At 40.5% G+C, this 288,358-nt stretch overlaps 1 protein-coding gene across 3 annotated transcripts; it reads right to left on the reverse strand.

Moving 5' to 3' along the window:
* Positions 1-33,243: 33,243 nt before the first annotated feature.
* On the reverse strand, positions 33,244-202,538 carry KCNJ6 (potassium inwardly rectifying channel subfamily J member 6). 3 transcript variants are annotated; one of them, XM_065676950.1, is made up of 5 exons: positions 202,191-202,213; positions 148,575-148,617; positions 146,445-146,493; positions 73,431-74,351; positions 33,244-33,713 (listed from the first exon to the last, which is right to left on the reverse strand). In XM_065676950.1, the coding sequence occupies exons 3-5, from the start codon at positions 146,467-146,469 to the stop codon at positions 33,388-33,390; spliced, it is 1,272 nt and encodes a 423-aa protein (XP_065533022.1). In that variant the 5' UTR covers positions 146,470-146,493; positions 148,575-148,617; positions 202,191-202,213; the 3' UTR covers positions 33,244-33,387. The 3 variants fall into 3 exon arrangements, with proteins under 3 accessions (XP_065533022.1, XP_065533021.1, XP_065533023.1); XM_065676949.1 differs by lacking the exon at positions 148,575-148,617 and having other exon boundaries at positions 202,191-202,538; XM_065676951.1 differs by lacking the exons at positions 146,445-146,493; positions 148,575-148,617 and having other exon boundaries at positions 202,191-202,538.
* Positions 202,539-288,358: the final 85,820 nt, after the last annotated feature.

A 288,358-nucleotide genomic window follows, 5' to 3' on the forward strand; every position in this document is an offset into this window, starting at 1 on the left:
ATGCACTGCAGCTTTCTACTTATTACAGACTAGCTGATGTTAAGGCCAGAAGTGACCGTGGTCATGAAATAATGTGACTGGCACGCCATTACTCCTAGAATTCAGTCTAGTTGTTTCTGCATCATGAAGTCCATGTCTTTTGGGTGCAGTAGAGCATACTTTTGAAAAAGATAGCTGATTTTCATATAGATTCTTGAAGTGTGAGGGTTTTTCCATGTCTCTTGAGTGATTCAGCTAGATTTCCATACTCTTAGTCCTCCTTCAGTTTTAGGACTGTTTAGTTCCAGCTGCTGGCCATCAGATAGCTAGCTGCCTATTAGAATAACAAATAATTACTCTAGTTTTAAACTATTTCACTTTATTCACATAAAAAATATGTTAAATAACCTATATAGATGGAGTTCCTTAAATCTCTAACTGTAAAGCTTTTTCAGCTCTTCTGAAACTTCAGGTGTTTTAAAATCCATTTTAAAAGCATGGACGGAAGATCTGCATACAGCGTCTGGTAGTGATTTGGGTATCGCTGTGTGCGTGTAGTATGTGCAGGTACATTCTTGAACCTTTCAGTTTATATCTTCGCTTGTTTGTTTATACCTCTGAGGATTGCATTTTTAAATCTTTCAGTCTCAGTTATTTGCATTAAAAGATTGTAAATTTAGATGATTATCCATCATGATTCCTAAGTCCTTTTCAGAACTGCTGCTTTTCCAGGATGTGGTCTTCCATCCTGTAAGTATAATGATGTCTGAATGGGACTGGTTTACAGAAGGGTTGGATTCACCTGTAGATGTGGCTTGTCTTCATTGTTTATCACTCTACCATCGTTACTTTCATTAAACCATCAATGTGCTTATATTTTAGTCTTGATAACTGAAAACTCTTAAATACCTTGGAAGAATTCCTGTTGAAACCCATCAGGGACATCACATCCTTTTTTAATGAGGAAATAACCTAAAGCTCTAACCCTCTGACACAGCATGGTGAATATGTTGTGTTGATTTATAGAACAAAATACCTATCAGTAAGATCATTATGTGGAACTTCTGAATAGTATTTAAGTATCTCTCTAGTCAGGATGACACAAGTCACTAACAACAAAGTAGAGTTATTGCTGAGTGTTGATCTGATGAGGATAGTTTTTATATAGCATGACTTTGGCAAGTGATTAAAGGATTGGATATTAGAACTGCACAGTATTTTACATCTGTCAAGGAGAGAAAGATACCATGCCAAATTGTAGTTTTCTGTTAAATATCCCTGATTTTGTGGGGTTCTACAGAAGTAACCTGATGGTGAAAAATTTGCTGTTGGTATTTATTTCTCCACCTCATAACAATAGTTGAACTACTTTTTACTTAATGATCAAGATGCGTTGTTTTTATTGCAACAGTTTTTCATACTAGCCCTATCAAATATATGTGGTCTGCCTAGATCCAAGAGGATTTGTAGTTTCTGTTGTTCATTATACTTTCCGCTAGATGTTCCAGAGCATCACAGAGTTCAATCACAAGATGGTCACAGTGACTATCTCTGAGGACTCGAATGGTACGAAAATACGATACACTTAATAAACCAGACAAAGGTGGTAGTTAAAATTTTAAACTTCAGGCTCCTCTGCTGAACAGGAGAGAGAATGCATAATTCACTTTAAACAATGTTCAGAGATTCTAGTGGGTAAGTGAGGATAAACGATTCAGAAGAGAATAAAGGTTGGAATTGGAAGAGATGTTCTGTGTGGGAGGGACTGTAACCAGTGTGAATAATAGCATAGGGAGGTGAGAGAAGTACCCTTGGCTTGAGTGGAATTTTGCAGTCCTTAATTGAAAGAGAGACCAAGAAATTTCTTTCATGTAGTCCTGGGAAATCATGTGAGGGAAGCTAAATGAAAAACTTCAGTGGCCATGTTGAATGAATCTTAACAGTTCTGCTTTGATTGGAAAGTAAGTTTTTCACAGAAGGTTGGTTTCCAGTAATTAACGTGAGAGATGTCTAGAATGTAGCTTCATGGTCTGTTTCAAGGTAGATTTGAATCCGAACTCTTTATCAAGTGGCAAGGCCTGGGTCACATCTGGAAGTTTGCAAGAGAGCAGAAATGAAAGATGGGATTATTTTATTGCTATTTAGAAAGGCTAAATTTGAAGAAGGAGGATTTGATTTCTGTCGGCAGACCAAATGAGCATATGGAGGGATCAGATCAGTCTGGCAGAAGCAGCAGTAATGGATAGTGGATTGTCAGCATTTAGCAACTTGAAAGGGATTTTAATTTATTTAGTAATGAGGGCTGAGATGTATAGGTTAAAATGGGCTGAATGCAGAGTCTAGGGAGACCTTAAAAGATGCAAACCACAGTAGATATTATAAATCAAGTTTTAGAACTGTAGGAATACAACCCTAAACCCAAGCAGAGTATTTTATTGAGTGATTACCTATTAAAACCTACCTGTGTTTAATAGGATGAGAATGGAAGTGAGACTGACCAAAGGCATCCTTAAAAATAATTGTTGCCATGGAGTAGAGGGGGCACAGGATCTATTATACCTGAAAGATATTTTATTGTGGATCCACCTTAGGTCCTCATTCCTAAGGCAGGACCTCCTCTGTTTAACAAGCAATTTTTCCTCAGTGTGCAACAGCGAAAAGCATCCCAGCTAAAGATACACAGTGTTACAGTGGAAAGCTGCTGGACCTAAGGCAGAAAACTAGCATCTACGGGAAACAGCCAGAGTATTTTCAGTCTTCAAAGCACATCAGCTATTTTTTGAAAATTAAGGCAAGTAATATTCTCACTGGCCAGATAGTACTATCATTATTGTAAAAATGCCATAAATCTTTTCAGGAAGAGTGTGTGGAACAGATTTCTAAGCCAAACAATAATAATCCTTAAAAGCAGATGCGTCCTGGGCCAGGGCAAGTCTGAATTTCAGTGGAGCCTGTACTGAGAAACCTGCACATAGATCATGCTTTTTGGACAAGAGAATGTAATGTGGCTTTAGGTAGATGAGGCAATGCCATTAAATTTTATTGTGTAGTACACTGGAATTTTCTTCTATTTCCCTTTCCTGTAGATCTTCATTGAGGCATTTCTCATCTCTGGTAAGTTGTGTAGTCCAGATCTTAGTCTCCAAGTACTCCATAGGAACAGCTTCAACAGCAATTTCCATTTCCCACTGCTGCAAATTCCAGTGTCCTGGAATACCATTGTAATGATGTCTTGCATATGTTTTGATTATTAGGGTATTCTATTTCTAGAACACTGTATCTTACATGTCTAATTTAGTTTAAAGATGCCCAGTTAACATAACAAATACAAAAATGTTTTGGTGTTTTGCTTCCCACATCTGTTTGCATGCAGACGGACAAATCTCATGCAGTTGCTGTGTACTCTAAGGCAGTGTTGCAGCATCTCCTTGAAACATGTTGGTCTCCAGTGTAAAGGCTTCTGTACATGGAGTGTTCTCTTGAATGCATTAGCCATTTGGATTCTTCACTGTTGCAGCCTCCTGGTAGAGTCTGTTACAAAAACTTTCTGAGAAGATGATGTTTTGCTAGTGGAGCAACAGATGGGAAGTTTTACTCCTAGAAAGAACAATTCCAGTCTAAAGGATTGCTTAATTTTATTTATTTTTTTAAATCATATATCATCACTGTTTACAAATTGTACACATACCAACATTTTAATTCAAAACATTTATTTGTTAAAGAGTATTGAAAGTTGGTATGTTTGACAATGGGACAGGCTTGTCTTAACATGCATGCACTGCATTTGCCCATTAATTTTTCTGCATAATGTCAGCTAGTTCTCTCTGCTTAATGTAACGGTAGGGCAGTAGTTTATAATTTTGAATATCTGGTTTGGTAGCTTTCCTTTGAGTTTTTTGGAAAGAACTCTGGCGTTTCTGTTGCTGTGCTGACTTTCTGCAGTGTGTATATAAATTTGACTTAGTTTTCAAGGCAATGCACAGCTTGGTTCCTAAAAGAATAACTACAAGATGAGGAAAGGGTTAAAAACATTGCTTCTCTAAGCCAGTTTTGTGTGATCATCGTAGAGGTGAGTCCTGCTGAGCACTAGCCTATAAATCTCTTGCAAAATCCCATGGATTTTCAGTTTCTTGAAACTTCAGGTCTTAGGGGTATTCCATACGGTCTTGAGTAATGAACAGTAGCATAAATAAGACAATAGAAATTAATAACTAAATCCATCTCCTGTAGGTCTCCCCATGAGAAGTGGGAGGAGAGATTAATTTGACAGATGATGACTGTCAAGATAATTGGTAGTGATTGGAAAATGATATATGAAAAAATAAAAACTGAGTTTGTTTGTTCTGAAGAAACTAGTTGAAGATCTCAAGCAGAAAACTCCCCAACTCAAGACTGCCTTCTTCAGGACCTCCCTTACCCCGCACCAGCAGAATAGGTCTTTTCTATACAGCTTGTTGTGGTGGTCCACTGCATCTGTTTTCCTTCAGGTTTTCCTGCCAACCTGTAGCTCATTCAGAACTCGCTTCATACTCCTTCCCAGTATCAAATGTTAACAGTTGGTAGGTTGAGTTTATCATTTAACTACGATGAGGAGGGAAGTTGTGACGAAGAAGAGTTCTCTACTTAAAGCAGGAAGAACAGTGGGTTCTGAAGGGAGCACATTCTGAGCTATATTGCATTTTCAGTGAACAAACCCTTTCTGTAATTTGCACTCAAAGGAAACTCCATTTGGAGACCTTGCAGTCAAGAATAAGCTAATGGAATATAGTTTTCAAAGCTTTAGTCCCACTTGTCTTCTTTCCTAATGCAGGGCTAGCGCAGTTTGCTACCAGTGGGATTCCTCCTCTTTGCTGCAGTGTGCTACAGCACTTGTGCATTTTTATTTTCATCTGAATCGTTTTCCTGCCCCTACAAAATGTTTGCCTTGTGTCTGAGGAATTTTATCTATTTTTTTGTACACTAACTAAGTTAGTGTTTCTTCCAAGAAAAATGCTGTGTGTAAGTTTATACTGGAATAACCCGCTTTATTGTTGTACTCTATGTATGCTATCTCACATCAGTCTGGTAACTTCAGTACACAGAGCTAACACTATCCTATGTAAAGGCATTTGTTCTGTAAACAACACATGCTACATGTAGAAACATTACAGTGGCAGTGCCTTGAAATCAGGTGTGTCCATACAGGTCACTTTGATACAGTGACAGTGTAAAGGTTCATGTCCAGACATAACCTCGGTGACCTGGGAAGACAAATGTAGGACTCTTGGGAGCCAGAGAAAATCAGAAGTGTCATATTCAGTTCTTTCATGGAGACAATGAGAGATTTTTGTCTGAAGAAAAAGTCAAACATAGTAACTTAGGCTAAAATCATGTTAAAATACTCTTCAGTGGAAACTGTAGTTCATTTCCCTCTTCAGAAACAATAACATTGCATGGCCTTTCCTCCCCACTCCAAGTTCCCATTATTTTTCACTGCTCTCACTCTCCTTCCCTACTATCCACTCTGACCCTTATCCCCACTTCCCTACACTTTTCACCTCTTGCTTTTTTCTCCTTTTCCCATCTTTCAGCCCTTCATTCCCCCCTCCACCGCCTTTTGTTTCCCTGTTTGTCTTTTCCCTGCTGTTCCCACTGCTCTTGCCTGCCTTCCTCTGTTGCTTTTCCAGTCTTTCTGCTTTTTCTTTTCACTGTATTTCTTTCCATTTCCTGCTTGTTCGCTTCCTGTCTTTTCACAGCTTTTCCTGTCTTGTTCTGTGCTTGTCTTCCTTGCTTTGTTTTCCTACCTGTGCTTCCTGTCATGCTTTCCCTGTTTGCCTTGCCGCAACCCCTTTCCCCCTCTTGTCAATACTTTTCAGGCCTTTCACCCCACCTCTCCTATTTTTCCCTTCCTCTCCCTGCTCGTCATTCTAGCTTCCACCCAAGTCTTTCAGCTTCCCCCTTCTTTTTTTTTTTGTGCTCTCTGTTCTTTCCCCTGATTTGACTTTTTCCCCTTGCTTTGACTTCTGTTCTTTTCCATTCTTTTTTTCTTTCTTTCTTTCTTTTTCCAGGTTGTGCCTCCCTCCCATCATTGCTCTTCACTATGTTGACTTCTTTTCACTTCCTATCTTTCCTGCTTGTTTTTCCTGCATGTCTTTTTTCCTTCTTTATCCACCATTGCTTTGCATTGCATTCCCCTTGCTTTTTCTTCACTAACTTTCACTGCTTTTCTTTCTAATGTTTTTCAGGTATTTTCCCCCTTCTTTCCAATGCTTCCTGTGTCTTCCCCCTTTGTAGCCATTCTTTGAAATGCTTCTCAGGTGTTTTGGTTGCTTGCTTTCCTCGCTTCAGTGTTTTTCAGGTTTCTTCCCATTTCTCCACTTTGTTTCAAAGGCTTTTCAGGTGTATTTATTCTTCATTGCTTTGGCTTTTCCCAGCTTTTCTCTTCTTTGCATTTCACTGGCTTGACTTATTTTCTCTGCTTTTTCCTTTTGGACTTCTTTTCCCTGTTTTACTTTTTCCCCAGCTCCCAGCTTTATGCTGCTTTGACTTACCTGCTTTTCAGGTTGTTTTCCTTCATCCTTCTTTTCCTGCTGTTCAGTGCTTTGACTTGGTTTCGCTGCTTTTCAGTGCTTTGTCTTCTTGTGGCTGCTTTTCAGGTCTTTTCCTGCTTCCCACTGTGTCACCCCCTGCTTTTGCCTTCCTATTCCTTGCTGTTTACTGCTTTGACTTCTTTCCCTGTTAGTTGCTGCTTTATTTTCATTGCTTTTCAAATGCCTCCCTCCTCTCCCCCCCACCCCCCCACCTTTTCCCTGTATCGCTACTTTTACTTCTTTTCACTGCTTTTCTGATCTCTCCCTGCCCCCCCCCCCCCCCGGGCTTCTTTTCCTTGTTTTCCACTGCTTTTTATTTTGTTTGGTTTTCCTCCTTTCCTCAGTGTTGCCTCCTCTTCTTTGCCCTATTTTTCAGCCTCTTCTCTGCTTTGACTTTTTCCCTGCTTGTCTGGTCCTACATGTTACTGCTTTGACAACTTTCCACTCTTTTCAGGTGCCCTGTGTTTGTGTCCCCCTTCTCCATTTGCTTCATTTCTTTGACCTTTTTTTTTTTTCCTGCTTTTTTGATCTTTTCATTTCCCCCCTCTTTCCTTGCTTCCCTCCCCTGCTTGCCCCTTCCCTGTTTTCACTGCTTCTCCCTGCTTTTGGCTGCGTTTGTCTGCTTTTTCCTGCTTTCACTTTATGCACTCTATTTTTGCTGCTTTTCAGGTGTGTTTTGTTTTCCTCCTCCCTTCTCTACTTTTTCCTTTTCTGGTTTTCACTTCATTAACTTCTTTAGGCTGCTTTTCTCTTCTCTGGTTTCCCCTGATTGTCACTGCTTTGGCTGCTTGTCCTTGCTTTTCATGTATAGTGTTTTTTACCACAGCCTCCCGCCCCTTTATTTTTGCCTGCTTTGACTGCTTTTTCTTCTTAAATGCCTCGCAGTGTTTTGAATGCTTTTTGCTGCTTTGCTGCTTTACAGGTCTTGCCTCCTTCCTTCCTTTTCCTATCTTTCTTTTCCCTTCCCTTGCTCTCTTTCTTCCTGCTTTGGCTTCTTATCACTCCTTTTCAGGTCTTTTATCTCCTCCCCACCTCCCTTCTTTCCCTGTTTTTCCGCTTTACCTCTTCCTCTGTTCCCCTTCATCTTAGTCTCTCATATCCATTTCCCTCTTCTTTCTTCTTCTCTTCAGTTAAATCCATTCTAATCAATTGATTGTACTAAGGAGTTGAACCTTTCAGGAGTCAGTTCATACAGTAGTTTAGAGATACAATATAAAGTTTATACTTACAGACTTGCAGACAGGCACACAGGGAGAAAAGGTCCAATGTAACGACTGAGCATTTCATCCTTGAATAAAGCATTTGGCTGAAATCTGAGGGTATGGGCTTCTAATCTTGCCTGTCCTTAGGGGTTCAAAGAGATATTCCCATACCACCATAGGGGTTTCACCTCTTTTATGTGTTTTCAGGATAGGCGAGAAGGTGAGAGGAAAGAAGACACACCGTGCACCCCATCTCTTAAAATTGCCTTATTTGAGAACTAAATGTTCAAGATTAATTCAGACAGGCAGAGAATCCAAAAGAAGAAATATATGGGATTGTGGCTTTGAAGCATTTCCTAGAGAAGAAGAGGGATTAGGTTTAAAACCATTTGGACAAGAGTGATGAGAAATGGGTGTCAAGTATGTTCTATTACACTGAAAACAGAAGGGTAGCACAAGGATGGGGAAGGGTAAAGAGGTAAAATCTCAAATGGGGAATTAGTCCAGGGGTCTAGGTCATTGTGAAGGCAGGGAAAATGTCCAGTTACTCTCCATACTAGGACTTCATGCTTCCAGATATCTCCGTCACAGGCAAAATATTGCAGATGGCTGGAGGCAGATCTGCAGAACTGATGTGCATCCCACAGATTCATCTCTATGCGTGCTATGGACGCAAACCAGTTTTACATTGGTAGGGGTTCACTTCATTAAGACTTACCAGAAGCCTTTTTCATAAATGCAGTAGGCATGCAAGTTACTAGTTAAAGAATAAAATAATACAATGGTGATTAAAAACCACCTAACTTTCAGACATGCTGAAAAATTAACCCTATGCTATTTGGCTATCATCACAATATCAGTGTGAACTCTCTGGTTTCTACCTTTTTGTAGGGACCATGTTATGACAGTATTTGAGTGTAATACAGTACACCTAATGTCTTGTTCACAGATTTTAATTTCTGTGGGGTAAAGGAAGGAGAAAGACATTAACCCAAGGCTTCTTGGTATATTTTATAACAAATTGCAACTTATAGTAGCAATAAAACAGCCAGAAGATACATTTGCCTCTACATTTCTTTTAAGTTTATATTTTTTAGGAATCAATCAATTATAAACATGATATAGGCTTCAAATGATAGTAGTTACAGTTTGAAAGCAAACACTTGACTATAAACCATATAGTTAAAGGAAGAAGAATGAGAGAGATGGAATAAAGAATACTAAAGACAGTAAAAAGAAGTAAAGAAGCAACATGAACCAAATAAAATTTATAGCATAATTTATTTCTTAGAAATAGTAAACACACACAGCACCACAACAGAATGAAAATGTGAGACAGGATGCAGCAGAAAAGACGATAAAGACTTTCAAACAGAGTAATTATACATTAATGAATGTTAATGGTAAAGTAAAGTACAAAGGAGAATGAGAGCCTATTACCACCTTTATTCCTGAGGCTCACTGATTTTTTGTTGGCTTTTTTTTTTTCCACTTGTTTATTAATTTAGCTTTTTAAAAAGGGGGCACAGAATAAAGGGAAAAGGGCAGAAAAGTTTTTGCTTTATTCAACCTTCTACCATTTTTCTCATTGTCTTCTTTATCACATAAAGAAAGACAAAAGGAGTGAGAGAAGCTTGTCATTAAGGCTGATGTGTTTATAGAAGGTTTGCAACCTGTGGATGCCTGGGAACTGGACTACTTGGAAGCTGGTAAAGTTAACCATGGAAAGCAAGTCTGTTGTCGGTTGAAATTTGCTTTTTCTAGGCTGCAGGAAGTGTACCAGAAACGAGCAAATCACAATAGGAGACAGTAATAAAAAAATCTAAATTCAAGACCCAGTCACCATGATTTTTGGAATGTGAGATGGAAGCATGACATGAATTTGAGAATTTCAGTTTTAATTCTGAAGTTAATCAGTTGGTTAAGTTTCATTATATTGTGTTTAACTGGAAGTGAGCACTGCTAAGTAGTGGTTGTATTATTACACTTGCTTTCTGTCCTTGAAGTTCAGATTTATAATTTACTATATATTTACTATAAATTTTTATAATTTTAAGTTTATGAATTATCAGTAAATTATGCTGGAGGATCCTGTCAGATTTCCAGTAACATTCCTACATTACAACACTTCCCTGCCTTTTTTTTTTTTCCTTATAGGATAGCTACATAAATCAAAAGGACCCTAACAAAATCCATTATTTATGCAGATTTGTAAGATTATTTTAAAGGTAGTTTCCACTTACGTGTTCTAATTTGACAATGCAATACAGTATTTGTTTGAACTGTGGTTTGTGGTATGCATCTGATTAGTACTCTGTCTGCCAGCATCCTGCCTGGGTACTGGTTTTTCAATGATAAGTGCAGCTTCTAGTAAAACATATAGCACATGTAAGGGAGATACAGAGATCATGTGGAATTTTGTGGCCCATAAGTACTGTAGAGAGGTCACAACAAGTTACTTAACCTTCAAGACTTGAGGCAGCCTATGAATTAATGTGATCTAAAGCAGTCAGTCCTTCACCTGCCCATGCCTTTCATCTCTACCCGTGTGATGCAGAGCAGAATTTCAGTCTTTGTCCTTGCTTGAAGTGCTTGAAGACTTCAGTCCTCCCTCTGCAACAGTATCTTATCCCTGAGGAGGGTAAGATATTATCCATGGTAAGATGAATACTCACATACATTGTGCAAATCGTTGAGCATATGGCCAAAAAACTTGCTTTTGAGGAGCACATTTGGAATGAAGTTTGATTGCTTGGACATTGAAGAAGATATAAACACATCTGAAAAAAAAAATCTGCTCTGATCAAGTCATTGCTGAAAAGATTTTCTGGCGTTTACATAGTTCTAATTATTCTGATAGTTTTTATGGGCTGTATCTCTCATTAAGGGTGTTTGGCATCTAAGTTAAATCCATTTTGTTTTATCTTTCTTTCATCTTTCTGTGCCCTCAGGTGAACATCTCTAGTCTTTGTTTTTCAAAAATGAATCTGCCTGTTCACTATTTATTCCTGTCAATGATTTTAATAATACAAAGTTTTAGTATTTTTTCCTTGTAATGGTGAAAGGCTCTTTGTGCCAACGCTTTTCCTCTAGCCACTTCATGCCACATGGAAATTGGCTGTAAAACCATAGCACCCAGTAATGAAATCATCCGGTTTTGGAGATAAACCTCCGGAAAACAGACTACTCTCATCCAAGTACCAGTTTCATGGGCCACGGTTGTAACAAGTTTACCATTGTCCCCCCTTTCCAGGCAGATTTTGCTTGTGATTTTTACCTGTAGAAGGTAAAGAAGCCTTCAATTTTCTCTGATTTCTGCCAGTTTGAGATGATTTTCCTTCGATAAGAGAACTGATGTCATTGTTTTTATGCCTTACTCTTCATTGCCTCTTTCACAAAGTACAGCATGGGGAATTATATTTCAGTAAGGGCTTTTCCTGGTTCAAATGTCAAAGTGTTTGCTGTTTAAATATTCAAAAGGTATTTTGGCTTTAGAAGTTTTGGCTGCTTGGGTGTTTTAAAAATGATGGAAAGCATATGCTTAAAGAAAATGTTTTTCTCACAGCGGAGAACATTGGGATTTTAGTCCTTCTACATGGAAATTATTTGAGCGGTTTAGTTGCTAAATGTAGTAGTTACTGATAATTTGAATAAATGACTGAATATAGAAACTCAGGATAGAGGTAATTTATGTAGTCCTACCTATAATTATCCATCTTGCCATGAAATGAAATCATCTTTATGGCATCTTGTTTTCTGTTTCATTTAGTCACTTTCTCTCTGATCAAATATTAAAATTAAGTTCAGAAAGGTACAAAAATATTTCTGCAAACTGAAGTCATTGACTTAGGAGAACATGACTGAGATTGATGGGATTTTTAGCACATATTGATAACACAAATGCAACTTGTAACTGTATTCACAATATACCTCTCAACATCAAAAAGGTTTCTGTTTCAAGCAAGCTTGCTTTTCTGATATCTGTTCTAATGTTCTCACATATGCCATCTAGAGGCTGCTTTGGTAGAACAGTCTGGAGCACCTCGAAGTGAGGCAACAATTTCCATGAGCAGAAGCTGTAGTTTAATTCTTACCTTATTTGGGCAGAACAGTGAAAAACATACCTGAGAAATGGGAAAATACATGTATTTTTTTGCTATAACTATGTTTAATATAACTATGACGCAAAACTAGTGTAGCTGCTTATAACCGCTGATGCCTCTGATGGATTAATAATGGTAACCAAGAGAAGAAACACAGACAAGAAAATATTATCAACTGTATCATGATCACTCAGAAAAACGGTTCTCTTCTTGAATCTTACTTCTGCATTCACATCTTCTTCCTCCTCACTGCAACCTTAGAAGCCTTTCTGCACTCTCTGTCCACTGCTCTGTGGGCAAAGATCCACAAAGGATTCCTCTTCTTCAGGTTTTCTAGTTCTGGCAGAAGACAAGAAATGGGGGGACACAATGAATCTCCTTACCAGGGTGCTGCACTTTTCTTTACAAAGGAGGAGCTATCACAGCTAATGAGAAAAGGAGGAGCCGAGGAAAGGAGGAAGAAACCAAGCGGTTATTAATTAACTACATTAAAGTTTGTTGCTCTACCTGCCTACTGTGATACAGTGTTTGTGTCACACCACCTGTGTTCAAGATTATGAGCTCACTGTGGTAGAAATTGTGAGGAGACTGACTGATGCATGTGCAGGCAATCTTTACAGAAGGGGGAAAAGTAGGTCAGGTAGATACTATTAACCCTTAAGGTAATACAGGGAGCCCTTCAAACCAGCAGACACCTCTGGGAGTCTCTGCAGTCCCCTGGGCTGTAACTCTACCCAGTTTCTTGCCAATAGCTGCTCCTTGCACCGTTCATCTTGTGCAGGGTTTCCAGAAAACTTTTGCATGGCTTCTCTCTGGGTGGTCTGCATTTATTTTTGCCGGAAATAGAGCACTTGGCAACTTTCAATCTGGTGTGTAAGGGCCATCTCGAGGTAAGGCTCTTTGAGGCTACCTGTTGGATTTCTTACAGCGCTAAGCACTCCTTTGTCAGAGCAGTAAACAGGTTCCTTCAGCCTGTGAAAATACATGTTACATGGTGTGGGTGAGCGGTATGTGAAAACCCTAGAGCTCTCATGAAAGTAAGTAGTGAGTCTTGTAGCAGTTGTTACACCATCTTTAGAGACTTAAAGACGGTACCTCCACAGGATATGCCAAATACTGTTTCCTCCTGGACCGGAACTGGGCAAAGGGGAGATTTCTTCTGGTGCAAACCTTGGATATGTGCTCACACTGCTGATGCAGTCATGTTCGAATGGAGATGTCAGGCAGTAAACTGTGACAGAGGCACAGGCACATATTCCCTTCTGCCATGCCTGCTTTGGCACTGTTGTGACAGGCAGCTGCAACAAAGGTGCTTAGTTGCTGGTATGCGGTTCTCCAGAGATTATCCATCAAAGCTGATAGGTCTGTACAGGAGCAGAATTTCCAGAAGAGCTTTATGGTATTGTTTGAATTTCTTTTTCTGCCAAATTTTTAGTGACCTATTTTGAAATATGTGAGAAATGACTGCAAATGGAGAAACAGCTTTTAAGCTAGTACTTCTTCCTTTACAGCTATGAAGTCCAAACCAGCTCACTGTGTTACGGTCACCATACTTAGACAGGAATCTCAAATAAGGAGTAATAAGATAGTTTCTCTCCTGTTGCGAAATACATGTGACAGTTGGAGCCATTTGGTAGCTTTATAAAGCCATTTATCTTGAAGAGTAAAAGTCCTCTTCCTGTCTTAAAATATTTGTTACAAGCAAGAAATTAATTTAAGTTTCTTAGAAGTGGTCTTTCTCATGGATGATACCAACAACAACTCTGCTTTTTGACAATATCATTGACAGCAACTATGGTAAGAAAAGAATGCTGGAATAAATGTTGAATATTACAAATCATACAAAATACATCCAACCAATCAGTTTTTAGAAAACAATGGATTATCAAGTAAAACAAATGTTTTCTTTTTAAACTTATTCATAATTTCCAAGCATAAGTGCAACCACTGACTTTTAAAAAGGGGGAGAGAATGTGATGAGAAATAGGAGAACAAAAGGGACAAGTATATCGGTGTTAAAAGAAAAATAACGAATGTACTCCAAAATATTATATATTGCCACTTCAGTTGAGGTAACATTTTATTTCGCTAACTAAAGGAAGATTCATGGTGGCAGTTGTCCTACAAGGGACATAATTTCCTTTTTTGTTACAATAGTCACAAGCAGCTGTTATGATGGTCACAAGCCATAGGAGTCTGGCTGGGGAGTTTCCTTGCCTTCCTCAGTCTATGTTTTGCTGATCATTTCTTTTTTAGATGTTTCTTCTGAATGTTTCTGAGAAAGAAACTCAAGCCTCCAGGCTGGAGTTTGGATGAAGCTGTGTATTAAAACTCTATGCATTGTGATCTGGTACAAAAAGTTACCCAAGTAGCCTGTAAAGAGTCAGTGAGAGAGCTTGCAGCGTGTCTTCAGCCTGTTGCACGCACTGTGCACATCGCATTTGCTGCACTTACGCAGCTCGATTTGCTTTCGTATGTTGTGCTGTTGTTTCTGCATGCACAGTAGTGGTAGGGGCATCCAAAATGCTTCAAACTGGCACAGCGTGACTTTGCTTCAAAGACTGACAATTTTGCACGCACTCGTGTTATTGCAGTTGTGCACTGGCTGCCCTGTACTCATTGTATGCCTGTGCCATTTTTGTAAGGCTTCTAGAACCATAGAATCAGCTAGGTTGGAAAAGACGTTTAAGGTCATGAAGTCTAACCATTACCCCAGGACTGCCAAGACCACCATTAAGTCATGTCACTAAATTCTGTATATTGCTGTTAGAAGTGGTTGTCTGTCCCTCAAAGCTGTAGAGGTAAAAGATGAGGAAAGGCACAAATGATTTCTGGAAGGTAATATCTGGATTGATAACAATCAGCTCGTTTCATCACAGTCAGCAGTAAAAATAATTGTTAATAGCTTACTAATTTTTTATAACGAGACGTTGAAGATTGCTATACTAAAAATCTTGTTTTAAGGAAATTATGATGAGAAAAGACATTTTTGACATCTATCCAAAGCCCTTTTCCTAAATTCTCATTTCTTCTAAGGAAGAAGGGAATATCTTTTGTGGGTAAGTGAGTGCCTATGCTGCCTTGAGCTCACCTCTCTTCTTGACCATGTCTGTCTATTTTCTGCTCTGAATATAGAAATTTTGAAGAGCATGAGCGAGCAGCTCATGACCTCTGTAGCAGGCTGTAATTTGAACAAGGACAACTAATACAGTGCGTGTTGGAAGACCAAAAGAACCCAGTTTCCTTTCCCCGAGGGAGGAATGGTTAAACAATCAGGCAGCATCCTAAAGTCTAAGGCATTGGGCTTATATTACAACAAGTTTTCCATGCCTTTGTTTTCCCTGTGAAGTGAAGGTAGTTGCACTTTCCTGTCTGAGATGGTGTCATGTGAAAGCAGATCTGGAAAAGATGTCTTAGCTGGAGAAGAACCGGATTCTGCTGCTGGGTGTTTGGGAGTGGTGAGATTGTGGTCCTCCACATAACTGTCAATTTTGCCAGTGCGGGCACATTTCAGGTCCATTTCTGAGTACTGTGTTTCATTAATGCTTTTTAGCTCTCTTTCAAATATTTCGGTTTTCCGTTCAGATGTGTTTTTATAGCATTTTGTGTTACAGGTGTGGAAAAGGCTGAGAGAACTTTGTTTCCAGAGAATTGATATGGAATTTTGCTAAGCAAAAGGCAAGGGTTGCCAAGGAAAGGAACTTGGGAGACACAACCCGTTTTTGTCCAAAGCAGAGCTGTCTGCAACTGCTTAACCTGAGAAGTGCTGAAGTCCGGATTTTTCTCATTTTATTATGACTCTTCTCAGGTGAAACATATCTATGCCTGAGAAAAAAAGAATATGGTATGTCCTCAGCACTGGTGACTGGTCCCGTAATTACTGACTCAGACCCAACATTGTGGGCTGACCAGTTTTCGTCTGCAGTGTAAGTAGGTTTTGATCCTCTTGCTCAAAAACATTCTCTGTTCCTGCCTTCAGGCAAAAAGTGGTACCTTCTCTGTGATACAATGCAAATTGTTGTTGGAAGATTAAGCTAAGGCTGTTTAAATTTAGGCCAGGTTGAACGAAGCCTTGGGCAACATGTTCTGCTGTGAGGCGTCCCTGCCCATGGCAGGGGGGTTGGAACTAGATGATCTCAAGGTCTTTTCCAACCCAAACCATTCTATGATTCTAAACTTATATGCAGCCCAATCAGTGTGTACCATGGAAAAGGAAGATTAATGCTGTAAATCATTTTACCAGACATTTGCTTGATTGCTGTGGAAATTCAGATCAGAAACCACGAGCCCTTGTTAGTTTGACTCAGCTTGATTCAAGACTTTGACATGTGCTGCCTTAGTAAAGGTGCAGTTGGTTGGGGAAAGATACCAATGTGGTAAGGTTCAAAAAAACCAACACCCAAAGTGTTAGTGGCAAACTAAATCGTAGTGTCTGACAACAGAGCAAGTAACAAAGTGCTCTGAGCTTCTTCACCTCATAGAAAGCTGAGCTGCAATCGCCAGGTTCTTTATCTAAATGAAAAGCAAGCAAACATTATTCTTAACAAAACAGTATAGGTCTTTTACTCTGCTCCATGGTGTGGGAAGCAAAGGGAACAGGGTGATTCCTGCTCTATTTGCAATAGCTTTGGCTGCGTACAGAAGGATTGAGGCCACCCGTGTAAATGATTTCTGCTCTTGAGCAGTTGCTTTTTGGGAGGCTAGGGGCAAGGGGGGACAGGAGCACTCTGGTTTAAAGGGTAGAAGTTACCACAGTGCAAATGAAAGCAACAGCAATATTTGAAATGACAAGCAAAAGGTCCTGGATTGGGACCTGTATCCTTACAAGACACATGGAAAGAGGGTGAGGAACACAATGGCAAATCCTGTAAATGACACTGGGTAGTAAACTTGGGCAAAGTTCATGAAAGCTGTGAGAAACTTGAGAGGCACCTCACCGAGCTGGGGAATTCACTGAACGGCACGCTGCCTGCAGTTGGGTATCTGCAGCTCAGTGAAAAGGTCCAGGGGGAAGGACTCAGAGAGTGAAGCGAATGGAGAAGCTGTCATGGAGGGAGACTGAAAAGAGTCAGGCTGTTTATCTAATGAGAAGTGACAAAAAGCATGTAGAGGAACTTAAAGATATAGCCCCGTATAGCGTGGTGAAACCTACTCACCTTTTTATTTGTGAGGTGCAATATTGTGAAATCGGTTTGCTTGAAAATTTGAAATGGAATTGAAATGTCGAAGTCAAAACTTTTCTGTTTCTGTACATCAGCTCAGCAGAGCAAAACTCTGTAACTTATTCCCTTTTACTTGCATTGGAACCAGGGACAGAAAAGAAAGCATTAGAGAGCATATGGATAATTTTTAATCAGAATGATTGACAGATACAGAAGAGAACAAGTGCTCTCAATCTTAGGGTACTTCTTTCAGTCACAATCTAGTTGAAAGTTGCAGGAAAACTTCCTTGCTGCTTTGTGGTACAAAATGCTGCCCGTGCTGCTTTCTACTGTAGCCACTCTCTTTGCAACTTGGGTGATTGCTGTGGCTGGGTAGATGATACTGAAGACCTTTTCTATGACCATGTAAGGACTGGATCAAAGCCTGCCTGCCCTGCAACCTTCTCCTTCATCACCAAATCCACATCCAGCTTCAGCTGTATTACATAAAAAGCTCCTTGTCCCTTTTCTTCAATTGGTGGCCAAACTGACACAGCTCTGAGTTCAAGAAGGCGTGTTGCAAAATCCGAACAAGAGAGAGAAAGATTTAGGTGGGGTAATAGGAGAACCAGGGAAAAGTAGATCTAAGCATGTACATTTCTATCGACTTTTTGGGGAGGAAAACCCTGATAGGGTAACTCTTCATCACTGTCTGAAACACATTTCAGTCCAACTCAGTAGAAGGGCATACTTGAGAAAAACTTAAGAAATAAAATGTTTGAATTAAAGTGGCTTCTTAACTCATCTAACGTGATTTGTCCATGTCTAATTATAGCTACTGCTCTGTGCGTGTGTTTGATTTTTGCGGCGCGGCTAGAGTAGCTGTTTCGCCTGGCAGCATGTGTGCTGGCCTGCCACCCCTCTCTTCATTCACCGAATTCTGACACTATGTTTAGAAGCACCAGCCATCCAAATTATAATAGGCCTCATACTTTGCATTTAGACTGCAGGAGTTAAAGCCAATTAAAACAAGTGCCTCAGCACTTGACTTTATTTTTTTTAAACTTTAAGGTATTCTCCTAAGGGAAATCTTTGATGAAATCTATTTTGGAATGCTACACTGAAGATGTATTTATTAAAAAGGCCTATTTGTTTTAATCTGGTACACTTCCCATGCATTTTATGTCATTTACCCTCAAGTATTAATTTAGAAGAAGGATAGAATATTTCTTACACGTGGGTTTGAAGAGGAGGGAACATAATGTCTTCATATATGTACCTTCTTCATTCTCCCGGTAACAGTGGTTGGAGCAGTCCTTGCCTCCAGGCACAAGAGGAGAAAGTAAATGCATATGTGTGCAGCCTACTTCCCATCTGCACTGACATGATTTTGATCCCTGGTTGTTCTTTGTGTGTGTGGGATGAGGGTTAAAGCACTAAGTTGATTCTTGTGAACTAAGGTCTATACCCAGCTCTGTGCCAGATTTTCAGTGTAGCTTTAGACAAGTTCTCTGTCTCTGAGTTAGGTGCCCGGCAAGAATCTGTGAGAAGTTGAGTGTTTTATAGAAGATTGTTTCAGTCTTGTGGGGTTTTTCTGATCGTGATTTCTTCATGAAGCTTGAATAATTTCTCTTTTGGGTACAGACTGACACAGAAAAGAAGGCAAAATATTATACTTCTCCTGAATGGGTATCTCTGTTCATTCACTCTGGAAACAAAGGAAGAGCACTGTGTAGTTTGTGACAAGTCTCAAGTGAAGAGGCAGAGCAAAATCTTACAGCACTTCGTTAAAGAGATGAGAAAACCTGTGGAAGTATGGTTGAGTCCCACAGTTCTGGATTTTGCCTAGGTATACCATGAGCAAAAAACCCCTCACAAGGCTGAACTCCTCAACTTGGGAAAAGTGAAAGAGTATTTTGACATTTGATGAGGAATTAAAAAGGCCATTTGCTACAAAGTAGTGAAGGTGTAATTTGTGCTGTATTTCTGGGGCAGAAAGATGAAAGTGCTAACTCAGTCTAGGATGCTTCAGGAGAACATAATTCAAGGAAGGGAAGACATACGCAGTAGATTAGATAAATTGCAGAGGCTGCAACTGTCAACACAGAAATAACTGAAAGTGAATTTGAGGTAAGAGGTATGAAGGATGAACAGCTATTAATAATAATGAGACACTGAAAAAATCCCACAGCCGTTGATGGAAGAAATCTGAGAATGTAATGCTATTAGCAGGATTTGTAAAAATAGTAAGATATGTTTGCAGGGGATGTTTCTCAGTCATAGCAGTGGAGTAATGGAATATAAAATGCAAGTTTCTGGAGCTGGTGCATTGGAGGTCCCTAAGCAAGTTAGATTTCTGGAGCTAACCAAATCCATGCCAGAGAAAAAAATGTTACAGAAATAGCTGGACTGCTGTATCAGATGACTGCAGCGAGACTACATTTGATATGGCATGGAAAGCAGAAACACTTGCACACATCAGTCAAGGGTGGAACGTGACAAGAAGAAAGCAGAGTGGATAAAGTTCAAAGAAAGTAAAGAACTTATGCTAGCCAAAAAAGAAAGACAGAAAGAAAGAAAACACTTATGAAATCCATCTACTTTTCTCATGAAATTATAATTTTCAATGGGTGGGAACTATTTTTTTCCAGTCATTGAGTTTTGGGCAAGAATATGGAGTTAAATACTGCAGGCTCAGTGCAAAAGTAACGTGCTGGCTGACAACAGGGTTGGATTTTTCCATGAAGTACAGCTGAAGGAAGAGCCGTCTGGCCAATGGCTCCCTCTTTTCTTCACAGTGTAAGTTAAAGAAGTCTGTGTGCATTAGATCATTGCTGACCTGATTTGCTGTTTATAGGAGAAACATTTAGCAAAACAAAAAATTTTCCCACTCCCTTTCAGTATTACATAAAACACAGGATGTCATTATGGTAAATGGTTAACCAGCAATAACAGCATGACCGTTTGGCATAGAGCACCAAATGGTAGAGGCCTTCCTGCCTTCGACCTTCAGCTTCCAAGTAACTTGAGTTGTAAGAAACTTAGAGGAAAGCGTCATTTTTATAGATCATGACAAGACAAAGGCAAAATAAAAAATCCCCCTATGAAATGGATTATTTCACGTAAGTACTCCTTGTATTTGCTTCTGTTAACTGAGATCTAGGAGAGCCTTACCAAACCAGCAAGATGGGTTTTCCTTTTTTTCAACTCCAAATGAGGAAAATTTACCTAAGAAGATTTCAGCCAGCTCTGCTGATGGTTACTGGTCATTGCATAAGAGCATCCCTCACTTTGAGGGAGATGTGGCTTCCCTCCCTGATGTCTTGGACAGCAAACAGCTACATGCAGGCAGCAGATTGAGCATGTCTGGAATTAGACTGGTAACTTGCACGCCCTGGTTATTATTGTTCACTGAGGAGTAAATATAACAGCTTTGCAGCCCACCATGTTACATGGAATTCAGTGATGTGTCATTTACAAAACCAAATGGTTTTAAGATGATCCTGCAATGTGCTGAGTAGCTCTTATAATGTTCATAGACTCTAATTTGGGAGAGGTATTTGTGCACACCCATGACCTTGGGCACACAGCCCCGTTCCTGGGCTTAAAGACAGAATTTCCTAAATCGGTGTCACGATACCTTCAATTCTCATGTTGAAATAAAAAAAAAAAAACCCAACAGAATTAAAATTAAAATGTGGATGAAAATGTTACTGTCTTGCTCTTCAACCAGTGCGTTTTAGCAAAAACAACAGTATTATTGCTGCATGCTACACTAATAAAATATGCGTGTTGTTTGGAGGGTGTAGGCTAGTGGTTTGTTCATTTGACAACAACTGTTCTCTTCGTTTTGTGCAAGATGATCATTTTCTCTGAAGAGTTAGCTCATTTTTTTTGCTATCCTTTGTCCACACGTGGAAGTTATCTAATGGGATGTAAAATTTGGCATGAAGGGAGTTTAAATGGGTTTAATTTCATTCTGTTTATTCCACTTTCCAAATAACGATCGAACAAGGCTGAGCTAGACTTAATTCTTAGGGGCTTTTCAGGGGAAGCAAATTCTAAATAACTTGAGCAGCAAGAAGCAGAGATTTGCTTTGGGATGCAGTGCAGTGGGCGGCCAGGATTTGGTACAGCAAAATGACAGGTGAGGCAAAGGACAAGGTACAGAATAGAAGGCTGAGTTCCCACTGATAATAGAACTGAGTTCTGGTAAACTAAAATGTGCTTGTATAAAGCACTTTTAAAGAAATACCTCTTCATGTGAAATCTGGTGACAGCATGTTACACGATAATCTGTTGTTATAACATTCAGAGAAAGTCTAAAGGAAAATATACTTTGATATAATGTGAAAAAGTGCTACCTGAAAATAGAAAAGCAGTTCCAGAATGTCTCAGAGACTGTGCTCATTACCCAGGAAAACTCATTATTTAAAATTTTGTATTTGCAGCTTATTAGCTGGTTTTTTCCATATAAATCAAAGCAGAACTTCAGACATATGTGCTATAGAAAATAGCTTTGTCCTATTGTCATATAACCTAATGAAGCATTATTACATTTCAAGTACCCTAGCAGCAATATTGAAACTCTTACTAGAGCAATGCTTGGAGGCAGATCTTACACATCCATCTTATCAATCTAGAAGCATTAGGCCTATCGAAAAGTATCTTACCAATTTAAATATTATGTCTGTCAAAATAATCCTGTAACATTTTAACTTTTGAAACACTGGTGTTTCTAATGTTGGATAATTGAAAAAGCACTAACCGAAAGAGTTACAAGAGTGAGAATACAGAAGAGGTTGCGTATCATCTACTAGAAGGTTATTTAAGTGATACAGGGAGAGTGATGCTTTTCTTTTTCTCCCTTTCTTTCTCCATTGTTTCTTTTCCTTCAGCAAATTATCAATGTTTATGTGAAATGGTGCAACCCTTAATGGCTAACGAAGAAGAACTATGATTATGGAAGCACAACACGAACCCCATCAGTTTTTGCCACACGTAGATTCCTGACAGATAATTTCTGTGACTGAGTATCATCTGATTTCAGGCTAACGTTGGTGCATATTCCTGTGGTACCATAAAAGCAATACCTGACATATGCCTGCGTGTGTTTTGCCAGCTTTGTACTGGCTGGTTTAAGTCCCAGCCAAGTACCCACAGTAAGAAACTCTTGAAGACTTCTGGAGCCTTGCAGCCTGTGTTTAAGCCATGCACGCTGCTAGCAATTGTGGGTCAGCTGAAAGTGACTTTGCAGGTAAACTGGACACTTTAACTCAACATTTTGCTAATTTTTGGATAAAACAATTGCCAAATCAACCCAGAATGAAACTCTTGATGAGGAATGTAGCTTGCTTGTGGCTGAAGTGGGTAGAATGTGAGCCAATGAAAGATGTGGCCCACTTTCCAGACCTGAGGCTGCAGTGAGGTCCTTGCTCACCCACATCTCTTGCAACATCCATCATGTCTCAAAATGTGGAGTCTTGTCTTATTGGTCTGTGGTTTGGGGGAAAAGCCCAGCTCCAGTTATATTCACTCAGAGTTTAATTAATTCTGCAATGAATCAAAGTCAAATGAAAAATTGTATACAAAATACATGGGTGCATTTTTCCCCCGAGTCCTGGAACTGTGTAAGAAATACTCTGGAAAACCAAAGGTATAGAAAAGGGAGCCTGAACTAAGGACTGTGGACTACGGAAAGGAGGTCTTCATTCTCAGCTCCTGCCTATAACCTCTCCTTCTGTTAAGAGCACACTGGTGTTTCAGTGAATTAAATGTAAGTAAATTAAAAGAAGACATTGTCTGAAGCTGTTTATTGTTTCAGAGAAGAGAATTTATTTATTAGTATTCCTCTTTTAAAGTGGATAAACAGATTTCCTAGAACAGCAGTTTTATACTTATGTAAAATTTAAATAGTTCTCTTAAGTACGCGATTTTCTTGTGCTTTCTTAATAAATATGCTATCATCATTACCCATTCACAGATGTACTGAAGTTGTTTTTAAGGAAAGACAAAAGTATACAAAGGTAGGTTACTACCAAAATGATTACTGTTGCAAACCTACCTCATCCCTTATGTGACAGAATAATGATATAGACACTGCTGTCACAGCAAGTAGGTGACTACTTCTTCCACTGAAGATTCCTGCTTATTTCCTGAGATGATTTGTGCATGTGGGTTTTAGTAACTTATTCATAAACTTCTATGTAAGTTTTTTAGAGTAGATACTATTTCCTAGTTTGCTAACTGAATCATGTTAGCATCCAAGATTTATGCAGAAATGTATTTGTTATCTGATTTGTTATCTGATTGCATTATTATTTCTTACTCCACTGGGAATGATATAGCAGACTTCAAGCTTTGAAAATTTTCGTATTTGTGACTACTTACAAAGCAGTTTCTAAACTAAAGTCAAAATCTTCATTCATGTTTATTTGAAGTTGTTGTTTTAATTTCTGGTTGTCCATTTGCTGGATGAAATGGAAGAAAAGATGGTAGTAATTGCCTCTCAGGCCATCGGTGATATTAAAATGCAATGTTACTCACAGGAAACTTTGGAATACTGACCCGGACCTTTAATATACTGTCATTTGGTAGTTTGTTTAGCAGTTAAACTACTTTCCACTTTGATATTAAGAATTAACTTTCATTGTTAATTTTTGTAAAATGACCACACTAAGCAACAGAAAAGTGACTTTAGGTGTGTTTTTGTTGTTTTTTTTTAATGCCAAGTGAACAACGTTGATGAAGATTTTTGGGCACATCATTTTGAAGATGTTTGCCTTTGTCCTTACTGCACCATGGAAAATGGCACACAGAAAATGCTGAGAGGAAAGCAGTGTTGAGGACTTGTTACCAGCTGGCTGCCTGCAGCACAGATTACTGAAGGGCCAGCAAGCTGAGAAGAAAATGTTCCCCATTTTGAAGGCTTTACCCAGGGCTTCAAAAAGAAGTGTTATTTGGGGCTACTTAGCATTGTCTTGCTACTCGAATTGTCAAGAAAAAGCCTTGATAACAAGTTCCAATTTATTATTGCTGAAGGTACTCTAAGGTCACCGTGTTCACCATCACAGAATCATAGAATGGTTTGGATTGGAAGGACCTTAAAGCCCATCCAGTTCCAACCCCCTGCCATGGGCAGGGACACCTTCCACTAGAGCAGGTTGCTCAAAGCCCCATCCAACCTGGCAACAGATCGCATCATATTGACTGATAATTTGTGACCTGATGGGTAGAAACTGTCATGGGAGGAAGGAGATCTGGCTTGAGTTTCCATAGCTCTGTGTTTAAGATGATCTAAGGTTAAAAACTTTGCTCTGAGCCAATTACAGCAGGAGGTTGAGCTTACACTTCCCAAGGCCCAGGTGGGTCCTGGACATTTTGGTCCTAACGTTTCACAAGTTCACAACGCTTCTTGTGAAAAGGTACAGAATGTCATATTGGAGTCGTTTAATTTTAGCTGTGATCAGAGTCATGGCAATGACTGACTCACAATGTAAGGGTGAGCTTGGAGGCAGATTTCTTCACTGAAGAAAAGAAAAAGAAGAGAAACCTATTAATTTTTACAGTAGGTAACTGACGTTAATTCAGTGGGGTGACTTTGTTCATTATTTGCACAGATGAGCAAAAATGGATTTTTCAACGTATTCCAAGAAAGTCTTCAGCTGAACAAAACATTTTGTACTAATATTGCAATGCCTCATTACTTTGTTTTGGAAATGTAAGGGGAAAAAACTGTGAATGGAATATTCCTCCCCCGATTTGTAAAGTGGTGCATTTTAATTTGTGTGGATTTTTTCTCTGAAGCAGTTCATTATATTGATCTTGCTCTAATTATTCGTACTAATGCACAGAATACTCCGTAATCATAGGATCGTAGAATAGTTCAGGTTGGAAAGGACCTCAAGATCATCAAGTTCCAACCCCCCTGCCATGGGCAGGGACACCTCACACTAAACCATCCCACCCAAGGCTTCGTCCAACCTGGCCTTGAACACTGCCAGGGATGGAGCACTCACAACCTCCCTGGGCAACCCATTCCAGTGCTTCACCACTCTCACAGTAAAGAATTTCCTCCTTATATCCAATTTAAACTTCCCCTGTTTAAGTTTTAATCCGTTACCCCTTGTCCTATCACTACAGTCCCTGACGAAGAGTCCCTCCCCAGCATCCCTATAGGCCCCCTTCAGGTACTGGAAGGCTGCTATGAGGTCTCCACGCAGCCTTCTCTTCTCCAGGCTGTACAGCCCCAACTTTCTCAGCCTGTCTTCATACGGGAGATGCTCCAGTCCCCTGATCATCCTCGTGGCCCTCCTCTGCACTTGTTCCAGCAGTTCCATGTCCTTATATTAAAGACTCAAAACAAATTATTTTTGTACAAAACTAGAATTACTTTTGAAAGGTAGTATTTTTATGACCATGCAGATATTTAGCAAATCCATTAGAGTGTTGACATGAAGAGAGAACAAACACTGTCATTAAAAAAAGCGAAAAAAAAGATTTTTTTATTCAAATATATGAAAGAAAGCTGAATTTTCATTTGCCATTTTTCAGGAAAATTTCTATGTAGTTTTCTTTTTCCATTTCTGTTCTGCTGTTTCTTCTCTGGGAAATGAGGCTAAGCAGAAGCTTAACTCCTTTTACAAGTATTAGTTATCATATTACGTGCTCTTGCTGTGTCTTCTCTTCAAGTTCATTTTGAATTTGGGCCTCTCAAGGGGTAAAAGCTTTTTTTACAATCAGTACTGTAGATACTAACTAGCATACAGCTAATTTCTTCCTTGTCACATAGATGGTGGCAAAAGACCCAAAGATGGGGTCTTGAACAGGCACAATGGGTTTTGGGCATTGAACATTTTCCCTGTTTCTTTTGAATTCATCAAGTTTAAAAACAATGCTGTGCCTTGTTGGTATTACTTCACTGCATACCACAAGGGGGAAAAATGTGCTGAATGGGGTTTATGTGATGAATTCCCCTTGTCTTCTCATTATACAGATTTCGATGATTTAGTTAGTCAACCTTTTTAAGCAATAGTTTTGGTCATGATACCTTATATTTATCAACAGTGATTTTATGCATGTCAAATAAATATTTGCATACAAGAAGTTAAAAATGGCCAGTAGCATGGCTTAGCTTTGAACTGTTGATTCCAGTGGCCCTGCCCTTTGGCCAAGACTTTCATTGGGTTTCATCTGCAGACATTGCACTTCTTTCTATTCCTTTCCCTTTCCAGGGAACTTTTGTATTTGCTAAGAACCATTTTACCTTTAAATTAGACAGTGTGTTATTTTGCATTGCCATTTTTTAAGTATTGATCTTATTACAAATGAGGAATGCTGTTTTCCCTGCTAAGTGATGGCTTCCATGTTTTCCTACAGAAGCTACAGCACAAGTGGAAGCTGTGCGGCCTCCTCCTCTTGCCCCACTCCTGTATCATAACGCAATTATCAATAACATGCCTTTAAGAGTCAAGTCATAAAGGTGGTAGCATCTTCAACACATTTGACAGTGCCTTTAGTGATGCCTGGGGTGCCTAAATACATGTGCCTAAAACCTCCTGTAGCATGTGTGGGTTCTTTAAGACTTTGGCATATAGTTCATGCAGATGGCATTTCAGCAAGGTGGAGACCTCTCCTGACTCCATCATCTCCCAGGGAGCCTAAAAGCAGGAGCAAAAGGCAGCACAGCACAAAGTTCCGACAGTCATCTGAGCAGATGGTCTCTCTTCACAGAAATGCCTCCTAATTCCTACTGATCTTGGTAAAAGCTGGTAAATGCTCAGCATTTCTGAAAACCACAAGCAGAGATTTAGGAGGTCAGCTCTAGAATCCCACCCAATCTAAACCCAAACTTTTGCTGTGAAAATGAAATAACTCCTATCACCATCTGAACAAGATTCATTATAGTGACTTCAAAGTGTAAATTTGGGTTCCCCACCCCCAATCTGATATTTTCAGATTAGAGATTTCTCATTAAGATATAATCTTTTTTTAGAAAAGGTCCTTTTTATTTGGATTTTAATTTGATTGGAGTTATATTCTTTGGAAGATTTCTCAGACATTTAAAGAGCTCCACTAGCACCAGTGCTAGTGGTGCAATGCTCCAGCTCTGTTTCCCCAGCTCAACAGAAGGCTGTGTACAATGTGCTGTGCACCTGAGGTGGATTGAACACTGTATGTTGCATTGCTATCCTTTCTGAAATAGAACAGTGCCACCTCGAGCACCACATCACATGTCTTTTAGCATGGATATTTCAGTGAGGAATCTGGGTCTTCCTGGCCACAATGATGGGGAAGTGGCCAGGGAGGGTGGCTGCGAGGATTCATGCTGATGAACCAGGCACCCTCCTTTCCTGAGCTGGAAGAAGTCCAGAGAACTCCAGTCTAACAGGCTGTGAAAAACATGTGGAGGAACCTGTGGTGGGGTAACAGTCCTCCACCAGTTCTCCCAGTTTAAACCTTCCAGTAAAGTTAGTGCAAGTGACTGCCTATAATCATTTGAAGGAAAACAACTCTATGGCTTGGAAGGGTGGCTGATACAGACTTCAAAGCAAGCTGGTAGCAGGTGCTCATGGGACTGCCCATGAGCAGCAGTTTTGAGTTTGGACCTGCTGTCTTTGATTTAAAGAAAAACAACAAGAAAAAAAGGTGGGGAGGGTTCTCCCCAGTCCTGCCCCCTGAGGAAAAGGAGAAAATCAAAGCAGCTGGTATTATCTGAATCCCTCAAGTGTCTATTCTGTGTGGATCACACACGAGTTAGGGAGGATGAGGAAAGGGCTGTGGTTTACACTTGTGAATTTCCTTAGAATAGAAAACAGATTTCACACTTCAGATGAAATAGCAAGATATACGAGTCCCTTCAGAAAGCTATCTTTGGATATGACGTCTGTGTGCTATCTGTGTGAAACTGTGTTAGTGCATCGCTATATAGACAGTAAATGGGAGAATGGTAAGTGGTAAAACAAGTACGTGATTACACTGAAGTTGCCACTGGATTATAATTTCTGGAAATCCAGAGGACCTGAGAAAATGGAAGTTGGTAGAAGTAAGCTTGAACTAAACGCACAAAATGAAGCATGTCCTGGAATGTCTAACATCACCCCTCCGCTCCAGAAAGTCACATCCTAGAAGTTCAAAATTTATGCAGTTAGCATAAAAGAGAATCATTTAAGCCTTAAAGTCTTGTCTTTAAGAATTATTTACAGCACAAAGCCCAGATTTATGCCTGTTTTTCAAGTGTGTGTTTCCAGACAGCATCTTTGTGAACTGAAGGAACAACAGTGGAAGAGAAGCCAACTTTTGTTCTTGCTTTATTAGGTCTGATTTATAGCCTAAAAAGTGCCCAAGTGATGTAACGTGGCTGTCAAGGAGACTGATATTCCAAAAAGAAAGGCTTTTTGATGGACAGCAAGTACCATAATAGTAGAACGTTTGTGTTTCACTATCAGAAGCTCTGGTGGTAGCTGCTAAGAAATGTCCTACCTGAGGTGCCCAAACACCCCATTGCCATATAGACAAACCACAGGTTCGACATTCATACTCTAATTCACATCCACACTAAATAACTGGAGGAAGTGGCATAAATTCACCACTTGCTTGAATTCAAGTCTGCAAAAGACAGGAGTCACAGATACCCCTTCTTTCTGCCAGGCAGGGTTTCTGGGCATAACATCGTGCATCTTCTCAGGGCTGCATGCTGCTGTACCCATCTGGAAGTGAGATAAAACAATTTGGCTTCCCTTCACCTCCACCTTGCAGTGAGGCTGGTCTGGTGGGTGATGTTCAGCGCACATCAAACCCAGGCCTTGTGAGACTTGCCCCCCTAGGAGATGTAGTAGCTGGTTGCATTCAGAAACGTAGGCAAAGGCCATCGTGCTGCACCTCCGCAGACAGCAGCTGACTGCTGGCTGTACTGGCTCAGGAGGTGAGAAACCTGCCCACCATGCCTTCCCCAGCCTGAGGTCTGCTGTATAGCCAGGGAGGACCCTGATGGGTAGGAAGGAGGCTGTTACGGACCCAGGGAATGAGGAATTTTCCATTCTTCTGTTACAAACACAAGGAGTTAAAGTTTCTTTGTGCCCTTGGCATAGGGGCTGGGGCTCTGCTGTTGCTGTTATGGCAGGGTTAATTTCTTGGGAGAAGTGGGATGCGGCTTTGAACCTCCCTGGGCTGAAGAGAGCTGGTCTTTCCTTTCCTATGTAGCCTGATGTATGCAGCTGAGTGAAATGGGAACTTCTTCAGCCCTGTGGCTGAAGAGTTCATTCCTGGTTTTGAAAGACCTGAGTTTCCTCTTTAACTCCAGCAGAAGAATATGGACAAGTCTGGATCTGGGCAACTCTGCACACCAGAGTTAAAGCCAGAGCCTGCCTTGAACTTAACTTTGAACCATCCAGCAAGCGTTTTCCTTTTGTATTTGCCAGCACTTTGTCTCACCTGGTTTGGCAGCTGCCTCCTGGGGACCCTTCTGTAGCACACCACCTCCTTCTTCTGCCTGGCAAGAGGGATGCAGAGAGCTCTGACTGTGCAATCCTCTCTCCACATGCTGCAGATGCCTGCACTCTTGCAGCAAGTTAAATTTATTGGGGTGGCTCACATCAATGACAAGGGCTGTGGTTTTGTAGGGCATAGATGTAGATCATAACAGCTACACACATCTAGGAGAACGTTTGCGCTTTTTTATGTTTATTTTGAAATAGTTTCTGAAATTCATTTTAATCCTGGTAACATGATATTTATTAATAAGCCTGAGCTTAAAGTATTTGCTGAAGGTCAAATTGTTGCCTGGTACAAATTTGTGTGGCACTGTTAAAAGCAGCACATCTATGTCTATTATCAACACCTGAAATACCTGGTTTGGAAACTTGGGCAGGAGAGAGACAATTAAAGTGTTATTAAAAAAAATAAAAGACACTTAAAAAAGTAGAGAAGGAGCCAGTGAGGGCTGTGCAGCAATGCATGAAGTCTGTACAAAGCACCTCTGCAGCATTTCTGTTCATTGAAGGAGAAATTGAGAGCTGCAGTAGATTACTGAGAGCTCACGTTTACCTCTGGAAGTTCTTTTGCTCCTGGAAATCACAAGACACTCTGTGAAAAAGACATCAAAATGTATCAGTGAAGTATATAAAGATGTAATGGGTCTTGGACTAATCATGTAGCCAATTATATTAAGATGTTGCATTATTCATCTTCCTTAAACGTGATTTGCCAAAATTATTCCCATAGGGCGCTGATATTTCGTAGTAATATTGATTGGCACTGATATTTCATAGTATTTCATTACTTTAGGATAAGAGGAAGTTCCCAGGTTAAGTAATTTACTGTTAATGAAAACACCACTCGGTATATACGGCTTGAAAATCCATTGTTAATTAACAGCATTCAATTCTTAATTTTCTTTTCACCAGTTCGGTTGAAATCATTGACACAAAATACATTGTTAAACTGCTTAATCAATCATTGTAGAAAAATAGAGGTGTTTGATAGGGACATTCTAGTACAAAGTTTACGTGAAGCTTCCCCGTTGAAAGCTTTGGAGGCTTCTATTTTGTTTTAAAGCTTATGTTACAAAAATGAGATTTCATAAACTTTACAGTCCTTACTACATTAATACCAAAGACAATAAAATACAGGGAGGGGGGAGAGAGAGAAAGAGACAAACACACACACACCTTAAGCTTTAAGTGCCCTATTCACAAAGTTATAGCTTACACATGCACATGCCCCAGTGGCGGAAAGTCTGGTTTTTGTGCTAAAGGACACAAAAAAGGTTTCATTAGGGCCCTGAGCTGCTGTTCTAATTAACACAAAGTTTTGTTAAACTGCAGCAATGAATTATAGAGTGGCCCAGTAAATTACAAGAGCGAAAAGCAGGTTTATCCTCAGAGGAATGCTTTGCTCTCAGCTCATGCACCTTTTGCTAGGACATGCGCGGGCTGCTGATGGCTACCGATGCCGTGCTACCCCTGGCTCCTCTGCTGTAAGGCTTCTGTCTTCCAGTGGAGCTGTGGAGACACCCTTCCTTAAAAACACTCAGTACCCCTCATAGGTATCCTTATGGGTGGACTGTGACGGATGAACTGGAACACTTGGCAGCTGCTAATGCTGGGGCAGAAGAATGAGCTTTGAAAGGTTTGTAGCCAGATGAGTGCTATCTCACAGGTATTAAGTCTAAGTAACCTTTACCAAGTTAATGGAATCAGCCATCCTGGGTGGAGGGAACAAAAATCTATATTCTGCACCATTCCTTACATCGTGCTGCTTCGTGAAAGCCTTTTAGGGAAAATACTGAGCTGAAACCATCCAGCCTGATCTGCCAGTCCCTGGTGTGCAAGCCTTTCCCCACACGCTACTCCGACTGCCTCAGCACGAAGCGCAGCTAGAGGATCTGAAAGAAACTCCCACTGTTTAGCCACACTCTGTGAAAATTAGAATGGGGCAGTTGTTTCCAGAAAAAAAAAAAAAGAAGAAAGAAAAAGGAAAATAGGTGTGAATTTAATGTGAAAGCTGTATCACAGTGCAAATTTTCCACCTGCCCACCAAGTTTCTCCTGAGGTGATGTTGTTTTTTTGCTCTTCTATTTTAGCATAAATGTTTCTGTACAAAAATGCTTCGGATTCTCTTCAGTGTGTTCTTTCTTTCTGGAGTAGACAGATATAAAAAGAAAAACAAAATTAAGGCTGCTGCAGCTTCTTCTCCTTTGCTGGCAGAAATGCTCTTCGTGATGGGCCTAAGCGAAAGCCCACCGAAAGCACTGCTTTTTCAGCAGGTAGTATTTTATGCATGCTGGGCCTGACCGAGCGGTCCTTAGCACTGGGCAATGCCACGCTGTGCGAGCAGCCCCTTAGGGAGCATGTCTGTGGAACTGTGACTGTACACCTCAGCTCCCCACTCGTGTGAATGTTGCTGTGTAAGCTATGCAAATTATCACTGCCCCGTTAATTTTAAAGTTGTCAAATGTACAGGATTTACACTGATTTACAACAGCCAAGGAGCTAACTGAAGGTGAGGAAAGTCATTAGGGAACTACTCTCCTGAGCATGGGTGGCAGGAACCTTGTGTTTATCTGAGAAACCCTGTTGAGGCATGTACCAAGGGATGTCACACCATTTGTGACTGCAGGACTGGCCAAGCACCGGCGCTGCCAACAAGTGAATTTCATTGATTTTGGCTTCAGATGAAACTCAGTTGTTTCGTTCGCAGCTGGGTAGCTAAAATCTACTCGCTAAGGTGCAACATTTGGTTTTCAATGGCTTGTGTTGTCTGTGTAGCAAACTACTCTGCTGAAATCCCATAGTTAGGTGGGGAGAAGGGATTAGTTTCCCCAGATATTGCACATAAAGGATAATACCTCCGCATGAAACATGCTCGCTATATTAAGAGTATATAGGAAATTCTGGTTTGCCACGAGTTTGCCACAGCCTAAATTTTAGGTTGAACTGCCAAAAAAAATTACCAGGAATGGTTTGCCTTATTTGTAAACATTTTCACAGTATATCAGTAATTTGTAATTGCTAATAAATTAAAACTTTATCTACCCTGCCCTCTCCCAGACCTATGGCTTTTTAGAGTCAGTGAAACGATCTGTTTGGCAAACAGTGAGGTACTCTAAATAGCTGCCAGTCTGGTACACTGAAGAAAATGTCATGCACTAGGAGAGCCATAGATAGGGGGAAAAAGTCAATGTTACACTCCAAATATTTGAAGAGAAATGCCTACTTGATTGGTAGTTAGTTTTTGCATCCCAATACTTCTAGAAGTCTGTTTCTAAACCTACATTAATTACACATCTGTGTACATTATTTAGAAGTTCTTTACTACAGTACTTTTGTACATGCTGTGTTTATTACTAAATGTAAAGAGAAAGTAATTACATAAGGCATATGTACAGTATTAGGTTGGGTTGCAGATCCTTCTGCTCACCTTCATCTTAAAGCTGCAAGGCCCATTTCATAGAGGCTTGTTTAGGAAACAGTCCCGAAATGCATAAAAACTGGAGCCAAGGCCCATTACTTTGATGAGCATTAACTAGACTTTCCTTTTAAATCCCTTGTATATATTCCCATTGCTTTTGGGTTTTTTAGTTGTTGGTGTTGTGAATAAACCTGGATGTCTGAACACAGAGAGGTGCCGAGGAAGTCAGGAGTCATTACCAGGGTGGGGATTGAGATTCCACCATAAGTAATGGGTATTGCAGCTTTAACCCATGCCTTTGCTTAGTCTGTGAATCTCTTGTTTAAACTGGGCAGGTAGATATTTCACAACTTAAGTATTTATTTTCCCAGACTTAAGAATAACAAGGAAGAAAAAGTAAATAAAAGGCATGTTGGAGAAAGAAAAAGGGGGCAAAGAAGGAGAAGATAAAGGAGGTGGTGTGGCCTTTATGCTTCTGGTGGTTCTACACTTTGGACTCATTCTCCAAGTTGGCCACGTCACCGTTTCTTTCATTCTGTTCTTCTTGACTCTTTTCTTCCTCTTCAGTTTCCAGCTCAGCATGCTGGTCCAGCTTGCTGGAAACTGACCATGTCAGGGGTAGTTCTGCTCGGCTGGCCATCTCTGCCAGCTCTTTGGCACTGTAAACTGGTGTGTTGGTCTCATATGTTTCATGAAAACTGTTGTAGTCTACTTCATAAAATCCATCCTCCAGAGTGAGGACAGGGGTGAAACGGTAACCCCACAGGATCTCACTCGTAATGTATGAACTTCGAGCTTGGCAGGTCATTCCTGTAACAGAGAAGGAAGAAGTGCTGCAATAAGGACCCACTGCTTTCCCAAATCCATAATTATGTTTTCATATAGAAATAGAACTGTGTATAAAGATGCACATGCCAGAAAAGAATTAGGTTTGACATCATATAAGGTTGAGCTTAGAAAGCAGTTTTACAGTGTGTAACCTATTTGATGTTCTTTCCTTCTGTGCATGTACATAATCACAAGTGGTGAGACTGTGACCAGCGGTTAACATTTCCTTATTAAATGCAGTTCTGCTTTCTGTGTCTCACCAATGAGTAACTCACCCTCTGATGAGTCTCAGGCGGTTTATTGAGAGTGTATGTGACTTGCACCATGTCATCCATCAGCTCCCTGGCATGTAACAAACCCATGCTGCCATGCTCAGCACTTGCCCAGGCTAACTGAGGAACTTATACAAAAGCTTTTTTCTGCTGCATCCAACCTATCAGCCTGTGATCCATGGGTTGACTTTGTTCCTCTAGAGGTTGGGTCTGCTTTTAGTTACGCTGTTTGGAGATTTGGGCTAGTAGCCAATGCACAAACATCAGCGAAACTGATGAAGGACATTGTGATAGTGTGTGGATTCAGATAAATGGGACTAACTTCTGTGGTACCTTTCTTCACAGCTCTGCTGGACCTCACGCTGGGAGCTGCTATAGGGCAAAAAGATCTGTAAGATGCTAGCTTTTGTTAAGAGGCACAGAGGTAGATAGGCAGTTTTTCCAAGCTCAGAATGTAGTCCAGAGTGTCCTCTGGGTGAAGAAACGCCTGGCCATGACACAGACCTGGTACTTGAAGAATCTGTCCCATCTCAGTCAAACAGCTCAGGGAAGCACTACAGTCACAGAATCATAGAATGGTTTGGGTTGGAAAGGACCTTAAGCTCATCTAGTTCCAAACCCCCTGCTGTGGGCAGGGACATCTCCCACCAGACCATGTCACCTAAGGCTCTGTCCAACCTGGCCTTGAACGCTGCCAGGGATGGAGCATTTACCTCTTCCTTGGGCAACCCATTCCAGTGCCTCACCACCCTCACAGTAAAGGCCTTCCTCCTTATATCCAATCCAAACTTCCCCTGTTTAAGTTTTAACCCATTACCCCTTGTCTGACCACTACAGTCCCTGATGAAGAGTCCCTCCCCAGCATCCCTATAGGCCCCCCTTCAGATACTGGAAGGCTGCTATGAGGTCTCCATGCAGCCTTCCTCTCCTCCAGGCTGAACAGCCCCAACTTTCTCAGCCTGTCTTCATACGGGAGGTGCTCTAGCCCCATTATCATCCTTGCGGCATCTATCCATTCCCTCCATGTACTCCCACTTTGCTGACAGCGTGTTTTTGCCTCTCAAATTCACTTCTCCTGACCTTTTTCCTGGTCTGATGGGTTTCCCCTTTCACTCCTATGCATTAAGATAGCAAGAAACAGGTTAATCAAAGAAGTGGTGAATGGAGCATCCCTGGCAGTGTTCAAGGCCAGGTTGGACAGAGCCTTGGGTGAGATGGTTTAGTGTGAGGTGTCCCTGCCCATGGCAGGGGGGTTGGAACTTGATGATCTTAAGGTCCCTTCCAACCCGAACTATTCTATGATTCTATGTGATGATTTTCCTTTAATTATTTGCACACAATTAGTTACGTATTACTAAGCAAACTTTAGCTGAACAGTAAATGTTGAGTACTTTGTAAATAGAGCTACGTAACCCCAGGACAAGCCTGCCACACATCAGTTATATATAAGGCACTCATAAGCAATCAGAAAAAAATAAATGTTTAATTTGAGGGGCACAAATGGCAGTCTGTAGAAGTGCGCGTTGTTTCTCTGCACTGCTGGCATCATGGAAAGTCACACGGAGAGTCCCAGGAAGAGCAAACATTGATAGCTCAATGTCTCAAATATTTTTCAGGGCTGTACAAACTGCTCTGGATAATTCTGCCCTCATTCTCTTGAGCTTCCTCTCCTAGCTCAGACAGCTTGTTTCTGGGTGAAAAACATTGTTTATTGGTACTCTGTCTTTTTCACTTATGACAATATGTTTAGAAAGACATTTACCAGCTTATGCCACACTGCGGTACTTCAGCCCTTCTTCGGCTTTTCCCTCCACTCACTGCAGTGCCTCAGACCCTCTGGAGCGGTGACTGTCAGGGAAAGCTTCAGTATGAAAACTGCTGCACTGAACCTACCTGCCACAGCCAGGCAGAAATGCCACTGCACTCCTACTGTGTTCACTGATCTTAATTTCTCTTTCCTTATGCCTGGCAGAAAGACTCAAGCCTTCATTTTTCTCAGGGCTGCAGGACAAGACATGTTCGCGTTTCAGTTCTCAACTAATGCACAAATAGAAACAGAAAGATCTTTTTTCTGTTCATTTCACGGGTGGGAAGGGCAGAAGGACATGAAACCGTACGACAAAAACAATCTCTTGTGAGATTTCCTGTGTGATTTTTAGTCTAAAGGAGATCTTTTTCTTTGTTTTTTTCCCCCCACAAAATGATGGAGGGAGAGGAACTTGGCAGCTTACAGAGCACTACAGATACAAGAAACACACTAGTTGTGTGGCAGCCTTCCCAAAGGGAGATTTGCTCTTCTGCACAGGCCCAGCAGTTTGGGTGCAGTATTTGGTAGGATCTTCCCACCCTGGCAGAGGGGCACCAGTGGTCTGGGAAGCAGAGAGGGCCAGCAGCAGACAGCGCTGGTGGCCATGTCCTCCCTGCTGTCTCAGGCACCTCCACGGGCTGGTGTCCAACCAGCTCCTTTGCTGCTCCTCGGTGTTACCTGAAGACCAGTGACCCCTGGATGTGTTTCCCCAAAGGAATGTGCCATCCCTAAGACTCATGCTCCTCTAATCCCTCACTCTACTGCGGAAATTCAACTTCAAAGTGAGCGGAAAATTTGGAATTTTCATTTCAAGGGCAACTAGATTAAATAAAAAAAATAAAGTCGAGGCCCCTTTGAAGCAGTATTGCCTTCCTGTGCTCAGCCCGAGTACCCAGGGATCCTGCTGCTTTGGTTGGGAAAAATTTGTTTGCCTGGTGGGAAAGAGCAGGGCGATTTTCTGCAGAAGTCAAGAAGATTAATTGAATTGCGTTAGACTTAGAGCTCATTAAAAACAAACCCTCATCTGAAATCTTGACCTGTCTCCGTTTTTAATTTAGTCTCCCATTCAGGAATGATTTAATACCCATTTCTTTTCCACAGCCAGATGAAATACTTTCAGAGCTAGAATAAAAGAGTTTGGATTTTTCAAGCAAGAAAGTTGATCAAGAGAAAGATCTTAGCTAGTGAGGGATGTGTGTATGACAGAGACCTTCTATGCTCTCTAAAGGTTTGAGTAAGCTAATACAGAAAGAATGCGTAAGTGGATCACAAGGATTCCAGATTAAAATGTGCCACAGTTGTGTAGACCCTTGAAGTGATTGTCACTGTGCCTGCGTGGCTCTGGAAGCAAAACAGATTAATTTCTGCATTTCTGCATGGGGTGGCTTTGCCAGCCTCTGCCTGTGCTGGCTCAGACATCCTTCAGCTCCTCAAACATGAGACCTTCTGAACTGTCTTCTCTGCATTTAAGCTCTTGCTATCGTCTATATATTATTGTTTAATATATTATCGCCTGATTTACGTGTTCCATTGTATTCTATGGTTTTAATTGTCCTGTAAAAGGAAACGTGGCTTTTATTATTTCCTGTAAGGTCTGGGTATGCTTTTGGTTGACAGGGGAAGATGCATCTTGAGCGAGGGCATTTTAGGCTTTAGGTTTCCAAGATTTATTCAGTGATTGTGTGGTTTATATGTAGCCACAGATCTGTTACACAATGGCTGTAAAAATGATTGTGGTTTGACATTTTGACTAGTGTCTCATTTTAATTGCATCCCTCCAGGGCAGAGGAGAGCCGGGGAGCCTTTGGAGCTACTTAGCTCAGCATTAATTGGACTTTTTCAAAACAAGCTGGGAAATTAAGACACCCAAATAATTCATTGTACATTAATTAAAACTATAACTGGAAGGAACAGCCAGTTTGAGAAGGAGCACTCAATGCGAAGGCTGCCCTGTCAGGCCCTGCTGCGATGGGCGCTGCACGGAGCCGGCGCAGCGGGTGCTGCGGGAGAAGCGCTCCCGCTGGGCCGGGCAGCTGCTTGCCCCTGCACGTCCCCGCACGGCGGCTCTGCTGCGCCCGGCACCATCTGTCCCTGCTGCCTGGCACGGTGGGACGGCCGGGGCAGGATTAGGTTGCAGTGCCGTGAGGCTTGTGCTTGCACCTGCTCACCTTGCTGCATGCGGTATCTCAAACACCTCGCGAGGTGATGAGACCTCCGAGGGCTGCCCTTTGCTGCTCCCTTAAACAAGAAGCGTTTTTAACGAGCGGCGATGAGCCTTTGTATACGTTGCAGCTTCCTGTTAGGTCTTCATGACCCAACTGCTGCTGTCTGTTTTGTGTTTGCACAGGCGAGGGAACCACGACCGAGTGTTGTGCAAATAGTTGATTGCTGGGCAAATTACCTAAGTAGTAAAATTAATTGCCATCTTACCTCATTGTAGGTTGTTTTCTTATTATGTCTAATGTTCAGTTAGAGCTTTATGGGATCTACCCACACACTGTAAGAGTTGCCACTTCTCTGTGAAAGATACCCACCAAGGTAGACACAGTTCCTATCGCTCCTTTGTCCCCATTCCTGGGTCAGAACTGTGCAAGGCGAGTTGCAGGCTGAATTTTGGTCCTTGTTGTATCACAAAGGCAAACTAAATTACGGGCATTGGGTGAAGGAGACTTTTGTTTTTAATTGAAGCAACCAGGTTGACCCGGCAACATTTTAGTTGTTTGGCTTTCAAATGGGAACAAAAAAGTTGCTGCTAACAGTGCTGAGATTAGCTGCATGTATCTCAAATCAGCAATTAGTTACTACTTTGGATAGTCTCATTACCATACAAGCAGTGTAATTTAAACTTTAATTTATCATCTAAATGCTTATTATTCGTATTCAACAGGTGAGGAGCTGAACTGCACAGAGACACAAGCAATGCTGCAGAGTGAAGAGTGGCTTGCGAGCAGGAGCCAGAATGCCAAGCCACTTTCTGTCTGCATGGAATTTGACACGCAGCTGGGCTCCTGCTGCAAGGTACCCATGCTGGGGTGGGGATGCTGTAAAGGGCTTGGTCACACATCATAGAAACACAGAATGATTTGGGTTGGAAGGGACTTTAAAGCTCATCCAGTTCCAACCCCCCTGCTGTGGGCAGGGACACCTTCCACTAGACCGGGTTGCTCCAAGCCCTGTCCAGCCTGACATCCATGACATTATGTCATGTGTTTGTTTCAGCAATAAGTCAGGACCAGGCTCTGGTTGATGATAACATGTCGGCTGTTCCTCTCCAGAGTGCAGGTTGCAGTGGCTCCCTCTGCCTGGCTGGGAGTACGGACACAATTTTGGTGTACCCCATCAGCAATTTTCCTTGCAGCTAGAGTGAAAGGTATCGAGGTTAACATTTGCACCATGCAGTCTAAGAAAATGACAGAATAATTCCCCTAAGCTGTTGCTGATAGGTGGGTAAGGTTACAACCCCACCTTTGGCTGATGAGAACTAATATCAAAGTTGATGTCACCTCCAGATTCATTACTCTTGGAAAGTCGACCTGTGCCGTTATTTTGAGGTTACAATTTGTTCATGATGTCTACGGCTGTTTAGGCTTATGCTTTGCACTTACAGTGCTACAAGGGTTTGGTGTGGTGACCCAGAGTGACTTGATGCATTTTCTCACAGTGCACTTAATTTAAGATTTCATGGTAGCTTACACAGTAATATGCTGTGTCATGCACTCTTACCGTATATTATTTCACTTTGTGATGGGAGTCGTCAAAAATACAATGCTATTAAAAGTCAGGGGGGAAAGGGTACTTCAAAATCACAGCATCAAATGCATGTTTGGGCTGAAATACACTGATTTTCAGTTCCACGTCAGGCTACTGCAGATGACACAGTGACACCCTCATTCAGCTTTTATTTCACTTGAGGAAGTCTTCCTTATAACAGGACTTTTTATTTTCAAATTCCAGTCCTGACAGGACTGCAAATGAAATGAAAGGGCAAGAATTATGGCCCCTTGCTGACTGCATCTCTTTGGCTGACAGCCACAATGTCAGGCTGATTTCGAGGTTCAGCAATTTCCTCCTCACACTTCGCAGAATGAGGCAGACAAAATTGAACGGGATATCCCGTAAGAACACTGGTTTTCAATCACTGCATGGAAAATTTCCTTCACAGTTCAACCTGGAGTAAGACTTCAGCAGCAGGGGACCCAACTGTGCACAGAAATCAGTGGTGTCTCCATTTCTGGGGTGAGTGGAGTTTCACTCGTGTACAGAATTTTGCCTGGGGTGTCTAGCTGGGAGAGAAGATTTCCATATGCATGTGCAATGCTCCTATTATATTTCTTTCACACTGGCTTTATTCATAACACCCTTTGCTAAGGTATCACTAAGATTAGAGATTTTGGTCTACTTCATCAAAAGGTTCATTTTTATCATAAGAATCTTTAAAACCCAAACCAAACATGTAGGAGATTCTATGGCCCTGGAGATTAATTCCTACAGCCTCTGTGTCAGTGCTCATGATGAAACTATTTTGCTGTAGGTATTATGAAGAAGGGGGAGGTGCTGACCCATAGCGTTCAGGCTGACTTTTGCACTTTGCCTGAGGCGAGGGTGAGAAGGCGGGGGAATTTTATTTAAACACTGTGATGATGGTGCTAATACTGAGTTAATTAGATCAATGTGCACCTTGCACCTGAAACTTCAGTATAGGGCTCAAAAAAGCTGCAGCGACTTTTTAGGCTAGTTAAGTATCACCGAGCAGTACACTACAAGGCAGGGAGATGGTCGCTGCCAAGATGACCTTTTGGTCTCACATGTATTTGGTGCAAGATTTGTCAGTCTGCTATTTTTAGATGCTAAGAGGAATGAGAAAGCAATGTGTGCTATTAATACCAACCAAAAGGGTAGGAGTCAAGAGCTCCTGATTGATACCTTGGTTCTCCTGCAGACATTGTGTGGGCTTTGGCAAATTACCTTGCTTTGCTGTGTGTGTTTAACTGGCATGCCACAAGGGATATGCTGGGATTTAAAGGCAGTAGATGTGCTTGCAGTACATCCTTTTCCTCGTTTAGACACTCACTGTCAAATTCGTACTAAACAATTCTCCCTGGTGTGAAAATCATTGCCTCAAAAAAGGGCAGAGATTTAGCACAAAATTTTCACGGTGCCACCAAGTTATTGTCAGAATCATCAGTTGTCATTGCTGGAAAATGATGCAAATACTACAGAATCATAGATTGGTTAGGCTAGGAAGGGACCTTAAATACCATCTGGTTCCAAGCCCCTGCTGTGGGCAGTGACACCTTCCACTAGTCCAGGTTGCTCCAAGCTTTGTCTAACCTGGCCTGGAACACTGCCAGGGATGGGGCAGCCACAACTTCTCTGTGCCAGTGCCTCATAATCCTCACAGTAAAGGATTTATTCCTAATATCTAATCTCAATCTACCCTTTTTTCATTTTAAAGCCATTCCCTCTTGTCCTGTCACTACATGCCCTTACTCCGGCAAGATATTTTTCCCCTCCTTTTTGAATTTAGGTACATCTGACAAGAAATCAGGCAGGGTATTAGCCTTACTTGAGTAAAAATCCCATAAATACATATCTGAACTTTCACTCAGAGCTAGCAAAGGGGAATTCCCTGGGGTTCGGATAACTTGGTTCAGAACACACCTGGAAATTGGCTGCTTATCTCATGCTGAGCAATGTGAGGATTTTAATGTGTCTTTGCTTCAGCACACCTGGGAATCTGTGCATGACAACCTCATGTTGTGGGTTATGAACGGTGTGTGTGTCTTCTCTGTGCCCCAGCTACATCATAGCATGGCCACTACGGGCTCTGGGGCAGCAACTGGAGAGAGGAGTTTATGTGTGAATGGGAGAGAAATGGAGGGGAGACAGATGTTCTTGTCTTATGAGGATATAAAGAACTAACTTTCACTGTTACTTTCTTTTTGTTTTGTTTTTCCCTTTTTCATGTTAATACCAGTTCTTTTCTTTTTTTTTTCCTGTAAATGATTCAAGTGATTTAATATTTCTATTTTTGCATTTCTTATTTAATCAGACCAAGAAGCTGATCACTATATTTGAAATTCTATAGCTTTGATCTAATTCCATCTGTGAATTCTGATCAGAGGTCTTTGTGGTAGCCGCTGTCTTCATCTCACAGCTGACGATGGGACCAGTGACAAGCTCCACATCAGAAAATGCAAGTTGCCATGGAGTGGGCTGGAGCAGCTGGCCAGGCCACCAGCAGTGGTAATAAAATCATATCGCCCATGGAAGGAGGCATATATTATTAGGTCATGTTTGCGTAACAGCGGATTATGCATAGGAAACTGAGCTGATGAGAAGCCCTAATTTCAATCCAGTGAGACTTTCTGACACTCCAAAATCTGCTTCTTTCTACACAAGATGAAAACCAATAACAAGTATGAAAAAAATGGAATTGCTATTCAGTTACATTCTAAATGAAGTTTTAACTTGGATTGGTCAAAGCATCTGTTTTCAGTCTGACTTCTTCCAATGTGATATACTGTACAATGCAGCATCTAAATTAGCAAAAGATGGCCATGTTTTAGTCTTTTTCAAAATATTAAAAAAATGCACATTCCCCTAAGCCCGAAGATTTCAAAGCCAGCAAAATTACATTTTCCAATGGAAAAATGCTGAGTTATAAATGTTTGATTTACTTGGTTCATATTTCTCCTAGCAGGAATTAAATATACTTAATTGAGTATTTTGTGTCTAATTTCTTGCTTTTCAAGTGCATGTAGCTTAGTCTGAGAAACGGTACACGTTAAGGCAGTAAAGCTTGACTGGTTCAATCTCAAATGTGCTGCCATGTTTTGCTAACAGTACTACATATACTCTCAATAAACAGCTTCTCAAAGATATGGTATAATTACTATTCAGCCAGTAGTTAACCTTCATTTAGCCTTATATTCAGGCCATGCCCAGCACATCAAGCTGCCTGATGCGGATGAATTTTAATCATTTTTTTTCAGCTGCACTTTTTCAGATGGATGATGATTACATTTTTCTGTCGACTAAATCTGTGAAATTTAATACATTAAATAACACAGTATCTGACCAGACAGAGAAGCTTATTCCAGAATTGGCACTTGGAGCCCTTGGAAACGGGAAACTCAATTCAGTGAAGCTGGAACATGAAGTACCAGGATTTTGTACCCTACTCTGTGTCTGACTGTTGGGCTACGTTTATAGATCCAGTGGTTTCTCAAACATTGAATGAGCACCACACAAGTGCTGTATTTCTCCTAACAGGTCTCCACCACAGGAGGATATAGGGGAATTTTGTCTACAAGAAGCTACCGCACATGGTTTTATCTGTGATGGCTCTGCTTTCAGAATGCTGAAGACCTGTCCTGACCTCTTAAAAATACATTGCTGTTAATCCGTGGGCTTCCTCCTGAATTCTGGCCTGCAGATGGGATGCCTTCCTCCGGTGTGCGGGCAGTCTGTTCTGCAATTCCCTGGTAAAGAGCTGGGAGCAGGCAGCAGGCTCCAGCTTAGCTACCTGCTGCTGCCTCACTGGAGAAAAGTCTTGGCAGGACTCTGCACTAAACAGCACAACCTGACCCACCAGAGCAGAGGTACGACATGGAGCAGAGAGGATCCTCAGTGGCAGGGCATGTGAAGACCCCTGGGAGTACCTCAGGGCTAACAGTGCAATTTATGAATTTGGACCTCTTGAACTGTCTTGCTAGCTTGCTTCCTTAATAGAAAGGATGTCAAGCCAGCAAGAATCACAGCCCTTGCAGGAGTTCATGTTGGCTCATAAGCAACATCTTTAATTCTTATACCAAAGAAGCTCAGGAAATACATACTTTACACAAATATTCCAGTTTAGTTTTCTCAGCATTTGAAAGCGCTTTGGGCTCAATCTGTTTTATGGTCTCTCCAGTCACTAGATTCACTGCTGCTGGGGAAAAACCTCTCAGAAAAGCGCCATGAGAAGAGAGGATGGGGGATCCCCAGCCACACGCTGGTGGCCAGCGATACAAGTCCCCTGCCCTTTCCCACACCTTTTGTGAATGGGTGGAGGGCCCCCGAAGATGTAGTTTTAGATAAAAGAAGGGTGAAGAAGGAGCTGCTTGAGCTGCTGCATTACCCAGCTTGGTGAATAAAACAGTAGAAGAGCTTCTATTCTTCCCTGTTCAGCATAAACCCATAAAAAGGTCTAAATGAGATCAGTACCTCAAAAGCAGGTTCCTCTCTCTGAGCTCCTTGCTGGGGAGGCAAGAGATGCGAATGGGACAAGAACAGATTAGAGGCAGGAAATGAAGAAAATAAAATGCACCCTCTAACACTTCCAAGCTTCACAGTTTGATAAAACACTATGGCTTTTTGAAAACTCCAGTTTTGATACGCAGTTTAGATGGGAACTGGTTCTTCTCCAAAGCGTTCAGGCTACACTGCAAGACCCAATTGATCAGATGCACCTACAGTAAGCCTCCCAGGAAGGTATTAGTAGAACTGGATGCTTTACAGGTTGCTTGCTCAACTGTTGAGAATACAGACCCTAAATGAACTTGGCCTTGGAAAGCTGCAGAGATATTGTTTATGTGAGAGCTCTTCCAAGATGCCATCCTCTAAGGTGCATGCACAGAGAACCAATCTTTTCTGGAGAAACACAGCTGACTGCTATATTGGCTCCATGCTACATAATGCACAGCGTATGCAAGCTTCTTGAGGAACATGTATTTAGCACACAGTCATGGCTGGGGCTGAGACTAGAACACAGCGTCTTTGGGCACTGCTGAAATCCCACATCAGCGTTAAAGCCAAGGGGTAGCTGGGAGAAAAACCCCTTTAGTCGGAATGGTGCTTGCTGCGAAAGAAGCATTTTCTGTAACAGCTTGTACCTGCTGCACACTGGTGCTGTCATGACAGTGAGAGAAACATTTAATTAAAATAGATGTGTGATCTATTTCACCTCTTGCTGTGCAGGCTTCTTAAACATGTAATTTGAGTCTGCATATTTGGATGGCTTTTGTTTCTCTTCATAAAATGCTACTTACAAAGAGAACAGAACATCCAAGGTTTGCTCTATCCTGAACTTTACCGACTTGGAGCTTTTAATAAAAATGTCATATTTTACTGTGGAAGTGTTTGTGAACCCAGGACTGAAGACAAACCAGTGTGACATGCAGCGTGCCATGGTGTAAAATTCAGGAAATAAGGACGTTCACTAGCTTTCTGACAACAAAATCAATGACTCACCCACAAAGCATTCTGGTGGTTGTTTCTAGGTTTGTGGCTAATGGCATTGCTGAAGCCTGCTTCAGTTGTTGTGAAATCAGAGGAGGAGATGAAAGAGAGTTCAGGATAAAACACTTGTTTCTGCCAGGCAGATGTTGGTGATGGTTGGAAATGCAACACAAATAAAGAGAAATCATGTTCTGTCCAAAATCACTTGGATTTTTTGTAAGCAACAAAACATTTCAGTGGGGTTGCCTGGGCAGTTTCGTAATGGTGCATCCTTTTAGGTAGGCTGGAAATCAAGCTAAATGTGAGTAGGTGGTACTTGCTTTTAGAAGAGACAACTTGTAGAAACATTTTTTTCTAAAGACGTCTGAGTTTCAGAGATTCTATTTTTGATTTATATTTCACCCAAATGAGTACCAAAAGGACCGATGTAGAGGCACTCCATGTTTTTCAGAAGAAAGCTCTAAATCCTGGTGAATTTAGCTACTATTTGAGAAGGCTAGCTACTATCACACATCAGCCTACCAAAAGCAGCTGAGCATGGTGATGTGTGAGAGCTGGATTGGTTCAGATCTGTAGCACTGGCTAATAACAGACCAGCTGCTTTCTTGGTCTTTAACCAAGCAAACATCCTTTTCTCTGGGCACTGTCAACAAAGTTCAGCTCCTTGAAGGTGTTGCTCTTTGGTGATGATGGCTGAACCTGTGCTTAATTCAGCTGGCAGCTCCCTCTCTTCTCTCTGGAGGTTTAAGCATGGGCCTGCCTATAGCCCTGTTCCCACTGCTGTGCCCTGCTGGCAATACAGCACTTGGCAGCTGGAGAAATTTCGCTCATATACTTTGAAGTATATGAGCAAAATTCCCTGGGTTTGGAAATCTTCAGTGTAAGAGCTGAAGGGGTGCAGTGCTGTGGTCCTGACTGCAGGATCCCCACACTGTACATGACCCAGAGCTAACTTACCTGCTCTGGGAGGAGGAGGAGAAATAGCTGGGCTAGTTTTGTTACCATTTCAAATTACGGGTTTGGATAGTGGACCTTACAGCCTTTCATTTTCTTAATGGGAGAGAGTTTAAGCAACCAAATATTTGTTCATGCTATTTAGTAGCTAGCGTGATTGGTCAACTCCTTTATAAAAATATTTTTAAGGGAAACTGTTAAACACACCAAGCTTAAAAATTTATCTGTCATAATAACAAATATCTTTAATTAAAATTGAAATTAGGTTTATTGATTCAGATATTGCTATCTTTATCATAACAAAAGAATCAGCCAATCCCAGATTTCATGCAGCTCTGAGTTTTGATGAACTTTTCCAGGCCTTCTAGCAGTTATGCAGAGAAAATCATCTGCGCTGTTAAAATCCTCCCACTGAACAGCAAGTGGGTTTTGGTTTTCTCCTTTTCTTTTATTCAGTTCATAGGATGAGGCTTATTAAGTTGGTGCTTTCAGGTTAATAATGTTGGCTATCTGACAACTTTAGCAGCATATTTTTGAAATGCAGGCCTGAGCGAAAACTGCCTGCCTCAGGGAATGAGATGCAAAATATTTCACTTCTGAAACACTGTTTAATATTCAAGTTATGTCAAAATTTGTATCCATATTTTAGCTGCTTGGCATCCTGTCTGATAATAGGTGCTATTAATATACCTGCTGGTAGAGCAATGATCGTTTTAGAAAAATTAATACTTGACTTGGTTTTAATTGACTTTGGTTTCATTTGAGGTGATGAGGAAGAAGCTGATTCTGATCTTTAATTACTGCCTAGGATTTAGCAATGAGTCCAATAAAGGAGAATAACAGCAGTAGAGATGGGATTTTAGGAAAGCTTCAGTACTACTCTCCTGAGATTTCTATTTTGGGAAAAAACATGAACAACACACTTCAAGCCTAAACTTTTTAATTCTAGCACTTTCTTCAATGCCTGAATTTGTTTTAAAAGGGGGGGGGGGGGGGAAGGCAAGAAAACAGCAAAAAGCTGTTTTGCTCTCTTCCTTGTTCATGTGTTGTAAATATTTAAACTAACTGTTTCTGGGAAGAGCATAGACAAATCAGTCCATGACAATATGTGTCTGACTTTGCCATGAACATTTCCAACTAGTGGCAGAGCAAACAAATTCTGAGTTTCTTTGACACTTGCACCTCATTTATGGAAGCAACAAAAGTCATTGGGACTTTTTAGCACCCCCAAATTCTCCTTAGTTTAACAACAATAGACTGGTAGAGAAAAAATAATTGTTCTAGTAAGAAAATGAGAAAAGGGGGCTATGTAGGAGAAAGCTAACTGAGAAAGAAAGACAAGGGTGGTCACACTCAAAATTGCACAGTGAGGGTACTTGAGGCAGCGCAGAGGAGTCAGAAACAAAATGTCTGGGCTTTCAAAACAAGAAGCACCTTGTATAGAAGCTTCCACAATGTCAGCTTCTCCTGAGTAATTAATTTCTGTTCAACAGTGAGGATGGGTTTGGCGTTCAGCAAAGATGCTGAGTTTATTTGTCCTGCAACGCAAAGCGCTTGTTTGGCAAAGGAGTGGTTGTCTCAGGGCGCTGTGGCACCGGAGGAAAGCTGGCTGGGTACAGAGGGCATGAGCTACTCCCGTCCTCCCTGACTGTGAGCACTTGAAGTGCTTTTAGCTTTACAGCTGTGGGTTGTTTCATTCCTCTCTTTCAGTCATGAGGTGGCACTCTTTTACCAGAAGAGATAGCTTACAAAGGGTTTAAAATGCTCAAATATCTCTAAACTAAGAAGAAAAACAGCAATGCCCGGAAAATATTGTTGAGAGATTATTGCAACTATTATTTTTTAAATGTCTGGGCTGATCAGACACCAGCAGGAACATAGTGTTTGAAGGAGATACCTTGCTGAACTCCCTTTGCGATAGAGGTTAGCAGCTTACTTGGCTTTCTTCTGACTCCCATACACATTTGAGACATTTCTGGACACCAGCTGCAGACTATATTCTTCTTCATGACAAGCACAATTACACAGTCTCTTTCTTGCAGCTTTTATTACTGCTGCCAGACCACTGCTAATTTTGAGCACTTCGTTGATACATGCTTTGTACAATGAGCACTTTGGCAAAAACTAGACATCCTTCTCTCTGATGGTATCCCACCTCTCAGAAAATAAACTAGACCAAGCTTCCCATTTCAGAAGTGAACAGGGTTAGAAAAACAAACGCAGGCATTTCTGGCCAAAGAGCTCTGTCTCTAACATTGCATATGAGTGTTTAATGTGAGGGCTTTAAAAAAAATGTATGCCATAGCAAATGGAAAACACTGTGCCAGATTCTAGTCTCATCCAGCACCAGTTCAAACCAGCAGCATCTTCCATCAGGATATAGCTATTCCAGACTGTGGACCTGACTCAGATCTCCACAGTTTTACTCCGCAATGGCATCCTTGCTGAGTCCCAAGCAGATGTCTACTTGTGAGGCAGAATCCTCTGGCTCCTGCTGTGTTCCTAAGGCACACTTAACCTCCAGGATGGGAAAGAAAAAGAAAACTTGGCATGGCCTCTTTGAAACTTCACTGACCCCTTCTCTCCATGCTTGTGGTGAACCAGGCTTTGGTAGTAAGGGAATTCGGAGATGGCTTTAAAGCTAGTCATACTTCCTTCAAATAGTGTATATCACAACACTTGAGGGGAATAAAGCAGGAGTTTGGAGACAAGGCAGGCTGATGAAGGCAGTGTGAGTTTGAGAGCCGTTCAAGAAAGTATCATAAGAATGCTGAATCCAACCATCGCTGTGCCATGCAGTGAGTCCTTCTCTCTCCTCCCACCATGAGATAAATTTTCCCTGGCTTCCAAATGAAATCCACTGCCACTGCCTGCACTTTGTACTTACTGCAGGCAGGGCTTTTTTAACCTGAGAGACAAAGGAAGTAAAAATTCTGCACAAGGCACTTTATCATCTAAGCAAAACTGGGAGGTGCCTCTGGGACAGTTGACGGATTGATAGGGCCACCTTGGTTTCTTCCCCTTGTTTCTCCTCAAAGCACAGCTGAGGATCTGGGCCCTGATGTGATTAAGTGTTCATCACCCCTCCAAGGCTGAACTCCTGACTGGTTAATCTGAGATCTACACAGACAGAGGTGTCTTGAAGAATAAGGACTCTTACTCTTCAGGGGAAGGAAAAGGGAGGAAAACCCTGCAATCATTTATTCCCAGCATGCATGTGAATACTGGAAATTAAGTGAAAGATGTAGCTGCACCCAAAAAAGCCCAAACCCTGACATCATTGCGCATTGGTTTAAGAAGCAGCTACGGAGCTGGCACATGCTGGGTCCTGTGTCCATAGAGCATTAGCTGCTACTCATTCGGTATAACCTGGATTATTTGCTTCTTGTGTTTCCTATCAATTTTTAAATTACATTTTATTCTGATTTTACTGGAAATGGAGGTCAATATAAATACAATAAAGCAAGTGCAGAATGTATTATGCCAATACATTTGCATCAGAACCCAGAATCACAGCGGGGAACGAATTACTGAGGCTCAGAAAGGATAGTATAAGTAATGTTTGGGTCTTATTTCCTGTGACCTTTTATATGAAAGTCTCAAAGGAAAGGAAATAGTATTATTTTTGTTTTTCCAATGGGGAAATTGAGGCAGGTAATAGTGACTTACCCTAAGGCCTTGTAGAACATGTGTAGCAAAGTGAGGTGAGGATACATACATTTTGATAGTAATTTAAGCCATACTGTCTGTCTGCTGTCCTTTGACGTAAACCAGGAGGATTTTCTGGCCTAAAGCAATGATTCAGTTATCATGGAGTGCTAATGTTTCAGAAGAGCATTTTTTTCAGGTCCTGTTATTTCAACACAAGACAAACTTCTGCTTATTACCGGGGTCTGAGCAGAGCTCAAAATCTTTCATAAGATCGATTCTCTCCTTTGCTTTAACCAGCGCAGGGTATGGATGAAAAAACTGGAGAGCTTGTTTTGGGAACAGAAGGCGGATGAGATAAATAATGTCATAGAATGTGAATGTGTTTTCCTGGAGTCACAGTTGTTCTTCCTCAGCCTTTCCCTGTTCTCTGTGCAGTGGAGATCTTCTCTTCTTTTGATCATGATTGAAAAATTTCTACTATCAAAATAATGGAGATTTTGCCTGCTGGTTCTCTGATGACATGAGGCTGTGGCATGCTCACACATGTACAGTGATACCAAAGTCTGTGATTTTGTGGTTCTCCTATACCCAGAATAGCAAAACTTTGATGTGTGAGCCTTGGAAATCCTCAGTCCCTTCAAATGCTTAATGACATAAATTGATTATCATCAAATGGAAATTACTTCTGCTGTATGATGGGAGGAGCAGAAAATTTAACTGGCAGCAGTGAGAAGACAGTTAACAAACTTCAGAGAAGCACTGGGACAGTTAAGATGTCATTACAAGAAAATAATTGGGAAGCGCTGGATAGATCAGGCTATTATAAGCATATGATGAAACCGAACAACAAATCACCACAAAATACTGCGGTATGATGGGTTTAAATCAGCCAAGTGAGTGAAGTTCTGTTACACCATCTCAGTGAAGAAATGGTTGAGTTCTACATTTTTGGGAAAGTATAAGGGCATTTCCTCCCTCTCCCTACACACAAAAACATTCGTAGTGCAGAAAGCTTCACTTGATTTCCAGTTTGGGAAAATGCTGTACCAAACCTCATAATTCTTTTTCTGCACAGTTTACCAGGGTACTATTACATGTTTTGGCTGCAAGAAAGCCCTGTAATAAATGATAGCTCTCTCAGCCTTTTGGCAGTATACAGTCCAGCCATCAGTCTTGTAAATGTTCCCATAACCATTGAAAAGTTGAAATAATTTGGAATTGTGGCTTAACACATTATTAATCACAGAGCAAAGGCTTTGCTCTGACTTCACCAGGCATACTAATGCAAAAAACGCTATGATCCTCCCAGATGCCAGCACAGGGATAAAAGCACAGCTAATCATATACTACTCCCCTGATTGAATACAGGCTTGAAACCCAGCATTTCAGTGAGCGTTCCTCAAATTTTGGTCAAGTACGAAGGCTTTAATTTAATGAATCCCTCTGTGCAGTTGGCCAGGTTGTATGTCAATGTGGGTGTGTGTCTGTGAGTGAAAGAGAAGCTGATTGATATCTTGTTTACTTTCCTGACTGATAATGAGAAAGAGAAATATGATATGGTTTCCTTGTGAACTGACTGCTTTAGCTGTGGTGTGTGCATCTTGGGCTGACCAGTGATCCCATTTTTGCGGGTTTCCAGCCAGGCAGCTGATGGGTCCAAAGGCAATGACAAGGTGATGGCCCAATATAAGCTTTGCAAGAGTCTAAAGTATCTTTTTGCTGCATTTCTTGGTGTTTGGAAAGGAGTGGTTCAAGTCTGGATGAGAGTAGGTTGCGAAAGTCTCTGTGGGAATGAGGATTCTCTTCAAGATCCCTGAGCTTTGGGGAATTTCTTATTTTTTTTGTGTGGCTGCTTAATCACATGAGTGTTTCTGAATCCAAGTGTGCCATATGGAGTGACAACAAAAGAGCTCATTCAAAGGAAAGCAGCCCAAGGTAATGAGGCTGCTATTAATATCTAAAATGTATAATTCAGCTCCATGAACTCTGCAATACCTAGCAACAATACCACAATAGCTCTCCACTGCATACAGTGCTATGTTCAAGCCACATCAGGCAGGCCTGCTGCTGTTTGGGTTATTGTTGTACTTTGAATTAAATTGCTGTAACAAATATCACAAAAGAAGGAGCTCAATTAGAGCCCTGATACTGCAAAACTCCTGAATAATGCTGTAGCTTGTGGCTCTGTTGCTAACAGGAGAAAGATAAAGATGGCAACTGCAGAAGAAAATTCACTTTACAGACTTTTTACACTGTCATATCTAAGAAAGAAAGCTACAAGTATAGCTGATGAGGTATGATGCTTTAGAGGAGGACAGTTTGGATTTGCAAGAAGCTTTGAATGCCTTGTTTTCCCACAAGTGTTGCCATCTCCCTTGATAAGCTAATTTTAAAAGTTAATGGACTAGATTGTTCCATGTGTTAATGCTGCATTGTACTGCTTCAGTGGTGTGAAAGAACACTAAAGCAGTCTCCTTCTGTTGCTGGAGGTTTTTCCCTGTCCCAGGGAGCTGCAGGGCAATATGGGTCAGCCGGAAGGGATCTTCCAGGAGCCCTGGTATGTCTGGAGCAAAGGCTTCTGGGGAAGAAGCAGGATGAGAGGTGTAATCATACACCCTGAGTCTGAGTCACTACTGCTTTAGAACTGTAGGCTGACAGCAGAAATAATTTTACAAGCTATTGATAGGCAATATATTCCCAAGACTGGAAGAGCATTAAAAGACTTCAAGTGGTGTTATGCATTGCCACCGTTCCTCCACTCAATCACGACATGTGGGTCCCTGTTACTTTGGGCTGCCTACTTGGAAGAAGGCCCAAAAAGCAGTGAGGGATAAATGATTCCTTGCAACTAATTTCCTCAGCTATGACTGAAGAGTCAGTTCCTTTATTTTGGTGTGGGTTGCACCTGCTGGCTCACGGCTCTGGTCGATGAACACTGTGCCGATTTAGGCACCAGCTACTCTGGCATCTGAGGGGGATGCTGACCCAGTGGGACATCGCTGCATCTACTGTGCAAAGGGGAGACTAAACTAAAGGCTAAGTCTGTGGGTTGTACCATCTACCCAAACCCTTCAATGCACCCACTTACTAACTCCATGCTTATGTGATTCGAACCGGGGGTTTTGGAAGGTTTTTGTAGATACCCTGGAAAACCACAGGGTGCAGCAGCAATTGTGTCCATTAAACCAGCATCAACTGGGACAACGTTTCTCAGAAAGAAGAGGAGGCTGGCAGGAGGCAGTAAACAGCTTTAGCTGTCCGGTTTTAATCTGCTGTTTGAAGTCCATCTGACTCCGAGCCATGGAAAGACACTGAAAGAGGGACTGAATGGATGGAGTGATCCCTGAGCCCCACTGTCTGTTTGCCTCATCCTTCTGATGAGAACACAAGCCCACAGGAAACCAACATGAACAGGGCATCTATAAAAGGAAACAGCAGTGAATAGGCAATCAGACTGGTCACTGTTACAACTTTGTGCCATCACATAGCAATAGTTTAAACTTCCTACAGCTTAATTGTGTCATCATTCAAGAGCTTAGACAGGCTCCCTGCTCTTCCATTATAGACTGGATGTTTTCCACTCATGAGCTTAAGGTTATTGCTGTTTTTCACTTGAAGGAACCTATTTCATTTAAATTGGTCCAGATCTAGACATATGGACAGGTCTTAGGCAGAGCTGATGGCTCTCAAATGGACTAACTTTGGGCCTATATAGTTCATCTCCAACCTGGGCAATGCAATGAAGTTTAGCAAGGCATAAAACCGTGGGCCAAATCTATGCTGAATGCTGAAGCACTTCCAGAGACGCATCTTACCTGCCATTTCATCTCTACAAGAAGAATAAAAACCTATGCTTATTTTCAACGTGCTTGTTACCTGAGACCAGAATAACTATAGACCATTTCCATCCTGGGGAAGGATGGTCCAAATGGAGCTTTTCTGTTTTTACGGAGGCGAGAAACTGACGAATAAACTCCAGTGACAACTAAAACTCAGTAGTTTTCATTTGAAGTGCCAGACAGGCATTTTTGACCTTGTCTTTTTAATGCAAATACAGAAGAGCATGGATCAAAGAACCAGACATCACATCTGACATACGCTTCTTCTGATGTAGAGAGGCTATAGACCACTTCTGATACATTTCAGTTGTGCTGCATGAAGTCTTTAGACAATTCAGCAGGAGAAAAAAGAACTCCCTGCATAGACAGTAATGAGACCAAGAGGCAATGCTTCTTCCTGGGAAAAGCATCACCTACTAAAGGAGTCTTCCTTCTTGGGGCAGTCAGCAAGGGCCAGCGGTACAGGACTGAGAAATCTGAGGGACAGAATTGCAACTTGATGGTCAAGAGCATCTTTTCTCTTTCCCTGGGTACATGAGCTGCTGGGACAGGACAAAAGCACAGGTCTGAATTTTCCCTTTCTGTTCCTTTTGTGCTAAGTGTGAGGAAGCAGAGGATCAGTCATCTGGGTCACCCATAAGTGGAGTGGATGCCTCAGTGGGAGAGGCCTTCAGGGGCCATGACCATCTAAGCAGCTGGGATGTAGGGCTGATTCTTTGTTTTGCATTAGGTTTTAATACACTGGACTGCTTGAGGGGTCAAAATCTCTATGTTAACCCATCGATCGCTGCTAACCCACTCCCATGCAGCGCTTCCCTGAAGGACTGCCGTGCAAGGAGCAGCACAGATAGCATCCAGGCTCAGCAAAAATTCTGTGTGATGGAAAGCTGAAGCTGTAGAGAATTGGCTGGAATAGGAGCAGACATGCCCTTTCTGCCTCATAGGTTAGTACAGCTTCATGGTGTGTCACTGAGAACTTGAGGAAGACGTTTTGATTCCAGAAAGTATTACTTTTAAGTCTCAGTGTTTTATGGCAACATGGAGAAGCATAACTGTAAGGGTGTACCTGTAGGTTGTCAGTACCAGAACACAACCTAGAATGTGAATAACAATAGCTGGAGAAGTTCTGAACTGTGCACATCAGTATGAGCTACAGGAGCAGAGCAAGCTTCACATGTTCAAAGGATATGAACAAACTTTTGTGTCCTGAGCCATTCTGGTCCTGGTACTGGTAACAGTCCTGCTACCAGCTGTACAATTAACTCAGCATTTTTAGGTGATCAACTCAGGTAAATCTGAGCTGAATATAAACCTGGCCTCTGTGTGGCAGATTTATTTTAAGGGAGGGCAGTTGGGAAGCTAGAAAACTTTACTTTTTCCTTTTGTCAATCCTTTTCTCTCTCTCCTTGTCAAAAAGTGACAGATGCCTGTATGTGAAACTGACACACCATCAGGTATAATCTTTAGCTGAATGAAGGCTGTAATTTGATTAAAGGGCTCTGAGAGGTTTCGAAACAATGGTAGCTCTTAAGAATGAACCTGGAGGATTTCATTCATTAACAGTGTAGGTGCTGCATAATACAGTTTTCATAAACCTTTCCTACTGTAACAGCTGGAACTTCCCTCTGTCTACTCATCCTGCTGGATTCAGAGGGACCGAACAGAGCTGAAAGTTCTTGTGGAAGGGCAGCTAATGAAGTAAACTTCAGGGAGGTCGGATTCAGCAAATGAAGACCTGCAGTGATTTGACAGCTGCCAAGCAATCTGTGTGGAAAAGAATCTGAAACCCACAAAACAGAACTGGTTTGAGATTAATTTCTCAGCCCTTAGCTCAGGTCAGAGTCACAAAATTGAAAAAACCCTGTCATTTGACAAGGCCTATGCTTACATATGGGGGCTGATATAAATGTAGTTGGAACTCTGTAAAGCTTATTAAATTCCATGATGCTGTCAGCACAGATACAAAGCTCGGGGTGAAAAGCTGTAGGTCACAATTGAAGAGATATTTTTTCACTTGTGCTTCCCCAGAAAACATAACAATTTTTTTTTTCTGTGTCCCATGTGAGGGGCTTTGCAGCTGTGAGGGCATCAGGCATGTGGATCAGACATAATTGCTCTTAGCTCTAGCAGATCAGGTTCACTTGGACTCTGGTTTGTAGACTGGCAGACAACATGGCCTTATGGAGCCTCCAGGGGAAACCTGGGTTCTTACATTGCCCAACATCTTTAATGTTTTGGTTAGAAGACTTTGGACACAAGCAAGCCAAAATAAATTATTATTGTTATAAATAAAATTATTATTATAAATTAAAATAGCCGAGTATTTTCCTGTTCATCCAGCACCACGAAGGACACACGGAGGAAAGGTTTTCAGTTTCTTTCTGATGGAGCCAGGGTTAAATCGCTGGGCTCACTTCTTTAGAGGCAGCCAAAAAATCATAGAATCATAGAATAGTTAGGGTTGGAAAGGACCTCAAGATCATCTAGTTCCAACCCCCCTGCCATGCGCAGGGACACCTCACACTAAACCATCCCACACAAGGCTTCATCCAGAAAGGTGTCTTCAGGCCCCAGACAGAAGGAAGACCCAATCCTCTGGTAGAAAGGAGGGATTCTCTTTTTCGTTCCTGAAAGTCTACTTCAGTAGCACCCACGCACTGTTCCTTGGACTGGAAACTTAATAACTTCACTTGAAAATCATGCCTTTTTGATGGCAGTGGAAATAACATGACTTTTAAACAAGTAGAGGAGACTGTCATTGAAGTCGAGTCAGTTATGTGGGAGTCAGATGATTAAGGTAGATAGGATGTAGGAGGGAAGAAATACTATCATCTGGAAAAAAATACTGTATTTTGAACAGGTTTAACGTTCTCTTCCAGGAGAGTAAGGTTGTTATTATTAAGTGCATTACCAACATTAGATGCAGGGCTAGATTATCTCTTGAAGTGCCTTCTCTGTAATTGTTCACATCCATGCAAATTGCCTGCAAAATTAGTCTAAGTTGTTACTGAGTTGTACAGTTCAAGTATAGGGGAAATGTGTGTTCACTTTATCAGATATGAAAAACAAAGAGGTAGAGGGTGAGGTGAGAGGGAATTCCTCTCTCATCCAGGTCATGCCACTGTCTGCCTGTCTGTCTGTAATACAACAGTCCAGAGATTTATTTTCTGATCCAGTCATAAGGTCTGTTTCGTTCTTGTTCCTAGACCTGAGTCCTAGCTCAAGACTGCACAATGCTGTGCCCTTTTCTAGTGGGGGGGGGGGGTGGGGGGGGGCAGTGCATGAGGAACTTCCCCTTCCAGGGTTCTCGGGCTTTAAGTCATGTGGGGGTCTCAAACTGGCCTCTGATATTGCAGCCCAGCAGCCTGAGAGAGTGTGCTGCAAACAGCCCTTTAATTTATGGCTTGGCTTAAGGCACGTGCTCAGCACGTACCCAGAGCTGGCACCAGTGCAGGCAGCCAAGTACAGCAAGGGCAGCTGGAGGGCAGAGGCAGCATTGCTGGGTGAGCGTGGTGCTGTTTGTGAGCTGCAGCAACTGAGAAACGGCTGATGCTGAAAGGTCTGTTCTTCTGAAGCAGGAGAATAGAAGCTTCACCTCTGAAGCTTCAGTCCCTCTGCTCCTCTCGTTGCTGCCCACTGAAGAAGTCTTAATTTTGCAGCATGGCTTTTTCACTGGGCCTCTTCCTAGTTTCTCTTTGTGGGACTAACCCAAAGCGAAAATGAGGTCAAAAGGCTTCGATCTGAACTTATTTTTTCCCCTCACATCTTATCCCAATGTGGAAGAGAAGAACAGAATGCACAGTTTGAGAGTGCAGATTTAGAGCTTGAAGTATTTATATTTAGGCTTGAAGTACTGCTCACATGGTACTTTTTTTTTTTTTTAATCAAACGCTCTTGCATGCAATTACTCCAACACGAGAAAGAGAGGAGGAAGCAGAAAACCTGCTTTGAAAACCTAATAAATACAGTATCTGAGATAGATTTAGTGTATTATCTTATGTTCTGGATGGAATAAAATCTAAATGTTGTGATTATGCAAATGTAATAAGCCCTGGTGACTTGACTCAAAGCAACAAGATTCCTTCTGTTGATTTCAATGGACTCAGGGTGTCCTCACCCACACTGGCAACCCCTTCAGTTTAGGGTCTCGCACTGCCCTCTGGATAGCAGCCCATAGGGGTACCTTGCAAAAGGCTGTGTTTTATTATCAAAGTTATTTTGTGCTGTAAACAACACTTCACAAGCAAATTTCCTTCTCCTTGACAAACTTACACAACTTTCAAACTGGTAGAAAAATTATGTTAGCTATAATATGTGCTCTAAATACTTTATGCCAAGTTGCAGAAAGCAGCTACTTTCTCAGCACAGTTACTGATCTCTGATGGAGGAGCTAGTTGACCCTTAACTAATAACCAGAATGACAATGAATGTAAAAATCAGCCTCTGAGCTTGCAAGAAGTTCTGTGTTAGCAGGTATATTTTGATTTGTATCATGCCTCTACTTTTCCTTAATCTTTCTTTCCACAAATGTAAACCCTATATCCCTAAAACAAATTAGAAGACCCCATTCCTCATTTGTTACTTTGCCTGGGATTTGAGTGACCATGTATATTTGAGTGGCCTCTGCACAAACACTTTCCCTGGTATTTATTGCAATCTTACAAACTCAGTGTTTTTTTAACAATCTGTGGTTAAAAAATTGATGGAGAAAATTGCATTTCTTCCTTGGCAGGTTACAACTGTTTTCAGGGTCCCCTTAGCACCAGGCCTTTCAGACTCATGTTAATGGAAGTTCAATATGTTACAGTCTGGAGAACAGAAGGGTACTACCCCAGTACAAATATTGCTTTTACAAGATTATTATTATTATTACTGTTACTAAGCTTATTGTCATTTCATGATTTACATAGAAAATACAGTTGCTGTGTATTACCACTACCTGCTTGGAATATCCTTTTTATATCAGCATGGCTTCATCATTTAGTTGTAGTGTGATGCTACAGGGTGTCACGATAAAGACATTATAATACATATAAATGGCAATATGGATTTATCATAACACCTGGATTTTTTTGCTTTCGCAGCACTGCATGCTAATCTTACTGACAGTTCAACTCTTTCTGCTCCGTGTTATTTAGTTCTCCTTTTGCTTAAACAGTCTACAGGTATGTTATGTACTTTGTCCATTTAAGCATGTTACGTCCATCCTCAAATGAAATAGCTATTAAATTGCTTTAAAATTGAATTTTCCTTATTTTCCTAAGTTCTGCATAGCTGGAATAGTGTAGATAAGGCATTCTGTATTGCATGTTTTTACCTGGAAAGGTATCTGGCTGAAGTATAATGCTCTCGCAGTAGCTAGTGATAGCTTTGTCCTAGCTTTTTTGGGGAAATGAGGCTAAAAGGGTCCTACTGAAGGGTGGACTCCAGCTGCTTCAAAATTACCTGGGCCTCCAAGATGTGATGTGGTACCTCCTGCATCCCTGCAAGGCAGTGCACACTTTTCTTGTGTTCTTACATCCTGCCAGATGCCTGGAAGCAAACTTCGTGTACTGATGAGGGTCTGGGCTGTGAAGAGCAGGAGAAGTGTCTGGCTGCCTGGCATAGAAGGTGTCCATAAAAATTAGGTAGCATCACTCTCAGTATCTGTTGAATAGACTGCTGAGAGTCAAATCAGACCTTGAAAGCTTGCCTTGGGGAGGATGACAGTTTGAGCCTCTGTTCTCCTGTTCAGGATGCTGTATTCTGCCTTGCTCAGCTCCCTTCAGGTTGCAAGCCATCAGCCTTTGTGTGACCACAAAACTATGTGTTTTGGCACCAATGCGTTGAATGATCTGTCTCACATTTCCATCAAATGAACCATGAAAGCAGAGGTTCATATTCAGTGGAAAGAGCATTGGATATTTATACATTTAGGTTTTGGCTATTACTTTTTACTTTGTCTTCATTTTTCCAAAGTTCACGGGCGCTGGAGTAGTCTTAGACTAAGTAATATTGGAGATGACAGAAGAAACAACTCATACCAGAAGCCAGTTTAGCTGAGCAGCTCTCTTTCATCCTCATGGACAGACATAATGAATTAACTTATATATTTTGTTTATATTTTCATCCAGCTGTTTTATACACATGCACACACACATATTATACCCATATTAATGTATAAGATGGGGTATTGACATAGTAAGTTAAACGCATCATTCCTTAACTACACCTAAAGGCCGTTTAAGTGCCATGAGCCATCCCTCCACTTTGTTGCAATTCCTTACACCCGTCGTCCTCAGTCACACAAACCTCCTTTCAGCTTGGTGCAAATCAGCCTACAACGTTTCACCTCTAGCTTGGCCCCTGATTTTGCAACGCTGGAGATTTACATTACTGTTTTGTCCAAAAAAAAACCAGAATGTGGTAATTTTGTGTTCCCTCCACATGGGTTTTTATGTCACAGTGGAGCATTGCATAAAGCTGGAGATCAAAACTCACTGAAGAATGTGGGAATGGGAGAATCACAGCACTAGGCTATCATGCCCTGCCTGTTCTGCAGCCTGCAGGTGGAAGATCCTGTATGAGTTGCTGGATAGAAATTATTATGACTATTTATAGCTTTCACTGCATTTTATTTTGGTTGCTTTGTAGACATCAGTAGAAGTTAGCTGCTGTCTTTTTGGCATCACAGGTTGGGCTGTTGGGCTGTTCAGAACACTATTTGAAATACTGTCTGCTTCTTGGGTCTGCCGAAAAAGAAGTGAAAATATGAAAAAATAAGGAGGAGATGAGCATGGCAATGCTGGAACAGTGATGTCCAGACCTCATATTATGAACAGGGTTCATGCTCAAGATACCTCCTTGCTTCTGAAGGAAAAAAAGGCTTAATCTGGAAAAAAAAAATCCAGGAGAACTCCTGGAGATATTTTACCTTTATTTTTTGATATTTACTTAGTGTAATGAAAAGAGTTCTGAGATAGAGCTGATCTCTGTCTTGGCTGCCACAAAGATGATGAGCCTTGCTATATGTGTGTGTTTACAAGAGTCCCTAGCTCTCTGTTCTAGTTCTGTTATCTTTTAAATGAAATGATTATGACATATTTGTAATGGACCTGCTATACCTGGTGAAACTGTGGCTCTTGGTTCCTTTTTCTGTAATAGATTATGCACTAAACTCCATATGACAGATGGAAAGTGTGGTAGGAGGCTGTGAATTTAGTACATAAGTAAGGGAGATAGAATAAGATGTATTTTAAAGGACCAAGCATTTTCATACATAGCAGTGTTTGTATTTGCTGTGAACAGTTTGTATGATGAAATATTCAAGATTTGTTGGGGCTGTCTTTGTGGAACAGCTTGTTCCATCTGTACTCAGAAGAACGATGGCTGTGGAGAACAACTGCAGGAGTGCTGCAATAAGGCATGCCTGAGGGAAAGATACCAGGTCTGATATCATCGTTCTTCCCATATGTATGGAGTCTCCTCAAATGTCACGAAGTCCCCTTTTAGTAGCCAAAACTCCCAGTATGAGTACTTTATCTAAATCATAAACACTTATCTGCTTCTAATCTTTCGTTTGCTTTTTAATTAGTCTTAATTGCTTCTTCTTTGAGGCCATTAGGGAGTTGACAGGCATTGCACAGCTCAATTTATTCCTTTAGGGTCCTAATTCAAAGGCCACTAGAGACCGAGAGCTACTCCACAGGTTTGGGAGAGCTTTGGATCAGGCTGGAAAATATATATTAAACATTTGATACACTCTGTTAGATGTTTCTGAACTAGTTTTCTACCACTGATAGCTTTTGAATACTTGAACAGTATTTTATATCGCTTTGGAGGGTAAAGGAAGGCAGATGTAGCAAGGTTAAGATTCATGTCTTATGTCTTAAACCCTGGATCTTGACTAATTTAACAGGATTTTAAAATCCTGTTGTACTTGTGTTCAAGCCCTGGGGGAAGAGTCTTAAAGAGGAATTTGAGCCCAGTTATAAAATAAGCTGTTCTAGAGCACAGACAGGCAACTTTCATTCAATTGTTTCTAATTCAGCTGAAAGTTGGAAAATGAGTACTGGATATGTTTGGAAAGCTTTCTTTTGAAAGGACTTAGACCTTCATCTCATTATTCTCTGATACAGAAAGAGAAGAAAAAAAACCCAAACAATTCAATTGTAAAATCCGAAAGGGGAACAGACCAGTTGTTCTTCAGTGAAAGAACTGGGAGGAGGCCAGTTGTGAAAGGTGGGTTTGTTCTCATTCTGCACTAGCTGCTGTGATACCTTCCTTGCCCTGATACCAGTCCCTTTCTCTTGGTGTTGGCTCCCTTTCCTGCCTGGCCCCGAACTACAGACTGTGGTGGAAGTGCTGTGAGAGACCTCTTTGCTGTGGTCTTAACACACAAACATACTGGTACTTCCAGCTTGTATTTCTGAAATGAATACTCTGCAAAAATGCTCTGGAAAGGTTTGAGTTGCTGTAATAAGGCACACAACATGAGACCAGGTCAATCACCCACAGAGCCTTGTGATCAGTAAGGTGATCAGTCAGGTGCTGGCAAAGAGTGGGACAGTTGTGTTGTGAAGGCAAATGGTGGCCTCTGTTTTCTCAAAAGAACCTGCCCTTGCCTCAAGGCAGGAAAAGGGCATTTTCCTCAGACTGCAAATCTAACCCTCCTCTGCTTCACAGCTGTATAGACATGTCTACTGTCTTTGAAGATTTTTGGCCAGACAAGAATCCCTGACTGACTCAAAACCTTTGGCTTTGGATTCTTCTACACTTTTTCACAGCATCTGTCATGGTTTTATTGGCGGATAGAAACTCATTGCTGTACTTATATCTGAAAAAGCAACTCATTTGTTGTCTTCTCACTGTAAAAAGAGACTATTGGAAAAAGAATCTGAAAATTATGGAAAGGGAAGGGGCATTTTCCCATCCTGGAGATCTAAGGGCAATAAATTAATACTTATGCAAGGGTGAAAAAAAAAAGAAGAACCTAACAGCTGGTTAAAAGAAGTGCCAGCATAATTTAATTGGACTGGCTGAGTCATAGATCTTTTTTCTTATGGTGGTGCCTGGCAGCTCTTCCATAGTCAGGTTGATTTTATTCCTTTAGTGGTAAGTCCATGTCTCTTCAGTTCATATTAGCCTGCATCAGCCAGAAATGTGGAATAGAAGTTGTCAGCCCTGATGTGCCTTAGGGCTCCCTCCAAAGACAAACTTACACGTTTTGACTCTGTTGCTAGATACAAGGCTGCCAGTTGTGGTGATGATGATGATGGTGACAAGGATGACGATAACAATAATGATAACAATGGTAATGGAGCAATTGCTTGTAATTGGATTTTGTGTTGGCTGTTTGAATCACACAAAGCCCATCCAATGGACAAAGAGGCAGATGATCATAGCAATGTTGGATGCCCATCTCAATCTCCCTAACTGTCTAGAGGGGCAGAAAAATGTAAAAGAGGGTGACTGTGGCCAGGGGAGTGGGACAAAATCCAAGACAAGGAGGCAATGCTGTGAGTTAGTGCAATCTTTGGATCACTCTTCAAAGACTGGTTGTCTGATGGAGTGCAGCCTTCCAAGTTTAAAATTTCCTCTTCCATTAGACCTCCTGGAGTAAAGCTTGGTTGCACATGCTGCCTACCTGCTGAAATCAGTGAAGGCATGCTCCTTACCCAGTTCTGCCTCCCCTCTCTGAAGCAGTACTGTCTCCAGTGGTTCAATGGTGGCCACAGAGCAGCTTTCAAGTATATATACCACAATTTTTTAAATGGTGATGTGTGAGAACAATGAAAGCTGTTAGCTGTTTTCAAAGCCATTCAGTTCTTCACATCTATAAAATACTAGGAGGAACTGGCTTTGAGTTTTATAATTACGGGCTAATTTAGGCTGGAAGGGATCTACGGAGTTATCTGGCCCTACCTACTGCACAAAACACAGCCAAAGATTTCGAGTTGCTCAGTGCTTATACAGTCAAGTTATGGATATTTCTCTGGTGATTCCTAGTGCCTAAATAGAATTACCTGCATTACAGCTTGTGCATGTTGCCTTTTGTCCTATCACCCTGCCCTTCTGAGATGTGCCAGCTTCCATCTTCTCTGTAATCTCCCACTGGTATGTTCAGACAGTGGCAAGATTCTCTTGCACTGATCCTTCTCCAGGCTGAACAGTCCCAGCTCCTGCCACGTCTCCTTGTGTGTGTCCTATGCTCCAGCATCTTACTGTCTTGGTGGCCCTGTTGGACTTGTTCCACTAAGTCCATATCTATCTTATACTGGGGAGCCTTGAACTAGACACAGCACACAGGAGGCAGCCTCACTAGTGGTAAACGGAGAGGAACAGTCACTTTTCTTAAGCTTAAGGGTATACTCTTGCTAACACAGTCCAGCATGTAGCTGGCCTTATTCACCAGAAGGACTTCTTTGGGTATGTATCATTGACTTGCTGAATAGCTTGTAGTTGTAGCTTAGTGCCTAAAGGCAGAGGTAGGCAATGGTGTTTCCAACTTTTTCCTCACCTTGTCTTTTTTCTCCTTTATTTTCACTATCTCTTTGGTGACATCAGAGACATGCTGGCCTTTTCTAACTCTGTTTAGTAGCAGCTATGACTTCAGTGACAGATTTCTGGGGCTTTGGCTCCCCTATTAGCCTTGGCCAGTGCTGTGAACTGTCCTGAAGAAGATGTCTTAGCTGCCTTGTCTCTTTCCCTTGCTATGACAGTGGCCTGTATTCACACTGACCTAGCTATACGCAGCTGCCCTCCTCTTGTGCTCATGGTGTGAGATCAAGACCTGATCAGGTCTGTCTGGGGAAAATATTTGTACAGTTCATAGCTTTGAAAATTAAATTGCTGGGAGAAGCCTGGGAAACTACAACCTGGCATCCTTTGCAGGGCAGAAAATATCCAAGAATGTGTGTTACCCTTCCCATTATTTATTTCTGGGAGGTAGGGGAGGCTGATGCAAATATTCCTTCTGAATTGGTTTTCTAAATAAGATTTTCTCATTCCTTAGTAATCTCAAGTGGGTTTCTTATAGCCAGTGAAAATTTGTTTCTGAGGATCTCTTTCATTTTCGCTTTGTTTTCATGTTTTGACTATTTCTTTAAATCAAGTTTCTTTATTGGCTAAGGTTCAAGAATGGAATACCTGAAATGTAAAAATCCTATGTTTATTAAAATCCTATTTTTCAAATGAAAGAATAATTCCATTCCACAGAAATACCAGCAAATGAAAACTCAAACCTAGGAAACACAGAAATCTCAGAAAACATTGTGACTTTTTCTTGAATTCTCTTGAGATTGGTGGGAAGGAAGGAGAGAGAGAGTGAGGGAGCAAGAGCACGAGGCTGATCACACGAGCTGTTTGTGCTTTTTGTATTTGTTGTCACAATGGCTGCCTCATCACTCCTGGAAGATCCTCTCTCTTTCTATCTCTTCTGCCAATACAGCAGGTTTGCAGAAGTGAGGAGTGGAGTACAACCACAAGAATGAGATGTGGGCTGCTCGCCAGTTATACAGATTGCTACAGGAGGAAATGTTTTATGCCAAAATCAACTTTGTAATAATAAACTAGATGTACAGCATCACTTACGAGGACATTAGCACCTAACATTAAATCTCTTGTTAAAATAACCTTAGAGAATGGTGCACTGGAATATGGCTATTTGGTAATGTATTCTTGGGTTGAAGCTCTGGATTGTCTTCTGCACTTAGGGAAAAGATCAGGCCAGCCTCCCTCCAGGTGTGCAGCAGAGATTAATGCTGCCATCACTTGCAGTTGGGAGTTCTGATAAATGGGTGGCTGCTCAGGCTAAGTAGTCAGTGTGCATATGCTGTAACTGGGGCTTCTGCTCCTGCTTGGACTTGGGCTCAGACTCACTAGTGTTGTGGTAGTTTGCTGCTTTCCAGTGACACAAGTGAGCAGCTCCCTGAGCCCTTTTTGGCTACATGGATAAACTAGAGTTCAGCAGCATGGTGAAAAACTAGCAAAGCATGTCAGTGGGTCCAAATTTGTGTTTGATTTTCCTTGAAATGCCAGGATTGAAACCACTGAGACCATTGCAATTTTTTGTATTTTTTTTCTTCTGGAACACCTAGTGGCCTTTGGAAGCCCCAAAAGATAAGCCATAATGGCAGTTCTTAGTGCTGGCAATGGCTTTCTATGATATGCAGCATGTACTTGTAAGTCTTCTGTCTTTTTCATGTACTTTATGTAGCCAGTGGGGTTAGCTGCAGTCTGTAGCCTTGTTCTTTTTAATCTGTCAGACATTGACTTTGAATTTCTGGTTTAGTTAACAGCTTTACTTGCTTGTTCTTCAATCTTTGAGGTCACTTTTGACTTTATAGTTACTGCTCTATTCAATATGGTGAAAGCTTCCTGCTGAAGGTGAATAATCTGCTACGTTCACTAGAAACCAGTGTAAATACTTGTAACTTTAGAAGGGCCTTGCTGTTATCAAGGGGTGTAGCTTATCCTTCATTACAGTTCAGTAATTGTAGAGACAGAACAGGAGGAAACAATATTATATAGATGGAAATAAATAAGCATCAAGGGGAGAAGTGGGAAGATCTTTTAGAAATAATGGTAAGAAGAGTTTGCTAAAAATATTTCCCATGGCTTTGAACTGCAGGCTAGTTAAGTGTGCTTCATATCTGGAGATCAAACATAAGTGAATAAGGTAATCAACATGAAAGAATCAGTTCATTTTGGCAAAAGTTTCAGGTGTGAGACACTGCCCTTAACTAACTCAGTGTATGTCATGGGAGTTCGGCACAGGGGCTTATTAGCAGCCTTCATCTCCAGGTTAGTAGCAACCTTGGATGGCCAAAAGCAGAAGTCTAAAATTAGAAATGCTAACTATACTTTTCCTTTCAAAAAACAAAAAAAAAGCCATTTCAGTGCTGACCCTTTGTTTACACCGTTCCAAGTGGACAAACTGGGCATGCTTCAGTTCATAGCTATTGTCTTGAAAAGTGCTCAGAGATGTAAAAGGTACTTCATTGTCCTTAAGCACTTCTCAGGAGGGCTCAGAAATCATGTCTCCGCTTTGTAAGCAGGTGAAAAATGTTCAGTGAGCTAATTCTGCCTGGGGAATCCTTTGACCTGGATAATGCTGCTGTGCCCTCTGCAGAGAATCATCCGTTTGTTTTTGCAAAGTGGAGCTCTTTGCGATGGAGCCTGTGTGGATGCTAGGGACACAAGCACTGCCCAGTGACGCTCAGCCTCTACTTTCTTGGTCCCTCCAGTTATACCTCGATGTCTGAGCCGGATCTGGAGACCCGGCGACTCCACACAGTCACCTTCACAGATGCCTTGCTTCTGGACTAAAACTGCTGGAAAACACAGTTACTTGAAGCCATGCTGGAAGCAGCAGTATTTGTTGAGTGTCTGGCATAGCAGGGTTTTAGGGGGAGTCACCTGGTGGTGGGCAGTAAAGTCTAGGCTGGTCGAGGAGGCTTCCCAGTGTGCCCTTCTGCTAGGGAAACATAAAGCACAGCTTTGAGATCCTGTCACTCCTCTGGGCTTGGAGATCATGAGTCCTACAAGAGATAATGTGTACAGCCTCACGAGTGAGAAGGATTGGTGAGCAAAGACAAAATTTTGGGTATCTCTTTGTGCTTGCCACTGTGTTAGAAAAGGAGCAATGCTGACAGTGGAGGTCTGCGGAAGTGTGCCAAGAACTGGAAACAGCCCTTTCTCTGTGCCCAGAGAAATCTACTATGGTTTGCAAGGACAAGATGTGCAAAATGAAGCTGCTGTTCTGCAGGTTTGATATGTGTTCAGAACAGATTTTTTTAATAATATCTAATTAGCTATATTAAAGTGTTTTCAATACATAGAGGCCTCAAGACTGTGTTTTAGGGATCCTATGTATTAACATATGTGTTACTGCTTGAATCTGAGTATTATGGCTGAAAGCTTAGGGCTGCTGTAGATGGGAAGAGCTGAGCAACTAACTGATGAGAAAGGTATGAAAGATGGACAATAGCCTATTATCAAACAACCAGTAACATGTTTGTATAGTATAGCACTATTCAGAGAATAAAGCTATAAAAAAATGTGCAATCCCGTTTCCCTGCCTTCCCTGAGAGCGATACAGTTCTCAATTTCTAACCAAAATTTTGTTGAAATGCTCATAATCAGCATATCTCTTTTCTCATGAACTTTGCTGCCTGACTTCTTGCAATTTTTCCTATTGTGTTGACTATTGTGAAATTGTAATTGCATCATTTAAGCCTTAAGTCTCCTTTAAGTCTCCTTCACCAGATAGACTAATCCTTTCTACCTGTAGAGAAAGCTTCCTGAAGCAAATATCACAAAGAAATTTGAGCGCCTTTTATTGCTGGCATTCATAACTCCAGCTCATGACTGTACTTACTCATGTTAACATCCCTAGTTTTCCGTGTTAGAATAAATAACAATGAAATCTTTTGTTAGAATTAACAAAAGGAAAATGTGACCAAGAAATACAGGTGAAGGGGACTGCTGGCAAGCACTATGGAAATGGGGAGAAATAAGAAGGTGAACCTAGATGGCCATATGTAGCACCTAGCACATAGAGATGTTAAAACTTTTGAAACAGAAAGAAAACCTAAAGATCGGAGAGCCATTGTATTTTGACCATTCCTGCAATGATGATGATCCATCTCAAACCAGAAACCATTTATTCTCAACTCTGTTTAAATTGCATTTCAGTAAATGTATGTTGGTCACATCCTGGAGCACAAAAATCAAATCTGCTTTCACCAGTTGTGTTGCAGAAACACTTGGGTGTGAGAAATCCTGGTTCTTTTCTTCCTTTGGACTACCTCCCCTTAAGAAGCAATTTGAGAGCATAAACTTCTCTTCTTTGAAGAGCGGAAAAAACCTTTAGTAGAAAATCTGTAATCAGAGCAATGCTTACTTGGAGAGAGAGCAAAGTCTGTTGAGATGTTTTGAGTGGCTGGAACTGTTAACATATATGTCAGAGGGAGATATTTGCTAGGTTTGAGCAAGGATAAGGGGTAAATATGGAAATTCATCCAGGAGAAATAAAAAAGACAATAGATCAGTCAGTCAAAGGGGCTGTAGTGAAGAGTGGGAACAGCTTTATATAATGTTTGTCTAGTTGATAGCATCATCTACTATATAAGTAACCATCTATATGAACATTTTATTATTTTCTATACACATTTTCCACAGCTGGCAAGTGTGTTTGTTTACATATCTATAAACCAATCTGCAAATACTGCTCTCAAGCTACCCATGTGTCAGAATTATAAATGCACACTATTACAAGTTTATTTGTAAAATAATCCATATGAGCCCAGTTATATGTCTAGCTTTGTGACTTATTTTTTTGACAGTTATAAATGTGTAGATACGTTTCTTTCCTTGGTACTATTTCAATTTTCGTGTTTTTATTTTTTGGGAGAGGGAATAGCCAGAGCATCATCTAGTGCACCCTGCTGGCCGTATACAGCTTCTGAAAGTCTGTGGGCCTTGCTGGTTTGAGTAGTTTGAAAAACTTCATATTCTTTTAATGTGTTAGAAAATGCTGTTTTCTGTAGATTAATGCAGGTTTAGAGGAGGTATTTGAATCAGGCTGCTTATGATTCAGGAACGACGTTACTAACAAGGCAATGGGCTATTCAAGATACTTCTCCTTTTTTCTTTTGTAAATCCCTCTCTCTGAATTTCTCAGTTTCTTTCTCAGGTTCTCCAGATATTGTAACGTACCTCACTTTCCCATCTGGTCTTCCCAGATTTAAAAGACTTACCTTTTCTTGGTCTCAATTTCTTTCCTGTATTGGAGTTATAATTTTGGAAGTCTTGTATAATTTTTTATAATGACTAGTTTGCTTATGATGATAGGAACTCCCTTAAAAACAGATTTCAGTAGTGAAAAAGGTTTAAAAATTTCAAGCCTTTCATTAAAAAGAGGTTATTAAGTTAAAATAAAAATTTCTTACTTGTAGATTTTTGTTTATAGCTCAAAACAAGTAAGTTCTTCACATTCAAGCTTTTGTGCCTGCTGTTTAGGGAGGCAGGGTTCTGGATCTTTGAGCCTAAGCTTCTTTGTTGGTCCAAGGAGAAAAACCAAAAATCAGCATTTTCTCAAATTCCACTATTATAAATGTGGATATGCTAACAACTCTCTTAACTGCTCTCTAACAAATCTCTTAAGTGGTCTCCATAACTTTAAAATAAGCCAACTGTTTTGAGTGGCAAATATCAAACACTATTCAACTGAGGTCAGTGCGTTAGTCATGTTCTTTCCAGTTAGTTCTTTTTGCATTTGTTACAGCTCTCACCTAAGGAGTGGAGGGGTGCCAGAAGCCTGCTTTTTAGTGCTGAGCGTGGGACCAGAGCTTTTGCTGGTATGGGGCTATTCTGTTTGTGCCACAGATGTAGTCTGACACTCAAAGAAGCATAAGTGCCTCAGAAATGGCTTCCTGGTTGAAGGTGAGTGTTGCTCTACTTTTCGCAGAGTTAGTATAAATCCTTGCGTTGCACTGGCACTCCTACCTGTTGTTAGTATGGTAGGAAAAGGAATGAAGGCTACAAAATGTGGAAATAACTGATGTGTCCTTCAGATATGGTGACATCTGGCTAGACTCTTGCCACCCATTCATGAAGGCTCATTGGTTGCTTCATGGCAGCCTAACATACTTCACACCATGACTGGGTGTTTTGGACACTTGAGAGATGTGCATCAGTATCAGGAAAACCACACGAGTAAATCCTTGCGAGACTGTTATCCTTTGAACTCAAGGGGATATTTTTGAATGTCATTGTAAATAAATACAGAAAATTGCATATTGGAAGCATTCATAATGAACATTTTTAAAAACCAGTCTTAATCTGAGTTTTTGCTGATGCTGTATGAAATAGTCAAGTTGACTTCGAAAGTGCTTTGTTGAAAATTCTGTCCTCAAAGTAATCTTCATAGCAGAATGAATGTGAATAGTCAAAGTGTAGTCATACTTTCTAGGCTCATATTTTGCTTATCCGCTTTGGCGAAGACATACGTACTTCTTTTGCATCTCAGAAAGATGTTGTAATGTTTCAAAGGAGAATTAGGGGGTTCTTGACCTGATTTTTCTGCTGAATTTAATGGTTAGTTATTTAAACTTTAATAAAATGCATTATTCTTATTTTACTGTTCTAACATGCAATGCAGAGTTCACTGCATTGATACTACATAAACGGCAGTGTTTCATACTACAGGTAGATATGATTTTGGAGCCCTTGAGGTAGAAAGCATAATATATGTATAAAATTATGTCATCTGCTCAGTAAAAGTTTAAGCAGAATAACATCAATAAACAGGAAAAAGAATAGCAAATGTTTATACTTAGCATTTTTCACTGTATTACTTCTCATTAAAGGCATAAATATTGTCAGAGTGGGGAAAATGTGAAAATAAAGAAAGGATTGTTTTCACTGGTCAAACCTGGGAGTTGTTTTCCTGATGAATAGCATAAGTTACTGATTCCCATCTGGTTTTGACCCATGAGCAGTGGTGCTGAACAGTGATATTGCTATAGCTGAGGTCACAATTTCTTAGCCTCAGGTTTAATATTTTTGTATGCCATGACTTGGACCAGTATTGGCATGTATGATGGGTAGTGTACCATTTGCTCTCCAGAGTTGGAGATTGCTGCTCTAAGCAACTGCTTTTGCTGCTCTCACTCTACATAGGGTATAGGAAGGAAATTTGAATGTATGATGGCCTAAGTTTGCTTTCAGCATTTTCCAGATTGTAACTGAAATTATATATATATATATATATATGTGGTTGTAAATTCAAAGAGGGAAAATACCTGTAATTGGTGGAAAGTGGGTCTGATTGCACCTTCAACAAAAATAAACCAATGCATGTGGGCAAAGCACAGAACAAGTGGCTACTTACACAAACATGCTTTAGAAATTGTCCTGGTAATTGACAGTAATCTTTCTGATGCCATAGTTAAGTGGCATTATTTGATGCCCTCACTCATATTGCATGCAGCTGGAGAGCCAACCCAAACAGGACAAAACGGAGAAGCTTAAAATGGTAAATGAAGCTACCTATCCAGTGCCAGGGTAACACCTTAGTCCCAGATGGCTTCAGTGGGCTTTCAAATCACTGCATCCAGTTTCTTTGTTAATATGGACTCTTCTAGTGTTGTAACTTAAATTTTGCCAGACCAAGCAGTCTGAGAGGTAGCCCCCTCTGGTGAAAGATGATAATGACCAAGTGAAAAACGTGTTGAGTATCAGAGCAGCTAAGGAGAGCTCAGAGAGCCCTGTGAGTGTGCAGGGGTGAAAATGGAGTAAGGAAGGAAGGACTAAACAATAAAGAGGAATGAGGCTTAAAACAGCTAAGCTACATTTGATGCACTGCAGAAGTATACTGTCTTTTGATCACATAGGTATTTTCTGTGAGATTTTTTAATTCTTCTACTACTTGCCACTCATTTCTAGAAAAGATGGAGTTCAGTAAACATGAAAATACCCACCACTCTGTGTGATGTCAGGTTCATTTAGTTGCAATTCAGAAATTTCAAGTGGTTGCAGTTGCTAACAAACAGCAATTTCCTCATTGTCTCACTCAAAGGTGATGCAGATGTTTGAAATCTTGTGCCTACAGTGAGTACCAGAAACACCAATTTCATCTTGATTTCTCTCCAGTATCACCTACTTCCTGCAAAATCTGGAAGCCTTGCATTTACCACTTCAGATTCTCTGCCAAGTTCCTTTCAAATTTTTTTTTGCTCCATTTTTGTCTCACACGTTTATTATATGGTGACAAATACAGTTTTCTTCTGACACCACATAATAGATGTGTGAAACACACACACATGTTTCTAGTAAAAGACTGCTCTTTATTTCCCGGCTCCAGTTGCAAAACATGAGTCAGGGTTAGAAAGGTTGTACCTCTGTCAGAGATGTGTAATCCACATCCTCAAACTTCCCTAGATTTTGCTACAGTAGTGGTGAAAAATGGAAAATCTCGTTCTTCTATTCCTATACTCAGTGTTTCTTCCTCCCCAGGCATATCTTTTCTTCACTTTCTGATCACCATTCCCTTTTATTGATTACATTTACTCACTTCAGAGATTGATGCTGTCATTAACAGGAAAAAAAATACCTCCTAGAACAAGAATATTAGCATTCTCACTGCGGGAAATACAGCAGCCTTAGAGAACATATACTCCCACTATATTCTGGCTTTAATGCAGAGCAGAAACATTACTAGTCCCTTTGTTGTGAATTCCAGGCATTGTTTTTTCTGCATCAAGTGATATCTGACGTTCTGCTGTATAATTTTAGGTAATGACCAAATAGCCTTCCAACAAGTCTCTGCTGACATAACATGCCATATCTGTTTTTATCAGCTTGAAGTGTTCTGTAAACTTCTGCAGTGTCAAGGGTGCCTCAGTGAAACACGAAACCAGCAGATCTTCTGTGAACTAACGTGGAATAAGCCCCATGTTACAAGTTAAAACAAAACCAAGCAAACAAGCAAGCAGAAAGAGAAAACTGAACACATTATCACTTCCTACAGGATCCAAACAGGCTAGGAATTTCACATGGCAGGCAGTTATTCTGCAGTTACCCATGGGTGATCGAAAGCAGCAGGAACTATGGTGCTTCCAAAAACCAGAGATTTGTATTGATTTTGTTTCCTAAACCATTTTATCCCATAAGGTCCTAGTAGTTGGGTTGCTCCTGAGTAGAATAACTGGGTGACATGCTGTGAAAAATTTGGAAAATGAGAAAGGCTACCCCATTTTCCAAACAGAGCAGAAAAAACACTAATTCCGTTAGGCAAGATGGAACAGACAATTAAACTGGGCATGCTTTTAATTTTGAAGCTAACCAGATAACTGATGCTTTTTTTCAAAAGTAATGACTGTTGAAGTGATTCTTTTAAAGTGAAGCACAACCACTGTTTTCCTTTCTAAAATTAAAGCATTTACCTTATACAAAGTATAAGAAATGTTACCTGTTGCCTCCACCATTCCTTCTAGGATTACAACAATTTCTAGCTCCTCTTTGGGCAACTGGGCTTTGGAAATCTCCCAGAAAGGACTCTGCTGGTTAATTTCATGGCTGATGATCAGTGGTGAAACCAAAAAGAGACGATCATCCCCTGTGTAATAACCTACGTTGATATCTGTCTGGTTGAGTGGTATAAATTCCCCCTCCTTTGTCTGTTTGGATTTGATCAACTTGGCTCGTATTGATGCCTCTACAATGTGTGAATTCCTAAGGTCTCCTACTCGGAACATCAGACACAGCTTTCCATCCCGCATGGAAATAACTGCGTTTGTAGAAAAAACCAAGGTTTCTGCCCTCTTCTTGGGTTGGGATATTTTCACAAACATGCAGCCAACCATGAAAGCGTTGACGATAGAACCTAAAACAGACTGCACTAAAAGCAGAATAATTCCCTCGGGACACTTGTCCGTGATGACCCGGTAACCATACCCAATGGTGGTTTCTGTCTCGATTGAGAATAAAAAGGCTGAGACAAACCCATTGAGGTTGCTGACGCATGGGGTCCACGTGCTGTCCCCTATATGATCCATATCTCCTCGCATGTAGGCAATTAGCCACCATATCATTCCAAAGAAGAGCCAGGTCACAGTGTAAACCATGACAAAAATCAACAGGTTGAACCTCCACTTGAGATCGACTAAGGTAGTGAAGATGTCAGTCAAGTAACGATAAGTCTCTCTGACATTCCCATGGTGGACGTTGCATTTCCCATCTTTCCTAACATACCTCTGGATTTTTCTCTTGGCACAATCTTTGCTTATATTTTTTGGCAGATCCTCTCTAGCTTGTTTGGGCAACTTTGGCTGATGAATAGCAACAGGGCTCTCTATGTCCTGCTCCATTGAGTCTTCTTCCAGTACGTTAGCTGCCATGAAAAACAAACAAGAAAAAGGCAGGCGTTATTTTTCTTATTATTTCTCTAGGTCAATACACAGCTTCTTTCGGTAGTACCGGCATTTGCTGGTAATTTGCTAGTAATCAATAAAATTATTATCCTCATTCTTTGCTCACCTATTAAATGCACAAAAAGCCAAATGATGCCAAGCATCCTCAATTTATTGCTAAATAGAAATACTATGAAGGAAAGGTCTCATTTGCTATCTATTAGGTCATCCTTTCTACACCCATATTTAAATTCTGCAAGATGTGTTTAAGCACATCTTTCTTCCCCTCACCCCCCTTAACAGTGTAATATATGAGATTTCTTATGCATTAAGTAAGATCTTCTGGGAGACAGCAGATATAAATGAGGAAATGGATTCACTTGGAGGCTTTAGCCAACGAGATGAGCAGAGAAAATGAACAATTGTTGAGCTGTTTTTTCTATCAATTGCATTGCTATGGGGCAAATATAAAATAAGTGTAAGAAGTTTATAAAAAACCCCAAGAAACATCAGTTTTAAGAAAGAACAATCCTACTCTTGTTGAAGCAAAGGCAGGCTACAAAGTGATATATACCAAGAGCAATTCAAGCACATTTCCATAGAAAATCAATGTCTCGCTGATACTGAGATAGGGAATTGTGTGTCCTTCTCCCAGCAATGTAAAACACAGAGTATTTCATAACATGATTTCATTTTAATTCAGTGTGCCTGTGGCCTTTGATTCAAATGTACCTTTTTCTCTAACTGTGTGGGCCTAAACAGCATTTCTCCGTGTCTTTACAAGTATTTTAAACCCCCAAATGCCTGTAACTGCTTTTCTTTTTAACTTTAGTTTCCCAGCATTTTGAGATAAATAGCTTCATTATCTTTATGTGCAAGAAAAAAAGAGCATACTGGGGTAGAGAGCGGTTTAATCAAATGTGTTTTGCATGAAGCTGAGGACATGGGGAGGTCTGGAGTAACTGTTGCCTTTTACTGGAAAACCTTCTGCTCTCTGGGACTTACTCCAGCAGGAATTTCAGCTCCTGAACTCCTAATTTTTTCCTTTCTGGCTAAGTGCTTCTGCCACCAGGCTATGAAGGGAAAAATCATCTGCTGGTTCCACCTAGATGCTTGACTCTGAATATAGCGGCACTGATATGATGTCGTACCATCGGTTTGTGGAGATGCTCCTCCTGAACACTCAGGGCTTTGACCTGTGTGGTGTTGGTGCTGTGAGTAGCGACCTCCAAGCAGAGAGCTGGGAGCAAGCAGCTTTGTTTGGGAAGTACTTAATTTCCCTGAGAGCTGGTTGCCTCTGAGTACCTCTTGCCTGGCTGGGAAATGGAGGCATAAAGCCAACAAAGCTCCTGCTTGACACAGCAGTCCTGTCTCTGGCACTGGAGAGGCTCGAGTGTGTCCACCTGGCACTGCCCTGGGCAGTAGAGGCAAACGCTTTTGCATGGAGGAGCTCAGAGGAAGCCTGAGCTCTTGTCCAGAGGGTTACACAAGGAGTGCTTTTGGTGGGTCAGTATAGCCTGAAGAACATTTTAGTCTCTGACTCTTAGAGATCTGTGCTACATAGCAGATTGTCTGTGAAGTATCATAGCACCTGTAGCTTTTTGAAGATGTGCAGGCTCATCCCTGTGGAGAAAGATCACGGACCCTTGTAAAGTTTTAGGGATGACTGAAATACCCAGGAAAAAAGAAAGTGTTGAAGACTGGTTGTTTTTCTTGGCTTGCTCCATTGACAGCCAAGCTTTCTGTGTTACAAGAAAGGTTCTGGCCTGACTCTCTATTAACATTAGCATGAAAACCTGATAACAGTAGTGTGTTTTAAGACTGTGTGCTCCATCCTGTGTCATCTCTTCAGTTTGCTGCTGCCTCTAAATAGAGCATTATTCAGGCTGATGGTAGTGACAGAGCTGGAAGTTGTGTCACAAGGCAGTCAGTTCTGAATGAACTTACCCCAGTTCGTGACAGTGTGCCTACTTGCATTATCACTAATGCTATATAATGTATGACGAAATCAACACTATAAAAAGGCATTGCAGGAACCTTGTGAGGCAGACTTAAACCAAAGTCAGAAAATTTGAAGTTAAGGCTTCACACTTTATGCTTAGCTCTCCATTGTGCCTAAGGGGATTTCAGTCCACAGGAGCTATCACATCACGCAGTAATAAACCCCTCAAATAATTATGAAGAGCCTATGAGGGCTCTGGCTTTTGAGACCTGAATGGACTGTATGTTGGACTAGTAATGCTGGTTTAATGTGGTTCATTAAGACATTATGAATGTTTTACTTTACCCTCCCAGCTAGAGCCTGGTATAAACTCAGAGACAGGGTGCAAGCACCCCCTGTTGCCTTTGAGAATATACCTTACTTGTAACCTTGCTGTTAAAGCCAACCATATACTAGACCTCCCTGTCTGAGCATCTCTTACCAGAAACAGAAAAGTGTACTAAAAAACATAGCAGGGCTGAGAGGGGACACAGGTGCTGGTTTTATTACTGGCATTAGGAGAAATCTGAAGGGACATGCCCATGCAGGGGTGCCTACCAGTCACATGCTACACAAGCATAGCCTGCTTTTCATGCAGCATATATTTCCTATAGAAGTACTTGCTAACAGTGAAGCACCTTTTTATTCATACAATGAATTTTGCTGATGCTTTCAAAATGTTTTGTCTTGATTTCAAGCCCTTGTGCATCGCAACCAGCTTTTCCCGTCTTTCACAGTACATGAGCTGACCCACAGAGAGAGGTAAGGGCCACATTTTCTCAAGTGGCCATAGGTTTTGTAGCAGGCGCAAGGAGCTGTTGTGCTCTCCAGCACACGGTGGTGGGCTGTCACTGTAAATGGGCTTCTGAGACCTGCCCCTTCCAACCTGGAAGGATTTTTCTTAACCTCGAGAGGTCACACCAGAGCTGACTGCCGTCTGGGTATATAAGAGAGCAGCTTTTGACAACCAAAACCTGCACATTTAACCAAAGTCTCTCTCAGTACGCCATCTCGCTAGCACATGTTAATGTCCCTGAGGGCATCTGACCATTTCATAAACTCTTCAGGCTCTTTCCAGTGCTGCCATTTCCCAACTCTGAAGCAGCCTCTGAGAAGGAAAATCAAGGTCAAGTTTTTAGTCTTTCTCTTTATGCAAGATGCTGTTTTACTCTTTTCCTCACCTAAGTTATCTGCTGTGAGACCCAACAAATACCTCTATGGGGATGTCTCTAGATCAGAGTCACAGCCCATCACTGTCTCCTGGTCTGAGTTCTCACTCCAGAGGGAACCTTGGGAGCAGCAGTTTCTGAAATAAGTGATCCAAGGATTGTGCATCTGTGTGTTTCCATGGAAATGCCTGATGAATAAGTTTTAAACACATGGCAGGATCCCTGTTCGCCACTAAGGCTGAGGAACAGCTACATATTGTCAGTGCCTTTGCCACAAAACACTTCAAGTAATTATATTTTTGCTTGATATAAAACCAATTAGCTTATGCTGTTTATATAATTTAATTTTCTTTTCAGTTATATAATGGCTGTCATGGTTCCAGGAACAGGGGATAGCAGCTATCTCGCTTGAGAGCTATTTTCACTCTCTTTGCTTTTCTTCATGACAAAAATATATACATAATATTAACCTGCACTGAAAAAAATTAAAAAAGAAACCAAAGAAAAAATCCCTAGTTTGGAACAGTTACCTCTCTCCCAACAAACATCTTGTTTGTTTGAACACACAGGTCAGGTAGAAATACCGTGCCAATTTAGGCCAACGTAGACTATTCTGATGAAAGTATTTGCTTCAGTGAGTCTTTTAGGCAAATGCGTATATGATGTATGAGATTTTAGTGACTTATTTTCCAACAGATCAAAAGGAGTGCTCCTAAATAAGCCCCTGAATAGTTCACTTGTGTTTATCATAGCAGTATGTACTGGCTATGGCTATATTAGCAAATTGAATGTGTCCAGGCCTATTCTTCAGGATGGAGGCTAAATGGAGTGATGCAGCCCACACTTGTATTATTGAACACCTGTTTTTTCAAAGCAGAGTAGTCTCATACAATCTGCTTATTAGGAATAGTCTGAGTCCCATGCTAGCACCTGAAACGTAGCCAGAAATTGAGTGTAGTAAGTTCTGCAGTGGTCAAAACCATGCCAGGAGCTTTTCTAGGAATTTAACCACACAAGGTGTTGCGTGCCAGCGCACGGGAACATTTTATTTGCCAGTAAAGATGGAACCAGTGTTGTGGCCCTGGTCTTCTCTATTCAGTAACAGTATTTTACAGGCACAATCCAGTGTTTCCAAGCACATATTTTTATTTAGAGTCTGTCAAATAACATGAATCCAGTGTCAACAACAAACCATGAAATGCAGAGAAGATGCTCTCATGACTTCCATGACTCTGAATGTAGCATATTATCATAATCCAGATGCAATCATTTTATCATTGACAGTGTGATTTTTTTTGTACTTTGGTAGTGCTTCAGAAATCTTGTCATTGTACTGTACAAATACAAAAGCAAAAGGATGTATTTAAAGGGCAAACTTGTCTGATTTAAATACTCGTAGCCTGTTTTCATTGTATACTGTATTAGACTTGTAGGATGATCTGCAAAATAATTAGGATTTTCAACAGAGAATATTACATTTTATAACTGACCTTTTCATAGCAGAAACTGATATAGAGTTCAGTGAATGTTTTGCTGTACTTTAGTAGACTAATTTCATCTCTTGTAACACAGTTGTGAGTGGTTTGTATACAAATTCACTGAAAATTCATTAATTAAAAAAACCCATTATAATCTACAAATTGTTCTCAAGGGCTTTATTGCATATATAAAAAAGTCAAGCAGACATCATTTTGACTGTGATTTCTGGCTGCATGAATGTCATACCCCAGTTTCCTGATAGGATGAGGCTAACTTTTTAGTTACTTGTATGTTTGCATTTGTAAGATCCGAGCTTGCCTTTTGTGAACAGTCTTCAGTATTCACCTCTCATTTGCTATTATCACAAGCCTCCCTGACACTGAACTCATCTGTGGAATATTTGGCAGTACCAGGTGGCTATTTCTGTTCCCTGGGGCCTCTAAGAAGTTGTCAGGCTTTGACATCAGGAGAAGGCACCATAGCACAAGACATTTTCTGCATTGTTTATTACTCTGTTTAAAGTGTGTGTCTTTCTGTTTCTTTTCTTGCTTGTGATGCAAGGAGAAGTCGGAGAGAGGAAGCAGATGGGAAGGTTCTGAAATGCTTTGCCTGAACTCTGGCTGGTATTACTCACTGTTTCCAAGATTTGTAAAATCTTATGTCTGATGAGCACTGAGGGCACAGGAGCAGATATCCTTAGAATAGAGGGGGATTTGCCTGTTTGATGAACTCAGCCTGTATCACTGTCAGTGAGACCAAGTAATCCGTACTGCAAGACACCATGTATTACCACTAGGTATGAGGAGAAAGGCTCTTGTTTACAGAAGAAAAATTGAGCCTTTTTTGACCAGCTAACAACTGTAAGGAGTCATTATCACAAAATGCAGATTTTCTTCTGAAAAAGAGGAATTAAGATTTGCTCCTGTGCCATTGAAGTCAATACAAGATTATCTGTTGACTTGGCTGGGAATCTCATCTAGGCCTCATTTTGAAATGTTGAAATGTTCAATGAACACTGACTTCGCTAATTTCTTCAAGAGCCAAATTACTTATTTGCACCCATAGAATCATAAATATAATTTCAGAGAGAGCATGCGTGTGATTTAAATTTATTTCAGCAGCAGTTTTCACTAGGAAAGAAATGCAAATTGAAGTATGTTTCTGATTAGAAAAGAGGCTGTAAAAATGATACCTTTTTTTCACACTACCTGCTTCATCATTGCCTTCTAACCCAACTTGATAAAAACAATGTTTTACTGTTTAAATTCTTTTCTTTAGTTTTTAATCCTGTATAGCTGCAAAAAATTAGCCTGGGTACATTTTGCCTCTATGCAGTACAAACATATCCATTCATTTCTGATTCTTGGCCCTTTTATTATGAAGGATGGAAAAGGAAGCTGATACATGAATTAAAAAAATCCACAACTCCGTTTTTGGCAGTCATTTGACCTTGTAGTTTTTATCTTGGATTCTAACCAATTTTGCTACAGAATTTACCACTTAAGGCTCCAGAATGCCATTTTTACATTTGCTTTGCTAAACCTAGCTTTGTTTGAAGCACAGGGAAGTCAAAGAGCCTCAGCTTTGTTACATATATGGAGCAGTGTAAAAAGGCTACACATTCTGGACCTACAAAGATGTGGAAACAGTTGATTATCGAAGTCTTTGTCTTCCTACAAGCTGAGCGTCTCAAACTGGGTTATGAAACTTGTTTATTACCTGAAATCTGACTACTTGGAGTCAATGTTAATTCAGAGCAATCTCTAGTGCAAATGCCTGTCATCAAAAATAGATTTCTAGAATAAGGAGAGTTCACTGCTTGCTTCTGATTAGTCTAGATATAAATAATATTTGCTGGAGGTTTGGATTCCAGAAAACCTCAAGAGGTTCAGAGCAGGTAAGGCTTCTCTTGAAAGCCTATGTTTTTGAGGTCAGCATATGTGTTACTCATTCACTCTCTCATGTGTGTGGTGACTGTGATTGATGTTCAGAGTATTTGGGAGGGAGCCGGTTGAGTGCAGTCTAGATGCTATTCTTTTGAGCAGACTCAGCATATGTATGGGCTATTGCTGATATTGCACATGTACTTTGACTTGTGCCATGTTCTTACTCATCATATTCCTCTGTACAAGTAATCTCTGTCACAAGCTATATGTTAAATTAAGAATATCTTCCAATCCCTTATGGCAGATGGTCTATCACCCTTGTCTAGTGCTCACTACTTCTTCACGCTCCACCTCCTCACTTTTTTCTCATCAGAAAGGCAAAAACAAAGGTGTTTTCACCTTAAGCAGGTAATGAATAAGAAAGCCTGAGTATGACTAACTAGAAGAGCTACAAAAAGGAAAGTAATAGATTCTCCATGCAGTTCCAGAGAATGTTGAACAATGGAGATTAAGTTCAACATGATGGTGGAAGCAGTGGTTACACTGAAAATCATGACCTACGAATGGAAGACTAGATAATGGAGGGCTACCAGAAAGACAGAATGAAGACTCCTGACTGCAATAAGTGTGCAATACTGGCAGTAAAATCAGAGACTTTGCATGCAATTACTCATAGCAATGTACAAAGAAGTCAGAGGTACTATATCTCTTCTGAAAAAAGTGAGACCTGTCTTTTGCTATAATATTCTTATCCTATTCACAACCAAGGCAGAAAACAGCCTTCTCAGATGCAGTGTTTCTTCTGAGAAGTTGAGAAAGATAAAAAGGATGCATTTTTTTGCACTTGGAAAATGCATAATATTGTCACTTCTGCTGCAAGCAATGGAGCAAGGTCAGTGCCAGAGACAGCCCAGGTGTCCCACCCTGAGTCATCACATCTAGCAACATTAGACCTTGGCTCATGTCTGGTATTTCCATGTGGCAAAACTACTGACAACTGCTGTAGTAAGGATAATAGGGATCATTAATGATTCACAGTGCTGACAGGCCTTAATAGCCGCAAATACTGGCCACGTGCTTGCTTTCTGGTGCCTCTGCATCAGATGTACATCTCCCTGAGTTGCTGTAACATGTCATTGTCTGATGTGCCCCTGAGAGATTTCTTTTTGCAGTTACTCAACTCCAGCTATTTCTGCCAGTTACTATCATATGTACTAAGCAAAACCTTACTTGTCAGTTGCACTATTTCTTCAGATATTTACCAAGATCTCAGATTTTCATCTCTATGGGAAGTACCAGGAAAACAAAACAGCATGAAGGAAATATACTCACCTCAGTATTATCAGTTTTAAACTGGTTTACACCCTCTAACTGCTAGAAATAAAAAATAAATAGATTTTCAACCTGCTTAAAATCAGAGAATATTTTGGGTTGGAAGGGACCGCTAAAGGTCTCTTGACAACCTCCCTGCTCAGCACAGGACCAACTTCAGAGTTAAATTACATTGCTCAAAGCAAGGATGGGAGTTTCCACAGCCTGTCTGGGCCCTGATAGATGCTATACCTCTCTCATTAAGAACTTTTGGGGCTTTTTGTTTATATCCTATTGGAACTTCCATCACTGCACCTTGTTCCCATTGCTCCTTGCTTTGCCCCATGCACCTATGAGAAGAGTGTGACTTCATCTTCTCTTCAGCTTTTCTTTTTCATCTGAGCTGTTGACTTACAGCTCAGCCTTCCAGGACAGTTGTGTGAGGACTGGTTAAATCCTGGTTTCTCCACATATTTCCTTTATTGATTATTTTGGAAAAAGAGTATTCTCAAGTTTTACAAGAAGAGATAAAGAGAATCAGGTCCTTCTTCACATGTTTGTTTTTTTGTTTGCTTTTTTTTCCCCATTAAAATTTTAACAACTGAAAACTCTAGAAACAAAAATTAGCCGATCAGCTGACCCTTTCTTATAGATAATACTGACTCATTTAATTCTGCACCTGTAATGTCACTGACATCAAGAGAATGCTTCTGTTTTTTTCTGGAAGCTGAAGCGTAAATAGGAGCTTGGCTGGCCTGTCCAGTGCTGATAATATGTGCTGCTAAATGTTAGCAAGCTACAAGTCCTGGCTTTGCATCATGCCAGCTAATGTTCTGAGACAATACATGGGAATGATTTGGGACAGTATGTGCCAGGCTCTGCTCCCATTAGGCAGCATGGACAAGATTGCATCAGGTTTGGCTTCTTTCACTGTCATTTGACCAATGTATCAGCAGACCTTGCTCCCTCCTACCTCTCCACAGGCCCTCATTCCACCTCCATGTCAAGTGATGTGTAACAGTGGTCTGCAACACAGACCTTATGTTATTTCAGATAATTTGAAGTGGAAAAAAAAAAAAAAAAAACCGCTGTCAATAAACTTACTATGCCTTAGAACCAAGAGAGAAAAAGTCTACACAAGACTCAGGGCCATGTGCTCTGTGACATGGTATGGACATCCTGTACCATTTTCTCTCAAGGATGCAGACCAGTTCCTGGCTTGGTTTTATTTAGAATTGTAGATGCAGTCAGATAGGTGATAGGCATGTTGCATATTCCAATGTGTGAAAAGTTTACAGATCAAGGCAGGCAACTGTTGCCCTTGTCAAAGTCTGTCTGTCCAGTTATGTCACTAGAAAGGAGAGAACTAGACCCTCACAGAAGAAGTTGATACCACCTGTTTTCCCACTTTCATGTTGGCAGAAGAAGCAAGCCTTGTTCTCTCCTTGCTGTTTCCTATGCCAGCTCTATTCCCGTTCTTTTTAGCTCCCCTTTCTGAAGTAAGGGTGGCTTTACTTGAATCTTCTTCGGATAGACACATACAATTTTTGCCTGCATTGCTGAACAACCTGCAGACAGCTTTGTGTCTGAATATTCATAGAGCTCCTTGAACAGGTGTTGGAACCATCTTGACTATTGCACTGAGATACTCTGACAGCTTGCTTTGCTTTGATCAATGAACTATCTTAAATTTAAGGCATAAGAAGAATGGAGAAGGATATTTTTGTCAGAAAGGAAGGACTTGAATCAATCAATATGCTGTACCAGTCAACTAAAGCCAATAACTTATGTAACAGAGTAAGCCTGAACACCAAACACAACTTCCCTAGAGAAATGAGCAGAAGATGCTATATATTGATACAGATCTTGTACCTGATCAGTTTAAGGTTAGGGGATCTGAGATAACTTTGAGAGTCCTTACTTTTTCTCTGCAAAACATCACCTAAACTAAGTAAATTGTCCCTAGGTCAAGATGGTCACTCACCGGGGAAAGCACCTGTCACTGGTGCTCTGGGTAGTGTGTGTGTGTGTACTATGATGCAAAGTAGCACACACACACCCAGGCACGCAGGAGCCCGTCTCTCTTCATGACTGTTACTTTGCAGATGATTTTGCCCATCGGCAGTTTTCTTGTGAAGCAAAAGGCTTTGGGGGAGCAGTTTGAATACCACTGGTACAGACAAGGCGTTTAAGCTGGAAAGAACTATCACTTGCTATGTCTGCTTTTTTTAAATCAAGAAATACGACTGCAGAGAACAGAACAACTTTGAAGTACGGATACCTGATTCCTCCTACCACTCAATTGTAAAACGAAGAATGAAAAAAATGTCACAAAATTCCTTCCTTAAATTATTCTTCCCCACTCAGTTTACATGCAGCTGCACACCAAACAGGTTGCCCTCAGGTCACACAAATCACCTAAGTGTATTTATTGGTTTTCCTTCTGCTATTGCATAAAGTTGCATGAAGCTACAGAAGGAGCTGAGAAGACTGGAGAAATTGAAACAGACAAGGACAATTTTTTTAGTTTTTGTGTTTTTTTTTTGGTGTTATTTTTTTTTTAACCTTGTAATAGAAATTTATTTCTTGAAAACTTCTTTGCAGTTAGAGGATTCCAGTGGCTTTTACTTCTGAGCAATGCATGTCAGAAAAGCAAGGCACTCCTCCCTTCTGAAAATCTGTCAGGATTTTAACTTTTGCACACATTTTTGAGAAGAAAAATTACTACATTTTGTTCTGATAGATGCTGTTTCACATTTCTGTGATTGCTCCCGTTTGTCATAGTGGTGACTTGGTGGATGTACACAGTTTTCTCTCATTTGAGGTGAGTGATATTGTTCATTTGGCTTAACATACAAAACCAAGCTCTTACATCCAAACATTCCTCAAAGATAGCAACATCTTAGAGACCAGGCAATTATCTCTCTTACAATTATTTAGTTTATCAGAACAGCTGCCATGTTCTTTCCATCCCACTCGTCTTCCATTTCTTACTGCAGATGATACTGGGATTCTGGCTGCTTTCTTTAAGCTAAATAATTAGGCCATCACTAGCTTCTTCCCCTTTTCCTGCCAAAAAAAGTCACAGTGAAATAGAAAGACCTACTTTCTTGCTACTGACTTCCCATTTTTACTTTGTGCAGTCTATAACTGTAGAGAAAAAAAAAAAACCTGAGAAATAAGGCTAGAAGTGACATTTAAAAAGACACTTAGAAAAAATAAATATTTCAAAACCTCCACAATTACAGCTGGATCAATGTTTTGTTTCAGGTTGTGGTATTTTGATAACCTGAAAATGGTAAGTACAGAATAGTACTTTAGCCACGTTTCCTAAGGAAATGTGCTTTATCCATCACTCTGTCTGGCCTCTACCCAATCACTTTTGAAACTTTGGCTGATATTTAGGCTTTTAGATTTCTTTGAGATCTTCAGTTAGATTCTGAAAGGTAGGCATAGCAGCATTTGATGGTGTGTGGACGTCTCAGAAACACTAAATTCCTACCAGTGTTGTGAAAACAGACTGAGTTAACCACACTGTGAGATGCCAAGGAATCTATAGCAGGGAGCTGCTAGAAATGTTTCTTTTTCATGAGTGCTGCTGCTCCCAAAGCTACAGTCAAATACTTTTTCAAATAGCTATTCCATTCAATGTCCCTGTGAAGTACCTTCAAAAAATTTGCTCCTGTTTTATGTAGAGCCTGAAGGGTTGTGTGCTTTTATTTCCAGGCAGTGAGACTGCAGCTGCAGGCTGGATCTGCCTAATGCTCATATCTGATAGAAGAAATTCCACATTCAACAACAGGTTTGTATAAGTCAGAGCTTGTGGCTTTGTGTACAAAGCATATTGAATGCAAGAAAATAAAACTGACTCAACTACTTCTTTTTTTTTTTTTTTTCCACCAATAAAATTTTCTGTTGAATTGGAACAAAAGATTGAAAGAACATGTGGCTGGTTTCATTCGATCCAGATATTTTTCTTGATCTTTGTTGAATTTGAAAGAAAAAACAATATAACCTTTCTGCAATAAGTATCAGCTATATAGGATTTTATGCCCATCTACATATGAACTTGTTAAAATATGTATTCAGGCAAGAACAATATGAGACCCAACATGACTAAAAATTGAAGTCAAAACCACAAAAAAATGTTTCCATGTCAACACATAGCAACTTTTTGTCTTGAAATAAACAATTCAGTGGTGTCTAAACTACCGTTTAATATGTTATTTCACTTAAACTACATAACAAATAGGTCTATAAAATTGTTCGAAAAAAAGAATCAAAGACATTGCTGTGAAATTGCTGTAATTGCTATTATCCTTTTCTATAGGGAAATAAGTAACAACAAAAGTACTGTAACCACTGAAACATTTTATAAATTTGATTCAATTTGACCAACAGATTTTCCAAAATGCTTTGTGAAGGAAAAGACATTTGATTTCAGACTTTCAAAAATGGGATATTTTGTCTGTGAAATATTGAAGTCCAGGAGCTTTTAGCAACAGATTGAGAATTTAAATTTTCACTCCTTTTCACAGTAAAATTTTACCTAGCTTTAGGAAACAAAGTTGTTTGAAAGGATAAATAACCTCAAAATTGAGGGCTTATATGAAAGACTTTGTAATGTCTATTTTGGGTGACAATAGGGGGTTTATTTGTTTTTCTTGCTTTCTTAAAAAGTATGTAAAAGTCTTTTCGATTTGCTCTTCCTTTTTTCTGAATTTTTTTCTACTATGAAAATAACCCATCATTCACCAGGATTGTCCCATGGACAAGTCACTAGGTCACCAGTTTCCTCTCTAAAAGTAAAATACTTTGAGAGGTAACCAGAACCTTTCCGAAAGAGTAGAAAGACTTGACTGTGTTGAGCTCTGATTTATGACACCTGCCTAGGTTACAACATCCAGTTTCTGCAAATGTGTTAAGAGGTCTTCATGACATTTGATTTTTAATGTAGAGTTTCATACAAAAAATAGTACTTTGGATTTAAATTTTCTTTCAACAGTATGTATGGATCTTGTCAGAACAGGCTGAACCGGTATTATGTTTTTTAAATAATTGACTTTTTAGATGGTACATTAGCCTTCAGATTGCAGAGCCCATATGTCTTTATTGGAGCTAGCAAAGCTCAGCATGAGCACAAATAATTCAAAGCTTTCATAGCATTTAGAATCTTGAGAGAGAAGAGTAGTTCTGCTTTTCATGTATCTCCTGATTTGCATAGGGAGAAAATCTCTCTCTGAAAGGTATGAACTATCTTTCAGTGATTAGCTCATAGACATCAGAAATCCAGATTGCTCTTGTTCGAGCTACTGCATGAAACAATAAATATGCTGGAATAAAATGTGAATTGTATGTCTTTTTTAGTCAGGTGTACATAGTTGGACTCACTTAAAGACACAGCTGGTAAAGGAGCTGACCTTTTAAAGAGAAAACAGCTCGCATGTGGTAAACAAAAAGTATTGAGCCCACAAAGGATAGCTTTGATACATGAATAGACTGGTAACAAGAACACACTTCTTGTGCATCCAAAAGCAAAATTAAAGGGAAAACTGAGATGGTAAAAATAGAGCTTGGCTGCTTCATAGTGGCTTTCCATGCATGAAATGAGTGGAACATTTGCAAACAAATTAGCTTGTGTATTGGGTAGGTTTCTGGTTTTCTTCTGTTTAAAACTAACTCAAAGCCCATTTGTGAGGCTGAGGCCAGTGGCAGAAGGGTAATACTTTGCCAGGAATGATGCAAGATTTCAGCTGCCTGCCCTGGTGCCTAAGTCTCTCAGCAGCTCAAGCACCATGGGGACCCACCTGGCTAGTCTAAAGGATGTGACTAGTGGCTTTGTAGCTGCCCCGGCTTTCTCAACAGGCATAGTTTCAAGAAAGGGCTTCCAGATCAGAGCACATGAAGTGGCAGAGATACACATGATTCATTTTTAATGAAACAACAAAAGCTTTAAAGGGCCTTTCCTAAAAGTCTACTTGTGCTATGCTGGTGTGTGTGTCAATTCTGGAGCATCAGAGGACATGGGTGCATGGGGAAGAAATGAGGACCCCGGGATGTCAGAGGTGGGGGAATGGTAGGCAGGCAGAGTGAAATATCTGGGCACTTGCATGGGTATGTTTAAGCTGGCAGAAAAAGGAAGTGCAGGCAGCTAGTGAGAAAGGAGGAAGGAGACACTACTGTAACAGAGGTAAGGGACCAGATTTGTATTTGAGAGAGTGATGGGAAAGAGTCTGCAGTATTCAGACCTGCTTGAGTTTGTGCATAGGATGAGATTCACTTGTGGTTTTACAGAGAACACTTGTTCCACTGCTTTCAAATCTGGATACAAAACAGTCCCTTTATGCTTGAGCTTTAGCTTCCTTCTCTTTGTCCAGGACAAATGGTGATGTGATGAATTATGATAGGACAAGGAAAAAGATGTGGCAATTCCTTTCAGTGGGCTGCCCAAAATCTGGCTTAAATCCTTGAGTTTCAGCTGGGGTCTTAGCTGGTAACGGATACCTTGGGACTTGATGTGCCAACTATGAAGACAGAGTAGCTGCATAGCTCCCCTGGCATCCCATGGATGGCCAAAATGAATCTTAATATTCTTTATCTGAGACCTGAGGCCCAAGGGCTGCTTGGTGTCCAAACAGGGAAAATAATATGAGATAGTTATAGCTCCTTTTTTTCTCAGGGCAACGAGCCACCTTCTACAACCAGGTAACATTGTATTGTACTGTGTGCATGCACGGTCCCTGGACCACAGGAGGCCATGGAAGAACTGCAGAAGGTAGCAGAGACAGGCAGCCAAAGGGGTGGAGAAGTTCCAGCATCTGCCACACAAAGAGATGGTTAAAAAAAAGCCTGGATTCTTAAGTCTAAAGAGGGTAAAGGCCAAGAAGAATGGCATGGAGATGGAGATGGAGAATCCCAATGTTCTATGGATCTTGCATAACTAGTAGGAGATTGTTTTAAAAAGAGTTACAAGAAAGTATTCCTTTAACAGCTGGTAGTGGCTTCAGAAGCTTGCTGCCCTTGCTTGGGAGGCTATGCAGTTGGACAATATCAGGAAGTTCAAAAGTGGTTTGGCAAGCCCATAGACAATAGGTCTTTGAGTAGACACTGAAAGGATGGGGCAGGGATGCTCCCTCCAAGAGGTCTAACACAGGAAGTAGGGTTGTGGGGGAGTAGGTGGAAAATGGACCGCCAGGCTTACGTGCTCCCACTATCATGGCGTGGTAGAGCACTTCTCTTCTTATGTTCTCTCAGGTGTATAATATGCATGTTTTTCTTTCTGAAGTCATTGACATCCTCCGAGGTTAAGGGGCAGGGGAATAGGTTCATCAGAAGTGGACAGATGCTAAAAAGGATATTTTATCCCTATCCTGATAGGATGAACAACTATCCTGATGAACAACTTTGTTGTTCATCTAAATGCTGTGATCAGTTGACATCAGAGGTGATAGTGCCTTAAGTCACTGCTATAAAACCATTTCTGAATTCAAATACAGAGTCTTAGACTAATTTTTTTTCCCTAGCCTTGCTAGTTTCCAAGGAGATCTAACCATGTAGATTCTTTGCAAAGGTGGTAATTAGCCAGAAATGAACAAGATGGACGCAAAGGACTTCTTGGCAAAAATCAAAATTTCAAAGCAGTTCTTTCTTCTGATGGCTAGTATGCAGAAGCAATCTGATCTGTTCTTTTCACACTTCAAACAGGCATCCTCATTTGCCTTCAGAGTATGGTTTTGTAAACAACTGGCTTTCAGATTGGCGGCTGAACAGAAAAATGAAAAATGGCCTCAGATTGATTTGGATGGGAGATTTTTTCAGAATATCTGGCAATTAAAAACAGGATCCAACAAATTATTCTGCCTGCCTATAAATAATAATAGCTTGGATATAACTCAGTGTTCAGAAAAATCATAGAGTCACAAAGCAGGGAGGAGCAAAGGCAGGTGCCATTCTTAAAACGTGTTCCTTTTTTAATGCTACCCACACTTGGCCATTACATAGGGTGAGGAGTCTTGGATTTGCCTTTGAGTAAGGCAAAGACAGGATTTGAGCTTGGGCTGTCCTTTATGCCTGATTCTTACTATGGGTGTTGGGAGTGAGGAAGGGTGAGGAATAGGCAAGAAGGGTCTTAACTCTTACTAACTCTCTTGGGAATGCAACCTGCTTTTCTTTATTAATCTAACCCACAGATATGATACTTTTTTTTTTGTAAATAATAGCTATATTTTCCTCCTTAGGAAAAATTAAACCAGTATTTAGTTAAAAATATTTACCCAGTTTGGCCCAAATGTAAACATTTTAATGAAGACTACTTAAAACATAATCTGTTCAGCGAATATTTGCCATTAAAATGCCTCATAGCCTATGTCTCAATGTAAATTTCAGGCACATCTAGGTTGGTGCTAAAAGAGAAGCTTTAGAAGAAAAGTTCTTTGCAATATCAATTGTGGAAAGGTCAGTATGGCTGAGAGTTACTCAGATACAACCTTTTGGTAGGAAAGTAGAAAGTCTGTCAGTTTACTCTACCCTTGTCACTTTGAGAAATAGACCGGATTGGACAGAGCCTTGGGTGACACGGTTTAGTGTGACGTGAGGGGGGTTGGAACTTGATGATCTTAAGGTCCTTTCCAACCCTAACTATTCTATGATTCTATGATAATTATTATTACAGTTTTTATAAAGACTGGATTAAGATTTTGAGCTCATCTCTTACTTTCACAACTCCCATGTATCCCAATACCTAATTTTTGTTAACAAATGCATACTTATTTCCATTTCCACAGAATATGTGGGAGTCATGTGTGAAACGGATAATGAGGACCTTAGATACATGGAATACAAAACAATAAATGTGCATTCAGGATGAGTGGGGGATATGCACAGGAACCTCTTTCTTATCTGTATATAAACACATTTTTTTTTTTCCATCCCAGATACTGAGCTCTGAAATGGTGACTAAACCCTTTACTTGGGGCTATTACTCCCCCTTCAGCTTGTGCAACTGATATTTTGCTCTGGAAGGCCAATGCATGAAGCTGTATCAGAGACATTTTTATCTGATACTTCCTCAGGCAGGCAACAGGGAGCAGTAGCAGAGTAAGCATTTCCTTCTGCCTGATGTGTTTGCTGGACCTACTGTTTTTCTCTAAAGCCTGAGAGAGTGGTGAGTTTGTAAATCAGCATTCCTGGAGGAACCTGAAATGATCAGCAGCACTACAATGAAGTAGAAAAAGCACTGCTTTCTCTAGTTAGACTTCTTCTCTTGCATTGAAGGGTGCCAGAGGTAGCAAGTACGATCTGCCTGTTCACATACACAACAGTGGGAAGGTGGCCTGGATAAGGTTATTATAGTAATGCAACAAGATATTCACTCTCTTGACACCTCTGTTATGTTGGATTAAAAAAGGTAATGGCATAATTTCTGTGGACTGTTGTGTAAGAAGATATATTATTCTCCTCACATTTCTCATTTTTGGGTATGTACAGGGACCTTAAAGAGAGCTTTATCTGAGGGTCCCATACAACCTTCTTTGAGGTTTGGTAAATGGGAGATTTGCAACAAAGAGACTTGCTGCTGCATAGTCATCACCTCCAAAACAGAAAGAATGTGACTTACAGACCTTCAGAAAGAACAAGGAAATGTATAGCAATCCACACTGGGCGTTACTTCTGCAGGTACCAAAGAAGCTGAAAATCCATTTCTAAGTTAATCTTCAGTTTAAGTCTGAGTACAAGGAGTCGACACCCCAAACTACCACAGGACTGCCTCCAATTCACACCTTCACCATGTTAATGAATTAATTATCACTGCCTGAGCTAGCAAATCTGTCAGGCCATTGAAAACAGCTGACTGTGATAGATGTTTATTAGTTACAACTGATTTCAGCATTTTGTGAATGACCTAAGCATAGGCAATCAGATTATAATACTGTTCACATGTAAATTAAGTACACGTTCCTATTGCAGGGATGCTGTGGCTAAATGGGCAACCTTCCTTCTCTTCCAATTGCCTTGATTATTTGTTTTTATATTTAGCATTAGTATGCCTTGTCTGGTAAAGCTTCTCTGTCAAATCTATAAGGAACACTGCTTCCTTGCTCACCCTGCCCATCATCTTGGTACTGTTTAAGTGTGCTCATGCTGTTTGGTCCAGACAAAATTAATAATAAGAGCTAAAAAATACAGCCAGATGCACTGGTAAGTATGTTTGTAGGAGGCAGCAAAGTATTATGTTATCTCCACATTGGTAGGAGAAAGGCAGTGCACAGCACTGCTCACAAAATGCTTCCTTTCTTTGGCAGGCCAAACACTTTTGATCTTCTGTGGTGTTATCCTAGGAACTCTGATGCAAATAAGGGTGATCCTGAATCTCCTCTAAGAGAAGTCATAGTTTAGTCAAGAAATTCACGGTGAAATTTCAGGGGCCATACTAGGCTGTGCATCAGATTTAGTGATTTTAAAGGACCTTTTTGACCAGCATTTATTCTCCTCTCATAAAACTGTCACTGTTTTCATAGAATAGTTATGGTTGGAAAGGACCTCAAGGTCATCTAGTTCCAACCTTCTGGAACTAGAAGAACTAGAAAGCTTCAGTCCTTCTGTTCCATTCTCTTCCTACTTGTAATAAAAAGAAACTGTTGGCTTCTGGTCAAGTGACTTTGAGTCGGAGAACAGGCCTGTATCCATAGGAGGGAACACTTACAACTTATTTTCCTATGTAAAGACAGGATCAGTGGATAAAATAGGGGACTGGCAATTCTGCAGCATGGACTTTCCAATCTGGCAAAGCACTTAGGTCTGGATCAAGCAGTGGCCTCAAATCCTGCTTTACTTAAGTGCTCAAATTCTTATCAGAAATCATAGCACAGACACTTTGTAATGGTGGCATATACATGCCTGGTGTTTTCATAAGGGGGTACAGAGAAGATACCCTGCTGTAATACAGTGTGGTTTGACATTGGCAGCTGGGAGTCAGCAATTTCGGAAAGAGGTAGACAGCTCTGAGCTGTAACACTCCTGGTTTGGGAGATTATTTGTTTTTCTTCCCTTTTACAAGATGCAACTGCAGAGGAGAAAGAATGTACAAGCTGTCTCTGTAATGCAGTTAAATCCAGGACACATTATTTCCTATGACTGAGGCTCTGCCAAGCTCCCTGCTGTGGGGTTATCTGGGCGCTAGTTAGGACTCCTGGGCTCTCTGTGCCTGCTAACTTGAAGCAGTGCATGGAGAGAGGGTTGCCAGGGAGAAGGTGTGGGAAGCTGCTTCCCCACAGGAGTAATGCAGGCAGGGAGTTTGCATAGCAGGAGAACTCAGGGGAAGACAGTATTCTGTTAGTGTCTGGATGATGAAAAGTAAGCTCTGCCAGTAACGCACAAGGGGGAGAAGGGTAGGTAGGAAAAAAAAACACCTGTATTGGTGAAGAGATTTTGGGTTTATCTGGTTTTCCCTGTGAGTCAATTCAGAGTCGTATGCACAGATGGGAGGACAGGGGAAAGGCAGCTCATACAGCAATTTGCGCTCGCAGTGCAGCCCAGCCTGCTTACAGAGTGGTGGGTCTTCATTTCTGTAAGCATTAGCCTAGAAGGGTTTTATAGCTCCAAACCCAACTCACGTTGGAAAAGGAAAACAAAATTTATTGTTAAATGGTGAGAATAACTTTCCTGTATCCAGCTAGCTTACTTACAAACAAGGGCAAGAGAGAAGAAAAGAGAACTGAGACATGTTTTGTGGAGTCCTCTAGGACAGTTGGTACCTGAAACCTCTCTGCTTTTTAGCTTTGATATGAGAAGATAACGTGAGAGCCTGCTTTGGATTTATGCTTGCTAATATACTTTGTGGGATTATATAGCTTTAATAGATCCACTTTGATGAGGGCAATCAGACTTCCTGCAAGTTGCAGATTCTACAGAAACTTCTTCTATGGAAAGGAATATTAAAAGTACTGAAAGCATTTAATTTTTCTCCTCACCCTTGCACACAGCAGTACGGAATAAGTGTGATGATCACTTTGTTGGCAAGGGATATTATTAGCATTTGATTACACTCATAGTTTCTGCTTTGTATGGAGTGGAAGATGTATGGTAACTCCATGGAATGGCAAAATGGAATGCTCTGAAAATGGAGAGAATCTGTTGTTATAAATGAAGGGATTCAAAGAGAGAAAAACAATAAATAGAGTTTAGTAGATGTGGGAGATAATAATATGTTAGTTGCAATGGAAGGAAGCAGCAGAGAAGACTTAGACGAGTTGTGTTTTGGGGTTTGTTTTTTATTTCTTTTCACTAGGCTTTTCATCCTCAATAACTTTTCTGTCTAAAATAAAAGAGGAAAACAGTTAATTTCAAAGTTGTACTGCCATGTCACTGAATGCAAAATACAATTTGAATATTCTGTTCTCTTTTTCCCTCGTAATTTTTCTTTGTATTTTTATAGCTCTTTCTGATTTTTAGAGCTTTACAGTACAGGTTTTGGTTACAAAAATGGTGGAAATCAGTACCATCTTGTATTCTCATGGTCTTTTCTGAATTGTGCACTATTCTCACGTTTTAAAAGCAGTTGCCAAGGTGCCAGTCTGGCTAATGTAATTTATCAGTACAAGCACCCTGAACGCTTCAGGTTACCAGATATTAAACTTTCCTCACCAAATACGCTAAATAATCCAGCAACTATTGAGCTTCGTACTTGTGAGTAGAAAAGCACAGCTTTGAAATAGTCTTAAGGAAAAAATGAGTAACAGCCAATGATAAATCAGGGAAGCCATAGCGGAGATATTGCTCTGCATTTTCAGATACAGTTTACAACCCAGGCTCTGTCTAAACAATGTCTTTCATCATTCAGTACCTAGCATTAATGTAATTATTCACACCAAGGTAGTTGTTAAGACTATCAATATTACTTTCTATTGTGGAATTAGTCAGCCTATTACAGCATTTCAGATGAAGCAGTTGGCAGCTTTTTGTTGAGCACTAACCTACGGTGCATGCATGCTACAAGTTCAGTCACCTCCTACCAGCTGTATCTTCTAAGTCATTCTCTTTCAGTAAACAAAAAATAATTATCCTTTGCTGCATACAAGCTCTATCTTTTTTTTCTTTTTTCCACCCTAAATAACATTTTTCAGACAGACCCCTCTCCCAAATGCTCCCTTAGTAAGGGTGCCTTTTGGACTGAAGTTATGTACTCAAGTGGATGTGTAATGGTCTATTTCAGACTGGGGTGAGTACTGGGGAAGAAGAGGAGGCCTGAATGCAAAACTGCCAGGAATCAGAAATCTGAAAATCTCACTGATGAAATGAAAAGCTGAAAACCATGGAATTTTTTGTTTTGTTGAGATTGCATTCTGTAGTAAGTGGTCCAATGAGATGGAGAAATATTTTGCAGTTGTGAAGCCTACTGTACAGAAAGAGGGGTTTTAGGGAAACTCAAATAACTGTCTTCAAAGAAGCTGCTAAGAAGGGAAGAACATGACTTATGCCATGCAGAGAGTAAGAACCCAGCTGCACTTGGCTGTCACTGCGACATTTCCAGGCAAGAGTGGCATTTGTCAAAAACAGCATTTTTGGAAGAAAGTCCTGTGATCCGAAAATTTTCCCTAAGACTGAAGGTTCACTCAAGAGTTACTGAGTTTTCCTTTACATCTCTGATGTAAATCTGTACATCTCCTCAGATAGCATTTTAAATATTTTTAGCTTTGTCTCAGGTGACCCTAAAGAAGTCAAAACTTTCCTATTGTGAAATTAGGGAGTTAAAAGTTTTCACATTGCTACAGTTTTATTTGCTGTGACTATTTGTACATCAATTTCATATTACTACTTTTTCCAGAATTTTCCTTAAAGTTTTGTGTTTTCAAGCACATCCAGTGCTCTTCTTCTGTTACAGCTTCCAACACTATCAGACCTAGTTAGCTGTGTATATCTGGAAACACATAGACTGCAGAAGACAGAACGCGAACTACGGTATTCATGGCAGCTGTAAGATTATTCTTGGGAATAAATGTATGATTTTGTTGTTAAACCAAAACTTCACCCTATCACTTGTTATTCATTTGGGGGTTTTTATTGCTTAAATTGGAGGGAAGAGCTTGGGAGAAGGAGGCAGCTCAATTATGATTTCTCTTGTCTGAGGAAAATGCAGAGCTTCCTCCAGCTAGAAAATTGAGCTTTAGTGTGAATTTAATTATCACACTCAGCTCCCAAGAGCATTCTGTCTGCAGAAGAGCAAGGCTGGACCTTTTTTTACTCTTTTTTTAAACAAGAGTCCTTTTGCTTCCCTGATCTGCATATTTGAAAGTTAAAACTGCGTCACTGAGAAGGACAGTCTGAAGGTTGTGTGCAGGAACTCACTTCTGAAGTAGAGCATTTCTATATGGTCTCTATGTTCCCTGTTCTGCCCTTCCGAGAGTCCTCGTATAAATGGTTTCTATATATGGAGTATGGCTTTCTGCTCGTTTAGTCATGTGCTGAGCTGGCCGAGTGCCTCCTGTCCCCTCTAGTGGCTGGACGGTGCAAAAAAACCCCAACCCTATCTGTAATCCATGTTTTTAATACTGCTTTTCTAGTTTTTCCAGTAAACTTCTTAGGTCAGATATTTACTTGGGCTCTTTGCCCATTTGTGGAACTTCTTACAGCTGGTAAGGAAAGCCCCAAGTGGAAAATGAATACGCAGCTGAGCAAGAGATGATATGTTGTATGAGGTGTTTTTTATTCAGCAAAGAGCTAGATTTCTTCCAAAACTATTTCAGAAAGAGAGCAGAAGATAATTTCTGGAGCAGAATTTGATAATTTTCCTTCATTTTCTACTCACAAACATCTCATGATTTCTTGGCACTCATGCTGGAAAGTGTTTGATAAATATTTCTGAGATTTTCTTCCCTTTCCACTTTCCTCTGATGAACTGGTATGAGAGAGTTGGCTGGAAATATTCAGTATGTTGCATCTGAAATCTGGGCTTGGTTCTCCAGCTGGGACTAGTCACACAAATCCCACGACATTGTTGCTGTTCCATGGCTAGATGGATTGGAGAACACATGGAAGCTCTGAATTTGTCACTTGGGGCCATCAGTGTGGCTGACAGCCCTGAGCTTGTGCATTCATGCAGTGTAGTGACAGTGACCTGCTGCATGGGGACACCAGCCTGGCTTCTGAAAGAGCTGCTGGTGTAGTAGTGCAGTGCGGTGCCTGAACCCTAATCCTGGGGGACCACCTCCTGCTCATGGACATCTTGCCTTACACCTGTACCTCTCCAGCTGTGTGACACTGCCCCTGGACATCCCCTGAGAGTGCATGGGAGAGCACAGCTCTCCAAAGGGGTCAAACTGCCTTTGGCCTTGGAACTGCCTGAGAGATAGTTTGTCGTCATGGATATGCCTATGAGAAACTGCACATTCAGAAGGAGAAATGCAAAGAGAGATTTATGTTAAAAATCTTGGTTTCTGAGCACTGGCATTGTTCTGTGAGAGTGGGTTATTGCAAGGTGCTCATGCTGCTGCAGGGTGTCTTGCTTTCGTGTTTGCCATTTTGGTATGAAGATTAGGTCTCATCCTCTAGAAAGGGTTTTTGAGAATACTTTCTAATAGCTGTGGTGAGCCAGCATGATTCATACGATAGAGCTCTCTTTGCAGGGATATTCAAGTCACTTGACAGTGAAGCCCTTTCTGAGAAGTGTCTGATGAGTCTTTTTATTTAAAGAATTATTTCATTTGCTCTTAACATACTTTAGCCTCAGGATGATGTTTACAAAAATACAGGCTATAAAAAGGAATAACAACCCAGCTATTAACTGGTTGTAACCAATGATTAAGAAAAGCTTGCACAGCTGACTTTGAAGCAGATTATTCAATGCTCAGAATATATATATATCTCCTGTATATATACACACTGAGTGCTAAATATATATATTTATATAAATATATATATATGATTCTATATATCAAAATATTCTGCTGCATTTATGTATTTCCTAATATTGGGAAGATAGAATGTGTTAAATAAATTACATCAAAGATTTTTGTCTAGTTGCCAAGTTCTAGGGGACCAAATGAAGGATGCTGTTCATTAGCATTATGACATTCACCTTGGCACTGCTGCCCATCCAAACTATAGGTTGAATATTGCGAGTAAATTCAAGTCTGAATTCAAACAATATTACCTTTTGGCTGCAGAACTTTATCAAGGCACCTTAACAATAGAGTTTTTCCTAACACATAAAAATCTAGAAACATAGAAGGGCGTAAATTAGAAAGACAAAAGAAAAGACGTGAATATTGTCTGTTATTACAGATTTCTAGAAAGGGTGGTTTTTTTTCTGATAATGGTTTAACAAACAATGAAGTTCAGTCTGGTCTAAATACTGGACAAACAGGAAGAAATTTTTCTACTTTGATTCAGTTTATAAGTAAAAACCATTATGTTCAGGCTGTTCTCCTTGCATTTTGGTTTTTGAACCCTTAGGTTGCCTCTGCAGTCATGGCAGAGAAGAAACTACCCTTTTGTGTCGGGATTCTCACATAACACATGATTCCAGAAGGTAAAAAATACCTGTAGTGTTCAAAGACTTGTAGGCAGCTCAGTGAAAATAACCTTTTAGTAGTATTTTGCCTGGTTTCACTGTCTTCTCAGGCTCCCTGAGCTGAGTCACAGAAACCTGAATATGTCCCTGCCTGATGCCCCCATCTAGACTTTGTCATTCATTCTGTAATATGCATTATGTGAATGACTGAAAAAGAAATAACACAGGCGCTTCATAAAGTTTTGTTTCTAAGTGTGGTTGGCTTGCATCTGTAATAGGAAGTGCTTAACAGGTATTCGCTCACCACCAAAAAGCATCCTTAAATTTTAGCATGAGCTTATTGTAAAAGCATGGTAACAGGACTTTGAAATTGCTAATCTACAAAAGTGAGATTAAATGCTTTTCATCACATCTTTGGTTTTGCTACCCAGCTGCCTACAAAGTCAAGAAAACCTTTGAAGTATGCTTTATCATGCATTGGAACTTGGCAGGCAGGTGTAATTAACTTTGGACTGCTATCAACATACATATTTAAAATAAGCTGATTGCTTTCAAAGCTGTAAATTACAAACTTGAAGCTAGAAGCCACAGACTCCATGGAATCCAAAAGCACCCTAGTCAACAGAGATGTAAAATCAAATGAACATTTCTTCTTTTTGATTGTCCCTTGCAAGTAATTGCCTGAGCAACTGAGGTTATCCCCTCTGTCTTTGGAATCCTGTAATGAGGTGCAATTGTCAAGGCTTAAGAAACAAACCAGAACGTCCCAATCTCCAAGAAAGTGAGAGCTGAAAAAACAAAAAGATTTTAACACTGAAAACAGTTGAACCTCTTATTTCAGCTCTGTGTCTGTCCTCCCAGCATGGGAGGACATGGAAATGATTTGTGGTCATGACGATAGTAGGGCTTGTAGCTGTTCATCTGCTACCTGCCAACACAAGAATCACTAAATGCATTTCTTTTACTGATTGCAGTCCTGCAATCCAGCGCTGCACGTGGAATTTACTACAGCTGCAGTGTGAGTTGCATGCCTTGCTCTTATTTGTTATGGGTTAAGCACTCTTCAATGATCGGTCAGAAAGACTCTGAAAACCACCTGACTTCCCCAGAAAGTGCTTCCATTTCAGATTTCCCAAGAGAAGTAGCCTAGCTCTAGATATATTAGAGGCATCTTATAAAATCTCTGCAAGACACTTGTTGACTTCTGTGCACCTTTGCAGACCTCAGCTTCAACCTATGGCTGTGTAAAGATTTGCAGGTCTTTAAAGCTAAAGCTAAAAAGCTAGCCAATTTGTGGGAACAATTGCAAAGGGAACACTTTGTGTTTCATGACAGCTTCTGCAGGTTTTAAAACAGCTTCTGAGGTTGTGAAGTTTTTCTTCTGCACTGAAGGAAAACCAGATACTTTGGAGTGCTTTTATGAAAAGGATCTGTGGAAAACATAGCTTTTTGTCTTGGCAGAATCAGAATTTTCAACCTGGCTTCCCTTCTGCAGTCCCTCTGACTTGATAGCCTAGTTCCAAGCCTTACAAATCCCTTCTCAGTGGTGGTTTTCCTGAAACTGGAACCCACCTTGCTAAGCATTTCAGCTTTCAAAGAAAAATGTTTTTCAACACAATTTTTTTGTCAGAACCATTCCAACACATTCTGCTTCCTGGGGCACCTGGCCCCTGCTCCACTATCAAGCTATGTGTGGAAACAATGTAAGATATAGGTACTTGCTGGGCTGTGTGATTTCCCCCTGACTCTCCTCATGCCCATTTACTTGGAGCAGGAAGCTACTACAGGAAACATAGGGTAGGATAGAGAATTTGTGCAAACTGTGTAGAAAGCGCTGAAGTTTTGCACATCTCTGGTGAGCTAGCCTGGACTCTGCGAGAAGAGGCTAAGGAGAAAACTGGTAAGTGAGGAGGAGCAAGACACCTGCTTGAGTGCGAGAAGTGCAAATGTTTCCACAGCTTTATTTTTCCCGTGTCTTTTCTATCTCATATTTAATCAAGCTGTTACTAACATCAAGCTGTTTTGTCTTTTCACGTGAGAAGTAGCATATTGTACCATAGTTTTGAGAGATAGCCAAGTTCTAAGGGCAGTGCTTGGAAACATTGTCTTCCATCCAGGAACTACCAGCTGTTGTGCCCTACATCAAGACTAAACTAACAACTGGGGAGCAAGGGACTGAAGGAAGACATTTTCTGGGACAAGTAGGCTAATCAGTCGGAGAGTTGAGATTTTCTGGGTTACCTCTGATATGAGAAGGCACTAATGTGACGATTAAGCATTGAGCAGCCTTTGATCTGTGAGTCAGTATTCTTGGCCCAATGAGGGCACATCTGCTCCTCTTTGATCCACAGGGCAGACTCTGATCTGATGATCTGCTTTCCCCAGGGCTGCGTGACTAGCTGCAATCTGTTAAGTGGACACAAGATAGTTGCCTTAGCAAAGACTGGGAACTCTGTAAAATCCTGGAAGTTATTGACAACAGATGTGTTTGCCAATCTGATTTGCTATCAAGGCTACCCAGACAACTATAGTGTGTGCAGCACACATTAGGCATGATGTAAAGCAGAAAAATTATGTTGTTGAATGACACATGAAGTCCAGATCAGTCTATTTTCTGTTCTAGCTGGGCCACTACCACTTCCCCTTTGTCACATATGCTCTTTCAACCCATTCAGTCTAGGACCTGCTGGCACTTGTCACATCCCTGATGACAACATTCAGATGGATTGATCTGTTTTCTTTTGGCAGATACCCAAATGGGCATGATCCCACTGCATTGTGCTGCCTCCTCCATCTCTCTTACTCTTCTCCACCTTCCCTCTCCCCAAAATAGCCTCTTTTATTTGCTCCTATGGAAAATATAGAAGTTGTTCTAAATAAAGCCTATCTAAATTTGCTCTGTTTGGTCCTACCCTTCTGTGAAGAGGGGATGAATTAAGGGTTGTTTATGCCCTGAAATAAAACCAGAAGAATTTACTGATTTACTGATTTTTATTGCTTGTACTGCAATGACTCAATGTATCAGGACAAAATGCTATTTAGAGAAATGAAAGGAATGGATACTTCAGTGACAGCATTGATTTTGAGCTAACGCAGACTAATATCTAACGCTGGCACAGTGAAAATCACAGCCAAATGAGATTTTCACTTGCTGCAACATAAAATTATCAAAAAGCAGGACTCATTAAATGCATTAACATATATTAATATGACTGCGATTCTGTCTGCACTCCACAGGGCTCATGGAGAACGCGTTAAACTGTTCTGTCCCTTGTCTCCTTAAGCAGACACTTCTTACTTAGAGAAAAGCAAGTAAATAAAGACCAGAGCTCCTGTTTCTAACTTCTGTGTTAAATACCAGTTCTGACTCTGACTCCATTTGCCCAAGACCAAAACTGGATCTATATTTCACATTTAGCCTCGGGAAGAGAAGGCTCCAGAGAGACCTTATAGTGGCCCTTCAATATATAAAGGAGGTTTATAGGAAAGATGGAGAGAGACTTTTTATCAAGGTCTGTAGTGATGGGACAAGGCACATTGATTTTGTACTGAAAGAGGGTAGATTTAGATTGGACAAAAGGAAGAATTTTTTTTATGGTGAGGGAGGTGAAACACTGGAATAGGTTGCCCAGAGAAGTTGTAAATGTCCCTTGCCAGGAAGTGTTCAAACTTAGTGTGGCTTTGAGCAGCCTGATCCTGTCCATGGCACGGCGTTGAACTAGGTGATTTTCTGAGGTCCCTTCAGAAACAAACCGTTCTATAATTTCTTTTCCTTTCCTTTGGACGCTGTTTGACAACACGTAACTTAGCCAAACCTCACCAGCCATCCACGGCTAACACAGTTTGTTTGCAAAACTAAATAAAAATCTTTCCCAGGTCCACATGAAAGATTAACCTAAAGGTTATTTTACTTCACTGTCACATTTGTATATGAAAGTCATGTGCTGTTGAGATCCAACACAGTCACGAATGCATTCTGTAATTCCAGGAAGGAATTAAAAAGGCATAATGTTTACCAAGATAGCAGTAACGGTATAACTAGTATAGTCCTGCCATTTGACTTAAAGTCTCATACTACAGATATAAATCACTGAATCATAATATAGCTTGTGTTGAAAAGGACCTTTAAAGGTCATCTAGTCCAACCCTTCTGCAATGAGCAGGAGCATCTTCACTAGATCAGGTTGTTCAGAGCTCCACCCAGCCTGACCTTGAACCCTTCTCTGGACCCACTCCAACAGGTCCATGTCTTTCTCGTTTTGAGGACTCCAGAGCTGCTGGCGGTACTGCAGGTGGGGTCTCGCCAGAGCAGAGGGGCAGAATCACCTCTTTCATCCTGCTAGCCTAACTTTTCATGCAGCTCAGGATGCTCTGGCTTTCTGGGCTGTGAGTGCACGCTGCCAGCTCGCATCCAGCTTTTCATCCACCAGTACCCCAAAGTCTTTTTCCACAGGGCTGCTCTCAATCCCTTCATCCCCCAGCCTGCATCAGTACTGGGGCTTGCCCCGACCCAGGTGCAGGACTTTGCATTTGGCCTTGTTGAATGTCATGAAGTTCACATGGGCTCATTTCTTGAGTTTGTCCACGTCCCTCTGAATAGTAAATAGGCCTCCTAAATGAGATTCCTGTTCTGATATAGACCATGAATAGCAGTGATGCAGTTGGTGAAAATGATTTTAAAGTTTTGGATTCTCTAATGAGAAGTGGGTATAATTTTGAACACTGGTGTTTTCTGGAATCTGGGTAAGCACATGTGAAGGTGTTTTCTAGAGGACAGTAGGAGAAAGCAGAGGGGCTGAAACACTCAGTGAATTCTAGCCTCAGAAATTTCCTGTGTTTAAGGCTATTAATGTAAAATTTCAAATTACTGGTGGACTCAAGTTCTGATCAAATCTGTATAAACCCTGTAATAGTGGGTAACAGTGATTCCAGCTCTTAGTCACAGGTTCACAGAAACACACAAGAAAAAAAAAGACATAAAAGAAAGCAGGACAATAAAAGAAAACAGGAGAGTAAAGAAATTAAATAAATGCTTTCTTTCTTCCTGAAGCTGCAATGTTAGGGCTTCCCAAAGGAAATACAAACAAAACAACATACCTCCTTTATTAGTAGCAAAACTAGTCTGCATCCTAAGCTACTGGGGTTTCCAACAGACTCCCCAGCTTTTTAAAAAGCCTTTTCAAGACACAGATGAATTTCTATCATGCTATACTGCAAGAAAGACATTTTAAAGTTTTAGATCTCCCAGCCATTGCCCGCTTTTTAGAGGAAATCTCTCTTGTGCACACTGGTAGTTCATTACACAGCTGGAGTGCCTTTGGCAAATGAAAGGTTTATAGTGACTCTGCTGGAGTTGTGCATTTCCTACGGCTGAAACCATGGGGAGCACAAAGCAGCTCTTAGCACTCTCCTGCTGCACAAGCGTTTGCAGACTGCTGGGGTACAGGGAGCCCCACATAGACAGCTGAGAGAGGGGAAAACTGATGTGAGAGGAGGCACTAAGCTCCAGCAGTTGGGAGCAGCTTTAGGAGAAACTGTAGTAAGGGTCTAACTGCAGGTCCTTCACTTCCACACATGGACACTGCTGACAGCAAACTCATGGCTGCCCTTGTCGCTGAAGGTGCGTATGGTGTGCCACCACCTGAGGGATTGTTGGAGGAGCCCTGCCCTATTGCTGAGGCCAAAGGGGCCATGACTGAGGTTCCATAGCCTGGGGAGTACCAACTGTATCAGCTTCAAAATGTGGGTTCCCCTTATGCAGACCTGCTGTTTGCACTGCAATAAAGGCCTCCTCTTCACCGTGCTTAGAGCATGGTACAAGGAACACAACCCCCCATGTCATCATCAAAGTATGACAGTAGCGCAACAACCTTTCAACCTGTTGGCCTGAGGTAATAATGGAATAAGATGTAAGTAACTCTCTTGGTGCGAAAGTGTATGTTAAGGTGAGTTAAGCCTGCACCAAAGTCTGTCATTCTTAAAAGGGCAGAGAAAATGAAATAGCATAAGGGATGAATCTCTGGCTGTTAGCTACTGTCTTCACTACAGCTCTGTTGATTTATGTTAGCTAGAGATGTCATGCAAGGTATGTTGCTTGGAGTACTGTGGGAAGAACAAAGTCAGATTTCAAGTTAAGAGAGAGCTCTATGCTTTTAATTTAAACAATCAACAGCAGATACTTTTACTGATTTATTTTTTTCTGGTTCTCAGAGTTGGCAAGATCAAAATTCTGTATTGCCCATCAGCATAATAGCCTCAAATAAAGCTGGGGGAAAGGTCTACAGTCATAACAGAATAAAATAGAATCATTAAGGCCCATGCCAGACAATCAGAAGCTATTTCCACTAAAAATCAATTCACAACGGTACCAGAAACACTGAACATGCCTTGCTTTATCCACTAAAGTGTGTGCAAGTTCCTGCACTGTCAGATTTGCTGCCTTTGTTGTGCAGTAGGGTGCTGAGCTGAAAGTGCTTTTTTATCACAATTTAAAAAATAGACATTTAGGTACTATCTGGCATGCACCTTTCTTTGTTTGCCTTTACAAATCTATCAGCATCAGCTTTAAATATTGCTGAATTAGAACAAATATATGTGTATATACATATAGATCCTCTTTCTTATGTTTCATAAAAGAGGATAAAAAAAAGTGGTATTTTGAGTATCCTAAGGACAACTTGATAAGAGGATAAAAAAAAGTGGTATTTGACAACTTGATAAGGAAATCACCTTGTCTTCAAATAAGCTAACAAAACAATTAATTTTGTGAAATGAATGAGGTTAGCAAAACCAAATGTGCTAATAATTTGTAATTCTGCACCTGCCAGATGCTATCATGAAATATATGCACTTTGTTTAATTGAGAAAGGATGTGGCATTGTTTGAAGAAGTAGCTTGATTTTGTTGGAAGCTGATCTATGTTTTAGAAACAGACAAGAAGAACCTGCTTTTTATCACAAATTACCAGATCCTTATGTAACTCACCTCAGCTAAAGTTATAACATCTGTATGCCAGAAGAAACTCCCTTGAAATCTTTTCATGGATTGCTCAGAGCTTTTCACCTCTCAGTGGTGCCAAGACCGAAAACAAAATTAGAGTAAAATTCACATCTTCCATGGTGATAGAATCCAGATATTATTGGCCACTGCCATTATGATACTCAAGAGTACAACAGACTGAAGGCATCTTGAATGCAATTTATTTAACTTCAGCAAGGGTGGTTACAAAGAGCACATCTCCAGATGTAAAAGTCAGCCATTGCTAGGTACATTTTTGGGTGTAGTCTGAATGTTTCATGCTAGGTGATATCGGGGGGTTCTGAATTGTGGTAAAAGTGACTTCTACCAGCTTTTCTGAGTCTTTCTTGCTGAGGTGCTGACTCAGCTTCTTGTTGCTGTCTGATACCCTGATTTCTCTAATGTGCCTCTGATCCCTGTCTTTGCCTTGTGTCTGGACCGCACTACATGAACATGAAAGTCACCTGTCACAGACTATATGCATTCGCGCACACATTTAGTGTAAGATGGCTACACCTAGCTTGTTTGCTACTGAATGCTGCCTCCTTCTCCAGCGGGACAAACCTGCAGATAACAGATACCCACTAGCTAAATGCTTTCCAGCCAGGTAACCATGTCAGCAGCTGCAAACCGAGACATTTGCTCTGTGGATCTACCTAGTGAAGATACACCTCTCATGATTTTTAGCTGCTTTACACAAGTGGGCAGACTGTTGTGAGCGCTTACAAACAAGGTTTGGGTTCTGTAGTCTGCAGGGTCAGAGCAGCACCTGGTGGGTGAGAGGGGAAGGGCTTCTCTGCCTCAGCAGGGTTGCGCTGTATGGGGCTGGCATGCCGTATTGCACAGTATGGTGGTGAGGAGTGAAATCCCCCTCCGTAGGCCAGTGCCTGAATACCTTTACAGGTTTTCCTGCTCTGGTTTTTCTCCTTATGCCAACAGTCTGATCTGACAAACACATCCTTTGATGTGGAGAACTGCTTGCTGGCTGCCTGCTCGCCTTCCCTTATGTCTTCTCCTATGAAAGATACATTCTTCTCTTCTTTTGTGCCCAGATCTGCATGCATACTCTTTGATTGCCAAAACTTTCCTGCATTCAGTGGTTAGAACAGTTCCCAGATGTTTATTTGCATGTATATGTACATCTCAGCACTCCTCCCCCAACTTTTGTAAAAACATATAAATATTTGAAACAGAAAACCATGAATGTAATTTACCCACTTCTGTTATTTTTAAGAAGTACTTCAAATATTGCAGTGTGTGGGAAAAAACAAAAAACAGCAGAAGACACACTAAGATGTAGCCTTATTACTTTTGCTTTAATAGGAAAGGACTGTACTACTTTTAACTTCAAAAGGAGTTTAGTGTTATGTTCCTTTAGCATATGGAGGGTTTGTTTGATACCGACTTGATTAGGATTCTCTTGGGATCTATTCCACATCCTGCCCATTTGTTTCCTTTGACAGATATTGTACATGATGCGGCTCCCTTCCCCCTGGAAATGGCTCATTGCCCTCTGTCTGAACTGCTTTACAAGGACCATTGTAGGGAGTGGGTGGTAAAGATGACAAAGCCTGCGGTGCATGCCAAGCAGTGGATGGTTCTTATAGGGAAAAAAATGCAGTCTGCAGGCACCCTGCCTCCAAGTCTGACATCAGAAGCAGCTTTTCCCCTTATCTCCCAGCACTTACAAATATGCTGTTAGGCATATATTTTGTGTGAAGTGCTGGGTTTGAAGGCTGAGACAGGTGCAAGAAAGGATGAGATGCATGGGCAATTTAGGAGGTATAGTACACATGGGTACAAAAAGAAACAGTTCAGCAAAAGAGCCGGCTTCCTATTTTTGGGTGTTGTTGCTTTTTTGTGTCTCCTTCATTCTCAGATAGTACTTGGATGTATGTCTTCTTTGTTCATAATACTGGCAACTTTCTTCTGGGCTTGCATAGAAATCAGAATCAGAAACAGGAAGAAATTAGGGGACTGGCAAGATTGGGAGCCATAAAAGAAACTTAAACAAGAAAAGAGTGACTTATTTTTAACAGAGTTAAATTGTTCTTTATGCTACCCTTGCATGGGATGACTTCACATTGCCCATGGAATGTAATTATATCTTCTAATAGATCAACTCACATAATTGGGGTCAAAACCAACCAACCAACCACACACATACACACTACCCCCCCCCCCCCCCCAGAAAAAAAAAAGTGTTTTTAGGCTTCTCTTAGTTTGGAAATGGAGTGTAGGAGGAATGCATTAGCAAAGTAATAACCCCTCTATAGGGGTGAAATATTCTTGCAAGTATTATACAGAACTTTTGGTCTCTTCTAGTCTTAAAAGCAGTAGAGAAAGTAGGAAAAAATCCCACTTTCCAACACAGGAGAGTCTGTATTGTTTGCTGATGTGAAGGCATGGATTTATTGAGAAGGGTAAGCACCACAGAGCTGTAGCATGATCTGCACAGCACATGTGCTTTCAAGCTGGTCTTGTTGCACAAGACTCCCCTTTCACATTGACCCCACCAGGCCTGCCCCCAGCCCCTACCAGTGCCTCCCCTAGCCCCTACCAGTGCCTGAATGATGCAGATCTGTAAAATTACACAAGTGTTTCTCTTTTCTGTGGCCAGTTTTTGTTTGTTTTGCTTTTTTTGCCAGGATCGTTGAGGAGTTTCCTTTAATGGAAGGATGTGGGTGTCTTTGAAATTGTTTTATTTTACTTATATGGTGCGAGTCATGTGAAACCTCGTGAGTCAGTTCTTGACCTTACTGTCCTTTTTATCAGTCCTCAGTCATTTGCTTAAAGTGCTATACTGCAAGTAAGACCCTCATGGGTCTGTAAGATACAAGAAAGCAGTCTGTGAAAATTGTCTTATTGGGAAAGAGGAGAGGGATGGGGTGACCTCTGTAGGCTCTTTCAGCAAAAGAGCTACAGCTGTTCAAGACTTTGTTTAGGCTTATTCAGTCACCACACCCTTGATCAAGGATGAGATGTCTTCACTTTGGTGTGGTTTTACTGTGTGATTTTTCTCATATGAACTGCAGGCCATCTGATGACACATGGCATCCTCGTGATGCTTCATGTGACATACTTGATATGAAGAAAATGCATGCTGGCTGAAAGACCAGGATGTGCAGAGCAGAATCATGGCCAGATGGGTTTGGAACATTAGACAGGTACTATGTGTACGGTCCAGAAATATATGTAAGCATAATTTCCAGAGTGACTGGAAAGCTGCCCAGTGGAAACGGACCTCAGGGTGTTAGTTTATGCTGGCTGAATATGAGCCAGCAGTGTGCCCAGGTGGCCAGGAAGGCTAAGAGCATCTTAGTTTGTATCAGAAATAATGTGTTCAGCAGGGCTAAGAAAGGGATTGTCCCCGTCCTCAGCACTGGTGAGGCCTCGCCTTGAACACTGTGTTCAGTTTTGGGCCCCTTGTTACAAGAATGACATGAGGTGCTGGGCCATGTCCAGAGAAGGACATCAAAGCTAGTTTAGGGTCTAGAGATCACATCTTATAAGGAACGGCTGAGGAAACTGGATTCGTTTAGCTTAAAGAAAAGGAGATTTGGGGAGACCTTATGTTCTCTATAACTACCTGAAAGGAGATTTTAGAGAGGCGGATGTCAGTCTCTTTTCCCAGGTTAAAAAGCAGTAGGATGAGAATAAACAGCCTCAAGTTGTGCCAGGGGAGGTTTAGATTGGATACTAGGAAAAATGCCTTCACTGAAAGGGTTGCTAAGCCTTGGAACAGGCTGCCAGGGAAGTGGACATCATCCCTGGAAGTGTTCAACAGATGTGTAGATGTGGTGCCGAGGGACATGGTTTAGCAGTGGGTTTAACCGTGTTAGGTTTATGGTTTAACTTGATGATCTTAAAGGTCTTTTCCAACTTAAATGATTCTATTATTCTATTTTTAGAACTCAGTGTCAACAGGTTGTTTGTACGGTCAAAGAAGAGAGTTCAGCACCATTTGGGGATGATTTGGCCTATAATGTCTGGATAATCTTTCAGTGTGCTGTTTCCTTTCCTTTGTTTAAGAGAGGTGGCCATGCTTCTTCTAATGCAGCCCCCTCTGGTAGGTACTAAAGCTATGTATGATGAAAACAGGTCTATGAGCTCTGCTTTTAAATCTACACTGCATAAGTAATCTCCTTTCCTACCAATCTGTCTTGACTTCCTGAATTCAGTAGGTGTTGGCATGGATGCAGGAGCCAACATGAACAGAACAATCTGCAGGGTCACCACCCAAATTATTCTTGATATAGGGAAGAAGAAGATATTAGGAGGGAGGAGGCAAGAGGATGCAAAAAATTCATTATTTTAGTGTAATGTAACCAATTATTTTAGGATACAGTTGAACCATTAATTGCACCTGGGTATTAACTGACAGAGGGATATTCTTTGGTAAAATAATTATCTACTGTCATTTCTCTTTTTGCTGCCATGCTTTCAAGCCTAGCTCAATTATCTATTATTCCACACTGTCTATTACTAAGGTCAGCCTCTTCAACAGAGTGCAAATTTCTGTCAGCTTTCTTTTGTCTTACTGTGGCTTTGCAGCAAAGCCCATGAGGATGTCAGTAATTCTGTCTGCTGAGCTGTGGGTAAATGGTCTGCAAGAAAGAAAGTGTAAAGCCACATTGGATAACAAGAATAAGACAAAATACCAAATATCTTCCAGTCAAGTGGGCACTACACATATTTATGCACTGAATTAGATAAGACCCATGAAACAAGAGAAGGTGGTTTTGTGTAATTAAATGCTCTTCCATAATGTATGTGCTCAGTAATCGGAAATGTGAAGGTTTCCTGGACCTTTGGAATAAGCATGTTTCTTAATTTCTCTTCATTTCTCTCTGCCACATCCAGTAAAATGCTTCAACTGAAGCTGACCCTCAGCACGGAAAATTTCATCCCAAGCGGTAATTCTGATGGGAGTTAAAACAAGCTGAAAGTGTTGCTGTAATGGGAATTGTAAGGCAGCTTTAACAATAGGTGATACAGCTGGGAACAAGTAGGTTAAATTGTCCACATTGAACCCCACCATGAAGCTGAATAAATGTCTGTAAATTCATGTGTTTGCCTGGATGCTAGATTAGGGGTTAGAATGGAAAGTCCCAATATTTTCTTGCTCTCAGACAAGCAGTGATGTCACATTTTCTCCCTCTTTCAGCCTGAAGAAATATGTAATAGCAGAGGGCAAAATATCAGGCTCTAAACAGAACCGATGAATCTTTTGGCCATTACTTTATCTGTGAGCTACAAATTAGGAAACGCCAGTGTGAAAATTTCAGCTGTCACAGCATCCTGAGTTGCCTGTCAACCTGCTGGCCTGGAGTAGCCTCTGAGCAGAAAGAAAACAGCAAACAAGAGGCTGCTGCAGATTAGTGGAGGAGATGCTGGTGGCTGGAAATGGAGAATCCTGAAGTACATGCTGTTTAGTGGGGCGATGCAGTTTGGGCTAAATCCTCCTGATCCACTGGAATTTCACCTAACTTATACTCTAGCATTAATTAAAGCCCAAAATAGCATTGATTAAATCCCTTCTAGTATCTTAATGGATTTTAAAACTCAAGTATTTTGAAGAATGAACAAATCACCAGGTCAGAGAGGGAATGCAAAATATTATGTTGTAACACTTCCAGGGGTCATCCTGGGATGTCCCATCCCTGGGAGTGTTAAAGTCCAGGTTGGATAGGGCTTTGAGCAACCTGGTCTAGTGGAAGGTGATGGGGGTATGGAGCTGATGGAGAGGGGTAGAGCAGTTGATGTCATCTACCTGGACTTGTGCAAAGCATTCGACACTGTCCCACACGACATCCTTCTCTCTAAATTGGAGAGACATCAATTTGATGGATGGACCACTCAGTGGATAAAGAAGTGTCTGTATGGCCACACACAAAGAGTTGTGGTCAATGGCTCAATGTCCAGCTGGAGACCAGTAATGAGTGGTGTCCCTCAGGGATCAGTGTTGGGACTGGTCTTGTTCAACATCATTGTCAGCGACATGGACAGTGGGATTGAGTGCACCTTCAGCAAGTTTATCGATAACACCAAGCTGTGTGGTTCAGTTGATACGCTGGAGGTAAGGAATGCCATCCAGAGGGACCTTGACACGCTTGTGAGGTGGGCTGATGCCAACCTTATGAAGTTTAACCATGACAAGTGCAAGGTCCTACACCCTCGTCAGAGCAATCCCAGGCACAGCTACAGGTTGGGCAGAGAAGAGATTCAAAGCAGCCCTGAAGAGAAGGACTTGGGGGTGTTGGTCAATGATAAACGGAACATGAGCTGCCAGTGTGCACTCGCAGCCCAGAAAGCCAACCGTATCCTGGGCTACGCCAAAAGGAGTGTGACCAGCAGGTTGAAAGAGGTGATCCTGCCCCTCTACTCTGCTCTTGTGAGACCTCACTTGGAATATTGTGTGCAGTTCTGGTGTCCTCAACATAAAAAAGACATGGAACTGTTGGAACAAGTCCAGAGGAGGGCCACGAGGATGATCAGGGGACTGGAGCACCTCCCATATGAAGACAGGCTGAGAAAGTTGGGGCTGTTCAGCCTGGAAAAGAGAAGGCTGCATGGAGACCTCATAGCAGCCTTCCAGTACCTGAAGAGGGCCTATAGGGATGCTGGGGATGGTCTCTTCATTAGGGACTGTAGTGACAGGACAAGGGGTAACGGGTTCAAAGTTAAACAGGGAAGTTTAGACTGGATATAAGGAAGAAACTCTTTCCTGTGAGGGTGGTGAGGCACTGGAATGGGTTGCCCAGGGAAGTTGTGAGTGCTCCATCCCTGGCGGTGTTCAAGACCAGGTTGGATGAAGCCTTGTGTGGGATGGTTTAGTGTGAGGTGTCCCTGCCCATGGCAGGGGGGTTGTAACTAGATGATCTTAAGGTCCTTTCCAACCCTAACTATTCTATGATTCTCTGAATTTCTGATTCTCTGATTTGGTCTGGCTGAGATGGAGTTAACGTTTCCTTTAGCAGACTTCATAGTGCTGTGCTTTGTATTGGTAAGCTAGAAAGGTATTGATAACACACCAGTGTTTTGGGTACTGCTGAGCAGTGCTCCCACAGCATCAAGATTGTCTCTCTAACTTTTACCCTCTGCCAGTAGGCTGGAGGTGGTCAAGATCCTGGGAGAGGACAAAGACAGGACAGCTGACCAAATTGGCCAAAGGGATACTTTATACAATATGACGTCTGCTTATCAATAAAAGCTAAGAGAAAGGAGGAGGATGGAGGTGACATTCATTATTTATAATGTTTATCTTCCAAATCAATCGCTGTTTGTACTGAAACCCTGCTTCCTTGGAAGTGGCTGGACATTCCCTGCTGATGGGAAGTACAGAAAGAAATCTTTTGTTTTCCTTTGCTTTCTCATGCATGACCTTTGCTTTTGCTTTTGTGTTTATCTTGACCCATGAGTATTTTTCATCCTATTTTCTCCCCACCCTGTCCTGCTGAGAAGGGAAGTGATAGCATGGCTTGATGGGCACCTGGCATCCAGCCAAGGTCAACCCACCACACTTGTCTATACTGTGCTCTAACATTAACTGATCCTAAACTTTCCTTCATGATCCATAAGCCTTCTACAGGGGGTAACATAGAGTCAATTTTATAACGAGGCCTTCTGTGAAAGGCGCTGTCAGTACAGCTGACTTTCTTAACAACACTTGAGAGGGTGTTTTATTATTCAGTTTATACAGAGAAGGATTAACATTCTAAAACTTTTGCTCTAAACAATAATGAGTTCAATCTAGACAATGTGCAAAATCCAGAATTTAAATCTTCAAAGATATAACCCACAGGGTATTTGAATGAGTAGTCACAGTGCATTTATCCTGAAGATGTCTACCGAAAACAAAACTAGCAGATTAATAGGTAAGTTTGCTGTTAGCTTTGCATTTCATTCTTATTTTTATATTAATTGCTTTTGTCTGATATGAATTATTTTGAAGGAAGAAAATTGTTTTTTGATGTTCAAGGTGTGATTGATATGTAAATACACCCGATATACAGGAAATGCAGGAAGAAAGAGGAAGTGAAGAACTTCATGTGATGGGAGATTTAATTAGAATGCAAGGTGCCATAAGGTGTGAGCTTTCTTTTCTCCTGCAGAAATTGGAGATGAAGATAGTTAAGCTACTTTTACATGTTCTGCATGCATTTAATATTTTTAATTAGGATGAATGGGTAGATGCTTGAAAATACCTAATGGTGCTGCATATTGCTCCTTGTCATTCTGCTACGAAAATAACTGTTTAGTGTGAGAGAATCACTGCAGTTTTATCACAGAATAGTTTGGGTTGGAAGGGACCTTCAAAGGTCACCTAGTCCAACCCCCCTGCAATGAGCAGAGACATCTTCAAATATACCAGGTTGCTCAGAACTGCATCCAGCCTGGCCTTGAATGTCTTCAGGGATGGTGCATCCACCACTTCTCTGGACAACCTGTGCCAGTGTTTTACCACCCTCAGTTTTAAATTTTTTTTTTTATATCTAGCCTAAGTCTCCCCTTTTTTAGTTTAGAACCATTACCCCTCGTCATATTGCAACAGGCCCTGCTAAAATGTCTTTCTCTGTCTTTCATATAAGCCTCTTTTAAGAACTGAAAGGCTGCAATAAGGTCTTCCCAGAGTCTTCTCTTCTCCAGGCTGAACAACCCTAACTTTCTCAGCCTTTTCTTATAGGAGAGGTGCTCCATCCCTGTGATCATTTTTGTTGCCCTCCTCTGGAGGGCAACAACAGGTCTGTACAAGTCTATATCTTTCCTGTACTGAGGACTCCAGAGCTGAACACACATTTTTTTGTCTTGCTGACTTAATTCTTTTGCTCCTTTGGGCTTCTCTGATCTCCTTTTTTTCCTGTCATTTTGAGACATTAAATAGTATTAAATCAATACGTGATAATGCCCAAGACTTCATTAGTGTCTCTTGGCTTTCCATATGGTTGCCTTTTTATAATGAAGCAGCTCAAATTATACCACCTCTTCAAAATGAGCAAGGGATCTAGGCTGCTACTGTACTGTCCCGTAGTGCTGTCAGCCAAGGAGCATGGTCTCATTGACTACATGCTGCTGAGATTTTTGCCTTGTTCTCTTTTGGGGTTGCTGACAGGCCAAAGGAAACATAGATGGCATAGAATGAAAATGAAAGTGTGCTAATCTAAACTGCCAAGATGCAAAGCTATATGTTTTTCTTAGAAAAAGTGACTTTTCCCTACTTAACAAAGAAAAAAGCAAAAAAAGAGGCTGCATACTCTTTTCTATTTTTTCTTTCAGGGAAGCTGCAACTCAGAGCATCAAGTGACTTTTTGCTACCAGCTTGTTTTGGTCCAGCTATTATTGAATATTGAGGGAGTGTAGCTCTTGCTCTCCCTTTTAAATTCACCCTACTCAAATAGCACAAGTATCAGTCAATGTGCGCAGAATGAAGAGTATCAGTGTTCTGCAGGGACCATTCCTTTCTCAAGCTGCCCTGCAGTAAAGTGTGAGAAGGTGCAGGACAAGACCTTTTCCTCCTGCTAAACAACTGCATGTTCACAGAAATTTGTGGTAGTGCAAGAGGAAATGGAGCTGAGTTAAGCACCAATTTGCTTGCTCACAGGTCTTCCTTGTACCTGAGTGGAAGACTGTCCAAAGAATTGGGAAGAATGAAGGAAGAAATACTGAAAGCCCTTGGGAAGAAGGTGGTGAGCACCTTCAGTTTCAGACTGAAAAATGCCCTGCTGTTCATGAGAAAAGATTTTGATACATTGTGGTTTTCATAAAGCAGTATTTGGAAGTCTTATAGTTTTGTGAATATTTCTGGTCAGGCATCCTCTATGAATCTGAATTTTCTATTTTTGAAGTACATTCAAGATTGTAGCAGAAGATACCTTTCCATCACAAGTTAAATTAACACAGAATATGAGCACCATTCCAAGCAAGGCAATGAATCTCATACTTTCAGGAGAGTTTTAAAGGTTTTTGCTGAATTGTCCTTAGAGGGCTTTGTAGGGACCCAGCTGCATGGAAAGAAATGTGCTTAGCAAGACTGTGCTGGGGAAGAGAGGAAGCATTGCTGTGGCTTTCACACTTGCTGTATGTCAAGCATGATCTGATTTCCTTAGAAAGCTTCCTGATCCCTCTACTGCTATACTGTGCCTGGCAGAAATGTTGCTCTGCTTACTTGATGATGCCACCAGCTATGCGCAGTTGTTATTGACAGCTCCTATTTCTTTAATCAGATTTTGTTTTGAGTTATTCTGACTGTTCATCATCATCTTGGTGGATTATACAGGAATTTGGATATTGGTTTTGCTTATTTCTGAGAACAGAAATATTATTGCAAGAGTTTTGTTCTCAGGTTGGCTTGAGAAGCTTTTCTATCAATGTGACTTAGCAGTTTCTCATCCACAGTGACAACTGTTGAAATATCTGTTTTGGTTAACAACCAGAAGAATCATGTTTGTTAACAATAATAATGAGAACAAAGCTTCTATGTGTAATAAAAATACCTGCTAGTAGCACAAGCAACAGATTCTGATGTACCACGGTTTCCTGTGAACTTTATTGTTTACATATGTACTTAGGACACATTTGACTTCCTTTGACCATCAAGTGAAAAGAGCTCAGGATGTCATGTGCAGGTATCTCCGCATGCTCTAGATGGACTAACTGGATGGTCGTGAGAGATGGTGTGGAAGGGAGAAATCTCTGAGGCCTAAAGGACTTTAGCTCCACATTGAGAAAAAGTCATCTCTGGTCTTATGAAGACTTTCACAGCCATCATAGAGCACTGTTGGAAACATGCACTGTTGCGCCCAATGCACCCATGTGATCTGTTATCAATCAGTCAAGTCTCTGGAGCAGCTTAGATCACATTGCAGCAGACATTTTCATGCTGCTCAGACATACAAGTTCATGACTGATATCTGCAGAACATGAGAAAATTTGCTGGATATTCCATGACACAAACAACAGCTTATCTTTTGATCACTTGAAGGAAAATGAGGAGGGAGAAAGGAGGGAGCAAGGAGGGAATGTGAATAATTAAAAACATTTGACTGATGCCTTCCTGTAGCTCCAAATTGCTAAGTCTGATATAGCTGTTTAATTTCAAAGGCAACTAAACTAAGTTTCCTATTTTCACAGCAGAGCTTGGAACCAACAAGACAACAGCATGCAAGAGAAAAATGACTGATTTTTTCCCAGGTCAGCACTTAGCACTCTCAGAGTTAAATGTTTTTTGTAGATTATGCTTTTAAATCATTTACAGCTTCACTTCACTAGTAATCCTGAAACAGAAGAAATGGAAGCTCTTTCATTGGACTAAACGTTTTAGACTCAGGACCCTTAGGGGAAAAGAAGGGTTTATTTCTGCAAAAAGCCAGAATCTGCATAAGAACTGTGCCTAGATGGTGACAGAGCACATACTACTTTGGACTGATTTTGCATCTACACTCACAATCATGATTAGAATTTGCTTCCTCTCCAGTAATGTGACTAGGGATGGAAAAAAGGCTCTGGGAACAGATGTGAGGTTTCTTCCCTTGTATCTTTTACAGGTTGTAACGGGTAATTCAAAGTGAGGAAGTTTCTGTCCAAAACATCTGCTTCAAGGTCATCCAACAGCTGGTTGGTTCCAGAGGCTGCAAATGTGCCTGCTCCCGCAGCTCCCCCTTGGTCAGCAGAGCAGTAACTTAAATTACCAGGAGATTCTTTCACTGTGCTGGTATGCCAAACAAATTTGTCTGGTGTCAGTCAATGGACAATCCTATTTGCCATTTCAGTCAGCTTGCAAAATTGATTATATCCTCCTGGCTTTAGCTCTTCAGTTTGCTTGTGCTCTCTGGAGGACTTGAGACTGAGCAAGTTGCCATGGTTTGGCACTGATGCGACTAGTATAAAGAATGGGCCAGCCATCTTCTCCAAGTTTAAGAACCCTCTTCTAGATACTCTTAAACTTGGAAAATCCAGAAAAGGGTGCCTCTTCAGATAATAAATGTTGTGAGGATGTAGGAGATGGTTTTAACTTCTGTATTTTATTGTTGATCAGTGAAAGGAAATACTTCACAGCCACTAATGTGCTGCCTACTTACCCAGCTATCACATGGACTTCAGGCTAAGCTTATGTGCATAAAAATCAGACATTTAACCTTTCCCTCATTAAATGTGCCTTTTTAGCATAAAGTGGCTGGGTGACAAACACGGAAGAGGGCACTCTGTCTTGAAATCATAGTGTAATGAAAATATGACAATAGGTGCAGAACACACTAGTCTTCTTGGGTATTGAAAGGGGAAAATAACATGGGGAATCAATATTGCCCTCAGTTCTGTGTATTCTCCTTTTACCCTGAGAGCTCTGCATTAAGCTGTGACGCAACCTGTATTATTAAAATTGAATTCCTAGCTATATGAGTCAAGACAGCTATGTCCTGATTCAATGGATGTCACCCAAAGAATGTCACATTGCATTCTCCTTCATGAAATAGTTAGAGTTATAAAGAAGTTCTGATGTGTTTTCACATGAAATAAGCCAATCTAATGACTGATGAAGGATTCAGCCAGCAGCATGCAAAACTCAAAAGATTTTTTTTTAAAGGGGTCTTCAGAAAAAGGACTACTAGGAAAATGACACACATGGGTCTTCCTTGGCTCATGGTATAGGAGTCTTAGCAACTGCTATAATTCCCTCTGCATTATTTAGGTAAGCTTTCACCAAAAATTTTCCTTATGAGTCTCTTTTATGTGGAGGGGGATGTTGTATATTAATGAGTATAGAAATACTTACTATGGAACAAAACCCCAGCATATAGTCTGTGACACTGCATTTGCAAAACATTATAAATAACCAAAAGGCTCTTAACAGAAGTATTTTTCAGACATTTTTGAAGACTGGTCTCCTATCATATTGCATATTCAGTATCATTAAAGGATGACACATCGTACAGATCCCGTGGGCTGAGTGCACTACACTCAGCAGGCTCTCCTTGTTCAACCACTAGATTTCTTTCTCCTACAAGTTTCCTACATGAGTTGGGATTTCCCTCACAAGGCTTCCCTTTCATGCCTCTGACTGGTCTATAGCAAACAACATCGATGGGAGAGCCCAGTGGTTCTGTGTACTGGTTTTGACTGAGATAGAGTTAATTTTCTTCATAGAATCATAGAATAGTTAGGGTTGGAAAGGACCTCAAGATCATCTAGTTCCAACCCCCCTGCCATGGGCAGGGACACCTCACACTAAACCATCCCACACAAGGCTTCATCCAACCTGGCCTTGAACACCGCCAGGGATGGAGCACTCACAACTTCCCTGGGCAACCCATTCCAGTGTCTCACCACCCTAACAGGAAAGAATTTCCTCCTTATATCCAATCTAAACTTCCCCTGTTTAAGTTTTAACCCATTACCCCTTGTCCTGTCACTACAGTCCCTAAAGTCTATCCCCAGCATCCCTGTAGGCCCCCTTCAGATACTGGAAGGCTGCTATTAGGTCCCCACGCAGCCTTCTCTTCTCCAGGCTGAACAGCCCCAACTTCCTCAGCCTATTTTCATACGGGAGGTGCTCCAGTCCCCTGATCATCCTCGTGGCCCTCCTCTGGACTTGTTCCAACAGTTCCATGTCCTTTTTATGTTGAGGACACCAGAACTGCACACAATACTCCAGGTGAGGTCTCACAAGAGCAGAGCAGAGGGGCAGGATCACCTCCTTCGACCTGCTGGTCACGCTCCTTTTGATGCAGCCCAGGATACGGTTGGCTTTCTGGGCTGCGAGCGCACACTGGCAGCTCATGTTAATTTTCTCATCGACCAGCACCCCCAAGTCCTTCTCTGCAGGGTTGCTCTGAATCTCTTCTCTGCCCAACCTGTAGCTGTGCCTGGGATTGCTCTGACGAGGGTGTAGGACCTTGCACTTGTCATGGTTAAACTTCATAAGGTTGGCATCAGCCCACCTCACAAGCGATTAGATAATGGCAGTTTGGCACATCCCTGAGGGCCTTTTCTAGCACAAATACAGAATTCTGCATCTCTAGTCCAAGAGGATCTGCCAGGCCTGTAGGTGCCGTCTCCCGTGTCAGGAAGCTGGTTATTTCATGATGGGGATCTGTGATTCCATTTTGCCTTTACCCTGTTGCTTGAGATCTGCCTGTTGCAAATGTGCATAGAAACCTACCCATTTGAAATATTTGAACTGCGCATGCATACACTAATAATGAAAAGTAAAATTAAGCTTTCGAATTGTGTGTGTACTGGTGTTTTTCAGTCACAGCTTAGAGGTCAAATGGACATCACACTGCTTGCGATTGAATGGAGAGATGATCACACACAGACTGTAGACAGCACGTAAACTATAGCACTTGGGCGAACCAGACTTTGTGAAAGAAAAGCAGTTTTGCTTGTCAACCTGAAAAAATACATTTGCCACTGGGTAGTACATACAGAGAAGGCACTATTTTTGTAGGCATAATTCAATTCTACCAGCTCCCTATTCCTACTCCATCTTTCCAAATGAGATGAGATAGCTGTTGATGAAGATAAAACATAGCAGTGCATTCCTTACTTGTGAGCTAGATAACAGAATTAGGCTCAAGTGATTAATACTGTATTGGTTTCCTGTGCAGAGTGTGTATATGAGATTTCCTAGATTTCCTCTCAGGCTAACTGGCATATTTAGACTATTTGGGGAGCCAGCAATGAGCATTTGAGGTAGCCTGAGGTATTTCTGTTAACAGCCTTAGTTACATTTATATTGTGATGCGTCCCAGGAGAAGACTGTACTTGTGCCAAAGGCACAGAACCTGGGAAATCTGTTCCCCACATTTCCATAAATATCTTTTGGGATCTGTAGCAAGTTTTATCAGCAGATTTATTTTTTTTTTTCTGTCACATGTCCACTGATAATGGGGGCTTTGGATTTTGTTGCCCCCTTCAGAGAATCATGTTTCTGCTGCAGTGCACCACAGCTCAGCTCAGCCTTCTTGAAAATAGGATCCTATGTTTGCACCTCAGGGGGTAACACTGCCTATGAAAATGTAAAACTAAGGTTTCTGAGGAGCTCAGATAGTATGGCAGTGCCTTAAAGTAACTAGAAAAAAATAAATAATAGAGTTCTTGTTACCAAACATTCTTGGTAAACTGGCTATTTTCTTTTTGCCCTCAAACAGCTAAAGAAGTATTATTCAACCTAAGCAAATACAGTTGTTAAGTAATGTGAAGAGCTTGACTCAGACCCAGAGTTAAAGCTGGAAATAATTCTGTCCTTATTCCATCCTGTAGTGCCCTGTGGTAAAATTGGTTGGTTGTCGTGCCAGAAGTCTAATAGACTGCTTACATCCTCCTTGGACAGCAGAACAAACTGGTTCAGGGCACATTTTTACTGCAGCATGCACTGGGCTTCTTATTGCAGTCCTAATTGGCTTTTAAAAGAGTATTTACAAATATTGTTATTATTGTTACTTGATTGTTGCAAGACATTTCCTTACTGTTTAAATGATAAATGGAAATGCAAAATCAGGTTGCCTATGGAATACATAAATTGATTATTTTACCCTTGCACACTTAAGAAAAGTTTGAGGTGATATCAGAAGCTTCAAGCTGTAAACTGTAGGCTCTCTAATCTTTTGTTTCTATACTTATGTCGTTTTTTTTGGGGTTTTTTTGCTTTATCACTGAATTCCTTGGCTTGGTTGGCTTGGGGAACTTTCACATGTAGCAGTGCCTAGAAACTATGCACACAATACACTGATGCAGAGTTGGATTAGTACAGAGTTGGACTGATTTTCAGATATGTTGAATGCATTTGGTCATTGAACTCCTCTTTAAATATTTGTAAATATTTTGCTTGAAAACACATATATGATATATCTATCCTTATATAGGTAGTAAAGGTCTTCAAAGACAAATTAGTGTTGTTATTCCTCCTTATACCTGTGGATAGGAAGTCACTGGGAGAGATTGGGAGGCACTAGCTATGAGATTAATGAAAAGTGGCAGAGTAAAACAGATACTAAGTTCAGACTTCCTGTGAGATCTTATGATGTTTTTTTTGCAGAGGTAACACAGATGAAAATACTACATATGCTGTGGAACTGCTGCAGTGCTTAATTGACTGGCCTCTCTGAAGTTCGATAGTAGATGGTATATAAAATATTGGCTATAGCTGAGAACACTTTAGGCAGTTGCTGCGGTCCGTAGTCATACTACCCATCCTTTCATTTTATACTACTTACTGGCAAAACTGGCTTGTGATCAGCTGGAGGATCAGTTAGGTACCTTTGACTCATTCTTGAAGCAGACAAGAATTTCTCCCATGTTAGCTGATTGTCTTCTTCCTGTAGTCCTGCTTACGATTTTTTAGTTGATAGGAATGGAAAAATTTCCCTGGATCTGTAACATCAGTGTAAAATAGACAGAAAATCTGGAATGTCTGCACAAAATGACTTAACGATCAGTAAGTAGTATAAGAAATAAAGCTCCAGCACTTCTCTGCTAAGTTATCTCTTGCTCTGAGTTGCATAAGTAGTTTTAGTTTCTCTGATCCTGTGCCCCAGGGCAGGGATTGTATTTTCAATTTCTGTGGAGTATACAGAACACCATGCTTCTTATCAGACAGCTTTACAAAAAAGTTATATGGCTGCTTGTGATTCTGTCAAGCTGTGAGAATGTGAACGCCTTGGAATGGTGAGTTTACTTAAGACACTGCACTTAAAAATGTATATGTATGTCTTGAGCCACATTTAAGATGTCTTTTCTAAGACTTCTGGTAAAGGCATCTCTGTGCAGGCATCTCTAGCAAAGGTCTGGTAGAGCATTTAATTAGGCAGATGAACCCAGGAAAGGGACCTGAAGGATCTGGAAGAGGAGCTCAGGACTTCAGGGGGCCAGTGAAGAGAACAAAGTACATGCAGAGGTGGATCCACAGAACCCTGAAGGCTGAGCTGCCGTTACTGCCACTGAAACAGAAAGGAGCTGACCCTGCTTAGCTCAGAGTAGCCACTTGAGTAATTATTCAGTTTCTTAATTGATGATGGGGTACGACTGAGGCTGAAATGTCAGGAGTACTGTTGATCGTTTGCCTTAAAATGCCATGCTGTGAACTGCACTGATTGGAGAGCTGCCTGCCAAGCAGCTCAGAGCTCTGGGCAGAGCCCCTGAGGATGACCTCCATAGCAACGACTGGAAGCATCCTTAGTTTTCCGAAGACAAGACTTTACCACCCTCTGCCAGATCTGTCACTTTATCAGGCAGATTTTGTGCCTGGTGTGAACTTCCAGGCTATTACTTTTTTATTACAAGCCAGGTCTAAACCAGCTAGTTTAAAACTGGTGGGGAATGCTTGCAAAAGTTATGACCACAGCAGGGACTGCACTGCAGATGTATCCTGAGGCTCCAGTTCAGCAACAAAGTGCAATGATCCACCCACACCATTTTAGCTTGTAGCATGATTAGGACTTTAGAGTCTGTTCTGGAATACTGGAAACAGTAAATGCCTATAGTGGCTAATTAGATAAAAATTGTATTGACGCTTTCTCAGCTAATTTCTGATAAGAAGAGCTGTAATCTTATGCGATTTTCATTTCTCCAGAAAGGAGGCTCTTCTATCTAATGCTACTATGTTTAAGATGAAAGTAATGTAATTATATGAACAATTACAAATAGAGAAAAGTTAAATAAGAGTACGTGTGAAAAGGGGCAAATAATAGCTAGCCTTAATAAGATGGTGTGTTCCTTCACATGGGCAACATCTCTCTCACTTTCCTCCATCCACTTCTACAACAACCAATGCTTTATTTTAGCTCTAAGGGCAGAGTCATGTTTCAAATATTGTTCATAGAGCAGTAGAATAGCCCGGGTTTGAAGGGGCCTTGAAAGGTCATCTGGTCCAACCTTTTGTGGTGAAGGGTGACTGATGAGATTATCTAGCACCCTGTCCAATCACATCTGGAAAATCTCTAGCAATAGGAACTGTATCACATCTCCAGGGAGGCTGTTCCTGTGTAAAAAAAAATTTCTTCTGTTGAAATGATATTGAGATTTTTAATTCTGCTTCTGTTTTCAACAATCTAATGCAACAAGATGCTCAAAAGTCTATTGCAGCACAAGCATGGACATTTGTCAGTTTGGCTAGGACGGTTATTAGTTCTAAGGCTCTGTATTATACTGTTTTGTTAGGAATGTAGCAAGCTTAGATGTGAAAGCTGGAATACCAAAATCCAGCCTTCAGTTGGCTATTTTAGCCGAGGGGAAAATACAAATGCATTTTCAAAGCAAAATGTCAGGCTACCCAGAGCCATTACAATTGTAATGTGAAATGTTATGGTAATCAGTTTGTGCATGTTGTTTGTTTGCACAAACATTGTGATATATTTCAGATTGCTTTATTCTTGTTTATATAATGGATTTTTAGAAACATTCCCTTTTTTTCTTTTCTTGATGTTTCCTACTCACTGTGTGCATACGTAAGTATTTTTCAACTGTAAGACCTGCCTTGATCCTGCTTGTTTTATAGGCTAGATTGAAGCTGTCTCTGGACAGGATCTGTATGCAAAGATGCCCATGTGCATCAACCTTTGTTGCACCCATCAAGCATCACTGCTCCAAATAAGCTGTCAGTATTATAGATGGCACAGTGTTGGAGGCACTGTGGTTTTGCCTTGCAGGGGAAATTTTGGCCTTCTAGACCAAGGCGTACGGCACATAGCTCTACTGAGGGATACTGGATCCAGGGGAATCATTCAAATGAGAATGTGCTTTGATTTTGGGGGTATTTATACATAATTTTATTTTCTGTCAGTTAATTCATTCATAGATTATAGCTCTGACTTTGGAATATAAAATATCACAGATTGTGACATGCTGTTGCACTGACTTTCACACCAGTGAATGCCACTGCCAGCACCAGAAACCTGCTCATGCCTCCAAAGCAGTGAGTTCTAAAACAAAGCTCCCTATGGGAAGAGTGAAACCAAAGAGGCAGCTTTTATCTGCTATGTAACTTTAGGTATTTTACTGAATACTTATTTTTCAGTTTTGTCCAGGGTTTATTTTCAGGCAGTTTTTTTTGGAAGAACTCTAGGTTTTTGTTTACTATCAACATCAACAGCGCTGTCACCAGAATCTTCTGTTTATTTGGAAAACCTGATATCCTTGTGATGGGGGATTAGAGTATTCTTCTTGGCCCTTTTACCTCCAGTCTTGTCTGTTGTACGGTAGGGAGCTCTCACCAAGTGAACCAAGGACAAGACACAGGAGAGTAGTGGCTCTCCGCAGAGGCTGATACATTCATGCCAAGTTTCAAGTAGTGACGGGAGATGTGACCACCTCCTGTGCGGAAAGCACTGAAAGAGGAAAAAAGGTGATGATTCAGTTTGTATGTTCCCAGCTGAGGGCAAAATGCATCATAAGCCAACTGTAATTTCCCCACTTGTCCTTAGAAAATAGTGTGGGCATGTAACATAACTCTGTGGGCTTCCTTGGTGCAGAAGCCAGGGACGAACACAGACAGATGGAAAGCTATCAGAGAGGACTTGTTTTTCCTTAGAAATCTCAGTTGTTAGAGCATTGGTGCCATGCATCCCAGCTGACCTGTGATATGAGTAATGCTACCCTGGGAGCAGAACGAGGCAGGGAGGTGTGATGGGAAGGAAGGCACTTGTTCACCTTGTTTGTTTCTATGAAGCATTGTGATGGGCTTTTTAGGCTGAGCGAAGAATATGTGCAAATAACTTCCTATGAACACACCTGGAGACAAGACAAAGCTCCTTAGTGGTTCTCACATTTACAGCTGTAGGCTCCGAGAACCACAAACTCTGCCTGCCACCACGCTGTTTATGTTCTGCTTGGTTGCACTACTGGGAAATAATGACAGCCTGTAAATGCTAAAATGAATCTTGCAGGGGAGCTTGCAAGTGGACCTGCAGAGATGAGAAGCTGGAATATTCATCTGTTCCTTACCATGTGTTTGAGAGACAGGACCTGCAGGACCAGGAGGAATATATTAGCATAAGGATGAGGTGTCCTGGCAAACTTGTCAGGGGAATCTTGCAAGGCATCTTTCTCATCTGCTCCTGGCTTTATCTATTGCATTTGCATTTGTATAAGCACTGAATCAGAACTGAAGTTTAAAGTCTCCCAGACAGCAGCAATTGAAGTACTGCCTATACAACTTTGCAGAAATATGCATGAAATATATTTCAGCTAATATATTATTAATTTTGGTAACACCAAACCTCTAGCAATCTCAGACCTATGAAGTAATGAATGTGAATATCTAGAAAATTTATCTTATGTGTGCATTTACGTACCTGCCTGTGTATGTATCTATGTGTATGCCACATGAATGTGACTCTAGATTTATGTAAGCACTGTGTAAGATTCAGTCTTGGTGCACATTGGAGATAAAAATATTTGTGCCAATTTTTCCTTTTAACTGTTTAGTTCCTGTTTAGTGGCCTTTTGTTCCTAAGGCATTAAGGAAATGGAAATGAATGTTTCACTAGCTATTTATAGGAAAAAGGTCTAAAATAATTTTTGAGAGTGATTTTTGATGGAGCATTTTATTTATATGATAAAGCTGGAATAAATAATTGCACGCTACACAGAGTAACAATTCCTACTTGTCCTATTCTTACGGTCTTCATGATATTTATCACTTTTAAAAATTTGAGTGATAACTTTCCTGTACTGCACTCCATGAAAACTAGTTAGAGTATGCCTTAAAACAGCAAATCATTAGGGTGCTGCCAATGTAGCTGCAGAGCTTTCTACAATTTTCTGAGCTGTATTGCTTATATAATAAAGCTAGTAGCAAACAATAATCTTTGGTGACATACATTCCTGCTCTTGGATGCATTTAGTGAGGTGAATATAAAAGAATGTGAAATAATGATTACAGGAAGAAAGGAGTTAACCCATCAGTCTTCTACAGTACTATAGATGAAATGACTGCTGCAATGAAATAATGCTATGTTAACTTTGTCACTTTATTCTCAAGATGGTGCTAAAGGACTGTAATCCATTTAAATATTTTCAACTGGGGGGGAACTACAAAAAAAAAAATAAAGAATTTGCTTTGTATGACTTTGTATGGAATACAGGTTTTTATTTTAAAACCTGTATATGTGCTTGGAGAGACTCCAGATCTGTTGGATGTGCTACAGACTTTCCTTACATTGAAATCCAGATATCCGGATAGCTTTCATAGTCCATTGTGTGACCACTTCAGTATTGTTTTAAGAAGAAATTCTTATTGCTCTTCTCAGTGTGAGATAAAAACATATCAATATGCTGGATTTTTAGATGGGAACACAGTTTAAAGCCATAATATTTGAACAGTTGCTGGATTTTACCATCAAGGCTGTGAGAATTAGCAGCACTGAGACTACAGTTCTAAAGGCAGGGGCTTTCTGCTTGTGTGAACCCATGCAGAGGGCAGATCCTCAGCTGTTCTTGAAACTGGTTTAGCAGATTTGAAGAAATGTATGTTCATTTCTCTCAATGAAATAGTAATATGGTTTACTGCTGTTCAGATTTTGGAAGTGAATATGAAATGCTTGATAAATCACATCCCTTTTCTACATGTGATTATCTCAGGTGTTGTGCTACTGCTTGTTGTCATATATGACTGTAACTGGTGTTGTTCACATTGGTGTGAAAACTGAGTGATGTGTCTTGTAGGCAGCGAGAGATGAAAAATTCAAGTGCTTCTCCACTGCATCTGTAGGAACATATTCCCAGGGACTTTTTCAGATGTCTTTTTGTATGATATGCAAAGGCAAATACATTGCCAGTTCACCTTTCTTTGATGTTAAATCTCCAACTGGCATTTTAAAAACAAACGCTTGCCATGTGGATTTATTTCAGTTTTTGAAGACTAATCTCTTTATTCTGATAGGACTAGTGGGCAGAAATAGCCCAGAAATTTTACCAAAAAATGAAAGAGGAAAACCTGGATTTTCTGTGAACACAACTGTAGTGCAGTGAATATCTGACAGCCTTCTCCACCCCTACAACAAGTGCAAGGACCTGTTGTGCTGAGGTAGCTTTATGCTTTCTCTTTTTGGTGCAGGGGTATTTCTTTGAAAAATTATGCTATCTGTGACTTTTTTGCAAAGACATTTATGTTTGACGTGAGGCCAGGAGTGCCTTGTCCTGGCCTGATGTTAATTTCCTTTGCATCGTCTCAGTAAATGACTTCTGGTTGCCACTATCTTCCTACAGTTTATACCTTACAAAAAAGCGCATTCCTCCAAAATCAGCGGTGACTTATAACACTGAGGAACGTTGTTCAGCGCCTCACTTCTTTTAAAACAGGCTGACCATTTCTGATGAAAAATAGATGCAGTGGTGATACCTGGTCGTGACTTCCATACTTTCCTCTGCTAGAAAGCGTTGTGCCAAAAAGCAAGAGCATTCTTCAGGGGCCTGGCATTAGATACTGTTTATCAGCAAGGGATCTTCATTGAGGAAAGCTAGGTCTTGTCTTTTGGGGGAAGGGACAGAAGTGGCAGCAGAATCAGATCACAGGTTCAGCAGCATCTCTGCCCATCAAACCCACTGTCACTGCATTTCAGAGCAAACTGCCTTTTTCCTCTTGAGTATCCTAATTGTGTAGCACAACTATTGGTACTACACACCTACTGCTATTTCAGTGTAATTTCGTTCTCTAGTGCTTGGTATAAGCAGGATGGGAGCTGCCTTCTGACACTTAATCAGTTATTTCTATGCCACAGGATGGGGGAGGGAGTTTGCTGCGCTAGTGTGGGATCTGTATTTTAATCTGCTACTGATGGAACATACACATGTATTCCATCTATATCCCACGACTGTACCATGACAGGTAGCTTCCTATTCCTTTCAAAGAGAGCTGGTATGCAAAATGAGCTGTATTAAAAATCTTTTAAAAGCCACAATGTTAGCAAAATTAGGGCATGAGTGCTTACAGTATGGTCTCTAATTATGTTTTGGTTTTTCTTTGGGAAATCTCCACCTGCAGAACAAGTGGTGTTTAATGTGTGAACCAGGGATATGCAGTGAAAAGGTGGCTGGTTGTACATCTAATTTCTTTTCCACTTCTAAAATTCATAAATATAAATAATGACTTTGTAAGTAGATGGCCATTTAGTTCTGACTCTCATTTAATTGTCTTTTTTGAAAGCTTACGCAAAATACTTAATCAAAGTCATGTTTGGCTGCCATTAGAGCCACATTCTCTTAATTTCCTGGGTGCTCAGCTCAGACCTGGAGATCCTGGTTTTAATCTCGCTTACCAAACCTTTGCACCTGACATTGGTGAGGCTTAGCACCTTTGGCAGAAGGCTAACTGAGATGAAAATGTACTGGGGCTTGGAACATTGTTAGTTGTAGCCCTCATCCATCATTTCTCCAGTGGCCTTTGTCAGGTAACTCTGAGCCATCTGTTTCTTGTCTGCAAGGCGGAGACATAAATAACTTCCTTTATAGCCTGCAAAGTACTGGATATCCTGTTGAAAGTGAGCGAGTGGTGTGACCTGGGCATGTTAGTAGTGATGGGGACAGAATATGTATTGAGACAACTGCTTTTTCCACTGCTCATACTCTCATACATCACTGTCATTTACAGATCAGCTGTACATAGTTTCTCTTTCATGTTGCTGGCAGTGTAAGGTTTAAAGCCAAAATAAATTCTCACCCAAGAAGTCAGTCCTTCACCACCTCCTCCAATCTAATCAAAGGTTGTGTAAGATATATATACATTTACATACACACAAACCTGTGCATATGTGTGTGTGTACGTACATCTATTGAAGATATTTAAGAAACACTTCATGCACATGAAAATTACTGTATTTTAGAGGAAAAAGGAGTCAGGTTTTTAATCCCTAGTACATCAAATATTACCTCTAGTTATGTGGCAAGAGAGTTGAGGAGGATATTAAAACCTAAAATTACTGAGCTGTTTGCAGAAGTAGTTAGAACGTGGGCAATAATCTGCTGTTTAAAAAGCAAAATCCCCAAGGATTTTGAGTCCATGTGATCTGTGTGCAGGCATGGTACGTCTATCTAATGGATTTTGCAGACCAAGAACAATTTACATGACAGACTGTAAATTATAATGGCTCCCAAACCAGCCAGTATAAATGGATTCTAAGGAGCATGAATCAATAACAGACGCTTCTCTAATATCTTCCTCACTGCTGGTGGGAGACAAAAGCTGTTGTTCTGTTGCCATCTTGGGAATGCCTGATACTATGTGTCCCATCCAGATCTTTGTTCCAGTCAGTGTTTTTTTCATTTTCTGTTGAAAATCTTGGCAGGGTAACCTATAGCCCTCTATGGAAAGTTAAAATCCTCACTGTTTATGCCTACGCAAATCAAACTTGTATACAAGAGGTGTACAGCTGGTGTTTATTTAAGCACAATGTCCCATTGGCTTAATAGCCAGATGTCAGGAATGGGACACATGGTTTTGTGGGACACATGGTTTAGTCCACAGCGATAAATTTCAGCAACATAATGATGATTAGGTAGTTAATACTTCTGAATTGCTAAGAACTGATCATGGAGAGACACACTGTGGCTAAGGATTTCCAAAGCAACAGAGTCCACCTAAGACAACCCTAATTCACTGCCTTTTTCTGTCACACCTATAAAAGAGTCACTTAAACTACTCCTCTGAAAGTGCTACTGCTCAGTTTGCTAATAGCCTTTTTCATTTGTTTGTTCTAATAAAGAGTTCATCAATCCCTGCTATGTTTTTGTAGATCTGTAATGAATTTTATGTTCTCTTTCTGACTCTCAGGCCCCTTGCTCTTTCTCCATGCACCTCAGCCATTTCTGAGCTCCTTTAATTTCTTCCTTTTTTTTTTTTTTACAAACTCGTATTCATTCCTGATGATTCTACTATGCCTTCTGCCATGACATGATGCTTTTTTTCGTTTAGTTTGTGTAGGTTATTGGTAAAGAAACAGCCTTCCCTTCTGAAAAAGCAAGGCACCACAATAAAACCAAAACCAACCAAAAAACCCAAAGGCAACTCCTCCTTTCCTATTAACCTCTGATTCAACAACTGTGTGGTTTATATATATACACATATATACGTATATACATATATATATATATATACACACACATATGTGCATATACATATCTGCTGGTGATAGGAGTGAAAGCTTACTCCATGCCTGCCATCATTGCTCACTTAGCCTCACTCCCATTAGCCTGATCCCTCTGTCCCAATAGTCCCTCTACTTCTGATTCTTGCTAATTGTTTCCCACTCCTCTGCATGGTAATTTTGAACTGTGAGTTATGTGAGGACCTGTCTTCTAGTCCCTGTACTTTCATGGGGGTTTGGATTTTATGAGGTTATACAGGTGAAAAAAGGATATTAGGGTTCTATCCTTTCTCTCCCCCTCTCCCAACTTTTCTCTGTTTTTATTAACTGTAGTTAATGCTCTGATATCTAGTTTAATTTTCTTAAGGCCTACCTGACAGCGGAATGTTAATATGTCTAAGAAAGGTTTTTTTACTCTCTTCATCTCTTTCAAAAAGAACCTCTCTTGTTTTCATTCCCAATTCTAGTTATTAGGAGGGCTCTGTCTCCATAGCATTTCATCATTTCAGTATTATCTTTTATTTTCTTGGTTTTCTCTTCACTTCTTCAGTACTTGTTTAAATGTTTTTATAATGATCTATGTGTTTTCTATCTAATCACATCACTAAAACTGCTGTAATACACACTCTGTGTAACATACATAGACTGAAAAGCAGTCCGTAAAGCTGCTGCTAAGATTTCCTCCCTTCTAAACACATACTTTTACACCTCACTCCAGTATTCACTATTGCAATTGTGTTACCATTTTTTTCTGCTTCTCTGCTAGCACTTTTTCTTTCTTTTTATTAAATTGAAGCTTCTTTTTCTTTACAGAAAGCACAAGAAATCACATCCTGTTTATAGACCTGCTTTCTCTCCTTTGCCTCTTCACCCTTAAAAAGTTAATTTCCTCAGGATTTTCCATAGTCATGACGTTGTCAGTCAGCTGTGGTCACTGAAATACATATTCCCTGTTGTGCTCTTCTTTCTTGTAAGTGTGAACTCTCCAGTGCAAGAGTTGTGTTAATGATTTGCCACAGATTGTCTTTTGTACAGGTCAGTGTATGTGTCTGATACTCTAAAAAGTAAAAACCATAATGGTTGACCAGCATGAAAAGGAGAAAGAAAGAAAGAAAGAATATGTGTAGGGGTATGGCAAGGGAATTAACACCAGGGACTGTTAAAGCTGCTTGATCTGTCTTATTGGAGTAGTGTCCTTCTAAGCCTCAGGGCAAATGCTATAGATTGCTCCACTCATTTCTGTGTACAAAAGGGATAGGAGATAAAAAGAGGAAGAAACAAAATAGCTTTTTTTCTTCCTCTGCAGTAATCCATAAATGCTTGGCTGAGATGGGCTAATATTAAAATGAAAGCACATTGTCACACTCTTCCCACACCTCCGAGCAACAGACTGAACTATACATAAGAGACAGTACTCCCTAACATCTGACTGAAGCACATTGCTTTCATTGTGCCAAGAGGAGGATGGAAATGGTATCAACACCTTGCTTTAAAAATGCTGTGAGCAAAGATTTAAAAAAGAAAAAAAAAAAAAAAAAGGAACAGAAGGTGTCAGCTTAAATTTGGAGCTCAAATTGTGATTTACATGGACAATTTCAGTGGTAAGCAAGTCCATTGTTTTTCTGGTGGGTTTTTTTTTTTGTTTTGGTGTGTTTTTTTTTTTTTGTTTGTTTTCTTTGTTGTTGTTTGGGGGTTTTTAATTAGTTTTTTTCCATTTTAGAGATTTTTACCTCTTAACTCTCCCCAAAGCTATAAACCACCTCATGCATAGTAAACCAAGAGCAGCTTTCTTTTAGGCAACACTACCTGTTCTACTTTGTTGGCCTTCCTGCCCCTAATATCAAGGTGTACTATGAATATGTGACCTAAGCACCTTTTCCTTCTTCCTTCTTTCCTTCCCTGCTCCCTCCCCCCTTCCCTCCTTCTGTATTCTTTGCTTCCCTCCCTCTTCCTTCCTTCCTGCCTCTCTCCCTCTCCCTCCCTCCTTCCCTCTCTCCTTCCTTCCTTCCCTCCCTCTCCCTCCCTCCCTCCTTCCCTCTCTCCCTTTCTCTCTGCCCTCTCCCTTTCTTTCCAAGCTTCCTTCCTTCCTTCCTTCCTTCCTTCCTTCCTTCCTTCCTTCCTTCCTTCCTTCCTTCCTTCCTTCCTTCCTCCCTCCCTCCCTCCCTCCCTCCCTCCCTCCCTCCCTTCCTCCCTTCCTCCCTCCCTTCCTTTCCTCCCTTCCTTTCTTTCCTTCCTTCCCTTCCTTCCCTTCCTTTCCTTCCTTTCCTTCCTTTCCTTCCTTCACTTCCTTCCTTTCCTCCCTTTCTTTTCTTTCAGCAGACCCCTTTATGCCTCACTGATATGTGGTCTATTGTGATTCTTATAAATGTCAGTCCTTCCCCTGAGCCTCCCCCCACCAGATTCTGCTGTTTCAGTTCTCCAATATCTCTTGCTATATATAGCCAATTTGTCTAACTGAGTAGAAGAAAAAAAATCCTTTACTTTCTGTAGGGAATACCAGCAAAGCAGCAAACATTTCCATGGCAACAAGCCTCTCAATCCATCAGACTCCCGCAGTATCTAATACATAATCTGTAAGGCGGAGACTAGTGTTGAAAAATGAACACGACATATTGTCACTTCAGGATTTAATATCCCTTCTCCATGCCCTTAATTAGCTCACCTTATTTTGGGTAATTATTCATGTTCCGATAGAAACTTCTATTTTTTTTTTTTTTGCTTTACCAAGGAAGCTAATGTGTGATCTGCCTTCATTAAAATGCAACTTCTGACTTTTTCCCCACAAACATGCCACAAAATGGGAGTTTCTATAGTAACACACAATGCAGACTTAATTTGAAATTATAATCTCTTGACAAAGATGAGATTCCCTCAGCCCCCTTCTCAGTGTATTTTCTTAAAAAAAAAAAAAAGAAAAAAAAAGGTTTTTGCCACAGTGGTAAAACCTCGCTTCTGTTCCAAAGGAAGTTTGAAAAGAGTTTCTTAAAATTAAAACCCTTCATCTACCAGCAGTGCTGAAGTTAAAAATACACATTCTCAGCACTCATTTTCCTTGTACATTATAAATTTTGTATAATTTGGTTGCTTTTTGGCCTCCTCTTATTCTTAAATTATTAAGGTCTTTTGCTATGACTGTTTAATGCCATGGAAAAAGGGTAACTGCATTTAAACCAACAACACTTTCAAGGGTTACTGGAAAGGCCTTAATCAAGTTTAATTATAGGACCTGGATCTTTACCCTAGTTTTCTAAGACATGTACTATTATACAGTCTGTTTATTCCTCATTCAATGTGATAATTTAAAAGAAATTTAATCCACTGACCATTTTCAACAGCATTTAAGAGGCATTTCCAGGCCTTCTACTGTTGAGTAAGAAGGTGTAGGTCTGAAAGATCTTTTAAAAAGGATTTGGAAGTGGAGGTGGGAGGGAGAAGGACTTGATTACAGTTGGCTTGTCCAAAACAGGAATGAAATGTTTCATGGAGAACTGGACTTTGCTCATGAGGCAGAAGGAGTCAACCAGCTGCTCCTAAACAGCGAGGCATTCAGGGAAGGAACTGACACTTACTGCAAATGGCCCAAGTGTAAATGGTTTGACACACCAACTCTTACAAAATCAATTCCACAGAATGAAGCCTAAATCCCATTGTTAGTTCCTCCCACCAACAATGTTTCTCCAGGGCTTCAAATCAGGACTGTCACGGCCAGGAAGTTTGACTTACTGATTCAAGTTGCAAAAATGGCCATAGAGACCACTGACTCCTTCTCCTTTTCATCTCCAAGAGAGGGACTCTGAGTTATGAACCCCTAACTGTTCTTCATGGGCATTTGTACAAAGCTGTATAGATCTTTCTGAACAGTGCACAGCAGAGTTGTGTCAGCAGTCAGACTCAAGCTTTGCTACCAGTCTCCATATTTGCAAACAGACTTCTACATGGCTGTTTCAGATCTACCCCAAAGGAGAAGAAAGGGTAAACATTTGAAGAAATGTACTTTAAAACTGGACCATTTCAAGCTGCTTTGAAGTGTGGTTGTTTAAAATGTTGCTCTTACACCTGCAAAGCAGCAGGCTTTGGGAGTTCTGTAAATGTCAGTCAGCTGCGTGGCAAAACCCAGAGCAGAATGTCTTTCAGTAGGGTCACAGAATGAACCAAGACAGTACTGGGTTTTAAAAACCTATCAATCACATGCTAAAGACATGTCAACACAACAACTTTTAAGACCTTGACATTGTCAGTCTCTCCATTGTGTGGACCATTCTGCCTGACTAGCAGTTATAGAGGTCATATCTTAATGAAGGTGGCTACCTGCTCAAAGTTACCGACATAAAGAAATCATTTTAATAAACTCCTTCCTTTTCATGTTAACATGATGGGAACCTTTTCAACTCAGGGAGGCAAAAAAACAGTAGGAGTTTTTCTGTTGTCTTTAATGGGTCTTGTATCATGCTTTTCATGAATTCATTTTTAAACATTACAGCCCAGCACATATGATTGAATGCATACTAAAAATATGCAGCATTCATCCACAAATTAGTACAGCAGCATGAGTTACTTGTGCCTTAAATAGTAATACTCCCCTAAATAATAATATTATCACCAAAAAGACACTCAACCACATGCAAGAGCAATATGCCATAGGAAGCAAACTGACTTAGCAGGAGGTCTGTAGATAGTTCTTTTCTGCCTTATAAAAATAAAAAAATAAAAAGAAGAAAATGTGCACCAGCGAACAGGCCGATGTTTCAGTAGGGTTCTTTGCCTATCATTAAAATAACTATTCAAACAATACTAGAAAACAGAGCAGAACAAGATATTTAAACTGCCTCCTAAATCTGTCAAGTGAAAGTATAGGTTTTCTAAACTCAACAAAAATGTGCCACTTTTAAGAGCAAGTAATCATGCTATTTATTGTCCTTTTGATTTGCAGCTAGGTTAGCAAACGTTTCACGACACGTGACATGACTCCATTGTGTAAGTTTCTGGGAGCAACAGAGGAAACCTGTGATGAAGAGATAGCAGGCTATGCTTGAGAATGATAAATATGTCAGTTGATGACAATCATTCTGTGAATATAGCTCTTGTGAATGAATGAAAATGGTAATTTCAAGTGTCATGATTTGGAAGCGTAATCATTTCTGTATCAGTCATTCCCAATCAGTTGTAGTAGAATAGAGCCTGATATTTTTCCGTGCATAAAGTGCAAGCTGTGTAAAGACATATGGATACAGATTTGGAGTCAGACAAGAGCATCAGATCTTAACTGATAAAACAACCAATTAAATTTCACCCAAGGACTGAGCTTAATCACTTGCACACCACTAAAGTGTGACAAGACTTGATGGAGATGAGGCAGCAAGTATGTGTGTATACAAGTCAAATACATTGTGGATTTTGTCTGCAGTCTCCAGGCACACCGCTCTCAGTCCCTCTGCTAGCTGGATGAGGAAGAGCCCAGCTGGGGAAGGACAAGGTTCAGTGAAAACCCTTGTAACAGTGGCCAGTGACTCTTCCAGCTTCAGAAGTGTAATGGGTTTTCTGTCTCTTTGTAAGCTGTTTCTTTGCCTTTGGGAATTGAACAAACAGGATCAATAAGGTCTTGCAACCAAACAGGAATAGTTGTGTTTCCATACTTGGAATTCTTACTACTGCTCAAGTGGACACAGGTGGCCCATACTAACAGGGGATTAAAAGAAGTCCCTACCTTAGAGCTATAGAAAGGCAGGGAAAGTTACCTTATAACTGTGGATAGTCCTACTGTGGGGCTGGTGGTGGTGATGGTAATAGGTGGTGTTTATAGGTGATGATAAGGGAGAAAGATAGAAACCAATCTCTCAAGCAAACTGATGTGAAGTTCTGTGAAACCATCTGCAGAAGATGTTTTTGCCTAGTTTTACTAGTTAGTGGATCCTTTCCTTCTAGCCTTTCTCCTAGTAGATCATCTTCTAACTCCTTATATTTTCATGTCGGAGTTACTAAATTGCATGCATATAACTCAATAGCCCTCTTTTAAACTCTTAATCTTCTCTACAGTATTTTGTAGCAAGTATTTCATATGCTGCATGCTCTGAAAGCTATTTCCTCAGATGTGATGGCATAAAGGTTTTCTGATACCTGTCTTTTGCCATCTTCCCTCTCCATAAGGCAGTGCTGTCAGGAAGGGTGAAGAGAAATGCATCTAGCTAAGGTACTATTCCATCAGCTGGGCCAAAATTAGCCTTCTTTGTCCTGAGGAAGCACAGGATTTTATTTTGGATTAATATTGATTTTGGTAATTTCTCTTAGCTCAGCAATGGTCAGTGATAGCAGCTTCTGTGTGTTTGTCTGAAGATCTAAGACATTAAGCCAAACTAAGAACAAAAATTCAAGTTTGGGCTCCAACTCTAGGTTGAAAGACTTCCAGATGAAAGGGCATATACCAGTGCAAGAGCTAGGCTTCTCAAAGTAATTTTGCTGCTGCTACTTCTGTGCTGAGAGTGAAGTGCGTGAAATACCACATTTCTTGAGCATGCTTTTTCAATTGCCAATTAGGTGAGTAAGAGCTGCATGCCTGCGTTTGCTGCTAGAAGGATTCTTTTTGTTTTGTTCAAGCTTTTCTGTTCTCCCTTATTTTGCTTATAGGTATATGAATTAAGAAATGTGCTTATGAAATATGATGATGACAAAGTGGAGGAAGTTCAGCAAAGAACAATCAGGACTGGAGGCCTTGAATGCTGAAGTGGACTATAAAATCTAACCAGGTGATTAGACAGGGGTTCTGCAAACTGGAAAATATTTGAAGAGGGGAGATAGGGGAAATAATTGCAGGAGGGATTATACTAGCAGGAAGAAGCAGTTATATGGTAGAATTTCATGGAGTGCACAGTGCTAACAGCGAGCATCATCAGCTGCACACAACTGTGTCCTCCCTTTTCTGCAACATGCCTGGGCTAAGACAGCAAAAGGAGGAATGCTGAAGTCTGGCATAGACTGATTTTGGGATGCAGAACAGCCTTATTGAACAATTGCTGCTATCCCTGCATCTGAAAACAGTGCTGCACTAACTCAAAGGAGGACAGATCCTACTGGTCTCTTCTTTCTTGTTGGTTTATGTTTTTAGAGCTCTCTTGCTGTTGGCAATGACTCTCACTGGAGTCTTTTTGGTTTTCTCCTTCATGTACTTCAAGATATTTTATGGTAAAAGGAATAGTGGTAAATAAAGTTAGAAGAGTCTGAGCTATGAATGCAGCAGTGGCTCAGAAATACTACACTTCAAATTAATGTGTTCTGTGAACAAGAGAGATTTTGACTTGTAGGCATTGTTTTGCCTGTAATATGGTCAATATGGTCCCTATTATCCCCTGTAAAATGTTTGAAGAGCAATGGAGGCAGGTGAAAAATACGGGGAAAATGTGGTCTAGCTTTAGGGATTAATTAAATATCCGATTATAAGGCTTTTAAAATACATCTGTCAAAACACAATGGTGAGAATTTTCTTTCATTATTTATGTTGAAAAAAGCAACTGGGCCCTATTTCCACTGAAGGGGGGTTATTTCTCTTTCCTATCAAATACTTTATCCTACCATGGTCTACAATATTTTGCATTCATTGCTGGATTCCTTTGCTATTCATTTTCAGAGGCTAAGGGTTTCAAAATCCAATACATTTATGGCACTACCTGTTTAACAGCTGTATTTGTACATCTCAAATACCTTTCTTTTCTGGATTGTTTTTCCCTTAACTGTTGACCATCATTCTTTGCTGTTCATCATGCTATGCTTATTTCCTAGAACGAAAATCCATTATGGTCTCTTATCTGCTTAACAGCTCAATAAGCCTAATCCAGGGTGGACAATTTTCTACAGCTTTCAGAAACATTGATCCTGTTTTTCACCCTTTAATTCAACTCATCTGATCCTGTGAAGACAATTGATTAGACATGTTTAATGACTTCTTTTTCTTGAATGAATATGAACTTCTTGCTTTTAGTCTATTCAGTGTGGTCTTTTCTTTCAGCACTGCTCATTTCTGCAACAGAAGTCCGTTGCTGGATAATACCTTTGGAAAATTTAAGTGCTTGTTAAGTAAATAAATATAGAAAAAAAACTCTGTCTTATAAGAGCATTGAAATTGTGAAGGTAAGACCCAAATAGCCAGAAATACACAGTTGAGGGTGCAATGCTAAGTGGCCCAGATGTGAGTATACCCATATTATTCAGGGTAAGAGAAAATGTTGTCTCAATAAAAGCTTTAGCTAGCTAACTGACATTTTTGGCAGCTAAGTCCCATACTGAGGTCCTCAGAAAATGGTTCTTAAAATCTGAAGTGACTTCTGCTTTGAATATAAATTTTCTGCACATCTTTAGACTAATTCAAGTCATGCTGAGAAACACTGGGCATGTATGTCCCCTCTAAAGACAATCTTATACCTGAATGTATGTCAGACCAAGTCTCATACGCATTAACAATTTTGTGCTACTGCTGATCAGAAGATGATATTGCAATATGACTGTGGACTGGGTTCTGTAGAAGGCAGTGCTGTGGGAAGCTGTGAAGGTGTTTTATCTAAATAGCTGTGTCTAGACCACTTAGATTTAGTATAGAAGATGAGTGCCTGATCCGGGAAGCATGTGACTGGAAAACTCATTTTTGCTGTGCCATGGACTATAGCAATTCAAAGGAAAGGCACTGCGAATTCTTAAACAGTGTTAGCTGGCAATAGACTCTTTTTTTTTTTTTTTAGAAATGGGTATATCCTGAGCTAAGGAGAGTAAGGGAATTACTGAAATACACATCTACCATGGAAAATAACAACCTCAATGGAATACATGTTGTTAAAGGTGCAAGTAATGGGAAATACTGCGTTTCAATAAGAAGCAGTACAATGTAGTCTATAGGTAATAAGTGTTCCTAACTAGAAACAAAGTTTTACTTCATTCATAATTCAGCTTTTGGTTATCTCATTCCTGGTATTTTGAGTTTAATTTTCACAAAGATTTTAGCTTAGCAAAGTAATACAACCAGTACTATAAAAATTTAGTATGTTTTTGAAAAATCTAAGTTTTTAGAATCATATGAATATATGAGAGTCTTTGTTTTCATTTGGGAAAAAACATTTCTGTCCCTCACACATGCAGAGAGAAGTTAAAGACAAGACCCTTAAAAGCTGAGAGAATGCAAAGCAGATGGTCTTCACACTGTTATATACTGAGGACTGGATATACTGTCAATCAGCTTCCTGATGAAGACAAGTTTCTTTTGTTTCTTATTGCATATATAAGTTCATAGTTCTTCTAAGTCCCTTATAGAATATCACTGACAAAACAGAACTTGCTTTCTTGTAAAATTAACTCCTGTTTTAGAATTTCTTTCTTCTCTCAAAGCCTGACCTTTATCATGACCTTTATCATGACTGTGTTTTTCTTTAATGATAATAGCATTGTTCTTTCTGTTCTTTTCATTATATGCATCAGCTAATTTCTGCTGAAAAAATAATAACAAGAAGATTATTAGTAATAATAACAACACATTCTCGTTACTTGTAATTTAAATTTGACCAAAGATTAAGGAGTTAGTTTTTAAATAAATGTTATCAACCTATATATAAGGTATCAAATCAACAGTAATTAGACGTTTCACTTAATAGAACATGTATCTCTATGGCTTAATATTTGCTACAAAACTACTCCCCAAGAAATAACTATCGCAGCAGAACAATCTTCTTACTGAAAAGTAAGAAATTATGAAAATATGTTGTGGGAAAACCAGCCTTCCCACTTTGCTCTTTGCACACCCTCATAAAAAGGCTAACCATAAAAGGATAACAGGGTATCTTGAAAACAAATGCCTCTAACTTCCTCAAGCATGGGCAAATGTCTTTCTTGAATGAGTTTTCTGAGTGCTTTGGAGTTTTTGCACTTGAATTTTACACTGTAAGAATCTGCTTTTTCTAACAAATTAGAATGATAGAATCATAGAATAGTTAGTGTTGGAAAGGACCTCAAGATCATCTAGTTCCAACCCCCCTGCCATGGGCAGGTACACCTCACACTAAACCATTCCACACAAGGCCTCATCCAACCTGGCCTTGAACACTGCCAGGGATGGAGCACTCACAACCTCCCTGGGCAACAGATTCCAGTGTCTTGGTATCAGTGGGAAGTGTTGAACTGGATATTTGTACTTAGAAATAATTTAGTTTCCTGAGACTGAAGAATCAGTATTCTAGACCAACGAGATGGAAACCCAGGCTTTAGGATCAGTTCCCAAAGTCCTGATTCTGTGTATGTACAACTGGTGTTGTGTTCACACAAGATAACATATATGCGTGCACCACCAACTTGTTGTGTGATAATAAACAGGTTAGGTTTCTGAATAAAAGACAGAGAAATGGTGTATGTCGTGGTTTAAACAAAAGTCAGCCATAAATCACACAGTCGCTCTCTCACTCCCCCCCTCTTGCCCTCCCCCTACTCCCGGAGGGACAGAGGGGAGAATCAAAAAGAATGCAACTCCCATGGGTTGAGATAAGAACAGTCCAGTAACTAACACAAATCACTACTGCTACCACCAATAATAATAATGCTAAAGGAAATAACAAGGGAAGAGAATACAACACCTCAGCACCAACTCGCCCAACCGACCCGACTGAGCACCGACCGATACCTCGTCCAACCCTGCAGTCCCAGCCCTTCCGGGTAACTCTCCGTTACATCCTGGGCATGACATGCTGTGGTATGGAATACCTCTTTGGCTAGTTTGGCTCAGGTGTCCTGTCTCTGCTTCCTCCTGGCTTTCCCTCCTCCCTGGCAGAGCATGAGACTCACAAAGTCCTTGGTCAGACTAAAACATCGGTGTTACCAGCTCTGTTCCCAGGCCAAAAGTCAAAACACAGTGCTGCACCAGCTACTAAGAAGGAGAAAAATGACTGCTACTGCTGAACCCAGGACATGCAGTAGGGAAAAAAAGAAAAAAAGTTGAAATAGGAAAGTCATGATGTCCTATATCAAGAAAGAATATATTGGATATGAATTTGCTGTAATATACAAAAAGTTTGTCTTACATACAATGAAAAATAATTCAAAATAATTAGAATTGCTCAAGAAAATCCGGACGACTACCCTGGCACATGGAAATATGAAAATTCTGTGACTTCTACCTAGCTCTCATCAGAAACATTTTTCTTTTTAGAAACCCTCTCTGCAAGTATGAGACAGCAGTAGGGACACTTCTGATTCAGACACTGGAGGCAAGGCAAAGAAATCTTTAGGGAAAAGCATTTCATCACAAAACAGATCCCTCCTAGGCTTTGCCTGCTCATTAAATTATTTCAGGTTAGCTTGATTTTTTTTTTTTTTTTTAACTCCCCCCTGAGTAAAATTCATAGCATCCATAATTCAAAAGATTTTACCTGGAGTCATCTAAGGTCTCAATATTCATTATTTCATTGTCATTGAAAGTAAATTTACAGACATTTGGAGTACACATTTTTGTAACAAATGAAGGAACATCCGTATTTTAAACCAGCTCTTCTGCCTCTGGCTGTCCTCATGCAGGTGTACCATGTGGCTTAACTGAGTGGGAGAACAAACACGACTGTTTACTGATGCGCCCCTACTGCTGGGGAACATCTTAATTGGATGTCCCTTTTCTTTATAAATGCTTTAAGGCAGCCAACCATTCCCATTTCATTTTCTAGCCTGTAGCAAGTTCACACTGCTCACGTCACGCACCAATTATACTGAAGCCATCGTATAGCACAGTAGATCCACGCTTCTGCATAATTCAGAGCTGAGACCTTGGACTTCCTCATTATCTTAGGGAGAAGAATTTGTACAAACTTGTCTGTACACTGCTGACCTGGAAACCTTAGAGCTCCGACTGGATGAAAGAGAAGGGACACACTCATATTCTCACTTGGTCTTCAGCCAAAGTCACATCTCTGGCAGGGTGTTTAGAAATGTCTGGACCCTGAGGAGAGCTTTGCAGGTGCTCTCCAAGCTGGTGAGCCGTCATGTTGCAAGAAGAGCAACCAACTAGCCTCTGACATAAGGTAGACATCCCATATGATACCAATTAGGGGTTGTAATGTAGACAGCTCGCTTTTACCCAAAGCAACTCAGGAACATGCTGCACACCTTGGCTACCTGAATAGCAGGAGAAGAAACTGATGGAACTAGAGAAGAAATTTCTTTCAGTATAACACTGGACTCTAAAAGGACTTTTCTAAGGAATTATCAAGGCATCACCATATTTGGCTACTCACTAAATGTCTTGGAATAATTCTCTTTCCCCAAAGTATTTAAAACGGTGATTGTTCCTAAGGACTGAATAGTTCTGTACAGGATGCTTCTTTGAATATCTTGGTTTTCAAATTGGCCAAATACATCAGGCTGAATGTCTGATACCTTCCTGTGCTGTTTAATATTTGCTCTCCTACCCTGCTTGCTGTCCTTCAGCTATTTGCAGACAAGGTGATGGCATCATTTGGGTTAACAGTAACCACCAGTTCATGGGAAGCATGAAAACAACAGGGACAGAAAAAAAAAACAAAGCCCGTAGGGAAAATAATTTGGTTCTGAGTTTCATTTATATGCTCAGCTTTTAAGTACACTGAGATTATATGAGGTAAATTGCCAAACTCAAGCTATAAAGAAATTTCAAAATGCATATGGATTTTAAGGCAATATAACGGAATTCTCGGACAGCTCCCAGAGGCTCAATGCAATTATGGTGGTTTTTTATTAATTCTGTGGAAGTGTTGTAAAATAATAACTTGGGGCAAAGAGTGGTCTTGTTTTGTATGCATTTTGGCTTCTATATCATCTCTAAGGGACTATCCCCAGAAATTTTGCACATTTCTTTCTAGTCTGCACTATAGCTGTTGCATTAAAATTATTTTCCCTCTCTTTTTTTCTTTTTTTTTTTTAACTTTCAGATCAGGCAGTTCTCTCAACACACACAAGTACAGGGCTCTGTCATAATACTTCATATCTTTACATCATCGTAAAAGTCCTACTATAAATAGGACAGCAAGTATTAAAACACTTTTTCCTTACCAGTCTTCCTTACAATGTGACAGGTCCTCTGAGAACAAAAATATAAAATATGACAAAAATACGGACTGTTATCCCTGCTGGCAAATATAACGGGCTTGGAACAACTACTGCATCAGTGTTCTCCCAGTCTTCCTCTTAGGGTACAATGTGACATGAATCTCAGGTATGGGGATTTTCTTACGGAAGAAACATCCAGACACTCTTTATGGAGAAGAAGGGGCAGACAGCAGTGCTTGGTAACTTCATCAGAGCACTTTGATAGAGAGAAAAAGGTAGAGCAGTGGACGTAAGATGATTGATTTTTTCTGGAACTGTGAAAAGCTGTGAACAGAGGAAAAAGACGAGAAGCACAGCTCTTGGGTGAAACTGAAAGGCAAATAATAATTTTGTTATATTGGTACCATGATAAAACAATTTCTTGCGACCTTTGAAACCCTCTAAGGTCTCAAACGCTTTTCTTTATTTTTCTCAGTTCCAAGAAAAAGGCCCTGCAGTCCAAAACAGAGACCCAGCTTGTTGCTTTCCCATTCCTTTTATTCCCATTTTTTTTGGCAATTTATTGGCAATTGCTTTAAAATGAACACTGTGGTATGTTCACTAAGAATTTTCTTTCCGGCTTGCAGTGCAGTTTATGGTTTATTAAAAATAATTAAAAATATGTCATAAAATCATCTGAAAATTTCATAAAAGGCTTGCATGAAGTATGAACAAACTCATACAAAGCAGCAATAAATCCTTCTGAGAAGCATCCTATCTTAAAGAAGTCACGTAAAAGTAATTTGAAGATAAACAAAAATCCTAAAGGAACTGCACAGTGAATGTTTTAGCTTGTGCTCCTGATCAATAGGAAGGTTTTATAGAGGCCAGTTCTCTGACCCTTCCTTCAGAGTCTACATTCTTTCACCTTGTTTTAGAAAGGTTGTACAAAGCCCAGCAAGTGCCTAACACATAGGTCACACACTACTTATCTGCTTCCACCATTGATAACAGGTTCCTCCTTTGTTCCATCCATCTTTCACACATCCATCAAGATGTAATTATACAGCTATCCAGCATCCAGTAATGCCAGAGAAATTATGGGGTCGCAGGATGTTTCTAAGAAAAACATTGTACATCCACTGAGATTAATGGAGCAAAAGTACCATTCTTTATAGCAGAGAGTTTCTGTAGGGTCTGGTATCATTGTTCTTTTGGGCCTTGCTAAACTGTAATGTTACCATTTCCACTGTTACCACCTAGGCTTTGCTGCACCATAGAGAAATACCTCTTTCTACTTATGAATACTTCAGGAAGTAGAGGAATGCGGATCCTGTTGGTAACTCAAAAAATTGAAAATATCACCTGTCAATCTACCTTAGAAACTTGAACTTTGCCAGGTCTTCTGAGATGCAAACAGTTGGGGAGAAGGACTGGACAAGAACAGCATTCACATAACAATGCACTCCTCCATAGCAAGAAATCTATCAAGTACTCTAAGTAGAGTGTAACTACCTATCAGTAGGTTGCCATATATCATATGCCATTGCCTATAGTCTGCTACTGGTTAGCAATGCTATGCCAAGGAGCAGAAGAGCTCTCAGGTTGATGTCTGTATCCTGTATCTGTGCATGAAGCTTTAGGAATAAAGGCTGATGAATGTGCTACTTCCTCTGTTGTGTCTCCCAGGTCTCCAGTGCCTTTTTGTGGGATAGGTTTTTTCTGATACTGAAATAATATTTTATAGCTAGTAGTGTTGCCTCTGCCCTGTAATGGCATATGTAAGGAGATGATACAGAAAATTATTTCAAAAGGAAGCAAAGTGAGCTGGGAGAGCAAAAAGGCAGGCAACTGCTGCCCTCGGAACTGTCCTTTGGTACACAAACAGAAAAAAATAACTGGAAGCAACTTTCTAATGTAAATGAGTCTTATGCATGTCTATGTTTGTCTTCAATAGTCTCTGGTTAAGCAGAGTAAAAGATTTCTCCCATTTCAAAGTCATATTTAAGCTTACATAGGCTGTGCAGCTAGATAAGTTTTGCAAAAGAGAAATTGTCTCAAAATTTTGTCCAGAAGGATATTATACATTTTGAGTGTCTCATCTACAAGTGTTTATAGGCACTACTCCATTATCTAGATCCCATATTATGGCAGAAGTACAAACTACCTCTTGCTGATTACAGATTTAAGACAATGCAAACCTCTTAGAAACCAGTGAAATCAATGGAAAGCTTTTCACATGCATCTCTCGGCACGATTCCTATTGGATGAATCTGGCACTGAGTAATTGCACTGGATTTAGTGCAACCTTTTGTAAGCTTGTGAAGGAATGTATGAACTAAATGAATCAAGCAAATTAGGCACTCCTTAAATCCACAAGTAGTTAAATTCTATATAAGTAAAACTTAGGCTCATGAAGTCAAACATGTAGTATCTCCAGATACAGGTGATTTAAACAGTACATGAATAAAATAGGAGTCCTTGTTTTGGGGATGCCAGGTTTTTTTTAGGAGTGGAATGAGTTGTGATGAAATTAGGTGTGAAGACAGTGCTGAATGAGATCCCTGAATGCAAGCACTATTTTCTGGTTTTGTGACATGGAAAAAGAAAGTGGTTGAACTTTCTATTTGTACTCACTCATTGACTCTGTCAATTTGGCCATCTCTCTTTCTCTTTTGGGCTTCTCCTGGGGGAACAGACAAAATAAAAAGCAAACATATATATATAATATATACGTGAATATAAATACACTTGAGTGCAAGTGACAATGAGAGGAAAGGACATTAATCCTTTATGTATTTCTATTTTATTTAGAATTTTAACTTTACTCCTAAAGTAAAAGCAGAGCCTGCACCTCTGGGTTTGTTTTTTTGTGTGTGTTTTTTTTTTTTTTTTATTGTAGCCTCTGGATTGTATCAACTATGAAGAGTGAAATTTGTATTTTTTTCTCTATGTGTGTGTATCTAGCTGGAGTAATTGAAGATATTCAATATAATGGAGGAGGAAATCCTCTGTTTTTCATTCTGTGCTAGAATTTGCAAGTCTGTTAGGGCTTCTTGACAAAAGATATGGAAATGGCCATCCCACAGAACAGAAGGAAAGAAACCACTTATTTAGAAATAAATAAATTTCATATGGAAGCCAGAGTGATTGGTATGGTACTAGGTCTGACACTGAGATGAACTGAATGAAGTACTATTTCATTTGATACAAGAAGGACTCCCAATGAAGCCTGTTTCTCTTTGTTACTTGTCTGGGGCAACATTTTTTAAATCCAATTTTGTTTTCCCATTTCATACATTTGTAGCTCTTCTGACTAAGCCTGTTCTGGCAGAAGGCTTGGTCAATCAAGAGCCCTTGGATTTGGTGGATTTCCCCTTAACCAATGCCCCAACGCATGCCTCAGCCAGAGCAATGGAGGCTGAGTCTAATCTTCTGATTTCAGAGCCAGAGTTTGGGCTGAATTAAGAATTCAGGCCTTCAAAGCCCTTTAAACCCTAATTATCTGGTTTTGAGAAGATGTGGTGGGGCTCCTGTCACCGTTATGACCCCTGAAACTGTATAAGCATCTTCCGTGACAGTCCCAGCCCTGTGGGTAAGCAGTTAGCGGCCACCCGTCCTTTACCCCACAGCTGTCTTCAAAATGCAAACAGCCCAGCTGTTCATGTGTTTTAACTACAGCTGACACAGTCCAGTTGGAAAAGCCAAAGGGAAAAGGGCTAGATGTCAACGCTTATTAACAATTGGTGTGTGAGCCTGCCTCCACCTCTGTCAAGGCTGCAAGAGAGGGTCTTGGGGACCATAGATGTACAGATGGCAGCTCTTGATCCAAGCAACCATTTTTCCCTAAAAACCTCAGCAGAGGAGAGAATTTGCTCCCAACTATGACTTTAATGGGCAGCAACACCAAACAGATACCCCCTGCCTCCTGCATCAGCTCTGGGAAAAGGTGCAGGTTTCTGGTCAGGGTGCTCTGCAGTAGCTGCTATGTCTGGGGACTGGATTCAGCATGGTGGCATCTCTCTTTGGCTGGGTCTATTTCAACAAACAGCACTGAGGCAAGCCATGGGCTGAGAATGGTATTAGAATGGTCCCTGCCACGCATTATTTGACAGTATGGGCATAGTTTTCCAATGCTATTTAGCTATGACATGAGCAGGCCCTGTTGCAGAGGTGCTAGGCTGTCACAAGAGCTACCCTTCCTGCTTTATTTAAAAGAGTAGGACCATCTCATAACTTGAAAGGAGGTAAGGTCTGTCCATCTCTGTCTTATCCCAGCACTGGCTTTACCTAGTTCAAAACATCGAAAAGGAATTTCTTCTATATCAAATATGCTACTACTTGCACTTCAGAAAGCTAGACTTCTGCTAGCAAAAAGCTCATATTTCATAGTAATAGGAAACATTTTAACACATGAAACAAGCAGATAATGCTTCAAAACTGTATGCATACCCCTTAGAGCATTTCATATTAAGAGAAAGGTTTAAGGTTATGTCCTGAATCTGTAGTGAGGTTAATGCCCTAAGCCATGCTGATAATGTAGCATTCAGCACCAGATTCATGCATTATTATGAAAAGAAAAAAAGGAGGAAGAAAGAAGTAATACAACAGTACCAGTTAAAAAAACCAAAATATCCTATATGGCAATTTCTTGCATGGTATTAATCATTAAATGAATGCACAGCACTGTGAAAAATTATCAATAATTTGTGTCCATACTGCTTTATAGTGTGACCCTAAACCACTTCTTTTCACTGAAGAACTTACAGTTTATCAGGAACAAACAGTTGGGGAAGATCAATGTTGAGCCCTGAAGAGGGAAGGTTGGATTTATTAAACTAATAAAAAGCTGTGATTTTAAATATTAATATTTTGCTCTTGTATATTAATAAATACTTTTTAATAATTATGAGGTCTAGCATAAGGACATAGACTAGAATGTAATTTCCTTTTAGTGTGAAAGTATTACGTATAATATATAAGGAGAAAATTAGAAGATTATAAGTTTTTAAGCCTCTAAATCAAATACATATCAAGCTAATAATAAAATATTTGTTTTGAAGAAGCTGGTAAAGGTAAGCTTTAACAGAATGTACTTCTTCCTCCAGTAGGTGGACTGAGGCCACTGACAGGTAAGCATAGAAACTTTCACATGTAAGGAGACTGCGTATCTTCACTGCAGCAATTAGAGCACAGCAGACTAAAGAAGAAAGCTGAATTTCTATGTTTAGGATGCTGTCACCTGTGTTAGTTTCCCTGTTAGAGAGATAACATGAAATGGCAGACAAGATTCAACTAATTCCTGCATTTGAAGATATTGAAAGAGTTTCATTTACTTTTCCTAAGAGAAATGACCAGGGCTGCTGAAGTTCTGCTCTTTCTTCCTTGGAAGATAAAGGTATTCTTGTGTGAATGTCATTTTTCAATAGGACAGGTTAAAAAATGACATCCTATTTTCCAGTACTCTATTTAAAAAAATAAATAAATCTTTTTTACTGCTATCACTGAAGTTTAAAATTCGTATGTAATTATTATCTCAAGTTTTGCATTTTCCCTTTCTCTAATGATCACTAGTATGTGCACACATCCACACTAAGAAGTTCTCCTGGAAACTCTAAGAAAATTTTTCCACTCATCTGTTTTATCAAAATGGCATATTTTGCTGTAAGAAATTTAGTTTTTGATGGCAGATAAAGAAGGAATTCCTTCCTTTCTGACGGAATGAGTTCTAACAGATTAACTTTGGAAAAATAAGCATTAAAACATATTTTTGGTCATAGCATCAGTAGCTGTGACTTTGAATATAGACTGACAGCAGAGAAAGACTTGCTGTCATTTTTAAAAACCAAACAAACAACAACACAGTGTTTCATTTCAGAACAGAACTTGCCTTTAAGGGTAGACTTTGGTAGTGTTCCCTCTGGAACACTGGGTAAACCAGAACTGCCACCTCAGAAAGCACATAAAGAAAAGCAGGCTTTTTTTTCATCTTTCCTAGCACAGTGAGGCTCATTTTTATTCCCCCCTCTCCTCCTCTTCTTTGTAGCTATGTAGTCAGCATGGAGTGATTTCTGCAGGGTTTTGAATCCATGAGCTGTTGCTGACTGTGTACCTATTCTGGGGCCAAGAACTGAAATCTGTCACAACCTGAGGGGAGCCGCAGATACAGACTGCTCTGGTAAAAGACTGGATTGTGCAGAGACCTGTGCTAGCAGCCACCCTTGCATACCTGTGTGAGGTGGCTACCAACTTGCTGGGTGCATAAAAAGCAAGAAGTCCTGCTCTTCATATTTTAAATGGTATGCATTTAAAATGCAAGTGATATATTGTTTTGATGCAAGAAGGGATGTGTGAAATATAAATTGGAATTGGTATGTGAAGCATGCTAACTTCAGCTAGCAAAAATGGCTATTTGAAACGCTTCTTTATACTTTTTGCACTGTTGGTGAGGTCTTTTATTCAGCTGAGGGTGTAAGAAAGAAGATGCAAACTCTCCTTTTCTAGTGGAGTGGTTTTTCTTTTTTTCTTTTTTTCTTTTTTTTTTTTTTTTTTTTGAGATATTTCCTGCATTTACATCTTCCTTCAGACAAACAGTTGCCCAGTCCTGCAGTACCTCAATACTGTGGTGCTCTGTCTTGCACTGAATTTATTCTTAAATTATTATCATGCTGTTGCAACATTTATGGGTTTACTGTGATGCTCTAAGTACAAACACAAGAAAGTGTGGCTTTCACATCACTCTTTCCCTTCTCAGCCAAATAAAATCAGGCACCTTTGTATAAGTCTCTTTTTGCCTGACTTCCCATGCTGCATGGTCTGATGTATGTTCTGTCAGAGGATGGACAAGATAGATGACAGTAATGACAAGGCAGTAGAGACTTAACCTTTTCAGTGTCATGCATGAGCAGAGAATGAAAACTGCATCAAATTACAGATATGAATCAAAACATGGACTACCCAGGTCACTTCTCTAGTAAAGAAAATTCTTGGGCAAGAGAGTACATTATATTGTAATTTTTCTAATGGAAGAACATGATCACATCCTGTAGCTTCCTCTTCAGCGTCTGTTAGCTTCAGCTGGCACAAATTGATGAGTTTGCTATCCTTGTTTTGTTTGTTTACTGCATGGCTAAAACTTTTGCCAGTTCACAAGTGCAGAGGTGCACTAACATCCTAGGAATCTATTGAAGTAGTATAGAACTTCGTTTAAAAATTTCCAATGGTATTTTGTCAGTCTGGTAGTGGCTGAGCTATGGATCAGAACTCAAACACATTATATCCATTACACATACTTTTTGTTAAGGTTTGTCACTTTTCAAAGTAATTCAGTAGCGAATCCCTAGTAATTTCATTGATATATCCTTTAAGGCAATAGCTATTCAATCACTAAATGCAAATTCAATGAGCAAGAAGGAAAGGAACATTTTCTGAAATATTAGCTTAGAGTAATCTATCTTGGGATACCTTAAATTACTTTTCAAACTACATGGAAATGGTGTTATGTTGGAAACACCATTAAATGAGAATTATAGAATTTCATTTTATATAGTGTCTTTCATGTTCGTGACAAATTCAAATGCTTTACAGTAATGAATTAGATACTGGTTGTTAGGCAATGGTGTGTAGGCAAATGCTGCACTCATTATGTGTTATTCATTTTAGCAATAGCCTACACTTGGCTCCCAAAAGCATAGCTTATTTTAGGTGGAAAGGGATTGTTGGAGGGAGTTGGAGCTCTTCCTTATGAAAACTGCCACAGGAACTTTAATTTCTATCAGGACACATATCCAACAAAGCTAAAAAAACCTTAATAGCCCATCTTTACAAACTCTGATAATGAGGTGAGTTGTGTTATTACATTATTTTACTATCACTAAAATCCAAGCTGCATGTAAGACCTCTCTAGATTTATGGGAATTGCTTTTCATGCCTCCCTCTCTAAAAAATATAGGCATTTCTTGTTTATTTTCATTCTGTCTTACCTATCCAAAAAAAGGTGGTTGATGTAAACAGCTTGTTTTGTCTTGTCTTCTGGAATTAACTCTTGTGGTAGGGACTATAATGACTACATTTGTGCAGGACCCCACACAGTGTGATCTCAAGCAAATTGGCTTGATCCTCAGCTTTAAAGGTGAGAATACTAGCAAGCAATCTTCATTTCCTTGCAGTGATCCCAGAGTTTGAATTGCTAAGAATACATTTCAAAGGATTATCCTGAGCTTGCCACAAGAGGTGATTTCAATTTACATCAGTTGGAATGAGTTTAAAATACAGTATTTGAATAGGTGGAGTCAGCAGAGTTCACCAAGAGTGTATCTTAGCTGTGTCCACTAGAGTTACCGAGCAGTAGTGGTGAGTATGGCACATTAATGTGTTCAGATGCCATAAAGCACTCTCAGTATTTGATATAAGACGATTTACATGGAAGAAATTTACATTAACAGCAGGAGGAACTGAATTTGTTTCTCTGGGTTTATATTTCTCATAGTTTTTAGTTAACTTACTCATCATTCACACTTGGTCTGTGAAATATGTATGGAAAAATCTCTGTTTTTTTCCAGGCAGAGAATCAAGCAGCAATTCTAGAGAAGCTTGTCAACTCCCCTCAGATTCAGGATACAAAGCTCACAGTCATGTATTAAATCCATTGCAAATACATTGTCATTCTCTAACTAGAAGGAACAAATATGCACATATTAAACAGGAGGAAGGTACGTGATGGTTCTGAGTGTAGAAAATCTTTCTAGGAACAGAAGCAGCATAAATAAATGTTGCTGACTACTGCCGAGTATGTATGAATATTTTTTAATGTACTTGCACCTACCAGAACAGAAATAAATAAAAATCTTGTTTGAACAAAATCATAAAGAGAAAAAAATAATCTGAGAGTTTTCAGGAGGAAAAATACTTATGTTTATGAAACAAAGCAAAGCAAAAAAAAAAGAAAAAAATGAAAGGTGGAAAAGACTTTATGTTTTCACATTTTAAGTAAGATTTAAGCTGCGGTAGGTCTCAGGTTTTCAGTTTTTCTTAAATAACCTAAAGAACTTTATATTTTTAAATTATTAAAAGTGATTGCAGAGAATATAAAACTAAAAAAAATATTAAAATCCTACCTTTGGCAGCAAACCTCAGAACAATGGGCATTTAAATATCCTTAATTTATTGACATAATGGTGACAGAAGATGCAGATTATTTTACCAACAGTTCTGTGGGTTTTATGCTGTTAAGTACTTGTTGTTTCTGCTGTTAACTGTAGAAGAGTCACTTAAGCATTAATATGAAATGGCCATTAAGGAACTAATGGGAACATTACACAGTGATATATTAATAAAGAAATATTTTGAGTATCTAAAGGGCAGAAGGGGTAGGTGTTAAGTAATGTTGTAGTACTATTATGTGATTAAAGGCAGGTATATTTTCTTAGTTTCTTTGCTCTAGAGGGTAAATTATGTCATTAATTTTCAGTTCCCATTGCAAAGATCCTACAGAATATCTGAAGATTTATTTGATTCCCTGAGATCCCAGTGGAAAATACATCTCTTCTAAGGCAATGAGTTATGTTGACTAAATACTAGGAAAGCTTCCACGTCTATACTTTACCAGCCAGTGAACTATATGTGCTGCTTGTTTTTGAGAAGCTCAGCTTGGGTGTTCCAACAAATTATGGATAAATGTAATTGCAATGGAGTATTTACGTCTTTCATATATCATTTCTAGCCTACATTGTGAAATTAAGCAATTGTAAGTATAAGCTGAAAATCAAGAATATCCTAGCAACAAAGTGATGTGATTCTATACTAAAAAGGTTGGAAAGTTTTTTACTTAGGGCTATTAAAACTACATTGGACAAGCCAGCATAAATTACATATCAGCAAACATTCTTCAAGACAGAGTGGATAATCTCATGTACACTTTGTCATCTAAATCTTTAGACTGCAGGTTGGGTGGCTGTGTGCGATTAATGCACAGTGAGAAGCTCTATAATCAGTGGAAATGTTCTTACCAATTCAAAGACCTTTGGATCAAACTCTTAAGAAACTGCTATTTGCCTTTTTAAGGCACAATTCATTTATATATTCTGAATCAAAATAGAAGAAATGCAAGTTTTCTTGAGGTAACAGCAGCTACCCTGTTTAAAAAGTTAGAAACCCAAAAGAGGAGATTGACTATAGAAATGAGACTTAAGAATACTTATACAATCTTTTCCACTGCTCATAATGCATGAGTTTAGGGTTGATGAACTCATTTCTTCCGTGGCCCGCAAAGGGAAAATCTCAACTGGTTGTTTATATTCTTAGAGCATTAAATTCCAGATTTCAACAAGAGTCACTTAATAAATATTCATAGACAGGGATTTCTACACGAAAAAATATATGTAGAGGCATGCTTGAACTAGAAACTATTATTCAAACTATTTAAGAGACTAATGACCTAATCAAGTAAGCTTTGTTTATTATTGTATTACTTGCCTTGATGCATTGTAAAAATAACTCAGGACTGAATAGAACAGATCAAACATTTCAAAACTGAACCTATTTCCTCAGGTACCTTGTGAGACTTCAATGATGAACATACAACTAGGGGAACTGACACTTTTCTTTGTTTTGTGCTATGATCATGTTCATTCAATGAAAGTTCTTAGACAAGAACTGTCTTCGATGTCACATTTGGCTCCAGTTGATTAATACCAAAGTATCTCACACAGTTTCCAATTTTAGCAGCTTTTTCTTGTTAAATATATTTAAAAGGGAATCTTCAAAAGCAGATATGTTGAAAAAGAACAAGTAATGTGTCAGATGATATAAGAAGGTTAATAATGAAAATACCTCCCTGTCTACTGAAAACTACCCGAAGTACCTCCCATTTACTACTTACTCCATGACAGAAAATTCAACTTTTGTTTATGCTGATATTCAGGCAAGCTTACACAGATCTTTTTCAGCTGAATTGCAAAAACATTAAAAACCAGAAATGCTGAGGTAAATCAGCCTTTCTGAATTTTAGAAATAAGACTTCATTGTCAATTTGCTGTCTTCCACACAGAAAAATCAGAAAATGAGATTGTAGAACATTCCATATGACTACTTTGTGATAGGTCAGCGAAGCAAGGTGGTGGAGTTGCTCTTTACGTGAGAGAGCAACTAGAATGTATTGAGTTCTGTCCGGGGTCTGATGAGGAGCAAGTGGAATGTCTGTGGGTACGAATCAAGGGGCAGACTGGCACGGGTGATACAGTTGTGGGGGTCTATTACAGACCTCCTGATCAGGATGAAGGAGTTGATGAGGCTTTCTACAGGCAACTGGAAGTAGCCTCGCGACTACATGCCTTAGTCGTCGTGGGGGACTTTAACTACCCCGATATTTGCTGGAAGACTCACACAGCCAGTCATTCACAGTCTAGGAGGTTCCTCGAGTGCATTGATGATAATTTCTTAATGCAAATGGTGGACGTACCAACTAGGAGAGCAGCGCTGCTAGATTTAGTACTTGCCAACAAAGAGGGTTTGGTCGAAGTGGTGACGGTCAATGGCAGCCTTGGCTGCAGTGACCATGGGATGGTGGAGTTTAGGATCCTGTGTGGGAGGAATAGAATACCTAGCAAAGCCACAGTTCTGGATTTCCGAAGGGCCAACTTTGGCCTCTTCAGTCAACTGCTAAGGGAAGTCTCATGGGAAAGTGTACTAGGCGGTAAAGGGGCTCAAGATAGTTGGTTAGCATTCAAGGACCGTTTCTTCCAAGCTCAGGATCGGAGCGTCCCAATGAGTAGGAAGTCAAGTAAGGGATCTAGGAGACCGGCGTGGTTAAACAAGGAGCTGCTGGGCAAACTCAAGTGGAAAAGGAGAATCTATGGATTATGGAAGGAGGGGCTGGCCGCTTGGGAGGAATATAGGACAGTTGTTAGAGGATGTAGGGAGGCAGTTAGGACAGCTAAGGCCTCCTTGGAACTCAATCTTGCAAGTCGGGTTAAAGACAATAGAAAGGGCTTCTTCAAATACATAGCAAATAAAACTAACACAAGAGGCAATATAGGCCCACTGCTGAACAAAGTGGGTACCCTGGAGACAGAGGATATAAAGAAGGCAGAGGTGCTGAATGCCTTCTTTGCCTCTGTCTTTACTCCTGCAGACTCTCGCCGAGGGCCCCGGATTTCTATAGCCCCAGAAGGAGTCAGGACAAAGGAGGAGTTTGCTTTGATAGATGAGGATTGGGTTAGGGATCAGCTATGCAATCTGGACATCTGTAAATCGATGGGTCCGGATGGAATGCACCCACGGGTGCTGAGGGAGCTGGCGGAGGTCATTGCTAGGCCACTTTCCATCATCTTTGGTAAGTCGTGGGAAACGGGCGAGGTGCCTGAGGATTGGCGGATGGCAAAGGTCACACCAGTCTGTAAGAAGGGCAAGAAGGAGGACCCGGGTAATTATAGACCGGTCAGCCTTACCTCCATCCCTGGAAAGATGATGGAACAACTTATTCTTGACTCCATCACTAGGCATATTAAGGATGAGGGGGTCATTAAGAACAGCCAACATGGTTTTATGAGGGGGAAGTCATGTATGACCAACCTTATAGCCTTCTATGAGGAAGTGACTAGGTGGAGGGATGATGGTAGAGCGGTAGATGTAGTTTTTCTTGATTTCAGTAAGGCATTTGATACTGTCTGCCACAGCATCCTCATAGATAAGCTAAAGAAGTGTGGGCTTGACGATCAAGTAGTGAGGTGGATCGAGAACTGGTTGAAAGGAAGAAGGCAGAGAGTTGTGGTCAATGGCGCAGAATCTAGCTGGAGGTCTGTGACTAGTGGAGTTCCTCAGGGGTCGGTGCTGGGACCGGTGCTGTTTAATATTTTCATCAATGACCTGGATGAGGGAACTGAGTGCACCCTCAGCAAGTTTGCTGATGACACAAAACTGGGAGGAGTGGCTGACACACCAGAGGACTGTGCTGCCATTCAGCGAGACCTGGACAGGCTGGAGAGTTGGGCGGGGAGAAACTTGATGAAATTTAACAAGGGCAAGTGTAGAGTCTTGCATCTGGGGAAGAACAACCCCATGTATCAGTACAGGTTGGGGGTTGACCTGCTGGAAAGTAGTGAAGGGGAAAGGGACCTGGGGGTCCTGGTGGATAGGAGGATGACCATGAGCCAGCAATGTGCTCTTGTGGCCAAGAAGGCAAATGGCATCTTAGGGTGCATTAGAAAGGGAGTGGTTAGTAGGTCAAGAGAGGTTCTCCTCCCCCTCTACTCAGCCTTGGTGAGGCCGCATCTGGAATATTGCGTCCAGTTCTGGGCCCCTCTGTTCAAGAAGGACAGGGAAATGCTTGAAGGAGTCCAGCGCAGAGCCACAAAGATGATTAAGGGAGTGGAACATCTCCCTTATGAGGAGAGGCTGAGGGAGCTGGGTCTCTTTAGCTTGGAGAAGAGGAGACTGAGGGGTGACCTCATCAATGTTTACAAATATGTAAAGGGTAGGTGTCAGGATGATGGAGCTAGGCTTTTTTCAGTGATACCCAGTGATAGGACAAGGGGCAATGGGTGTAAACTGGAACATAGGAAGTTCCACGTTAACATCAGGAAGAACTTCTTTACTGTAAGAGTGACAGAGCACTGGAAGAGGTTGCCCAGGGGGGTTGTGGAGTCTCCTACACTGGAGATATTCAAGGCCCGCCTGGACAAGTTCCTGTGTGATGTACTGTAGGTTACCCTGCTCTTGCAGGGGGGTTGGACTAGATGATCTTTTTAGGTCCCTTCCAACCCTTGGGATTCTGTGATTCTGTGATTCTGTGACCTTTACACCTTAGAGTGAAACTTCTTCCTTCCTTAAATGCACCGAGTTACAACCCTGGCCTTCGATCTGACAGTTTTTTTAGTGTTGATGAAGATGATAATAGGATCTGCAGCAGGAACAGTCAAAACAGGGACCTTCAGCCATATGGCTTGGAGTTCGTGCCACCTTAGTTCAGCCTGCTGTAAATTTGTATATACAGTCTAAGCAAGTTATATAGAGGGAAACCAGCACCTCCAAAGGCAAATTAGCCAGGTGCCTTGAGTAGATGAATTGGTGGTGGCAGTGCTCAACTCTCAATGAGAAATTTCTCATTCCTCAATGAGAAATACATAGAATCATAGAATCAACTATGTTGGAAAAGACCTTTAAGATCAAGTCCAGCCATTACCCCAGGATGCTGCCAAGACCACCACTAAACCATATCACAGAGGGCCTCATCTACATAGCTTTTGAACACTGTAAGTCACGGCAGTTTCTGCAGTTGAGCTATCGTTCATTCATTCTGAAATGCAACCGTCTGGGTGTTTTCATCTGTGACTAAATCGAACTACTTGTGATATGGCCAAAGACAGGGGGTATGAAGCCTTCTGCTGAAATTGCTGTGGTATTGACTATCATTATTCTGCTGTGCTAAAGGTTTGCTCCTACCCTTCATCTCCCATTCCCCTCACTGAACATGCTGTTTCTTCTTCTTGTTCTCTCTTGTCTTACCCAGCCCATCACCTTTCCTAAAATGCTCTCTTCCTTACTTTTTCTCTCCATCTAACTTCATAACTAACCTTCCTTCTCCCTCTCTTCACACTCTCCCACGCATACAAAAAGAACGATTGTGAAACTATCATACCATTTGTTGCTTTCACAGCGTGCATGCCTCTCTCTCTACCCCTCAAACTCACATGTACTCTCTTATCTAAATAGACTGTACATCTTTGTGGCAGGTATTGTCTACTGCTTAAACTGTGCAGGCTCAATCATAGCACCACCTCAAGTCTTCAGACTCTGTGGAGATATTCTTATTTTAATAATGAGTACAATATATTATATTATATTATACATGATCATAAATTACAGAGAAGTATAAAATGTTCATTAATAAAAATGCAAAACGGGGTGAAAATAATTGCACTGCTGGTCTCCTGGTACTTAGACCAAGCTGACAAAGGTTTCTGACTGCTCTCGGGGGTTTGTGCTTGTTATCAACTGAGGCAGAGATAGCATTTATTGTTTTAAACTAAAGCCAAAGGCTGTTTTCTGTAAGTGAATGCCAGCTCAGTACAGTGCAAGGCTGCCTAGAGATCCCCAAGCAGCTTCTGAAAGAACGGTACCTGTCAACAAGTAAATTAGTCTGCAAGAGCCTTGCACTAATATTACTGTGCTGCTAGTACTTTGAGTTAGCTTTTTACCTAGACATGTTTTGTATTGTGCCATGTAGACATCTGTATTGTGTCTTGGGGATTTGAAGACATTTTAACTGGAATATCTGGACAAACTCTGTGTGAAGCAGACTAAATATTTACAAGTCAGACACAGCGAATCTATGTGTTTCTCAGATAGTACAGCTGATAGCACTTTATATATAGTCTACCATCTACACAGTGCCATATAATGGAGAGGTTTCAAATATACTAGCTTGAGTTCTAAGTTGACCACCAAAAATAATATATCTGATGATAGTGATAAAAGATCAGCTCATGAAGCTAGGCATTTCTGATGCTTTTAATGTAATTGTTAAAAGTAATAAAATATTAATAGTTATTGACTTCTAAAAGGAAAAATATATGCTCTAATGGAGATGGCATTTGATAAAGCATTTTATTGCATTACAGAAATATCAAATTATAATGGTATTAACACTAGTAGATATATCTTCTAGGCTGCTCTGTGGTAGTTTAATGTCTCGAAGAAGGCTGTCTGTCACTTTCTACATGACTGTTCTTTCCTATGCATTCTAAGCTCCTGTATTGTACATCCTTCCCTCACTATTGCTCCAAAGGAGTCCCTGCTCCTTCAACATTACAAAGCTCTGCCTTTTCCATCACCTTTTTTGACTGTTTTAAGCACTCTTCCCACTTGTCTGGGATGCCTCTATGTATAAACTAGAAGCAGCACTATAGTAAAAGAGCAGCCTCTGGAGCTGCCTATGGGTCTATGTCTTCTGTGAAGGCTGAAGGCTCCTGGTCTGTATGAACATCTTTGTATAATGGTGCAGAGAGAGTGGAGAGCAGGGGTATGCTCAGGCCCAGCCTGTGTATGAAAGAGTGAGATGCTCACCTTGCCCCAGAGCTGCACTAGCACAGCCAGCACTCAGAGAGGGCAATGCCAGGCAGCAGACTCACAAGAGCATCAGAGCTTTATTGCATATCAAGCACAAATTGATTATCAGCTGAAAATTGTTCTTGGTTTCTGTTACCTTGAGTTCATTTAACTGTAAACTTAAGACACGCGTCATCAGTACACCAGCCGCAGTGCGGAGACGTCCTGTCTGCCACTGATACAAGCTGTAATACAGCTGCATATCTGCAGAGGGGTTAGGCTGGGAAGCTGCATCACCATTAACACTGTGCTGTAGCTCATCAGCTTGGCATGACAGTCACTGGCATGACTGTAGTGTCTCCAGTTTATAAGCTAGGACAGTTCCTGATCAGCTGGGTATAGCTGCACCATGTTGTACTGGATGGTATAGAAATTAGAAGTCTCTAAGGTTATTTCATAATTTTTCTGGTTATATTATTCAAATTTGGGGGTTTCTTGGTCTTAGACTTTTTTGTTTGTGGTTAACAAAGGTTTCTGAGAAAAAAACATTACAGTTATCTTTTTTAACGCAAGGAGGGGTTGACCATGGCTGGATGTCAGGTGCCAACCAAAACTACTCTATCACTCCCCTTCTCAACTGGACAGGGGAGAGAAAATAGAAGCAAAGGTGCGTGGGTTGAGGTAAGGACAGGGAGAGATCATTCACCAATTACTGTCATGGGCAAAACAGACTCGACTTGGGGAAATCAGTTTAATTCATTACCAATCAAATCAGAGTAGGATAATGAAAAATAAAAACAAATCTTAAAAAACACCTTCCCCAACCCCTCCCTTCTCCCGTGCTCAACTTTACTACCAAATACTCTACCTCTTTTTCCCCAGCAGTGCAAGGGGATGGGGAATGGGTGCTGTGGTCAGTTCACCACACATCATCTCTGCCACTCTTCCCTCCTCAGGGGGAGGACTCCTCACACTTTTTCCTTGCTCCAGAATAGGGTCCCTCCTATGGAGACAGTTCTTCATGAACTTCTTCAATGAGAGCTCTTCCCATGAGTTCTTCCAAACTCCTCCAGCATGGGTCCCTTCCACAGGGAGCAGTCCTTCAGAAACAGACTGTTCCAGCAAAAGTCCCCCATGGGATCACAAGTCCTGCAGCAACCCTGCTCCAGTGTGGACTCCTCTCTCCATGGGGCCACAGGTCCTGCCGGAAGCCTACTCCAGCTTGGACTTTCCACAGGGTCACAGCTTTCTCCAGGCATCCCCCTGTGTGGGGTCCTCCATGGGCTGCGAGTGGATATCTGTTCCACCACAGACCTCCATGGGCTGCGGGTGGGTGTCTGCTCCACTGTGGACCTTCATGGGCTTCAGGGGACAGTCTGCCTCACTATGGTCTGCACCACAGGCTGCAGGGGAATCTCTGCTCTGGTACCTGAAGGACCTCCTTGCCTCTTTCTGTACTGACCTTTGTGACTGCAGAGCTGTTTCTCTCACAGATTCTTACATCTCTCTGGCCACAATTACGCAGGGCTTCTTTTTAACTTCTTAAATCTATTATCACAGAGGTACTACCACTACTGCTGCTTTGCTTGGCCTTTTTCAGCTGTGGGCCCATCTTGGAGCTGGCTGATACTGGCTCTACTGGACACAGGGGAAGCTTTTGGCAGCTTTTTACAGAAGCCAGCCCTGCAGTTCCCCCTGCTACCAAAACCCATGCAAACCCAATACGAACTCCGTTGTCTCCTGCATTTAAGAATTATGAGGAAGTTCATTATTACTCTGAATTACAGAACAGCTAAGAGCTAAGACCTGTTTTGTGAAATTTTAATCGAGAATAATTGGAGTCAGAAGCATTTTGTTTTTCCTCCTGTTTTTTAAACATCCTTATTTCCTGTTTCAGTGGTATCTTTCCTCCTTCCCAAGTTCTAGATTGTGCCCAACATTCATTCAGTTATGTCCAAATCTGGTCAATAAAAAGATAAGCACATGAGAGTTCCCATACTGTCCTATTAACATAAGCATTCTACCACTGTGCAAAATAGATGCGATACATAAAAATCTTGTGAGATCTGCAGCTTGACTTGATTTTGATGTCTGCTGTATAATTCTTAAATGCTTAGCACTTCAGAAAACTCTAGGTAACTTGAGGCTAAATTAATCTTTACTCACAGAAAATGGGGACAAGATTTAGGTAAGATGTTTCATAATTTTTAATATCTTTTAGGTTTTGTGCGGTTTTGGGGGTTTTTTTGGTTGTTTTTTTTTTCTTTTTTAAAATAAATCTCTACTTTTAGTCATTCACGTTACAACAGATCAGTTCCAGGCTTTCCTAACCATTTGATGGAACAGCTCGTTCTGCTGTGCAAAGCCTTGATGTGCAGCTTTCTGGACTATTTTTAATCTCTTTCTGTTTTTCTGTTTCTTTCCAGAGCAATTTCAGCTGCAGAAGCCTGGAGAATGTTTTCTAACATAGGCATATAAGCTCTGATTGCAAAATTAAGTACAGGCAGACCTATTATACATCTTCATGAAGCTCTGCTGGATATGGTCAGACCATAGGTAGGCTCAATCTAGACAGAGACGTTCCAGTGCAGGGTCAGGGCTTAAAAGGCTATGACTTTCTCCCAGGCTCTTCTGTAGCATTTGTAAAGACCCAAATGAAAGTGACTACTTTAGTTTGCATTCTATTGGAGATATACCAATTCTCTTTTTCTGAATATAAAGTAGTAGTAAGATATCTTAATTTGTCTGTCCATCCTCTGAAATCAATCCTGATCATACAACTCCTTAGATCAAATGATTTTCACTTTGTTAAATTGATTGCTATGTAATTACTAATATGATGCAAGCTGGTATGAATCATGGCTATTAAGGGTTTCATATCAAGCAACTTAAAAGAACATGGTATTTATCATAGTGATTATAATAACAACTGGAAAATTTAAAGCAGGCACTCTGAACACTCAGGTGAGGGAAAAATTACTTGTTTGGGCTTTGTGAGGTGGTGTGCAATTGTTTCTGCTGCTGGTCAGATAAATCAGGTTTATGGAACATCATCAGAACAACCCAGATCTTCCCAGGTTACTATCAGTCTTTTCCACAGACAGCACCACAGTACTTCGGAGCCCAGAATGGTGTTTCAGTTTTACAGCCTTGTGGACCAGCCTCTTGTGAAAGGCTTTATGCAATATTTCTGAGGATCTGAATAAATTACACCTGCCTTTTCTATATCATTCCATACTTGCTTATGATCTGTGCCTGTGAAAAAATACAATTTACCTTCAAGTTTTCTAGAAACTTTGTAATTCAGTTTTCATATACTATTTGAAATTGTGTTTCTGCTACTGAAGGAAGTTGCTGATGTGTGTAATTCCCAGGACCAACATGCGTTGCTGTGTTTGTTTTTTTTTTAAATTCCTGCAAACTGAAAGAAAACAGAACATTTTCTCTTCGCACTTCTCTATATTCCTCATTTATTATCAAATCTTTTCTTCTAAAATTTGGTGTTGCTTTTCATTGTGTAGATAGTCACTGCTTTCTCACAATTCTTATTTGGCAGTTTTTGCACTGATTCTTATAATTCTTACTTTCCAGTTTTTGCACTGAAATTACAATGAGTGTCCAAGTTTTCTAAGCTACCAAAATTTTTCTGATCCCATTAAAGGTGTGGGTGATGAATACCTTTGGAAATTAGGCCCTGAGTGTTTTAATAGAGTCATTATCCCTGTATGTTGTCACAACAACTAGACCCTTTCAGTGATTCAGATCTAAATGGAAAATCACATTCCAAATTACAATAAATGTGGGTACATGCAATTACCATCACAGAAGGCACTTCAGTTTCCATGCTCATTTAGTCGTGTTTTTCTCAGCTGAGCCTGCCAACAAGGGTACTAATTAATGTTTTTTCTTATGTGGACACCTGCCCATTAGGAGCTACCAATTCTTTGTATACAAAGAACGCTATCACATGGTAATTACCTTTTGTTTTCTGCTACTCAGGTGTCCAAAGGAGAAGTCTGTCGCATTGTCAGGCAAGCATGAGAGCTGCACCTCTGGATGTTTAATTCTCTGTTTAGGAAGGGTTCCTTTAGTTGGTGGTTTGTTCGTCGTTTTTTTTTTTTCCTTATTTATGGTCTGCTTTTGACCTTATCCACAAGGTCACATTATATCCAGAATCACTTATTTTGTGATTTTAGAGCAGTTTCAGATTCAAGAGGAAGAAATTACTATATTACTAAACCTGTCCAGAAAACTACTTTGGCGTACCCAAACACATAACTAATGGTAGTCAAAAACTACTGGCTTTATCACATCACAGCTCCACTTCCAGAAAATCTCTACAGAATATTTAACCCCAGCAGTTTATAGTTATATTATGCTTCCTTAATTGAAAAGAGAAACACCTCAATACAACTCTTTAGTGAGTAAAATCTGTCTTACCACTTTGAGACGCCTGGGCTGTATTCTTCGGCACAATTATTACTCTGATTTCTTCATTCTTTTTTACAGAAGTTATACACAGTATCTTCAATAGTGAAAGTCATGACAACAATCTGAGCTAGACTAGAGAAATCACAGAGAGCCACAAGCCATCTATTAGCTCCCCACCCTGTCTTCCCTCTGGCCTTTCTTGGTAGATGTACAGCCAAATATGGAACCTTCATGTTTTGGTTGTATATTTTCTTGAAGGGCACCGTGATTTATACCTGGTTCCCTTGGTGTTCTCTGATTCTGAAGGTCTCTTCAGAATAATGTTTCACAGTACAAATAATGTGTGGTATTTGAAGTATACAGTTTTTCCCTCGCTACCCTTTCCTTCTTTTTGATGCTGATTTTAGTGAGCTAAAATCTTGAACTCCTTTTTCAGGGCCTGTTGTACCAAACATAGCCACATTGAGTGGTACCTTGCTCCTCAAGAGATTACCAAGATTGCTTTCTGTGGGAAGAAACATCAGAATTTGGCTTTCTGTATTTAGTCTTAAGGAAATCACCTGTAATCAGCAGAACAGCTCATGTTGCATGAATAGAGAGGAGTTGGACAAGAGAAGGATAATGCCAGATAGGGGAAAGGGAATATCATGTAGGGGTAGAAATGCTTGAGGCAGCTCAAAGACATGGAAAACCAGGAGAAATCCATGTGAGTTATGCAAAAGGGGGAAGGTTGCACAGTAGAGCATAGGTCTGGTTTGGAGACTGGAAGCAGAATTGCTGTCAGTATGTCAGGATATCCTAAAGTAGCCCTTCAGCCTGCTGAGAAGCAGAGTTTATTAGCTTGGATATAGTGCTGTGCTAACATGGCTGTACTGTGTGTCTTACACAACTACTTGTGTAAGATGGGGAGAGTAGCAGTCTATTTCAGATCTACCTTAGCAGACTGGACACTGATGGGTTAGTGAATAATGTTTGAGGAAAAGGTAAAAAAAATGAGCTTTTGGAGTTTAGCTTTAGACCCTGAATGTCCAAGATGCTTCTACGTGTTTGATGGAAGAGCATGAAAACAGCCTAACAGGGAGAAGAGCTGAATAATATCACTCCAGTAAGAAGATCATCTTCAATTACATGGACATGTGCGTCCAAGTAATTTTAATTTTTTTTTTTTTTTTTTTTTTCTCAGCCAAAACAGCAGCAGTTGGATGGATGAATCACTGGTCTTTTCTCGCAGTGCTTAAAGAAAATTTATACTGGTGACTTCTTTGCACTTTAATATATACTACCCCAAAGACTGGTATTCAATGTGACTGAAACAAATGCCTAATTTCTTCTGTTTGGTGACATTGACATTAATACCTTTTTCTATGCCAACTTCTGCGTGTTTCTTTTTTCTTTTTTTATATATATATATATAATTATAGATTACCCAAAGGCTATCATTCTTTTTTATTCCGGTTTCCTACTGACACAAGTCCTTTGACTATGATGTCTTTTTTTCCCTATACTAAAGCATTTCAGCAGTTTTGAGGTCAGTTTCAGCCACATTTGTCAGAGTAGTTAGAGGTTTCACATTAATTTTTTGGAAATAATTAATCACATTAATTTGTTGTAATTTTTTTGACAATTGGCAGCTGAGCAGGAGCCGTTGTTCAGACTGAATTTACTGCTAAGCAGTGGAGAATTCATGTGGGACAGAGGTTCTACATGAATTTGTTCCATAAGTTCCACATGAATTTTTTCCATATGTTCCACAAGAATTTGTGCCTTTTTTTTACTCAAAGTATTACCCATAAATGGTGCAGAACATAAACCTTCAAGTGCTGAAATGATGACAGTTTTGTGATTCATTAAAATTAAGTAATTTACCTGAAGGTCTTGGTAAGCTGTGACAGTCATTATGTCTACTTCAGAACACAATATCTGTTCTAGAGTAATAGTTGTTTTGGTGGGTTTGGCTAAGTTCCAAATTTCTAGGTATGAGATACATATTTTAATCGGGGGCAATTTATATTTATTGCACACAAACTTCTTTTCACATCTTTCTGTTGCTGTGCAGTTCTTTGTATTTCTCAATTTGCTATAGCCATATGTCTTCTCAGAAGGGTGCAAAGTTACGTCCTCCTTATTCCGGATGTGATAGGTCTTGGAGAAGAACTCACTGTGTAACTCTCCTGACTGGAATGGATTGTCGTTTTATCTTTTTTAAATGCATGTCTCTTAGATTTTACATCACGGATGAAAAATTAGTTTGATTTTTCATTTTGTCTGTACCCAAGTGAAGTCGTTTGGTAGAACAGGAGTACCAGTTTAATGTAAAATATGCACTAATTAATCCATTTTATATATTAATTTATCACTGTTTTTTCCCTTCTTCTGCAACAGCATAAGTTCCTTTGTTCCAGCACTTCCTGAGATGATCTACTGCTGACTGTACAAAGTACACTTAGTGCTGTAGTATTTTTGGCTAAGCTAAAAATTATTGGTGGTCTAGAATTCTTGACAAAGTCTATTCATCTGCTTGCCAGCCCTCATCATGGATTAAGGTGGTAACACCGCAAAACCTCTCTAGTCAGGAAAGCAATTGCACACCTGTTTAAGCAGATGGTTAAGTGCCACTGAGACTGTGTTTTGGTGGCATCACAGAGAGGGACATGAGGATTTGTATTGATAGAGTACTTCCATTGTGGATAGCTGTTCCTGAAATGACAAGCTTCCATGAAGTTATTAAGAGCAGGTGCAGATAGATGAAAAAATGAATGAGGAGAACAGGGGAACAGATACCTTAGTGTTTTTCTCCCATGGTGTGCCTATCAGTACTTAAAGATCAGTCCATTTTATTCTGCATAAGAATTAGTAATGGGTGATTAATTTTTTTACATCATAGTTTGGATTTTTTCTGCTCATTGGGACTGCTTAAGACAGATTGTGTGATGGCAATCTTATGTGTGCTGTTTGAATATATAATAGGAGTAGAATCCAGCAGCATGTGTATACATGGTGCAGAACAAAATGTTCTGTAAACCTTGACAGAAAAGTATATGTCCTTGCCAGAAATACATACCCTTGAAAGACATAGAATGCTGTTAATATGTGTACAGTCTATCAGGAATGGAAATTGAAAGAGGGAGGGGAGACAGGGAAGATTTTGTGGCCTCTATTGCCATTTATCACTTTTTTCAAATGGACTGTAACCCATGAAGATACCCAGTCTCCTTTTAGGAGTACCCCAGATTGAATTGCTGAGCTCCCTGCGAGGAATTAATTCATCTGTCTGCCAGTCCTTGTGAATTATTTAACTCTTCTGGGGCTTCCCAGAAGGGTATTACTTTCATTTAGCTCTATGGGTTGCACTGATCAGAAAAGGCACCTTCTATTACCTTCTATTTGTGGTCTTTTTTCACTCATCTTTCACACACTGCCACTCTGGGAAGCATTGTGTCAAATAATAAAATCATTGATTTGTCTGAAGTCCATATGGAGACTAGACAGGTGCTGACACTAAGAAATGAATGGGAGTAGATGTCCAGCCAGCTCTGAAAGTATTTTGTGGGACACTTCTACTTATTTTGGCATCTAAATAGGTTAGAAAAGCCTGTCATTTTCTTTTTCCTTTTCCTTTTTCTTTTTTTTTTCTGTTGTCTTCACCCCTCCCTCTCTCTTCCCCCCCCCCCCCCCCCAAAATAGTGAAAATGTGTAAATTAAGCTATTCCTAAATGATAATGTGTAAGTACCATACCAGGGTTGTATTGCAACTCTTGTTAGTACTAGAAATTCTAATTCTTCAAAATGAGAGCTGTAATCTATGCTGCAAGTAACACCAAGTGTGTACTGGCAGGGTTGAAAAATGGTTTCAAAATGTATTTCGAGAGGTTTTTAGGATATTGTTGCATTCTATGTGTTACATATTTTACTCTAATAACTATGTTTACATGAGGATCGCTTTACTGCTATAAGAGTACTTTCACATTTTCATGGAAAATAGCTTCTGGAGTTGTAGTAAGAGGTGGTATCATGTCTCTGACAATTTCATGTGTCCCGAGTGAAATGATGTATCATATTATAGAACTGTGTTCTTGTTGGAGTGCATATGCCTGTGCTGGGATGTCCTGCTAAGACAGCTATGTCAACAAATTGTCAGGTCTCTAACCAGTGTAAAAATAGCCAATACAAATGATGATGCAGCCTTGACAATGTTGTTTGCTATTATAATTTGGCATGTGTTAGCAAAATTGTATCCTGAACGCCTGTGTTTATCATACCTTATCAACTGCCCAACAGTGTATCCTATTATTTTTCTTGCTTGTTGAAAAATCATTAGTTTAAAATATTGATTTTTTCAAGTTGGACAAATTAAAATTTAATTGTAGAAAATGTCAGCAATACTTCCAACCAAGCAAAGATTTCAGAAGTAACACGGACCTTTGAAATATCCACTTTACTTTTGCCCAGAAGTAATCTCCTTAGGCTCTGAGCCAAATATTCTAACAGTCTAGTATAGAAAACAATCCATACAGCTTTTCTATGAGTGCCCTAAGGTGTTCAATTATGTCTAAAAATAAAGGGACTGATTTGGATTATGGAAAAAAATATTCAATTTGGATAAATAAGGACCTTGCCTTTCCTAAATCTTCGGATATTTTGTGAATCCTAGTCCAAAAATGATTGCACTGAGACATGTCTTCCATCCCCCAAAATCTTGTATCAGTCTTCTAATCAGAAAAGCAGAATATTTGTATGAAAGATACTTTTTTTTTTTTTTATCATTTTGGATGCAGTCAGAAGCATAGTGCTGGAATTCATCTAAAGAAGTCTGTTTGAATTTGTTTTAAACAAATAAATTGAACAAGCATCTGTAGAGAATCTGAAAAACTACCTATTTGCAATTTCCCTGTCTTTGATTTGGGGAGATAACTTTTGTCCTGGATTCAGCAGTAGCGGTCATGTTTTCTCCTTCTTAGTAGCTGGTGCAGTTCTGTGTTTTTGACTTTCGGCCTGGGAACAGTACTGATAACACTGATGTTTTTAGTTACTGATCAAATGTTTAGTCTGACCAAGGACTTTGTGAGTCTCATGCTCTGCCAGGGAGGAGGGGAAGCCAGGAGGAAGCACAGACCCAAACTAGCCAAGGGGGTATTCCATACCACAGCACATCATGCCCAGGATGTAAACTGAGGGTTACCCGGAAGGGCTGGTTCACTGCTAAGTCGGGCTGGGTATCATTTGGCGAGTGGTGAGCAGTTGTATTCTCTTCCCTTGTTATTTCAGCTATCATTATTATTATTGGTGGTAGCAGCAGTAGTTTGTGTTATTCCTTAGTTACTGGGCTGTTCTTATCTCAACCCGTGGGAGTCATATTCTTTCGATTCTCCTCCCCATCCCTCCGGGAGCGGGGAAGGGAAGAAAGGTGGGGGGGAGTAGACTGCATGGTTCTGATTTATGGCCTGGGGTTAAACCATGACAGTAAATTAACTGTTTTTTTAAAAAAATCTGGTGCTTTATGAATAATTATTGAAAAGTTCATATGTCTTTGGAGAGAGGTATTTTTATGTCACTGAAGAAATGCCCTGTGCCTTTCTGTGGAACCAACATTTTAAAAATGCAGTTGTCAGTGTATTTTCCTGCTAGCATCTCTTTTCCTTTTTTGCTATGGTTCTCTTTTTACTTTCCCAAGGAAATGAAGCTCAGGGAAGAGGTTTGCATTGACCATGTTGATTTTGAATGGAGCTACCTAAACACAGAGCAGGGATTTGCTTGTAGTATCTAAACCAACCACCTGCAGCACAGGTTTAACATAAGGATTCTTGTCACATGCTTCTTCACAGGGAAAGAATATATATACACATATGGATGTATGTGTATATATATGAATATGTCTATCAGTTTATGTATCATTTTTGTAATGTGAATGTTTACTTGATAATATCAAGACCCAAACTTTATTGCCACCTCATGCAGAGCAATGGTATGATTCATTCATTCATTACTAAGCAAGGCTGGATTTCAGTTGATGATGATAAGGTACTGGTAACAGTGACATCATGTTTAAGGGTGCTTTATGTACTCATTTTTTAAGCCTATGAAGGTAAATCACTTTGCCAAGTAAGATACACATTTTTCTTCAGTCAAAATAATGATGCATCAACTCAGAACACAAATTGCTTTTCGTATGAAAATCTCCTCATTTTTGTTCTAAAGATTTTTGCTGGTCTTCTCTTTATTAAAACTTTTACTCCCTCTGACTTTTCATGATTTTGCATTTCTTTTCCCCATGTTTCCCTGAAACTAGATAATCTTAAGGTCCTTTCCAACCTTAACCATTCTATGATTCTATATTTACTTTTTTTTTTCTTTTCCAGGAGAAAATGATTGGTTTTCAGAGTTAGTTATCAAAAAGAATGTTGATGAAAAAGAAAATACATGTAAATTAGTACATAAGGAGCTACTCTGAATAAATTTAAGGCAATCCTACGAGTTAACCTGGAGGAGACACCTACAAAAATCAATTGCAATCTGAAATCAGTAATTTCTTCTACCTAGAACCTATCCTGTAAAAATCAGCTACTATTGATCATATCTATTTTCCTGTCAGGGTCAGTTTAGTCTTCTGCACATACTGCATATTTATAAGCCTGGGTTTGGATACAGCCATACCATTCATCAACCAATTGATAGACTAAAGAACAGAAAGAAAAAAAAAAAAAGGATACTGTTTGACCCCTGGTTCTGTTTTCCATTTTTTATTGGTCATTGGGAAAGCTGATTTTTTACCCAGCTTACATAATGTGTGCTCTTGTATGTTTGCCCCTGTTTATGTTTTCTGGTTGGAACTGAGGATATGCTTTTATTTTGATGTGAACTGGAGGACAGAGTATTACATCTGACTTTGCTGGCATGTGGAATTCCAGCATTTCAGATATGTAAAATATTTGCCATTGCACCAATTTACTCATTTAACTTCCTTCTTCCATCAGCCTGAAGACGGTGTTAAAAAGTTGGCAGTGTATTACTTTACATTAACTTGGGTAATAACAGGCCTGACTTGATAAATAATTTTGATAAATTCTTGTTCTCTGCCCACTAATCTCCATTTTGTTGGAAAAGAACATGCATTTTACAACTTAGAATTACCATAGTGATGGAAAGAAGAAACATTTTTTTCCCAGCTTGGATAGATTCTTATGTGGCTGCTTTCTTGCTGATTGAAGAATTACGAACAGAACAAACAATATTCTGTGGTTTTTGCTCATATATGAGCTGGGTTTCATTTTTTCTTTCTTTGGGGTTTGGTTTTTTTTTTCCTTCCTGGGTGTTAGCATATTAAATTACACTTCTTCTCTAAGTCTAATTTACTGACTTACAATACAAGTTAGCACACAGATGTTGCATGGGTAGGGTTTTATTTCTTTGTGTTTTGAGGCAGGCAAAAGGTGTGGCTGCTCTGAAGCAGAGCATGCAAGAAAGGCCCCAGAGGGTTTCACAGAATCACAGAATCACAGAATCCCAAGGGTTGGAAGGGACCTAAAAAGATCATCTAGTCCAACCCCCCTGCAAGAGCAGGGTAACCTACAGTACATCACACAGGAACTTGTCCAGGCGGGCCTTGAATATCTCCAGTGTAGGAGACTCCACAACCCCCCTGGGCAACCTGTTCCAGTGCTCTGTCACTCTTACAGTAAAGAAGTTCTTCCTGATGTTAACGTGGAACTTCCTATGTTCCAGTTTACACCCATTGCCCCTTGTCCTATCACTGGATATCACTGAAAAAAGCCTAGCTCCATCATCCTGACACCTACCCTTTACATATTTGTAAACATTGATGAGGTCACCCCTCAGTCTCCTCTTCTGCAAGCTAAAGAGACCCAGCTCCCTCAGCCTCTCCTCATAAGGGAGATGTTCCACTCCCTTAATCATCTTTGTGGCTCTGCGCTGGACGCCTTCAAGCAAACTTACGCTTTTAACAAGATGTAAACAAGAGGACTAACACAGCTTAGACCACTGGAAATCAAAGGTTTGGTTCTCCATTCTCCTATGTGGACTGCAAAAAGCCTTTCCAACTAATTGGATATTTTTTTCCTATGATATTGATATGTCAACTTTTGTAGTCAGCTGTGTGATAGCCTTTACAGACTGACCTTAGAAACAGGCATATGAATACTATGCTATAGGTCAGCCCACACTAGTAAACTGGTGAAAATATTTTTTCACTAAGAACTAAACTACTGTATTATAAATGGCTAAAGACTTAAAAAGAAGAATTTGTAGAATCTAAGGACTAATACGCAACTACAGATATTCCATTCTCCAGATTAGCACTAAGCTAGCCAGGAATCTGGTTAAAACTAAAAATAAGTGCCATTTGCTTATAGAGTCATTAGCTTTAAGTTCTTACAAATCAGCAGTGGCTACCTGGTTCAGCCCAATCCCATCTGATCTTGGAAGCTAAGCAGGTTCCGGTTTGGTTAGTACTTGGATGGGAGACAGCCTGGAAATCCTGGGTGCTGTAAGGAGTGGTTGCAGCAATGGAAGCAGAGCAACTGGCAACGCAGAGGTAAACCCATCTGGGCTGCTGCACCGTTGCAAGATACCGCTGCCCGAGTGCAGAACCTGGTGGTGAAGGTACGCCATGTAGATGCTCATGTACCCAGGAGTCGGGCAACTGAAGAACACCAGAACAACCAACAGGTGGATAAAGCTGTTAAGATTGAAGTGGCTCAGATGGACTTAGACAGGCAACAGAAGGGTGAATTATTTTTGGCCTGGTGGACCCATGACACCTCAGGCCATCAGGGCAGAGATGCAACATACAGATGGGCTCGTGATGGAAGAGTGGACTTAACAATGGACAGTATTGCCCAGGTTATTCACGAATGTGAGACATGTGCTGCAATTAAGCAAACTAATCGGTTAAAGCCTCTTGGTATGGAGGACGGTGGCTGAAGTATAAATATGGGGAGGCCTGGCAGATTGACTATATCACACTCCCAGGAACCCACCAAGGCAAGTGCCATGTGCTTATCATGGTGGAAGCAACCACCGGATGGCTGGAAACATACGCTGTACCCCATGCCACTGCCCGGAACACTATCCTGGGCCTTGGCAACATGGCACCCCAGAGAGAACTGAGTCAGAAAATGGGACTCATTTCCGGAACAACCTTATAGACACTTGGGCCAAAGAGCATGGCATCGAGTGGGTGTATCACATCCCCTACCATGCACCAGCCTCTCGGAAAATCGAACGGTACAATGGGCTGTTAAAAACTACACTGAGAGCAGTGGGTGGTGGGACTTTCGAACACTGGGATACACATTTATTAGAGGCCACCTGGTTGGTCAACAGCAGAGGATCTGCCAACAGGGCTGGCCCAGCCCAGTCAGAAATTTTGCATACTGTAGAATGGGATAAATTTCCTGTGGTGCACATAAAGAATTTGCTGGGGAAGACAGTCTGGGTTATTCCTGCTTCAGGTAAAGGCAAACCCACTCCTGGGATTGCTTTTGCTCAGGGACCTGGATATACTTGGTGGGTAATGTGGGAAGATGGGGGAAGTCCAATGTGTACCTCAAAGGGATTTCATTTTAGGGGAAAACAGCCAATGAACTCAATTGCATGCTGTTGCCATCTATGTAGCACTTTTATAGCCCACCAACAAGATGTCTTCGGGTCACCAGCGACTGGCCCTGACTTCCCTCCGAACATCATCCCAACAAAGAATGAACTTTGACGAAACCAGACAAGCTCAGCAGTGACCAGACGAGTTCTGCAGTGTCATCAGCAGGCAACAATCCAACACTGCACACCATCTCTCTTGCTCTGAAAGACTGTTACAAGAGATGGAGCCCAACATCATGGACCCGATGAACTCAGCAGCTTTATAGGGATTGGTCCATGCACTCAGGAATGATCTCTCTCTTTGTGTGCGGGTGGGTGTATATATATACATATGCGAGACAAGAGTGATGGGGTATTGAAAAATGTGGGATCTGAGCATGATGTGGATGGTACGTAGTAAGGGGTGGATACTGTCCTGGGTTCAGCAGTAGCAGTCATTTTTCTCCTTCTTAGTAGCTGGTGCAGTGCTGTGGTTTTGGCTTTCAGCCTGGGAGCAAAGCTGATAACACCGATGTTTTTAGTTGTTGCTAAGTAATGATTACTCCAACCAAGGACTTTCTGAGTCTCGTGCTCTGCCAGGGAGGAGGGGAAACTGGGAGGAAGCACAGACAGGACACCTGACCCAAACTAACCGAAGAGGTGTTCTGTAACACAGCAGGTTATTCCCACTGTATAAGCAGGGGGCAGTTACCCAGAAGGGCTAGATCACTGCTCAGGTTGGGCTGGGTATCATTTGGCGAGTGGTGAGCAGTTGTATTCTCTTCCCTTGTTATTTCAGTTATCATTATTGTTATTGGTGGTAGCAGCAGTGGTCTGTGTTATACCTTAGTTACTGGGCTGTTCTTATCTCAACCCATGGGAGTTACATTCTTTCGATTCTTCTCCCCATCCCTCTGGGAGCAGGGGGAAGAAGAAGCAGGGGAGTGAGCGCGCAGCTGCATGATTCTAAGTTACCAGCTGGGCTTAAGCCACGACACCCGCTGACCCTTCTCTCCCAGCCTTTCCTCATAGAAGAGATGCTCCAGTCCCTTCATCATCTTTGCAGCCCTTCATTGAACTCCCTCCAGTGTGTCTATGTCTCTCTTGTACTGAGGAGCCCTGAACAGGACACCACACTCCAGGTGTGGTCTCACCAATTCTGAGTAGAGAGAAATCCTTTCAGAGGTACTATTTTCTTCTCTTTCATCCAACCAGTGGCAGGAGCAGCAGCACACGTGGCTCACCACGGATTTTCCCAAGGCCTTTCTGTACCACTTACTTGCCTCAGATCAAAAGTAACTTTGCTCAAGATCTCCAATTTGGAGTAGTAAGCTTTGACCCTGTGACACTTCTGAGAAGCTTTGAGCCAGGTCTGGTGCCACACAGGATAATGTAGCCAGCCCCAACTGAAAGCAGACATAGGCTCATCACGTTTTTCAATGCAGTCATATTTACACTCCACACACTTAAAGCTGATTCAAGGCCCATTGAAAACAGTGGGAGGCTTTCCCTTGGCTTCAGTGGGCCCTTGATCGGGCCCTTGATCAGGCCCTTAATTAGTTATATTTCCATTATTGCTCAGCAGGAGTCTGAAGGTAGAACCTTGTATATTCCTGTCTCTTTTTTCTTGAGAACACTCCTGTTACTGAAACACAATGCGATGAAACTCCCTAAGGCACAGTAAAAAGAGCTTTGGTTTCCCAGCCCCCCTCCCCACCTTGTGGTTCACAGAAATCCACAGATCCTTTTGTTTTTCTTTTGTTTGTTTCCTCCCACACTAAGCACATTAATTACCCGCTCCTTCAGCCTTTCTAGTTTCAGTTATGGTAACCTTACTGGAAAGGTCTGGCAATGAGCTAGACTTCAGTACCCAGACTTTAGTTAAAAGCAAGTAGCATGTGAGTGATATAGGTTCTGTTATCCCACTTTGAAAAGGTACGTTGAGACTTATGAGCCTAAAATTTATAGTGCAAGTCTGTGGGTGTTTGGAGTGCAACTCAGGCTAGAAAGTTCTAGCAGAGTACAATCTGCATCACTGCAATCCCACACAGTCTGCAAAGCTAGCTCCAGGAGTCAGGATTACTTTTGAAAAAGGTTTGGAAAGGCAGAGGTGAAAGCCTCCCAAACTGCACTGAAACAAATAAACATTAGTAATTCCAGATAGGAACATAACAATATACAGGCTGATGGCCCTTTACTTCCTTTTTTTTTTTTTTATTTCTAATTTATTGGGCTCCCAAAAGGTCAGACTGTGGTTCGATTAGACTGGATGGGTCTCTATGGGGAACTTACTGCATGGTATGCTGGTGCAAGCATTTACAAGAGGCTTGCTATTAATACATTGTGTGAACATGCTTAGAAGAGCATTCACCTCGCCTCTCTTCAGCCACCCACAAGTTAAGTATCTATTTCTGTGGATCATCCTGTCTGTCACTACAGGTAATTGGGAAGAAAAGACACTGCTTTGGTACCTCCTAAAGATGGCATGGGGAATCATCCTCTGGAGGTGTCTGTCTCCTTCGCTTGGTTAGAAAGGATATCCAGAAAAGGGGCAGAATCTAGAGCTTTAACTTCTTGGTTAGACAGGTCCTACTTCTTTTCACTGGGCGCAGTAAATATTCTCCACAAGTCCAAAGCACATAGCTTTCTTCTGTTCACACTGAAGGTACGGTTCAGTATGGGCAAGTGTAATGCAGGCTGTTTGGAGTAAACAAGGACAAAACTACAGATAACAGACACCTTTGTCAGTAAAGTGTAAACCTGTCATCTCAGGGCTTGGAAAACTCCCAGTTTAAATCTATGGCATTATCAATACCAAAAGGCTTGGGTGCAATGACTAGGAGTATATTTCACCCAGAAGGAAAGTCACCTCACACACGAAATACATATGCATCGTTGTATTTGAGGCATAACCCGTGAAAGCAGAGAGAAATCCATCTGTCCTGCCATTTATGGGCACTGCATTTTTACTGTCACTTTTAAAAAAGTTACGTTAACACCCACCTCCAGGCTAAGTCTTTGCGTATGCAGCTCTGTTCTAAAAACATTCCCTTTCTCAGCTGGAGAACTTGCTCCTGTTTTCCCCATCTGTCTAGCTATTCCTTCATGTTGCTGGGGCAGAACAAGACACTGAAAACGGCTGCATAGTATGTATGGGTATGTCTTCGGGGAAGGTGAGGAGAGGCAGCTGCTGCCTTTGCATGACATAGAAGTGCTTTAAAAAGGATTTTTATGACACTGGCTGAATATCGGCGGCCAACACATGAAATTAAAACTTGAAGTAAAATTTATACAAAGAGGTATCTTCTGGTAATTGTATGCAATTTACCTAACAGCCATGCTGAAGTATTTTTTTATATGTGACATATAAGACATTTTCAAAGCTCAGACTTAATCATCTGGTACTTCATCTATCACCCTTCATGTCAGTTGCTTTCACTTTGATTCCATCTTGTTTGCTTTCCATAAATAATACACTGCTCTTTTCTAGCTGACAAAGGACAGTAGTTCTTAAGAAAGGACTTTCTTGCTTCTCCTTATTTGATAACACCACTGAGGATTCCTAGATGGAAAGAAACAACTTTTCCTATTGTTAAGCCTTAACAACATGCAGGTAATTCTACTGCAGTAAACTCTGCTGTGTAAAACTGTGTACCTGAAAAATAGACATCTATTTGCATTGTTAGGCTGTAAGCTGCAGTTTGAGCTGTGCTAATTGTTTCTTTTTACAATGAATGACCAGGCATGGGAGACTCAAGGGCAGAAAACAGGCTGGAAGTGTTTCCCCTGACCCACACTAAATTTTTCATGTTGCCAATGATCTTCAAAACAATTCCCTGATCTTTGAGGGATATGGCTGTTTCCTCTCCAAATATGCAAAGTCAGACACTAGTTGTTGAATAAGATAAGAAGTCACAGAAGCTGAGCTCTGATAACTGGAAGAGCTAATCAGGTCAAATTCTAACATCTGAGCAGAAAATGAAGAATCTTAATTGGAAGCACATGCTGGGGACTGGTATCTTCTACATTTCCATTATAAAGCACATTCAATGGCAACAGCACACAAGGGTTCAAAACCTTACAAGAACGAAATATGCTGTATTTTTAAAAGCAGGAAAAAAATTTACTCATCAACTGGGCTTATTAAATTTCCCCTATCTCAGACAGATTCCTGAAAATGCAAAGGTTTTGCAATATTTGTGCCTCAGAGGTGTATTGCTTGTTTTTTTTATTGAGGAAGTAGGAGAATGATCTGTTTAGGAGAACATGGTGGCAGCATTCCTTTCCCTCAAATTTACTGTAATTGCTCCAAGGAGTAAGAAATCAACCAGGGCAGGGAAATTCTGAGTCTTGCAGTCTGCTGTGCTGGAGGAATCCTGTGAGACTTTGAGTCCCTAAGGTTATTATTCCTCTGAATTATCTCCGTATCTCATGCTTTTGCCCTGTCTTCTAGAAGCACACTGGTGATGGACTCATTCATCTTTATGAAGTATGCATGTTAGCACTGTATCATGAACATTGTCATGACCAGACACAAGTGGGTTAACTTCCTTTTGAGGAATGCTAGGTGGATGACCTGTTCTGTTGCTACTACCTGAGCTCCTATTTCCAGTTTGAACATATTTGCATTCTATTTCCTGCTTCTTTGCATACCTCCATGCTGTGCTATCACCTCTTCACATAGGCAGATCATACACATACCAAGCAATTGAATGTCACAAGAAAGGTGACTGTTGCAAATTAATTTACAGTCAAGGTATTGAATCAGCTGTTCCTTCAAATGCACCCTAGTTCACGAGTGTACAGACATAGCTCTTTGTGTGCTCACGTATGCAAGCATGTGGGCATAAATGCACATACTGTCTGCACATAATTTAATTTTACTACACTTATTTTCCTTGTTATTCCTGCCAGTGATTTTTAATGGACTCCTTTCTTCTCTCCTTATTGTTTCCTAAATTCCCCTCATGGCAAATTAATAGAAAAGACAATATATGGAGAAAGAAATTGAGGAAAATCCTTCTCTCCAGAAAACAATATACATTTCTGATGCATGCTATATATTTTACTCAAGTAGGGTACCTCCAGTATGCTTGCAAGGGATGTCATTCTGACAGAACCAGAGCACAAGAGTGATTCACACTGAAAACTGGTGAGGGAAATTTGTTATTTACAGTCAAACAAAGTCCTCTGCAGACTTCTGACTACATAACCTTTAATAAAGAAAAACAGTTAATAACAGTTGCTTGTAGATTTGCAGTGTTGAAGCAGAGGCATGGAATTGCATACATAATGGCATTGAGAAGCTTTCATCACTTTCAGAACTGACAGAAATTGTAGATATTTAAATATTTTATCTTGGCTTATTATGAGCTGGCATTTGTCTGTACTTACTAACAACTGAATGTATTGTGGCTTAGAAAGCTTCAATGCAGCCTACCTGAAGCTGGATACAGCTCACTATGAAACACTGGAGGGGAAGGGAGGTTTTTACAAAAGGCACACGCGTTGATGTGGACTAATAGGTCATATAGGTTAGAACCAACATATTTTTCATAAGCCTGTGGTTTATGCCAAGATTAAGCCAGTGTGACATTATGTTGTCTATATGGAATTATTTCACAATTTTATTCCAGTTCTGTAACTAATTGTCCTGGGTTTAAACCACGACACTAATCACTGTTTGGGTAGTACTATAGATAACTCTGATATGGTGGAGGAAGGTGTGTGTAATGGGAAACAATAGAGGAAATTTAAAGCCAGACAAATGGAAGCAGAAATGGTTAGTAATGTCTACATAATAACCTGTGGGTTCAGCTGCCAGCTATGACATGGATTCATGACTTCTTGAGCTCTCATTATAAGACCTGTACATAGCCTGGAAAAATGTTTTTGCCAAAGACAAGCTACTAGTCTAGGGCTATGTGGTAAGTTCTACTGTTACAGGAGTAAAATCAAATGAACTAATGATGACCCCTACTCTTAAAACTACAGAAGACCCTATCTGTGAGTCATGTTATTCCCTTGGTTTACAGGCTCCACCCCCCAAAATTTAGAATTTTAGCTAAAGGCTTAACAGACCTGGGAATAAAGCACTGGCTGATATTAATGCATGGGCTATGGTTCATGGGAAATGCGGGACTTATGTTGTCAGATGTCCTAGGGACTTTGGTTTTCTTTGACAACAGTTAAGCATCTTTCTGTAGGTCCACATTCAACCCAGAAGAGAGATGGAGTCCAAATAAATTGCTTAAGTTGAATCACCTGATTTTAATGTGAATGTTCTAAAGTCTATAACTGTAGGAATGCTTAATGCAATGACAGCTTTCTCTTCATTAGACAGCAGTCCCTTCTGTGCCTTTGGGTGATACACTGTTGTTTTTTCAACTAGTTAATCACCTCTTCTGTTAAGTAAATATAAATTTTTACAATTCTACCTATCAAAACTAAAGCTCTTGGTTTGGTATTGAATAATCTATTGGAATGATCTCCAGCTTGTAGGGGCTTGAAATGGTGTAGTTACTCAGTATAAATTTGAATTAAATTTAGATTCAAATCACGTGAAATCATGCAGTAGTCTAAAAATACATCCTGCAGAATTTTGTCTGTGTTCCAAAGACATATAAACAGCATTTACAGATATGTATCTATTATTGGTTTTTCTGTATTTATTAAAAGAATATTCAGGTTTGGTATCCATGTTCAGTAATCATTCTCTGTCTTACACACATCCATTAAAATCTGAAAAAGAATTAGTTATAGCATATCCTCATATCAGGACCATTTTACTTCAAATTCATTCCATAAAGCACGATTTTGCCTGAAAACCTTAGAAGCAGTACAGGCAGATATTTCACAAATGATCCATGATGTTACATTGAATGTATTCCCCAAAAATGTTTTTCAAAGAACTGTTTTATCACACCATTCCCCCTTGAAAATACCTACTCCTTCCAAATATAGAAGGTTGTCTCTGCTGGCAAGATCCAGTGTACTGAACAAAGGTTAAAAGCTAGGAAATCCTTAATACTAACAACAACTTGTTCTGTCCCTTTAGTAACAGGTTTTTTTCTTTTAAAGAGGATATGCACCAAGTTAAACTTTCAGTGGAATTTTCCATGCAACCATGTTTCTCATAGATAATATATTCAAAAAGCCTGCAGAAACTAAGGAAATCTTAGGTGGCAGTTGTGGAACTCATTTCACCTACTTTTTCCTTCTTAAATGATGATGCCCTTTCTGCTCCTTCTGCAGTCAACTGAGGCAAAAACAAGGAGGCAACAAGCAGGTACTTCCAGAGATCATTTTATGCCACTGAAAACAGGATTTAAGATAGAAAAAATTAATTTCCTCTTCATTGACAGGCTGCAGAAGGAGCAGTCCAACTTACTCCAGACGCCTGCGTCTTTGACAGATACGATGACTGAAATGGCTGATTATTATTATTAAGATATACTGGAGATTATAACAATTTTTGACCATCACATTATGCAGTCTTGATCAAATAGTAGCACAGAGCAGCTGCATTCTTCTTTCCAGAGTCAAAGAGGAATAGTTGGCATAATACAGATCAAGATGATGCTTAGCAGCATCTTTCACCTCTGTCCTCCAAGGCTCTGTCTGCATGAGTAAGTAAAAAAATGCGTATGAAAATTATGGTCACTGGAACTCAGTTCTCTGTAATTCTGAACTGTTAGAGTGCCCATGAGCATAGTTTTGGCCTATGCTGACTGGCAGTCTGCCACTCTCAGGTATCATTTTGGAGTTAGTAATGGGCTAAAGCCTGCTCCTGACAAGCTATTTGGATGTAGCTGTGTTTGGACAAAGTCTGGGACTTTGTGACAGTCTGGTATCAGTGCGTCTGTGTCAGAGGATAGTCCCAGACATCACTTTATGATTACAGTGGCTTAGTTAGCTGTGCTCCATTTCTTATCTTCATGAGATTTTTAGCATTAGTAATGCCTTTCTGTTGGGCTTGGTCACAGCAGCTCTGCATGTCCTATAGGCACTAGGGTTTCGAGTGGTGCTTAGTCTAACTCATATATAATTGCTTTTAATATATTAGAAGTATCCTATTGGTTCTGTCAAGCTAGCACATCAATGGCAACCTATTACATCAATGTAATTGGAAAGTCCGTTCACTTAAGAATATTTTAAACTCTTTTTTTTTTCAGTATTTAACTTGATGGGCAAAAATAAAATGCCTACAGTGCTGGCTACATAAGATGTCATTTAGGTGAAAGGTATCCCAGCTTCATAGAAAAACACTTTCAAGAGGTAACATCTGAACAAACGTAGTCTTTCTACAAACATTATGATAAAAACCATTGAAATGCTCTGAGTGTCGAAACACTGTTCCATTTAGCTTTTCCCCTTCTCCCCTGAATCATGATTCTTTTTTTTCTAGTTACTAAGTATATCTCCCATTTTACTGCTGGAACACCCACCTATAGGATTTACATTAGATAGCAATGTCTAGTATTTTATTGTGTGATCTTACAACTTAGAGTGTAGACTGCAGAAGTGATAAGCTGCAGATTGTTTTCTTTTGGACTAATATTTGCTTTCCTAATGACAATTAACTGAACCAGAGGCAAAGTTATGTCTGTTGTCAAACCAAGTGTATAGTAATTCTGCTTCTTTATATCGTATCAGTGACACATTCCTAATTTTGTACACTTGGCCGTGTGCAAAATAATTTTTGGTTGACTTTTTTTCCCCTCCAGAAGATATCTGGGGCTCCTAAACATCTTAGATAGGAACTAGGATCTTTTTGCTTTTAGCAGAAGAACTGCAATCTATAAGAAATCTTTTATTATCCCACCTATCAATTCTGGAATTAATAGTGCTCATTCTTCAAATGTGCCAGTGACTGCCATTTCAACTTTTAAATCATATGTCTAATGTCAGGAGTATTCAACATTTTATGTGAAGTTATGTACTTATGTTAGACATCCAGGTGACACCACACCGAAGTCTGTTTATGCTGCTTTACTGATCAAGCGTGAATTCAAAAAGACACTAAGAAGTTAAACCGCAAAGATAACCTTCCTCCTTGCAGTGGAAGTTAAATGGATGTCATAGATGTCACAGATTTTTCATCTATTTTTCATCAAAGTTTATGGTATAAGGTTCTGTAAGGACTGGGGAATGACACATTTAAACAGGGGGAGTGGAAGGGAACACTGCCAGAACATGGATTACAAAGCAACAAAATCTTAGGCCTAAAGGTTATTCAGAATGGTATTGTGCAAGTAAAGGAAGCAGCTCTGCTGCCCAGCTGCTCCAAAGATGCCAGCAGTTGTTTTAATCTTGCCAGGGGGCTAAATGCCAGTGACAAAAATTAACATAGTGTAACATCTGTTTTTTGTGATTTCCACCCAAAAATGAGAAAAGAACATTCAGCTGCTTCAATACGCATGACTGAAAAGGACATAGATTTTCTTTATTATCCTCTTTATCAAAATATGCTTTTTATGTACTGATGCTTTTCCCAGCCTCTTCAATGCGTACCCCACGTTTTACAGAATTCAAATCAATGACATTTTAGGCCTGGCATCAGGGCTCCTCCCCAGTCATAGCTGTTCATAGGGTCCTGAGTCCAGGGTGACTCAGTCGGTGTTCTGGAGCTCTTGGTAAAGGCCTCCTCTCACCTCCTCCTCTGCCAAATGTCTCAGTGAAGCAGCCAAGCATGCTTAATTCTTTCTCAATATCTGCTCACAGGGCAGGATGCTTCTGGCAGACACAACCAGTCTGTTGTAATTTACAGGCAACCTGATAAAACAGCTGTCCTACATTTCTGGAGTGCTGAACACCTTGAAGAAACATTTGGCTGGAAGCAATGTAAAACAACTTTGAAGCCATTTGAAGCAGAGGCTCTGTGGAAGCAAAGCATAAGAAAGAATGTAAAAAGTCACCAGGCATGATCAAACCTAGCTGTTAGATCCTTGCTCTCAGGAGCAGAATGCACTACTTCTCTTGTGCCTAACTCCCTAGAGTAAGAGAGAATCAGATGTTTCAGGATGGAATATGAAATATGTAGCATATTTGGGAAAGGTATATCATTCTTCAGTTGTTTCCAGTCTCTTTTTTTCCTTTTGCAGCCAATTATTCTTGGTTTAGGGGAATAGTCTTTGTTGCTATTGAATTTAAATCTGGTCTTTCAGACCTTTTCTTCACTTTGCCAAGATCATTTTGAATGCTAACCTCATCTTCTAAAATACTTGCGTTCTTTACAAGTGCAGTTAATTCTGTGATTCAGAGCATCGATGCATTTAAGATAGAATTGGACATGCTGCAGACCCAACTTGATGCATCCTTCTATACTGTCAGTGAAACACCGATAACTCTCCCCCAGAACACTTTTACAATTAGTTTTGTAACCGTGACCAGGAAATTCCTTCTAGACCAAGTTTCACTGCTTCCTTATTAGAATACTGTGGCAGGTGTTATAATGTCTTAATAGAATGAAATTATACGACCGCCTCAGCTTCTTTTGTAGCCTGTTCTGATCTAGAGCTGGATGAAATTAGACTGGCTTGATGCAATGTGCTGTTGATAAGACCATTTTGGCAGCTCTCAGCTTATATTTTCTGGTGCCTAAAGAAGTTTCTATTTTTTAGAGAGCTTATGTTAAGGTGAGTGGTCCATAATTCACCAGTTTCTCTTCCTTTTTCTGGCAAACATCCTTCTTGTTACAGACTTACTTACACTTACTCTTTCCAGTTTGCTAGAATTTTTCTTATTTCCACAAGGTAGCATTGATATTGTCTCAGACAGTCCTTTAATGCATTCTTCATGTTTAACTGATTTGAAAACATCTAGCTTTATATACACTGTAGCCTGTAATTTCCCAGTTAGTTAGAAAGTAAGATTTTCCTTCTTGATTTGAACAGTACTAGTCCCTTGCTCACCATAGGCCTTTCCTGTGAAAGCTGATGCAAAAACCCATGTTAAATACTCTTTATTCTACCGAGTATCATTTGTAGCTTTCCTTCCTGTTGAGAAGCAGGCCAAGATTCTCCCAGCTCTACTAATCTATTTATAGACTAATTTCTTGCTATCACTGATGCCTCTTGCAAGCTGAATTTCTTTTTGTTTCTTGGCTTCCAGAGTCAGCCCCTATTTCCTTCAGCAGTTATTCTTAATGCTATGACATAGTTTGTGTGTACTTCCTTCTTGTAAAGTCAATGTGAAATTCACAAGCTAGCTCAGCTGATCTCTTACCACATTGCTTATACTTCATCTGGATTCCTCTGTGTGTGTGTGTGCCTGTGTGGGTGTGTGCCCTTTCTCTGAAGGACAGCTTTCCTTAACTGCTGCAGTTTTCTACAAAAATCCCCCAAATCCCTATGACCAGCAGCTCCTGCAATCCATGTGATTCTTCTAATTACCCACAAAAGAACTCATCTACTAATCCTGCTACTTCAGTGACCTATTTTAAATCCCCAGAGTATTAGCACCTTGTTCCTTTCCTCTTCAATTATTACCTAGACACTTGCATCTAGTCAGTCCCTCCCTATACATAATATGGCTGGATAAGCACTGGACAAACCTACCATGTAAGCCACCTCTTTAAGCCTCTGTTGCACAATTAACTTGTTATCTTGATCATCTTGTAAGATGTCTGTGCTAATGCAAGAAAGACAAGAAATAAAAGGGAAACAGTTGGACTTGTTCAATGGATAGACTCATTAATATATTTCATCCCTTTTATGACTTTTCCATAAATGGCCCTATACATGCCTTTGAATTTAGGTCCTTGTCAAAGTCATTGGGGCTTACACATATCTAAAATCATAGAATCATTTAGATTAGAAAAGACTTTCAAGTCCACTGAGTCCAACAGTTAACCCAATACTAAGTCCACCACTAAACCATGTCCCTGAGCATCACATCTACATGACCTTTAAATGCCTTCAGGAAAGGTGACTCAAACATTTCCCCATGCAGCCTGTTCCAATGCTTGACAACTCTTTCAGTGAAGGTATTTTTCCGACAAGTTTCTGTTATCCATCCCTTCAAGGGCAGCTAAAAACCTGCTCCAGGAGGAAGTTTACAAGCGTAAAAGCTGACTTCCTTCTCTTTGCCAGGAGGTTGCACTCCTCTTACCACTAGCTTGTGGAACACCATTGTGTTGTCAAAGAAACCACACTCCATCCCAGTTATAGCATGTGAGGAGAGGGGCCTGAATCCTAGTCCTTATGAGCTTAGCTCTTCACTTAAAGAATAGGCCAAGACCATATACTGATATTCTTATGTTACTACGGTTTCTTATAGAATCATAGAATGGTTAGGGTTGGAAAGGACCCCAAGATCGTCTAGTTCCAACCCCCCTGCCATGGACACCTCTCACTAAACCATCCAACACAAGGCTTCATCCAACCTGGCCTTGAACACTGCCAGGGATGTTCCCTGTGTTTCCTTAAGTCCTTTGCTCCACCCTTTTGAGCTTCCTAAATTATTTTGATTTGTTCATTCAAGGTAGTATCAGTGTCTGGAGTAAGAAGCGTGCTTAGTGGTACAGGTAAGCCTGAGTGACTTTTCAGTTAGCCAGTTCAGACTTGGGCAGCTTGGCAGTAATGTATCCTCTGAATTCTTGAGTTCTTTTGTAATAGATTTGGAATAGATTATTTTTTTTTTCTGCCTACCAGGATGATGTGTCTATTCCTGATCTCATCAGATGATTACTAAGGAGCTGGAAACTGTCCGTATCCAAAGATGGATGTAGCCAACTTTATCTCTCCTCTTCCTCCTATTCTGTTACCGGTATGTTGCAAAATCTAGACAGTCACCTACTGTCTCTGTCTTTGAGGTTTCCTGTGTTAAAATGTTTATGATTGTTTCATTTTATGGCCCAATCTCACAACTTTTCTTCATGAGTGTAATGAAATTCTATTAAGTGGCACATCCAGTGCTGAGTATCTTTCCTCTCTTGACCTTCATGGAAAGGGAAATACAGTCCTTGCAAAAGTACTCCAAGGCTTGGGATGAAGAATTGTCCTCATCCTTAGTGATGCAGGTTGACAAATATTTCAGAGTCAAGATAGTTCTTTTGGAACTGCCTGCACTCATCACTCTGTTATGTACATTGTGATACTTGTCAACACCTTATATTTAAAACTCCATCCTAAAACTTGTGTTTAGTAGCTCTTTAGAGCTGTTGATATAGTGGCTTACCAACTTGTTTGCCTAGATGAATTCTACTGCTTTGTTGTAAGGAAACACTGAATCCTGTGGTGAATTAATAGGGGGACATTTCATTGTATGGTATTGCTAACTTACGTTCTAAACATTGTATAGAAGTGTTAGCATGGTTGCATGCCTGTGTCTGAGGCAGTTCTGCCTGTTGGTAGGAATAATTCCCCAGAGAGCAGCACCACATTGAACCTTTGGATCTGAAAATGGCTCAGCCACAGTTCAGCCTCTGCACTGCGTTTTGTGTCATGCTTTGTATGCCCAGAATGAAATTTAAGGCCTTGTATGCATCTTGAATAGTGGGATTTCAGAAAAAGTAATCAGTATTGCTTCTCATGAGATTTGACCTTTATGTTTTCTTTAATCTCTGTTCAGGCACGTTGGGAGAAATTCACACCCTTGCTGAAGGAAAGATTAAAACTCCTTCATTGAAATATTAGTGAGTTTAGAAAGGTAATGTGTCCTCTTGGACTTTACTGTTAAAACATCATTCTCTGCTCTCTCCATTCCACCATTCCTTTCTTTTAATATTGTAATGTTACTACCTTTATCAAGAGTAGACCTGATTCTCCTGTGCATCATGCCCTGTGTGTGCAAATGTTGCACATGCAAATGTTGCACCTTCGGGAATTAGTCTGACTGAGATGACGGATTTGCTTTACCTGATGATAATGCCAATACGCGGTTTTGGAGACCTGTTTCTGCATGCCGTTCACACTCCTGCAAAGTGGTTGTCAAATCCTCCTATCCTGATTTTCACAGGTATATGTGTGACTCTCTGGAGGTCAAGACAGGGAAGAATCACGCTTATGACACTTGAATACTATTACATTGTAGTGGGAACTGGTCAGCTGAGAGTTTGTGCTTTTCTCCAAATAGATAACTGAATTTGTCAGTGCCGTGTCGAGCTTGGCTTTTAAGCTGGGTTTGCATCCAGCTTTTGCACAAGGCTGGTTATGTAATACTGCAGCAGCGTGGAAAGACAAGAATTACTTGATGAGGAAAGTGACAGTGGAATGGAGCACTGAATTTCATTATAAAGGTGAACAACTTCAGTTTGTGACAGCTAAGAGAATAAAGTCCTTTAATACAGATTATTTGGATTAGATGATAATTGTACCAAGCAAAATGTCCATCCCTGTGTGTATGTAATAAACTGGTGTAGCCCATGGATTTAATTCAGTGACCTGATAAAAAGCATGCATAAATGCATACTTAGTATTTGATCTATGATTCCTGTGATCCTGGTTCACAGGGTGATCACCTGGTTTGGTGAAAGTACTTGACCATTTGCAATAGTTGACCATGGCATTCTTCTGACATTCAGAAATCCCCAAGTAGGCATATCTGTGTGATCATCAATAGCATGTGGAGATTACACTAGAAGCTTTTGGAATCTGATCTGCTCCATTCATGGCAGATGGCACTGAAGGCACTAAGAGCCAGCCAGCATAGTACAGAATAGCTATATTGTCTATGTCAGCAAAGAACCTGACCAAGACTGGGAAAACACTCTAGTTCATCTGTGGGTCAACTTCTTGTACCTTGCCTACCCATGCTGAGGAACTAGCTCTGTAGTGATACAATTTCTGCCTGGTACGAGCTTGCTATATTCAGCAGGTCTCTGAGTTTTTGTCTTCTGGTGTATGATCCATTCTGTTCAACATCAGAGAGAATGCATGGCATGAAAATCAGGAGTTACTTTTGCCTGCATCTCTTTTCATCATACCTTCTTTTTATGGCACTGTCAATAATGTAGAGCTGTAAGATGCTGCATGCTGCATTTACTGTAGCAATGCTAGGCTTGAAATGTTCTTTCTGTGGGAGTTGCTAGAGGCAGGAGAGCTTCACATTGAGATACTCCTTAAAAGTTCAAAGTGCTAGTAATTAGGAGAAACCATTATTTTACTGTAAACTGAGTATGTGTCATCTGAACACTCAGAGTCTTTGATGAGACTGAGAGAGAATAAACAGGGCCCTACAACATTGCTCTCCCAGTCATTGTCCTCACACTGCTGCTTTGTTTCCTAAACTGAAACTGTTTTGTGTTTTTTTTAGCAAGGACTGTGTTCTTTGATCTTGTCCCATTGCCTGTAGAAGGAGTACAGGTTAATAGGGGCTATAATTGCTTTCTGCTTAGAAAATGGAGTACTCCATCTCCTTGTGGTTGGTTCTCTGAAGTGTTCTTAGCACTTCTTAGCACTTCACCCCTGCATGCTCCTGGGGACAAAATATGTCATTCCAATAGGAGACGGAATATATCATTCCAGTGGCAAAATGAAAACCATTTCAATATTGGTGAGGGCATGTACTAGGAGATAGAGTTTAGGCACTTCTAATCTGGGCAAATTAAAATTTGCCTACTCCTCACAACAGGATAATTGGTCCACTTTTCAACATACCTTTATACCCCTGAGCTTTCTCATTAATATACATTGAGGAAAAGAAAAGAACACTCTCAGGAGGGATGTGGAAAGTCCCTCCAAGTGTGAAGGGTAACTGTGGTACATTTTCAGAGGACCAGTGGGGATAAAAGGCTTTGTTCAGCAGCCTTGACAAAATGAATGAAGAAAAAATGCTTTTTACTGCAGATATAAGGATCAGGAGAAGGAGCATGGGGAAAAGAAGAGAGAGAAAGATCAGCCACTTGAAGGTGAGTAAATAACGAGTATTTAGTTTATTTCAGTACCTGAAACAGGTCTGGTGGCCTAGGGTATATCCAGAGACACTTGTATTCATGAAGTTAAGAAACAAGCTGGAGAAAAGAGTTTGATCAAAACCAAAGCAGTGCAGGGGTATATTTGTTTCAGAATTCCTTGTAATGCTCTTGTTGTGCTTTTATTAGTGAACTGAAATGTCAGTAATTTAATTCAAGTCACTACTGAAGCAGTGTAACTCAATCAGAAATTATACTGTCTTAGAAAAAAAAAACAACCCTGATTTTGTGATAGTCAGTGCAGTTGATTCACATTTTCAATTATTATCCCACAAGGCTATGCCTATGAGGAAAATATCGCTATGCTAAAGTTCTTCCACAAAGATTGATATAGGTTGACAAAATTTAATTAAGGGTTTCAATTTATTCCCCCTGAAAGGAGTGGGAAAACTCTCATTCACTTCAAAAGCAGCAGCTACCTTTTATGTATGACTGGCATTAAAAAAAAGTACAGTTGAAAGTATAAGAAGAAAACAAGCTAATGGTAAGGACTCAGAAATAACCAAACCAAAACTCTTATGCACCTATATCTTATATATGCCCAGATAGCTCTATGGACTTCAGTAGTGCAAAGCTACTCTTACAACAAACATTTGCCAAGTGATTGATTAAACATTTTTAAAATTATATTTGTTTTGCTGCAGATGAGTTAAAAGTTTCTCCAAATTAAGCAGCTTACCATTACAGTGCACATGCACATAGAAAGAATATAGCTAAAGTATTCAACAAGGGTAGGAATTTTACAAAGGTAACATCTTATAAAGGAAAATTCCAAATCCATTTCTGGGTTACTTTCTGCAGGAGAAAGCTTTACAAATGAAAAAGAAAACTTCTAGAAATATGACACAAATTTTAAAAGGTTGCCAAGTAATCATCGGATGATAGACTATTCACACAGAAAATCAAGTTATACCCTAAGAATCAGCCAAGTTAGCAGCAAAAGACAAGGATACTCGAGGTGGAAGGAATACTGAAATTTAAAAATGAGAAGAATAAACATAAGAATATTAAAAATCCAAACACATACTAATTTCCCCTATGCCTGTAAACAGGAAAATGATACACCTTCCTTTTAAGAAAGATAAGAAGGTAGATGTAGTGAATCACAGACTGATTAGCCATTCTTCAGTCCTTAGGAAAACTATGGAGGATACTCTCAAAAAAGCTATTTGCAGACACACAAAAGACAAGAACATGATCAGAAATGGTTAGCTTGGATTTACCCCTTGGCAAACCATGCTTGGCCAATCTGACAGACTTCTACAATGAAATGGCTAGGTCTATAGATGAGGCAAGAGTAGCAAGTTTTAGCAATACTTTTGACACTGTACTATAGCTTCTGCTAGCCAAACAAGAACAAATGGACTGGACGGGTGGACTGAAAGAAGGGGTGGAAAATTGGCTAGACCTTTAAACTTGAAGGGTCTATGATTTCAAGTCTAACAGTCCGTGGTGTTCCCTGGGGGCTGATAGCTATTGTGGCCAGCTCTAAAGCCTTATCACAGACCTGGACAACAGGACTGAAGGTATCTCAGCCAGCCTTCAGATTACACCAAACTGGAAGGAGCAGTTGATGCACAGGGAGGGTAAAATGTTCCTCAGAGGGGTCTAGACGAGCAAGAGGAATGAGCTATCAAGAATCTCATGAAGTTGAACAAGGACAAATGCAGAGTCTTGCACGTGGGGAAGAGCAAGCTATGCATATGTACAGACTGGGAACCAATTCGCTGGTAGCAACATTGCAGGATAGGACCTGAGAGTTCTACAGGAGGCAAGTTGCACAAGGATCAGCTGTTTACCCCTATGGCATTGAAGGGTGAACATATACTGGGGTGCATTAGTAACAAATCAGCAAGCAGGTTGATGGAATGGATTATTCCCTTCTGCTTGGTACTGGTGAGATTTGATTAGAGACCTCCAGAAGTCCCTTCTAATCAATTTTTTCTATAATCCTGTGAAATGATTTTTTAATTCTTATATTCAGTACTGTTCATCAGGTTTTGTTCTGAGTTCATTAGAGCTCTGTGTTTGATGGCACATCTTTAGCAATGATGCTCAGCTGACTATGAAGCCAGTCAACAAAATCCAGTCTTTAAACTACGGCTATACTGAACTGCAGATATAACCTTAGGAACCAACCACACTCAACTTCAGATTTCACTGAAATTAAAAACTGGCCTGGAGCCAGAAAACTAATTGTTGTAGAAAGTTAAAGTTCTTCCTCTGTGTAATTTGCAAAAAGAGAAACCCGATTTTTCTCCCTATACTGTTCATAAGGGATGCGCCTGAGGCCTTTTTTTCAAGAATGAAATGAAGATTTCTTGTCACGTCAGTTGCCAGTGTTTGCTCTCACCTTTCCCAACTGCACAGCCCAGCTCCTTAGGTTTACTTTGTCTTGAACTGTGTGGGGTAGCCTTGCCTATGTATTTGGCATTTTAATGGGCCTACTGTTCAAGAAAATATTTTTTCATTAGCCTTAATCTAATGTTTGCTTACGACTGAAAAGGTCCTCTTTACACAGGATTTAGTCCAGCATGATTACAAGCCATGATATCTCTTTCAGGCATAATACCATTTCCTCTCTCTCAGTTTCTCCTTCAGCATAGTGATCCTTATAAACAGATGATCTAAACATTTTTTGCTTTGCTTTTAAATTGATGGAATGGATAGACTTATTGCCATAAATTGATATGGATCTGATACTGCACTATTGCTTATGGAAAACTCAATGAAGGGAGAGTAGCAATAGCATACATCTGACTTTACTGTGAACTTTTAAAAAGGATTATGGTATTTCACTGGTTGATGTGAGGAAATATAACAGATGACATTTTTTATGCTTCCAATTTGACCACTTCAGCTGTGCTCACCTTGACTGCTGTTGACAGACATCACATGCAGGTTGCAACAGCCATTAATTTTAAAATAATGTGCTTTTAAAGATATTTTAATGTTTATTCACAAATCCATGCTTTGGAACTAAAGCAGGATGATCTCTATTAAAGGTCAAGCAGAAATACTGAGGCTCCAACTCCCGGTAAGTGTTTAGGTTGATACACATCCATCTCTGTTGAAAATATACCACGTGCTTGCATTATGGCAAAATGTGAGAAACTGCATCTTAAAATCATCATCAAGGAAAATGATTTGGAATATTTATAGACATTTCTAGAATATGTTAGCTGATCCCTTTCCCTCTATCTGCTGGCAGCACCCTTGCAATTGTGTAGCACAGACAGGAACAAAGTTTAGGCTGGATTATGCAAAGATTTCCAATGACAGTTTTAAGTAATGAAGTCATCCTGAGATCTACTGAGGAAGCTGTATGTCAGACCTTTACCTCCTATATACTAGCCTATTTAAAATAAATTTACATTTAAGATCTGATATGAAGCCCATTGAAGTTAATGGAAAGATTTTAATATTCTTTGATTAAAATGCATGTAAAAGATCACATTTTCTGTGATTCTATTTCTGTTACAGCTTGGCAAGATTTACTATGCGTACATATTTCCAGCAAGGCTTCCTCCAGGGTTTTTTTGTTATTATTATTTCCCCTCATGATAATATCATACATCTTTTCAGCATCTCTAAGGTCCTACCTGATTTGCCTACTAGCCAGCAGCTTAATTCTCTTCTAAGATGTGAGCTGTGTCTGACTCCCCAAACCCACCAGTTTGGCTTCTGCATGCAGCTGTAATTTAAAACAAAACAACAATCAAGCAATGGCTTCCGTGCTTCACAAACAGTTCAAACCAGAACTTATTCCTAATTCTCTCTGTCTGTTTATATATTTTTTTTTTAAGTCTTTGACTTTATAAAGTATTTTAGTTTAAATTCTGGTTGGAGACGTATCAGCTTCATACCTGCTGTTGTTACATCTTACTTCATGAAAGAGCAAAGCTATTTCTTTCAGCAAACACTGTTGGAATGCAGTGTGACAATAATATATATTTGCCATTTATACACAATGCATACTATTTCTTTTCTGGATAGCAGTTTAGAACGCCTTAGTAATTATTTTTCTATATCCAGAAGGCAAAGGCTTTGGTAGTGTTAAGTCACCAGATTAACTGCTGTAGCTTCCTGTGAAATGTGTTTCTGAGCCTGTGATCTGGCAAGAGGTGGATTCGAATTAAAACCATGAATTTGCTAGTTGGAAGGTGTAGAGATAAGGGAAATAGTGATCAGCAACATCTGGATGTTGCAAATCAACCTGGTTTTCAGTGAGCCACCCCAGAACTGTGCAATGGACTGTTCCAAATATGGGAGTGTTATGGACCTTTGTCCTTTCCCCTTTTTAAATGTCTTTATTCCTTCTCTCTTGAGCTCTTCTCCTTCCTACCTGGCCCAAATTTTGGCCATCTTAAATTTTTACATAATTTTGCAATCTCTGACTAGCAATGAAGAACTCAGTCGGACTAGAATTTGGCACTGGGATGGTTTGTGGTGACCTCTTAAAAGTTCAAGTCCAGTTTTAGAGAACAAAGTAATGGTAATGAATGCCTGGAGAACAGTTACATGAGAGCTGTGTTCTCACACACTGCATGGCACTCACAAGCGCAAAGTCAATGCTTACCAACAACTACCACAAATTCATATTGTAAATATCCTACATGCAATTACAGTCACCATCACTAGAATACTGCAGATAGTGTAGGAATATTTTCTTAGTAACCATGATCTTCTCTTTAATTGTTTTCCTTTCTGATTCAGTGGTAACTTTGGCATATTTCTGGAACGTAAATTAACATTGCCTTGTTTGTAATCCTGAAAGACTTCTGATGCACTTTATACTTTAATGCAATTATGCCTAATAGATGGAACACAGCGGCTTCACAAAGATTGCTCATATCCCTGCAGGATACTTGGATGAGATAAACATGCATCTAGTTTATTTAACATGATTAACTACTTGAAATGTTAGAATTCTTATACAGTAATTCACAACAGCCAAAGATTGCAAGATTACTGGAGAGACACTGTGTTCTATAAGACAGCCCCAGTTTGATGTAGACACCACACTGGGTAGTGCTGATGGGCTGCTATCCAATAGCTTCCTTTCTCCTCCTCCCCTGTAAAAATGATGGTGGGTGAAGATTTGATAGTCCCTGTTCCAATTCAGTAAAGGATAAATGACGCATTTTATTTATTTCCCATCTAACTGATATGCTTTCCTGCATTTGTACCAGAGAAAGCCAGCAGCATACTACGGAGACTATAGCACTAGGACTGTACCAAAGCTGGCACAGTTTCCTTTACTTTCTTCCCAGCTCAACCTCCTTTCCCCTCTGCATTGACGCAGAGGTCATGGTTCAGAGTCCATTGCAATTGATAGCAATCTTGGTATCCTTAAATAGCCACTGTTTTTAATTATTAAGAAACATTTCATTCCATTTCCTTGCATAATTATGTTCTCCCTGCTCCCGCTGTTGGTTCCAGCTCTGATAGTCTAAGGCCATCTCTGAGACCAGTAAGCACTGAGCTACTCCTATGTTGCAGCTGGAGAGTATTAGAAACAATGGCAGAAAAAAATAAGCCTGGCTTCTACATAATCTGATATTTTTATAATCTACCCAGGAAGACACTGATGTAGGACCATGCAAATGAAGAAATTTAGTGGGTACAGTTCTGTGTGGGAGCTCTGAAGACAGGGATTCATCTCCCACACCTTTTGCATCTGTAAATTGCCACATTGAATTAATTACTTGAGATGCAACCCCTGAAACTTAAGGCACCAAAATTTGACATCTCTAGAAGCCTATTGAGATCTTTGGTAGACTAGAGTTGCCCTTTAGAGTTGCCCTTTATCTTTTTACTGATGATATAGGGATCCCAGGGATGTAATACTTCCAAAGCAGGCACTGCCTTTTGAAGATATTTCTGTGAAAATCTGGACCTATGGAAGCCAACAGGGAATTACCTTTGCATGTCCAGACAGCTATTGAGTTGGAAGAAGAAGGTTCTTCATTACAATCATTTAGCATAAATGCTTCTTTTCAGGAATGGGAAATTGATCTGACAAGCTGATAGAAACTGCAGACTCTGTGTGTCAAGGAGGGAGAGAAAAAGCAGGAAGGTAGGAAATATCACTGTTTTCTCATTCTTCAGATTAATACTTTGAGGAATAATTTGGAATCGTTTGTTGTTCTAATGAGCCCCTGCTCTTTATTATGATAAATACTAAATTATATGATAATTCCTCCTTTGCTTTCACTGACAAAGTTGCCTGTTTTGACAAGGTACAATAAGATATTTTTTTTTAAATTGGAATCAAAAAGCAGAGAATTTCCTGCAATGCTGCAAAGTGCTCTGAACTGGTGAGCCTAATGCAGGGATGCTTATGATAAAGCACTGCAGAACACAGTTGATTAGAGCACTGAATTAACTGTGCTCTCATGCAGTCTCTCTCTCATCATCTTCTTGATACTTTCAGCCTCCTATTTCACCCTTTCCATCTGCACATTATTGTTTTCTCATCCAGAAGTGTTTTCTTTTGAGAATTCAACATAAATGCCAGCACTTGGCTTTCATCAGAAAACAAGCCCCGGCTTTCTGCTCCAGAGAGTCCCAACAAATCCTGCACATGATGGCTTCTTCAGGTCAGGCTACAGCAGTCTATGTAGATTAAATGAATGTGGAATAATACAGAACAGCCATATAACCTATGATCTTTAGCGTTTATTTGCCTATGAAATACTGTTGCTGCTGTGACAGTACCAATTAGTACTAGGACTTGTTTTTCTAAAGGCATGGTTGAACTTAAAGACCCAACATAGTCAGGTCAAAGGGTACGAAGTGAAATCAGTAAAGATTAAGGCTGGTTTTGTAGGCCTGTGACGGGATGTAGAACCATATCCAAGCTTGTGCTGAAGCACCTTTCCCCACCCATGCTGTCATCAACCACTGACTTTAGCCATGGGGCATGTGAGGATCAGGTGGCACTGCCTCAAGGCCAAACAGCAAAGATCACATCTACATTTGTGTCAGCTCCTGAAGTTTCTCTGTTAGAATGAGTCAGATACTTCCTCTGGTTGGAAGACTTTTCTGAAGGCTCGGATGTCCACGTACAAGTCAAAGTCTGAAGCTGAGGTCTCTCAGTATGACCCACTGTGCACATGACGGAAAGGGTAGGTAGGTCATTTGCAGTACGGTTTAATAGCAGGCTCTCTGGCTTAAATATTTGAATGAGACTTCACTGTCTGCACTAATACTTACAGTGCTATTAATGCAAATGCTCTAAAGCCCTTAAATCTCTGTGGAATTGTAATTTACTCCCATGAATTGCAAGCTACGCGTGAAAAGGTCAGAGTTTTCTGACTGCAAGGCTAGTTCTGCCCTTGGATATACTAAATAATTTTCCTACCAAAGTGAGATAAGAAAGTAAATGTTTCTTGGAAGAAAATAATATGAAACCAAAGAATGGTCTATATTGTGAATTTACATTTCCAGCCATATATTTACATTCATTTTGCAGTAATGCAAGCCTGATGAGTCTTTAATTTTCTAATACTAAGGTGATATTTATTATCATGATAGGGCAATGTGTATTCTGAGGGCACTTCTGATCTTATTGTCAATTAGACCCACAGTAATAGTATGATTTCTAGTCTTGGATGCTTATATCAGGAATATCATACTGTACCTTAGACCTGGGTCTACCACTAATATCTGACCTGAAGCTGTAACTGGCAAATAGCAGCAGGGAATCAATGGGCTTTTATCCATTTTTTAATCCAAATATCAATTTACTAATACTGTAGAGCAAACTTCTGTTAGTGGTTCTGCTCATTCGTGTTGGAGCTTCTTCAGCAACCTCATGGCATGAATTGGGGGTTCTTCAGTCAGGACTGTGTACAGTCCTTGTACTCATTCAGATTTTCACTGATATTACTGGGCATTGTGTGATTCTGAGGGTCCATTTGCATGAACTGCTGGTAGAAACTGTCTATCTTTTAAGACATTTTAAATTTACTCCTTTTTTGTCCTGTATCTGAAGACAGGATGTTCTGCTGGTCATGTGTAAAAACTTGCGAATAGACTGCATGTTACTAGCTAGCAAAAATAAATTTTAAGATACCTTAAAATGCAAACAAGATGTATTTCCTTAGTTGTCATATTTCTTTGTCCCCGTGTGGTATTCTGCCAGGCAGGCCATGGGTGATGAGTTAAATTAGGACGGTGCTCTGAGCCTCCTTATGGTCATGATGCATACCTGCAGCACAGCGCCTTTGCAGCTGCCATACTAATGTATATGACTGAAAAATTCTAGTCTCAGCACATGACCTTTGACTACAGAAGTTTTCCTCCTTCAGCCCCTACACTGACAAGCCTGCTCCCATTCACTTCCCGCAGTATGCTGGGGGGGTTGGGGGTGGGGTGCTGCTGTGGGTTGTCTATTTGACAAAGACTCCACAACACTGCTCCATCAAAAGGCTTCAAGCTTCCATGAGAGCCAGCATCCTTGGGCGCAATTCAAAATTGCAGCAGTGTGTGGAAAAATGGAGTTAGTAACCTTTTATTTTTTTACACTTTTATTCCAGCTATTTAAAACACACATATAATGAAACTGTATTTCCAATAGCAATAGCATTCCAGGAAAGCATCTGATGGCTTTTTTTGGGAAAAAAAAAAATCTTCCAGGAATTTACTATCAAGTGGGAATGAGATTAAAACTCTTTTTCTTGTGTTTACTGTTTGGTAAATTTAGCATTGATTGTTTAAGAAACATCAGTCTTTTTCTGCTTGATCAATATTTAGATATTGATACTTAATAAGACTAGGATTATTGTTCTCTAATATCAAACTGCCTCCACCAATAAAAATTGTACATCCACATAAATGTAACAAACACATGAACTTAAACAATATTTCTTTTTTAAAACTGCTAGTGTCTAATTGTCCCAATTAAAAAGCAACATTCTGTAGCAAGCAGATGATGAAAACACTGAACAGAGCTCCCAAGCTTCTAACAATGAAAATAAATATATGTATAAAAAAAGTGTTCTCTATTATGCTTCAACCTTATTACTTATGTGGGACATAGTTTATGTGGGAAAATGCTAATATGAATTCTTTTACTTCTTACTTTCATAGAAGCATGTAAACAACTCCTGAATAAAAATCTGCTTGTATACGTAAAAATACCAAGAGAAGATCATGACAAACCCAGTAACCTTACACCAACAGTGTCCAGAGTTTCTAGCATTTTAAAGGTGAAAAAACAACATAGAGCTTATATCTGTGAAAAATTTGAATAAATCCCTTGTGATGGGTATTTTATGAAAATATAAATAAAATTCTATTTCTCTTGCATACTCTGAAGGAGAGATTTTGTCTTCCTTCCAAAACACCATGTTTCAATACAATGAATATAAAACAAGGCTACAAATATGTGCTTATGAAAAACGAGCGTTTTCTGCAGTGAAATTATGTATCTTTTGAAGCTCATATTGAACATGGTGTAAATGCACTGGCAGTAATTGTACAAAAAAATCTGCCTTTTACTAAACTGACTGAGGTTGTAGTTGTGGGATTTTCTGTTGATTTTTCTATGACTTTTTTTTATGTTTCTTATAAGGCAAAATATTTTTGCAATTATCTGATAAAACTATTCTCACACTGCAGGAGTATTGCCTTATATAACACAATCAATAGCTTCAAGTATTATAAATGATCTAGTAAATGCCCTGAAGAGTTGTATTCTATTACTTCTCCTCATTTTCCCACAGGAAAGTAATGAGTTTCCAAGCCCATACTTACAGTTCTGTCCTTTATTTCCATACTACCCATGATATAGGTCTGAAAATGTGAGGCCTGTCACTATGAAATTCAGGTCTCCATTTCCATAAAGGCTTAACCCATTAGTTCACTCAGCTTGTCAAGAAGTGTAGCTAGGGCAAAATGTGTATCTACAGTTAAAAAGTCTTCAACTTTTTATTCTTAGAGATGAATTTGCTTGGAGTCCCTGCATAAGTACAAATCCTGACAAACTTCCATGCTTGAACAGGGCTCACCTATGTGGTTGCCACTGCTAAGCGAGGACTTATCTGAAACAGACAATTCATAACGAAGAAGGAACCCAGTCACTTGTGTGATTTGACAGCTTATAGTTAAAGCCCAACTTGAAAAGGCTGGGGATTTGGACTCAAAACCCAATAATTCTCCATGTACCTATAGTTTACTGCCTATCAGGACTGAGGCAAGATTAAATAAATCTTGTTTGCTTAATGAAAAAAGAACATCCTGACACAGTGAACACATAAAAGTGACTAATCCATCTCTATCTTCCCCAGTGAATATTATTCATTATGCTGTTTGCTTTTCTAGATTTTTTTTTGGTAGTCTGAAGCAATAATTGCATATGTAACTACAAGCATGAGATATGTATAGGAAAACCAATCCAATAATTTACAACCTATCAGCACTCTTCTGGCGAATTTTCACTAACCTGAATACTTTTTCCCCCCACTTTGTGTAGTGCTTTAAACTGGTCACCAAATGTCTGAGGAGAACAGTTCTTTAACAGGAGGTGTTTTAATGATTAGCTGATTGTGTCTGTCTGACCAGCACAAACTCCATCTCTCTAATCGTGCACCTCAGCAGTGGGATAGCTTCTTAAGCTAAAAGTGCAATTTCTTCAAGTGCAATTTCTCAACAAGTTTTCTTAAGGAAAACAAGTCCAAAGCACATATTTTTTAATTTCTGCAGGACTTGGTTTACGGATGTCATGCATGTGAACAGTCCTGCTGGGGAACCAGTTAGCCATAACAGGTTACAGAGAACCCCTGCGAAAGAGTCTTAAGAAGCACTCTGCAAAAAGTCGTAAGAAGCAACCTCAACCAAGTTCGTGTGAAAGATGTTAACATTTGTTAACGTGTTTGCTCTCAGCTCCTCCATGCATTCGGCTCAGGAAAGTTTAGGGGCCCGAGGTGAAGCTTTCTCTGGCTCCCTGCACCCAGTGGGAAGCAGCACCGTGCTCAAGGCGGGCTCTGGCAGAGAAAGGCAGTCGCTTGTGGCACGGGGACAGCGGCGGGGGCTGCCCTCGGTCCTCCCAGCGCAGGGCCCCAACTCAAAGATCCTGGGCGGCTCCCTGCTCGCCGTCAGGGCCACCGGCCCCGGCGCTGTCCCGGGTGCTGTTGCCGCTGTCCGCGGTGCTGAAACAGGGCCGCAAGCAAAGCGCCCGTGGGTTGCGGTGCGCAGAGGGGCCGGAGAACGGGCAGCGGGCGGCTGGGGGCATGGCGGACACAGCGGGGAGCAGCCGTAGGGAGCTCTTCCCGAAGCAGCTTCCTCCGCCTGCCGCGACCGGACAAAAGCCTCCAGGCACAGCAAGTCGGGGGCACCTGGGTCTCCGCGACTGCGGCTCGCTGAGCCGGGTGGGGCCGCCCCTTCCCCATCGCGGTCCCCCCGGTCCTTAGCCACCCCATTTTACCACGAGAGGAAAGTTTTGCCTGTGGTGCCTTGCTCCCTACCTTTGGGACCGGACTTGGCAGGGAAGTGGCAGCGGCGGGGGCCAGGGGAGAGGAAGGGGGGAGTTGTCTCCTACTTATTTATTTATTTAGCTCTTTCCTCCCTCAGGTCGCCATGGTGATACGGAGCTCGCTCTCCCTCCGATCAAGAAGAGACGGGCACCCCTTTATGAACATCCTCCCTCCCCTCCGCTCCCTCTCTCTCCGGCGGAGTCTCTCCTCTCCCTGCCTACCCAGCGGGGCCGGGGCCGCGCCGATCCCTCAACCTAGCTCAGGCTCCTCTCAGCCTGGCCCCGGCAGCCCAGAGAGCCCTCAACTCCCCGCCGAGCAGCGGCGGGGCCCCAGTGCCCTCCCAGAGGGGGACTGAGACGGAAGCAGCCAAAAGAGCATCTCCCTCAGAACCCCCCTTTGAAGTTCTTCCCGGCTTCGGCACTGCCGCTGGAGAGCCGCTGGGGAGGGGGCGGCCAGGCGGGACGTCGTCTCTGGTCGCTCCCGCCAGCCGGTGCCGGCGGTTTAGTTTCGAGGCTCGAAGAGCCCGGCGGAGCCCCGGCCCCGTCGCGGCGGCAGCGCTCTGCCCGATGGCATGGGGCGAGGGCTCCCCGGCGGGAGGCTCCCGCGACGGCAGCTGGAAACGGCCGCTCCGGGGCCAGCTCGGGCACCTTTCGTGTCCCCATCGGCCGCGGCTCCACCTCGCAACTTGCCCAGCGGAAAGCGGCCGAGGCCGCTGGACCCCCGGTTACATAAGTAACGCGCCCCGTATCTCCCAACGGCTGCGGTGGTTACCGGGGGGCTTGAGGAAGGGCGTTTCTGGGGGGGGGGGGGGGGATAGAGCTGAAAAAACGCGGCGGCAACGATCCGTAAGGGTAAAGGCACCAACACGCAAGCCCCGATCCCGCACTTCCTCCTCTAACCTTTGGGTAACCCTTCCCTCCTTACCTGGCGGCCACACGCTGCTCTCACTCCATGCCGGCTCCCCTTGGGACGGGGCAGGGCGATGCTGCCCGGCTCTGCACCGGCTCCGGCTTCGGGCCGGCTGGTGCGTGCGCGCGTGTGAGCGCCGCTGCTGTCACACGGCCTCGGGGATGCTGTCGGGCGTCTCCATTCCCCACGCCGCTCGCCCACTTCCCGCGCAGCTCCGCCGCCGCGCAGACGGGCGCGCCGGGGCAGCGGCACCAGCCGGCTGTGGAGCTCCGCTCCGCACCGCTTCACACCGCTAGCAGCGAGAGCGGCAAGGGGAGCGCGGAGAGCGACCGGACGGCCGCGGCGGCGCCGCGCTTGCCTGCGTGTCCGTGGACAGGGGGAGGCGGCGCGGAGCCCGGCGGGCGGGCGGGCGGGCGGGGGAGGTGCGGCCCCTCGGAGGCAGCCGCGGGCGGGCCCAGGGGCTGCGGGCGGGCCCAGGGGCTGCGGCCGGCGCCGGGGGGCTGCGCTAGCCCAGCCGGCGCGGCGGCAGCGGCAGCGGCGGCGGCTTCGGGTCGGAGCGCGGCTGCCGGCAGCGCCACCTGCGGGCAGCGCGGGGCGGTGGGGGCGGTGCGGCCCTTCCGCAGGAGGGGGTCCTGCCCGCTGCCTGCACCGCCCCCGGCCCGGACGGGCTGCCCCTGTGGCAGCCGAGGCACAGGGCTGCCCCCGGGGGAGGGCTGCGCTGCTGCCTGCGGGAATAGATGACACAGCGGGTGTGGGTGGGGGCGAGGCCCCTGCTCTGCTCCCCCCACCCTCCTGGCAGTGCGGGCACCAGCTCTCGCCCCGCCGTCTGCCGCGGGACCGTCCCGCCCTCCCAAGGTGAGTCCTCCCCGGCAGGGAGTCGGGAGGAGCCAGTGGTGCATCCAGGTGACCGGCGAGGTCTGGGATTTTGTCCCACCAAGCTTCCTGGTGCGTAAGGGCTGATCCGGCAGTGCAAACAAACCTCTGTCTCCTTTAGGGCCCCTAACAGCATCTTTTGGACGGGGCTTTGAGCAACCTGATCTAGCAAAAGGTGTCCCTGCCCATGGCAAGGGATTAGAACTAGATGAGCTTTAAGGTCCCTTCCAACACAAACCATTCTATGTTTCTAGCACCTTTACACACACTCCCTGCTGATTCAGTCTGTGGGGAGGGAGTATCTTTGACACTACTTTTGAGCTCTCAGGTTTGATTGAAATTGGCCAACATATTCCTGAGAAGGAAGGACAGCTGACAGACAAACCAGCAGGTGCACAATATTCAGACATTAACAGGTACTTGACTTAGGCCTCCTTTTCCTAGAAAACATAGCTGAAAAGTAGAACCTAGAAGTCATCTGGTAGACATTATCCTTATCATTTTTTTTTTTTGTGTAGGATGCATCCTTTCCAGACAACTCCACCTTACACTTTACCTTTTGTGTCTACATTCTGTCAAATTAGCCATATTCCTAACTAATGTACCTATTCAATGGGAAGCAGAATGGGGTTGTGGCTTTTCGGGTAACATAAATAACAACCTGCACTTGCACCAGTCATAGCAGTTTCTCTGTATTTTTTTTTTCCTGAGATTAGCTGCAAGCCCAGCTCCATGCCTCATCCATGTTCTGTAGCCATGGATCACCAGTGGTCTTATTTTTTTCTCCTTCTGAGACAAAAGTAGTGTTTTAAACCAGCACTGCTTTAGCTTGTAAAATTTCCTTATTTGCAGTTCCTTTCTCACCTCGCCCTTCCTCTTCACACCTTCCTACATTTCCTAATGTATTTATGTACTTTCTGGGAATCTTTTTTTTCCCTCTAATCTCCTCTGAATCCACGTGTTTGTGTTAAGTATCTATTATATCAAGCTAGTGTAAAAAATGGCTGTGTTCTACTTTCTTAAGCTTTTTCCATAAAAGGGAACCTCACTGAAAAGAGCAATATGGGGCCTCTTCTTCCTTGGAGATTTGCATGCCTATTTGTTTCTTCTTGCAAACTACTGTTGCTTAAATCTCTTCGCTTGTGCTAGGGGCGTATCTACTGGAACAATATCTGTTCTCCAAGCCGAAGCTGCTTTTTTAGAGCCTGCTCCACTTGTTATTCATTTTTCACGCTTTCATTTGACAACACAGCAGGAAAAGTGGGCATATTCTAAATGGAGAAAGGGTTTCTATGGAACAAGGAAGGATATGTATGAACTTACCCTTCCTGACTTCATGATCCTGACACAATGTGATCTGTGATAGGGCCTTTTATCTCTATTAATTGTTAAATATTTCAGGAGGAGTAGCATACGGGTGGTTACATTGAGCTTGGAACCATAATAACATCATTAAATTGCACAAACCCTCATGCTTTCCAAATGGCACACAAACTAAAATGGCTCTTGAGCAGGTGCACAAATAATTATTTTATCCTTAGCCTGCTGTCCCCCTTCAATCTGTTTGTCTCTGTTGCAGTTTTTTCTAAGCCAGCTCCGTGAATCTCACTGCAGAACCTCTCAAAGTCTGTTAATACTTATGCTAGCACACACATAAAAGATGCCGGCTACTTTCTTAAGGTCCCAGGCAAATGCTTGGCTGCTACGTTGCTCAGATTTCTTTTTCCTTTCTGTTTCAGTTGAAGCACAAAGCAGTGCTAGAACTGGCAGTCTGTAAATCCATGTTGCTTGTTCAGTGTGATTTCAGTTAATGGGCTTTGACTCAGAGATCCCTCCCGCCACCCTTTGGAAGGATAGTCCCAGAAACAACTTGACTTCACCAGACTCGTGCTTTGCCCAAAGGAACAGTCTGTGTCAGGAACCAAAGTTTATTTCAGCTTGAGGCTTTTGGAATTGGTTTTGGACAGTACATCTTTTAAACACTAGAAAAAGTAGTGGATAAAAGGTTGATAAGGAGAAGTGGTAGAGGGGATTGTTACATCCTACTTTAGATAACTAACCTTAGGAATTCACTTTGGGAGTCTGTTTTACATGAAGAGAGCAGCCCATGGAGGGCTACTCAGTGCACCTAGAATAAACTTCAGTTCTGAATCACCCTCTGGAGGGTTTTCTCTCCCTTGCCTCCTGGTAATTGTATAGGGATTGTCCAGAGGTTACGGAGAGATTATTTAGAGAGACTAGCTGCCTGATCTAGGATCTGATGCATGACTATCCCCCTCTAGTTTTCATTTTGCCAATGCAACATGGCATTTACACATGGCGAAATCACCTGCCAGCGCCTCTTTATGAGTGATTTTGATGTATGCTTGCCAGCTGGAGATACTTATATTTCAGTGAAGCTACAGCTACCAGTGCAAAATGTGAACACACATGTTATTCCCATGAATTTATCCTGCAAACTCGTGCAGCTTCATGTTAACATTATTTAATTCACATCCATGAAGCGTATGCAATGCCATCAGCTTGCTATCTATGATGCAGTTTCTGATGCGCTGGGTCACCTGTGCCAATCCTGCATGTATGGATTTTTGCTTGCTGTGTGCATTCTGCAAATGAATCCCATGCATGATAAACAGCATTGCATGTTTGAAGTCTGATGGAATTGAGTCAGAGGTATTGGTTCTTCCCTTCAAGTTCTGAGATGTTTAATTTTGTTGGTATATATCCCTCCTTTCATCTGGGAAGGGTTAGTAAATGAATAAAAAATGAGCCCACAGAGGAATTTTGACCACAGAATAGTGTTTCATACATAAACTCTGAGTTTAAATTATTTTATAGTCAGTGGTTTTTAATCTGCCTCTTTAAAGGGTTGCTGATTAGCTGTAAGACAAAGTTTGTCCAATGTTCTTCTCAAAATTGACACCTGGAGATATCAAAACCACTCCTGAGCACATGAGAAACCATCTAGTTTTATGCCTAAGATGTACACTTTGCCATCCAGATGGCCAACTGACCCTGACCCACAGCTCTTAGACACCATCACAAATGAAAAGCATGTAAAGATCAGGGCTGGGAATGTTTTAATGTACAAAGGAAACAAATCTATTTCCTTCTCCAATCAAAGCTTTGGAGAAGCCACTTTGCCTACAGACTGCTTTGCTCCTCCTCTTGTTATTACATTTTTTTCTCACTGGCCTAGGAAGTGTAAGTCTAGGTATTGCTTCAGACCATATGGCAACACTGAGAGATTTTTTGCACAACAGTTAAGAAAAGCTATGGCTAGAAATATCTGCTTAAAGATCAGCTAAACAGTTTTGGTTCACACAACCTGATAATATTGACAAAGGGTCAAAATTTGCTAATCTAACAGTAATTTTAAATCCTCAGTAGGTTTTGTGGCTTATTGGAGTTGGGGAAATTTTGCAGAGCAAGCCATTGGAAACTGAAGGGGAGATAAGGAGAGACTAGTGGGTGGAAGCTGTCTGATTTTGTTTTCTGGCAGGAGGAATACCAGAGGGAATTCTCTTTCCCAGCCTACCACCCCCATTTTTTTTCCTTATTTACACATCAATGCATGATTTTTTGGTGTCTAACATTTCTATAATGCAATCTGGTAAACCTAGCACAGCTGTTTTGAAAACCTGCCCGATACTTAAGATTGCTTTACTGTGCAAAAGCTCCTATTTCACTTGCTATCCTTCCCATTTCTGGATGTCACAATAGGGAATTGCTATAAATATGGAGTTAGGTGTTGCAGTTGCCAAAATTTATTATGGAGAGGTTTGCAATAACCTTCTGCCCTTTGCCCTTTATCTATCTTCTGTATCCTGCAGAGTAAAGTCCATCTTTCCGGATATTTTTTGATAGTACCTGACACAGGGGAAAAATAAATACTCCAACCTAAAGCTATTGATCTGCATGGAGCATTATAAAAGCTGCTTATGTAAAGCTGTTTTGCAACCATCACAGAAATGCAATGGCAAGTTTGGAATTTTGCTGCATGCAGAAGCAAAATCTCCCCATCTTTCCCACAGTATCCCAATTCGATGTGCAAACTATCTTCCTGGATTGTGTAGCTTCATGACTGGACAACAAATATTTTCCTGAGTATTCTTCTTTCTTAGTAAACTGCAGGAGACATACTAATCATGTGAAACTGTTTTCCCCCCCTTACAAACAAATTTAATTAATCAAGGCTTGTTTAATTTTAATCCGCTTGTGCTCCTTTTGAGAGTAATTATTTCAACTCTTTAAATCTCAAGTGACTCCCTTCAGCTCTCTTGTTTGGATGGGATTTCTTAATCAACTCTGAATTTTAATTTTCAACAGGTAAATTTTTGTTACAAAGGTTGGGTTAAATACTGCATTTGTGATCTTCTTTATGCATATTATAGAGCAGTCCATCACTGCTTCTTTGCCACTGCATCTAGTCTTTCAGTTTCCTTTGCCTCCCATTTCTACTTCAGCTTCCCATTTAGAATCATAGAACGGTTTGGTTTGGAAGGTACCTTAAAGAACATCTATTTCCAGCCCCCTGCCACAGGCAGGGACACCTTCCACTAGACCTGGGTGCTCGAAGCCCAGTCCAACCTGGCCATGAACATTTCCAGGGATGGGGCACCTCTAGCTTCTCAGGGCAACATGTTCCAGCACTTTATCACCCTCACAAAGAAAAACTTCTTCCTTTTATCTAATCTAAATCCACCTTCTTTCAGTTTCAAGTTAAATAATGTAATCCCCTCTTACTCTTTATGTTTCTAGGTTGAGCTAGACCAGTTCTTGCTATTTGTCTTTTCTACTCTGAGCTCTCCATTCTCTTTACCAGCCTGCTGTTCCCCCACTGTACAATATCAGTTTAAATTTATCTGGTGCTGGAAACCAGAATTGTGACAGTTTTACTGTTAAGGGCTCATCAATGTCATGTACAACAGAAGCAATATTCCCTTCTCCCAACAGGAAACATCTGAGCTGATGTGATGTAGGATCACATTTACTTCTTTACAGTTACATTGCACTCATGGCCTTTTTATCCTGTGACTGAGGAGGCTACCAGTCAATTCCTTTTTTTTCCTTGTCAGTCCAATCACTTTCATACCTGAGGGCAGGGGTTTCTGTTTAATTCATGACTCTGCACTTTGTATTATTAAATCTCATCGCATACCTGTTACTTCACTCTAGTTTTCAAGGACATGCAATTCAGTGTGATATACCCAGTCTTCCTGTTTTGCACACAGTAGTGCCTCAGTTTGTGCAATTGACACATTTTACAGGTACTTTCCCACTCTGCAACATAAAAGAGTTTTGGCTGTGTGTGCCCTCCTCTTGTTAGTGAACTACTGCCTTGCCCAAGGAGGAGAAAGGAAATAACCTACTTCAAAAGGTGAAAGCTGAAAACCAAATGAGGAGTCTGGTTGTTCAAAGTCTAAATTAAGGTATTGAAAATTATGGTGGATCCTTCTTGCTGCAAAATCAGGATGATTTTGTGGTACTTGCTCTGATTCTGGAGTCGTTTCATGGCAGGGCTGACTGGTTGTGTCCAGAAGATACTCCTCTGCCACAGACCTCTCTCCCCATATGTGCAAGAATTCACTAGCACAGACTTGTGTTACTGGGGATTAGGTTACATGCTGCAGGAAAAGGTGACTGAAGCTAGGGGAAGGTCTGTGTTTGACTGTGGGTGAGAAACAAAGCTCAGCACCCTGCCATTGTGACTGGAAAGCTGGTTTGTTGCTTAGGGTTAATCCTGCCAGTGTTATGAAGGGTATGGAAACTGAAAGGGCTAAAAAGCTTAGTAAATATGATCAGCTATAAAAGCAAAGAGGAAAACTTGTTTTTCCAAAATGATAATTATAAACTGCTCAATTAAGTAAACAAAGAAGTAGTTGAAAAAAACAGCACTGACAGACATCAGGTAATAAAATTAGTTATAAACAGCAGACAAAATGCAGTAAGTATGATCTAATCAAAATGCTTAATTAGGCTTTGCAGTAGTTAGTTTTCTCCCTACTATTATTTATTACAATATTATCTGGGGGTTGGTGTCTTTGGTAAGGCTCCAGAGTGTTTAATAACTAGTTTAAAAGCATTATGCTCCTAAAAAAAAATACTATTTTGAAATGTGGTACATTTCAGGTTGACTCAGCGGGATAAGAAAGGAGCCCTTTGTCCTAAATGGAGAGATTTGAAAGCTGATATTGCCTCTATCTGTGCTATACCTCTTGTAGCGTTAAAGGGGCTTGAGGTACTTACCAATATGTTAATTCTTGGCCAGACAGCTGGTATTTGTGTCATTGCAGGTATCTTCTCCAAAGAACACACGTAAACTGATACTGAATTTAAGCATGTAAGAGATCTGTATCAATAAAAGTAAATCTGTGTAAAGGAAACAAACTAAAGAAGCTAGTGGCAATTTAGAAGAAAGGCCCCATAGACTGTAATGAATATACTGTTGTCGTTTAAGGTAAAAAGACAGAAAAAAGAAAAGAAAAAGGACAGTTCTGCTAAGTGGCTTTTAAGGAAGATGGATTCCATCCACCCATTGTCGAATTGTGCACATCCCCCTTTAGAGGGTGTCCTTATATAAGCATAGGCACTGAGCCTGGTGCAATGTGCAGAAGTTCAATGTCTGGCTACAGAAAACTAATGGTTCTAAAAGGAGTTTTAATTACAATATATGGTCTCTTTAGAGCAAGGATGAATTTCTGTTTAATTTAAAAATTGGGCAAGTTGGGCTAATGTAAAAGGAACTTGTTTTATGCTAGTCATACGCGGTTGCTGTATAGCTCAGTTTAGCAATTATAAACAAGCTGGTACCATTCTTCCTATAAGTACATTTTGATTTGTAAATTCCTAATTAAATGAAATGGACTTTTTACAGAAACAAATTGGGTTAACATCTCAATTTCTTTTTGTCCAAGTCTATGAGATCACGTACCAGCTGTGGTATTAGTGTGTCTCTTCTCTCTTGCCTCATAAGAAATTAAATGTCATGAAAATACATATAGCATTACCACTGCTTGTTTCATGAGGCAGTTCACATTTCCTGGATAATGTACTAAAATGGAAACAGGCAATTGGGTGATTGTCCCTTTTGAAGTCCAGCTAAAAGAAGTGATCACAATCAGGTGCTGCTAAAAAACTGGAGGTGAACTGGTTACTCATAGTAACAGTCCAGACTGTGAGATCTTTTACTCTTCCAGCTCTTCCATATGATGCAAAGTGATATTGAAAGTCTTGGGTGAGCTCCTGGAATTCCTTGCCTGGCACATCTCCTGAAGATTTTGCCCTAAATCTGTCCACAAGGAAGGGGAGATGGCGCCTTCTTGAGGGAAGCTGCAGGGCCTTCTCAAGGGACCAGGTGTCAGAAACTACTGAGTCACAGAAGCAGAGGAAGCAGGGAGAAGTTCCCATCATGGTGCTCAGGGCTTACGGTTAGAGGACAGCTTGGGAAACTGCTGAAAGGATGAGGAAGGACCCATGTCTTGGGGTTGAGAGACAGCAAAAAAGGTGCTGCAGGAGCAGGAGGGTACACCAGTGTCTGCCACCACTCCCTGAGTTGGTTGACACCCTCCGTGGAAGCATGGAAAGGATCAGGGGTGAAAGCAGTGACTAAATCCTTTCCATTTCTGTTCTGTCTTTTTTCATCATATATCAGTTTTCGCCATCGACAAACTGAGAAGAGTCAATGCAACCCAGATGCAACTTAACGTGAAACTTAGCAGATGTTAACAAAAGCAGTATCTTGGTTACCTGGAGCAGATTTCCAGTGGAGTTACTTATTGTATTTCCATGTATGCCAAAGGATCTCTAGTCATTAGCGTCACTGAGGGATCTGCCTTTGACAAAAAGTGCTTAAGTGAAAAAATGCAGACAGGTGAATTCCTTAAAATTCATAGATTTAATTCCATGTAGATGTTAGAATAAGCAAATGGATGAGTTAGGAATGATTGTATCACAAATTTTACATTCTTATTTTTTGCTTGAAAAGCAACACAAAGCTATGTATATCTTGCTTCTGAGAAAGCCAGAAATTACAGATACAAAATAATAAATGCTGCATTAGGAATAAGGCATTCACAACCAGTTTGCTTTTGTATGGTATCTACAGTCAAAACTTACTAGCCAATGTTGTGAGATTTATTTCCAACTGAGAAGGCCACTTAAAGCTCAGTAACTAATGCGATTTAATAAAACACAGAATAATGCACTCTTACTTTCATTTTATCAAATGAATATTAATCTCAGAAAACAACAAAAAACCATGTAATTACTCAAGCATGCTATTTTACAAATAAATTATATTTAAACCAAAACTCATATTCGGCTTGGGAGATTTTTATTTGGCTCTTACTGGTAGCTTCAAAGGAAGTGAGAGTCTTAGGAACATTTCCATAAGCTTCGATGATGCTGTGGCAGTCTTTGCTGCAATCTCTGCTTGACAGTTAATAAGTAATCCTGATTCTCTATGAAAAGGTAATCACACCTATGCACACACACACAAATACATAGAATGAGATCCTGGCTTTATTCATGTCAACAGTAATTTTGCCTTTGTTTTCCACAAGGTTAAGATTTTACCCAGGGGGTTTATAGACTCCAGCGCTTTCCACTCCTAAGTGGTGATAAAGGCTTACAATTTAATTTCTGTCCAAGTAATAATGTCTGAGGTACAGAAAAGCCACTCTTTTTCCCCAGCACACTTTTTTATTACACAACAGGCTCATAAATAGAATCCTAAATAACTAAAGATCCAAAAGCTCAAAAACCCAAGAGGCCTGTGCCTGTCTCCTGAAGCGTTGGCAGCCTGTGCCATTGAGGCTGGTTATGGTACAGCAGCAACCTGGAGGTGTACTGCCGACGTGTGAAGAGTGGCAGGCAGGCAGCCAGACAAGCAGCCGGCCACCCACACATCACTGCAGCATGCCTGCCCTACAACGTATGCTTTCAGCAATCTGCTTGGATGTTTTTAACTTTTAGCTTTCTGCTTCACCTTTGATTCATTGACTTTCTGTGGACAGTGAAAGACGCCTGAGAGCAGGATAGATGTTTTTAAGTATTAAGGAATCCTATGCCTTGAGTGACACTGGTGGAAACAGGTTAGTAAAACCAGACTTAAGACCACATACGCAGTAAGTAGTGGGCAGGAGCACAGTAGCTGGGGTTGTCTGACTGGCAGCAGGAACCGGGTAAGGGATGGATCCCTGCTGTTTCATCTAGGACAGCCACAGAGCTGACCTGGTTTGGTAAATGGATCAATACCATAACACAACAGAAATGCAGGCAGAGGGTTGGCACAGACTCCTCATAATGGAGAAGACCTGACATTTTTGATGAGTCTTCTCATTTTAATTCTGGCATGAACTGAGTTAAAACAAACAAACAAAAAAAAAAAAGTGGGTATGGAAATATTGCAGCAGCAGTAGTAGGCAGTGTGAAATTGCCCTCTTACTGTAAAATGTAAACAGTAGGCATCCAAGTTTGCCAGTTTTATTTTGTATTACACAGCAAAGAGAAAGCTGTTGTTTTTTTTAATCAAGTCCTTCTCTAGGACTTCATGTAAGGTAATACATAATATATAATGTTAACAGGGGAAAAAATAGCTGAAAAGAATAAGAAATGAGCTGGCAACATTTTTACTTCTAACTTGCTGGTTCAAATCCAGTCCATGTTGGTAGTGATCAAAACTTGCTACCATCTGTTGTTTGTCGGCCTTCGTGGGTGAGCTGTATTGCTGTGGTCCCATGGACAGGTGTTTCCATAATGACACCATCGCTACACTTGGCAGTCACTGGTAACCTTGCTGGTAGCCTCCAGAGAGAAGCCAAAGACTCTGTAAACCTAGGCACAGAAATATCTTGTTGTTCCCCTGTGCCATGCCTAATTAGATTTGTGAAGCCACATGTGGGCTGTTTTCAGTGTTATGACCCATGCAGGGAAGGTCCTTTTGTACATAGCTTGGTCAGCCTGTTTCTGGTAGAATTCCATTCTCCCACCCAGGAAGAGCCATGTCAGAAAGGACTTTGCCTGTTGGTATCCATGGGCCTATTCACTGGGCACTCACTCATGTAAAACTCTTGGAAGGGCTTCTTGAGTGGCATCTGGAGGCTGCCAGGGTAGCTGGTTATTTTTCCTTCAGTATCCTCTTCTTACTGCTGTTGCTCCCTAACTTTACTCTTGTTCTTGTCTCTGTTGACTGTCCTCTCTCTTTGGTGCTAAGCCACATGCCTTCCTGGCTTTGTTCTGCTTTATAGGATCCTTACTCTTCAGCAGAAAGTCTATAAGAAGGTCTTACAAAAAAAAAAAAAATATATATACATGTATATAAATAGGATAGCTGTAAGTTAACAATCCTTTAGTAGCCTTGCCAAATGGTGGGCAGTAGCCTGAAGCAGTCAGGGCTTCTCTAGCACTCTGTAGTTTAAGCTGTCAATAATTTGGTGGATTCTTCCGGATTTGCCAGGGTCTAAATTCATTTCCACCTGCTGCAGCTCAAGCACTGAAAAGGAGATAGTTCATTTTCAAACAGAGAAGGAACTACCACTTGTGGGGCTTCTGTACTCCTCTCTGTCCATCAAAATGTTTAAAGATTTTAGCATGGAGTGAAATACACTACACTGACCTAAACTGTCAGGATTTCTGGTTAAATAACAAAAGTACAGCTTCTGTAATAGGAGACCATGAAGACATTTTTGCTGGAAATGCTCTTTAATTTCATTGTGGTATTTTAAAGGAATACAATTTCCACCTTAATGTGTGGGATCAAAGAGAAAGCCAGTTGGTGCTAATGGAGTCTTATTGACTTAATAGCTTTGGATCAGGTACTTTGAGAGGGCTGATGTTTTTGAGAGTGAGTTTTGCACTCTTCTGGCTCAACAGCATGTCTGTGTCTTTGAGGGATCTGGGCAGGCAGGATCGATGGGCTGAGGCAAATTGTATGAGGTTTAAGAAGGCTTGGTGCTGAGTCCTGCACTTGGGTCACAACAACCTCATGTTGTGATCCTACAGGCTTGAGGAAAAGTGTCTGGAAAGCTTCCCAGTGGAAAAGGACCTAGGGGTATTGGTTGACAGCTGGCTGAACATGAGCCAGCAGTGTGCCCAGGTGGACAAGAAGGCTAAAAAGCATCCTGGTGTGTACCAGGAATAATGTGGCCAGCAGGACTAGGAAAGGGATTATTGCCCTGTGACAGTGGTGAAGCTGCACCTGGAATACTGTCTTCAGTTCTGGGCCTGTCACTCCAAAACAGACATTGAAGTGCTGGATTGTGTCTGAAGAAGGGCAACAAAGCTGGAGAATGGTCTAAAGCTCAGGTCTTGTGAGGAGCAACTGAGGGAACTGTGGCTGTTTAGCCTGGGGAAAAGGAGAGACAGAGAAGGCCTTGTTGCTCTCTACAACCTGAGAGTAGGCTGCAGCTAGGTCGGTGTCAGTCTCCCAAGTAACAAGTGATAGGATGAGACGAAGTGGCCTCAAGCTGCACCAGGGAAAGTTTAGATTGGATATTAATAAAAATGTCTGCTCAAGGAAGTGGTTGAGTCACCATCCTTGGAGGTGTTTAAAAGTTACATAGATCTGGCAATGATGGACATGGTTTAGTGGTGGACTTGGCAGTGCTAGGTTAATGCTTAGACTCAATGGTCTTAAAGGTGTTTTCCAACCTGAACTGTTCTGATTCTATGATTCTGTTTGACCATCTTGCTTTACTTATGCATAAGATTTTTTGAAGTGGTGGCATTTGTTCTGCATAAAAAAATTGGCTGAAAAGAGACTTATTTGTACATATGCAGATGCTACAGTTTAGATTTCTCCTGTCATCACCATTCTGTCCATGGGCTAGTAGCATGCAACACTTATTCTTTGGTGCACCACAGGTTTTAATTCCACCCCTGTTGTGCATCCTGGGTCTGTGGCATGGCTTGAGGGATTTCAGTGGCCCACCTCACAGTTCAGAACAGGGCCACTGGAGTATGAGAAAGACTAGATTTTCATGAGAAATTTTCAAGTGGTTTTCCTTTATTAGAAAAAAAGAAAACTTCTCTAGTAGTGAGCTTTTGACAAAAACAGATGCTTTTCTGTTTGCAGCAGATAATTTTAATGAAATTTTGCTTACTCAAACACCAAAGTTCCTACTGAAAACTGGTATTGATTGAAGCATGTTCAGGTAGTCTTAGTTTACCTCCAGCTGACAAGGAAACCTAGCTTGGTCTGTGGACAGACGAACTGTCCTATTTGAGTTGTAAGGTTGTGTAGGAAACACTTCTGATTAGAGGCCCCTCTGCAGTTCTTACTCTGCGGGGAGATAAGTGCAAATTGACTAGGTTATAAATCCCCAATCCTGACCTCAATGATCCACTGACTGAAGGTTAATGGCTGACTCTAATTAGGGAATGTTTGGAAACAATTCCATGACATGCAATGTGGTGTCATTTGTATCACACAAGACAACTATGTTTACAGTCATCAGGAAAAAAAGACTGATGGTCAATTTATGGAGTTTATTTTTCAACCCACATTTATTTATAGCCATATTAACTCTTCTAATTATCTGGGGATAAGAAACCTGTCACCTGTAACAAAAGACCATCTCACTTGCCTAGGGAGATCAGCAGAACTTTGCTGTTCTCACTTTGCTCTAGCTCTTTTTTTTTCTGAACTGTCAAAATCACACCCTATGTGGTCATCTCTTTTATGGCTTATATTGATTCATTTTACTGGTTAGCTGTAGTTAAAAATAATAAAACACTTGTCATGGTTTAAACCGAGCCACACAGCTTGCTCACTCACTCCCCCCCTCCTTCTCCCTCTTTCTTTCCTTCTTCCCCTCCCACCCCCCCACCCCCTCCCCGGAGGGATGGGGAGGAGAATCGAGATAATGTAACTCCCATTGGTTGAGATAAGAACAGCCCAGTAACCAAGGTATAACACAAACCACTACTGCTACCACCAATGATAATAATGATAAGAGAAAATAACAAGGGAAGAGAATACAACACCACTCACGAATGAGTTCAACCCCCCCGACGAGAGCCCATACCCTTCTGGGTAACTCCCAGTTCCCTCCCTGGGCATGACATACTGTGGTATGGAATACCTCTTTGGCTAGTTTGGGTCAGGTGTCCTGTCTCTGCTTCCTCCTGGCTTTCCCTCCTCCCTGGCAGAACATGAGGCTCACAAAGTCCTTGGTCAGACTAAAACATTTGTGTTATCAGCTCTGTTCCCAGGCCGAAAGTCAAAACACAGCGCTGCACCAGCTACTAAGGAGAAAAATGACTGCTGCTGCTGAACCCAGGACAACACTTTAAAAAAGGTGTTTCTTCAGTGGGGTTGAGATGAGTTGAATATTAAGGATTTATGACCTTGCTTATTTTCTCATCTGTTTCTTGGAAGATTTATGTAGTATTTTATCACCTCAGAAGTGCTCTCTTATTTGTAGATCAGAGAAGCTTCTCAGGACACTGGGACTTGACTGTCCATATTATTTGTTGGTTTTTTTTTCCCGTCTAACCTAACAGTTGTTATGGACTCTGCAGTAAAATGGGTTCACAAGTTCATCTGTATTTTATGTCTCCATTCATGATAAAGAAAGTAGGATCTGCTTAATAGAGGGCTGTCATGAAAATATGGAACTATGTAGTACAATATAGTTTATATACATAAATTAAATAACACAAGTTATTAAATGTTAATATGCATAAAACTATAATTGCTGCATGCATTTGCATTCTAATGTATAGATACATAAAATCCACAACTCCTGTTCACATAAGTAGTTAGTTCTTTGATTCTCTGTGAAACATTGTAGGTTAAAAACTGGCTTTCAGTTCTTCCGACTCTGATTACTGCTGCTGTAGTTCACAGCATTGTTTTTATTTCAGTGGAAGACATTTTGTTTCCTAAATGGATTTTGGCTTTTGTACAGTGGAAATGCTGACTTTTACATTTCAGACTTGCTGCTGAGACATGAGGTGTCCGAATAATGTTAAAAACAAAGCACTGACATAGAAGACAAAGGTAAGAAGACAGCTTGAACTTGTGTGCACCTTCTGTGCTTGTGACTGCATGTCCACCCTGCGAGTAAACAACAGTAGCTTATTCAGCACAGCCAGCTCCCCATTTTATTCTAGTTGCACCATTTTCTGGCAACCAGTCATTAAAATCAGCAGTGCTCTAATGACGTGCTGAGCTGCTAGAAACACGGAGACAGAAGACGTGCAAATATTGAGGGAGTCTTAAGTAATCATTTCTAAGAATGTCTGTTCATTTAGAAATCAAACTTACACTGAATAGTGAAATACTTCTCCTTGTCAGCAGGATTCTTTCCCTGAAGACTGACAGAGACAGCTTCATCTCCCATTGTGGCTTTCTGTCTCTATTAGTTATAAATTAGGATACTTTGATCTGGGACTCCTGAATTCTGTTTCCTGCTCTGTCAATCGTTTGGTATGTGACCATGGAAAAAATCACATCTTTCACATAGGAATTGCTCAGAAGCAAGTCTCTGTACACAGTGCTGCAGGCTAACATGCAGCTTTATGCTCAGATGGCCGGTGAACCCCTTCAGACCCAGCTTTGTCAGGCAGGTAGTCTACGTAGGTTCAGTCTGTCAACAAATCCCATCTGCTCTGCCAGCAGGTGATTCTAGCAGCCATGCAGGAGGGACGTTAACCCTCTCATTTGGCTGGTGTCAGGCTTGTATGTGACAACGTTGGCACAGCAGATGGGATACAGGCAGATAGCTGGGTTAAGCAAAGCAGAGTGGAGCTTGTCTGCTCAGCAGGCAAGAGCATGTTTGCGTGCCCTGCCCCAGTGTTGGTCAGAGGTAGAGTTTGCCTCTCAGCCTTCCTAACTGTTTTGCACTTAACTTGTCCCTGAATACATTTCTAAGGGTGAGTGATTTGTTTGTGGTTTATCAATTTGCTTTTCAGCTTAGCTCTAAAGCCACTTTTAAGTAACCACAGAGATGGAGTCCTGCTGCTTTATGGAAATGCATCTTAAGCGCTTGTATGATCAACTCCCACTTACAAAACAGGCAATACAGTGTAAGCTGCTTATGTGTGTACTTATAACATAATGCATATTTCCTATGCATATTTTAAGCAGAGTGTTTGAAAAAATATAACTTGCAAAACTTTGTGATTTATATCCAACATTTTCAAGTGCAAAAGGTTAGACAAAAAACATTACTGTTTTCACCTTCACTGGACAGGTTTGCAAACAATCACATATGTTTAAGGCATTTTTGTGCCAGCTGTAGTTACACCAAATGATACAATATTTCATAAATAAACTGTCAGTTATTCAGCATCTTTATTTAGAGGTGCTAAACAAGAGCCTTCTCCCTGCCTAGTGGAATGAACACACATGGAGAGAAAAATGTAAGCAATCTAACCCATGGAATAATTTTAGTTCTCAGGTTTAGTTACAGATACTGTCCTATGGCCAACCTTAGTGACTCCTAGTGCTTTTAGGAGACCTGCATGAATATCTCAGGTTAGAACTGTGCTCTGTCAATTGGTAATAGCAGCTGGAGTAAATCACTTGAAGGTTGAGCTCATCCTGTGATGGCACATCTTCTGACTATGACTCGGAGAAAAAAAGACAAAATGATGTGTTTGTTTTTACAAGTCTATATAAAAATATAGGTGTATAATATGCAGAGTATGTGTATGTTAGATACCACATCTGATATGAGTATTTCAAAGGTACTTGTAGAATCTATGCCCCATACTATCATATCTATATCTTCATAGATCAGGCTGCTTGGTATATAATTTTAGAACTATTTTAAAAAATAGTTTTCAAGAAATTGAATTATGAATGTAAGCAAAATAAACTGCATTAATTCTACTCACCATTGAGTAAAACACTTGAATTATGAAAAAAATTATGGTCAGCCTGCTTTTTCTATTAATTACTTTTTGCATATAGCATAAGAGCTATTCATGAGTCAGTTGCTCACAGGGTTGCATTTAATATAAACAGAGCTCTAGCAGTTGAATTGGTACACAGTGCCACAACTTTTTACCGTTTCTTTCCATCTGCCCAGCTTCGAATTCCTCTTCTTGCGTGCATAAGGCTTTATAGAAATCTTCCTGTCCCTCTGGTGCTGAAAAGCCTCTGTGTTCTGGATTGTGGAAAGATGAAACGCTGCAATAGGTATTGTTACATTAGAAGTGAAGTTTTCTCCCTGTCACTATTGTAAAAATTCTTGTGAATTACATTCATTGTAAGAAGACTAACTCCACTCTGGATTTAAAGCTGTAATTGTAACTATAGCATGTTATCCGAATGGAGTCTGTCTTGAAATGCAATATATGAGAAAAGTGATGCTTTTCATCACGTGATGGCAAACCAGTGAAAGAAAAAGCATTTATTCAAAAAGCAATTTCTTGTGTAGTATCCACTACACAATAGCAATGTTCTTTGTGATACACAGTGATTTTCTGGTTTAATGCCTGCAGAAGTTTCAAGTTGAATTATCATGCAATCACTCTAGCCAGGATGCTAGAGTAACAAGTTTGTGTAGTCTCTCAGCAGGGTCTGGAGCGGTGGATGGAAGTGGTGTAAACATGTATCTGGTTATGAGCATTATTAATGATTAGAATGTGTGACAAGAAAAATTAGAAAGTACAAAGATGGAAAGTAAATGCTTCAATAGTTATGTATGACACATGTTAAAAATTCTTTCCCTTGGAAATTCAGTATTTGGGTTTGATTTAGTTTGTGTAATTATCTCAGATACTTCTGAGAACATGTATCTGTTGGGTTGGACAGAATTAGAAATACCAGCTGTGATTTTGTGATCATTTGCACATGCACAACCCACACAGTGTTGTTCCTAGTGATAACAGCCTAATGGTGGTTTTTTAGATCCACTGGTGAGATGAGTCAACATTTTTTATGGCTGTCATTTTTCCAAGATTAACAGCAAAATCCTCCAGTCTTTGTTGAACTTAAGGAGTTATGGGAAATATGGGTCTGCTTCCCACTGAAAAGCCTTATTTAATGAAAATCCCAGCTTCAGTGGTAGATACCATTTGTAGTTAAGCTTAAATTGATTTCACTGGAGGTGGTTATTTAAATAATACCAAAGGGAGAAAAAGCCATAGACATCATCCCTAATATTTAATTTTACTGAAAAAAATGGATCTTAAAGGTCACAAAATAAAACTGTAAAACCCCATACATAATTAATTTACTCAAAAAGTATCATCTCTGCCTTGGTTTCTGTCTCTAGGAAAGGATTATTGCCAGCTACTTTTGGTCCATGAATACAATGTTGAGATTTTAAGGTTCATAATGATCACCCAAAAATCTAATAGCTTCACCTTGAGTGCTGGGTGCAGTTCTAGGCCCCACAGTTTAAGAAGCGTCTGAAGGTCCTTGAATGTGTCCAGAGGAGGGCAACAAAGCTGGTTAAGAAGCTGGAAGGAGGAACTAAGGACTTTGGGCTTGTTTAGTTTGGAGTAAAGGAGGCTGAGGGGTGACCACATTGCTCTCTCTACAGCTTCCTGAGGAAGGGATATGGAGAGAGAGGTGCTAACCTCTTCTCCCAAGTATTCACTGACAGGACACATGAGAATAGTTCAGTGCTGCACCTAGGGAGGTTTAGGCTTGACATGAGGAAACATTTCTTTGCTGAGAGGTTGTTCAAACACTGGAGCAGGCTGCCTAGGGAGGTGCCTAATGCCCCAAGACTGTCACTGTTTAAGAGGCATTTGGACAATGCCCTAAAGAGCATGTTTTAACCTAGTAAGCCCTGAATTGGTCAGATGGTTAGACTACATGATCATCACAGGTCCCTTCCAACTGAAATAGTCTGTTCTATTCAGTTCTTCTTGGTAACTGTCTGTCGTGGTTTAAACCCAACCACAAACCTCTTTTGCTCACTCCCCCCCTTCTTGCCCTCCCCCTGCTTCTGGAGGGACGGAGAGAAGAATCAAAAAGAATGCAACTCCCACGGGTTGAGATAAGAACAGTCCAGTAACTAAGGTATAACATAAATCACTGCTGCTACCACCAATAATAATAATGATAAGGGAAATAACAAGAGGAAAGAATACAACACCTCAACACCAGTTGACCAATAACTCGCCCCACTCCCCCCAGCCGAGCACCGACCGATACCTCGTCCAACCCTCCAGTCCCTCTAGCCCTTCTGGGTCACTCCCAGTTACCTCCTGGGCATGACGTGCTGTGGTATGGAATACCTCTTTGGCTAGTTTGGGTCAGGTGTCCTGTCTCTGCTTCCTCCCAGCCTCCCCTCCTCCCTGGCAGAGCATGAGGCTCACAAAGTCCTTGGCCAGACCAAACATTCGAGCAGCAACTGAAAACATCAGCGTTATCAGCACTGTTCCCAGGCCAAAAGATCAAAACACAGCACTGTACTAGCTCCTAAGAAGGAGAAAACTGACTGCTGCTGCTCAAACCAGGACACTGTCTCATTTGGTCAAATCTCCATCTCTCAAACTGTACATTGGTTTCTCCAACCGTTGGGGTTTTGTGTTTTTTTTCCTTGTAGATCTCTCCCATTTAAAATTTATTCTTTCTGGAATGTGGATTGTAAAGCTGATCATAGCAAAACCATATCACTCTTACCACTGCCATTGTAAAATCATCTTCTTGTTACTTCTCCCTGTGGAAATACAAGCACCATGTTAACATATTTTTTTGCTGAGCTATGTGACTCCTGTGACTTTGAGCCTGTTGTGCAAACTCTGCCAGTTAAGACTCTGGTGTCTATTCTCAAGGTCTGACAAGTTTTACTAGCCGAAAATTACAGGGTTTTCTCCTGTAACTTTGCTTTTTCTACTCTTTACCTGCATAATTCTTCAGTATGTTCAGCTTAACAAGCATTTCACATCACTTTGTATAACTGATCAGTCCTCAATATTATTTACCATTCATTGTGTCCTCCACAAACCTCATAAATAGTAATTTTGTCTCCCACTTTCACTACATCAGTGAAAGCTGAGCATGCAGAAAAGTATAGTCTATGACGAGCATGAATTGCAGTGATTCATTTGTATGGCACATTAACACTCCTTTGTTATTTCCCACTGCTGATTTTCCAGCTTTTACATTTCAGAGTTTTGTGCTGAAATCAGTAATGGAATGCAAAATACATTTCACAAGTAAAAAGTTGATTTTATTTCAGTCCAAATCCATCGTTTATATATCCACTAAATTCCACCAATACACCATCTGGTAAGGAGACAACAGGGGTGAATTACACGTAATGCAATTATAGTGTGAAAACACAGCCGTTTCTGTTATTCATTAGATCGTATTACTAAAACACTTAGTGAAGATTAGAATATAAACTAATAATACTTTTCAGTATGCCTATAAAAAGATCTCTGCAGATTTTACAGTGTATATATCTCTTAGGAATGTGATTCAGTATTGACTGAAACAATGTAAGATTGACCAAAACAGAAAGTGTTTTGAGCATCATTCCTGAAATGTAGCTTCCTAACCTCTTTTCTTGCTTCCCTCCCTTCCTCCTACGCTACGTTTTTAATTTTAATCCAGTCATTTTAATGATGTATCTACTGAGTATCATCCCTGACACATGACACTACATGAAACATAGACCTCATTATTTTATACAGAAGTGACAGAGTTTGAAGTTTATAATTGGAAAGAAGTTGTTTGAAGGTAGTGATCAAAACGTCTCGGGTTTCCTGGTGCTTATGCTGGGTGCTGTAATTTGCAGCATTGTCTTCTCCTTCATGTCCTTCCGTAATCAAATAATTACTGTACACAGATACTCATGCAATTTATGCTGGGTATACTTGTTATCTTGCTCTTTACACTTTAAAACATGCCCTGTGAGATTTTTCTCTTGTTATGCTAAACTGAATTTTCCCATGGTGTATCAGACTGGAATCTGGAAAACTATTTTTCAGAGGATTTTCTTCAGCTTGTCAAAATTTTGGACAGAAGAGTATTAAGGATTTATGACCAGCTGTATGCTTAATTTTTACAGGTATTTTTCTATATTCAGAGCACAGTTCTGATGTGCAGCTGTGCTGTTATTCTTAAAAACTATATAATTCAAGTTTTGTCATATTTATCATCAGCAAATACTGGCTGCATGTTGGCCAAAGCGCAATGGCTATTGCTCAGTACCATCTTTGACGGTATTGTTAATGCAAACTGTTCTACGTATTTTGCTTGTCACACTGACAGTGTGCAGATATTTACTAGTAATAGAGAAAAGAATGACTGATTGGGTCACCAAAGTGACCCAAGTATGGAACATATATGTATTTCCACATATTTATTTCATTTGAACAGAGCTGTGTATATGGTAAACAAGTGAACATTATGTAAACACAAGATTGATAATAGGGAAGCCAGGCATCCAACATATTAATGGGTTTACTCTTTTTTTTCCATGCAGGCAGGTATGTTTCTATAAGCTTGCATCCAGATAAATGCTACAGGGAAGTCCTACGTTCCATTTTTCTGCATTTATTCAAACCTGTAATGATTATATATATATAATATAATATAATATAATATAATATAATATATAATATATATAATATATATAATATAATATATAAAGTATATAATATAATATAATATAATATAATATAATATAATATAATATAATATAATATATATAATAATATAATATATATATATAAAATATATAAATCCTTACCATAAGTGTACATATTTTATTAGGCTAATGTGAAGTACAGAAAACTTAGGTTTCATGAATTAGACTTTAAACATGCAGGGATTATAAGCAGTGATAAATACATAGCTCTAAATATTTAGTAGAAGGAGTCATGGTTAATATCCATTTCAGCATTTTCATTTGCAAGGGAACAGATTTCCTTGCTAAAAGAGACTGTAACAGTGCACGAGTTTACACTATCTTGCATAGGATTTATGAGTGAGATTCTGACAAAGAATTGAGTTTGTTTTCCTTGCTCCTGCCTGCTACTGAGAACAAAAACATTAGATGTAACCAAAAAATAAATAATGGGAAAGCATATTGGATGGGATTTTTGGTGGTTTTGATAATTTCCCACTCTCCCTCCCTCCCCCACATTAAGGTTCACTTGTAGATACTTGAATATAAAGGGAATTAGTGGAGTGGTGGGGAGGAGTGGAAATGAGAGGTACATGCCTTGGGGCTGTTGAGCGCTGAGTCTGGACACCAGGCCGGTCACCTGTTTTGGTTTTAATAATATTTTGCAAGTTGCTGAGAGGTGACTTGCTTTCTCTGTTTTTGTGTACAAGGTCCTTTTAGACTAGACAGACAGACTCACTGATATAAAAGTTTACTGAAGTGATGGTCAATCATAATTGCTGGCAACCTCGCTCAAGTTGCTTATTTGGAGTTGAGCAGGTCAAATTTTGCTTCCTAGATAGCCCTTTTTCTACACATCCAATTCATATCCTCAAATAGGGGACATCTGCTTTGAAGCAAAGTAAATGACAGTTGCACAGTGAATTCAAGACTGCAGGAAATGGCTGTTGATTTTGGCCCTTCTGTAATAAAACCTGCAAATACCAGACCTCTGCAATTCTTTCAGAGGACGCAGAGCAATGAGCATGGAAGACTGGACCTGAATATATCCTAAGAGTTATAACTGCACTTGGTAAGAAAATCTCAATATGTCATTGGGTATGTCGAGAAAAAGAATATGTGGTGATTTTTCTTCATATGGCAGGGTATATGGACAATATAGAAAGCTTTCTAAGAAATAAAATCAGAATGCTTCTACTAGTAAAGAAAGTCTTCAGATCCATGACCGATTTTTTTCTCTCTAAGAAGGGTGAAAGCCTAAGGAGGGTGTTTTCATACTGCAGTAGTAGATTTTTCCTGCTTAAGTGGATTCACATAAGATACTAAGGTGGCAAAAGCAAAAGTACTTAGACTTAACACTATAATATTCTTGACCTGGAAAGAACAATGTTCTCTTTCATAAGAAGTTTGATTTTTCAAAATACAGATGTCTCATTTTAGTAGACTTTACCTGGCTGTATCTCACAAATATGAAGTGGCTCTTGTTTTGAAGGGCTTACCTGTCTGAGCCACATGCCTATGTCATCCTTTTGTCCATAGTCTTAATTTTCAGCAGCTGAGGGATCAGCTTAGTGAATCTGTTCTCGTTACTTTTGAGGTTAAATTATCAGAAAATAAAAATAAATGTAAACTTTCACAGAAAAAAGCACATGTTTTGTTTAAATTCTGCTAATGTTTTTAAGTCATAAGTATTGCTGGCCTTGCGAATGAGCTGCATGGGAGCAGAATTTCTCTGTGTCCATATTGCCTGCAGCATAATAGAAGATTATGTATTTTTTAAACTTCATATTATCAATTGTAAATGAAAGAAGCATGGTAGAATTATCTTGGCTACAGACAAGGCTTATTTTCTTTTCAGTGTTTTTCTTAAGCTTTATGCAAATGTGTAAATGAAAGCTTCATATGGAAATTCTTGTCTGTTTTTCAGCTTCCGCTGGGAATGTCATAACTGCGAGCCTGTTTGGGTACCTAGGTCCTAGATCTCTTCCAGCCTTCTTCTCTCCTTTCCCCCTCCCTGTCAATTTTTTTGTCCTCTGGATGCATAAAGCATTAAGACCTTAAGTCCAGCATTTCTCTGCTTCCCTGGCAATTGTTACTTGGAGGAAACACTTGTGTTCACAAAGGTAAGATGTTCACTACCTTAGTTCCAACCTTTTACCCCTTGCTAACAACAGGTAACCTGGTTGTTAATGACAGTGGTGACCTCGGTAATGTGGAGGCCATTTTCTATGATGGTTGAGCCAAAACTGCCAACTTCCTTTATATAATAATTCTAAGAACCAGCATTAACTTGAAGTCTCCGCTGGTCTAGGAACAATGGCACAGCTGCAAAAGATTTTCACACTGGTACCCTGACTCATCCTGGCCCATTGCGTTTTCATGCATTCATTTTACCTTCAGTTTTTGAGGGGTGATTTTTCACTTAGTCTTTCAGAAGACTACTTTACCTAGCAACAGTAAATAAGTCAGATGATGAACAAAGCTAAAGTTACTGCATAGGTTTGTCATTGCTTCCATGCCTCCTAACAGAATTTGATGGGCAGAGCTAAGAATGTATTTACTTAATGTGAGCTGTAAGTCAATTCAGATATGAATGTTGGGATACTAAGCACAGCCTGATCCCTTATGAGCTGTGGAGTTTTGATAGCTGACTCAGGGTTTAGACTGTTTAGCATCAGCAAAAGTCTAATATTTACAGTAGAGCTGACATGAAAAGACTCTAACCAGGGATTTCATCAGCTTGGTATTTAAATGTTTGGTACCCAAAGCTGCCGAAGCCTAGGGCAAGAAAAATAATTCCTAACAGCATAAGTTTCAAAACCCATTTTATATTCAGTTGCAGTGCGCATCACCATTTATGGAAAAATCGAAAGATTTTGGAAGATAAATTTTTGGGTTTGCTAGGGGAAGCTGCAAGTATAAATGCAATATCACCCATGGCATATGAAAGAATGGAGAAAAAGTTGGGTCCCCTCTCCAGACTGTGACCAACTAGAAGAAAAAGTTGGGTAGCAAGTGTCTTGGGCCTCAGATTTCTCAAGTCTGACATTTGATACGTTTGTGGTCTTGTGTTTAGACAACAGCTTCTCAACATGGACTGTAATAGAGGGAAAGGAGGCCAGCTAATCAGACACATGAGTTTGCTGGGTTTTTTTTTAAAGCTATAAGATGTGGTATAATGCCAGGTATGTTTGAAATCTAGAAAACTCCAAAGCACTCAAAGGCTTTCTTGCAACCTGTAGCTCCAAATGATTATGGAAATACAAAAGTAAAAGGAGGAGGACTAGAAGAGACTTATATGGCAGAGAAAATGTATTAAAAAGCAGCCCAGTGAATAAGAGCTTAGAGGGTGGAAAAGGGATCAGCTTGGAGAGGAAGGGCTCATCTTGGCAGAAGGGCAAAAAAGACATCAAGAACTGTCATGGAAACAAATGCTTGCTGCAGAGAGATATCCGAGAGGATTTTGCTCCTCCTGGAAAAGCAGCCAGTGAAGGAAGGGTGTGGGAACAGGAAACCTGCACTTCCTGAGCAACATATAGGGGTCAAAGGAGCTGTGATTTTATAGCATGGTTTAGATAATGATAATTTAAATGAATCCTGGAACTTTTCCAAAGATTTGTGGCCCTTAGAGATCTGAGTGACAGTAATTTCTTTGGTTTTGTAATTTCTTCTTAGTGAGTTTATGCAATTATTTTATCTAAAAGTCACGTAAACCCTCAGGGTGGGATTTCCTCTTACCTAACTTCAGACAAGTCCAATATAGACATCTGCATCTGTACTATTCACCTGGGACTTTTTGTAGTAGTGAAGACAGTTGCATATTTCCTGCAAGAGATTCTGCCTTCTATTCTAAAACTATTTGAAATGTCTACCTTAGCATGAGATGAATAATGCCCTAGTCCTTTTCTGTCTAAACCCTATCTACATTGTTGATTGCATGCTGTTAAGTACCTCATGTATATTGATAATTGTTATTGGTAATTTCGTCTGCTTTAGTGAAAGCACTAAGTTAGTAGTCTCAGACATGGGGATTCATCTTGAGAATGTCTTCGCTATATTCTCAGGCAAAAGTATTCTCACATCAGTTTGTACTGTCTTCAAGTTTGAGGAAGGCTAAGAGAGGAGGACAGGAGTGAAGGGAATTAAATTAATTAGGCTATCAAAAATCAGTATATGCTAAGCATTTGCTGCTGTGGATAACAATAATTTATTCAGTTCAAAATTTTGGAGAGCTGATTCAAAAAATCATTTTAAAGAGCAAGCTTCCAGAAGAACTATTTTTCCCAGAAGGTGGGAATATCAGATTATTTCTAGGCAGGGCAGGAATTGCTTGAACTTGCAATTATATGGGATTTTTTGTGAATACAGAAAGACTGGCAAAGACAAGGTATGTTGTCAGTAGACAAGATTTTCCCACAAAGAACTTCCACTCAAACCAAGGTCTCTTTGGCTTGGTGACCAGAACTGATGGGCCTATCATGTATACTGCAGCTTTAGGTTATTATGCCAGCTGCTGTGTCTCTTCATACATCCAACATGTAAGCAGATCAAAAGTGCAAGATATCCTGTGCAGCTTCTTTTGGCTTTAGAGTACAGAGATACAGGTAACAGATGATACACATTTTTGTCTCCCGTTTCCGCAAAATCCATATGTTAATTTCTCTGCCGTAGAGGCTGTAAGTATCAAGGTGTCAGGGTGCTGATAGAAGAGCTGATGGTATGAAACATCAGGAAAACAAATGTGTTCTGGATGTCCTACCCTTCTACAAAATACCTGGGGACAGGATGTACCAGGACAGACTGGAAAGCAGTCACTTACCAGTGGACCCTTGGTCTAGGCTAGTTGTTTCTCACCTGGTTTCAGTTTCAGTTATGAGCTTCTATTTAAATTATGGAACTATCTGTATCTCAACAAATGGCAAGACAGGATCTGAATGATAAAAGGCAACTTACGTGTTCTAAAAATCCATAAAAAGGGAAAAAAAACCCAACCAAAAATGGCCTTCCGAGGCCTCAAGCCTCACAGACACTAAAACATGACATTTGTTATATCCTCTTTTAGCAATTAAGGAGAAGGAATAATATAGCAATAAAATGAACTGTAAATTAAACAAGCTAAACAAGCTGGGTGAATCTCTGGTCCTATAGAACTACTTAGAAAACTCTCTTAAGAAAGTATTTGCTTAGGAAGATAAGAATTTAGACCTTTAAGAGAGTTTTACATTTATATTTTTCCATTTATATTATATCACCCTCAAAATAACTATGTGAATGTTTGCAGATTGTAATTTTCAACACTTGGCCACCAGGAAAAGTACTGAGATGCAACTAATGGTGCTCTTTTGCCTTAAGAATAAGATTGCAAAGACTAGAACAAGCTTTTTTTTCTTTAATCTTTGTGATCAAAGCTGGAAGCCCTATTTTATGAGTCTGAATTCAAACCTAATTTAAATCTTTACTGGTTTTAATAATGACAAAAGGCAGGTCAGACTAGCAAGAGACAGAGCATGCAGTTTATAAGATGATAGGTAGAAAGATTAAAAAAATGAATACTTCAGAAAGTAAGAGAAAACCTCTAGTTTATGTGCAGTGGGTAAATGTGAAAACCTCAGAAAGAAATAAAATGCTTTTTCATTATGGGATTAAAAACCCCAACCTCAGACCCTTCATCAGTGGCACAACACGCTTCCAAAGCAGGCTGTTATGCATGACAGACCTACTTGAGCTTTTTAGGCTGGGATTTGTCTTTTACAAATTGCAAAGGCTCCTACCAGGTTTAGCCTCTGGGCTCACTTATTCAGGTTTGACAATGTTATTTTAGGGGATGATTTGGAACAATTTGTTTTCTTAGAGTTCAGGTAAGGAAAAAAGGAGAAAAGTTTTTAAAATGCAAGTGGAACACTAGCTTGTTATCTGTTTATTTTGTGATGCATAAAAAGGATATGGTGGTCTTTGTTATGCCTTGGTAAAATATATGAGTAGTGAAAAATCTGTAGTAGTAAAATAGTAGTAAAATATCTGGTAGTGAAATTTTAATATTCGGACTGCAGGATTTGGTACCAAATTTGCTACACTTCATTTACCAGGACAATTCTCTGAATTATTAACATAGCTAAGAGAATTTAAGGGTGGCTATCAGCCTTAATGAACAAAGTATAATATGTGAAGCGTTATGCTTGCTTATTGCTTGTCTTTCTTTGATTATTCATCAATTTGCCATCTATGGTAATTCACAATTCATCTGCCAGTCATTAGCATGAATTAGTGATATTCTGCTGCACATAATGTATTTGTTTACTGCACTTGCTTGCAATATGAGAGAGAAAATTGTACAGTCCATTATCTGATATGTACCTTTACTATGCTCATCATTAGAAAAAATTATAAGCATAAAAATTGTGGACATACTTTAGCATCTGTCCTGAGTATTGTTTTTATTGTGTGAGCCTTAAGGGAAAATCTGTTCAAGGGTTGCCTTTACATTTACGTTCACTGCTAGAAGAAAAGAGATATGGAGAAAGTAATGAATTTCCTCTTGTTCAATCCAGCTGTTAAAAGGGAATACTTGCTAAAGTTCTGTGTGATCCTTTCTTTGCACCAATTAACTAATTTACCTAAGTGTTAAAAAAAATTACTAATCACATAAGCCCCTGTTTCTAACCAGTCATTTATTTATATGAATAAATATTGTATTCATTACTTGACTCAATATACTTTCTTTTGTAGTTGCGTATTTTATAGTATGTGTTGTTTTATTATCTGCTTTATTTATAGTCCCCTAAATTTGAGGAATCTTTATTTTAATGCAGATATCAAACTTCCTGTTAAGTTACTGAAAGGTATTTTCTATGTTTTTCTTAAACTCCACTGGGACTAGTGGAATGCTATAATAAGTGTTATGACTCCAGTCTGGCATGGAGTCATAACACTTATGGCTTATCCTGAAGCTTATCCTGAAGTGTAAGAGTAGTGTCATTGAATTAAAAATTTAGCACAACTTATGTGCTTTATTTGATTAAAAGAATGACCCTCTATTTCATTAACTGCATGAGTTATTTCTGAAGCCTGGGCATCATGTATGTTTTATGGCAACATGTTGTACAGCAAGATGCTCTCAGATTGGCAGTAATTGTCTTGATTACGAATAATCCTGTGTGCATGTGTGTATATAAAATAACAAATGCTGTGGCTGCTCCTAGTTAATTCAAACTTACATGAAAGCTTCCAATATATGCAATTGTCAAATATAACCTCACAGCAGAGGGAGAGCTGGTCTTGCGGCAGGAGAATACAGCTCGGTCTCCTACAGTAGTGCACACAATTCTTGCTGTGAAGTTTCATAGTACCCTGAGTACAAAATTATCAGGATGGGGATAAATCTGCCTCTGGAAGGAAGGTTTTGTAGACTTAGAATATTTTCTTTTTTTTCTTTTTCTTTTTCTTCCTCTTTCTCTTTCTCTTCCTCTTTCTCTTTCTCTTTCTCTTTTTCTTTTCCCTTTTTCTTTTTCTTTTTCTTCCTCTCTTTCTCTTTTTCTTTTTCTTTTTCTTTTTTTTTCTTTTTCTTTTTCTTTTTCTTTTTCTTTTTCTTTTTCTTTTTCTTTTTCTTTTTCTTTTTCTTTTTCTTTTTCTTTTTCTTTTTCTTTTTCTTTTTCTTTCTTTTTCTTTTTCTTTTTCTTTTTCTTTTTCTTTTCCTTTTTCTTTTTCTTTTTCTTTTTCTTTTTCTTTTTCTTTTTCTTTTTCTTTTTCTTTTTCTTTTTCTTTTTCTTTTTCTTTTTCTTCTTCTTCTTCTTTTTCTTCTTCTTCTTCTTTTTCTTTTTCTTCTTCTTTTTCTTTTTCTTTTTTTTTTCTCCCTTTTTCCTTTTTTCTTCTTTTTCCATTAGCTTCATTACATAACACCTGCTGAACACCTAGGAAGTGTAGAGAAAGAGAGAGAAAGAAAATGTAGCCTTGCAAGCTAGATCAGAAGGAAAGAGGGTTGTATATATCCATTTCACATTGACCAGTCAAAATACTTTGCTATTTACAATTAATGTTAACTGTGGCTCCAAAAATCTTTTTCATAACGGTAAGTAAATGAGAGTTAAACACCCACATGTGTAATTTTTCTGTTCTTACACTGTGGTACAATTTACTGCACAGGTACCTGAGCTTCTGCATTTCAAAATTGGCATCATGTGTTTTATTTAAAAATTACTGCATAATAAATTCTGCAACTTTTTGTCAAAAAATCCATGAAACATTAGCAGGAATTTTCAAATGAAAATTGCAGTCACAGCACCTTCAGGTAGGTCTTTTCATCACTTGGTCAGTTGTTGATTCCAACAACAACATACAGCTCAGTAAGAAGGAAATTAAATTTCAAATATTGAGTCCCTGTAGGGAAAGTCTCCCTGTGGCTCCCTTAATCAAAATACGCTCTGCTTCAGAGAGGAAATTAAATCAAGGTGGCCAAATTCCCTCCCTTTTCTCTCCCCCAATGAATATGTAAGCCAGAAATGCAGTGATTTATTGAGGAAAAGAGTGATTTCCAAGGGGTAAAAAGAGCATTTGGAACAAATGCACAGTGTAACTGTAAAGCAGAGCAGAAGACTATTTCTATTCCTGGATAATTCAACTGTAGTATAAAGTCTCATTGCAATATTACCAAAGGTGTTATGAATATCCCATGAATAGGAAGATAAACAGTCTCCTTTACAGTGATCTAATACATATGGCAAGAAAGGTATGGATGGCTACAGACTAAAGTATATTTTCTGACACTTGCAGGACTCAGTGTGTAAATTATGAGATGCTTTGAATGTCCCTTGATTTTGAAGGTAGCTTGGACACCGAGCACTAGTTAAGGGAAAGTGACAGTGATTCCTGCTCACAGGGAGGTCCCAGCTTGGATCATTCATGAGAAGACGAAAAGACTGGGAATGAGCTGCCTGGCAGGCTGTGTATCAGGTAACTGACCCTAAGACAAACTGAAATACCAGGGCTTACTTCTATTCAGACTGTATACATCCTTCCAAAGTTTTACTGCAAGCCCTTTTACCATTTCCAAGAAGAAAACCGAGGAAAATCTCCAACAGCTGGAGCAACTTTTTCAACTAGTTTTGTAAGGGAAGACTCAAATAGGAAAAGGAAGTTCAGAAAACAAAATGTTTTATTGGGTGTTTAATAGAAAGGCTTAGTGAGAGCTATTTAATGTCATATACAGGAATGAAACACTCAGTTCCTGCCCCTTTTCTGCAGGACTTGGTCATTTAGTTGTCATCTGTGCCTCCAGAGTCCAGTCCTTAGCATTTTAATTTAAAATCCTGTTTACAGTTAAAATAGCTCAAATTCAAGTTAGGTTTTATCTAACCTATTAAAAAAACCTCAGTTTGAAAACTGTGGCAACTTTTGTCTAGGTAGTGCCCAAAATCATCATTCAAACTAAATTTAAGTCTTTATTCCCCAGCTTTGCGTTTAAACAGGAAAACAGGGAGACCTATATCTGTAGGTAGGATTAGAAAACTGGAGACAGGATTTCTTTCAAAAATAACCAGCCCATGGGCTAAGAGCTGAGCACTGAAAGTCCTGCTTACTTTGTTTAGCAGATTCAACAGAGCCTGAGCTGGAAGAAGGCAATGTGCAAACACTAAACTAATGTCTTACAATTAAATCATCACCTGGTGAATCAACAATGAAGCATATGTTTCCCTGTCAAAATAAAATCATTTACCAAACATTACCTTTAGACAATATGTGCTGTTCTGCTGGTGATTCATATAAAGTTGGTGATTCAATGACCTATATGGGCCTTGCTATTGTTAGATTGCTAGCTCCAGTTTCTTTTAAGTGCCACTCTAACAATGTGACTGATTAAGAGAATGATGCCTTATCAAAATAAAGCTATAAAAGGACTACATTTTGCATGTTCCTTTTGAAAGGCAGGCTAAATACTAAATCTGGGACTTAGCACTGAGATGTTTAATCAACTGATGTTTTGCCTAGTAGCAATAAAAGTGGTCTTTATTGTCACCATTGAACATTAGACACGCATCCATAAATACTACAGAACCACACTGAAAGTATTCTTTTCTAGAAGCAATTTAGGGATTAAAAAAGAAAAAGAAAAAAAAAAGTGGAATCTACCACTTGTGTTTGTGAGATGACTGGAAAGAGTCTGATTTACTTTTCCACTCCCATGCCACAAAGGAGAAAACCCCCAACCTGTTCTGGGATTCTCAGAGCTGTTTAAATGAGGACAGGGTGATGGTAGAGGGCAAACATGTCTGTTACACACGTATGCATACATCTACATGTATGTTTATGTAAATTATGACATGGTCACTGCCAATACAACAGAACCTCAAAGCTGACATGTATTGCTGCCTGGTGAGATAAAGCTGTGCCAGCTTCTTGACACTTGCTGAAAAATACTGTACTGGATTTCATTATTTTAATTATACTACTGTCAGCTGGCTCACCTATTCATGTCCAGTTCATGCTCAGTCTATACCAGTTTCCTGGCCTCGTCTATTGTTACTAAAGAGAGCTAAATTGCATTATGGAGACCTAGGTCTTGATCTTCTGTCTGAAAATGGAGCCCAGACGATTGCCTGACACAAAAGAGGTGCCTGAAGTATGTGAGATGAGTCTCATTCATAGAGAATACCATTTGAAAAGTGGTTTTTAGTAGATGCTATCTTTCCAGCAGGTTGTGGCGTCTAAAGTGTTCCTAGTAGGCCTAAGAGCATTGATGTTCAGCCTGAATAGCTGCAGTAACAAGATTTCTTGCTGTATACTTTTCAGGAGAGTGGCTAGATGCTGTGAGCCAGACTCATAAACCGAAAAAAATAACCCTAATTACACTGGTATTGTTGAAGAGAAGTGTAACAAGTCACTCAAATTGCTCCATGCTGGAAAATTTACAGGGTTCCTTGCAATTCTCCATTTACCCTGAAGCAGGAGTAGACTATGACAGTGATTGTCATAGTTTTATTGTCAGTGGTTTACTTCCTAGAGGAGATGTGGAGATGCCAGATGACAGGCACAGGTTTGCCATAAAACACCACAAAGGTAATGTTTCTTTCATGGTTGTGAAATATGAAGATGTGCTTTCTACAATATCCTGTACAGCTCCTAGGCTGGGATTACTGCTTACACACCTAAGCACAACTCCTCCAAAATTACCTTTATATTTTATATAGGGATACATTTTATGTTTCTAAAAAATAGGTGTGCTTGAGTAGAGATGAAGGAGCTGAAGAGAGATTTTATGCCTAATTAAACTCAGATGTGCTATATTCACAGAGAACATAGCAAAATAGGTTATCACAGGGTAACAGATCCTTGTACAAGAGCTGATACATAACGGCAATTCATGTGCACTTTATGTTTCCCCTGAAAAACAGGATGAGATTTATGCAAGTATGGCTTCTTCACTGAAAGCTGGTTGAGTTAACTCAAATTACCTTTCCTTTTCTGCCTGCAATGTACATGTTAATGGAGAGTTACAGGCAATCAGCAGATGCATATTAAACTCTTATCCTGTGTTAATGCTTGTGTATTTGAGCTCTTGATTGTTACTTGATATCCCAGGCAAGCCAATGTTTGCTTCTCTGGTAGGCCTGACTGGACTGTTTCTAAAATTGGCAGCTGTCATTGAACTGAATGGGTTTAAAATTCAAGCTAAAAATGTCTCTTTATGTAAATAAGCCACACATTTTTATATTCTCGGCCAGTGTCCTCTAGCAAAGTCTGAATGTGTTTGTGAACAATCCGTCATTATATTAAAAAAAAAAATCAAACTCAACATTTGTTTGTTTATGTAACATTTGTTTTAACTCTGTGAATTGTTTATGCTTGGTGGAAAGTGATTGCAGAGCCTTAATGATTTTGGATTATTCTGGGGCCATCTATAACAGTGCTGACTCTTGATTCCTCTGTACTTGGACACACGATGTCTGCATTTCTGTCTTCCTTAGAACAGGGCTACAATTATTAATCTTGATCTGATATCTGAAGCTTGTATTTGAAAGCAGAATAACCTCCAGGGTTGTCATTATAGGCACATGAGTCACATCCCATCTTGGAGTTTTTGGTTTATCCCACTTGCTGTGGGTAACATTTGCAGTAAGCTTTTCCATACAATGATAATACTTGTATGGTGTTCCGCTTGAGAAAAATACTGTGCAAATATCAGGTAACTAACCCTTGCAGAACCTATGTACTGTATATAAACAATTTATAATCCTCAGAGGTGAAGATAAGAGAAAGAGGGAAGAGAATAATGGCTTTCCTCCCATCCTCTGCAAAGAGAAGTTTTTCCTCCTCTTTCAGATTTACGTCAGATGCTTCCCATGTTTTTTGAGCTATGCAACAAAGATAACTTTTTCTGTTTCCATTAACTTTGGCCTTTTCTTGTCCTTGTTTTACAGGGAAAACAACTCAGGGAAGAAGGGCATTGCCCAGGCACTGTGAAACAACTTTCTGGCATGGCTGTGTTCAGACCAGGAGCACCCATCTCTGTGTCTGTTGCACTTCACCTGTCCACACCTATGTATGTAGCTCTGTTCCTGCCAAAATGCTTTTGCATCATTGCATGGTGTTTACATGGGTTTAATGTGTTTCCTTGGGGCTTCATACCATTTCATAAGCAATCCTTGCCAAGTAAACGCTTGTCAATCCAAATGCAGACGGAAAAAGAACAAATTCACATTTCGCTTCTGAGACATGCCCAGGATTACTTGAAAGAGAATCTCAGAAGCTGTATGTAAAACCATATTGTGTCCTCTTCAGGTACAGGAAGCTCTTTGAATACACAGTGCACTTTTCTGGTTTTCAAAGGCGAGCGCCTCTGTTCTCTAAATCTGCAGTAAAGCTGCCCTGCTGCGGGGCTCACTGGTTAACCCCTGGCTCAACATATCAGGAGGACAGATTTTATGTTTTCATCGTAGGACTTGAGAGACATGAGAGGACATGAGAGACACCTCGCATCCTGGGTGGATGTGGGAACACAATGAAAATTTCAAGCCCTTCTCTCTCTGCAGTTTAAAGTTGCTTCTGCTGACCAATGCAATATAAACAGGAGGAAGGTAGGACACTTGAAAAGGTGCATTGAGGAGTATGATTACTCATGTGTGTAAAGATAAGTGTGCTCTGATAGTCACAGTGCAATGGCTGAATTACATGAAGATTAGGTAGGGAGAACAGTGTTTCACATGCATGCATTTCTATTTTCTTGCTCTGAGTTTAACAGGCTGCAGTCTGTAGTGGTTGAAAATGAGCAAAATGACTACTCCAAAAGGCAGAGAGATTGAATCAGTGATTGCCATATCTATGTATCTATGCCAAGCATGGCAAAATGTCAAGGACTTGTTATGTGTTATATTTTAAGTGATCAACAAGACGGATTCTACAGTAACACAACTCCTACAAGTACTTAGGATCAATCAGCTCTCCAACATGCAGGCATCTAATTGCAATTGAAAGCACATGGAGATCAGCAAGGCTTGGTCAGATTTTCCAGACTTCTCAGATTTTACATTCAACTTAGGCTGTTTCTTGTTGTGTGCTGGACCTTTGCCTGCTATATCCTATCCTCTTCCCATTGAAATCAACCAAGTCATTGTTTTTCTGATGTTGAGTGGGTTATTGAATGAGACTCAGTTACAGCCTCAGTTATATTTTGCTTCCTTTATTGCTGAGGTGTTTCCTACTCTGTAAACGTATTTATAGTATCATATCCTATATGACTATCTTGATTCTAAAATGAACAAAACAAATACAGCCCATCTACCACTTACTATTAGCCTAGCATTTTCATTCAAATATGAACATTCACATTTCATGTGTTTACCAACTTTTTGCAATGGGTCTGCTCCATAAAATGCCAGCCATAAGATTGGCAAAAGTAAAAAATGACTCATTTTTGTTTTAAAAGGTAATCACAAAGGATTGTGTCACCTGACCAAGGTCCTCATTTAAAATGAGAATTATGGTAACAAAGAGAGGAGTGCTGAATTATTATAAGGGGTATTTCTGCTGTTTTGAGCAGAAGGGATGTAATATTTGTGTTCTTTCACTGAAATACACAGAAGACTGTTAGAAAAAGAGTTCTGTTAACATCTGCTTTGAACATTCAAGGCACATCAACTAATGCCTACGGGATGACATTTGCTCTTCTGTAAAGTACAAGTACAATGTCTGCTCACCAGTTGCCCTCCAGGCTTACATGCACTAAGAGGCACCTATGATTTTTACAGAGTTGCACGATAATGGATTTCAGCCGACAAGTAAATGATGCTAACTGAAGGCAGCATCTGTAAAGCTTTACCTGAGCAAATAAATCTTGATAATGACTGCTTTTCTGCACAAATACAAATGCCAGACTTGTTGACCAACAAAATATTGAAAATGCTGCCACAGGACTTGAAAGAATCTGCTCTTTTGCAGAGCCATGCCCTCTGACAAACAGACATAACCTTATTATTTGTTGTAGACATAGACAGAAGGTAGAAATCTGTCATCCTTGTCTTTCAGACAGCTGTTGTATATATCATCCAGGATGTCACGTTTAGCTCCTCTCCCTCTTTGTCCCTTCCCTGCCCTTTGGTTGTGTAAGGCACAGGCAGCAGGTAGGCACCACTACAGCTGTTGCTAGTGGCAATGCATGAATTAATTAATCTTCCTCAGGCAGTTGTTCCAGGGCCACCTCAGCAAGAGTTCAAAATGAATTTGTGACTGCAGCTAAGTGTCATGGTCCTCTAAACAATAAAATTAAGTAAGTAGATTAAAAACAGGTGGCTTAAATCCTTTACTGGGACCATGATGAATAGAAATGACTTGGCAGATCTGTAGGGCTGTCCCAGTGACTGGAATCCTGAGCTATTACTGATGTTGCAGCTTGCTAGGATCTGAAATTTCACATCCTAACATATATTTGGCTTATACTAGAGTTCTGAGGGTCTGACAGTGAATATTATGAGCAGAGAGAATTAGCTCCTAATCCACCAGTATTCCTAATCATTGATGCTGATAGGTGTTAAAAGGCAGAGAGCACCTTTGTAAGGAAGACACTTGTCTTACTACCGAAGTTGAGAGCTGCATGTTGAAGGGATGGAAGATGGAGACAGTCTGAAGTGAGAATTTTGTCTCTTTTGTAAAGGGTTGCATGCTGCTCAGGAGAGCTGTGGCTTATTCTGATCTCCATCACAGAATTAGACAATGACGCTGGTCAGAACAATAAATCTTATCTAATGTTAAACTATTAAAAGTTATACTTGTCATGTAGGCTCCTACTTTAGTCAGGAGAGAGATAAAAACACCTCCGGATAATTATTTGTTCCAGATGTCTAGATGTAAAGCATCTAAGCACTTAAGAGCACGCTGAAGACTATTTTTTTTTATGCTGGAGAGAGGCTTCCCTACACCTGTCATGAGCTTCAATACATAACAAATGAAAAAAGAAAACAATTTAGTCTTCAGCCTTCATTTTACAAAGTGGTCTGAGACAGAGACAATTATAGCAATAATAAGAAATCATAGGACAAATCTTTGTGTAATTGTCATTCTCCTTGTACATTAAATGAAATAGGGCACCCGTGGGGAAGAAAAGAGTATGTGACCAGTACGTGACCATCATGCACGCATGCAGAAAGACTTAATTGGAATTGCACAGAAGAATACAGTTCTGTTATTGCCTTGCACATGAGAACTAATTTTGCAACCTCAGTAATTCCCTCATCCCCTTTTTAAATGTGAATATGTTAGTATTTTTTTTCACTGCCATGTGTCTAAAGAAGGTTTTAATATCAAAGCTGCAGGCAGCAGTATGTGAGTTGTAGCAACAGGTTTAGTGGCTGATTTAACCATATCAGTTTGAAACTGGTGTCATACTCTGAGTGTGGAAGTAAACACAGAGAAAAAAAGAAGTTATCAAGAAATGGGCATAAGTATCTGGAATAAAGTGCTCTACCTCAAAGTGACAAAAAATTCTAGTAGATACGTAAACCTGTAAGGCTGACAGGAAAGGGACTTGCTTAAAAAATATGAGAGGCATTAGGAAAGCATAAGCTCTCTCATTAAGCCTAGTACTGATGATTTTCCCATGTTACCAATTTAAGCTTTATGCAACAAAGCCAGAGATATTTTATACCCCAGAAAAATCAATGTTCTATGAAACATGCTGTTGCTTTATGATTTTCATATTAAAGTGCCATAAAATGCTGTTACATCATTTTAACAAAATTAACAAATGTTGTCCCAGTTTATTTGCAGTACTTGTCACCAACTGTTTCTGCAAATTGTAGGAAAGGGAAATGATATTTTGTAAAACTATATAGTGAGAGTCTGGCAATTGTTGGCAATTGTGTTTCTGAATGAACTCTGCCCTTCAGTTCCTGAAAGTAGCCGTGAAAAAGACACTTTGCTTTTGGAAAAATCTTGGAAATCCACCTTCTGCCATCTAGGAAAGGGATGTGCCAAAAGAGAAACATGTATTTATAATCACCCTTTTGTGTGTTTCTCTTGTGCATTGTTTTGAAGAGCCTGCGGGTCTAATCCGCTGCTGGATCTTCGCAGGAAAATTGGTATGTTTGTAGCAGAAATGGTACTGGTGGCCACCAGTGGACCTATGCATGGTCTGTAGGTTTCTGCACAAGTCTATTACCTTCTACAGAACTCAAATTAACCTGTAATTTGTCTTTTATATGGAGAGGTTCTCAGTCTGTTATTGGCTCATGTGCAGGTATTCAACTAGTCTTGATGAAGAGCATTTCTAACAGAAGTGCTCTCACTGCACACTGGCTATTTCGGTGTTTGCAAATGGAATTGGACAGCATTCTTTGAAAACGATTGCCTTTAGCAATAACAAAAAAGAACCTGTTTGCCTTTAAAGAGTTTACCACACTGTCTGGAGGTATATACAGCCTAGCTCAAGCCTCCTCTGTCAGACTGGTAGGGTCAGTCATTACAGAGTAAGCACACGCGCTGGACATGCTGCTCACATGTACTGGACCAGCATACCAGATGGTTAGATTCTCTTTTGTTGTAGCATAACTGTTTTATTACTGTTTTTACAGCCCTGTGAATCTTGTTTTGCATGAACTCCAGAATATATTATTCACCACGATTTTTAAAGTCAGTTGCACCATTGCTCAACAAAGCTCCCCACTTCAAAGAGAAAAAATGGATTTTGGCAATAAAAAGTACCACAATATGTATTTTTAAGAGGGGACGTCTAGGTTACAGTGTGAGTAAATGATCTGAAAAGTTAACATAATCCAAAGCTAGGATTAACACTGTTGCTGTGGAACTCTCTTGTCTTTTCCCTGTTGATCAGTAGCTCCCATGGTGTATTATCTCCCCCTGAATTCGTGTCTCCTGGAGGTCCTTTCTTGCCCTTGGAGGGAGCTTGTGTAAACCTTCCATTGAAGGTTTTCAGTGCCAGGTAAAAGGTAACCCTGCCACCATTTGTCACTTAAAATTTCTATTTTGTTTCTATTTAGTGAAATTAATCCATGCCCAGCAGGTTGTGATGTCATTGCTGAATACTTTGCTTTCACAGTGACATCATTGGTTCTCTTCTCTGGGTACCCACTGATCACTGCAGGCAGGCATGCTCGCTGTGTGATGCAGCTGAATAGGCATTTGCCCTTCATTGCTCCAAAAATGTAGCCTGGACTGTACTGTATTCAGATGGTATCTGTCATTCTTGGGTTTACGTAACACACATATCAAATACTGTCTCAGCCTATATTTCGATTTAGTCTGCTGGTATCCTGGGCCCTGACACTAAGTCCACTGTTATCTTTCCAGTGATCGAAAGTGGGTTTTAATTTGGCTCATGTTGAATGGATTTTACAGGCTGCTACACACTTCATTTATTCGACTGAAAAATCTGCCCCTTGTTACTCTTTTGCACTTGTAATTTGTATGAAGCAGTTTGTAGTTTCAGCTTCATCACAGATGCATTTTTTATGCAGTGGTTCATATAGATATGGTGTAATAGCCATGTCCACTACTTAGTTTTAGAATTTCTTTGGTTTTCAGGATTTTTTCCTGTTTTCTCTTTAAGACACTGTGATTTCCAGAAGTGGCACTATGCAATGCTTTTTGAGTCTTGTCAGCTCTATAAAATTCCCCCTTACTGCAGGTAAATCACTTTCTGACATTTTACTTTATTATAATTTCATGAGGGCCAAAATATAGTTTTACAAGATTAGTCCAGCCATCAATACTTTTCATTTTTATTTAAATAAACTCCCTCTTTATACCAAACGCAGGCATTTTAATGCTTTTCTGGAGGCTGGTTTAGGTTGGGGAAGTGGTTTTAGGGTTTTTATTTGTTTGGTTGTTTGTTCTTTTTTTTTTTTTCCCCTCATTTGATGTTCTAATCCACAGTGATTTTCTAGGAACAAATATGAAACCAGTTCTAATCAGTCCCAACTGTATCTGTCATCCATGTTGCCAAGTACTGCATTCCCTGCTGTACAATGAAGAATCAGAAGCATGCACTCAGATTTTTATAACAGCCTCTTTTTAAACGCTATGAAGTGGTATCACATAGGTGGTTCCGTTCTCTCCCAAACAACTGTTGCTAGAGCTGCTCTATTTCTATCAGAAGTGGTCCTGTACAAGGTTAAGGTGCAACAGTTCATCTCTGTTTCTAAGCAGTGTTGTTGAACAAGAACATGTAAGGGCTCTGTGTGTTTTTAGATGTGTCTGTGCATTATAAACAATGCATCTTTGCATTGCTAATCAAGAGCCAGATAAATCTGGGGGCAAGTGGAACATCTGTCTATCGATCCTTCAAATCTCTGCCAACATTCCAGCAATGAAAAGCAGCCACAAAACTTTACCAGACATTTACATTAGATTAATACCTCAGGAATGTGCAACCCAGTGATTGTGCAACACAGTGATAAGACACAATGGTGTTTGGCCCTTATCACATGAAGAAACATATAGAGAGAGACCAGCTCCATAGAGAGAGTTAGGCCAATATTTGGAAGCATGTTCAAACCATTTGACCCTGCGCACCACCCCGTCTTTCTTTTCAAGAGCCCCAGATGGAGTACATCTTGAGTTTGGATTTGTTTTCTGTGGATCTGACTTTCACAAACCATTTTTTTTTTTCTTTTATTTAAGATCTGGACTCCTGATAGTTTATTTAAAAAAATAGGACCTTATTTGCACACTTTTCATTACCCAAATGCCATCTTTACTTTCAGTAGACTGGAAAGTTTCATCTTATTTTCAATGTAGGCTGATGACTAGTTGTTCAGCTTTTGCTATTGATTCAGTCCTTCAGCTCTGCTCTGTGTCACAACTATGTTTCATGCTGAATCAAATTAGATGTTATACTTGACAACTGATAAATAAAAATCCTAATTTAAAAATTATTTCAAGGGAAACGAATTTTGGAGAGAGTGGAAAAAACCCAGTCTGCTGAACACCAACTTCTTGGAAATAAAACTAGGGGATGGGTAAAATTTAGGTGAAATGCAAGTTGTAAAGACAGCTTCTTTACTGAATCAGGCAAGCATCCAATTCACTGTTTCCATGAAACATGGTGCTGTGTTCACTTGTCACAGACAATTTGTAAATTCTAGCAGGTCTCCAGCTTAGTCCTACCATTGCTCCTGCAGATAGTACATATTTGCTGTGTTTTTTAGATCACACTTAAAGAAATTAATACAGATTGCAGGCTGGGAGCTGCAATTTTGTACCCTTTTTTGGGCTGATGAGTCAAATCCCACCACCTCTCCCCTCCAGCGCAGGCTCTTGGAAGTAAAACCTTTATCTCACATGTGCTCAACAGGACATCTCTGCTGGAAACCTCTTTCAAGAAATTAATATGAAGATGCAAACAGGAAATAATAGCACATTTCACTAAGACAAAAGCACCAGTTACTTTATTTCATTTGCCACTGAGCTAATGATTTGTAGACAAATTTTGTAATAGTATATTTTGGGGCCCTGTGACAGTCTGATTTAGCTTTTACACACATCTCTTTTCTTGCAAAAGCTGATTGACATGGTTTGTTCTGTTTGTGAATGTAGTCTGTAAAAAGTACGAGGATGGCAAACCTTAAGGCTAAACCCTAACAACGAAATGCCTGCAATAAAGTCTGCAGTAGCTATTTGTATTAGATTACTTGAAAATGACTTGTCATTCACATTTTCCTCTCTTATGGACATCATTGTCATATGGACATCTTATGGTCATCTTATGAGATCATTGTTGCACTTGATTGTTGCAATTTTGTGGTTAATACATTCATGGACTTATTTTTTCTTGTACTGTATTCAGTCCCTCATTCCTGAAACTGGCTCTGCTTCACTGCCACAGGGAGCAATCCCTGACCCTGGGGCCAAATGCTGCAGAACAGCTTCTGACCTTTCTGGAGGAGATTTGCCACTGTGATCCTCTTGGCCTGGGTCTCCTCTGAGACCAATGCAGAGCATAGAAGAAGCAAATGTTAAAATTTATTGTCATTTTCCAGCTCAAAGTGTCAGAAGCAATGTTAGGATTTTTTTCTAGCCTTCCAGATTAGTGTTGCTGGTTATAGGATGATGTGCTGGCTATATGCTGGCAACATATTGGTAGGGTACTGTGCTGGTGTAGATGGGTTGAAAGCTGACAGCAGACTCTCTGCACACTTGAAGTGAAGATGTTCAGAATTTTGATGGTAGCAAAACTGTAGTCAAGTCTAATCTGACAAGATCACTTTCTAGCAGGTACATGTAATTTCCTGCTCCTGCAGCTAGGGATACGGTGGGTTTTCTACAAGCACAGATACACTTTTTGGCTGCTCAGTGTTATCAAGTATGGATGATCTCTTGTGAAAGGTTCAAAAGAGATTGGAAGGAGGGAGGAAACAGGTGCACAGAAAAAATTGCATAAACGCTTTTTTTCCTAGGAAACCATGGGAAAATGCAAGCAGTTGTTAGCAAAACCTTTTTTCTCCACCATCAGTTGATTTATTCACTTTCCAAGTAAAATATCCCTAGGATCCTATCGACATTGTAACCATTCATTCTAAAGAACATGATGATATTTAGCTGTGCTACAGACATGCAATACACTGAAAGATATATCTTAACAAGGCAGTGATTTACCAGGAGATCCTTAGAAGGCTCTGATTTTGTCCCCTATTTGCATTGTCATGGTGTCATGTATTTTCTCATATCAGACACCGGTGTCAGAACCACAGGCTTTTGTTAATGTTCTGTACCCTATCTCTGATCTGGAGCTGCATCCCTTCAAGAACACCAAACACAAAAATGTTTTCTTTTATATCAGTGTCAATTTTGAATGATGTTTATTGACCTGTTCCTTTCACTTTGCGTTGCAAACACCCTGGAACTCTTGCCAGCTCCTGGGGTTCAGAATACCCCCCCACGCCACCTTCAGCCTGCTGCAGCCAAGAGGGGAAGGAAAACAGCTGCCACTGTGCTGCACAGCCATAAAGCAGAAAGCACAGCTTGTTTTTGAAAGCATATTTAGTGCTTATACAGGCTTTCCTTCTTACTGCCTCCTCGGTCTTTTTCACACTTTGAATTTTACTTGAATTTTGTTTTCTAACCTTGTCCTTTTGTCCCCTGCTCCCAGAGTCTCCTGGCCTGTATGAATGCAATCTGACTGCAAATTGTGTATTCTTTCCCAGGGGAAGCATACAGACTTTCATTTTTAAATCTGCCTGGAGCATGGCTGCAAAAATCTTCCATTGTCATTTCACATTTCAGGAATGAACAGAGGAAGGCAGGTTTTTGCAGTCTTCACTCTCCTTTTGTTGAGAAGGGGCTAAGGGAATATTTTTGCCAGCCATCCACACTAGGTGGTATTTTTTTTTTGCTGCAATTCTCGGCACAGAACTTGTGAATTCATTTCTGTGTTCAATCATTAGACAGGTACATCCAAATTTTCAGCTTGGGATTTGACAACGTGCTGGAACACTAGATGCATTTTATTAAAATCATATGCTTTGCAATGAGGCAGTGTACATGTGATATTGCCTCGCATTTTGACTGCCTTAGCCTGAAATAGCCATTCAAGCTCTTTACACTGGACAGTGCACTAACTTGGCAGTCTCAGTTTCAACTGGATCAGGTATGCACAACAAAGTGCATCTCCTCAGTTTAGTCTTAGCATATGCTATGGATTTGTGTTAGATTCAGTGTGGGTCTGGGAGACAGATTATTTGTGGTCTGGTATAAAGAGTGCTGAGGCAAGCATACTTTCCTGACATCTCTTTGAAAAAGTTTCAGCTCGCAGAATTATCTTCTACTGGCTTGGCTGTTTGCATCCTGTATTTTTGGCATTTTTGGTCTGGTTCCTATATGCCCTACGTTCAACTGACTCTCACAGAAATACAGTCTTCGTAGAACTCTGTAGAAACAAGCAGGTTTGCTGCAGAATATCAATGTGATGTGATGCAGAATGGAATCAGATGTTGTGCTTCAAATATCTTGAATAGAGCTTGCCAGCAACTCACTGAACAGCTCTGACTTTCTTTTTAATTTTTATTTTGGTTTTGGTTTGGGAATTTTAGGAGGGGGGTTGTTGGGTTTTTTTCTTTTGTTTTTTTTAGTTTTGTTTTTTCTTTATCCCGAAAGACTCCAAGCCTATTTGAAAGCAGATGTAGTGGTAATGAGTAGCCTGGCTGTAAATGTAAATGTGACAAAATTGTCATCATTGTATTTGACTACTTCGATCCAGAAAACTTCATTTTGGGGATCATAGCGACTATTCTGATTTTTTCCCAAAAAAAAAGTTTCAAGCGCTAATTGAAAAAAAAGAAAAACAAACGCCAAGACAATAAGATTTAGTAACAACCCCCCCCCCACACACACCCCATTCTAATAACTGAGAGACTACACAGTGTGACTAAAGTTGGATGGTTTTCCTTTTTGGAGTTGCTTTTTATATTTCTACACTATAGAAAAATGTATTTTGACAGAGGACAGACAGACAGAATTTTTTAAAACACTTTTGGCTGGTCCCAAGCTTGAATAGGACAAATTTTGTTGTTCTTACTAAAGCGTCCCTAAGAAATCCCTCAAACATATTCAGCTCCTCAGTTGTCCCCTGCAGAACAATTTATTACAAAGAGGAAATGGAATTAATTATGACCCTTGTGTATGTATGCCTTTGAGTAATTGTAGAATAATGTCAGTCCTGAGCTAAACCAGTGAAAGTACAATCACAAAATTTCCTTGCACAATAAAGGCAATACTAGGAATTAAGACTAACCAAGACTGAATGTGGAGCTGTTTTTGTTATGAAAGCAAAATAGACATTAACAAACAGTTCTTTACAAACCTGCCCTACGATACAAAGCCCAGGCTTGCTCAGGCATTAGAACCAGCCTAACAGGCAGAAGCCCAGAAGGGTTGTGGGCATCTCACAGTATGACCCACACTCATTCTCCCCCTGTATCATTGCAGTCCTTTGCTGCACATTGCTTCTCACAGTGACAGCAGTAGTGCTGTCTGTGTCTGGAGTTGGGTATTTATTTGCAGGAATTTAGCAGGAGCTTAAATAATGCCCTTAAATAACCTGTGCAATAGATCTGGGGGCACTAATATGAGATCACTGTTTCTGAGAAGTTCAAAGTGTCTCAAAACGGACACACTGAAGAATTCTACCCTCTCTTGTCCCAGGCTTTGAGGGCTGTGGGAATGTGTTACAGAAGGAGAGCTGGACAAGTGAAGAAGCAATTTACATGGCACCCAGTTTCGTATTTGCTAAATATTAAGGGTAAGAAGCCTGTGGCTCTGTGAAGGAAAAAAATACCCCATTAACTTTGCTGCCAGAGGAAATAAAATTTAAATTCAACTGTAGGTACTCTTTAAATAAATCTGCAATTCAAACTTCAACAGTAACCTCAACAGAATCTGCCCACTCTTTTCTAGGTTTTTTGATTCATTGGACATGTGGGAACATGCATGTGTGAGTGTAAGGGGACGGGAGGCCCATATGTGAGGAGATCCTTTTGGCAGGCAGCATCCTTCTTCGGGAAGGGATCCAAAATACATTCTTGATGCACTCTTAGGGATTAATAAAATAGCAGAATGGGAAACTGTGAGATGGGATATAGATACAGGGGACTGTTGTGAGTGATGAATTGCCGATTGTCTCTTTAACTTGGCAGGCAACTGTGGAGAGACTTCACTTGAAAGACTTCTCAAATTGCAGTGCGCTGTGGAGTGATGATGATTTCCCCCTGGCCACAAAGTTCACTGCAAGTGGCCACAGCCCATAGCACATGCCAGCACAGAGAACATCATTATCACACTGCATCAACACCTCTCCAGGTGAGCTAGCAAATGGAGAGATCTGAGGGTTAAATATACTGATTTTGTCCCTCTCATATTATGTTGACACATTCAGTTAATGGTGCCAGAGAGAAATACAGAGATACGAATCTAAAGGAGAAACAATCTGATTTGGTCTGTGCTGAGCTCCGTGAGGGAGCAGCTCAATGGGATAAATGACAGCAGCAGTTTAGGTGCCTCTTCACAACACCACTGCATGCAGCACGGGCACAGTTTTTTATCTTGTGCACTCTGTAACCATTTTATCCATTATACACTGTGCAGAGTTAGATATCTGTCCAGCATGGCAGTTTTAGCTACAGTGGTACTTCATCATTGTGGTGTGTAAGAAATGTCAGCCATGAGAAGTAGGACAGTCTACATTCTCAAGCAGAAAACACCAGAAGAGGTGGAAGACTGAGAGGGCCATAGCCCCCCATGCCATGTCTGTTTGGCTGGAACAGTGTGCCTGCATGGAAGTCTCATAACCCACATAGATGAAGATGTCTGCAATCAGAGGATGATTGTCTGCTCTCATATAGCCAGGCCCAAATGGTATATATCCTAGCAGGTAACAAAACTGAGCTGAGGAGTCTGAGTGACAACCTGAAGTCATCTACTCTCATTTATTCTGCAACGTGAACAGATCCTCAGCTGAGCTGAGACAGAATAATTTTATTGGTGATAAATGAGCTGGGGACTTGATTTCACACTATGTGCATTTTAATGACTTTTCCATAGCACATCTTAGGCTTAAACCCACCAAGTCCTATACATCTAAGAGGGAGGTGAGACATGCAGATCTTTGACACCAGACTTCCTCATTTGTCACTTGTTCACCATATACATGGCTGGCATTATATACTTTTACATCTTCAGTCAGGGAGTGCCTTCAACAGTCCACATCTCATGTTCACATTCATGGACAGTGAAATGGTGGGGTGGTTCATTTGTGGGAAAAGGCAATAATTCTTTTCCCCAAGTATGTACCTCTTATGAGATACATTATGTATTTCTTTATGGCTCATGTATAAAGGGCTTTGTTGCCACCAGGCAATCAGACACTGAGCTAGAAGCTGCCACACAGCTGTAACCAGATCACAGGGATACAACTGAAACTGGAGGGACAGAGAGAGGGTGCGAACTTGCAGAGTCATTGCATAGAGCTGATCGTAGCTATAATGCTATTGGGGCATTCATATTCTCTAAGATGCTTGAATTAGTGAGTTTAATGCCTTGAAAACAGTGCTCAAGGAAGGAGAAAGCTCTGTGCTCTTAAGCTCTTATAGCTGCAGGTGCACCGTCTATCTGTTTCCTGACACTGATTTATACTGCTGGGGAGCAGGCAATGCCATGGAATGCAATAATAGATTTTGAGTTTTGTTTATTGACTTTCATACTCTGAAGTGCTCTGAGCAACCTCCACAAATGGCAAATTAAATGTTAACAGTTCAGTGTGTTGCGCAGCTCCTTGGGTGAATTAACCCCTGTAATACTAAAGGCTTTCTATCTGCAGTCTTCCAGGCTGCCCTCTGCTTGCTGTTCTGTACCCTTTCAGCCAAGCTTTGCTGGCAGTTTTTTTCCAGAGCCTTGGTGACAGTAACCTATCCCTTGTGGGTCTCGAGAGGCTGCAAACCCACATACTACTGTTATGGTGGGCCTTTATGCAAAGTGATACATCCTATCAGCTGTGCGCTTGGCTTACTAAAGCTTTAGAGTATAAGCCTGTCTCAACATCCTGTGTGCAACAAATGCCAAGGTAGACAAAATTCAGCACCCAGTATGAACTCAATAGATCATATCTGAATTTGTGCATTAAAGCATCGCCAGCTGAAGAGAGCACCTGCTGTGCCAGGATATTAAAGATCACCAATCATTTCTACCAATATTCCTTCTTCTCCTTGCTTTCCCTTGAACTTCTGTCAGATATAAAATCAGATATCAGAATCCCAGTAACATATTCAGTCAGAAGCAAGTTACATTTATTTTTCTTAGTCTGGTTTTCAAAACAAATGAGTCTGGTATGACCCGTCTGTCAGTCAGACCCTTTCTCTCCTATCTTTTAAATTTGTTGAGCAAATTGACATGCAGGTCACTAAGATAACTAAAATTCTGTAACTTTGCTGAAAATCAGTTTCATTGTTTGAGAGACCTAAACTATTGCCCCAGTGTTGCACAACTCCCTATTTCTGCTCTGTCAATCTATTAGCTGCTAACGGATGTTCGCAAGAGGCAAAATCTGCTTGTGTCCCAGTGTTGGAGGTGTCACACTAGCCAGGGAGCACCAGAATGAGGGACTATGGCAGTTACCAGAAGAACCCTTATCTCTAGGAAATGAGTTTGACTATTTCTGCTTCACATGAAGAAAATCTAGAAAGTGTCCATAAGGCCCAAAAATGGTCTATGAGTCTACTTGTACGAAATCTTGTTTGTTCCCAATTACAAATGGTCTTAATGAGCCATATGCCCTTCTGCTCCATGAGAGGAAAAAAAAATCATTCAGGTGTCTAATTCCATCTTACCTTTAGCTGGCAGCCTCACCAGTTCTCATTCATCTAAATCTTTGGCAAGCTTTAAACACTAATTAATGCACTGTATTATCATATTGGCTAACTTGTTTCTGGCAATACTTGACAAGTTCTTATGTTTCTCCATGCCAGTCTTGGTTTGGACTGCATGATGAAATAATGTATGCTCAGATCAGGCTGTGACTGGGAAGATATTTCTTGATAAAGCTAGTGACTTTCTTGACTTTTTTTTTCCTATTATTGCATTTTAAGCTGTTTATGACATACTATCTGACATATTCGACATAATAAAGAAGCTATAAATAATATTATTGAAATTCATGTGGAAGATAGGTCAAAACTCTAAGAAGAAAACACTGTTAATTATAGATGGAAGGCTGGCTTCTGAAAGTGCTGGAGGGTCTGTTTTAAGGATGTTTATCTCCAGTAGGTTATGAAAAAGTCAAAAGAGCACATCCTTATCAACAAATATGTATGAATTAAATTTGGAAATAAATATACATTATATTCCTTTATCAAGTTATCAAGATAAATGAAATGACAGAAACTAAAATTTTATCTTCAGTGACATGATGTTTTTCTGTTTTCTAGTTTTATTTTCTTCCTCAATTTTCTCTTCCCCTCCAAGCCAAAATGATTTTTCCTTTCCTGTGCTTAGCTGAAAGTAAATGTGTCTTTAAATGGTTTCACGATTCTTACTGATCCCTGCTACTTTGTAGTTTTGTAATAAAAAAAATCTCCTCTCAAGTGTAAGGGAACATAGTCTTCTAAAGAAACTCCACATACTCACTTAGGAGGATATGTTATCTACTTCTATAACTTGCTGTTTCTGACAGTTATAAGATATACTAGAGCTTTAGGAATTCTTAATTAGCTAAAAATGTTCTGCCTTTACAGTCATTTGATATTGAGTGATGACTTTGGCCTGTAGAGCTTAATTTTATTTTAATTGGCCTGGATTGTCCCCAGGTATGTGACAGTGGGCACTTGTAGAAATATAATTATTCCACATTTTAGAAGTAATTGCATTTCAGTATCTCTGCCACAAGAAGACTGATCCCTCCATAAACTGGCAATTTAGAGGTGCCTTCCTCTAACTGTAAGATGCCCTTGGAATTTTTCCATCAAGTTTGAGAACAGCTTCATTAAAACTCTCTTGCAAGCAACACCCACCTATGGCTGTACACAATTCCATAGGGATCCTTGTGAGGATTCTCATGTATCACATGCAAAACAACAGACATCATCTGTAGAAATACGTGTAATGAATTCTCTGTTTTGAAAACAACATGAAGATTCCAGAAAAGAGTCAGTATTGCTATAAGTAAATAGATGCTATATCCATAATCCAAAACTTTTCAGATTATGTCAAATAGCAAGACAAAGCAAAGGAACATGGATCTCAGTCACAACTCAAGTGTCTCCCTTTGGGGAAGACTACTAAATACTTCTGGGATAATTAGCAATGGTTAGAAAGCACCAGACAGTGTGCAGACATGTAGGAACCTCTGAAGGTACACATAGGATGAGTGGAGACATCCTAGAATTGTTTTTGGAATTTCTTTACAGATCCCTATAAAAAAGAAGAAAGCAGAGCTTTTTTTACCTAGTCAAGCCAGCCAGAAATAAGTCTGTGCAGGAACTGTAGTGCACTGTAGATCAGTGCCAATTACTGTCACCTATTGTAGCAGTAGTCTTCTGTGCCTGCCAACAACTGTGTGCGGTATCTGGTAGTGGGAGGTGTATGGAGCAGGCAGCTAGGCATGGCCTTTGCCCCACTCCTCTTTTGTCCTGTTGATATGGTAGAAGTTGTGGATTCTCTGTCTGTTGCAATTCTAGGAATTAGACCTTTCTGTAGCACTTCTTGCCTGATCTATAACTCTTTACTGCACTAAGGCTCCCAGATTTGTTGCACCTTCTGCTATTCTCTGCACTAAGCAGATGTCTAACAGGCCGGTCAAGTCTCCTGTGGTGAGTATGAGACCCTTCAGCATCTCTCTCCTCAAACTTGCCTACTGCCATGCCGTGTCTCACGCATTAGTGCTGCTGTTGTTACCTTTCCTTCTTTCAGGGCTCCCCTCTACATACTCTTGACAGACAGCTCTGCAGTCTGTTCCCCAACTGTGCTTGGTGCACAAGGGCAGGAGCAGCTGTGGCACTGTGCTCCATACATCCTTGTGCTCCATACGTCCTTATGCTCCCCTCTGGCAGCCAAACCCTGTGGCCTTCTTTGCTCATGTAGCAAATATGGTCTCCCAACATGTAACTGTCATCTTACAGCCTGTGGCCCCATGTGTGAATCTCACGTTTTGGGATTGGAATGGCCTGTAAAAGGAACAAGTGGGACTGTTGGAATGGTGGCATTAGATGGCATTGGATGGCATTTGTAGCATCCAAACCTGAAAAGCCTTCTGGAGACAACATCTGAGAATGCAAACAAATTGTGTTTATACTCTCCAGCCACATTCGTTATGTTTCACACACATTATTTAGCTATGGTAACACCCCTTGTTACTTGTTTGGGTTTGTATACATCTTGAGGAGCAAAGAAGAAACCTGCCTTTCCCTCCTCTATTTAACTTTTGTGTCTGAAGAAGGAGCTAAAGGATGAAATAGTTTTTTGAATAGCAGGGATTTATGTACCCCAGTAATTTGAAAACTGAAGAGTGACATCACTGGAGAACGGGATAGGGACTGAGTTGCTGGTGGGCTGAAACCACTATTTATGGAGAGATTCCCCTCCCCTTGGCTTTCACTGGAGGAGAGCAGGGATGAAGTCTCCAAAATCATTGGCCACATTCTGCTTGGGGAGCCAAGAGAGGCAGTATGGGCATTGTTGTGAAGAAGAGGTGACCAAAGGCACGTATCTCCGCAGATGTGTTGAGTTCCCCTTGAAGGACAGTAGCAAAACAGACCATAAAAATATTTATTTGTATTTCTTTAGAACCAAATGGCTGTTAAAGACTGTGTATGTTTGCATTGGTTGAGACTAGGGTCAGAGCACTCATTTTGCACTTTCCATCATTGCTTTGCAATGCAAATATATTTTCTTACGTGCTGCGTGATTTACTTCAGTCCACAAAGGTGTTTCTGAAATAATCCAAACACTGAATTTAAGAATTTGCTGGGTACTGTTTTTCATTTAGCCTTGTGAATTATACTCTCAAAAAGAGGGGTCAGAATTCTTGAAAGGTATTTATCTGTCTAATGATGCCTTAAAAAAAATATGCCACGTGGAGCTATTGAGGTTGACTGCCAAATATTCAGAAAGTCTACTAATAAATCTCTTGAGATGTGAATATTATTTATTATTCAGAATTACATTTTGCTTACAGTTTACCGTATTGATGTTTTTACCTTTGATTAAAATACATAGATATGTGTGAATTTGCAGCGCATGTACTTTGCGTTTTAAGGAATAGCATTTCTTGCTTTTCTGCAGTGATTTTGGTTTGTATTTATTTGTGTAGTTTAATTTATTTATCTTTTTCACAGAAGGGCTCTGTAGCAGTAACTTTTTTTCTTTCTTTTCTTTCCTATTAGATGTTTGAGTTTACAGAATTACTGATGAAGTTTTTATTAGATAATTTGTATTGCAGTTTAATCTCACTGGGTTTGTAAAAGGTGCTGTTTGTTCCGAGTCTATTCATATTATACATACATGTTTCAGCACTTCAGCAGAAAGTACCTTATGTACAGGAGGTAACAAACTGTTAACACACATCGAGTATTAATTCACGTATCTCTCCTCATTTAAACAATGATAAGTTAGCACACAATGACTGTGCAGATGCAGAAGGAAGGGTGGTACTATGCTTCATTTTTGGATCCAAGTATACAGAACACTGTTGGTTCAGAAAGGTAATATGGCCAGGCAACTTATGGAGACAGACCCTCTTCTGTAAACAAATTAAATATTCACAGTTTTTTTCATCTTATTTCTTTGTCTGAAAAAGATAAAGGATATGTATGGTCTTGATAAAAACCTAGTATCACTGGCAGACTGCTGGGGCAAGTGTAGTTCTTCATGCAACTCGAAAGTAAATTGGTGTTACTAATGGAGGAAGAACATTTCAATATTATTCAGGTTGTTTAATACTTCCTATAAAAGAGCATGTATTAAATTCTTATCTGTACTCTGAACTGGAATTTCACTTAGATGAAACTTTCCCAAGAAGTGATATGCCTGAGGTGGATAATTTTGGAGGAGAAAGGAGACTTTACTCAAATAATTTTTCTTCTATAAGAGGCTCAAGGGAAAAAAATGTGGGTTTTCTCTGCAGTGAAACATTCAATAATCTTTTCTTGAAGTAAATCTTCACCTCGTGCTTGGAACTTGAACATGGAGTTTTAGCAAGAGGTATCCTTTTGCAATTTCATGTCCATGAGCATATTCCAAGTGAGAGCTGAGCTGAGCAGTATCTTTCCTGTACCTATAACTTCAATCACCTGCAGGCTACTCAGGGTCCATGCTTTGGTTTCAGTGGCTCAGCTACTGAGCCTAAAACCTATTTCCACTGCTGAGAACAGATTAAAATAGTCAGAAAACAACATAAACTGGAGAAAGTGCATGAAAAAGGAGCCTGGTGGATGATACCAGGACTCAGCAGCCACAAAGGTTGTCTAGGCAAGTGTACTTGGACTAGAAGCAGTCGTAAGAAGTGAGTGAGGGGAGATAACTAGGGATCCTTAATGGGACAAGTCATGGGACTGAGATGCAAACCATCAGCAGTATAGTAAAAATAATTACATTTTCCAGACATGGAGTTTCCTATGACTTAAAATAAATGAAAACACTGAAAACTGTACTTTTGTAGTGTACAGCATTGAGCTATCTGAAGCTTTGTATGCAGGCTAAATTATCTCAGCCACCACTAAATTTTACTGGCTGTCTAAATCATCTCACATTGCTCTGAAATTATTGCTCTGATATAGGGATTCTGTTACGCTTGTAAGTGATGTTTTTGGAAGTGTGTTCATTTATGTCAGGTAAAATATAGAGAAAGATAACAATTTTAGAAAGACTTATATAGAAAAAATATAGAGAAAGACTTGTGACTCCAAGAGCTGCTGGAAGTACTTCTGTAATCCTTGCAGGAGTGAGCAAGGTGTCAGGAGGAATTCTTCTTCCGTACATGGATGTTCAGAAATCTCGTTCAGAATAAACAAGTTAGCCTCAGCCTATTCATTTTCATAACGTTTTTGAGAGGATTGAAAGATGATCACTGAAAAGAGAGGAAGATTATTGTCTCCTTTTACAGAGATCTGAATCCAGCACCATATATTACTTGTTTAAGAGCCAGATTAAATTATCAAAGACCAAACTAAATTTTAAATATAAATTATAAATCGACACACACACAAACAAAAAAGCAGATTAGATTATTGAAATATTAGAGTAGTGCTACTCTAACCAAAATTGATGGAAAATGGAAAATCAAATTGAATGATTAAAACGTGCTGACAGATCCACAAAACAGAAGCAAAGAATATTGAATTAGTTTCCTAAAATATTAAATTAAGCCACTAAATTAAAAATGCTCAGGTGAAAGATGTGCTTAGCTCTGTATTATGTTATTAACATCTTTTAATGTTGATCAATTATTTTATTTGGTCAACTGTATTAAGTCTTGCCATGGTTAAAGAATTTCTCAGGATACATGTAGATATTTCTTTACTGATTCATTTTTTAAACAATTTGTCACAGTTTGACCCTAAACTATGATGCTCTGTGGGTATGTGGATCCAGCAGTGGCTGGCAGGTCTAACAACAGAGTGCCTCTGCTGCTGGAAATCTCATGCAGGGGCTCTGGTGGTAAGGGTGTCTGCTGGAGGGTGTATATTAGCATGGTTAATGCCGTTTACAGCCTTGCTATCTTTTCAAGGGAAAGTACCTCAATGAAAGTTATGATGAAGACAGTGCTTATGAGGATGGATGTCTGCATTAATTTTTATTTTTTTTTCCTACCTTCTGTCTCCTTATCTGCTTAGATTTTGGGCTCTCCAGGGCAGGTACTCTTTCTTGAAAGTAATGGAACCAGGTTACAGTTTTAAACTGAAGTTTCTAGTCATTGGTACAAATAAGACAATGACAATGATGACTTTGTTTTGTCCATAGCTACAAAAGCAGTGAAGTCAGTCATGACTATGACATTACCACTAGCACTGCTTCTGATTGCAAGAAAATTAAGAGAAGTGAATAGTTGCTGGAAGAAATTAAGAAGGATGCAACCTGTATGACAGCTTCATTATGAGATTGCCTAGAGGCTGGCAGTAAGGAGACAATAAGGGACAGAAACCTCAAGATCTGTTTGCAAAGTATAGGCATATAATGCAGTTTGAGACACTGTGGGATATCTGGGCCATCCATATGAGGGTGGCAGTAAAGAAATGCAATCTGTAGGATAGGCAGAGACCTTCTGGGGTGGCATTCAGGCAGGATATGACAGATAATCTCAGCTGTCACTGGAGACCTAGGTCAGACACTGCAGTTCCTGGTGGAGTCCTGCTGTCTAGGCTACCCACGGAGTCAGCCGCAGGTGGTGATTCAGCCAGTCTGTCTGATACACTTCTGTGAGGATGGGATGAGTTGCCTTCTCAAAGCTAAGCACTGCCTAGCTTTCTGTTGACTTTGGAAGGAATGTGAACAACTAGACATTAGATGAGTTAGATGTAACCCTCTCATAGAAGCTAGCCAGGCTTAGTCACAGAATGAGGCAGGACACTCTTGTTTGAGACTGTGAAGGAAACATTCAAGAATTTCCCCCGTGAAAATTTATATCAAGGAGAAAATACTGAGAAGTTACTCTATAGTAACACTCTTCATCTTAAATATGCAGCTTTCAAACACAAATATACTTGAGGACTTCCCCAGCTGGTCAGTCTTTAAAGGCAGTCAAGTGGTCTTAAAAAGAAATGTTTGCAGTATATTCCACTGGGAAGCAGGAAAATGTTAGCTGTGTAGATTAAAGAAATGATGACATGTATTGAAAAATAGTAATAATAAAAAACTAAGGTCTTTATCTCCTGTACAAATACACTGAGACTCCTGTGGTTACCTTTGAGGTGTATTTATTCAAATAGATCCTTTGAGGCTAATCAGTTTGACAACAGTGAAGAATTGAGCACACCAGCTCCAGAAATTACTCACTGCTTATGTTTGCTACCAGAATGCAAATACTTCTGTTCTGATAAGGTCTTTATAGTTGTGAAGGCTACAAAATGTCTTTACTATTTTCACAAAAGGAAGGTTTCCTTATGAAGAAACCACTTAAAGACTATCAAAGATATGCTGTATCTTTACAGCCTATTTTCTATCCATCCTTGTTGTGTAAGCATCTTAAATTAGAACTGTTGCTTTTATCAGCACAGATTGCATGTGTCATGAAATAGCTAAATTCCAGCTGGGTGGTCCCAGCATGGAGCATTTACGCAGTTCTTCAGAAGCAGGTAGGATTTGGATCTGCATGGACTCAATACCTGCCATGTCAGCAACCATTTTTGGAGAACAAGATTTCCTGATCACAGGGAGTGTGTTGCTGCTTCCCAACAGCTAATGAGAGTGATGTGATTAGCACTGAATCTCATTCTTCTTTTGAAGATACCTAGTTACACTGAACAACCACTTTTTCAATGAATAGAAATAGTTTTTATGACAACCAACATACATAAAAATGTATCGCTGGAGCTTGCTTTGATAATGGACATATTTTTTATTAGGCTGACTTAGTTGTGGATCAATACAAAGAAAATGTACCTAAAACAAAGAAAAACATTTTAGGAGACTGCTCTTCCACTGCCTTGTGTCAGGCATTTGGTAGAACCTGCATGCTGGTACCTGTATACTTTTGAAAAATCATTTATAGTATATACAGCTAGGTTTTTTACTATATTTTAAAACTGTAGCTTTTGAATGTTCTTTGTCTTGTGCCTCTTCTATTAGATTTGTAATAAGTAATAGAATTTCATCTTTCATATATATTATTTTACTGTTTATTTTCATACTTGCCATGCAAAGACAGTGAAGAATAAAACATCCTTAAAAACCCCATCCCTTATCAGATAACATTTTCTAGTAACTTTAGCAAGACATGAGAGCTAGGTAAACGGCACTTCTTAATTAAGAAATATATTTTGAATTTAGTGAGATTCTTAAACCATGCCACTATTTTTGAAAGTTCCATATATGCAAGCTTAAAAGCCTAAATTTAGATTTGTCATTTTGAAAATGATACTGTGTGTATTAAAAGGCCTACTCCCTACTACTCTGTTGAAAGCCTAATTATTTTGTTTTTTCAGAGTGACAGATCCTGTGCCACTAAAAAGATTTAGTAGGAAAACAGATACTTTTCTTTGATTCATGATTTTCTTTATAATCTTAACTTCTAGTAAAGTAGCAGTGCACATGAGTAAAGAGTTTGTAGGCTAATAGCCTTAACTGTATGGGTTTTGCCAGTAATAGTACTGTGACATTACCATGCAAGATCTTGTTGTTACTGTGTTGTGGTTTAACTCCAACGAGCAACTAAGCTCCACACAGCTGCTCACTCACTCCACCCTGGTGGGACTGGGGAGTGAATCAGAAGAGTAAAATTAATGAAACTCTTGGGTTGAAATAAAGACAGTTTAACAGGTAAAGAAAAGCCACTTGTGCAAGCAAAGCAAAACAAGGAATTCATTAACCACATCCCATGGGCAGGGAGGTGTTCAGCCATCTCTAGGAAAACAGAGTTCCACTGCACATGATGAGTACTTAGGAAGACAAACGACATCACTCTGAAAGTTCTGCCATCCTTCATCTTTCCCTAGCTTTATATGCTGAGCATGACCCCATATATTATGGGATATCCGTTGGGTCAGTTGGGGTCAGCTGTCTTGGCTGTGTCCCCTCCCAACTTGTTATGCACCCCCGTCAACTCACTGGTGGGGTGGTGTAAGGAGCAGAAAAGGCCTTCAACCCCTGTCAAAACTGCTCAGCAGTGACTAAAACATCCCTGAATTATCAAAGCTGTTTCCAACACAAATCCAAAACATAACTGCATACCAGCTACTATGATGAGAATTAACTCTAGTCCAGCCAAAACTAGCATGTGATGGCATGAAAATAAAAATCCGGGGGGTTTTTTACATAAATATTTTAGTCTAAAGTCGCAACAGCCTAGATATTCCTTTTATCTCTATAGGCTCTATGCAACTTAGGTGAGTGATGAAAACAGAACAGTAAACAAATTCCTACATTGTTTCACACTTCAAGATGCTGCTCTTAGCAGAGACTGCAAAGAAGGACCAAAAAGAAACAAGCAAGGCATTGTTTGTCTCCTTTGTCTCCTTTCTACATCTTCCAGTGCTTCATGGCAACCCTGCTTTGGGACTCTCTGTGAGTGTGAATGACATCTCCTTACTCTGGGCTGTTGATTGTAGAGACCTACAGGCTGCCAGTTCTGAACAGGGGCATGCTAATGTGCTGGAAGCAATGAAGCAGGCTGAAAGAGCTGGTGAATGAGGAAAGGTAGCTGGAAAGCATCTTATGAGAAGTTCTGGAGACACGGAACCTGTTGGAGTAGGTGGTTTTGGAAGGAACTTTCCAAATGCCTTGTTCTGCAAAGAGTTTAGAGCGGATCTTTCTCCTCTTTGTATTTTTTATTTCTGTTGTTATTGTTGCAGCTTTTGTGTGAGCCTTAAGTCCAAATATTGCATATTTGGAAGAATTAGTTACTACAGACATTGTACCTGAATTTCAGCCCACAGCTACAAACAAGATGCTGAATAATGTAAAAGGCACCAAGGAAAATATCCTGGTGCTGCTATGTTTCAAAATGTTATAAAAGCCTAACAAGGCAAAAGAAACAAAGTAATTTTTCATGACTTTCAAATGGATCTTTTAAACTGTTCCTTAAAGGTGTGCAGCTCAGTGTTAGCGCATTCAGTTCTAGAAGTCTGTCAGGGCACAGCAAGAACCGCCTGCTCCTGAAGGTCCAATGTGACCCTCATGCTAGAGACAGAGTGGGGGACAAACTACAATGCCTGTCTTAAGGATCCATCCAGGAGACAAACGACCACAGCACACAGCTGAGGTCTACACAGGAGGCAGGGCCTGGGGGACCCACGATAGCATTGCTGGGGCAGACAGTGACTTCTCCAGGAAGATATGAGTTGGGGCTCCTGTGCCGGTTGGGCGGCGCTCCTGTTTGAGGTTGGCTGTCAGGCCTGCTGGGGTACTCAGCTCCATCACCATATCATGTGGAGAAGGCATCTCACACTGTGGTTCTCTGCATTACAGGTGAGCTAATTTTATTTTTTCACTCTTTGTTCTTCTGTTGTATTTTCTTGGCAGCTCTTTCACCCTCTGGTTTGACTAAATTTGAATGTTGTTAATCTATTCTGCAAATGAGCAATTAGTGCTTAACGGCTGTCAGACATCAATCTGTACATTTATCAGACAATCTTTAAAACTGAAGGGAGCGGTTGGAGACAAACAAGAAGAATTGCCATGTAAAGAAGGTAGAGTTAATTAATCTCAAATATTTCTGGTGTATTAAGACAAGAATTTGCAACATCCAAAGATGTAAACAGTGAGGGTTTTTTCAAATTCCACAGGACAGAACCCATCACTGAATGAAACCCTGTTGGTTGAGTTACAGTCTGAAGATGCTGGTGATCCTACAAATGAGAAATATTTAATATCATCATTACTATAAAAATCAAATTGCTCTAAAAATATATATTTGTATTAACTTTCATTCAGTTCCAAGAATTGTGGTTACTCTTAAATGCTTCTTGCAAATGCTATTTTAAGGATTGAGTGTGAGGAAAAGGAGTGCTATTCCACCCACCTACCCATGTTCCAGTGACAGTAAAAAGCTCAGAAAAGGCCAGAAAAGTCTTTTGTATGTATACTGGAATTAGGATAGCACAGAACACCCATTTATAAAGCACTGAAATAAATTGGAGTGATGAGATGGGCTACAGTTTGAGAGCCATACACTGTGAGTTTTTATGAAAATTGATTTGACTTACTGAAAGCAAAGAAGTTGAATTGACATAAGGTTGGAAGAAGGCTGGTGGGACGTTCTATTGGGCTAATAGAGGGATGACAAGTTTGGGGGAGGTTCTAAAATAGAAAGACAGAGACATGTCTTCAGGGATGTAATGGTTTTGTTTCTGTTTGGTTATTCACGTAGAAGACCCCTTTTTCAAGCCAGTCTGGTGGTGTTACTTTTCTTTACAGAACATGGTGGAAGCACCATCACAGAGGGTTGGTCATCTGGAACAAGAATGATATCAACATTTACAAGATTGGAAGTACTGTTTATTCTGTTCAGCATCAGCTGAATACAATTTGAACTTTCTGATGAGTTTAGTAAGAAATGAAGAATGACCAAGAAGCTGAAGAAAAAAAAAATAAAAAACAGATAAAAATTTGTCACTGTCTAGTGGAAAACGTGTATGTCCGTATGAGCAGGAACTTTGACAGGCTTGCCTGCTGGTCGTTGAACTAGTAATTGGTTGTATTTCCACATGGAAAAGATCGAACTGCTCACTTTGGATGAGGTAAGTATTTTTTCTCTTTACTGGCAAAAATCGTAGAGGCATCTCAAAAAAACTGACCTGCTCTAGCTCCCTTTGTTTCCTCTTCTTTCTTTCTGTCTTTCTACCTGAAAGAAAAGGTTGGGGTTTTATTGTTTTTTGTTTTGTTTTGTTTTAATGGAGATAATCACAATGACTGTGATCACAGTAATCTGCTTTCCCAGTTCAGAAATAGGAGAAGCATAGCAGGTTCTCCCCCTCCTTCTTGCTGATAGCAGTGCAGTGAAGTGAAAGTTTGCAGTCTTTCCCCATTTTCAGGCTTTCCACAACACTTATGTTCTGGGTCTCAGTTTGATGTTTACCTCATTTGCCCCCCAACTTGAGATACCGTGGCTCAAATCCAGCAGTAGTTTCATTTTTGTTTCCTGTTTGGAACAAATGGACATAAACTGTGCCAGTTCCTGTTGGATGAGCTCTAGATAGCAACCCAATAAGCTAGAGGTGCAGAGTTAGTAAAATCCACACAAGCAAGGGCTTTGACAAAAGCCCAGTATCAACTTAAATTGTATCAACTCAATAGCCTGATGACACGATTAATATTTATTTGTGTGATGCAAAATTAATGAGTTTAACATGATAATTTATTTCTAAGTTTTTGTGTTTTTTTTCCCTGTGTGTGAGAGGGGATTTCTGCTTGTTTTTTTCCATTAAAAGTCTCTTTCTTCAACTGAGGAGCTGTGTTGTTGGAGGCTGGTAATAAATTCTTACTTTCTTGACTCCTGTTGACCTAAAATTACATTTTCAGATAACTCTTGATATCTTGCTCTATGGTGTACAACAAAGGGTTATACCTCCTGCTTTACCTCCTCTTTCATTTTTCTTCCATCTCCTAAAAATCAAGAGCTGTATTTCTTCCTCATTTATGCCTTAATTTGCAACATTTTTTATAAATACACAAAAAGACAAATGTTTACTTGGAATTTCAGCTTTTATCAGAATTTCTGTACCATGTTTTAGCAGTTTTTGTCACAGAAAAAATCCATCCTGTTCCCCCTAACCTTCAGATCTGAAAATCTGCATTCATATTCTTGTTAGGTTCTGCTCTACTACATGCAGGAGTATTGGCAAAATGAGAGATACATATTGGAGGTTGTCAGAGAATCTGAGAACCTTACCAAGGAACCCTTGGGGGAAGGGAGTTTGTTCTTAAATTTGCAATTTCTGGTGAGTAGTTTGAAGTAGTTTTATTAATAACTGCAGACTTTTTAATAAGGTGACAGCTGGTAGAATAATGTAATGGACAAGCTTGAAAGCGTTTTTTTTCCTTCTTTTTCTTCTTCCAGAAACAAACTGTTCAGACTGCAAATAAACACTAGTGGGTACAGAATCACACATTTCTGAGATGTTAATGTAGGTTTTTCAATTTGCATATTCAATTAAGAATGGCTAAGTAGGCATGTTAGCCATTGCATTCCGCTCAGTGCTGCAGTCCTGAAATACCTTGGACAGCTCAGTATATTGCACACCACTTCCCACCCAATGGCCAGGACCGTGAAGACAAACTGGCTCAGCTGAGGCCTGGGAAGGTTTCTAATTCCAAAAATTTCACTCCTGGTTTGAGTTTAGTGGTTTATTTACCCCTGCAGCGAATGGAAAGCTGCTGATTTCATAGATGGAGAAAGCTGAGTAGAGTCCATGTAAAGGTTCAGGCTCAATTTCTTGGACTAACTGAAAAAATAAACAGTGCTCTTAAGAGTGAATGGCCTGCTGTGCTTTCTAATGAGAAAGTTCAGTAGAACCAACAATGCTTTAAAATCACATGCAGTCAATGAACATGAGTCTTAATCCTCTTCCTCTCTGGGACACTAATTTAGCAAAGGATTTAAGCATGTGTTTATCTCCATTCCTGTTTGGTAAGCACTTGCAGCACTGGAGCTGATGGGACTGAACTTTATAAAGCTAAGCATAAGTCTTGACAAAAAGAGTTGGATAGCCTTACTAATGCCCTGGTAAATCCAGAGCTGTGCCACAGTCAGGCCCTGGTGATAATCGGAACTGGTCAGAATGTTATGCCAAATTATTGTGTTTTCTTCAAACTGGTGTAAAAAAATGGAACCCGGATTGAATCTGAAGACGGAAAGGAAAGGGTGTATATCAACCAGGACTCAACAGTGTTGGCAGACTCCTGGAGTGTGCTCCATGAAGTGAGTGGAAGGGAATTCAAGGTGGCTGGTGGGCACGGACCTGGGCCTCAGTCAGCAAGTGCAGAAAAGCAGGTGAAATAACTCTTGCAGATGCAATGCCCTGGTCACCCAATACCAAATATCCAGTATAGCCAAGATAGATGTTCACTGGATGTCCTGGGGGACAGATTGCATGACATAGGACTGCAGCCCCTACCACTAGCAATAAAAGAATGAACAACCAATGTCTTGCTTAGAGAAAAAACATTCCTATGCTAGTGGGAGTCCTGGAGTCAGGCTGAGGCAGGACTGGCAGACCCAGTGTCCTCTTCTGGTAATTAAACTGGCCAATACAAGAGGCCAAAAGGAAACTCAGCATTTTGAATTGTCAGGCTCACTTAGAGCCAGTGAATCATCTTACAAGAAAGTGCAGACTCTGCACCATCAATCTAGGTTTACTGAACTGCCCACTGAAGGCTTTTAGAAGCACATGACTCTGTTTTTCCAAGATCATTTAAGCATCTAATTTAGATAGTCTGAATCATCATGGTGGGGTGAGAAGTCTGAATTTTGGGTGCTGCAATGCTATACTTAGGTGACTAAAAGAAGAAGTCTGAATATAGCTCTCAATATCTAACTTATGGGTTAGACACAAAACACTATCAGGTTCTGAATTACAGTGTGAAGTTAATTTCAGGCTCCCATCACTTCAGATTAACTAGTGCAAATTAAATTTCATCTTGTCAACTGGGGAGGCTAGTGCAAAATATGCCAGTTTGGGATTTTGTTTGAATACCTTTTCTGCAAAAGATCATGTAAGGCATAGACTTGACTGTAGAGACTGTAGATCTTTCTAAGTGTTATACCAAGTATACGAGGACAGGAATATGGCCTCGGTTTAACCTGAATTTCCTGATGTCCAAATGTCTTCTGTGGCTTCTCGATTTGAATGATAGTCATTTACATCTCATTCTGTGCAGGACTGGGAAAGCCAGGAAGAGATCCTTAACTGATACCCAGTGTCATTGCACAGCAGTGGAAACTTGCAAAGGTATAATGTGATATGTCCTTGGATGCCCATGAAGAATTATGAGTTGGTGTTTCCCTTGACTTCAGTGGAGCTGGAGAAGTCTTCTTTTATCTGATTAAGTCATCAGCATATGTTTTAGTAATTCAGTTTAACTGCACTCCTGTGCACGTATATAATGGAATTATAGAATGGTTTGGGATGGAAGGAACCTTAATGACCATCTAGTTCCAACCCCCCCTGCCATGGGCAGGGACGCCTTCTACTAGACCAGGTTGCTTAAAGCCCCATTCAGGCTGGCCTTGAACACTGCCAGGGATGGGGCAGCCACAGCTTCTCTGGGAAACTTGTTCCAGTGCCTCACCATTTTCACAGTAAAGAATTTCTTCCTAATAGCTAATCTAAATCTATCCTTTCAGCTTAAAGTCATTCCTCCTTGTCCTGTCACTACATACGCTTGTATAAAGTCCTTATCCATCTTTTTTGTAGGCCTCCTTTAAGTACTAGAAGGCTGCTATAAGGTCTCCCTGGAGCCTTCTCTTCCCCAGCCTGAAGACTGTAGTTACCCAGTGTGTGTCCTTATCCCTTCAAGCAGCTAGAATACTGCAAAAACTGAAATAGAAGTGGGTTGTTTTATCCTTGCCTACAGAACACTGGAGCTGGTTGTGACAAATATGCTATCTTAAAGAAAAAGTAAGTGTGCACAAAAGAAGCAGGAAACAGTCTCTAAGCTTGAGGTTACAGCTGTTGAGTGTGTGAGAGGATTTTTTTTTTTGCAGGCAGCTATTTCCTCACATGAATGAAGAGACCACACAGGTCTTCATAATCTCAGTGAGGCAAAGAGAGTACAATAAAGTCCTCGAGACATTTTGCCCAAACCTCAAAAACCATGTATGAACTCAGCACCCTCAGGCAGAAGCAGTCCAAGAAGGGCTCAGCTGGGCTGACTGAAGGCATCTCATAGAAATTGTGCCGAGCAGAGCAGAGTTGCTGCATTCAGAGGCAGCAGTGTGCTGGCTAAAAGGCTGAGCTGATGATAGATGTGCCAGGCAGCAAATGTTCTTGGGGTTCTGTTAGGAACCCACCACTGAACATGATTTTGTCAAGGTCCTGTTCTGAACTTCTCTCTTTGTCCATCTACACAGAGTAAGCTGAGCACAGTTCTTGTCATCTCTTGTACACATAGATGTACAAGCACATGTGTGTACAGTCTGTTTTCTGCTTTACCTTGGTGATCATTTCTTTGCTAGGGAGAACTGGGCAGTGAGCAAAGCAGTACAGTGGCTTGCGTTCATACGGTAGTTAATTGTAGAGAGCTCTGATTTTAATAACCTTGGCATCTCTAACAAAAAAAAAGAAGAACAGAAATATTTAAGACACAAGGGAAATCTGGGCTGGGTATTAACTATTACTAGCACACAGATGCACAGGGATAAATGAAGGCATCTATACAGAGGAGGATCAGTTTGTGGGAGGGACTTTTTTTTTCACCTTGTGTTTCGTCTCTATTATATATTTTTAGTATTCTTCCTTATATTCTGCCTTTTGGGGACTAAAGTGGGGAAGGTGATACAGAGCAAGCTAATATTCAATAATCTGTGAGATTATTAATATTATTATGACTTTAGCAAGGACTTCAATATAACAACTGATATGTGTGCCACAGTCTGCACTGGCCTTAAAAGCTGCAGCTGCAAAATCCTATGTGTGTAGCACTAGCTGGTGTTGAGGGGCAGGATCAGGCCAGTGAGGGACTGCTGTGGCCGTGGGGAGGCTGTGCTGCACTGGGGAGATGTGCCTCCCACGGATGGAGCAGATGGTGCCCTGGTACAATGAATCCCAACATGTGCTGCTGGTTTGCAGCCCCTGGATCCATGCACATTGCCTCTGGATGTCCACTGTAATGCCTGCCCTTCACTCATCCTATGCTCAGGGTTGCCTCCAATCTCCCCAGGCTTGGTGCTGGCTGTGGGGAAAACAGGCACTGGGAAATGGAGGGCAAGACCTGGTTTCGAATAACCATGATTTGATCATCCCAGTATTTCAAGGCAGGACTTTGCTTTTACACCCTCTGCCCCCAAACACTGAGCGAAGCTGATGAACACCAAACTTGCTGCATCTGCTTTAGCCTCAAGATACAGCTTTTAACAGCCAGAGACACGGGTAAATTCCGTCTTGCTCCTCTGTCTCTCCTGGCACTTTTCTTTGTGCTGTCTTTGCAATGGCCTTGGTTTCTCCAAGACACTCCTGTCACCATTCAATGTTTCTTCTGTAATGAATTGCAGTGTCTCTGTCCTTGAGTTGGTAATGATAGTTTGAGGGAATGCGAATGTATGCCTGAAAGGTTTTTCTTCTGATTCTATCTGGTGACTAGTTAATAAAAATAACAATTATGATGATGGTGGTAATGATAAAAATAACTTTGCCTGCAAACTACATCTTCCTTTGAACAGGACAGTGACTTTTAAGATACTGTGTTGCTCACCTCTGCTTTTCTTGAAAGCTATAGAATCCAGTGTTGATGTGAAAATGTCACTGCATGTTATTAAGGGAAAACTGAATTATAGCAGTGACAATTAAAAGAGCCTGAAAATGTGTCTATTAAACGCTGTTTTACACTTCACATTTGGTTGAACACCTCTCAAGGGTTCTGCCTGGTCAAAGTAATTAAACTTGTGCCTAATTTTAAGGTTATGCTTAAAGTTATAAAGTTAAGAGGAAATATGTTCTCAACAGATTTGGTCATTTGTACTTCAGAAGCAGCTTTAATTGTACTATTTGAACCTGAAGTTTCATCCCTTCATTTTTTCTAGTATACGTTTGTTTTTAATACCCTAGTTTGTCAAAGTCCTTACACCATCCATCACTACCACAGTATTCAGATGCTTTCCTTGTTTCATTTTGACTGCCTTCTTTGTACAGTACTTTGGTAGAAAATTGTTAAGCAAATGATTTTTAAAGACCTAGGTTGCTGTCTGTTGGTTGTAAATGAAAGGTGGAGGAAATGTGCCACATCTTCATCCTTATGAAGGAAACGTGATTGAGTTACGAGAGGAGAATTACAGAAAGCCTCAGCTGAGCTTTGAGGTGCTGAACCAGATGACTGATCAACTTTACAGAGAGAACCAAGATATTTAATCTGACCAACATTTCAACGGGATGCCAGTGGAGAAAGCCCAGGGCACGTTGGATGTGTTCGTAGTAGCTTGTCAGGAGAGGATCTGCAATATGCTGTGCTATGTGCTAGCTCGGGATGCACAAAAACAGTGAACCTCCTGCCCAGGTTCTGGTGCAGTGGTAAAAGTGGACAGAGACAAGTCTTTGCCTCCAGGTTACACCATAGTCTAGACAGGTTAGGTAAGGTCTGTTCACCAGTGAGCTTTTCTCAGTGAGGAGCCTGGAAATAGTTCCTCATGGAACCCATACAGTGGTTTTAACTTTGAGTAGGAAAGTACCTCTCACTAGTACTTCACTGTGATAGTGAACATGTACACAACCAGGCATTACTACCTTCTATCATTTTATAATGCACTGGGAAATTCAGCTTTAGAGGAGGTTTAATGTGCTCATTCTTAGTATATTGTATGAAGTCCAAAAATAGACTGCCAACAGTAGTAATTCAATCACTTAATTTCACAATCAGGGCAATGTTTTTTTGTAGCTCTTAATTTGAAAATATATCTAACATAATGGCTGTCCAATATTTCATTCTCAGGATTTGCTTGCCTAGAAGCTGGTGAGAAGGCAGCTGTTTCTGAGTGTCCGGATGCCTCCTGCCTTCTTGACCATGAGTAGTTTAGATGGAGGCATGAGACTTTGGAGGACCATGCATTTGTTTCATAGAATCATAAAATCATAGAATAGTTAGGGTTGCAAAGGACTGTAAGATCATCTAGTTACAACCCCCCTGCTATGGGCAGGGACACCTCACACTAAACCATCTCACCCAAGGCTTCGTCCAGCCTGGCCTTGAACACTGACAGGGATGGAGCATTCACAACTTCCCTGGGCAACCCATTCCAGTGCCTCACCCTTACAGTAAAGAGTTTCCTCCTTATATCCAATCTAAACTTTCCCTGTTTGACTAAGTTTTAACCCTAACCCTTATTTTAGTCCTATCACTACAGTCCCTAATGAATAGTCCATCACCAGCATCCTTATAGCCCCCTTCAGATACTGGAAGGCTGCTATGAGGTCTCCACGCAGCCTTCTCTTCTCCAGGCTCAACAGCCCCAACTTTCTCAGCCTGTCTTCATATGGGAGGTGCTCCAGTCCCCTGATCATCCTTGTGGCCCTTCTCTAGACTTATTCCAACAGTTCCATGTCCTTTTTATGTTGAGGACACCAGAACTGCACACAGTACTCCAGGTGAGGTCTCACAAGAGCAGGGCAGAAGGGCAGGATCACCTCTTTAGACCTGCTGGTCAAGCTCCTTTTGATGCAACCCACGATACAGTTGTCTTTCTGGGCTGCGAGCGCACACTGAAGCCGGCTCATGTTCAGTTTCTCATCAACCAACACCCCCAAGTCCTTCTCTGCAGGGCTGCTCTGAATCTCTTCTCTTCCCAACCTGTAGCTGTGCCTGGGATTGCTCCGACCCAGGTGTAGGACCTTGCACTTGTCATGGTTGAACTTCATAAGGTTGGCATCAGCCCACCTCACAAGCATGTCGAGGTCCCTCTGGATGGCATCCCTTCCCTCCAGCGTATCAACCGAACCACACAGCTTGGTGTCATCAGCAAACTTGCTGAGGGTGCACTCAATCCCACTGTTCATGTCACCAACAAAGATGTTGAACAAGACTGGTCCCAACACCGATCCCTGAGGGACACCACTTGTTACTGGTCTCCAGCTGGACATTGAGCCATTGACTACAACTCTTTGTGTACGGCCATCCAGCCAGTTCTTTATCCACTGAGTGGTCCACCTATCAAACTGATGTCTCTCCAATTTAGAGACAAGGATGCCATGCAGGACAGTATCGACCGATTTGCACAAGTCCAGGTAGATGATGTCAGCGGCTCTACCCCTGTCCATCAGTTCTATATCCCCATCATGGGAGGCCACCAAATTGGTCAGGCAGGATTTCCTGACCTTTTCACTAAGGGTGAAGCCATGCTGGCTGTCACCAACCACCTTGTTTTTTATCATGTGAACAGAGAAGTGACTATTTGTTCTTCCGCCTAACATTGTTGTGATAATCCTTGAAATTATTGCCTTGAGACTGCTTTCCTATTTTTGCTTAATGGTGAGATTCCATGCCCTACAATGTTAGGGGGTCATTCCTAAGAACCTTGAGTCTGTGGACCCTGTGACCCCGAACCTGGTTTGCACAGAAGTTGCAAAGAGGTTGTAATCCGTCTGTCAGTCCTCAGAGTGAAGTGGTGATACTAGAGAGGCTGTATAACAACTTGGATAGCTATTGAGTGCATTTCTTCTTCCTGTAGCTCTTCCTAGGATCCTACAAAATAATTAACTTCATATGAGGGACAGATTGTAGACTGAACTCTGAAGCGTACTCTCATTGCAATGTCTGCTTAACTAAAACTTACCAGATTATTTTTCATCCTCTGTGTTTCCTGGCTAAGAGCCTTTCAATAGCATGGTGTTTTTATGAATAGTATGTTTGGAGGAATGTGACAAAAGACAGTTTTTGTGAGGCTTACTTCAAATTGAAAAGACTGTATTTTTGATCTTGTTTGTTCTGCTGTGTTCATAAACCCATTAGGTTCTAAATCAAGTGTGTAACAATCCAGCCTAAAAGTTACAATTAAATGATCACTTTATCAGTCTTTTCTGTTGCGTAACCCATGAAAGCTTCTATTTGATAAACAGTACAGCTGTTAATAATGTAATGACTATAAATAGGAGCCAGAAGAATGACAGGACAAGATGTTTGCTTGCATGTTAATGAACACACACTGTATGGGTAACTGGGTTACTTGGAGGAGGGTGAGAGTGAAATGGAACCTTCACCATACACATTACATCTAAACTTTAAAAACTGCAAAGGTGTAAATGGCAGCCTTTCACTGAGTATGCCAATGGTCTGTGGATGATCTTGTGCTAGCAGAAGACATGGTGTCACAGCTGATTCATGTCTGCTTTTTCTAGCCAAGAGTCTATAATGCACATTATAAATCAGTATCTGATAATGTGTTTGTTAGACTGATGAAGGGACTGTGCTTTCGAGAGTATTTGGACAGAGCTAGACAGAAACACAGAGAAAGCCAAAACTTGTTGTTTTGCAGAGGTATAAATGTGGAACTAAATTAAATGGGAAACTGATGGAATGGCTCTAGGTTTACACCAGAGCACTTGAGAGCATAATATGTCCCAGAAGCTTTATGATTACTGGATTGCCCTTTCATGGATGGGGGGGTGGAAGGGGGGTGGGGAGGGAGAAGACAGTAGTGGGGGCCTGGCGACAGTCAAAAAAATGTAAGAAGCATTACTTTGGGCTGCTTTCAGCTGCATTTAGATTATTATGGGTATTTCGGGGAACATTTCTACCTGGGGTAAACCCCAAAAATATCTGTGTTTTCCTACATGGCCAGAAGATGAGGATGGACAGACTTCAGATTCACTGAAAAAGCTTGTTGATGGGGAAAGGAAAAGGTGAAGACTGGATATAAGTATAATTGTTGATGGGGAAAGGAAAAGGTGAAGACTGAATGTAATAGTACCTTGAAAAATCTAGGCTTTAATTTGGTTTGAGTCTTGCATTTTTAAAAATCTTTTCTTTTGGGGCAGGATACTTATGGTCAAGACATTAGATCACAAAGACTTTTTTAAGCTCTGCAAAACAAGTAAATGTATCCACTGGGATCACTAGCACAAATATTAGCCTACCTCCTCAGAAAATAAAAGGGATTAGCCTCAGAAGAGAAGGATTTGTCCCAGGCTCAGAAATCCAGATGGAGAGTTCACATTTCAACAGTGGACTATCTAGGTAGTTACAGGGTTCTTGCCATCGAAGAATCAAAGCACCTACAGACATTTTTGCTGATTGACAGTGCTCTAAAATTAAGCTGTGCCCCAGTCATTAGGAGCTATTTAAAAGTCAGACTTTCTAAGTGTTCCTTACCTGAGCACATAGGCTAAACTTGACACGACTGTTCCTTCAGCTTTTTTTGTGTGTCTGATAAAAATAATATTATAATCAGAAATCTAAAAGTTGTTGCATCCGCGGCAATTGCCAAAGAGCCAAGAACCAGCTGGTTGTCAGGGCAACAGTGAGAGCACGCTGTGCAATACCCAAGGAAAGGCTTCTGCTGACTCTTGCTTTGCTTCGTTTTGATATATAGTTGGTGTTCAAGTTAATTTTCAGGGGATATTTAAAATATCTTGCCAGTCTAATTGTCTAAAAATCTGGCAAGAGACACAAGAGGTGTTATAGGGTTGTATACTATTCGCCTCCCCTTCACTGTACAAATATGAAATTTCATTATTTATTATTTTCACTCTGTATCTCCTTATAAACATTAAAGAGGCTTTTTGCAAGTCTTCCTCTGGAGATCACTTCTTTCAGACACTCCTGTGGGCCTACAGCAGTGCAAATCAAGTGCCATTCCTACCAAGCAAAATGATGTCAGGCACCATGGCATCACAGTGCTGCTGTGTGTGGGAAAGCCACAGCTTTTAGTCCTGCCTGTTCTGAACAGGGGACAACAAGTGTGAGTGGGGAGGAGGAGGAAGATCTCCAGGGCAGATCTCTGCAGGCAGCAGAGGAGAGGGCAGCATTCACGCCTTCTCAGCTGTGCCCCATGCAGCCCTGGAAAGCCTGATCTTCATGTGGGAGCTTAAGTCACCTTCAGCATCATAAGGCGTGGTGCATGTCAGAGCAGTGCTGTACCACGGGCTGACCAGGAAACTTTCCTCATTGTGACTAGAAGAGGCTCAAATTAATGCTTACAACTGAAATGACATTTATGCTAAGGATGGAAACATGAAGTGGGCTTTGGCTGTTGTAAAATAACATGGATGGTAATGGGGATGCAATGGCTTTGAAGGCAAACTTACATTAAAGGTTAATGTCCCATCCCAGGTGGTAGTTATTTCACTCATTATCTGCAGTCTATGACTGCCAGCATTGTAATATTGCATTACAGTTTTGACATACCAATATTAAGCAAGAAACCATGCTATGCACTGCATCCATCTCCTTCTGTGGGGGTTCGGTCTGAGGGGCAGCAAGACCCCCAGAGTCAGTAACCACTCAGCTTTCCAGGTATCGGAAATACAGAAGACACTGCTTTTTAACCCATACAGTTGGTGCTCTGACCCTGGAGCATCTCTAACTAGTGTTGTTGTCTTGCCTAAATGCTCACATTGCAGAAGTGGTGCCTTATGAGGAGAAATGCTCCCAGGCTCTTCCTCCTGGAAGTCTCCTGAAGAATGGGACATTCCCTCATGGTGAGTCTCCTGCTCCAATTCACTTCACCTTGGCCTCAGGACTCCTTCCCTAGTTTCTTTCAGCCTCAGCTCTGCCTTTCTCTGTTTTGCTCTTGTCCCCTGTTTTCAGGAGATTTAGTCACAGTGATCCTAATATCTACCCTATAGTGCAGCTTAGAACACCCATATGGACACTCAAGACAGAAGACCAGTGTTTCCTCTCCTGCTCTGGGAAGAATACATCTGAATTGAGGACACATGCAAAGGATAAAGCTGCTATTAAAAGTGACACATGAAGTATTTTTGAAAAATGTGGCTTTTTATGTCACCTTAACTTGTTTAAGAAATGTCTGGCCATGTTTTTAAAACATATTTTCTCCTCTCTTCCCTGGTTCTTCTGAAGAGCACTGTGAGTGGGAGTGTTGAACGGATTTGATCTCGCTGTAGGGGGAGAGTGTTACGTCTTTAAAGAGGGCTTCTTTTTCCTCTAGAAAGGTTAGTCAGTCGTTGAAGTTCAAGCAGTGCTAGTGAAAACCAAACTGTAAAGACTGACTGTAATTTTCATGAGTGTATTAACAGATCTGATAAAAGAAATTGTAGTCACAACGCAGTTGTGGTGCTAATATTTTCTCTGTGACATATCTAGAAAACTGGGTGAAATGCACAGTGGCTTCATGTCATCTGTAATTGTAGTTTTAAATGGAGGTGTGAGTAGCCATTGACACAAAGGGTTAAAAACAGCCTTAAGGTGATTTTTGTATCAAACCTTTTGAACTAACACCATGTCAAGCCACCTAAATGCTTCTTGCAGTTAAGCTACCTTTCTCATGTCCTCATGAACTCTTAAATAGTGTTTAAGTGTATATGAGGGAAGGGACTCCTAGCTTGTGTTTCAGTAGGTCTTCACCTGTTGAAAATACCATATTTCAGAAATTTATGATTTATGGCGTTATCTTACGTAGCTTATGATACTAGAGCTAAAATTCCCTATAGTAACCTTCCAACCTAGGTTTGATTCTTTGTTTTTTTATTTCTACCCATGACTCATGAGTGTTTGCTGTGAGGTGGGAGTATGGAAGTACACTGCTCTCCGACATTTGTTTGTTCTAAAATAACTTACTGAGAAGAATTGCTCCAGCTTGACTCTGTCCTCTGCTTCACTGTGTGTGACTTCAGCATCTCCAAGGACAGACATTTGGGTAAGGCTGACCATTAAAGTTAGAAAGTCCATTTTAGGGGAATGAAGTGCCATTTTGCTTAGCCCTGACATGGTTCTATATTACAGACTGAGAATAACTCATAGCATATAGCACTTTCCCCCTCCTCTCCCATGCAGAATGTGTCCTGCCAGCAGCTCCACCAGAGGAGAAGAAATGGCCAATTATTTACTATCAAAGTTAACAGCCAGCTTGAATAAAGGATGTGTTAGGATTTCTCTGGCCCAGTGTTTGCAAGAACCTGTCACAAAAGGCAGTGTTTTCTCAAAAGCCTGACTGTCACAAAAAGAAGACTAAGATGGCATGCACAGCCTATGTGACTTAGTTGTCCCAGTTCGCATTCAAACAAAAAATCTTGTATTCTGTTGTGTATACAAGAAATATTATTTGTGCAATGAAGCTAATAAACACATATCAGAAAGGTTTCATTTCTCCCAGAGATGAAGTAAAACATTACTTACAATATACACCATAGAAAGTGGCTTCTGTAAAAATCCATGCGCAGTAGAAACATTTCTTCTATAAGAACACACTGTATGGCAGAGGAAATGCCAACTGTGCTGGTTCTATCCAGGCCCTGAAGCCAGATCCAGCTATACATGACTGTACAAAAACCAGTTTATAGATCAGAGAAACAGAGCTGGAGGCATTTACAAGAGCAGTGAGATGAGGAATGCCACCTCTACACCATTAAATATCATGCTATAGCTATTACTCTTAAACAATGGCATGTGTGACCCTCCCTGTCCCCACTGCAGATTGAATGTTTTTATATGAGCAAGAGTGCAGTGAAATAAAGGAACCGACATACTTTCTGAGAAATGTCACTGGCAGCCAGCCCCTCAGAGGGGGAGAGTGATGCTGCGGATGGCAAAAACATTAGCAGAAAGGTGTGCCTCAAACTTGGAATATAGATGTCTCAACCAGCACTGCTAAGAGATGCTTCTCTCCTGGCTCTGAAAAGCAACTCCAAATGCTTTTTGTCTTGAGAACAAGGCTGAGCATGACCATCCTTGAAATTGATAGTGATGGGTGTGATGTCACTGCTTGTGGACAGGGAACACAGCCAGGAAGCCAGGGTATGGTGCTCTCCATACCCTCAGGGATTCAGACTTCTACCTCCTCCCTTGAAGGTGTCCCCGTCCACAAAGCAGGTTAAGAAAGAAGTTCTTCCTTCATTTGAAGCTATGTCCCTCGGTGAAGGAGAATAACCAACCCACTGAGTTGGAAAGGCATGCCTTGAACCTGGGCCTTCCTTTGGGCTGGGGAGAGGTCGGTTTCAGTGTGCACATCTAGCATGTGTTTCGTCTGAATACATAGACCCCACTGCCAGTGGGTCTATTACCATAAAACTCCACTATTGATATGGTAAAGACATTTTATCTCTGGTAATTAAAATTTCAGCTGTGTTGCCTCTATTTTTATGTTCTTTTCTAACCCACTTCTTTTGCTATTTAGAAAACACTCTGTCCAGGGTGTCCCTGTCTTTACAAGTGAATAATTTTATATTTTAATTGTTTTCTGTTATAATTGTGCTTGGCATCAAAAGCAGCACACAGATACATGGGTATATAGCTACCCACAGTGTTTGTTCTGTGCAGTAGTGCACAGCTTTGAATGAGGTAAGAAGATAAGGAATCAAGTAGCATTAGGCTGTATCTTGATGCACAGATTATGCCAACGGAGTGACCTAAACCTCTTCAGTATGTATTCAAATACAAGACAAAATACGGAAACATAGAACTTAAAATCAGGGTATGATTTTAAATTTCACATCCCAGGCCACAAAGCATCATAAATTTGACATAAGTCCACAGAGAACTTGAGTGTTTTGAAAAAGGTCTATCTAGGCTTGACTTGCTAATATGGAGCTTAGCAACGCATGGAGAAGGGGGGGTGAGTGTCTGGAGAAGTGTTTGTGGGCTAGCTGTGACTACACAAAAACTGATTACTTCACTAATACTAACAAATTTAGCAGCCAGAAGGTCTTTACCTGTCAGCTTCTGAGAAACTCTTGTAAGTGTATAAAAAAAGAGCTCATTGGTAACATCTTTTCCCCATTCCAGCACTCCTTTGGCTTGCCCTGCCCAATGAGACCCCTTGTCACACATGGTGAGCCAGGGGCAAGCTAGTGTTAATCAAACCAGTCTCCTGCAGCAGTGGGAATGGAGTCAACTTTGAGAATGGCAATGTGCTGACAGACTAGAAACCCATCCAACTTTAGAGTCACCTGTCAGTGAGTGTAAAGATGGATTGAATATCTCTTGTGTTCTCTTCTCTCACTGGTGGCTCTGATGCAAACATCTTCTGTATATTAAAACCAATATATGCATATAAGGTGGTGCAGGCTGAACATTTTTTTTTATTCCTAGCTACAGTGTCAATAACCTCACTTAGAAGAGTTAAGTCATGTGAAAGAGCATTTTCTATAGATGTGGGCAATTATAAGGTGTATATAGGTTAGAAATACTGTATATATGTACACTCGGGAAGGCCCAGATCAAAGGGTGCATATCCTTCTCTGCTGTGCAGCACCAGAAGTGAATGTGCAGAAAAGTTAAAGGAAAATATATGCTGCACCTGTATGTAATAGAGTAAGTTGGTGGAAAGCAGGCTGTGAGAGGATGCAAAGAAACACCAAGCATCAGCCTAGCTATTGTGTGCAATAGTACTATGGGGAGGAATGGAGGTCTCTTATTGATCCAAAGCTGAGAACCAGCACAGCAAGGCAAACAGAGTGTGACTCCCAGTAAGAACAGCAGCATCAAACTTAGAGAAAGGCTGTTTGTTTATTTGGAACTTTCTGTCTGAATGTAATGAACAGGCCTCACTGGATAATGAGGAAACAGGTCCAGATCTTAATGGCTTGGAACTGGTATTTTTAATGAACGAGTGTTCCCCAGCAGCTTGATTAGATGTCTTATAAGAGTACAGCAGGTCTAGTATAATAGGGATATATGTTCTGGTGATACAAATAATCATACATTTCAGTGACTTAGAATTTTTTTGTATCAGTACTTCTTGTTTTTCTAATTCCAAGAAGTAGACTTGGGATTAAAACCCATGTGTGGCAGCCAGTGTTTCATTCTGCTCAGAGTGTTTTTCAGGCTGTGTGCTCACTTATTTTGAAAGAAACCAGCTGTGGTTTTGTTGTAAAGCAGAAACCCATCAAGAAAGACTAATTGATTCACCTTTCAATCAGGATGTTTATCAGTTCACTAACAGGAACTGTTTTGTCACCTCAGTAAATCTACCAAGCAGCATGGATATGAGGTAGAGAGATGTTTTTAGTTCATTTCTCTATGACGTTAGAGTAGCTTATGCCTACTCCCTATGGAAAAATAATGTAATGCTGTGGACTTATTTTAGCCTTATCACTTGTGATTTTTCTGCTCATTTTAAAAGACAGACTGATGACCAGTTAACATATTATACTAGTCCCTTTCTAGCGACCAAAATCACAGCAACCTTGCTCAGCATTTTCCACTAGTGAAGTGATTACAGAAGTTAATTCACTTAGTGTGCAGTACTATTCCTGCCTCTTTAAAAGTAAAAATGAATACAGTCATAACCTCAGAAGTATCAAATATGATCGTGAGCCTCCACTCCCACTCATTTCATAAGCTTGTCTCTTCAAAATATTCTTTTACTCTCCATCAAAATGCTATTTATTGTCTCTCTTTGTAGACACAGTTATTAGACATTTCATATATAATGCCTCATACATTTTCCCACTCACAGGGGTTTAAGCTGTCAGCTAGGGGGGGTGAATAGCAAGTAGGAATAGATGAAGCTAATAATGCTATACTGGCATAATAAAAATTGTATTAAATGTCTTGAGATGTAAAATTATATAAAATACCTTAATGTGGGATGAATAGAAACTCTCCTTATCTTGCAAAGCTTTTGTTTTTATAAACAAAAAGACCTTTTGTTTAGCATATTAGGCTTCACAATAGTTTGCTGTACCTGGTGATTTCTCGTATTTAAGAACATTCCAACATCCTTTTTATCCCAAGACAATTAAGTAAACTCCCAGGCTTCAGTTTCCTAGATGCATTCAAATGAAGAATATTATGTTCCTTACTTAGCCTGAATTTTGGGTCGTTCATTACCTCTGAAAAGTGGGACATTCTGGCTTGACTGTTTAAATATTGATGTCGGAATTGAGCAGGTTGGTGTATTTCAGGTTTTGGTGGTGTTTTTGTCAAATGTGTGAAAAACTGGGACATTTTCAGGCATGCACTGCTTTCAGAAATCACACGTGTTCATCAGCCTACGTAGCTCCAGTCCAGAAAGGAATCTGAGGAATAGAAGAGGCAAAAGGGAGGATACCAAGGACAAGATACATTTCTTCTTTCCAAAATATCCCAAAGGAAGGGGTCAGGCTGTCACATGGGAAGTGTAGTGTCTACTCCAGAGTACATACAGTAGAGAAGAAGGTGGACCCCAGTTATTCTGCTACCCACAGCCACTGATTAGTTGGTCCTTCTCAGAAGACCTGCTCTCTTCTCTTTCCAGAAGCCTGATTTTAGTCTGTTGCAGAATGAGACTTGAACATGCACACATTTCTTAAAGGAAGGATAAATATTTTATGGTCAACTATAGGTAGTGAGATGCTATTAGATGCTCCAGTTTGAGAGCTTTCCCTGAAGACAGTAAACCAAAGAAGTGAGAAGGTTTAGTTTTGGAAGCTGGTTATCTTTTGGAAGCTGGTTGTCTTTTGCAAAGTGAGAGGGATTATTTTGAGGGAGTAAGTCCAAGTCAGATCCTAACTTAGTCACTCTGGATCACCCTAAGTGAACCATGTCTTTCTCCAGTAACTCCAGGCTGGCCTGAGAAGGCCAGACAGCAAGGATAGGTGCCTGTAATTAGATACAAAGAACACTCCCCAACACACCTGATATTTCCCAGTGTACTAAAGGTAATATTTTAAGCTTCCCAGCAACATCAGCTACTGTAAAGAAATCTGCAAAATACATGCCACCAGTTTTGAGACAGAACTTCATTTATAGTGAAGACCTCTCTTTATAAAAGGATAGTACCATCTGGCCCAGCAAAGCAGATCTAAGCTATATAATCTTATATAAGCTTCTGCTGTCAATGAACACCACACGGACTTAGTCTAACTAAAGAACAGGATTTTGTACTGAAAAAATTTGCCTAGATACCTGACTGACACTAATTTTCTCAGAAATTAGGAGAATCATGATTACTGAGGACTCCAATTTGTCAAGAACTTTGCTCATCTTTCAGTAAAAAGACTATCCTTTGTGTTCAGAAAACCCCAGATGAGAAAAATCTAACCTCCTGGGAGTGTTTTTCTATATTTAACAGCAGTTGTTCCTCAATTGCTATAAATAAATACAGAGGAAATTATTAGTCTATTAATTAAATTTGGGAATGAACACCCATATCCTAAGCAAAACTGTTGTTTTGTTACACTGATTTGATAATGATCATCACTGTATTTTATTAGATATCGTAAGATCTCTTCTCCTGTTTAAAATGGGGATCTATTTTGTGATTCAACGTAGTATTTTTCTTGCTGATTCTGCCTTTTTTGAAATTTTTGCTGTTGAATATGAAGCTGGAACAAAACAGGACATTATTTTAAAGAATGAATGCCAAATAATCCAGCAGTACTGGGGTATTCCCTTGATCCTTTTCTCATGCTGAGAAAGAGCTCTATAAAGTAATCTGAAGGAGAGAAGAATGATTTTATGAACCATTACCTCTGCTCCAGGACTCAAAAGCAAACTTACCTGATAGCCATGGAGAATTCATCCTGCTCCATTTATCACTCATAGAGTCATAGTATGGTTCCTTAAAGATCATTTAGTTCCAACCCCCCTACACCAAAAATCATTTAGCATGACACCAGCACACCTGGACATGCAGAGAGGGAGAAGATCTGATGGGTCACTCAGCACATGAATCACATCAGGGCATGTAGTCACATGAGCTGGGGGCATGGGTGTAAGCTGCTGGAGGTAACCTCCTGTTGCAAGCCTGTATGAGCACTGAAGAATTTGGAGAAGATGATATTTACCCTCTCACCCATGGAAAATGGGGGAAAATAATGGTCAGCTCTGAAGGCTGTGGCACTGCTTGCCTGGACTATCTGAGGGCATATGGGAAGAAAGAGCTGGATAGAGCCCATGGGGAGAAAAAAAGGAGCAGGGACAGGAAGGCTTGGTTGGGAGTAAAGAGGCATTTGGTATGAGGGGGATGGAGTTCAAGAACTCTTGCTCTTCTACAAATTTGCACATTTTCTGATTTTTTTTTTCAGCTTTTTTTCCCCCTGTAATTATGTTTCAGGAGCCTCCAGAGCCTGAGACCCTGACTGGATGTTGGTGCAGCTTGTCTTGTCCTCTGACCTTGTGGTGGTTATTTGTCCAGCAGTGCCCACACTGCTGTCTCACATCCAGCAGTATTCCCTCTGGAGAGTAGGATGACAGAGAAGATGGTGCCTGAGCAGAGGAACATGGGGGCACTGATGCCTTTTGCCTGTTCCTCATTCAGCTGGCATGAGCCATACTTTTCTGAGAGTACATAAAGAAACATGCACTGTGAAGCTAACCACCCTACAGCATAATTTTCTCCACTGTGTTACCACATTGAGAGGATGCAGCTATTTTGACAGGCAAATTCAGCCTGCAGAAAATGCAGTGGCTCTGTGGAAACTGGGCAGCTTATGCTCTCTTCAGTGTTTATGGTACAGAACGCTGTATTGTGCTTTTCACTGCCAGCAATCTGATATTGTCCTTTTTCTGCTGGGCACACACACAAATTTCCTTCCACGGTCAGATTCCGTCCACAAGAGTGCTTCTGCTGTTTTGAAGCACGTACTTTCTCTTAAGTGTTCTTACGAACTAAACATGCCTTAGCTAACCAGAGTGTTCACTTCAGCTTTCAGGCAGTGCTGGTGTTTTCATAGGTTATGTTTCTGTTGGACCTTGTGTGCCTTAACTTCCTTCAATTGTATTCTGGGCTGCATCAAAGTAAGCATGACCAGCAGACTGAGGGAGGTGATTCTGCCCCTCTCCTCTGCTCTCATGAGACCCCATCTGAAGTATTGCATTCAGGGAATGCCTTCAAGCTGAAAGAGGGGAGATGTATTAGACACATTAGGAAGAAATGTTTTACTGTGAAGGTAATGAGACACTGGAACAGGTTGCTCAGAGAAATTCTCATGGTTTCTAATGAGGATTTGATAGAGGTGAGAACTCACAAGTGGGTCTACATTATATATGTTGACTGCAAACCTTAGCCTAGCAAACCTGCTGTTATATCCAGACCAGGCATATACATGTGCAAGGAACAGCGGAGCCAAGACTTGCACAGCTGCAACTGGTGAGCTGTTCCCTGCAGGAGAAGGAAGATTTCAGGACAGATTTAGTCACCAGCATGTATATGACTGGTAATCTTGTTCCAAAACCTTCTTCTGCTGGCAACTCTGGAAATTGCAGCTATAAGAAAATTGGCATGGCTCAGGCTTCACTTCAAACTGTCAGCAGTTAGTTTACTACTTCAGTCGAGATGCAGCTGCTGAGTGTGTGAGCACTCCTGGATGGTATGAATCAGTGCTAAAGGTAGTTAAGCAGCTTGCATGGTGTACTTGGCTTTGGATATTCAGGACTGTTTCTCACCACTTCTTTGCTGCTAGCTCAAATGTTCAAGTCCTGAGTTTCTGATGTGTTTTGTCATTCTGCCTGGTGCCTAGACTGCACATCAGGAGTGATGTAAGTTCACGCAGAAGGTCTGCACATGGAGTCCTGAGCAGAGGGCAGGAATAAAATCTAATACAGCTTTTTTGTTAGGTGCATAGTGTCAGATACTGATCTGAGATCTTTTGGCGATTGTCTCTGTCTCCTGATCATCCGTGGTAGTACTGCCCATTCACACTTTCTAGGAGGGGGGCTGCTGCTTCTCTGCAGGTCCCAGTGCAGCAGGGGGACCTGCTTGGCCAGCCACCCAGAGCAGAAGAGGAATCCATGGCCCTGCTGAGCACCTGCATGCTAACACTTCCTAGCAGGACATGTGGTTAAAGAAACTGTCTTAGAAAGTACCAGTCCCCTGGCTTTGGATGTATGCCATGTCCTCCTCTTGATGCATGAGAAATGTGTGGGTGCATTCCCTCTGCTGACATCCCCTCTACCTTTCAGCCTCTGTGACCTTGCAAATAGAGCCCAAATGGAGGCACCAGTGAGGAGGTCTGAGAGCCCAGGTTGGCTGCCACCATGGTCTCTTCATGTTCAAGCCCAGCTGGCTCCCTCCACTCCTCTTTGCATATCTCATCCTAACATTTGATTTAACATTAGAGAACCGCTCAGAAACCATGATGATGAGTGTGGTACAGAAGTTCAAGCAATACATCCATGCTACTTTGTGAATTTATTTTCCCTGAATGCTAGAGGACTAGAGTAGCAAAAGGTATGTGCTACTGGCTGGTTTCTTTGGAGTACCATGTCTATGAATAAGAGAAATCCTATTTTGAACTTGGATATTAGTGTTGTGAATGTGGCTGCAACCTACTAATTCCTTACTTCCCTACAGTACCATGTCTCGTCACAGTGGGACATTGCATTACTCACTACCGTATTTCACCTGGAGCCTCATTTTATAGGGTTTTGTTGAATAAGTCAGAAAGCAAAACCCAGGTAGCTTTCCAATTACAAAATACCTAAATGACATGTGTGCTACCATAGCCAGTATGTGCTTTCTTTCATTTCTTCCCTCTTTTTTTTAGCATGGCATTTGGGTTTTTCACAGCACTTAATTTGCCTTCATCAGCAGAGATGTTAATTGTCAATAATCATCGGTTGTCCACATGAATGAACAAGGAGAACCACACTGTATGCTGCTGAGGAGCCTGTGGGCTTGGCAGAAAAATACTAGGCATCCCTTACTGAGGAAAGAAGAGCTCATGTTGCTGCAATATTTGGTTTGCTTTCCGTCCTGCATTTATGTGAAATGTTTACTGAGCATAGCTATTATCTGTAATAGAGGCTGGAACTAGTTCATTTTCCTCTCCTAGCTCTCTTTCTTGCAATTCTCTGCTGCTAGCTCTGTCTCAGGTATTGCAACATCAGGAAAATCAAGTAGTGTTCACAGGTTCCATCAACTGTAAGTCTGTCTTTAGTTGTTTTCTCATGGCTGACTCTATCACAGTACAGGAAGCATGAATCTCATTGATCACAACAGACTGTAGGTTTCCTTTGTAGTGTTATTTGAAAGAAATAACAGCTTTTGGGCAAGCAAATATACTTCTCTGTCCTGGACAGCAATTCCTTTCACAAGAAGGGGTTAATGGTGGAAAACAAGACCTGAAGCTTTTCAGATGTAGAATTCTTTGGGAACTACAGGGCATTTGGGGTCAGTCTCTGCTGTAGGTGAGGTCTACTGGGGCGAGGGTTGCCAGGAAGCCAATTATGAAGGATTTGTGTCTGGTTGCAGCAGCCTAGGGATTACTCTAACCTGAGCTCAGCTGGCTCTGCTTCCCCAGGGAGAGCATGCCTGCTCTGAATAGTGCCAGCACACATGTGCTGCCTCCTTCTCACCTAGCTGTTCACAGCTGTGTGGAGGGAGTTTAAAGGGACAGAGGGAGTTGGTTTGTCAGAACAAAACAGTTTCTGGCTCTGTGTGTTTGTTACTGAAAGTCAAACTGATCTTTGACGTGTTCTATACACTCTACTGGGATGACATTTATACTGTCTTTGAGCAAGTTTGGGTTTAATTCCTGAGACCTATATGACTCAAGACATCTACAACCTCGCTGGTTTTAGGGGCTCATCTGCAAGCCCTGCTCAATCCCAGATGTCTCCATAGATGGGCAGCTTGGCTTGAAAACCTATAGGCTTTCTTTTGACTAAGGTCAGAATGAAAACATGAAGGCCATGAGGATGACTCAAGAACATGGATTTAGGTATACGCTTAAGATCTGTTGCTTGGCACCACACCAAATATGGCAATGTCCCTGAGGAAGTAATATGTGTGATATATCATAGTTCCTGGCTGATCTTGTTTATATTTTTGGCTCTAATAAAATTTCTTCTTAGTAGACAAATAATAACATCTCCATACTTGTTTGCCTTGAAATAAAGATTGAGTAGTGCACCACAGTATAATATAGAAGTACAACAAGCCACATACTTTTCCAAAAGAATCAGTACTGTAAAGAAAGTAAAAGGGTGTTTGAAAACCATAAAAAAATGTGGAGTATGAAGGGAAAGAAATTCACTGATGACTTCAAAACACCAGCAAAAGAAGCTCTAGTAATCTGCAGGAAGGTGTTGTTAACATTTAGAATTAATGGCTGATACTTCACAAGTCAACTGCCTAAGTGCTTTACATCAAGATGCATATTTAAGGGTCTTAATTGAGGGTTTGACTGATTGTCTCAGGCAGGCAACATGACTGAAATAGTGCTACTCTAAGGCTGGAGCTTCTTCTGCTCTCTAGACTCTGTTTTTCTGGCTTTGCTTCCTGCCTGTTGTAAAATTGTAGGTTTGGGTTTGGTTTAATTGCTGGTTTTAGACCTTCCCACCCTTCTTCATGAATAAAAGCACTCTGCATGGTTTCTGCAGCACCTAGACATGAGGAAGAATGATAGAACTCTAAAAGTAATTTCAGGGTAGACCAGAAGCTACTCAAATGCAACAGGGGGTTGTGCAAAAATTGAAGAAAACAGAGAATCAGTGCTGAAGAAAAGATAATTTGAATGCTGTAGAAATGAAACAATTGTGTAGCCTTCTGAATTTACATGTTATCCTTGAATGTTTGCTTCAGTTAGTTTAGCCTACTAAGTTTAGGTACATCCTAATGATCTTCATAAAATAAGTAATGTTTTTTGTAGATATATATGGATAATATGCTTTGCACAAATACAGTGAAAATGTTGTAGCTCTGGGGAGGTGAACGCTCTTGTGTAGCTGTGGTTGACTGCAGTAGTGAAACAGGCATAAATACTTCCATACTGATTTAAGCAGGTTGTCAGGACAAGGGCTGTATCCATTAAATCCATTTATATATGACTAAACTTCTACAAAAGCCGAACACTGGGTCACTCAAGGGAAATCAGATCACTTTACTTATCAGCTTGATAATACGTATATAGCTTTTCTTCCTTGGTTTAAACAGAGCTAGCAGGCATACAAAATTATTTGACAGTGTATATGAACTGCTGAATTACTGCAGCACTTGAATCTTGCTTAGACGGGACCCTGTCACCTCTGTAACTGTCATTCTGTTTAGGGAGAAATTTGCAGTTGTGCAGACACACAGCATCAGGTTCACGGATTTCTTAAACCCTGCCTAATCTGTGTTTTGAGGCTGTATCACACAGCCCCTGTGCAGACTCTCTGTTAAAGACTCAGTTTCACCTTTCGTTTATTAGTTTTGCTCTGACGTTCAGCTTATCCATCAGCTTCCTGGGATAAGCTAGTCTGAAAGTTCAGGACAGTGCCTACTTACTCTGGGTGATTTGTCTTTCAACTGCCAGATTTGGCCTAACTACCCACAACAGTAACTTTTAGAAATCCTGAGCATTTTCCAGTGCTGGCAATGCAAATGCTTCAGAGAAAACATGCTCAGTTTTCCTCTACCTTTCAGTCTGAAAAAGCACTCCTGGCTTGGCTCTTCTCAGCTTTGCTGCAGGAGAGAGTGATGTTTTCTCCCTCTGGTTGCTCCTGGGCCAGGATTAAATCAGACAGGTAAAAAGTAATATATTTTTGCCACATCTTCCTTATTTGATATCTTTATCTATACACCTATCTATCCATCTAATATATAAAATCAAGTTACATCCTGCTTCCCTTGGCTAAAAAAAGGAGCACAATTTCCAATGGACTAAGCAAAGATCACAAAAAGATATTCAACATTCATTGAACTTGGCATCCCCCAGCCTCTCTGCTTAGTGTAACAGCTTGATTTTAAGGGGAAATAAGCCAGGTCTCTTTCTGCCAGTGGCACCAGTCCACATCTCTGCTGTCAATCCCACCCCACTGACTGCAGCAGGAGCAGGTTAGGTTAGCTGTTTCCTCAGGTCACTTTACCTTCCCAAACAAGTCCCACCCTAGGCAAAGCCTTCAGTCATCTTAGCGTGCTGCCAGCTGTGAAGTGGTTAACATCATTGGCCTTTTAAGGTGCTTATCCTTGAAGGGAAAGAATCAGTTCTCTGTACATAGCTTTTGTGAGCAGTGTAAGAGAAGCTCTCTCTCCCTCTTTCTGTCACTGCGGCTTGCTGCAGTGGCTTGTAGATTTTCAATAAAAGCTGTATCTCTGCATGTTCTCTGCTTGCTGTGCTGTGTGCTGTGCTGTTCTTCCACAGTACCATATTTCTCTGGATGGTTCAGGCTCCTTTTAAGAAAATTATTCATTCCTACTTTGGTCTTTAGGAAGTAACAGAAATAAATTTATATTTTAGCTATCTGCTCAAGACAAAAAAAGTACTTTCTGGGCTTGTAGCATTCAGGTTTAAGGTCTGTCCATTGTAGAATATCTTGTGCAAATCTATACATTTGCCAGAGCCTGTCCCCTGGATAAATCAGAGGCTGCGCCGTATGTTTGCTTGAGTTCCCAGAAGACTGGATTTAGGAGAGTCATAATCCTATGCACATGCCTTCCACAGAAGCTCTGAGCTAGCACTATAGTATCCTCTTGCTTCTTTTCACCTCTTTGGTGACACAGAAAAGTCACAGAGCTAAAAGAATCCAACCCCTTCACAAAAGGGACTTGGATGTTGGCAAGTAACTATGACTCTGATGGAAACAACCCACAGTCCAGCTGTCCTAAGTTCAGCAGGTATATAACCATAGTCTTCAACTACTTTCAACTTTCCCCCCAGCTGTGATAGGAAGCTGTGACTTTGCAGCTGAACGCTAAGTTCAGTGAACATCAACTGAAGTTTGAAATTGACTCAAATGTCTTCTCATTTTTTTCCCTGAAAACTGGTAGAAAATGTGTTCATAGTCCCTGAGGAACACAAGGAATTAGGACTTAGAATATATCTATCTCTTAAATGTTATAAAATGTAGAAAAACTAATATATAGGTATAATTTATTTTTCTGTGTGTAGGTTCTGTTCTTCACCCTATATTTGATTTCACATGTTCTTCTGGTATAAACAAGTCCTTAATGAAAATCTGTGTGTCAGTGCAAGGGCTTATGCACTTAATTGATTTGGCCATGGTATGTGAGTGGTTTACAAACACCCATAAGCTGTACCTCCTGGGCGCTTTTTCTCTGGTGTAGAAAGAGTACTCACAACCACAGGGAATTGTTTTAATTACACCTGGGAATCCCAGAAGAGGGGAGGATATTTTCTGTAAGGCTTCTTAACACCACAATTGTTGGTAGGATTTATCTTGCTGAATTGCAAGGTAGATGTCTCTTGTAGGGCAATTATCTGAGTTTATTCCATGAAAGAGAAATTGACATTTCCAGTGGGATTTCCTCCCATCTTTAAATGAAAAACAGATGAAATTAATCTCTTTCTAAAGGTATTTCAACCTGTATGACCAGAGAAGGAATATAGATGATTTTAGACACAGCTAAGTGAGAGACTATAGGATGGATGGATGGATGGATGGATG

Source organism: Lathamus discolor, chromosome 4, assembly GCF_037157495.1.
Source record: "Lathamus discolor isolate bLatDis1 chromosome 4, bLatDis1.hap1, whole genome shotgun sequence".
NCBI classification, from domain to species: Eukaryota; Metazoa; Chordata; class Aves; order Psittaciformes; family Psittacidae; genus Lathamus; species Lathamus discolor.

Coding starts and splice junctions, on each gene's coding strand:
- KCNJ6 (XM_065676949.1), bottom strand. CDS start 146,469: ATGGCCAAATTGACAGAGTCAATGA. Junction 74,352..146,444: donor CAAATTGACAGAGTCAATGA/GTGAGTACAAAT, acceptor TTTTCATGGCAG/CTAACGTACTGGAAGAAGAC. Junction 33,714..73,430: donor AGGAATGGTGGAGGCAACAG/GTAACATTTCTT, acceptor TCTCTGTTACAG/GAATGACCTGCCAAGCTCGA.